The following is a 249,750-nucleotide window of genomic DNA, read 5'->3' as shown; positions in this document are numbered from 1 at the left end:
AAAAAAAAAAAACTCCTCCAAGTCAATAAAAAAAAGACAGACAGGAGTCCCTGCTGTGATGTGGTGGAAACAAGTCTGACTAGTATCCATGAGGATTCAAGTTTGATCTCTGGCCTTGCTCAGTGGGTCAGGGATCTGGTGTTGCCTTGAGCTGTGGTGTAGGTTGAAAGAGGGACTCAGATCCTAGGTTGCTGTGGCTGTTGCATAGGCCAGCTGCTGCACCTCTGACTTGACCCTTAGCTTAGGAACTTCCATATGCCTCAGGTGAGGCCCTAAAAAGAAAAAAAAAAAAAAAGACAGACAATTCAATTAGAAAATGGACAAGAGGGAGTTCCCGTTGTTGATGCAGTGGAAAAGAATACGACTAGGAATCATGAGGTTGCAGGTTCGATCCCTGGCCTAGCTCAGTAGGTTAAGAATCTAGTGTTGCTGTGAGCTGTGGTGTAGGTCACAGACACGGCTTGGATCTGGCATTGCTGTGGCTGTGGTGTAGGACAGTGAAAACAGTTCTGATTCGACCCCTAGCCTGGGAAGTTCCATGTGCCTTGGGTGCAGCCCTAAAAAAACCAAAGACCAAAAAAAAAAAAAAGAAAGTGGACAAAAGAGGAGTTTCCACTGTGGTGCAGAGGGTTAAGAATCCGACTGCATTGGCTCGGTTTGTTACCAAAGGCACAGGCTTAATTCCTGGCCCAGCACACTAGGTTAAAGGATCCAGGGTAGCTGCAGCTGTGACCTACACCACAGCTGCTGCTTGGATTCAATCCCAGGAAACTTTCAAATGCCACAGATGCAGCCATTAAAAAAAAAAAAAAAAAAAAGAACAAAAAAGGGAGTTTCCTTGTGGCTCAGCAGGTAAAGGATTGGCATTGTCGATCCAGCTTCCACATGCTGCAGATATAGTGAGAAAAAAAATTAAAATGGACAAAGGAAGACAACTCACTCCAAAAAATGCCCACCATGAAAATGTTTATAGTAGCGTTATTCATAATCACTAAAACCTGGGAACAACTCAAATGTCTTTCAGCCAGTTACTGGATAAACAAACTAGTACAACCAAACAACAGACTGCTATATAAATTATAAGGAAAAATATATATACACAAAATCATGGATGAATTTTAAATGCATGTTGCTAGGTGAAAGAAGCCAAACACTCTCTCTTCCCCCAACAAAAAACAACAACTGCACCTAGTATTGACATAACATACTGCATCAGCGCACACACACACAATCACTCACAACCTGTAAATATGAGTATACACATGTAAAAGGGCCAATCACATTGGAAAACTCTTTGACAGGACCTGTTAGAGCAAAATATACACCTCCTTAAGGTCTATCAATTCACTCCTAGGTATTGATTCTAGAAAAGTAAGTATATATGTCCACAAAAGGATATGAACAAAAATGCTTATAGCACCCTTATTCATTAACAGTCAAAAAATGGAAACAACCTAAAAGCCTACCAATAATGAAAGGAATAAATGGTGGTATATTCATATAATGGAAAACCACAGAGCAGTAAAAGTAACAAACTGCTGATAAATGCAACAACATGGATGAATACACTGATGGGTGCTCTTTCAGGGATGAAAGTTTCTTTTTTTTTTTTTTTACAGCCACACCTGCAGTATATGGAGGTTCCCAGGCTAGGGGTCGAATGGGAGCTGAGCTGTAGCTGCTGGCCTACACCACAGTCACAGCAATGCAGGCTCCAAGCAGCATTTGTGACCTACACCACGACTCGTGGCAACACCAGATCCTTAACCCAGAGGATCAAACTTGCATTCTCATAGATGCTAGTCAGATTTGTTAACCGATGAACCACAACAGGAACTCCAGGATGAAAGATGGTTTATGGAATGAAATTAACAAGACATAAAAGAGTAAATGTGATTTCATAATTACCCTCAGACATAAAATATGATTTCATGTCTATAAAGTTCAAAAACCAGCCAAGGTCATCAATGATGACAAAATTCAGAATCATAATTAACTGTTACGAGGGATGGATTGGAAAGGAACATGAGGAAAGCTTTTGGGGCAGGAGGAAATATTGTATATCTTAATCTGGTGGATAGTTACAGGGGTGCACATATAAATAAAAATTATCAAACAGTAATCTTAGAAGTCATGTGTGCTTGGAGTTCCATCACGGCTCAGTGGAATCAAATCTGACTGGCATCCATGAGGATGCAGGTTCCATTCCTGGCCTTGCTCAGTGGGTTAAGGATCTGGTGTTGCCCTGAGCTGTGGTGTAGGTCACAGACGTGGCTTGGATCTGACATTGCTGTGGCTGTGGTATAGGCTGGCGGCTACAGCTCCCATTAGACTCCTAGCTCAAGAACCTCCATATGCCTCAGGTGCAGCCCTAAAAAGCAAAATTAATTAATTAATTAATTAAAATTTTAAAACATCATCAAACTGTACTCTTAGAAGTAGTGTGCTTGGAGTTTCTGTCGTGGCTCAGCATAAACCAGTCTGACTATCATTCATGGGGACTCAGGTTCAATCCATTGCCTTGCTTAGTGGGTTAAGGATCCCAAATTGCCATAAGCTGTGGTGTAGTTTGCAGACGTGGCTTCGATCTCCTGTTGCTCCTGTGTTGCAGGGCAGCAGCTACAGCTCCAATTCGACCCCTAGCCTGGGAACCTCCATATGCCACAGGTGCTGCCCTAAAAAGACAAAAAAAAAAAAAAAAAAAAAGTAGGGTGCTTTAAATAATTTATTCTATGTACATTATATCCCAATTGATAAATGACTACAGAAATTTTTTTACAAAATCATACCTACAAAAGAACAAAATGTATATATCTTGGCAAATTTATTGGACTTTATAAAGACAAAAAGTAAAGGGGAGTTCTCATCGTGGCTCAGTGGTTAACAAACCCGACTAGTATCCATGAGGATGTAGGTTCGATCCCTGGCCTTGGTCAGTGGGTTAAGGATCCATTGTTGCCATGAGCTGTGGTGTAGGTCGCAGACACAGCTCGGATCCCAAGTTGCTGTGGCTGTGGCGTAGGCCAGCAGCTGCAGTTCCGATTCAACCCCTAGTCTGGGAACTTCCATATTCAGTAGGTTCGGCCCTAAAAATCCAAAAAAGACAAAAAACCTAAAAGACAAAAAAAAAAGTAAAAGGATCTTGGAATTCTCTTGTGGCGCAGCAGGTTAAGAATCCGGTGCTGTCATGGCAGTGGCCTGGGTCACTTCAGTGGCACAGGTTCTGTCTCTAACCAAGGAAATTCTATATGTGGGCACAGCCAAAAAAAATTTTAAGTAAAGGAAACTTCTATAGAAAAGGCAGGTTACCATCAACAACAAAAAAAATCAAGTCAATCATTTCCTCTGCAACAGATGTCCAAAAACAGTAAAAGAAAGTCTATAAAGTCCTAAAGTGAAATTAATGTGAGTTAGTGATTCTTGGTTTGGAAGATGAAAATATCTAAATGTAAAGTAAAATATAGTTCATTATAGAAGTCTGAATTGGATTAATACAAATAATTGGTTATTAGCATATAAAGAATAGAATGAAAAATGTAAAAACTATCAGAGAGGACAAATTTTTTTGTTTTATGGGTTCTTGGGGGGTTTTGTTTGTTTGTTTGTTTTGCTTTTTTTTTAAGGCTGCACCGGAGACAAATGGAAGTTCCCAGGCTAGGGTTGAGTCGGAGCTGCAGCTGCTAGCCTCAGCCACAGCCACAGCCACAGCAAGACCAGATCTGAGCTGCATCTGTGACCTATACCACAGCTCAAGGTAACACCGGATCCTTAACCGATTGAGGGAGGCCAGGGATCGAATATTCATCCTCAGGGATGCCAGTCAGGTTTGTAACCACTGAGGATGGAAACTTGACATTTTCAGGTTCTCAAGTTTAGGACTTCAACATATGAATGTTGCAGGACACAATTTAGTCTGTTACAGGGAGTTAACTAACATTCTAAGATTCTACAACCCTCAGTTACTACTGTTGCAGGACTTATGTACAGGGAGACAGGACACCGAGGTCTTTTTGCCAGGAAGGAGTGTTTATTCCTGCCGGCACAGGCTCAGCGGATTAATATCCAAAGGCTGAGCCAGATGGTAGCAGGGCACTGTCTTATGTACACTCTGTTATTTTTTTTCTTTTAGGCTTTGGTCCTTTTGTCTCCCTTATAAGGTAACATACATTCTGTAATTTCTGAGTGGACAGTTACAGATATTCTTGGGCCCCTGGATTCAGGTTATGTTACATTGTTACAGAACCACACATGTGGTAAAGGTGCTAATGCTACATGTTGCCTTCCTTTTGTTCTGGAAGGGCCCTCCCTCCTCCCCACTACATTTCCTTTTCTTGTTTCTTTTCAAATTAACAATACCAGGGAGTTCCCACTGTGGTGGAAGAGGTTAAGAGCCCGTCATTGCCTCTGGGTGGCTCTGGTTCAACCCTTGGCCTGAGGCAGTGGGGTTAAGGATCTGGTGATGCCGCAGCCATGGCATAGGTCACAGCACAGCTGTGGCTTAGATTTGACCCCTGGCTGGGAAACTTCCAATATGCTGAGGATACAGCCACAAAAAAAAAAAAAAAAAAAGAAAGAAAAAAAAAGAAAAAATTAACAATGCCACCCAGGAATCCCCAGAAAGGGAAGAAGGGTTAATAGGACACTGTGTTTGAACAGCTTAGCAAAGCACACACAAGAAAAGAAGATTTCAGGGGATGAAATGAATTGTGAACTCTTTCAAATTTTATCATAGTTGATGGTGGGAGTCCTGTTAGGCAGTCACGATATTTGTACCAGACCAAACCCACCTGCCAGTTTCTAGGCAGGCCTGATTCTTTTAACACAGAAAGATCTGGAGTTCCTGTCGTGGTGCAGCGCAAATAAATCCAACTAGGAACCATGAGGTTGAGGGTTCGATCCCTGTCCTCACTCAGTGGATTAAGGATCTGGTGTTGCCGTGAGCTGTGGTGTAGGGCACAGATGTGTCTCGGAGCTGGCGTTGTGGCTATGGCGACGCTGGCTCTGATTCGACCCCTAGCCTGGGAACTTCCATATGCCGCAAGTACGGCCCTAAAAAGACAAAAGACAAAACAACAAACAAACAAAAAACACAGAAAGATCTTTTTTAGACACATCAAGCCAAGCCCCTGTGGAATTCTAGTGCTATTTTAGCGTGGAGCAAGCTGTTATCATGAAATAATTAAAAAATTAGCAATGGCTAAAAATGAAAGGGGCCTGGGGTGATTGGGGAGAAAATATACCCTTTAAGTGAAATCCCATGGTGTGCTTTCTTCTTTTCCAGAAGCTCTATTTCCAACATGATTTGGATGAATTAATCACTTGTTAATTTTGGAAGCTGCTGAATCAACACATCCCCCTCCACCTCCATCTCTCAATGTCAGCAGGATGCTGCGCATGTCTGTGAGAGAGCAGTTGACTCTCCAGCAATAAATAAGATCTCATTCTTTGAACCTAGTGATGAACCAGGAGCTGGTGATGGCCCTTCCCTGAACTTTGTCCCTCCAACCCTTCCAATGGTTTTACAAGTCCCTTACTGTTGGAAATACCTAAAGTAATTTCTCTTTTCATGACCAATGCGATTGAATAAAATGAGATTTAAAAGTCTAAGATAAAATGACAATACATGTAAAGTTAGTATTTTTTAAGTTAGAAATTACAGAAAACAACTCAAGATAGCATAAGAAAGAAAAAAAAAGAGAGGAAAAAAAAGGAATAAAAACATTGCATTGTGAAAATTCAGGCTTACTCATAGAACACAAAAATAGAAATGAAGTTACCCCTAAGTAAGCACTAGTACTAATCATTTGGAAGGTCATCAAGAACCCAGGCAGTATTCTCATTTACTGTCTCGATTTTTTGATAAAAGTTTAGTTTTTTTCTTCTTTTGCTACCCTTTCTTTTGGTTTTTGTTTTTGTTTGTTTGTTTGTTTGTTTGTTATTTGTTTTTTTGTCACTTCTGGAGCCGCTCCCGTGGCATATGGAGGTTGCCAGGCTAGGGGTCGAATCAGAGCTGTAGCCACTGGCCTACGCCAGAGCCACAGCAACGCGGGATCCAAGCCGCGTCTGCAACCTACACCACAGCTCATGGCAACGCTGGATCCTTAACCCACTGAGCAAGGCCAGGGATCGAACCTGCAACCTCATGGTTCCTAGTTAGATTCGTTAACCACTGTGCCACGACAGGAACTCCTACTCTTTTGCTACCCTTTCTAAATGGTGAAGAGCATGGGAAATTTGGCTCCCACATTCAAGAAGCCCATCTCGGGAAGTTCCCGTTGTGGCTCAGTGGTAAAAAACCCAGCTAGTATACGTGAGGACATGGGTTTGATCCCTGGCCCAGCTCAGTGAGCTAAGGATCCGGCATTGCTGTGAGCTGAGGTGTAGGTCGAAGATGCAGCACTCAGATCTGGTGTTGTGGCTGTGGTGTAGGCCGGCAGCTACAGCTCTCACTGGACCCCTAGCCTGGGAACCTCTACATTCCACGGGTGAGGCCCTAAAAGGACACACACACGCACAAAAGCCCACTTCAAGTTCAAAATTCCTCAGATCCAAATCTATATCCCCCCCCCCTTTTTTTTTTTTTTTTTTTTGCTTTTTAGGGCCACACCCGCATCATATGGAGATTCCCAGGCTAGGGGTCCTTCTCAGAATTTGCTATTATTGTTGGCTGCTGTCATGTGTTAGTTTGTTTAATAAATTTCCTGTACTGGAGTTCCCATCGTGGTGCAGTGGTTAATGAATCCAACTAGGAACCATGAGGTTGGGGGTTCGATCCCTCGCCTTGCTCAGTGGGTTAAGGATCCGGCGTTGCCGTGGGCTGTGGTGTGGGTCACAGACGAAGCTCGGATCCTGAGTTGCTGTGGCTCTGGCAAAGGCCAGTGGCTACAGCTCTGATTAGACCCCTAGCATGGGAACCTCCATATGCCACGGGAGTGGCCCTAGAAAAAGGCAAAAAGACAAAAGAATAAATAAACAAAAAAATAAATTTTCTGTACTAATTTTGTAATATCTGTATTCTTTGTCATATGTGACCACTGAAGTATCTGCTCACTTTAATAGTCAGCAAAACTAGGACAGAGATTTCCTTTAATTTCTTGAGCCAAGAAGTCTCCCAAACTTTGCTGAACGGCTCTGTGTGTATACAGGAGTATGGCCTCAATTCTCTAGCAGGCAGTTTACAACTCTGCCTTAGCCTTCACGTCCTGGTTGTGCAGAGCTTCAAGTTCAGCCAGAGGTTAAAAAAAAATTTGTGCCTTCTCACAAAATTGTCTCCTGGTCATGTGTGCAGAACTCTGCATACATGGGTGGCCTTCTAGATTTCCAAAAAATGTTGCTACTTCTCCAGCTTTTTATGGACATCTCATTCTCCAGGTTTTCCTTTTAAGTTTTTGATTTGGCCTTTCATTTGTCCAAATTATTACTGTTGCCACAGCCACTACAATGGTAAATGACTGCAACTGATTGGTTTTGACAAATACTCTGAGGCTAGGGCTGCTGATGCTGAGTCAGTTCTGAGTCAAGTGAAAAGAAGATAAATCTAGGAGTTCCCACTGTGGCACAGTGGGTTAAGAACTCCAAGAAGAGACTATTTTAAAGTATATAACACATAAGTATTATTTAGTGACATTTTCGGAAAGTAATATATATATAAGAGTACTTGGCAGTGATGGAAAACCTATTTCTTTTTCAGAAACCTATTCTGGGAGTTCCATTGTGGCTCACTGGAAACAAATCTGACTAGTATCCATGAGGATGCAGGTTCAATCTCTGAACTTGTTCAGTGGGTTAAGGATCCAGTGTTGGCTATGAGCTGTGGTGTAGATCATAGACTCGACTAGGATCCACAATTGCTGTGGCTGTGGTGTAAGCCAGTAGCTGTGGCTTCAATTTGACCCCTAACCTGGGAACCGCCATATGCCACAGGTGTGGCCCAAAAAAACACGAAAAAAACAAAAGAAAGAAAGAAAAAAGAAACCTAGTCTGAAAAGTTTGTAAAATGTTTGGACCGCATAAGATCAAATCAATTGAAATGTCCATATAATAGCAGCACTCAAGAAAAAAATAAATAAAAATAATAGCAGCACTTTGACACCAACTCAAGAGGCAGGGTCTGTAGGAATGTAGTCCTAATAGCTCTATAAATGTTTTGAGCAAAGAGGACTTTTTTTTTTCAGATTTTATTTATTGGAGTTTCCACTGTGATGCAGTGGGTTACTGATCCAGCATGTCTCTGTGGAGACGCCAGTTGGATTCTCAGCCTAGCACAGTGGGTTAAGGATCCAGCATTTCTCAGATTTGATCCCTGGCCCAGGAAATTCCATAAGCTGAGGGAGAGGCTGAAAAAGAAATAAAAGATTCGGAGTTCCCCTCGTGGCGCAGTGGTTAACGAATCCGACTAGGAACCATGAGGTTGCGGGTTCGTCCCTGCCCTTGCTCAGTGGGTTAACTATCTGGCGTTGCCGTGAGCTGTGGTGTAGGTTGCAGACACGGATCCTGCGTTGCTGTGGTTCTGGCGTAGGCCGCAGCTACAGCTCCAATCAGACCCCTAGCCTGGGAACCTCCATATGCCGCAGGAGCAGCCCAAGAAATAGCAAAAAGACAAAAAAAAAAAAAAAAAAGATTCTAGGGGAGTTCCCATCGTTGCTCAGTGGTTAACGAATCCAACTAGGAACCATGAGGTTGCAGGTTCGATCCCTGCCCTTGCTCAGTGGGTTAAAGATCCGGCGTGGAGTTCCCGTCGTGGCGCAGTGGTTAACGAATCCGACTAGGAACCATGAGGTTGAGGGTTCGGTCCCTGCCCTTGCTCAGTGGGTTAACCATCCGGCGTTGCCGTGAGCTGTGGTGTAGGTCGCAGATGCGGCTCGGATCCTGCGTTGCTGTGGCTCTGGCATAGGCTGGTGTCACAGCTCCGATTAGACCCCTAGCCTGGGAACCTCCACATGCCGCAGAAGCGGCCCAACAAATGGCAAAAGAAAAAAAAAAAAAAAAAAAAAGATCCGGCGTTACCGTGAGCTGTGGTGTAGGTTGCAGATGCGACTCAGATCCCGGTTGCTGTGGCTCTGGCATAGGCTGGCAGCTACAGATCCGATAGCCTGGGAATCTCCATATGCCGCAGGAGCGGCCCAAGAAATGGCAAAAAGACAAAAAAAAAAAAAAAAGACGAAAAAAGAAAGAAAAAAATGATTCTATTTATTTTGTTTAATTTGTAACACATTCACATGGTTTAATATTCCTAACACTCAAGAAATATGCATTGAGAATCACACCTGATTCCTAGCAGCCAGAGAGGCAACAAATGTTATCAATTTCTTATAAGCCTTGTAGATATTCTATGCACATAACAACTTTTTTTTCTTTTTTTGCAGCACCACGGCAGAGTTCCCAGACCAGGGATCAGAGGGCCAGGGATCAGATTTGAGCTGTACTGGTGACCCAATCTGCAGCTGGGGCAACGCTGGATCCTCAACCCTTTGTGCCAGGCTGGGGATGGAACCTGTGTCCCAGTGCTCCCAAGACGATGTCAATCCCATTGTGTCGCCACAGCGGGAACTCCTAAAAACAATTTTTTAACCTAAATCCTATTTAATATTCTGCCTTCTAGCTTTTTTGCTCATTTAACTATATCTCAGAGATCATTCCAGGTCACACATTTAAACTTCCCCATTATTCTTTATGGTTTTTTCACAGAATGCATGGGCCATGCTCACTCAGTTCCATGTGGAAGAACATTTAATTGTTTTCAGACTTTATCACCACAATACTACAGTGAATAGTTTTCGTTTTACATAAGGAAATCTAGCCCTATAGGTCATTAAAATATATTTAGATGTTACTATAATTTACAGGATTTGCTAAGGACACATTAATAAAGAGACAAAAGAATAAAAATTTCAGAAATATCTGTCAAATACAATAGGAACTAATTTGTCACTTGTTTTTTAAGGCAAATCCATTTACCCATTTGAAACACACTGGCCTATTCCAAAGGAAAACAGTTCAGCGTTTCAGTTCTGATTAATCTGGGATGAAAATAGTTTACTGGATTTGGCTTTACTGAAATAAACTTAAGGGCTTGTGTTATTCAAAAAAAAAAAGATTTGCATTGCAAAATTAATTTCTATTCAGTAGGATTTCTCCATTTTTCCACTGTTTTCTATTTTCCAAAGGCATATAATTTATAAAGTTGAGTTTTTATTGTGATCGTATAATGTACATACATGTATATATAATTTACCAGTGTAAGTGTACAGTAGAGCACTGTCAAGTATATTCACAATGTTGTTCATCCATCTCCAGAACTTTTTATCTTCCCAAAGTAAAATTTTTTTTTTTTTTTTTTTTTTTTTCCGTTTTAGGGCTGCACCCACAGCCTATGGAGTTTCCCAGGCTAGGGGTCTAATCAGAGCTACAGCTGCCGGCCTATGCCACAGACACAGCAATGCCAGATCCTTAACCCACTGAGCGAGGCCAGGCCATGTTTCCTAGGCTGACTCGTTTCTGCTGCACCATGACAGGAGCTCCTCTCTTACCCATTTTTCTATTGAATTTTTGGCCTTTGGCCTTTATTAATTGTAAGAGTTCTTTACTCTGTACAAAATATTTTGCTAGATTGTTTCACTAAGTAGAAAGCAGAAATTCCATTTTCAAGCAAAAACAACAAGGAAAATACCTACAGAAAGACAAATGTTTTTTTTTTTTTATATTCGGGAAATTTGGAAAGTCAAATAGACCAAACAAGGCTGGGGATGGTGTTCATGGTGTCCTCAAGGACCCGGGCTCCTTTTCTTCACTTTTCACCTCCTTGCCACAGGACTCTTGTCTCTTGTCACAATGGGAAAGACAGCTGTTCTATATCTAACCACTTCAACAAATTTTCAGGAAGAAGGAAGAGGGTAAAAGGAAAAGTCCAAAAAGGAAAAAGAGGGAAGCTGACTAAATCTTTACCTGTAAAAAATCCTCATATAAGCACTACCCAGCAACCACCAGTATATTCATAAACCAGAACAGTGACACATGGCTACCTGCAGCTGTAGGAGTCTAGGAAATTCAGTTCTTAGGTTTTTACAACTTCCATAGATAAAACAGAGAAAGGATTTGGATGTGGAGATGGTATTACTCCACAAATGTGTTGAAAGAAGTTTCTCAAAAATCTGTGGCGTGCTTTTATTTTTACACATGTATCTTCTTTCACACCAATGTTCTCAATTTGTATATAGTCAAACATATTGTTATAGGAGTTCCCTTGTGGTGTAGCAGGTTAAGGATCCAGTGTTGTCACGGCAGTGGCTTGGGTCACTGTTTAGGCATGGGTTCCATCCCTGGCCTGGGAACTTGCACAAGCCGTGGGTGCAGTCAACCCTCACCCCAAACAAAACAAAACAAAACACCAATAATTGTAGATTGAATGTTTATTCTACCCCATACTGACATCCTGAAAACTCTAATCCCCAGTGTGATGGGATTTGGAGGTGGGTGGGGGCTTTGGGAGGTAATTAGGTTTAGTTTGTAAACTTGGAACTCTCATGAAGTGCCTTTACAGGAAAAGAGAAAGAGACCTCTCTCTAATTAGAGTGAGATTTCTCACCCTTCAGAATTTTGAGAAATAAATGTTGTTTAAGACACTAGTCTATGGCACTTAGTTAATGTAAGTCTAAGCAAGGCAAGTATCCATATTATCTTTTTACAACTCTATTTTTGGGGCTTGTTATGTAAACACTTCCTTCATATTTAATCATAAACAAGAGCACTGCCCTGCACAACTTCATGGGGGCACCAGATAATATCAATTACACCATGGATGGGACCCGCTGGTTTTGTGCATTCAGCAGATGTTTTGTTTTTCTTCCAAGTACTTTAAAGGTATATTTTATACATCAGATCCTTAATCTGTGTGGAATTTATTATGTATGCATCTAAGGTAAAGATCTTATTATTTTTGCTTTCTATGTAGACTTGTCCATTGCCATTTACTGAACGGTTCATCCTCTCTTCACTAAATTTTTTTTTTGGCTTTTGTCTTTTTAGGGCCACACCAGCTGCATATGGAGGTTCCCAGGTTAGGGGTCGAATTGGAGCTGCAGCTGCCACCCACAGCCACAGCCACAGCAACGCCAGATCGAAGCCTCATCTGCCACCTACACCACAGCTCAGGGGAGCACTGAATCCTTAACCCACTGATCGAACCCCGGTGTCCATGGATACTAGTCGGGTTCATTATCCACTGAGCCAGGATGGGAACTCCTCCACTAATTTTTATTTCCTGTTTATCTCTGGCATCTCTATTCTGTCTCATTAAACTAAATAGCTTTTCCTCAGTCAATACCACACTCTTATTCATTATAGTGATTCTTACATATGCTGTTCGGCAGTGTCAATCCTTTGTGGTAGAGATTGTTATTTGTTCCCTACTCAGTTTTCTTTTTCTCTAGAAATTTAGTTAGACAAAAAATTTTCAGTCTTGCTTAAAGTTAAGTGGGACCAACATTTACCACTTCCAGTGCTGGAAGGTGATATTTACCATTTCTGGAGCTAGCTTCTCAAAATCTCCTCTGCGATTCTGTCCTCTCTCTAACCTCTTATTCTGGCTGGATGCAGCAGGTCCAGGGGACTCTGAGGTCCTATGGGATGATGGAGCCAATAGACAGAAGGATTCTGCACTCCTGGATGACTAAATGGAGCAGAGTCTACTTCCCTCTTGCTCTACCTCTGCTAATGAGCAATGGGCAGAGGTATTTGTGAGAGATAAATTTTATTGTGGTAAGCCTCTGAGGTACAGCAGGTGTTGATTGTAGCAGGTAGCCCATCCTGATTAATATAAGCTTCCAGGATTTTTTTGTTTGTTTGTTTGTTTGTTTGTTTTGCTTTTTAGGTCCGCACCTTTGGCATATGGAGGTTCCCAGGCTAGGGGTTGAATTGGAGCTGTAGCCACCGACCTACGCCACAGCCACAGCAATGTGGGATCCGAGCCTGCGTCCTCATGGATACTGGTCACATTCTCATATGGAGTTTCCTTCATGGCACAGGGGTAACGAATCCGACTGGAAACCATGAGGTTGTGGGTTTGATCCCTGGCCTCACTCAGTGGGTTTAAGGATCTGGCGTTGCCGTGAGCTGTGGTGTAGGTCACAGACACTGCTTGGATCCCAGGTTGCTGTGGCTGTGGCATAGGCTGGCAGCTACTGCTCCGATTCGACCCCTAGCCTGGGAACCTCCATATGCCGCGGGAGCGGCCCAAAGAAATAGCAAAAAGGCCGCTGGCCTACGCCACAGCCACAGCAACTTGGGATCCAAGCCATGTCTGCAAACTACACCACAGCTCACGGCAATGCTGGATCCCCAACTCACTGAGGCCAGGATCCAACCCGCAACCTCATGGTTCCTAGTCAGATTCGTTAACCACTGAGCCACAACGGGAACTCCCAATATGTTCTCTTTTGAATCTAGATTCTTTCTCCTTATGTCTTTGAGATTCACAAAAGATGCTGAATAAATGTAGTTCATTTATTCTCATTGCTCTTCAGTTGTCCATATTCATCTATTCCACAGTTGATGGTCAATTAGTTGCTTTCAGGTTTGTGTTGTTAGCAGAGTGCTGTTATGAACACTTCTGTAGCTGTCCTTTTTTTTGGGGGGTGCTGTGTCCAAGGTATGTTAAGTTCCCAGACCAGGGCTTGAACCCACACCACAGCAGCAACCCAAGCCACTGGAGTGACAACACCAGGTACATAACCCACTGCCCTGGGGTGGGGATCAACCAATGTAGTACTTTTTACACCTTTCAATTTTAACACTTCTGCACTGTGTTGTAGTGATTATATTCCATGTCTGTTTGCCACACTAACTGAAAGGCTTTGAATTTCAGTGTCAATTATATTATATGAGACATAGTAGAATTTTAAAATGTTTGTAAAGGAAGGAGCATCTGAAAGAATCCTTCCTTAGTTATTTTAGTATTTACCCTTTATGTGTTTAAAACCCTTAAGTATACTATTTTTACCTTACACTATCTTACCTCATGTGTAAGAAGTGGGCCATTCTTTTTTTTTTTTTTTCTTTTTTACAGCCACTCCCGAGGCATAAAGAAGTTCCCAGGCTAGGGGTTGAATGAGAGCTGCAGCTGCCAGCCTATGCCATAGCCACAGCATCGCTGGATCCTTAACCCACTGAGCAAGTCCAGGGATCTCTGCATCCTCATGGATTCTAGTCGGACTCATTATTGCTGAACCATGATAGGTACTCTAGAAATGGGCCCATTTTTTTTTTGGCTGTGCCTGAGGCATGCAGAAGGCCAGGGATCGAGCCTATGCCACAGCAGCCACTTGAGCATCTGAAGCAACAATGCCCTATCCTTAACCTGCTGTGCCACCAGGGAAATTCACTGGGCCTATTCTTTTTTTTTTTTTTTGCTTAGGCTGCACTTGAAGCATGCAGAGGTTCCCAGCTAGGGGTTGAATCAGAGCTACAGCCGCCAGCCTACGCCACAGCCACAGCAACTCAGGATCCAAGCAGTGTCTGTGACCTACACCACAGCTCATGGCAACTCCAGATTCTCAACCCACTGAGCAAGGCCAAGGATCAAACCTGCACCTCATGGTTCCTAGTCTGATTTGTTTCAGCTGCACCATGATGGGAACTCCTAGTGGGCCAATTCTTAATTAAAATATCTCTAGAAATATGTGATCAAGGACAATCATCTATTGTGGTGATCATAATACATATATCGAATCATGGAGTTCCCATCATGGCTCAGTGGTTAACGAATCTGACTAGGAACCATGAGGTTGAGAGTTCGATCCCTGGCCTTGCTCAGCGGGTTAGGGATCCAGCATTGCCGTGAGCTATGGTGTAGGTTGCAGATGCGGCTCAGATCCCGAGTTGCTGTGGCTCTGGCATAAGCTGGCGGCTACAGATCCAATTAGACCTCCAGCCTGGAAACCTAGATATGCTGAGGGAGTGACCCTAGAAATGGCAAAAAGACAAAAAAAAAAAAATTGAATCATTATGTTGTACACCTGAAACTATTGTTATATAGATATATATTGTACATCAATACATCTCAATTTTTTAAAAAAGAATGCTTCATAATAGGCACTGTGCTGAAAGTACTAAAAGCCATTAGTGTTCCATAAGATATATTTTAGGTGGAATTACAGGATTGCATAATTGGAAGGCACCTTAGGAACTGATTCAATCCATCATATGTCAATCATTATATGTCAGTAGGAATTACCACATCTAAACCAGCACTGCTAACTTCTTTACCTGAATAACCTCAATGTCCTTTCTCCTTATACTATTATCCTTGACTGTAAATCCATACTACCAGCAAACAGAAATACAACAGACATCACTGGCAGAAAAATTCTTATTCATCACTACCTAAAGACCAACATACTCTAAATTAGCTTATTATGAACAGTTGTCAAAATGAAGTCCTAGATGTGAAATAAATATCCAAACCTTTTTATAAGTATGCATAACTGAGTGAAATTGAAACGGATATATAACAAAAGAGCAAGAAAAGATTAGAGGAAGCAGCAGCTATTCAGCACATAACCTCCCCCTCGTTTGAATAAATTAGAAAAATTGTTAGTCTCTTACACTTTGGTGTCCCGCAAAAAGTCCAAGATTTAAAGCAAGGTTTTTTTGGATTGACTGACGCCTGGTTCAGCTACTCCTGTACTTACTACTACTTGACCTTGAGAAAATCAGTTAATATGATTTTCAATTTCCTCATTCGTAAACACCCTACAGGGTTTTTGGAATACATGTTACATGCCTGGCAAATATCAGGCACGCAGTAAGGCATAGTCTTTACTACCTGAAGGCAATATAACAGCACACGACCTCAAAGTTAATAAGCCTCAGGAGCAAGAAATGAGACGGATCTCCAGGACCTCTCTGAAAGACACCACGGAGGGTCTGTCCCTTTGGCTGAGGCGGATGTGGTATTTGGCAGGAGCTCAAAGGACGACGCAACAGGAAGGCGGGATTTCCGCCGCAACGGCTCCAGCGTCTGCCGGACCAAGGAACCAAACAGGAACAAGTGGGAGGAACGACCTCAGCTGGAGGCAGGTGTCCCGAAGCGTAGCGGAGCGGGGACTACATTTCCCACAAGTCCGCGGGGGCAGGGCGAGGGGCGGGCGTCGGGGACCTTACCGGACAGGTCTTGCCCGGCAATGCTAAGGTAAATGCCGGCACTGCGACTCCAAGGGAAAAGTAACTTAGAGCCTGCGCCTAAATTTGGACTAGTCACCCTCTAACCCATCCCGAACTGACGGAAGCGACCTGGCAATTTTGGGATTTCCAGGCCGCAGGACTCCGCCCCCAGAACCCGTAGCAGTGCCCCCTCGGTGGGCCTGGGGGCGCATCCTACATGCCTGAGGACGCGGGGCGCTGTGCTAGAAAGGTGAAGGCCCAGGATACCCCTTTCTAGGGTTGACGATCCGTACTGGTCCCCCGTTCGCCCCTCCCCCACGCCCTGTCGCCCATTAGGTCTGCCAGAAGCTGTACTGTGCCCGGCTTCCTGGGGCTAGATATCGCGGGTGGTGCAGGGGAAGGTGCTCTCTCTCCCCCAGCCCAGTCTAATTAGCCGGCGATCTCCCGTCTCCTTTGGTTGTTGCGCAGACGTCCTTGCCTTGGGGGCGGCTAAAGCTGTCAAAGACTGAGAGCCAAGCACGGCTAAACACTCCATCCAGCATCCCTAATCCTTTCATATACCCTTTAGGGTGATATAAAGATTGTCACTGGAGAGGCTAAGTAGCTTACCCTGGGTGACAGAACTAAAATGGCAGAACTTAAGTTTCGTAACAAGCCTCTGCGGATCTAAAGCTCTTAAGTCCCATCAGCTTTCTCAAACCCTAACCTCAGGAGCAGGCGCTGAAGACCAAAGTCATTTTTTTTTTTTTTGCCCAGCGGTACCACGCGCGCTGCAACCCCGCGTCGGCTACTCTGGCGCGGACCCAGCAATCCATTCTGTTTTAAACATCGAGCCCTGGGCTCTCCGCGGATCCACCTGACTGCTTTTATTTCCCCCCTTCTCCGGCCCTCCTCTGGGGACCTACAGTTCGCGTCATCTCGGTGGCCGCGGGGACGGTGGGTGGAGTTTACTGCGCAGCGGCGGCTGCAGCGAGTGGGTCCGGGGAGGGTTTGGGGCGGGGCCGCAGGGAGGGCGCGGACAGACAGACCGACCTCGCCGGGATGGGGGGTGTGGCTGCTCCACCAGGGTCCTGCGGGTGGGAGAGTGGCTCCGCCACCACCAGTGGCCGGGGCTCCTCTGACTCCTGCTAGAGATGCTCTTTCTCTCGGTGAGTTGTTTTTCTGTCTTGGAGGCCTGGCTCCCAGCCTTGGTCACGCCCCGGGGAGGAAGAAGGAGCCGGGCCTTATCGGACGGTGTGGCCTGGATGGGGCAGGGCCACGGGGAACTGACCAGCTGCTCTCTGGGTCCTCCTCCCTGTGGGCATGTTGATCCGCGGCTGCGCTCCTTGTTCCAGTTTCATGCAGGCTCCTGGGAAAGCTGGTGCTGCTGCTGCTGCCTGATTCCAGCCGACAGACCTTGGGACCGGGGCCGGCGCTGGCGGCTGGAGATGGCGGACACGAGATCCGTGCATGAGACCAGATTTGAAGCGGCTGTGAAGGTGATCCAGAGTTTGCCGAAAAATGGTACGTACACTGGGGCCCCGTCGTAGAGCCTCCTGCAGAGGCCTGAGGCCCCAATTTCTGAATCTCACCTCCTTTAACCTTTCTGCCTTTTGTCTCGCTAATTTAGCCTACTTTCTTTACTACGTTGAAAAGGAATGTAATTATAGGGGAGGTATCCGATGTGAATCAAATGCCTGCTCATCTTTCTAGCCAGAGACAAATATATTATCCAGATTTTAAGTAGTTTATATTGTTGTTGAAAAGGAAAATCTTGTCCTGTGGATTTGGGTATGTTTAAAAAATCTGGGGCGGGGAATGCCTGGTGCCTTATATTCATAAAGTCTACTTTCAAGCCTTTTGAAAACTTTTGATGTGAAAGGGGAGAAAGGAAAAAAAAAAAAACCCCAATATTTATTTGTAAAACGGTTTCTCTTATGTTAAAAATACACTTACTACTTTTTAAAAAAACTGTTCCTTGCACTAGTATTCTCTCTTTTTTATATTCATGTTGGACCTTTGCAACTTGGGTGAAAAGTCATTGGATGTTTCATAGCTGATCTGTCAGTTCTCTGGCTTCTGTCAAGATCTTTGTCTTTATCGTTGGTTTTCAGCAGTTTGATTATGATCTGTCTTAGTATGGTTTTCTTCATGTTTTTCTTGTTTGGGGCTTTGCAGAGCTTTTTGAATTTGTAATTTTATGTCTTTGACTAATGTTGGGAAGTTTAAGGCCATTATTCAAATATATTTTTGTGGAGAGGCTTGGAGAGAGGGACTTTCACTTTTCACTTCACATTTTTCTGCATTATATGAATTATTTTCCCCAGTAAACTTGTATTTTTAAATGATGCTTTTAAGTGCTATCATTGTACCAGAGTGTAAAACGAGCTGAATACAACACTAAAATATTACTATATGAACGCGACTAGCATCCATGAGGATGTGGGTTCGATCTCTGGCAACTCTCAATGGGTTAAGGATCTGGCATTGCTGTGAGCTGTGGTGTAGGTCGAAGACTCGCTGGGATCTAGTGTGGCTGTGGCATAGGCTGGCGGCTACAGCTCTGATTAGACCCCTAGTCTGGGAACTTCCATATGCCGAAGGTGCGGCCCTAAAAAGCAAAAACAAAAACACACCCCAATAATAATAATAAAATAAAATATTACTATAGAATGTAACATATTCTCTATTTCCATTATCATTTGACTAAGTAATGAATGTTCACTACCATTAACAAAAATCACTAAGTGCAGATACAAAAGGTTTTGAACACAAATATATACAAATAGCTTTCCTTTTGTAATCTCAAACATCGAATTGGAGGATGACATTTGAGAGATTGAAAGAGAAGAGCGAATGAACAAAATGTGAAGAAACAATATAGGAATTTATTTAGGTATTGATTTTTTTAATGTCCAGTTAAGAGAGTTCATAGGAAGACTTGATTCTAAGAGTTTTGTTTAAATTGTACCTTTATTCTTATTTCTAAACCACATGTTTTTATATTTTTTGAAAATTGATAAAGCTAAACTTGATGTCTCTTATTCACATTATATACCACTTAATAGGAAACCCATGTAAGCATAAATACAATTTGTGTTTATGTAACATTTAAGAAGATATTGCAGGAGTTCCCATCTTGGTGCAGTGGAAACAGATCAAACTAGGAATCATGAGGTTACGGGTTTGATCCCTGGCCTCGCTCAGGGGGTTAAGGATCCGGCATTGCCATGAGCTGTGGTGTAGGCTGCAGATGTGGCTCAGATCTGGCATTGCTGTGGCTATAGGGTAGGCCGGCAGCAACAGCTCCAATGGACCCCTAGCCTGGGCACCTCCATATGCTGTGACTGCAGCTCTAAAAAGACTAAATAAATAAATAAATAAATAAATTTTTTGGGAGTTCCCGTCGTGGCGCAGTGGTTAACGAATCCGACTAGGAACCATAAGGTTGTGGGTTTGATCCCTGGCCTTGCTCAGTGGGTTAAGGATCTGGCGTTGCCGTGAGCTGTGGTGTAGGTTGCAGACTCGGCTCGGATCCCGCGTTGCTATGGCTCTGGCGTAGGCTGGCAGCTACAGCTCCGATTAGACCCCTAGCCTGGGAACCTTCATATGCCGCGGAAGTGGCCCAAAGTGATAGCAAAAAGACAAATAAATAAATAAATAAATAAATTTTTAAAAATTAAAAAAAAAAGATATTGCAAAGTTATGACACTCCACCAAAGGGCAGCTGTTTTGGGCAGTATTCAGTACTATACTGTTATCCCCTGAAACTAAATTGATATTAATTGAAGCAGAAGTGTTGTAATAAATCATTAAATTTTTTTATAATAAAACTTTTAAGTTGCATCATCTCATCCTGGATTATTTTACAAAGATTAAGATCTTATAATCTTTTGTTGCTTTTTGCTTAATCTTTATTTATGGCGTAATGTTATAGTGAATCATGTAGCATCTGTCTTTGCTATGCTCTTGGCCTTTAGAAATTTATTTTCCTATATAATATTTTAAACACACATAAATTAAATATATGATGTGTGAGCACCTTGAGGACAGAGATTATACTTTATCTGTGTCTTTACACATAGAAGACATTCAATATATGTTATTAGTTTTTGCAGTAACCTAATGTATATATTATTCACCTTAACCAATAAACTTTTAATTCTTCATTGATTGACTTACTGAAGATATTATGAGATGAAGCTTTTGATGTTTCAAATTTAGATTTGTGTTATTTAGGAGTTCCTGTCATGGTGCAGTGGTTAATGAATCTGACTAGGAACCATGAGGTTGCAGGTTCGATCCCTGTCCTCACTCAGTGGGTTAAGGATCTGATGTTGCCGAGAGCTGTGGTGTAGGTTGCAGATGCGGTTTGGATCCTGCGTTGCTGTGGCTCTGGTGTAGGCCGGTGGCTTTAGCTCCGATTAAACCTCCTAGCCTGGGAACCTCCATATGCCGCGAGTGCGGCCCTAGAAAAGACTAAAGACAAAAAATAAATAAATAGATTTGTGTTATTTAAATGGGTTACCATTTTTAACTATGGTTTCTCCATTTCCCACCCATCTGCTACATAAAGAGGGACTATATCATTGACACATGGTATCTAATGGATACTCCTAAATGACCATATATTGTACAGATAATTGTTACTGTGATTTTGGAATTAATTATGCACCCTGTACAAACGTGTAACACCAATTCTAAGCTTTTCTGCGTTGTAAACTTTTGCACTGTTTATAAACTATTACTTTTGGTTACTACATGTTTTCAGTGTATTATGCAATTATGAAGTTTTGAAAGTATCATTTTATACTTTTAATATTTATTTTTGTAATAAATTTTGGAATAAAAGTAATACACACTAAATGGAAATGTTAAAAAAACGCAAATAAGAAAAAAAAAATAATCTGCATACATATGATCTAGGGATATCCTCTTTTACCATTTTGATGTTTCCTTCTTCTCCACTTTTAATGTATATAAATACTTATTTTGAAAAAATGTCCTGTGGATTGTGCTGAATATGGTGTTGTTTTTTGTTGTTGTTTGTTTTAATGCCAACATCTGCAGCATATGGAAATTCCCTGGCCAGGGTTTGAATCCCTGGCCTCGCTCAGTGGGTTAAGGATCTGGCGTTGCCGTGAGCTGAGTTGTAGGTCACAGACGTGGCTTGGATCCCGCATTGCTGTGGCTCCGGTGTAGGCTGGAGGCTATAGCTCTGATTGGACCCGTAACCTGGGAGCCTCCATGTGCCACGAGAGCGGCCCAAGAAATGGCAAAAAGATGAAAAAAAAAAAAAAATCACTGTTGGTATAACTAAGCTAATTTATAGCATTAAATCATCAGTTTTATCCTCCAAATGATTTTACTTAATTTATGTTTCCAATAGGTTCATTCCAGCCAACAAATGAAATGATGCTCAAGTTCTATAGCTTCTATAAGCAGGCAACTGAAGGACCCTGTAAACTATCAAGGCCTGGCTTCTGGGATCCTATCGGAAGATATAAATGGTAATTTTAGGTGGAGAACTAGGAAAAGAATTTTTACTTTAATGACATAGTTATCCTATGACTCTTATTTATGTAGTTATGTATTATTCTGTGCATAAAGTATTCTAGATACTGGATACGTTTTATCCTCCATGTACACAATTTCACACAAGGGAAGAGAGGAAAACAATAAAACCAAAAAGAGTAGATGTGTCCAAGATTAAAAAACATTTTCAGTCATTCTTTTCTTTTATGGAGTTTTTTTCTTTTTATTTAGCCAAGCATAACTACCCAAACTAAAAACTTTATTTACCCAAACTAATTTAAGAAGTAAACAAACTCCCCTGCCTCTTTTACCTGCCAAGAAAAAGAATGACTTTGGCTTGTCATGTGACATTGTTTGCTTTGAGCCTTTGAGGTAATAAATAACTAGGAACATGACTCAGTTTCTGCCAAACTTTTTATCTGAGCTGCCACTCCTGTCCCACTGTTCTTGAATGGAAATTTGATTTTTGGAGTTCCCGTGGTAGCTCAGTGGTTAATGAATCCTACCAATATCTATAATGACGGGGATTCAATCCCTGGCCTTGCCTAGTGGGTTAAGGATCCCTCATTGCCGTGAGCTGTGGTGTAGGTTTCAGACACTGCTGGGTCCAGTGTTGCTGTGGCTGTGGTGTAGGCCGGCAGCTACAGCTCTGATTAGACTCCTAGCCTGGGAACCTCCATATGCCGTGGGTATGGCCCTAAAAACATAAAAGAAAAAAAAAAGAAAGAAAGAAATTTAATTTTTTTTTTTTTTGGTCTTTTTAGGGCCGTACTAACAGCATATGGAGCTTCCCAGGCTAGGGGTCAAGTCAGAGCTACAGCTGCTGGCCTACACCACAGCCACAGCAACACGGGATCCAAGCTGCGTCTGCGATCCACACCACAGCTCACAGCAATGCCGGATTCTTAACCCACTGAGCAAGGCCAGGGATTGAACCCATGTCCTCATGGATACCGATAGGGTTTGTTAACCGCTGAGCCATGACAGGAACTCCGAGGATTTCTCAATTGTGTACTTTCCTCTTAAGTTCTTAATAGTCATAAAATAACAGGTTAAATGTAATAGCAATGTGTTATTTAATCTATTTGAAAAAATCTTATTTACTTAATGATTTTCTTCAGCATTGACCTTTGTTCGAGTTAAACTGGTTCTGGAAAATATCTATGAAAAGAGATGTTCATTATAGGCAAAAAATTTTTTTTCCTATTTTTAAAATTAAATTTAATTTTTTAATAGGCAAAAATTTCAAGGGACCTAAGGCTTTAAAAATATTTCTATTTCTGCATTTTCATTTTTTTAGAAGACAGAAACCTTTTGTATTTTCCAAGTGTTTAAGTTAGACTCTTATTTATACTAACCAAAACTTCTGTTCATTTGAACCATGACTGTGACAGTTCATGTAGAATTTTCTAAAACATTCATTTTTGTCATATTTCTTTATAATGATATAGAGACTTTTAAAGAGTTCTTAGCATATAATTATGAAGAGTCTATAGTCTCTGCGGTCTGTAGTCTATGTAATATAGTCTCTATAATCTATGGTCTCTAGATAGGTTTTATACTTATTTTCCCATAGGCAAAATTAAAGCCCATAGGCGTATTAAAGTTAGTACATTTTTCTACCCAATAATGTGTTGGACTTTTTTTTTTTAGGTTTTTATTTTTTCTATTATAGTTGATTTACATTGTTCTGTCAATTTCTGCTGTACAAAGTGACCCAAGGTTTTATACATATTAGTTTTAGGTATGATTTAATTTGCCATTTTATTCACTGTGATATTTTTCCTCAAGGCAGTTCATTTAAAGATCTTTTGGAAACATTAATACAGCTTAATGTAAAGCCTGTTTTAATTAATGACCCTGTAGCATTAAGTATAAATTGTATTCTGAGTAATTTAAACCAGGTGTGTTTTGTTGTTATCTGGAAATTTTCATTTCTAGGGATGCTTGGAATTCACTGGGTGAAATGACCAAAGAGGAAGCCATGATTGCATATGTTGAAGAAATGAAGAAGGTAGGGAAAATAATTAGCAAAGAAAATAAAAATTTTCAGAACAGCTTTATTTAATTTTGTTATCAGGCAAATGAGCTGCTTTGTTTTAAGGAACAAGGAGATTGTAACATGTTAGAATATAGAATATAGATAAATATTGAGTTTATTAGGCTTTATCTTTCTCATCAAAGTTTATCTTAAGGTAGATATTTTTTCCTTAAGTTATATCACATTGTGGTGACATGATACTTCGGTTTATATTTTTTTTGTCTTCCCTTTCTCTATAGGTGACTTCTGCAGAAAGTATATTAGTAGAACTTTTTTTTTTTTTTTTTTTGCTTTTTAGGGCTGCACCTGTGGCATATCGAGGTTCCCAGGCTAGGGGTCAAATCCAAGCTGCCGGCCCCAGTCAATGCCACAGCTCACAGGAACACCAGATCCTTAGCCTACTGAACAAGGCCAGGGATCAATTCCACATCCTTATGGATACTAGTCAGGAAACTGAGACACAATGGAAACTCCCAATAGGAATCTTTTAAAATGTTGAGGTCCCTTAGGAGTCTGGGAAGTACTTGAGCTGTCTCAAAAACATTTCTGCTTTGAAACTTTTCATCTATGAGAAATGGGTAACAAGGCTGCCCAACATTGTTCTCATACAAGTGTTGCCTCATAAATTGAGATGTTCCTGTGCTAGGGCTTCTGCAAGCATTTTTCTGTGAATGCAAAGATCCTTCAGAAGCAGAATAAGGATGCTTTTAGTTTCTCTTGTAACTACTAACGAGGGCATTCTTTATAAACTAGCACTTCTGTTAAAAGAATTGTTTAGAGGAGCAAATTGATGAAGAAATCATGGATTTTTAAAGATGATCTTAGTGCCTTTGTATAAAGGACGATATGTATGTTGGTGAAGGATCAGAAGTTATGAAATCTAGATCTGTTTGATAATCCTTTTTTTTTTTTTTTTTTTTTTTCCCGTGGCAAATGGAAGTTCCCCTGGCTAGGGATTGAAGCCAATTTACACTGCAACTGCAGCAACTCAGTATACTTTAACCCACTGTCAGCAACCTGAGCCACTGTGTCACAGCAGGAACTCCTTTTTTGCTTTTTGTTTTTTTTTTTTTCTTTTTTTCTCTTTTTTTTGTATTTTTGCCTTTTCTAGGGCTGCTCCCATGGCACATGGAAGTTCCCAGGCTAGGGGTCGAATCAAAGCTGTGGCTACCAGCCTAGGCCAGAGCCACAGCAACGTGGGGTCTGAACCGTGTCTGCGACCTACACTCAGCTCACGGTAACGCCAGATCCTTAACCCACTGAGCAAGGCCAGGGATCGAACCTGCAACCTCATGGTTCCTAGTTGGATTTGTTAACCACTGAGCCATGATGGGAACTCTGCTTTTTGTTTTACGATAATCTTAAATAAATTGTCTTTCAACAAAAAGAAAACCTGTAAAAAAGGGTAGTTTTTTGCCAGATGCTTTAACAATATTAACCTCTATAGTAATTTTTATTTGGTAGATTCAGACTAATTTATTTTGTTTTAATCTCTTCTACACAGGTCAAAGTTGTGCCCTTTGTTACATTTTCACAATTTTTGTTTAGTGGACTTTGTTTGGAATAGAGGGCAGAGCTTAATTCTTTCGGCTGTTTTTGCTGTATCAGTAGCAAAACAAAGGAGCCTTTCAAAAACAGAGAAAGATGTAAAACTTTGTTTTGATAACATTCTTTTTTTTTTTACCTTCAATATTGTTATAATCTTTCCCTATTTCCTGCATTTTAACTCTTTAGTGGTAATTACTTTTAATTATATTTTGTGGAGTGATTCAGAAAAAAATATATATCCATATTTTAGAGTATATATACATACATATATATCTTCTATTATTTTAAAAAGAAAGAAAACTAATAATGATGTCATATTAAACTTACTGTGTGGCAAGTAGCTTTTTGCCTGTGGAAAAATTTATGGGAAGTTTCCACTGTGACTCAGCAGGTTAAGGACCCTATGTTGTCTCCATGAGGATGCGGGATTGATCCCTGGCCTTGCTCAGAGGGTTAAGGATCTGGCCTACTGCAGGCTGTGGCGTAGGTCACAGATGTGGCTTGGATCTGGTGTTGCTGTGGCCGTGGCATAGGCTGGCAGCTGCAGCTCCCATTCAACCCCTAGTCTGGGAACTTGCATATGCTGCAGGTGTGGCCATAAAAGAAAGAAATATTATAGGTATTTTTCCACTCAGCACATACAGAGCTAAACATAGTATTTTTAATATCTGCAAAGTTGTCCATATATAGAAATACTTCACTTTATTTCGTCAGTCACCAGTTGATGGCTATTTATTTGAATGTTTTTCATTTAATTTACCTTGTTGTTTAAACATGATGATTCTAAATTGGCCCCTAGTTATGAAGGTTTCTGAGAGTGGTTACCACTTCCTAGTTAAGTATCCCCCCTTCTTTTTTTCTTTTTAGGGCTACACCCTTGGCATATGGAGGTTCCCAGGCTAGGGGTTGAATTGGAGCTGTAGCTGCTGGCCTACGCCAAAGCCACAGCAATGTGGGATCCAAGCTGTGTCTGCAGTTTACACCACAGCTCATGGCAATGCTGGATCCGTAACCCATTGAGTGAGGCCAGGGATTGAACCTGCATCCTCATGGATGCTAATGGGTTCATTAACCACTGAGCCACAACAGGAACTCCCCCCTTTCTTTTTTGGCCACACCTGCAACATGAAAGTTCCTGGGCCAGGGATCAAACCCACACCACAGCAGTGACCCAAGCCACTGTAGTGACAATGCCGGGTCCTTAACCCTGCACCACAAGAGAACTCCCTTCAATACCTTTTTGAAAACATTACCTTGGTGTTAAGAACAGACACAAATTTTCCTCTAAGCCCACAGTATTCTGTTTTATTTAACATTAGTACTTTTAAGTGTTTAATGCATCATCTATAGACTATTGTGTAAAATTTTACACAAAGCTTATGTAAAATAGTTTTCAAAATGAAAACACTTTAAAACCTTTAATACATTTGAAATTCTTACAGGAGAGTATATACGTTAAGTATATAATTGACTTTGAAGAGTCTATAAAAGAACTTCAGATCTCAGTTATCAATAAATAAATTATAAATATTATATTATTTGGTGCTAGCAAGGATTACATTAGTAGCTTGTTTTCACAAGTTTTGTTTCTTTTGATTACAGATTCTTGAAACTATGCCGATGACTGAAAAAGTTGAAGAATTGCTACATGTCATTGGTCCATTTTATGAAATTGTAGAGGACAAAAAGAGTGGCAGAAATTCTGATTTAACTTCAGGTTGGACTCTTTTACTTAGTTTTAAATTCAGCAACAGATACATTACTCACGCATTAATATTTATATGTCAAATTTTTTTTTTTTTACTTTCACATGCTAGTCCGGCTGGAGAAAATCTCTAAATGCTTAGAAGGTAGGAATGATGAAATCTATGGAAAACTTTTGTTTAAAATTTATATGCCGAAAGAATTCTGCACAAATTTATATAACTTATGGTCACGTCACTCAGGAGTTTTCTTCCCAAACAATGCATTGCATAAAGTTCCAAAATACTATAAACTCTAATTTTAACACATAGGTTATTAAAACATGACAGGTGGTTCACTTGTATACAAAATTGTAACAGAATTCATTGTTTTAATTTTATGATTAATATTTTCTATTTTGCTTTGTGAATTATATTACTACTGTAGCTGAAATGACTATTTAATTTTTTTAATGGCCTCACCTGCGGTATATGGAACTTCCTGGGCCAGGTTTTGTATCCGAGCTGCATCTGTGACCTACACTGCCGATGTGGCAATGAAGGATTCTTAACCCACTGCTCCTTCCTAGATAATTTTAAGTGAATATTTTTATAGTGTGGTTTAGCTCTAGTGTAGCTAGCTGACTCAGCTAGTTTAGTTTTTTTTTTTTTTTTTAGAATTCTTTTTTCATGTTCTCAGTGAAGAATTGGAAAGCTTATCTTTTACTTACTAGCAGAAGCTAAATAATCGGTAAAACTGCTGGTATTAACTATGAGCATTTGCTCTGTTTTATTTTATTTACAAAATTTATTTTTTTTTAAATTATTTATTTATTTTTGGCCATGCCTGTGGCATGGAGAAATTCCTGGGCCAGAGATCGAACCTGAGCTATAGCAGTGACCTGAGCCATAGCAGTGACAATGCTGAGTCCTTAATCGCTGCCACAGGGAATCTCCAAACATTTGCTCTTTATTTTTTTATTTTTGCTTTTTAGGGCCGCATCCACAGCATATGAAAATTCCCAGGCTAGGAATCAAATTGAAGAGGATCCACAATGGGAACTCCCAAACATTTGCTCTTTAAATTATCTTAGGCGTTCCCATTGTGACTCAGTGGTATCGAACCCAACTAGTATCCCTGAGGTCTCCCACAGTGGGTTAAAGGATCCGGTGTTGCTTTGAGCTTTGGTGTAGATCACAGACGTGGCTGGGATTTGGTGTTGCTGTGGCTGTGGTGTAGGCTGGCAGCTGCAGCTCCCAGGCAAGGGATTGAATCTGAGCTACAGCTGCTGGCCTACACCATAGCCACAGCAACTTGGGATCTGAGCCACGTCTGTGACCTACGCCATAGCTCATGGCAAGGCTGGATCCCTAACCCACTGAGTGAGGCCTGCACCCTCATGATATTAGGTTCATTTCTGCTGTGCCACAACAGGAAAACTCCCTTAATAATAATAATAATAGTTATTATTATTTTGTCTTTTTAGGGCCACACCTGTGGCATATGAAGGTTCCCAGGCCAGGGGTCTAATCAGAGCTGTAGCTGCGGCCACACCACAGCCACAGCAATGTGAGATCCGAGCTGCATCTTCCCTACATCACAGCTCACGCAGCACCAGATCCTTAACCCACTGAGTTAGGCCGGGGATCAAACCTGCATCCTCATGGAGGCTAGTCAAATTTGTTTTCACACCATGATGGGAAGTCCATTATTATTTTTTTTAATGGCCTCACTTGAGGCATGTGGAAGTTCCCAGGCCAGGGATTGAATCTGAGCTTATGCTGCAGTTGTGGCAGCACCTGATCCTTTAACCCACTGAGGAATAAACTCATGCCACCACAGGGACCTGAGCTGCTCAGATTGGATTCTGAACCCACCATGCCACAGCAGGAACTCTTTTTTTTTTTTTTTTTTTTTTTTTTTTTTTAATGAGAGCTGCCTTAGACTCTGTTGAGGGTATTACATAAGATATGTTATATGTAGTATATGACTTTTGCAAAATTAGAAAACTCTAGATTTCAAATCATATGCAGATCCAAGAGTTGTAATAGATGTAGCCCTATACCTATTTAACCTGTACCTCCCTAATAGAGTTTAGATTGTTTCCTCTTCTGATCTTCAAAAGAAGCTGCTGAAAGTAAGCATGTACAAATGTCATTTTTCATATGTGAAAGTACATCATATTAGAGGAATTCCTGTCATGGCGCAGCAGAAATGACTCTACCAGGAACCATGAGGTTGCGGGTTTGATCCCTGGCCTTGAGGGTTAAGGATCTGGCATTGCTGTGAGCTTTGGTGTAGGTTGCAGATGCAGCTCAGATCTGGCCTTGCTATGGCTGTGGTGTAGGCTGGCAGCTGTAGCTCTGACTAGACCCCTAGCCTGGGAACCTCCATATGCCACCGGTGCAGCCCTAAAAAGTGCGCACACACACACACACACACACACACACACAATAAAGCATATAAAAATGTAATTGCTGATCAAAGGTTATGTATGCGCTTTTGATGGGTGTTTGTAATTTTGTAAGATATTGCCAAATTACAAGACAGTTTGCAATCTTGAGTTGTGTCTGTTGTTATTGTGGGTTTGTTTGTTTGTTTTGCTTTTTAGGGCCACAGTGGCAGCATATGGAGGTTCCCAGGCTTGGGGAGCTGTAGTTGCTGGTCTACACCACAGCCACAGCCACACCAGATCTGAGCTGTGTCACCGACCTATACCACAGCTCACGGCAATACTGGATCCTTAACCCATTGAGTGAGGCCAGGGATCCAACCCACAACCTCATGGTTCTTAGTCTGATTTTTTTCCACTGCTGCACCACAATGGGAACTCCTGTTGCTATTGTTTTTAAGCAAAGAATCTTATTAAATATAGTCCTTTAGGCCCGGTAGAACAGATTGCATATGTCGCATGGGCTTTTTCAGAATATGTCTATGTAGTAAATTTTGAAATCAGGAAGTATGAGCTGTCCAACTTTGTTCTTTTTCAAGATTGTTCTTGGTCTGTTGTATTTCTGTATGAATTTTATTTGTTTGCTTCTTTCTTTCTTTCTTTTTTTTTGCTTTTTCAGGGCCACACTTGTGGCATGTAGGAGTTCCCAGGCTAGGGGTTGAATCAGAGCTACAGCTGCCGGCCGACGCCACAGCCACAGCAATTCAGGATCAGAGCCCTGTCTGAAACCTACACCACAGCTCATGGCAATGCCAGATCTTTAACCCACTGAGCGAGGCCAGAGATTGAACCCGCAACCTCATGGATCCTACTCAGGTTCGTTAATCACTAAGACGTGAAGGGAACTCCCCATATGAATTTTAGAATCAGCTTCTGAATTTTTAAAAAAATGGGAGTTCCTGTCATGGCTGTGTGTATAAAGAAGATTGTTCACCTCTAACTTTAACTTTTTGATCAATGTTACATTAAAAATGATCTACCAGGAGTTCTCTTGTGGTTCAGTGGGCTAAAAATCGGGTGTTGTCACTGCTATGCCTTGGGTCACTGCTGTGGTGCAGATTCCATCCTTGGTCTGGGAACTTCTGCATACCATGGGCATGACCAAAAAATATAAAAATAAAAAAATAAAATAAAAATAGTCTGTAGTTCCTGCTGTGGTTCAGTGGGTTAAGAATCTGACTGCAGCAGCTCAGGTCACTGTGGAGGCGCAGGTTCAATCCTGGCACAGTGGGTTAAAGGATCCAGCATTGCCACAGCTGTAGTGTAGGTCACAGCTGCAGTTCAGATTCAGTACCTGGCCTTGCAACTCACATGCCGTGAGTGCAGCCATAACGAACAATAAACAGACAAACTATCCTTTGCCTTATTCAGAAAGGATTTAAGCTAGCTTTATTTTTTTTTTTCTTGGTCTTTTTGTCTTTTGTTGTTGTTGTTGTTGTTGCTATTTCTTGGGCCGCTTCCGCGGCATATGGAGGTTCCCAGGCTAGGGGTCGAATCGAGCTGTAGCCACCGGCCTACGCCAGAGCCACAGCAACACGGGATCCGAGCCGCGTCTGCAACCTACACCACAGCTCATGGCAACGCCGATCGTTAACCCACTGAGCAAGGGCAGGGACCAACCCGCAACCTCATGGTTCCTAGTCGGATTCGTTAACCACTGCGCCACAACAGGAACTCCAAAGCTAGCTTTATTTTGTTGTGACCTGAGACCTAGAGGAATGTATGTAATGTATGCATATTTATAATCAAAGAAAATAATACTATTAATATATATCAAGACTAATTTTTTCCTTCAAGATTATTTTATTTGTGAATTACAGTATTGTCATTTACAACATTCTTGTATGTTATAGCATAAAAGGTTAAGTGGTCGTTTTGTGTTTTAGATCTTGGTAATGTTTTGACTTCTACTCCAAATGCCAAAACTGTTAATGGAAAAGCTGAAAGCAGTGATAGTGGAGCTGAATCTGAGGAAGAAGAGGCCCATGAAAAAGTGAAAGGAGAAGAACAAAATGATAATGGTAATCTTTGACTGATGGGCTAACCGTTTTTACATTAACCAGGATGAAACACTTTGGAGAGGTTTGGACTGCTTTGGCATCGTGTGTGATTAGTACACATGAAGGGCTGTGAGTTGTTGACCATGTAGTCGGGTTTGTTGTGGACCAGAAGGCTCTGTTAAGGAGTTCAGAGACGGTCAGCCTAATGCATCAGTGGTTAGATGTTACTTGAAGGCTAACAAGAATAGGCCACTCCTGGGAGTTCCCACTGTGGTGCAGCAGAAACGAATCCGACTAGTATCAGTGAGGATGCGGGCTTGATCCCTGGCCTCACTCACTGGGGTAAGGATCCAGCATTGCCATAAGCTGAGGTGTAGGTTGGAGGTTTGGCTTGGATCCTGAGTTGCTCTGGCTGTTGTGTAGGCCAATAACTGCAGCTCCAATTGGACCCCCAACCTGGGAACTTCCATATGCTCTGGGTTTGGCCCTAGGGAGAAAAAAAAAAAAAAAAAGAATAGGCCACTCCTCCAAATGTCAAGGCTGAAATGCTGCATTAGGAATGTATTCAGGAGGAGTTCCCATCGTGGCTCAGTGGTTAATGAATCCGACTAGGAACCATGAGGGTGCGGGTTCGATCCTGGCCTCGCTCAGTGGGTTAAGGATCTGACATTGCTGTGAGCTGTGATATAGTTCACAGACCTGTATTGGATCTGGCGTTGCTATGGCTGTGGTGTAGGCCAGTGGCTATAGCTCAGATTAGCCCCCTAACCTGGTAATCTCCATATGCTGTGGGGTATGTCATGGGTGTGGTCCTAAAAAAAATAAAAAAAGAAATGTATTCATTTAGCCTCCCAAAACATGGTCATATTTATGACCATGAGGGAGCACTGTGAACTGAAGTCTGGAAATTGCCATCAGCTTCTACATGGAGTAAAACATGAGCCACTTCAGCTGCTGACCCGCAGCACCCCCTGTGCGGAGCTCAGGGTGGAGACCAGGAGTGAGGCACTCTGTGTTCTGGGAACACTGGAAGAACAGGTCTTGAGATAGATATTTTTAGGAGAAGATTTCATGAGCCCAATTCTTGCATCTCCTCACAGCTAGAGAAAAGACTAAATCCTTCAGTGATGACTGATGTCTGTGACTAGTAGCAACCTTTATGAGGCCAGCAGCAAACTTGTATAAAATGTGTGCCTGGCTGCATGCACCTCCCCCTTGACCTTAATGACTTAAATCTTGATATTCCTAGGAACCACGAGGTTGCAGGTTCGATCCCTGGCCTTGTTCAGTGGGTTAAGGATCCGGCATTGCCGTCAGCTGTCGTATAGGTCGCAGAAGTGGCTCGGATCCCGCATTGCTGTGGTTCTGGTGTAGGCTGGCAGTCACAGCTCCAATTAGACCCCTAGCCTGGGAACCTCCATATGCTTTGGGAGCGGCCCTAGAAAAGGCAAAAAAAAAAAATCTTGTTATTCCCCTTTCCTCTTTGGGGCAGTATTTTAGTGATATATGACATGACTGCCTCCTGGGCTGTAGTTAGTGGACAAAACAAAAGATGTCACAGTCATCTGTGAGAACAGCCACTCCCCAGGATGGGCCAGTGAGCCCTGAGGGAACTCAGGGAAGAAACAAAGAACAGTGGCCCACAGCCGAGGTGCCTATCAAAGGAATGATTCCAGTAATCCCAGACCTTCACTTACTTCCTATAGAAACAGGTTTTCTGAAAGTCTCCTTATGTGTAAATCGAGTATCTGTAAATCTTCTGTTCCTCCTACCTTCCCGTGCAAAAGCTCATATATCCTAGCTTCCCCCCCTCGCCTCCTTGCCTCAGTTTCTTGGGGCCTAGCTGAGATGCTGCTTCCCAGACTTAAGTCCTAATTTCATCCCAAATAGAACTTAACTCTCAAAAAAAATATATATATATATATTTATATATTCATTTAAGGTATGTTTCTAGTATGAATATGCATATGACACCAAGGAGAAGAGACGGGTTAAACTCTCAATATCTTGTGAAGAATAGAATGGATTCCTGAGAATGGATCCAGGCAGAAATTCAGATGAATCAGGAACATTGAAATTATGGGGTACTGCACTAGGGGGCCTTGTGGGTAAGAGTCCATGATTCTTGAGGAGACTGTTTTAGAAAGGGGAGGCAGAAAGACACTAAAATACACCCTAGGGCTTAGTTTGGCTTTCACTTTCCAGAAAGACACTAAAATACCCCTAGAGCTTCGTTTGGCCTTCACTTCCCAGTAAAGTTTGACAAATGATGAATACCCTCTTTGCAGTCTCTTTTTATTGGTTCCATAGACCTATTTGTACAGCCAGGTCTCATGGAGCAATTGGCCTATGCCTGAGAGAGTGAAAAGACCTTGAGAAATTGTCTCTTAAAAGGGGTTCTAGAAGATTCCCCAGGAACTGAAGCAGTTTTTGAAACCAACACAGTTTGGGTGAGCTCTCAGCATGTAATTAACCCCTTTTCAAAGAGCACCCCATCTCTCTGGTCCAAGTAGGAAACCCTCTAAAAGGATTATGCTAGTTGGGAAAATGACTCCCTGATACTAGAACATAGTGTACTGAAGTGTTCCTACAGTGAATGTTTACGGATCTCTCCATTTTCACATAAAAGATAAAATGATGAAGAAATCTGCCAACCATGAGAATTTGGAAGTCGTTGTCCCTAATGGCTATGATGAAGACAGCTGTGTTCAAGGCTCACAGAGCGACATTCAGGCCAGTTCCTCCCTGAACGGCAGAGGCGCTGAGGAAGTAAAACCTGCAGATCAAAACTTGGAGCCAACTGGAAAAACTGCTGTCTGCCTCCCCCAAGGTACTGTCCCATCACAGTTGTATCTCCAGCTTCCTTCCTATATATAAAATATTCTTTTAATAATTCTAGGAATTTTGGAGCAGATTAGAATTTTAAAAAACCTCTCATTTAGTAACATCTTAGGGCTTATTAATATAAGGGTTTATAGATTTGAGAGACTGAATTAGGATCAGGACTCATATTTTTCTTGAGACTTTTTTATTGTGTTTTTATATAGCATTTTAAAGTCAAATCTTTGAAATTTTTACTTTTTTTTGTTTAACCGATGTTTCTTTTAATTCAGACCTCCAATTGTATGATACATTTGTTCTCTAGTCAGCAAGTTAAGTTAGAGTCTTTTCATAAGTTAGGGCTTTAGGAGTGAGCCTGTAGTACGTATACAGTGAATTCTTAACATTGCTGCAACTCACTGGAGAAACCAAAAATATAATAACCACACTTACATAATTGTATCCCAAATTTAGAGTCCTGGTTGGTAGTCAGTTTTTTCTTATAAAGTTATTAGGTTTTTGTAAGTTTGATCTGGACAGTGTCTTTGTATAATTCCAGTGTGAAATACTTTGTAATCTCTTTAATAAAAATTATTTGAGTTCCCGCTATGGCTCAGAGGTAATGCACCCAACTAGGATCCATGAGGATGTGGGTTCTATCCCTGGCCTTGCTCAGTGGGTTAAGGATCTGGCATTGCTGTGAGCTGCAGTGTAGGTCGCAGGTAAGGCTCGGATCCTACGTTGCTGTGGCTGTGGTGTAGGCCAGCAGCTGTAGCTCTGATTTGATCCCTAGCCTGGAAATTCCATATGCAGTAGGTGCGGCCCTAAAAAGAAAAAGAAAAAAAAAATTTACTGACTAAAGTTTTGGTAAGTTGAAAGAAGAAACTATGGCTGGGTAAATCAAATTTGTCTCCCAATATGAAAATAATATAGAGCTGCTAAGTTTTAAAAATGTAAGAAATGTATTTTTCTTCAATTAGAGAATAATTATTCTACCTGGACATTGGTTTATATTTAGATATAAATGATGATCATGTTGAAGATGTTTCAGGAATTCAGCATCTGACTAGTGATTCAGACAGTGAAGTTTATTGTGATTCCATGGAACAATTTGGACAAGAAGAGGTAAAGGTGACCTTTTTTTTTAAGTCTTTTTTTTTTTTTTCTTTTTTATGGCTACACCTGCATGAGATGAAAGTTCCTGGGACTAGGTTTCTCGTTGGAGCTGCAGCTGCTGGCCTATGCCATAGCAAGTCGGGATCCAAGCTGCACCTGTGACCTGCACTGCAGCTTGCGGCAACTTGGGATCCTTAATCCACCCAGTGAGGCCAGGGATGGAACCCTCATCCTCATGGATAATATGTTGGGCTCTTCCCCTGCTGAGCCATAGTCGGAACTCCTCCAAGATGACATTTTTTAATTGGTGAGTTTTCAAAGTGGTATATCAGAACTCAGTGCATAACTTCTGTTAATAACAGATGTATATGCTGTTCACCACTTTGAAAACATACCTCTGAAATGTTAAAACATTTGTATTTTGTTTTGTGAATTAATAAAAAATGTAAAATTCCTGAGTTCCCTTCATAGCTCAGCAGTTAATGAACCCAACTAGGATTCATGAGGACAGGGGTTCCATCCCTGACCTTGCTGGGTGGGTTAAGGGATCTGGCAATGCTGTGGCTGTGTCTCCGGCATAGGCCACAGCTGTAGCTCCTATTCATCCCCTAGCCTGGGAACTTCCATATGCTGGAAGTGTGGCCCTAAAAAAAAAAAAAGTAAAATTCCTGAATATTCAAAAATATTTAAATATTATAATTTATAATGTACTTACATTTTAAAATATTCAGAGAGAGGTACGATAGGAGGCAGAAGGTGAATTTCTTGTGCTAGTCCTTATGTTTGAGACATTGATTAACATTCAAGAAAACTGAATTAATTTCAAACAAATCTGTTTTTCACCTTGACTTTTAATATGTTGGACGAAAATTTTGAGTGGAACTGCTTTTCAAATTTCACTTAGTTCAGATTTGGTATTGGAAATTAACATTTGGAAAACCATTAAAAGGAGATGAATTTTTTTTTTTTTCTCTTTGGCAACTTTTTGTGACAATGACTAGGGTAGTTTTGACAGCCGTAATTTTTTTTTATGTGTGGTGTTTTTACATCCTTCCCCCACTCTTTCTGCACCCCTGTTGTAACTCGGTGCTTTTGTTTGTTTAATTGAAGTATAGTTGATTTACAGTGTTGTGTTAGTTTCATGTGTACAGTGCAGTGATTCCGTTGTACATACACTCGCCGCCCCCCCATATATATATATATATATATATTCTTTTCCAGATTCTTTTCCCTTATAGATTATTACAAAATACCGAGTGTAGTTTGTGCTATACAGTAGGTCCTTATTGGTTATCTGTTTTATATATAGTAGTGTGTATATGTTAATCTTATCCTCCTAATTTAACTCCGTACCCTTTCCTCTTTGGTTACCCTAAGCTTGTTTTCTGTGTCTATGAGTCTCTTTCTAACACAGTGCTTTTAAAATACACTATACAGAGATGTTTAAATATTTCTTGGATGAATGACTGACTCATGAGAACAATTCACTGCCAAACATCTCCATTGTTTGCTTGTGGATGAATCACCTACATCCCATTTCTTCCCTACAGATGGGAAGCAGAATAGGAATTCAAGAAAATTTTTAGAAAAATAGTATTTCCTGTAATAACGTAAAAAGCACTTTCTAAGAACAGTAATTCTATTATCAGGAAGACTTTGTGGTGTATAACTAAGTGTTTTAAATTTGTAGTCTTTAGATAGCTTGACATCGAGCAATGGACCATTTCGTTATTATTTGGCTGGTAATCCCAGTCAGCCCTTGGAAAGCTCTGGTTTTCCTGAAGATGTTCAAGTATGTTCTGGAAGTGGCAGCACTGGGGACACGCAGGCGGAAGCCGTCGAAGGCAAAGGCGAAGTAAAGCGCGGAGGAGAGGATGGCGGGAGTAACAGCGGAGCGCCGCACCGAGAGAAACGGGCTGGAGAAGGCGAGGAATTCTCTAATGTCAGAAGAGGGAGAGGTGTGTATTCCTCCTTTTTTTGTTTCTTTATAAAAGGATTTATTAAATGGGGAGGTTTTTTTTATAAAAGGATTCTTTATAAAAGGATTAATGAAATGGGGAGGCTCTAGATAGGAGAGGCACTAGGACTCTCAGTGCAAAGGGAATGTTCCGTAACATCTGACTACTTTTCTTTCTTTCTTTTTTTTGTCTTTTGTCTTTTTTAGGGCTGCACCCGCAGCATATGGAGGTTCCCAGGCTAGGGGTTGAATCTGAGCTGTTGCAGCCGGCCTACGCCAGAGCCACAGCAATGCAGGATCTGAGCCACGTCTTCAACCTACACCACAGCTCACGGCAACGCCAGGATCGAGGAGCGTTAACCCACGGAGCGAGGCCAGGGATTGAACCCGCAACCTCATGGTTCCTAGTCGGATTCATTTCCGCTGCCCAACTATGGGAACTCCTGACTAGTTTTCTTTAACCATTTTTTTCTTTTGTCCATTCTCTAATCAGGGTAAACTATACACACACACACATTTTTTTTTTTTACTTTTTCTAGGGCCGCACCTGCGGCACATGGAGGTTCCCAGGCTAGGGGTCTCATTGGAGCTATAGCCGCCAGCCTACACCAGAGCTACAGCAACACTAGATCCGAGCCCTGTCTTCGACCTACGCTACAGCTCATGGCAACACCAGATCCTTAACCCACTGAGTGAGGTCAGGGATCCAACCCAAAACCTCATGGTTCCTAGTTGGATTCATTAACCACTGAGCCATGATGGGAACTCCCTGACTACTTTTCTTTATCCATTTTTTCTTTTATCCATTCTCAGAGTGATCAGAATAAACTCTACACACACATACACACACACACACACACACACACACACACACACACACATATTTTTTTTTTAGTATAACATATTCTTCCTGGAGTGGCTCAGTGGTAACAAACCCAAATGGTATCCAAGAGGATGCAGGTTCAAATCCCTGGCCTCACTCAGTGGTTGAAGAATATGGCATTGCTCAGAGCTGTGGTGTAGGTCACACAGACAGAGCTCGGATCCCACATTGCTGTGGCTATGGTGAGCCACAGTGGGGACCCCTCTTTGTTGAGCCACAATGGGAGTTCCTGTTCTTTGTTGATATTTGGCTATCCTTTCATTCAAAATTCAACCTAAAGGAAAAAAACAGTACTTTTTGGAAGTCTTTCCTAATAATTCTCATTTAACTTTAATTAGTGGAGCACTGTTATACTCTTTGAATATCTTTATGCTTTTATGCACATTCCTTTTGTCAAGACTTTTATGTGTTCTGATTATAGGATGTGTTAATAAATGTTGATAGCATATTATAAAACGATAAGGAAAGAGCAGACTCTGGGAGTTCCCATCATGGCGCAGTGGTTAACGAATCCGACTAGGAACCATGAGGTTGCGGGTTCGGTCCCTGGCCTTGCTCAGTGGGTTAACGATCCGGCGTTGCCGTGAGCTGTGGTGTAGGTTGCAGACGCGGCTCGGATCCCGCGTTGCTGTGGCTCTGGTGTAGGCCGGTGGCTACAGCTCCGATTCAACCCCTAGCCTGGGAACCTCCATATGCCGCGGAAGCGGCCCAAGAAATAGCAACAACAACAACAAAAAGACAAAAAAAAAAAAAAAAAAAAAAAAGCAGACTCTGAGGACCTCTCAGGAAAGACAGTCAAGTGTTTGATGGTCAGAACCTGTCTCCCTCAACCTAATTAAATGAGTAAAAAGAAGAAAAAAAAAATCAATGTATATGGCAATAGCAGCTAGATAAGGGACTCAGCTTCACTCCATCAACTTTGCAAAGTATCAGAGGAGAGACAAGACAGAAACTAGAATATATAGGAAGTTCTGTTCTCTATAGAAACAGTGAAAAGGAAGGTAAGACAGTGAAATTTTGAGCAAATCTCTTGATTTAGCGGGAAGCAGACTGGGAGCCACAGTGGCTTGAGGGTGGATATTCAGTGTCCTTCTGGAAACTCTTTTGAAGGAATAGCCAGAACACGTGCAGGGCTTGTTACTATATGTCTCTCCCTTGTCAGGTTGAGAAGGCAGCTCGAGAATTGGGCATATGCTGATAGAACAAAACACTTCTTGTAACATAGGCTTTAAAAAAAAGGGAAAATACAGCAGGGAGGATTGGATAGCCTAGTGTCCAGTTCACGGAATGTCACATATCTACTCCCCTGCTTTCCCTGGGACAAGTAGAACTTCAGCCAGAGCTAGAAGAAACTGGGATTTGCTTTCATACTTGACTTCCCCGCTTCTGGTTCTGACCTTGAGGACACTGAGGGAGGCAAGGCAAAATGATTGCTCTGTGATTATCTCTTACTGGCAAAGTCCATCTGGCCTCTTGTTATGGAGAAAAGAGCTGAAATATAAGACCCCCTGTTATTTGAATATATATAAGTTATTGACCAAGGAGAAGTCCCCAGTGCAGGGCATTAAACAATGTTCAAGAGAAGAGAAGAGAAAATAATTGCGCTGTTACCTCAGACCCCACCTCTGGTCCCACTCAGAAGAACCCAAAGTAGAAGCAACGAGCATGAATGAGCAAGCCTTCAAGGTCAGATTCTGGGGCCACGGGCCAGAAGGGCAATGTGATCGTAGTGAGAAACCCACTCTATTCAGGTAGATTGATAGAGTTGCCTGTGTCACGGATAAATAAGCTGACTGAAACTGACCTGAGTACCATGCAGAAATCCTACAGCCAAGGAAAAAATAAAAAGGAGAGTTGGAGGAGTTCCCATTGTGGCTCAGTGGAAATGAATCCAACTGGGAACTATGAGGTTGCAGGTTTGATCCCCGGCCTCGCTCAGCAGATTAAGGATCCGGTGTTGCCATGAGCTGTGGTGTAAGTTGCAGACGCAGCTCAGAGCTGGCATTGCTGTGGCTGTGTGTACCTCTGATTCAACCCCTAGCCTGGGAACCTCCATATGCCACTGGTGTGGCCCTAAAAAGACAAGAAACGATCCATTTTGGAAGAGTATCTATCCCAGAAAGCAGGACATTTTAGATAACCAGTATTCCTCATTCAAAGAAAAATATGAACTCTTACAAGTGGGAGATTGAAGTGGAGATGATAAGACCTTTAAAGAAAAGAATATTGCATGGGTGGGGGGGGGAAACTGGAAGCCTAAGTAACAGCTCTATACCTTATAAATACATTAAAACTGCAAGGAAGAGAACTACAGGGGCCCATGCAATGGCATGGTGCGATTACTCCTGTCTCTGTGAAGGCAGTTTGAATGCTGAGTATCATATAGGATGTAGTAAAGTATCATCAGAGGTCACTGATAGACCATCGCAGAATATCTCAAGCTGATAAGGATGCAGGAAAAAAACCAAGGCTCAAATGCAACTTCCCACTTTTCTGTGTAAATTCCAGACCAATAGCTGAGTTAAGGAAGGACCACTTCAAAATTTACTTTCTTTTGATACCATAGTAGAGGCCTTCTTGAAAATGGAGGCATCAAGCATTTCAGTGTACTCTTTGGGGTTTAACTTGGCAGACGACTCCAATTCAATTTCTCTTACAGACTCAAACACTGCTTGATACAAGCTCAGTTTTGGGAATCCTGCTTTTGTAGGGTTTCAGGATGCCAAAGGGCAATGGAGGTAGACAATTTTCTATTTATTATTTGAAACACATCTTGTTAGCAAAATGTGTAAAAACTTGTGATATTCCATTTTTGCAAGGGTAAGGTAACATGGTAGTACCTTTTACAATATAAAACTGTTAGCCTTTCTGAAAAATAACCTGACAACACTTTTTTTTTTTTTTTTTCTCTTTAGGGTCGTACCTGCAACACATGTAGGTTCCTAGGCTAGGGGTCTAATCAGACCTACAGCTGCCGGCCTACACAACAGCCATAGTAACACAGGGTCTGAGCCGTGTCTGTGACTTACACCACAGCTCTCAGCAATACCAAATCCTTAACCCGCTGAGCAAAGCCAGGGATCGAACCCAAGTCCTCATGGATACTAGTCGGGTTCGTTATTGCTGAGCCAGTAATTCTAATTTGAATTTGTCTGTCCTAAAGAAATTAAGAGAAGTTTGGACAAGAGTTAATATGCAGTGACATTCATTTCAGTGTTATTTATAATCGCAAAAATTTGGAGTCATCCTATCTAAAAGTGGAGAATGAGGAGTTCCCTTTGTGGCACAGTGGAAATGAATCCGACTAGGAACCATGAGGTTGTGGGTTCAATCACTGACCTTGCTCAGTGGATTAAGGATCTGGTGTTGTCATGACGTGCGTAGGTCACAGACGCAGCCCAGATCTTGCATTGCTGGGGCTGTGGCATAGGCTGGCAGCTGTAGCTCCGATTCCACCTCTAGCCTGGGAACCTCCATATGCCACAGGTGCAGCCCTAAAAAGCAAAAAAATGAAAAAATAAAAGTGGAGAATGATTGAGTAAATTACTTCATGGTCTTACTAATGACCATGTAGTTGTTTCAGTGTTTTTGGAATAAAATTTAATGATGCACATAAATGTTCATAATATTTTTTAAAGGTAGGACACAAAATCATATAAAAGTGGTAATGCTGGGGGTAACGAGTGCTCATGGATACTAGTTGGGTTTGTTAACCACTGAGCCAGGACGGGAACTCCCTAGTGTAGCTTTTAATACTCTAAAGAAGCAATCTTCATATTTTTTCAATTTTGTTACTGTATTAGTAGAGAATTTCTAAAATGTACTCCAAACATGCATATTATTTGTGTATTACATTTTATCATGTACTAGTATATTAACTACATTATGAAACCTTAACCAAAAAAATTGAAAAGTGTTAAATAGAAATGTACATGTTTGGAGTTCCCGTCGTGGCTCAGTGGTTAACAAATCTGACTAGGAACCATGAGGTTGCAGGTTCGATTCCTGGCCTTGCTCAGTGGGTTAAGGATCAGGTGTCTCCGTGAGCTGTGGTGTAGATTGCAGATGCAGCTTGGATCCCGCATTGCTGTGGCTCTGGCGTAGGCCGGTGGCTACAGCTCCGATTGGACCCCTAGCCTGGGAACCTCCATATGCCATGGGAGCGGCCCTAGAAAAGGCAAAAAAAGACCAACCAAAAAAAAAGAAAGAAAGAAAGAAAGAAATGTACATGTACGTCTACTTTGATTTCAGTAATTTATTTTGTGTATTTCCTGATTGCTTCCACTCCACATTGGAGATTTATCTCTCAAAGAGATCAAGGGAAAAAATGAAAAACAAAAACAAAAACAAACCTGCTTTTATTTTAATAAGAGTTATTTAAAACTGGCTTGTTTTGCTCTCTTATAATAGGGCACAGGATGCAGCATTTGAGCGAAGGAAGCAAGGGTCGCCAAGTGGGAAGTGGAGGTGATGGGGAACGCTGGGGTTCAGACAGAGGGTCGCGGGGCAGCCTCAACGAGCAGATTGCTCTTGTGCTCATGCGTCTGCAGGAGGACATGCAGAACGTCCTCCAGAGACTCCACAAGCTGGAGACGCTGACAACTTCACAGGTGGGCTTCACACTTAGCTGATTCTCCTGTTGATTCTGTCAGATGGCGTGTAATTAGAACCTGGATTAATCTGATTTACACACATCAGTGGAGTTTAAAGGATCTCCTTTTGAAAATATTATTTCAGAAAAGGCTGACTCAAAAGCTAAGTACCACTTAATAGAAAATTTTCAGCATATACTGTGAACAGTACCATATTGGAGGTAGGAAGAAGAGAAGCCTGAGAGCTGTTGAATAATGCAGTCTGAGTCACTAATAAAGAGACTGTAGCTAATACCCTAGAGTTCATCATTGAGGTTTCATCCTTTTGTAGTAAGCATTGTCCTCTATCTTGACTTCTTTTTATTTATCTATTTAGTATTAAAGTATAGTCGATTTACAGTGTGGTGCCAACTTCTCTGTATAGCAAAATCACTTAGACACATTCATATATTTTTTTTTCCCCTTTGGTCTTGCCTGCAGCATGTAGAAATCCCTCAGCTGGGGGTCAAACTCATGCCACAGCAGAAACCAAACCACGGCAGTCACAATGGCAGATCCTTCACCTTCTGAGCCACTAGGGAGCTCCTATACATTTTTTTTTTATTTTTTTATTTTTATTTTATTTTTTTATTTTTTTGTCTTTTTGCTATTTCTTGGGCTGCTCCCTCGGCATATGGAGTTTCCCAGGCTAGGGGTCGAATCGGACCTGTAGCCACCAACCTACGCCAGAGCCACAGCAACGCGGGATCCGAGCCGCGTCTGCAACCTACACCACAGCTCACGGCAACGCCGGATCGTTAACCCACTGAGCAAGACCAGGGATCGAACCTGCAACCTCATGGTTCCTAGTCAGATTTGTTAACCACTGCGCCACGACGGGAACTCCACATTCTTTTTTTAAATACCTTTCCATTATGGTTTATCCCAGGAGAAAGGATATAATTCCCTGTGCTATACAGTAGAACCTCATTTTCTATCCATTCTAAATGTAACAGTTTGTGTCTACTAACCTCAATCTCCCAGGCCATCCCTCTCCCTCCCCCCACCTCTCCCGACTGCACTTTAAAATGCCATGTAGGTAATACAGTAATTTACCCATTATGTATTGTCATGTAGATATAGGCTTACCAGTAGTGTGAATACGTAGGCTAGGATTAGAGCTTTTATTTTATTTTATTAGAGTTTTTATTTGATTTTCACTGATTAGAGCTACTGCGAACTCAAGAACGGTTAACAGGTTAATATAAATTAGGCTTAGGATCATAACTTTCAAGCCAGAGAAAAATATGGAGTTTTTTTTGATTTTCACTGTGGTTTCCTATAACTGAAAGTGAATTTTCAACATATATATTTGATTATTGTTCACATAATCTTTGCATTTTCACAGTTTTAGCAATGAAGGCTATAATTCTCAAATGTGTTTATAAACTGGTGGTTTATATGGAAATTAACAAATTAATAACTGTTGAGTAATAAGAATTTATGTCTTTTTTTTTTTTTCCTTTTCTAGGGCCGCTTCCTGCAGCATATGGAGGTTCCCGGGCTAGGGGTCGAATTGGAGCTGTAGCCACCAGCCTATGCCACAGCCCCAGCAACACAGGATCCGAGCCGCATCTGTGACCTACACCACAGCTGACAGCAACGCCAGATCCTTAACCCACTGAGCAAGGCAGGGATCCAACCCAAAACCTCATGGTTCCTAGTCAGATTCGTTAACCACTGCGTCACAACGGGAACTCCAATAATAAGAATTTTAAAAAAGTAATGGTTCAGATTAATTTGAGGTTTTATTTTGATAATTTTATACTATTTGAACTATCAGCTATAAACTGTCAAAGGTAATTACTTGGTTAGCAATTTTAGGGACTCAATTCGGTCAGTATGAGTTTCAGGATAATCAAAGCATAGGTAGCAGAGAAATCAAGAATAAACTAGGAGTTCCCATCGTGACACAGCGGAAACGAATTTGACGAGGACCCATGAGGTTGTGGGTTCGATCCCTGGCCTCATGCAGTGGGTTAAGGATCCAGCATTGCTGTGAGCTGTGGTATAGGTTGCAGATGCTGCTTGGATCTGGCATGGCTGTGGCTGTGGTGTAGACCAGCAGCTACAGCTCCGATTTGACCCCTAGCCTGGGAACCTCCATATGCTATGATTGTGGCCTTGAAAAGACAAAAAGCCAAAAAAAAAAAAAGCAAAAAAGAAAAAACTCTAATATTTTAGTCTTTTTTTAGGAAATAGAAAAAAATTACTATATGTTTTTTTCTTTTTCCCAAAGCTAAATCACTTTCATTTGTATTTATAGGCAAAATCATCAGCGTTACAGACCAGTAGTCAGCCCCCTTCACTGGTAAGAAATTCTTTTCTTAAATCTCACTGCCAGGGTTTCAAGTACATTGTGATAAATTTAGATTATATGATGTCTTTAAAGTATTCCAAATTGAAGTCTACCTTTTAGAAATTGAAGTTTAAAATGTGTGTGTTTGTAGTAAGTCTGAAGTAATTTGGAAAGTCTACTTGCTCAATTATATTCTAAAATTATCTCCCTCCCTTTAGCAGGAGTGAGATATATTATTATTGATTATAGATAAATATTGGTAAGTATTTTCAAAATTATGAGTTAGGTGTGTTTTTAAGTTTGTATGTGCAATATGTAATAGACTGGTGACCAGGTCATTTTATTTTCTTAGAGACCATCCTGGTGGCCCTTCGAGATGTCTCCTGGTGCATTAGCTTTTGCTATCATATGGCCTTTTATTGCCCAGTGGTTGGTGCATTTATACTATCAAAGAAGGAGAAGGTAATATAATAGTTTTGTAATCAAAATCGTATGCAAATTCGTAATCTATAGTGGACAGAGCTTTCAGCAGCCGTTAGAGAAACCGACCCATTTTATAGATAGATTGTCATACTGAGCATTCTCTACAGATCCTGAGACTGAAACTACCTTTTTTTTTTTTTTTTTTTTTTGTCTTTTTTTTTGCTATTTCTTGGGCCGCTTCCGCGGCATATGGAGGTTCCCAGGCTAGGGGTCGAATCGGAGCTGTAGCCACCGGCCTACGACAGAGCCACAGCAATGCAGGATCCGAGCCGCGTCTGCAACCTACACCACAGCTCACGGCAACGCCGGATCGTTAACCCACTGAGCAAGGGCAGGGACGAACCCGCAACCTCATGGTTCCTAGTCGGATTCATTAACCACTGCGTCACGATGGGAACTCCTGAAACTACCTTGGAAATGGTATCTGGCGGGTCTCTAGATTTAGAAATTTTTTGCTTGAGAACATCTGTACACATTTGATTTTGGCAACAACAAGGAAATGATTACAGGCTTAAGTTTCATGTCTTATGAGGAAACAGTGTTCTTGAAGTCTGATATTTGTTTGGGACCCTTTGCTAATATTAAAGGACAAGTAAACAAGGATAAAGGATAAGTAAACAAATAAAGCTTGCATGCTCTCTGTACCTTAGAAGTACAAACATGGGCATTTCAGAAATTTTTTTTTTTGGTCTTTTTACCTTTTTCTAGGGCAGCTCCCACGGCATATGGAGGTTCCCAGGCTGGGGGTCTAATTGGAGCTGTAGCTGCCGGCCTACGCCAGAGCCACAGCATTGCCAGATCCAAGCTGCATCTGCAACCTACACCACAGCTCATGGCAATGCTGGATCCTCAACCCACTGAGCCAGGCCAGGGATCAAACCCGCAACGTCATTAACCACTGAGCCACGATGGGAACTCCGGCATTTCAGAAATTTTTCATCCTGGTGGTTGTGTACCTCTAAAAATAGGGCTTATTCTAATTTGAGAGCCAGAATTCCAGTTTGGATGCCAGGAAATAACTCAGGTAAGTTTGAAAATAAGATTGGAATCCTTGAAAGTGCTCTCAGATTGTCTAGATGAGGAATAACCTGAGACTGAAACTCTTGGGTTCAAGAAAATCCTTAAAGTGTTTTTTGGCCACTATGTGTACTAAATTACTTTCCATGGATGAGCAGATGGACAAATATTTGTGTCATTCCTGGCACCACTGATTATGTGTTCAGTGTTTCATCACCATTTCCCATTAAGTAACAACAGATGGGGAAAGAGGGTATTTGATAAGATTTTAAGTGGTCTCTTAAATATGTACAAGAAAAAACCATTTTTAAAAATCTACAGAGTTTAGGGAGTTCTCATTGTGGCATATTGGAAATCAGTCTGACCAGTATCCATGAGGATTTGGGTTCCATCCCTGGCCCTAAGCAGTTGGGTTAAGGATACGGTGTTGCCCTGAGCTGTGGTGTAGGTCGCAGATACTGCTTGGATCCCACACCGCTGTAGCTATGGTGTAGGCTAGCAGCTGTAGCTCCGATTTGACCCCTAGCCTGGGAACTTCCACATGCCTGGGGTGAGGCCCTGAAAAGCAAAAGCAAAATAAAACAAAATAAAAAAGTCTACAGAGTTTAAATAGTTATAGGTCTGTTGTTTCTCTACCAGAGAACCCATGTTTTGAATTACTACACATGAGAACAAAAGCAAAAACCAAACATTTATCCTTCTCTTACTAACAAGGCTAAGAGCACACTTGCGGAAATGCTCCAGGGTTAATACTTTCTAGTAGAACAACTGAAGTGTGTGTGACATTTGGTGAATCAGTTTACTTCCTTGTTCTCTGCTTATGTTAAGATAGTTTTTGTTCATAAATAAACTAGATACGTTTTTCTGGTACATTATTGTTCTTGGAATATACTTCTACTTGCAGAAACTTGAGTGGAATTTCTGAAGCATAAATTGCTTTCTCAGTATCATTTACCTCCCTTCAAATCCATCTATGTATGTATCGTTTCAGCTGTTAAGGTATAGACCTTCATTTAAATCCTTACTTAACACGTTTTATGTTTCTCCTATGATGAGTTGGGTGCTATACAGTGTTTTAAATCCTGGAGTTACCGTTGTGGCTCAGTGGGTTACGAACCAATCCATGAGGATGCGGTTTCAATCCCTGGCCTGGCCCTGGTTAAGGATCCGGTGTTGCCGTGAGCTGCAGTGTGCATTGCAGACGCAGGTCAGATCTGGTGTTGCTCTGGTGGTGGTGTCAGCTGGCAGCCACAGTTCTAATTCGACCCCTAGCCTGGGAGCTTCTGTATGCTGAAGGTGCGACCCTAAAAAGCAAAAAGCAAAGGAAAAAATCCTAATTTCCCTGATAATAGGAGAAAAAAAGAACCAAACCTTTTTTTCAACGTGTAGTTAGGCTAGGATTAAGCAGCAGGGAACAGTGGCACTAAAAGGAGGCGTTGGGTGTGGCTCAGTGGGTTAAGCATCCAGCATTGTCACTGCAGTGGCTCGGGTTGCTGCTTCAGCACAGTTTTGATCCCTGGCCTGGGGAACTTCCATATGCTTCAGGTGTAGCCAAAAATAAATAAATAAATAAAGGGAAGTGTTTACATATTTTGCAATGCATTCCAAAGTAGAAAGTTGGGAATTGGAGAATTGAGAAGTTTGGCACAGGACAAAAAAAATCTAAAGCTTATTTATTTTGGTTATTTTATTTCATGCCTAAGGTTGAAACAGCTTGTCACTTTATTAAAGACTGAAAAAACAAACGATGCTGAAAATTGAAGTTTTTCTAAAATAGTCATAATAATAATAATATTTTGGGCCATGCCCGCAGCATGTGAAAATTCCTGGACCAAGGATTGAAATCAGACCTGCTCCTAGCAGTGACCAGAGCCACACAGTGACAATGCTGGATCCTCTAACCGCTAGGCCACCAGGGAACTGCTTAAGGTTTTTTTTTAATGTTCCTTATAGTAGAAATAGACACCATTTCTCTTAAGTGTTCCTTTGGGTTTTTGATAGGTGTCCCTGAATGGAGAAACTTTTCTCTGTTTTTCATCTTCTACTTTGTTATTATTGAATTTTTATCAAATTTTCCAATAAATGCTAGGTGTTTATTCTTTCCACATCCTAAATTACACAGTGCTGTGCAACGAACTGCATTTTGATGAGATACAATGTTTTTATGCTTATATATGTAATGAATCAACTGGGGTTGGGAATGGAGCCTTATTTATTTATTTATTTTTGCTTTTTAGGGCCGCACCTGTGGCATATAGAGGTTCCCAGGTTAGGGGTCTAATTAGAGCTGTTGCTGCTGGCCTACGGCACAGCCACAGCAACGCTAGATCTGAGCCGAGTCTGTAACCTATACCACGGCTCATGGCAACACCGGATCCTTAACCCACTGAGCGAGTCCAGGGGTCGAACCCACAACCTCATGGTTCCTAGTCGAATGTGTTTCTGCTGTCCCATGATGAACGCCAAGCCATATTTATTTTGGAAATAAGTTTTGGCCTTGAGGAGACTTGGGCGTCTTCTAATCTGGCAAATGTTTAATCATTTTTAGTCTGACACAGGGATTAGAAGTTTTAGGAATTAGAGAACATTGTGAATGGTTTGGAGCAGGCCGGTCTGTGTTAGCGATGGAGAGAAAGATCTAGAAATTCTCTGAGGATGGGAAAAGTGTGGCTGGGAGAGGGTGTTCCATGTTCATAACAGGGTCCATCCCATACCTCATCCCCTAGTACAGTGTCTGGCACGGATTAGGCTTTCAATAAATATGTGTGGAACACACGCTGAGTACCCACTCTAGGCCCGACGGCAGCTCAAATACCATGTGATGTGGACAGGCTTTGATTTAGTTAATATGTTTGTATGTGGACATAACACCACTGAGATAATTCTATACACATGTAAAATAAGTAGCTATCTATTTGTGGTAAGCTTTAAAAAAATTTTTTTTTGTCTTTTTAGGGCCGCACCTGTGGCACATGGAGGTTGCCAGGCTAGAGGTCTAATCAGAGCTGTTGCTGCCGGCCTTCACCAGAGCCACAGCAACACCAGATCCAAGCCACATCTGCAGCCTACACCACAGCTCACGACAACGCTGGATACTTAACCCACTGTGAGAGGCCAGGGATCGAACCTGAATCCACATGGTAACCAGTCAGATTCATTTCTGCTATGCCACGATGGTAACTCCAAACCTGCATTATCTTTGAGGTCTGCCTGTACTTTTAAGAAAAGGATGTTTCTGAACACTTTTCTTTTTTTGGCCATGCCCATGGCATGTGGAATTGCCAGGCCAGGGATTGAACCTGTGCCGCAGGATTGATCCCAGCTGCTGCAGTGACCATGCCAGATCCTTAACCTGCTGAGCATGAGGGGACTCCAGAGCTTTCAGTTTTCATCCAGTAAAAGCTGGAAGGGTGGTACAGATCTCAGGAGAAACATTCTTCGGACAGATCCTGAGGAAGGTGTCATGGGACCAAAAAGTCAGGTCCAGGCTTCTGAGGCAGGGAAAGACTCTCAGCAGCCCAGGCAGAGCAGGTTCAGTAGACTGGGGAAAGGCAGAATGTCATTCCTATTTTCTTATCTGTCATATTCTGTAGTTTTTCTTCTCTCATTACACTATACCTTATATTTTGCAAGTGAATGTTTTCAAAAAAGGAGAGAAAGATCTCATTAAGAGCCTGAAAAAGGAGTTCCCATTGTGGCGCAGCAGAAACGAATCCGACTAGTATTCATGAGGATGTAGGTTCATCCCTGGCCTTGTTCAGTGGGTCGGGGATCTGGTGTTGCCGTGAGTTGTTAGATATGGCTCACATCTTGAGTTGCTTGTAGCTGCAATGTAGGCTGGCAGCTGTAGTTCTGATTTGACCCGTAGCCTGGGAACCTCCATATGCGTGGGTGCAGCCCTAAAAAGCAAAAAATAAAAATAAATAAAAATAAAAAAGAGCCTGAAAAGCATCCCCAAAATTGAAAGACAGCAATAGTGATTTATGTCTATTCTACTTCCCTATTACAGTTGAAGATGGGGGAACTCACAGACCAAGTTGTAGGCTTTTTGGTAAATCTGAAAAAGGACCTTGTGCCTTGTATAGCTGTCTGCATCTCCTGGGATCTTAGTAAGTGTTGCTAACGATTCAGGCACCTCCCAGCTAGCATTTCTGCTAAAGCCTCACTCTGGCAGTCTTTGCAACCTCTCAGGATTCTGTTCCTCCAGAGGCCTTTTATTGTCATGCTGAGAGTAATCTCCTGCTATGTGAAAATCTATCTAGTAAACATCGCTCCTGCCAAAGTGTACAGAGATCTCTGTAGAGAGTAAGGAAAGGCCTGATAATTTGAAGTATCATTCATGCCAACAGGGTTGCATAAGAGTGTTTCTACACAGAATAGGATTAAATTTGTAATGAGAGAGTTTCAGCATTTTGGATCTTGAGTGCTGAGGAGGATATAGAGATTTTACAGCTGTGGTTCTTTTCCCAGAACTCAGATCATATATGATTGTTCTGTCTTGTGCTAACAAGGCCATTCTCCTCTGGTATGTCACTCTGCTGTCATTAAATCTGTCACCTTATACTTATCTCAGTTGTTGGTTTATACGCCGCCCCCCAACCCTCTGCCCCATCAAGTAAACTGAGAGCTCTTTTGATGGCTGCTTTTTAATTTTTCTTTATTTTTTTATGGCTTCACCTGCGGCATATGGAATTTGCTAGGTCAGGAATCGAATCGGAGCTGCATCTGGTGCCCTACACCACAGCTGCAGCAATGCTGGATCCTTTGACCCACTGTGCCAGGCTGGGGATTGAACTGGTGCCTCTGCAGAGACAAGCTAGGTTATTAACCGTGTGTGCCACAGCGGAAACTCCTGAGAGCCTGCTTTAGATATCTGAATCCCCAGTACCTGGCACAGTGCCTGGAAAGTAATAGATACATAAAATGTTAATTAAGTGAACAGTTCAGCTTTTGGGGTTTTTTTGTTTAATTATTTTTTTTTTTTTTTGTCTTTTTGCTTTTTCTAGGGCCGTACCTATGGCATATGTAGGTTTCCAGGCTAGGGGTCGAATTGGAGCTGTAGCTGCCAGCCTACACCAGAGCCACAGCAACGTGGGATCTGAGCTGCGTCTGCGGCCTACACCACAGCTCACGGCAACACCAGATCCTTAACCCACTGAGCAAGGTCAGGGATCGAACCTGCAACCTCATGGTTCCTAGTCAGATTTGTTAACCACTGAGCCACAATGGGAACTCCAGCCTTTGAGTTTTCTTTTCTTTTTCTTTTTTTCTTTTTAGGGTTATGCCTGCGGCATATGGAAGTTCCCAGGCTAAGGACTGAATCCGAGCTATAGCTACCAACCTACACCACAGCCACAGCAATGCTGGATCCTTAATCCACTGAGTGGGGCTGGGTATTGAACCTGCATCCTCATGGATACTAGTCAGGTTCGTTACCGCTGAGCCACAGCAGGATCTCCTAGCAAACTTTTGTTGTTGTGGTTTTAGGTTTTATTGAAGCAGAGTTGATTTACAATGTTGTAATGATTTCTGCTGTACCACAAAGTGATTTGGTTATACATGCACACAGCTCCATTCCTTTTCAGATGCTTTTCCCATGTAGATGATCACAGAGTACTGGGTGGTGTTTTCTGTGCTTTACAGCAGGTCCCCATTGGCCAGTCATTCCATACACCTCAGTGTGCATATGACAATCCCAAACCCCCTGTCCGTCCCTTCCCCCATCTGTCCCCTTTGGTAACCATAAGTTTTTCAAATTTTTAAGTCTGTTTCTGTTCTGTAAATACATTCATTTGTATCCTTAGATTCTACATGTAACTGATATCACATGACATTTGTCTTTCTGTCTGACTTCACTTGTATAATTCTAGGTCATCATGTTCTGCAATGGCATTATTCATTTTTTTATTGCTGATAGTATTCCATTGTATGCATACTATAGCAATCTTTATCATTCTCTTGATGGACATTTTTTATTTATTTTGTCTTTTGTCTTTTAGGCGCACCGGCACATGGAGGTTCCAGCTAGGTTGAGTTGGAGCTTTGCTACAGCCTACCTAGAGCATAGCAACCCAGATCGAGCTGCACTGAGCAAGCAGGCTCGAACCGCAACCTCATGTTCTAGTCGATTCGTTCTACTGTGCATGACGAATCTTGATGGAGTTTAGATTGCTTCATGTTTGCTGTTCTATATGCTCAATATTGGGTGCATGTACTTTTCAAATTATGGTTTTCTTCAGATAGATGTCCAGGAGTGGGATTGCTGGAATCTTTGGTAGTTCTGTTTTTAGCTTTCAACTTTTCATTGTTTTATGAAACTTTTCTGTTTCACAACTATTCCATTTTGATAAAATTATAAAATATTTTGCAGAAATCTTAATTATGGACTAGTCAAACTAGAAAAGGTTGAGAATCTAGAAGCAGCTATGAAAAGAGGAATATGCATTTGAATTATTTATTAATAACGATTTGGTAATGTCATCACTTGCAGTTGGATCTTTCCTATCGAGCTCTAAATGGCAGAAGTAATTTCTTAAGGATCATTTTTAATTTTATGGTCTTATTTTGAATTTGAAGTTACCATTCAGTGAGTCCTCTGGTATGGATGTGTTTCATATTCAGGTTGCATTTATACTTACAGGAAATTGGTTCTTTCCTTTCTTTTTAAAGAAAACTGAACTGAAGAAAATGATATTTTACTGAAGAAGACTCCTGAGCCTGGATGACCTCAGGATGAAATGGATTGTGGAGCTCATACGAAAATCCTAGTTTGTGATGATTATACTTCTTTTTGTTGTCCAGTAGTTTGGTTTGTGTACATATATACATATATATTTTTTGCACTACACAAATGATAACATTTTAAGGACTAATATTGCTGATACTTGAATAATCAATCTCAACTAGGTTATACATAGCATATATAGATTTACCCTACCCTTGAACTTGAAGGACATTAAATTATTAATTATTGTTTGGTAACATGTTTACCTGATTATCTCCCATAGAAAAATATAAACTGCTTTTCCAAGGTACAGTTGTGATAATGAGAACAGATTTATAACTGGGCATTTTTAATTTTATAAATATGAGAAATATTGCAAACCAGGAGTGAATTTCAGATGAGATTAAATCGGCTTTCTTTCTTAGTCACTGAATCGCCATGCCAAGGAGCAGAAAACGGCTGGAAGAATCTTTTCCACATTCACTTGTGGGCTGCTCAGAATCTTTCCTGGGCATTCATAGCCCTTACTTTAGTGTTCATGCATCATTACGGCAAAGGAGATCCCTGCGTCCCAGGCTTAGTTTTTACAAATGATTCACAGAATAGACATAACCTGCTAAGGGAAATGATGAAGAATGGCTTAGAGTAAGTTTGACAGTGTATTCTGAACCTACAGATCATTAATAAGATTTAGACTCAATCATACACATGGATTCCTTTGTAATCATTTTTCTTTAACCGAGGATATCTTGTTTCTGCTTCATAGGGTGCTTTGAAATATAAAATGAAAACTTATTTATACTGTTTTTACAAAGGTCAAAAAGGAAACACACAAAAATCACTTTTCTGCAACTGGTAAACCACATAGACTGGACTCTTAACCTCTTAGTGCCTCAGTCTTTCTTCGGGGTATAATATTTGAGATACACTAGTTTCACAGGGGTCTTGGAGGGGTGTGTAAGCTAGCAGGCGTATGCTTCCATATGAATAAGACATACCCAACTAATGTAAATATAAGTGTCTCTCTCCCACCTTGCACATGTAGACTAAGAACACTGTCATTTAGGTCCTGGAAGGCTTTGTTTGGAATTATGCTTCCTGTATACCTTTTAAAACTCCCTGCTCATGTAAATGTACCTTGTACTTTAAAGATTTCTCTGATTCACAGACTAAGTATCAAACAATTTTTAAATATCCTTGGTATGTATGATGTTGGGTTTAGCATCATGTGTTCGGAGTGTTTTCAATAAGAACGTAATCCATCCGTAATATAGAGGGTGGTCCTTTGTTTACCTGAAGAAAAAAGTGTAAGAAGTCAATTTGCTTTTCCTAAGACTCTTTTTCCTTTTTTTTCTCTTACATGTAACTGGATTTTTTTTAAATCCCATCTTGATTAAAATGTATCTGTCTACAGGGATCTACTAATATTTGCTTTTTAAAAGCTGTCCTCTATTTAGGGGAACAGAGTGAAGCAAGTAACTGAATTATATGTAAAAATAAAATTTAGACCTGTGGATCGGGGTTCTTTTCAAAACTTAGCTGTCAATATGGTATCAGAAAACAGTGGCTTTTCTCTTAATATATAAATAAATAAGATGCAAATTAAGAATGTAAGCTGTTGTGAATTATTACAAGAAGTTGGGGGGTAACTTACTTCTGGGAATAACCATTTGTATCCTATTCCAAAGTCTTATTTTATAGTTTGAAAAGCACTTTGCACACAGTTCTTGTATATACAAGTAAAGATGTAATTATAGGATGTAGTGTCACAGCTTTGTTTAACAAGAACCTCATTTAAAATTTTAAATGGACAGCTATGGTATTTTTTTAATGATCTACTTCTTTTCTGTTCTTTATTGTAAAACTAAATTAAAAATAAAAGGTTAATGAGAAATGTTACGGTTTTTATTACTTGTTACTGTTAGAAGTGCATTGATCATATACTAAGGATTAAATGAGAGTAAATAGTAGGGATCCATAGAAAGTAATTGTGCCACTTTTATTTTATGTATGTGTGTATGTATTTATTTATTTATTTGTCTTTTTGCTTTTTCTAGGGCTGTACCCACGGCATATGGAGGTTCCCAGGCTAGGGGTCTAATGGGAGCTGTAGCTGCCGGCCTACACCACAGCCATAGCAACACCAGATCCGAGCTGCATCTGCAACCTACACCACAGCTCACAACAACACTGGATCCTTAACCTGGATCCTTAACCTGGATTCAGTAACCACTGTGATACAATGGGAACTCCATGTGCCACTTTCAGAATAAAGCTGTACTTTTACAGGAGTTCCCTTCGTGGCACAGTAGTTACTGAATCTGACTAGGAACCATGAAATTGTGGGTTTAATCCCTGGCCTTAGTGGGTTGAGGATCTGGTGTTGCCATGAGCTGTGGTGTAGGTTGCAGACTCGGCCTGGATCCCCCGTTGCTGTGGCTCTGGTGTAGGTTGGTGGCTACAGCTTTGATTTGACCCCTAGCCTGGGAACCTCCACATGCTGTTTGAACAGCCTGAGAAATTGCAAAAAGACAAAAAAAAAAAAAAAAAGAAAAAAAAGTGAGTTCAAGTCCTTTAATCCATTTAACTTTGAAAATACTACCCCTGTGTTTATACAGTTTGCATGGGTCAGTTAATTTGTCTTCTCTCTCTCTCTCTTTTTTCTTTTTCTTTTTTTAGGGCTTGCAGCATATGGAAGTTACCAAGCTAAGCTAGGGGTTGAATTGGACCTGCAGCTGCCAGCCTACGCCACAGCCACAGCCATGTGGGATCCAAGTCACATCTGCAACCTACACCACAGCTCATGGCAATGCCGGATCCTTAACCCACTAAGTGAGGCCAGGGATCAAACCTGCATCCTCACAGATACTGGTTGGGTTTGTAACCTGCTGAGCCACTCCAAGATCTCCCAGTTTGCCTTAAGGGAGTTTAAGTTAGGTTTCTGACCCTTGGAACCAGAGTCCTGACTAGTATAGATAACTTATGATCATTAGGACTGAACACAGGCTCTGGAGCCAGACTGTCTAGGTTCAAATTCCATGTAATAATGGGAAAGTCCCTTAACTTCTGTTTCAGTTTCTGCATCAGTACAATTTGGATGATAATATTTCATACGATTAATATATGCATAAAATACATAGAACAATGTTCAGGTTATATTAAGAACTTTGTAACTAATAGCTCTTGCGATGATAGTAATAATAATTTTGGTCATGATTTCACTCTCAGTACTTTTACAGAAGCAGGACAAGAAGACATAAAGATCCAAATCCCTTTTGTAGAAAACACTGGAAATGTTGGTGAAAATGTACAAAAAAATGTTTTTTTAAATCTTTTGTCTTTTTAGGGCCTCACCTGCAGCATATGGAGGTTCCCAGGCTAAGGGTCAACCTTGGAGCTGTAGCTGCCAGCCTATACTACACAGGATCTGAGCCATGTCTGCGACCTACATCACAGCTCATGGCAATGCTGGATCCTTAAACCAATGAGCAAGGTCAGGGATCAAACCCAAGTCCTCATGGATACTAATTGGGTTCATTAACCACTGAGCCATAATGGGAACTCCCCCCGCAAAATTTTTTTGACGTATTTTTCTGCCCCAGAAGCAACTATCAGCCCTTTTGGCTGGTTTGTACTCACCTCCAAGGTTCTGATTATGTTTGAACAGCTATTTTTGATAGTTTTGTTCCTAGGGGACACCAGAAAACACTTTAACTTATTGTTAATCAGTTCTTTGTTCCTCAGTGGCTCTTCAAGTTAAAGATCCAACGTTGTCACTGCTGTGGCTCATGTCACTGCTATGGCTCAGGTTCTTGTGCCAGAACTTCCGCATGCCACAGGCATGGCATGGCAAAAAAGGTTGGATAAGGGGTGAACACGCAGATGGAAGAAATGCATGGTGCAAGGTATGTGGGAAGGGGTGTGGAGCGTCCATGCTCTCACGGGGGCACCATTCTCCCAGCACGTCCACATGTTCACCAACTAGAAACTCTCCAAACCCTGTACTTTGGGGATTTTGATAGAGGCTTAGTCTTGTAAGCATGATCAAACAATAACTCCATTTCCAGCCCCTCCCTTCTCTGGAGAATGGGGATGGGGCTGAAAGCTCCAAGCCTCTAATCATGGTGTGCTCTTTCTGGTTGACCAGCCTGTGTCCAGAAGCTCACCCAGTCACCTCATTAGAACACAAAGACATTGCTGTCACCCAGGAAATTGCAAGGGATCTAGGAGCCCTGGTCAGAAACTGGGGTCAAAAACCAAGTATTAGAACCCAAAAGAAAAAAACGCTCCTACTGCCCTTATCCTTAGGAAATTACAGGGGTTTTAGGAGCTCTGTGCTGGGAATAGGAAGCAGAGATCAATATATATGATAAGTTGTGGGTTTTCTGTGGGGAGTTTTTGTTTTTTTGCTTTTTAGGGCCGTATCTGCAGCATATGGAAGTTCCCAGGCTAGAGGTCAAATAGGAGCTGCAGCTCTCGGCCTATATCAGTCACAGCAACATGGGATCCAAGCTGCATCTGCAACCTACACCAGAGCGCATGGCAACACCAGATCCTCAGCCCACTGAGGGAAGCTGGGGATCGAGGCCACATTCTCATGGATAGTAGTCAGGTTCACAACATGCTGAGCCATATTTTTATTATCTTTATCAGTCTTTTTTCTCTTCGGATGCTTGTAGGATCGTCTCTTTGTTCCAGGGTCTGAAATGTCACTGTGTTCCAACTTGGTATGTACAGGAAAAGTGTTTGCTGCAATGATGTTATGTAACAAGCTCAAAACTCCATTCTTTCACCCTCTTCATTCCATCCATCAGTAAGTCCTGTTGATTCTACCTCTAAAATACATCTTGAATCCGAGTGGGCTGGTTCAATAGCCTTCTATTCAATCTCCCTCATTCAACTGTGGCTCTGACCAGTCCACTTTCCACAGTTAGAAGAATGACCCATTCACAGTGGCTTCGTATTGTTTGAAAGGAGGCCTGGTGGAAATGGTCAATATTTGCACAATCTTTTGGACTCTGAGCATTTTTGTGACTGGCTAAAAACAACAGTTCTTTCTGGAAAAGAGAATGATCAGACCTGATTATGTCCTTTAAGATGTTCTGGAGAATAATGGCCGGGTTTTATACGGTGACTATTTCCCAAACCCCAAATTAAGAAAAATATTTTAAGTAGTAAAATACTCAGGGCTCAAATAATGATTTACTAAACACCTTTTATGTTTGCTATGTATTTCATCTTATTTAATTGTCGAAGATGCACTAAGGTAAATAGGTACCTCTTTAAACATTTTCTGTATTTGTTTAACAGTTAGTGGATGTGAGGAGAAAATTATTTTCAAGTAATAAAAGTTGTATATGCAATGGATGCACAGATTTCTACTGCCAAAGCAGTCTGTGTTCTTTAAGACATTATGGAGTTCCTGCTGTGGCACAGTGGGTTAAGGATCCAACTGCAGTGGCTCAGGTTGCTGCGGAGATGTCGGTTCAATCCTCAGCCCAGGAGTTCCCATCGTGGCTCAGTGGTTAATGAATCCAATTAGGAACCATGAGGTTGTGGGTTCGATCCCTGGCCTTGCTCAGTGGGTTAAGGATCCGGCAATGAGCTGTGGTGATGGTCGCAGACGTGGCTCGGATCCCGAGTTGCTGTGGCTCTGGAGTAGGCCGGTAGCAACAGCCCTAATGGACCCCTAGCCTAGGAACCTCTATATGCTATGGGAGCAGCCCAGAAAGGGCAAAAAGACAAAACAAAACAAACAAAAAAACCCCCCTCAGCCCAGAAACTTGCATATACTGCAGGTATGGCAAAAAAAAAAAAAAAAAAAAAAAAAAGACACCCAACTGCCAAAACAACATTGCCCCTTTTTTATTGTTCTTGTTCTGGCTCAAGTTTTTTTGTCTTTTGTCTTTTTAGGGCTGCACCCGTGGAATATGGAGGTTCCCAGGCTAGGGGTCTAATCCGAGCTGCAGCCACCAGCCTACACCAGAGCCACAGCAACGCGGGATCTGAGCCTCGTCTGTGACCTGCACCACAGCTCACGGCAATGCCAGATCCTTAACCCACTGAGGGAGGCCAGGGATCAAACCCACGTCCTCATGGATGCTAGTCAGGTTCATTACCCACTGAGCCAGGATGGGAACTCCCTGTCTGAGTCCACAACAACTTGACAGGTGTCTTTAAGATTTAAGTTTGTATAATAAATCACTAGTTCCCGGTAAACACCATTACAGCATGCAGACTTCCAGGTGACAGTAGCTGTACTTGCTAGGTCTGTAACTGGCAAAGTGGCAAATTGTATGTGCTCCATCTCTTGGGTTGGGAATAGGCTCACTGTACATTTCCCTTGATTATTCAGTAATGTTTCAAATCCCCAATAAGATTGGTGTTCTGGGGCAGTTCCATTAAGGACTGGCTTGCCTCATTATTAATCTGCACAATTCACAATCAAGGTAGATGATCAGTAGCTTCGAGTTTAATAACCTTTTTACTGTGGCTTTTTACTATGGCAGAGCAATGGTTCAAGCAATTTGTGCTTGATTCTGAAGCCACTCTTCTTTCTACTACTTTAAAATTCCATAAGAGGATGACAAATATCCTAGCTTTTGCCTAATTTAAGGGAAAGATGTAATTTAGAGTTTTAACAACTGTATTTTGAACACATTATTGTTAGAAGAGGTGATTAGTAGGAGCATTAAACCTAAGTAGTTGTTACTAAAACAATCTCAGTGAAATCATTAAATCATGGATTCAGTTACCCAGCACTGATTATAAGGGTGTCTCTTTCACTAACAGTTTTAAATTTGTATTACTTTCATCAACTATGTTAATAACAGGACTCTTTATTGGGATGGTAATGGAAAGTGAAAACACTCAAGGCATTATGCAAAACGGAGCAACAGTATTTCATAGATTAGCAGAAAATTTACAGATGGTGTTTTTAAATTTGAATTTTTCTTATTTTGGGGGGTAAATAAACAGAAAACCCAATGAATTTCAGATATGACCTATGAAGTTGAATCTTAGTTTATCTGTATTTAAAAGAATGACGTTGACAGAGTTCCCATCATGGCACAGCAGAAACGAATCCAACTAGGAACGATGAGGTTGCGGGTTCGATCCCTACCCTGGCTCAGTGGGTTAAGGATCTGGCGTTGCCGTGAGCTGTGGTGTAGGCTGCAGATGTGGCTTGGATCTGGTGTTGCTGTGGCTGTGGCATAGGCTGGCGCCTACAGCTCCCATTAGACCCCCTAGCCTGGGAACCTCCATATGCTGTGAATGAGGTGCTAAAAAAGCAAAAAAAAAAAAAAAAAAAAAGAATGATGTTGAAAGATTAACATATTGCAGTATGCTAAAATTTTGTTTATTAAGCAAAAGCAAGTCATTTTATTTTATTTTGACCATGCTCGTGGCATGTGGAAGTTCTCCCGGCCAGGGATCAAACCCACACATCAGCAACCCAAGCCCCTGCAGTGACACTGCTGGATCCTCAACCCATCCTTAACCTACTGTGGCACAAGAGAACTCCCCGTTATTTATTTATTTATTTAAAGAATCAGGCTACTCTGGTAATGCTGCATATCTTTCCAACAAATCACTTAAAATGTAAACCACATTTTTTATTAAAATTGAACAAGCTGTTAAAATTGCTACAGTATATCACATCTTAGGTTGCCAATATTATATTACACAAATATGTATTGTAGAAAAAGCACCAGAAGCAGTCAAGGCAGGAAAACTGTATTCATAGAAAAGAAAACCAAAACCTTAGTCCTTTTGTTTATTCCTCATTCCCGAGAGGAGTTACAGTACTGAGTGAAGGAATTTTTCCAGCTGCATTTCTGAGGTCACAATTACAGCCTTAAATGATAGCCCTTGAGTTGCAGACAATCAGGTACAGATAAATTACAGTAAAATGAAATTGTACAATGTTTTCGTTATATTAACACCAAACTGAATGGTGGACTGAAATCAACAGATGAGAAAGGCAATCAAGCTCCAGGCTCACTCTTTCTCTAAAGCAATCGGGTCATTCTAGTTCTGTTGATGCATTAATTGTCATAAAGTGCAGGAACAAAATAAATAGGATGAGAAAAGCTCCGAAGACCTATATACAACTCTGAGATTAAGATAAATCACTGATTATGTTCTCAGTATCTTTTTAACACTGTGAAAGCTGTAACATACATGAAAAGCTCATTGATCCAGGCAAAACAGTACTTTTTTTGGCCCTCAGATCAATCTAGTGTTAAGGCATATGTAATGATGCTAGCTTTTTCTATAAGGCAAAGTTAGAGTAAAGGAAAAATGTATGCATTATAGGCTAAATCCAGAAACTGTCAGGTGCTGAGCAGTATTCCTGGCTTCAAAATAAGATGTATCTGTTTCATCATCTGGTTGGGGTATGAAAGGCATAGTTTGGTGCTGTAGATTTTCCCAGTCCACGTCATTGAAGAGAGGATGATGTTTCAGCTCTTAGGAAAAATATCAAAACAATGTTATGACACCATTTCCAAAGTGCTCTTTTACAGGAACTAAGGTCTCATGTGAACCTTGCCCTTCTTTACTACACCCATCTCAGACATTTTATAAACAGCTCTCTCTTCAACCACATCCTTCAAAACAACACGCCCTGTGTCATTCTGTGTATCACCTGGCGTATGACAGGTGCCTCGTCTGTACTTGTCCAGTGTCCGATTTGCCTTAAGAGAAGCCTGTCTTTCTCACTGCCTGTATTTTCTCACAGAACCCCTGACTCAATGGGAGAAGAAAGTCTGGCCTACTTCCTGTTCCCCGATTCAGCTTCCACACCACTGATTTTCTAGGATCAATGCCCTATCTCTCAATCCAAACCCTTCCCTCCTGCTTCTAGTTCTCCAGTCCTTAGCATCATCACCCTGGATAACTCTGGCAGGAAGCTCATCCTCTACTCCCTTGCTTTCTTCCCTATGCTCCATCCTTATCCTTCATGGGGATTTCAACATTCACAGGGGTGACACTTCTGATACATACTCTTCCTGCTTCTTTGATGTCTTTGTTTGCACTGACTTGCGTTTCTACAACACACCAGCTCCCCAGCAGTATGACCACATCCAAGTCTTCACTGCTTCCACTTAAAACAACCTCAACATTTCTCACCTCTTTAAATACATTTCCCTTCTATTACTAAGATGAAAATTTGATTTTTTGATTACACTGTAGTATTAGTTGGTAGACACAGCCTCCCCTCTCCTCAACTATTCACCTCATTAGGCAACAATAAAGACGTCAGCAAAAACAAACAAACAAACAAAAATGAAGTGCCAATTAGGGCAGTAAACAAAACAAGCCACCAAATTTAAGGAAAATATCAGAAGAGGACTACATAGGAAAAACTGCATGTCTGTATTGGCGGATGGGTTGAGAAATCAATGGGTCTATAAGTTGGTTTTCCCTAAACTAGGAGACTAGTAGGAAAAGGGATAAAATAGCAAAAATAATTCACATTTAGCGAATTTGTCTTCATGGTTCAAAATTAATAACTGAGCATGGATTACTTTAGATTTATTTGTAGTAGTAACTCTTCTGGATGTGATGTGATGCTTCCTGATCCTCTCATCGTAGCTATTTAAACTGAATCTGCAAGGGAATCTAATCTAAGATTAAACAAATAGTTGAAACAACTTTTTCTTTCTTTCTTTCTTTTTAAAGGGCCGAATGTGCAGCATATGGAAGCTCCCAGGCTAGGGGTCAAATCAGAGCTACAGCTGCTGGTCTGTATCAGGAACTCTGAGAATTGCTGTTCTAAAGCAGTTTTTAGAGCTCAGTTTCCAAATGTCTGCAGCTTCGGTGTTCTCGTTGTGGCTCAGTGGTTAATGAATCCAACTAGGAATCATGAGGTTGTGGGTTTGATCCCTTGCCTTGCTTAGTGGGTTACGGACCCCGCGTTGCCATGAGCTGTGGTGTAGGTTGCAGACGCGGCTCAGATCCTGAGTTGCTGTGGCTCTGGTGTAGGCCGGTGGCTACAGCTCCAATTGGACCCCTAACCTGGGAACCTCCATATGCTGGGAGAGCGGCCCAAGAAATGGCAAAAAAAAAAAAAAAAAACAAAGAAAAAGAGATAAACCTCCTGCCTTCATTGTGTACCCTCTTGCTCTGGTTTCTCTTTCTTCATGTACCTGCCACTAGATGGCATGATCTTACGATTGTATTTGTTTATAGAACGTAAGTTCTAGAACATAAGCAAAAGGATTTCGGTCTGGTTCATCTCTAGGGTATCTCCAGTGCCCAAGTGGACAGCACTGCCTGGCACCTAGAAGTCACTCTATAGTATCTGTTAAATAAATACACTGTTGCTCTTATTGGGGGGAACACTCAGAAGCTGTTACAAATGACAAGTTACTAACGTTCATTCTCCTAAATGTACCCTACTTCCCAGGGAAATGCATTTTAAGACATGATGATTAGTTATGTCTCTATGTACCTTGTTATGAAAAGGATTTTAAGGCAGCTGCTAATGAGATTTATTGGAGTTTCAAAATTAGAGTTTAAAAGTAATTGGAGTTTCCTGCATTGGAAAAAAACTTCCAGTGCATTACAGTGCACCAGTGTGTCTTTGAGGCAACCTGGCTGTGAAATAATTCACCAAGGAGACAGATTCCATAAAAATATTGTCATCAATAATGATATCAGAAATGAAGTGGTAAGTTCCCGTCGTGGCGCAGTGGTTAACAAATCCGACTAGGAACCATGAGGTTGCGGGTTTGTCCCTGCCCTTGCTCAGTGGGTTAACGATCCGCGTTGCCGTGAGCTGTGGTGTAGGTTGCAGACGCGGCTCGAATCCAGCGTTGCTGTAGCTCTGGCGTAGGCCTGTGGCTACAGCTCCGTTAGACCCTTAGCCTGGGAACCTCCATATGCCGCGGGATCGGCCCAAGAAATGGCAAAAAGACAAAAAAAAAAAAAAAAAAAAAAAAAAGAAATGAAGTGGTAAGAAATCCCAGAACAGGAAGTTTTGATTTTAAAAAATTTCCTGTATTTGTTGATGGTTAACTTTATCAGGTTCTGAAAAAAACCCAAAGGCACTGATAAGATTGTTTTGGGTACTTGCTTGAAAGTAATAAAATTCAATGGGTGAGAATCCCAAACTGATTGCACTGAATTTTAATGCAGAATTAGAACAAATATATTCACGCATACCTAAAGGGCAAAAATAAACTGAAAAAAAATTTTTTTTTTGGTCTTTTTAGATCTGCACCTGTGGCATGTGGAGGTTCCCAGGCCAGGGTCTAATCGGAGCTGCAGCCTCTGGCCTACACCACAGCCACAGCAACACAGGGTCTGAGCTGAGTCTGCAACCTACACCACAGCTTATGGCAATGCTGGATTCTTAACCCACTGAGCAAGGCCAGGGATCGAACCTGCATCCTCACTGATACTAGTCAGATTGGTTAACTGCTGAGCCACAATGGGAACTCATATTGTTATGAATCAACGTTCATCCCCGAGATAAATCAAGGGTAAAAGGGTTTACTAGCACAAAACCTTACCTTTCATTCCAGCTCTCTTTGTATCATCAATGGTTAAGAGTATCTCTACTGCACTTTGAGCATTATCAGATAACTTTTCTTCACCTTCAGGCCAAGGGATATCTACAAATACAAATAAACTTGTTAATCATTGCTCTGGGTAATAATACACAGAGATAAATGAATCTATTTTGATAGGAGAAAAAGAATCACCTCTTTTCAGAATATTCTGGAATACTTGTTGTGGTGTTTCATCATTGAAAGGGGGAATTCCGGTTAGAAACTCAAACAAGCAAACTCCAAGTGCCCACCAGTCTACCGCAGAACCTGGAATTTAAGAGGAAGGAGCTGAACTTGCAAGCATTTTCTACAAATGTCTGATCAACTAAAACTAAAACATGTGGCTATTTGGGCGCAATGAAGGCCCAAAGGCTCATTTCTTTTTTTTTTTTTTTTTGTCTTTTTGCTATTTCTTTGGGCCGCTCCCGCGGCATATGGAGGTTCCCAGGCTAGGGGTTGAATTGGAGCTGCAGACACTAGCCTACGCCAGAGCCACAGCAACGCGGGATCCGAGCCGCGTCTGCAACCTACACCACAGCTCATGGCAACGCCGAATTGTTAACCCACTGAGCAAGGGCAGGGACCCAACCCGCAACCTCATGGTTCCTAGTCGGATTCGTTAACCACTGCGCCATGATGGGAACTCCCCAGGCTCATTTCTTAAAGCTTTCTTTTGGCTTCGTAAGAAGCAAAACCCCAAATTCCCTTCCCTGAGGCAATGTAATTACTTTCTTGGAAAACAGAATTTTAAGATTAGCAATTAACATAGCTAATTCTTTAAAATTAAAGCTTTTTATTCTGTGATTTTTTTTTTTTCCTGCCTTTTAGGGCCGTACTCCACAGGCGCATATGGAGGTTCCCAGGCTAGGGGTCTAATGGGAGCTGTAGCCACCGGCCTACTCCACAGCCACAGCAATGCCAGATCCAAGCCACGTCTGCGACCTATACCACAGCTCACAGCAATACTGGATCCTTAACCCATTGAGCAAGGCCAGGGATTGAACCTGCAACCTCATGATTCCTAGTCAGATTTGTTTCTGCTGCGCCATGACTGGAACCCCTATTTTGTGATTTATTAATAACCTCTGATATTCTGGATACTTATTTGTGCTAAATCCTAAAACACAATCAAGGAATGTTTTTAATCTAAAAGTTATTCTCTAAAAGAGTTCTCAATTTCACATCAGGAAACACAGACATGCAGTTGATTCTATATTGAACCCGTTTTGCAAAGAAATAAGGCAGCAACAGTAATACTGATAGGATAACCTGGTAACTAGGGAAAGCCTTACTAAAAGTGATTTAATGTAGTTTTATTCCTCTTGAGAACATAGATGGACAAATTTGTTTAACAAATAATATTAAACTGTGGCTTGAGGAGGTAATCAGAAGATAACTATTAGTAAAGAGGTAAAACTGATTTCTAAATAAAATATTCATTGGAAGCATCATTTGTATACAAAGACAGTTTATTTTGTATACAAAGATATTTTAGACAATTATTTTAAATTTGACTTGTAATCTGGTTAATACTTTTGTAAGTTGCATCTATGAATAAAATGTTTCCTAAGCAAAGGTTAATTTCAATCCAAAGATGATTGATTCAGTGTAATTTTTTTTTTTTTTAACCTTTTTAGGGCTGCACCCATGGCATATGGAGGTTCCCAGGCTAGGGGTCTAATCGGAGCTATAGCTGCCGGCCTACACCACAGCCACGGCAATGCGGGATGCAAGCTGCATCTATGACCTACACCACAGCTCACGACAACACCGGATCCTTAACCCACTAAGCGAGGCCAGGGATTGAACCCGCAACCTCATGGTTCCTAGGCAGATTTTTTTCACCTGTGCCAAGAGGGGCACTCCCACCATTGCATTTTAAAACAAGTAGGAAAAAAAAAAGAAAAAAAAAAACAAGTAGGAAAGCATCATTGGATCTGCCATTAGGAAAAATAATTGCATGCATTTAGAGTGTCTTTTCATCTGTAAGCCTGTAATCCCATCTTCCCTAAAGAACACAAAGTACAGTCTATAGGTATCTATTTCCTGCTATCACCATAAAACATAAAACCACCTCAGTTAGTACACCTTTTAAGCAGCACTGAGAAAGGTTTACTCCAAGGATTAGACAATATAGATAAAATAACAGAAAAGTAGAGGGAAATCAGGAAAAGTGCATTTTTATTAATTTTACTTAGGTTAGAAATTAGGACCATTTTCCCAGCTCAGCCAAAATGTACTCACGTCAAAAACGTACATGATTTCTCCATGGATATGTCATACATACCCATACACTTGAGTCAAAGTCTAATAAGATCACATATTGGGATAAATCATTTCATCAATTACAAAATAAATCAATTATATGTGTGTGTGTGTGTGTGTGTATGTATGTATCATTAGCCAGAGATATAGTACAAAGTTATTTTATACTGGCTTGCCAATTTAAAACCCACTTCTGTAATTTCTATATTGATAATAGTAATTAACTGCAATTTTTCATGCAATGTGATCTAATTATACTTTGACTATTGAGCCACATTACTTTATGGAGAAACTCACTCACCTGAAGTCAGAAATCCTGCATGTAAGAAAAAAGGAGTTAGGTTTATTTTATTTATTTCATTTTATTTTATTATTTTTTTGGCTGCTCCATGGCATATACAGTTCCTGGGCCAGGGATCAGAGCCGGGCTTCAGTTGTGACCTAAGCTTCAGCTGTGGCAACACCGGATCCTTAAACCACTGTGCCACAGCAGGAGCTCCATGACTGATGTCCTATTAAGAGCACAGCCCTGTGACCACAGAGGGAGGGTTGGGGCTAGGCACCTGCAAGCCAAGAAAACCCAAAGATTGCCAGCAAACCCACAGGAAGTCGGGAAGAGGCAAGTCAGGATTCCTGTACAGGATTTAGAGGGAGCACTTCCTGTTAACACCTTGATTTCAGACCTCTAGTTTCCAGAACTGTCAGGCAATAAAATTCTGCTGTTTTGAACCACCCAGTTTGTGGTACCTTGTTAGAGCAGCCCTAGGAAACCGATACAGGTCATTTCAGAATGCAGGAAAGGAAAATCCTTCAGAAAATGAAAGAAGGGGAAGAAAAAAATCAAAGACAGAGAAAATGCCTCTTTTATTTCTTCTTCTTCTTTTTTTTTTTTTTTTTTTTTTTTTGTCTTTTTAGGGCCACACCTGTGGCATATGGAGGTTCCCAGGCTAGGGGTTGAATCAGAGCTGTAGCTGCCGGCCTATGCCAGAGCCACAGCAACGCAGGATCCAAGCCACATCTGCGACCTACAGCACAGCTCACAGCAATGCCGGATCCTTGACCTACTGAGTGAGGCCAGAGATCGAACCTGCGTCCTCGTGGATGCTAGTCAGATTCGTTTCCACTGAGCCACGAGGGGAACTCCTCCCTTTATTTCTATGTTGCACTTTGAGGGACAGTTCATTTCTGGCTGGACCCTTCTGGTGAGAACATACGGAGGGTAGGCGCTAAATAGGAAGAGGCTTCTGCAGCGGGAATGGAAGTGTTGGCCCAACTTGATATCCTTCAGCCCAAACTAGAATAGACCTGGGGAGTCATTTAGACAAAGACAGTAGAGGGGGTGGAAGGCAAGGCTTCTCAGGATCATGGAGACTAAACCAGTAGGCCAAGAACACATGGTTGCATGTCTTCCTTTCTTACAATGAAGGCCATATATGTGAGACAAGAGTATTGTACCTGTTCATTTTCTTTCACCATAGGCAATCTAAGTACCAAGGAAATGCCACACAATTTATCTCAAAAAGAAAACAGAGTGGTAAGTACTTCAAAAACTCAAAAGACGTGCATGCCTTACCATGGGTCCTGCCTAACAGCAGCTCAGGTGCGAGGTAGTCAGGGGTTCCCAGAATTCGCCCATCATCCACTGGGGCTGCTCCTCTTCTCACACTCTTTGGAGTTCTGTATGGAGTTCCTGACTTGGCTTGATTAGGGGTCTGCTAATTTCAAAAGAGTTTAAGAGACAATAAATACCTGAATTCCTTTTTTATAGAAACGAAAAACCAGCAAAGCTATGCTGCTAGGCATAAAAGACAGGCTCAAATCCTTGATCAGTTTTGAAAATGGTCTCATAGCTAATTATGAAAAGTCCTGATAGCTAATGAAATTCAATAGATAACATCAACTATTTCAATAAGATCTGGATATACAAGAAACAATGAAAAAATCCATAAGAAAAATTTGTTGTTGTTGTTGTTTTTTTGCTTTTTAGGGCCACACCCGAGGCATATAGAGGTTCCCAGGCTAGGGGTCGAATAGGAGCTACAGTGCCAGCCTACTCCACAGCAACTCGGGATTCAAGCCGCGCCTGCCACCTATACCACAGCTGAGGACAATGCTGGATCCTTAACCCACTGAGCAAAGCCAGGGATTGAACCACAACCTCATGGTTCCTAGTTGGATTGGTTTCTGCCACGCCATGACTGGGAACTCCAGGTAGAACGGATCAATACAAGCTTAAGAAAAGTCATGGATGGAAGGCTGTGGCCAAGGAATGAATGCATGATTAGGACAATTCATAAGATAGAACTATATATAAATAACCTCTTGTGCTTGCTGGCATTTATGTTTTTAAGATATTTCGTTGTCTCACAATGACTCTGTGGGACCAGCAGGACAGGTGTCATATTTTCATATTTTACAGACAGAGGGATCTGAAGGTAAAGACTTCTAAGTCTTTTTTTTTTTTTTTAAGGTCTGTATTCGCAGTGTACGTAAGTTTCCAGGCCAGGGGTGGAACTGAGCTGCAGCTGCCAGCCTATGCCACAGCCATGGGAACTCCCTATCTGAGCTACATCTGCAACACACGCTACAGCTCTCAGCAACACCGGATCATTAACCCACTGAGCAAGGCCAGGGATCGAACCCGCATCCTCATGGATACTAGTCTGGTTTTTAACCTGCTGAGCCACAATGGGAACTCCGGTAAGTTCTAATGAGGAAATTCAAGTCTTGTAACCCTAAATTCGGGATTTACACTTTCTATATTATGACTCTCCAAAGGAAGAAAGAAAATGAAACTTTGGTAAAGATAAAGGTTTAGTGAAAAAAAAAAAAAAAGATTTGGAATACATATTTTTCAACTTTCTCCTATAAAGAGATCATTAAAATATGTCCTTTGAAGGCAGGAAGGTAGATGGACTTTAATTTTGTATCTCAGAGTTGCTGTGATTGAGTGAAAACATGGGATATGTACATATGTGAAAGCAGAGAGAATGATATGAGTGAAGGAGGCATCAGAGTTAAGAATAATAAACATTACTCTCCGACTTACCTTTCTGTATTAAAACCTCCAGTGAGCTCCAGATCCCCAACCAGGAGAACAAAACTATGTGATTAATATTACGGTGGCTAGAGTTCCCCTTGTGGCTCAGGGATAACGAATTCGACTAGTATCCATAAGGACTTAGGTTCAATCCCTGGCCTTACTCGGTGGGTTAAGGATCCTGTGTTGCCGTGAGCTGCAGTGTAGGTCACAGATGTGGCTTGCACCTGGTGTTGCTACGGCTGTGGTGTAGGCCGGCAGCTGTAGCTCTGATTCGACCCCTATCCTGGGAACCTCCATATGCCATAGGTATGGCTCTAAAAAGACCAAAAAAAAAAAAAAAAAAAAAAAAAAAAGTACAGAGTCTAGCTGACTGGCAAGTGTCACTTTAATAGTTGATTTTTCTAAAATCTAAAGGACAAAACATGAGAAAGTGATAACATACCTGATATGGCATGTAGGACCTTTCTTTCTGAGTAGGGGTGAGAGTCATGGGGTAGGAACCACTATAGGCACACGACATATCCATTACATCTGAAGAAGTAATGCTCATTTTGGACGGTTCTGAGCTGGTGGATGCATTAATATGACTGTTAAAACTCCGAAAGGCCACCGCATTTCTTTTAGAGGTTATTGTTTTCAACACTTCTGAAGAAGGAGCTAACATTTTTGGGTTTCTGTCTTGGTGGGCAGGATTCTCATCGCCTCTTAGCAGGGTACCTTCTTGGCAGCTGGGCGATGTAGGCAGGAGGTCTTCAATTTTTGACCCTTCCAAAGAGGATTCTTTGATGCTTTTATCTGGATCTAAGGACTGCCTTCCTAATGGACTTTCCATCATGGAAATGCCAGGGAAAGATGAATCAGAGTCCATGTGAATACTTTTAGGAGTTCTATCATCATCAGAACATAGAAAACTAGAACTTAAGTAGTCCTTCTTACTATTCTTGTCACAATCATCATCCAGTTCACACATGAGGTTTTTTGCTATCATTGGGATAGGTGACTTCTCTGGGGTTTGTTGTTTATCACTAAAAGTATTGCCCATGTTCTCCTTATTAGCACAGTCGTTTTGCTGATCTCCGTACACCGACAGCTTAAGGTCCTGGACTTCAGTTGTTAAGCCTGTCCTTTGATTTGTGTAACAGTCTTTCATTTCATTACTGTGCTTATACTCTATACAATTTTTTTTATTCTGGATAATTTCCTGACAAGGACTGGAGTCAATTAACTCAAAACTTCTTTTACAACTTCTTTTCCCAAGGTGCTCTTCAGTTATCCCACTGGAATCCACAGTCCACTGACGTGACTGCCTTGTGCCAGCAGCCACGTTAATATTATTTATATCCAGTTCTCTTGCTTCCCAAGAAACATTCCCAGAGGAGCTTTCTTTAGCAAGGTTGACAGAAGAGTTTCCAGGGGCAGGAATAGCACTGCTATTATGAATGGGAGAAAGGGCTAACTCAAAATCTCTTTTATTGAAACTTTTGCTCTCTGCAGCATTTGTAGAATGTATACATGAAGGCTTTTCAGCTGTATTCCAACTCATTACTGTAGAGCCCACTGTGTTGTCACTTTCCTAAGAGGGAGGAAAAAACACTTTAAAAAATCATATAAAGCTGAGATTCTTTAGCTTTTTTTTTTTTTTTGTCTTATCTAGGGCCGCACCCACAGCATATGGAGGTTCCCAGGCTAGGGGTCCAATTGGAGCTGTAGCCGCAGGCCTACACCACAGCCACAGCAAGGCGAGATCCGAGCCATGTCTGTGACCCACACCACAGCTCATGGCAATGCCGGATCCTTAACCCACTGAGCGAGGCCAGGGATAGAGCCCACAACCTCATGGTTCCTAGTCAAATTCGCTAACCACTGAGCCACGACGGGAACTCCCAGATCTTTAACCTTTTAAATTTCTGCCCACTTAAGTGGGGTAACTGACCCCATTGAATACTATGTATGCTACTTATTCTCACTTTCCAATGGACAAAAAAAAGAACAAGATAATGAAGAATTAGAAAGCAATATAAACAATTACAGTATAGATTTATATACACTATTTTGCATGAAACACATAAAATTTAAACCAGTTATTCTATAATATGTATTTGATATTTTATTACATGTTAATTAAATAGGACAATTTAAAAGGAATATATTCAGGCAAAATCGAGGGTCAGGCTATATTATGCATATATCTGCTATGCAATAGGGGTATGCATGATTGTTTTGAATTTCAATCACAGGGCTTGAAATATAGTTAATGGAATTAATATAGACCAAAAATATTATTAATGTGAACATGCATCACTTTGTATCATTTCATGCAAGTATAATAACACCAACCTGACAAGGATGAAGCTAAACTAATGGCAACTGGTAATAAAAATCCCCAAATAACAGGAACCTCAATAGTATCCATGAGGATATGGTTTGATCCCTGGGTTAAGTATCCAGTGTTGCCATGAGCTGTGGTGTAGCTCTCAGACAAGGCTCGGATCTGGCCTTGCTGTGGCTGTGGTGTAGGCTGGGAGCTATGGCTCGTATTTTACCCCTAGTCTGGGAACTTTCATATGCCACATGTGTGGCCCTAAAAAGACAAAAAAAAAAAAAAAAAAAAAAAAAAAGAAAGAAAAAGAAATGAAATATTCTAAGAGAATTTGAATATACAGGAAAGAGGAAAGTGAAGAATTCCTTGAATGCCATTCACGTAGTAGTTTCACTTTCATAAAAAATTGTAGGAAAAAGTTTAAAGCACTTCTGATCATTCCTTTGACACCTGTAACCAACGTGGGGTAAGATGAATTTCCCTCTGACCTGGCAATCCTTTTCCCATCTGGGACTGCTGTGGCAGTCGGATTCCACACTAGAGATGAAGGTGTGGGACTGACTGCTGGTGCTGGATGTTGCAAGCCTCTTCCTCGACTGGAGTAGATGGGAAGTCAGACACTTTACAGGCATCTGTGGGTGGGAGGCAAATGTTTCAAGACCTGTGGGGAAAGAGGAAAGACTGAAGCTTATGTCATACCTTCCTCAGTTCCTCGCTGATCTTGAATCTTTACAGATCATCAGGCAAAGTATTAAGTACTGCACATCAGAACTATTTCTATGTAAACATTATTTTATCCAGAAAGATGGCTCCTGCTAGGTTTTGGCATACAAGGACTGTTCTGAAAGTTAAAAAAGCCCAAACTTTAAATATTTATAAAGTAGAAATCAGAAGGGAATGAATTTATAATGAGGAAGAAATTGATTTTGAACATCCATTATCAAATTTGAGGAGTTCCTATTGTGGCTCAGTGGTAACGAACTGGCAAGTATCCATGAGGTTGGGGTTCGATCCCCACCCTTGCTCAGTGGGTTAAGGATCTGGCGTTGCCGTGAGCTGTGGTGGAGGTCGCAGACGCAGCTCGGATCTGGCGTTGCTATGGCTGTGGCTGTGCCTGTGGTGTAGCACCAACTGGACCCCTAGGCTGGGAAGTTCCACATGCTGTGGGTGTGGCCCTAAAAAGAAAAGAAAAGAAATAATTATTGATGTGCTATAAGGCTGGAATGTGACTAAATTTACTCAGTTCGATTTCTATTTAATTAAAACTGTAGGGGAGTTCCCGTCATGGCTTAGTGGAAACCAATATGATTAGCATCCATGAGGCCGCGGGTTTGATCCCTGGCCTCACTCAGTGGGATAAGGACCCGGTGTTGCTGTGAGCTGTGGTGTAGGTCACAGATGCTGCTTGGATCTGGCATTGCTGTGGCTGTGGTGTAGGCTGACAGCTACCCCTCTGATTCAACCCCTAGCCTGGGAACCTCCATATGCCATGGTGTGGGCCCTTAAAAAAAAAAAAAAAAAAAAAAAGACCAAAAATTTCCCCAATGATCATTACGATATTATAGCTAACTGAAGAATTAGCTTGACATTTTTTTCTTTTGATTTAAAGAACTGCAACAACCCTATCAGAAATGGTGTTTACATCATGAAATAGAGGAATGCTGTAGACCATTTGAATATTTGCACTTCAAATTTTTTATTTTGGTCTTTTTAGGGCCACATCTGTGGCATACAGAAGTTCCCAGGCTAAAGGTCAAATTGGAGCTGCTGCTGCTGGCCTACACCACAGCCACTGCAATGCTGGATCCTTAACCCACTGAGCAAGGGCAGGGATCAAACCAGCATCCTCATGGATACTAGTTGGGTTTGTTATTGTTGAGCCATGACAAAACTCCACATTTCAAAATTATTAAATTGATGTTAGAAATTTTAAAATTCAAAAACATCTTGTTCCTCGGAGTTCCCGTGGCGGCGCAGTGGTTAACAAATCTGACTGGGAACCATGACGTTGCAGGTTGATCCCTGCCCTTGCTCAGTGGTTTAACGATCCGGTGTTGCCGTGAACTGTGGTGTAGGTCGCAGACGCGGCTAGGATCCTGCGCTGCTGTGGCTCTGGTGTAGGCCAGTGGCTATAGCTGCGATTCGACCCCTAGCCTGGGAACCTCCATATGCCGCAGGAACGGCCCAAGAAATAGCAAAAAGACAAAAAAAAAAAGACAAAAAAAACCCCCCAAAAAAACCATTTTGTTCCTCTATGACACACGTAATGGAATAAACTACGTTTTCTTTCATACTCACATGATTTTAGCAGTTTGCTAGAATAAGGAGTAATATCCTTTTGATCTATAGACATAGGACAAGTTAGTCCTTGAGAAAGCTGTGATGTTTCAGATGCATGAGTTGAAAGAATATTTGCAGGGTCTAGATTTTTTTCTGCAACTGGTGTGTGCTATTCAAAAGACAAAAACAAAAACAAATACTATGATTTATCTTCACAAAAACACCACCTAAGTGCATAGACTGTTGTAATACCTAAGTAGATAAACTGTTGAAGTAACTCAATATGCTTGGTATTTGAACTCTATTTAAATGGCCAGCATGAAAGGGGATGTTGTGTTAGTTTTTCCTTATCAAGTACTTACAAATCCCAAAGAACTGATGAGAGATAATACTTGTCCTGGGGTTCTTGAATAGTCTTGTCTAGGTTTAGCCATGGATGGTGTTGTGAGAATATCCATCATATTGATATCTATGTATGGAAAGAAAAGTATATGATAGTCTTTTAAAACTTCAACTGTCATTGACTAAGTCAATAATCATTTGTTCTGATCCTTGCCCTACTTTTCACATTATTGACATCATTTACAGTTGACCTGTGCAAGACAAAAATAGCCAGGAAAGCCATCATGCCATGAAGTAAACAAGTACAACTAAGCAAAGAAAGACAAACACATATGCTCTCTCTATATAGAGAATCTAAATAAAAGAAAAAAAAAAAAAAAGCTTGGAGTTCCCATCGTGGCTCAGTGGAAACGAATCCGACTAGGAACCATGAGGTTGCAGGTTCGATCCCTGGCCTTGCTCAGTAGGTTAAGGATCTGGCATGGCCGTGAGCTGTGGTGTAGGTCACAGACGTGGCTCGGATCCCACGTTGCTGTGGCTCTGGTGTAGGCCAGCAGTTACAGCTCTGATTCGACCCCTAGCCTGGGAACCTCCATATGTCGCAGGTGCAGTCCTAGAAAAGACAAAAAAAGTGAGAGACTGAATAGCATGGGGAACTATAATCAACAGCCTCTGATAAACCACAACATAAAAGTATATAGGTGTGTATGTATATAACTGAATCTCTTTGCTGTGTGGCAGAAATTAATACAATATTGCAAAGCAACTATACTTCAATCAAAAAAAAAAGAAGTAGGAGTTCCTGTCGTGGCTCACTGGAAACAAATCTGACTAGCATCCATGAGAACACAGGTTCAGCCCCTGGCCTTGCTCTGTGGGTTAAGGATCTGGTGTTGCCATGAGCTGTGGTGGAGGTTGAAGATGAGGCTCAGATCTGGCGTTGCTGTGGGTGTGGCATAGGCAAGTGGCTACAGCTCCAACTCGACCCTTAACCTGGAACTTCTATATGCTGTGAGTGCAGCCCTAAAAAGACAAAAAAAAAAAAAAAAAAAAAAAAAAAAATTAACCTGGTATGTGCAAACAAACAAAGCAAGAAACTACCCATCTCATAGAAACAGAGAACAGATTGGTAAGTGCCTGAGTGGGGGTAGGGAATGGGAGAAATGGATGAAGGGGGTTAAAAAGTAAAAATTTTTATTTTCTTTTCTTTCTTTTTTTTAAATTTAGGGCTGAAGGTGCAGCATATGGAAGTTCCCAGGCTAAGAATCGAATTGGAGCTGCAACTGTTGGCCTACACCACAGCTCATGGCAAGGCTGGATCCTTAACCCACTGAGCGAGTCCAAGGATTGAACCTGCATTCTCAAGGATGCTGGTCAGATTCATTTACAGTGAGCCACAATGGGAACTCCAAATCTTTTTTTTTTTTTTGCTGTACCCAAAGCATGTGTAAGTTCTCAGGCCAGGGATGGCACTATAACCAGAGTCATAGCAGTGACAATGCCAGATCCTTAAGCCACTGATTCATGAAGGAACTCCAAAAATTGTTCTTTAATTTAAAAAAGATAAACAAGAGTTCCTGTGATGGCTCAGCAGATTTAGGATCCTGAGTGGTCACCACAATGGCTCAGCTTCCTTCTTTGGCCTGGGAACTTCCATGTGCTGCAGTCGTGGCCAAAAAGGAAACAAAACAAAATAACCCACTGGATCTTCAGTTTCTTTTTATTTTGGCCAGCTTACTAGTGTAAAATGATTCATTGATTACTTTTTAAATTAGCATTTCTATCATTACTACTAGTGAATTTAACAAACTCTCATATATATGCATGCATGGATTCTGTGTTCATTTTCTCTATCCCTTGTTTATCAAGGAAGTGGTCATGTACATTTGAGTAAGTTTTTTAGGTATCAGCCGTTTATCATGTTGTAGCTATATTAGTTATTTTATTGATGTTTAATGGTCAGCACCATTTTCAGTAGGGATAAAAATTCCCAAGAATAGAAACTGGGTTCCCGGAGTTCCTGTCATGGCTCAGTGGTTAACGAATCTGACTAGCATCCATGAAGACACAGGTTCGATCCCTGACCTTGCTCAGTGGGTTAAGCATCTGGTGTTGCTGTGAGCTGTGGTGTAGGTCACAGACATGGCTCAGATCCTGTGTTGCTGTGGCTGTGGTGTAGGCTGGCAGCTAGAGCTCCAATTTGACCCCTAGTCTGGGAACCTCCATATGCCGCGGGAGCGGCCCAAGAAATAGCAAAAAGACAAAAAAAAAAAAAAAAAAAAAAAAGCAACAAAGAAAACAGTATAAGTTAATGAAATGCAGTGTCTAAAATGTGTTGGGTAGGAGTTCCCATCGTGGCTCAGAGGTTAACGAACCTGACTAGCATCCATAAGGACGCAGGTTCGATCCCTGGCCTAGCTCAGTGGGTTAAGGATCTGGCGTTGCCCTGAGCTGTGCTGTAGGTAGAAGATGCGGCTTGGATCTCAAGTTGCTGTGGCTCTGGCCAGCAGCTACAGCCCCAATTCGATCCCTAGCCTGGGAACCTCCATATGCTGTGGGTGCGGCCCTAAAAAGGCAAATACATACATACATCCATACGTATATGCATAAATAAAATAAAATGTATTGGGCAGTTCCCAGCATGGTGCAATGGCTTAAGAATCTGACTGTAGCAGCCCAGATTGCTGCGGAGGATCAAATTTGATCCCTGGCCTGGCACAGTGGGTTAAAGGATCTGGTGTTACCACAGCTGTAGCACAGGTCTCAGCTATGGCTCAGAATCAAGCCCTGGTCCAGGAATTTCCATATGCTGAGGCTGTGGGCAAAAAAAAAAAAGAGAGAACATGTACACACACACATCCAGACAACTTTCAAAACACATTAAAAAAAAAAAAAAAAGTGCTGGATTTTTAAAAAGGTATTTTCTTGCTATTTTTCTTACCTCTATTCAAAGTAACTTTGGAAAGGCCAAAATCTGTTAGTTTAATATGACCTTCGTTAGAAATAAGCATATTGTCTGGTTTCAAATCCCTGCACATAAAAAAAGAAAAAGAGCATATAAACTAAAAAAGAGTTAGTGTTGCTTTTAGAATTACCAGTGAAAAAAAAAAAACAGGAAGTTATAGAAGGATCAAATATTACTTATTTTCTATTTAGAGCACTCATTAGTGGCTATGAAAATGCAGAAAACAACTCTCAAAAGCAAACTAAATTTTGTATATCTGAATCTACCAGAAATTTAACTATTTAATGCCAGATTATCAAATATTCCATTAATATATATGAATTTGATTAGGTAAAATAAACCTCAAGCCAGGTCAAAAAATCATATCTACCTCTTTTCAGGAGGGTGAGATTAAGCCTTAATAGAAAAGAGCCACTTACCCTGAATATCTCTGCACAGAGCAAAACACTGTTAATCAGCTGGGATTATAAAATATACCACCTCAGTATGATGTACAGGTAAAGGCATGGAAAAAGATTCAAGTCTCCACAGTAAAATGGGATATGCATGGACAACGTAGCATATTCAAAAAACACAGGAAGAGGAAAGAAGCGTTGATGGAATTTCTAAACTCACACAAGTTATTACTAAATCTTTAGATAACCTAGATATGTGGGGTTATGCAAATATTTAAGACTCAAATACTTAATACATTATCTGATTACTTATGCTTCAAGTAACACTTTGGAGAAAAGTCAGTCTTTACCTGTGGATGATCCCATGTCTATGGAGATAGTCTAGAGCCAGTGCTACTTCAGAAATATATTTCACAGCCATCTCTTCATCAAAATAACCATATATGTGTAGGAGAGACTTGACATCTCCACCAATGAGATACTCCATTACCTTTGGTCAAAAAAGGATATAAATATTGCAAAAGAAAACCAATATGACTACTTTAAAAATATGTTATTTGATGGAGCTCCTGCTGTGGTACAGCGGGTTAAGAATCCAACTACAGCCACATGGGTCACTGCAGAGGTACAAGTTTGATCCTAGGCCTGGTGCAGTGGGTAAAAGGAACCAGAGTTGCTGCAGCTGTGGTGTAGGTAGCAGTTGTGGCTCAGACTCAATCCCTGGCCAGAGAACTTCCATATATCGTGGGTATAGCCATAAACTTTTTTAAAAACGTTGAACATTACAGTTATGCCTTTTTAGCATGGTTCTGTCTAACACAACCGTGTAAAGCAATTTCTTAAAATAAACCTCTCCCCCGATACGAAACACACACCACTTACTGTTTTTTTTTTTTCCTCTGAAGAACCCTAACGAATAGAACAGGTAAGGTACTTGGTCAAGGTCATAAAGCTAGTAAATACAAGAGCTAGAATTCAAACCCAGTACTATGAACCCAGAGACTGTAATTCTTAAGTCATTTGGGTTCAGTGATTCCTGAATGAACAAAAGAAAAAGCCAAGTTATTACTCACCAAGTATACATTGTTTGCTGACTGTAGTGAATAGTACAAATGAACAATGAAAGGACTTTTGCTTAGGGCCAGTGCATCCCTCTCAGCTTGTACTTGATGAGTCATATTTTTGTTGATCATGTCTGCTTTTTTGACAACCTGTAGGACATAGCATGACAAAAGACACATCCATTTTATTTATTTATTTTGTCTTTTTAGGGCTGCACCCACAGCATATGGAGCTTCCCAGGCTAGGGGTCTAATCAGAGCTACAGCTGCTGGCCTACACCAGAGCCATAGCAACGCAGGATCCAAACTGTGTCTTCCACCTACACCACAGTTCGCAGCAACGCCAGATCCTTAACCCGCTGAGCGAGGCCAGGATTGAACCTGCATCTCATGGTTCCTAGTTGGATTTGTTTCTGCTGTGCTAGGACGGGAACTCCCCATTTTATTTTTGACACAAAATGTTCTCAGGTTTCCAAGATGCCATCATGAAAAGAGCCAGAGAGAGAGAATACATAGTTGTTGTTTGGACTTACACTGCCAGCAGGAAACTCTGCCAGAAAAATAGCTAATATGGGAGTTCCTGCTGTGGCACCCTGGGATCGGCAGCATCGGTGGCTTCTTGGGAGCACTGAGATGCAGGTTTGATCCCTGGGCTGGCACAGTGGGTTAAGGATCTGGTGTTGCCTAAGCTACTGCTTAGGTTGAAACTCAGATCTGATCCCTGGCCAGGGAACTCCATTTGCCTTGGGGCAGTCAAAAAAAGGGGGGAAAAGAGCTAATACGGTGAAAACAAAATAAAACTTTTAACACAGAACTGCTTATCTTGGTATCAAGTGGCAAAAGTATCACATCCCTTTTCAGAGGAAGAAGACATAAACAAATGCTCCCTGCCTGACTACCCTACTAGTAGAAAAAAATTCTTTTCTGTTGTTCTTACAACTAAGTCAAAGGATAGTAATGTTCCTAATAAAACCCAAATAATCAGGAACATAGGCAAAGAGAAATAGTAGCTAATATTATTTTTAAAATTTAAAAAAAATTTTTTGATTCTTGGATGTTTGTAGATAGAATCAGAAAGAAGGATGTAAGATAGTTTGCTCAGGAAAAAAAATTCTTTTTTTTTTTTTTTTTGTCTTTTCTTGGGCCGCTGCCGCGGGCATATGGAGGTTCCCAGGCTAGCGGTCCAATCCGAGCTGTAGCCGCCGGCCTACGCCAGAGCCACAGCAACGCAAGATCCGAGCCGCGTCTGCAACCTACACCACAGCTCAGGGCAACGCCGGATCATTAACCCATTGAGCAAGGGCAGGGATCGAACCCGAAACCTCATGGTTCCTAGTCGGATTTGTTAACCACTGCGCCACGACGGGAACTCCAGGAAAAAAAATTCTTAAAAATGATTAGAACTACCAAACTTAGTCTCAGATGCTGTATTACAGAAAATAACTAATTACTCCTTATAAGTGTCAAGGAAATTAGTATAGAAGCAAAACTATACCTTAAAATTGGAGCGCTAAACTGAATAATTATGTTATTTTGTCTTTTAAGGGCTACACCAGAAACATATGGAAGTTCCCAGGCTAGGGATGGAAACAGAGAGGCAGCTGCCGCTCTACAGCACAGCCACAGCAACGCCAGATCTGAGCCATATCTGAGACCTACACTACAGCTCACAGCAACTGGGGATCTTTAATCCACTGAGAGAGGCCAGGGATAGAATCTGCATACCCATGGATACTAGTCGGTTTCGGTTTTGTTACCGCTGAGCCAAAATGGGAACTCTACATTGAAAGCTCTTGAATGCTTCTGAAAGGATATATACTATTCCAAGGACAAAGGAGTATTTAGGACCTATTTCAGCTTAGTCTTTAAATAAAAGTACCGTGGAGATTTATAATGAAATGTTTGAAGAGGAAAGCCCGGTTTGTTTAATGAGGTCTTTAGGATATTTAGGTCAGAGGTTAATCTATTTCACAGGATGGTGACTACAGTTAACAATACTGCATCGTATATTTGAAAGCTGCTGAGAGAGATCTTAAAAGTTCTCATTACAAGAAAAAAAAAATTGTAGCTGGGTTGTAACGTTTGTTAACTAGATTTACCGTGTTGATCATTTCACTATGTAGACAAATAATGAGTCATTATCTTGTACACCTGAAACTAATATATGTCAAATACATCTCGATACAAAAGAAATGAGTCTACATCAAACTGATGTAATTAAAATATAATTTGGAAATACCGGTTTCAAACTTAAAGTTTCAACCTTAATCCTGGTAAAAACTTAATTACTAGTAAAAAGGATTCCAAAATTCTGGCGTCTCCTAAACCTTCACTGTGTGAAGGGAAGGGCGGGGCAGAGGCATCACAGACTTGCCCGCGCTGCCAGCCAAGTGAGAAATCATCTCGCAGGGCTCCGAAGGCTTTGGCAAGCCAAGCACCCAGTCTAGTCGCTCCGGCGGCCCTGGGACCTGCCCGATTCACGGGGCAGGAAGGAGGGCCGAAGGGCCAGACTCTTGTTTTCTTTATTCTTTGACTCTTACCTTCACCGCATACAACCTGTCGCCTTTCTGCCCCAGATACACCTTCCCGAAGGCGCCACGGCTGATGGGCTTCACTATGGTAAACTCCTCAATGGATGGAGGTCTGGGCACCGGGATCCTAGTCACACACGCCCCAGTTGCCGCGCCTCCTCCGCTCTCCATTTCGCTGCCCGCGGTGGGCTCCATTGCAGGCCCCCCAGGATGCAAGACCGCAGCAGCGCCTAAGGCCCCTGCTAGAGCCGCAACTCCCGCCAATTGGGTTCAAAGTAAGGCTCCGCCCAAGCCGCGCGCCGGCCGTGACGTCATCCCGTCACCGCTCCCACTCTCGCCAAGCCCAGCGCGGCCTCGCTCCAGTCACCGCCCCTGCGTCGATGCGTGAGCCTTTGGGCGTGAGGGCGGGGCAGCTGAGAAATTCCTGAGCAACCACTGACTCTTCCAGAGTGGTCGCGGTCCACTTATTTTATTTGTGATGACTCCGGAGGGCAAAATTATTGAGAGCAGGGAGAAGAGAGCATGGGAGCCTGAATCTGAATCGCAAGATTTAAGTTTTCTCCCGCCTTCCATCTGGTGGGACCCTGCTCTCATCCCGCTTAAGAAAAAAAAAAAAATCCTAAGAACTACCACCCGCGGAAGAAACGTAAACCAGTTCGGTCTCGTCAGTAATACCAGGCCAGTGACAACACAGAATGTGGAGAAACTGGATGAGCAGGAAGCCCATGACTGCCCTGTAATTTGACATTTTAACAGAATGTATGTAACTTGCCTTTCTGAAGCAGGATGAGTTTTTGATTTATTGTGGGCAAGATAAGGAGGACTAAATTGTAACAAAAGCGCTTATGGCTCGAGGCCCAGTCAGAACAGAATATATTGGAAGTATTGATAAGGAAGCTGGAGAAAGATTTGACAGGGTTGATGCCACTCCCCCTTAAAAAGAAAACTACAGCCACATAGCCTTGGGGACCCGGCGCGTGTCTAACTCAGTGTGAACATGAACTACTTTGGGGGCGTCAGCTGCGGCGGGGGAAACTCAGGTCCCTGAAAAGGCCTAAAGTTGACGCACGACTCGGGGAGGGGGCCTCGTCTGCCCCGGAAGTACTGTTGCGTTAGCGCCTTGCCTTCCGGGGCACAGTGCTTGTCGTTGTAGCAGCTGTGGGAAGGGGAGGCCATCTTCCATTTCTAGGAAGAGTAAGGGCGAGGGGAGAGTGAAGGTGGTGAAGGGCTCAGCGCCTCCCCGCCAGGCGGTGGCCTAGAGGAGCAGTTTCGGCAGGCGGGTGAGGTCGCTGAGGGCCCGGAAAAGATGTTTTCCCTGTCGAGTACCGTGCAGCCCCAGGTAGGTCCGGCATCCAGTCGGTTTTTCTTCCTTTCTGCCCGCGGCTGTTTGCCTTTTGCGTTTGCTGGAAGCGGTTTCTCTTAAGGGGTCGTAGGAAAGAAGCGATTAACCTAGTTGGACTCCTGAGGTTGAAAAGGGCTCGGGGCCACGCTGTAAAGGATTGACGAGGAAATAGAGGCATAATACGAGCGTGATGGAGACATTGGTTTTTCGACTTGATTGCGTGGAATTTTTGCTAGAGAATCCATCAGGCTTTGTTGAGTGCTGGACATTCTGGGGTGGGCGGGGGTAGGGAGACGTCTTTGTCACAGACGTAAAGAGCGCACGAAATAAACTCTTCAAAGACTTTGGTATTAACAATTCTATTCTCTGTTCTTTCTTTTAAAGGAATTTAAACATATTATAAAATTTTGAATAATCTACGTTTTCTTTTGATCAAATGTGACTAATAAGTATATATTTACAAGTTATTCACTGCTTTCAGTTAATATTTTGATTCAGCCTCCTCTCGGTGTTTTAGTTTATAAAGCAAAAGGGCAGAGAAAAAAATGCCGAGCATTTGAGTTTTTATTTTTTATTTATTTTTTTAATATATATTCTGGGTTTTGGGTTTTTTGGCTTTTTTCTTTTTTCTTTTTTTCTTTTTTTTCTTTAAGGGCCGTACACGCGGCATATGGAGGTTCCCAGGCTAGGGGTCTAATCGGAGCTGTAACTGCAGGCCTGTGGCAGAGCCACAGCAACGCCAGATCCAAGCCTCTCTGCAATCTACATCACAGCTCAGGGCAACTCTGGATCCTTAACCCACTGAGCAGGGCCAGGGGTCGAACCCAAGTCCTCATGGTTCCTAGTCGGATTCGTTTCCGCTGTGCCACGATGGGAACTCCTTGGATTTTTAATTATCTTCTTTCAGGGGTAATCACTTGTGACAGTGTTTTATTCTTAGTTCAATTAAAAATCTTTTTTGGATGATAACGTTGAGATTTTTTTCTTTGAGAGTTCTTCCCTGCTTTGCAAATAAACATTTTTTGAAAACATTCAGTTTTAAAAATAATTTTAGAGACTCTAGTTCCTTAAGCTTATTATTATGTCCCTTTGTGTAATTTCTACCCCTTTGTTTTTCTTTTTTGCTAGTACTGACTGGATAATAGAAAATGAAGTGGTTAGTTATTTACTGGCGTGTGTTAGGTGAACAAAGCAGATGCAGAATCTTAATAATGCTATGAAATGAAACAGGAGTAGGAGTTAGCCAAGTGAATTGTTAATAGAAGTGAACTGGTAGAATATCTGGGGATAACAGCCTAGCTGATCAGAAGGAGGAGAATAAGGCTAGTGTGGCTAGAGCAAGGTGATTAAAGCGCTAATGATAGAAAAATAGTTGGGGATAAGACTTGACGCAGATCACACCAGGAGTTATAATAAGGGATTTTGGATTTCATTTTAAGTTTTTTGTTTGTTTGTTTTGCTTTTTAGGGCCGTACCTGAGGCATATGGAAGTTCCCAGGCTAGGGGTCCAAATTGGAGCTGCAGCTGCCAGCCACAGCAACTCGGGATCCAAGTCACATCTGCGACCTACACAGCAGCTTTCAGGGATCTAACCCGAGTCCTCAAGGATAGTAGTCAGATTGTTTTTGCTGAGCCACAGTGGAAACTCCAGGATTGCAATTTAAATTTGTTGGAACTGGGTGTTCCCGTCATGGCGAAGCAGAAACGCATCTGACTAGGAACAATGGGGTTGGGGGTTCGATCCCTGAACTCGAATAGTGGGTTAAGGATCACAGCATTGCTGTGGCTGTGGTGTAGGCCAGTGGCTATAGCTTTGATTAGATCCCTGGCCTGGGAACCTCCATATGTGGCCCTAAAAAGACAGAAAGACCAAAATAAATAAATAAATAAATTTGTTGGAAACCATTGAATGCTTTTAAGCATGTTAAGAACTAACATGAGGAGTTCCCATCATGGTGCAGTGAAACAATCCGACTAGGAACCATGAAGTTGTGTGTTGGTGTTGCTGTGAGCTGTAAGTAACATGAGATTTACATTTGAGTAGTATGGAGAGTATGAAAGGATAAGAGTGGAAGTGTTTTCCGTTGAGGATGTTATTGCACTAATACAGAGAGTGATAATGCACCACTAAGGAGTGGCAATAATTATGGAAGGAAGGGGTGTTATCTTGAAAAAATGGAATTTTATGAGGTATTGGAGATGAAGGATGATGGAGAGAGGTGTTTCTGGTTTGATCAACTGGATGCAGGAAGGTGGTATTTACCAATGTGACAGTGTCTGGAGGAGTCTTACCAGTTGTTTGAAAAAGGATATGACTAGGCTTGCTGAATACAACGTTAAATCTTTTGAAGCTGAACATAAGGAAGTTTATGTCAGGAAGACCCAGTTTTAGGAGAACTTATCATTGGCTGAATGGAGTTAGTATTATGTGATGTTTGTAGAGATAGGGAAGAAATTTTTTGTTTACTGTCAGCAGTCCAGACTGGGCTTATGTGGGACCCTTATGCATTTTATGCTGTGAAGGATGGTAAACACATCAGTATACTGATGCTTAATTGGTCAGTACCCTTGAATTTAAATTTTATGACACATAGTGTCAATGTTTTCATTAAGAAGAGGTCAAACCATCTTTTAGTGATTTAAATTCTTGATTGAATGAGAAGAGATAATGAAAACTTTTCACAGATAGATATAGGCAAAAAAAACATGTATCTTAAAATAATTCAATTCCTGTCATTTCAAAAGAGCTTATTCTTTCTTTCTGACTCTAAAAATAATACATTCTCATTGCCAAAAATGCTAAAAAGAAAAATATAAATCAGAAAATTAAGATCGTCTATAATTTCATCACCCAAAGAGATCACATTTTAGAATAAGTTCTTTCATACTTTTTATCTCTACACAAATATGTTTGTGCACACTTTTTTTAAAAAGATATTACATAAAGTTCTCCAGCCAACTTTTTTCTTTTAATAGTGTTATGAATTTATTTCCATATCATTAACTATGGGATGGAGAGTCTTTAACTGGCATCTGGAGTCAGATTATCTGGGTTAGAATCCTTCCTGCTATAGTACTTTCTTGCTGAATGACTTTAACCATGACATTGAATCTGTCTAAATTCTTGCTGTCTTCATCAGTTAACTAACTTTTATAGCTGTTAGGATTAAATGAGATAATATATACTGGCATATTGTAAGAATGCGTTTAATTTATTCATTTACTCAACAAATATTTAGAATCTACTGTGTGCATTAGTGTTGCACTGAGATACAGTATTGAATGAAATCAAGAAAATGAGTAGAAAAAATAAAATATAAGGTATGTAAGTTATGTTAAGTATTATGTAAAATATTTTTATTAAATTATAAATAAAACAGAGGAAAATAATAAAATGGGGGGGAATCCCTTGCCACATGGAACTTATGGTCCAGTGGGAAAGTGTGGTATAATAAATAAAAAACATTTGGCTTTTGTTAACTATTTTTGGCACAGAACTCTTTTTTTTTTTTTTTTTTTGTCTTTTTGCCATTTCTTGGGCCGCTCCCGCGGCATATGGAGGTTCCCAGGCTAGCGGTCTAATCGGAGCTGTAGCCACCAGCCTACGCCAGAGCCACAGCAGCGCAAGATCCGAGCTGTGTCTGCAACCTACACCACAGCTCACGGCAACGCCCGATCGTTAACCCACTGAGCAAGGGCAGAGACCGAACCGGCAACCTCATGGTTCCTAGTCGGATTCGTTAATCACTGCGCAGAACTCTGAACTCCCAGAACTCCGCACAGAACTCTTAAAACCCTTTTTCTGTAATAGGAGTGTCTTTATCCTAAAAGCCCCTCTTTGGGTCACACCTGGATTTATGCTAATGAAGTGACAGGGTGAAGTTTCTAGTAAACAATATAGATAAGTATATAAAGTATGTTAGTGAAAATGTCAAAAAGGAAAAATAGAGTAGAGAGAGGCTATAAGGAATATTTTAAGGGGGGGTTGTTGAAGTCTTACATTGGTTGGCTAGGAAAATGACTCAAGAAAAATGACTTTGAAGTTAACTGAAGAGAGTATGAGAGCAGGCTACGTGACTAACTGGGCAAGAGTAAGCAAACAGCAATGCAAAGTCCTTGAGGTGAGGGCCTGCCAGGTATGTTCTAGGAACAGCAATGGAGCCTGGGTGTCTGGAGAGAGAGATTGAAGGGGAATGTAGTGGTAGGTCAGTTTGAAGAGGTGATAAAGAGCCAAGGGGAGCTTTCTGTGTCATTGTTGTTAGGATGTTGGGTTTTATTGTGAGAAAAGCCATTGGAGCATTATGAGTGGAGAAGTGATGGGATCTGACTGGTTTTTGTTTGCTTTGTTTGTCTTTTTGCTTTTTGGGGCCCCACCTGCGGCATATGGAGGTTCTCAGGCTAGGAGTCTAATCGGAGCTATTGCCACCAGCCTATGCCACAGCCACAGCAATGTGGGATTCCAGCTGCATCTGTGACCTACACCACAGCTCTTGGCAACACCAGGTCCTTAACCCACTGAGCGACCACTGAGCGAGGCCAGGGATCAAACCCTCAACTTCGTGGTTCCTAGTCGGATTCGTTTCTGCTGTGCCACAAGGAGACCTCCAGAGATCTGACTGGTTTTTTTTGTTTTTGTTTTTGTTTTTAAATTTTTTAATTTTTTTTTTTTGTCTTTTTTGCTATTTCTTGGGCCACTCCTGCGGCATATGGAGGTTCCCAGGCTAGGGGTCGAATCAGAGCTGTAGCCGCTGGCCTACGCCAGAGCCACAGCAACGCAGGATCCGATCCGCGTCTGCGACCTCCACCACAGCTCACGGCAACGCCGGGTCGTTAACCCACTGAGCAAGGGCAGGGACCAAACCCGCAACCTCATGGTTCCTAGTCGGATTCGTTAACCACTGCGCCACGACGGGAACTCCCTGACTGGTTTTAATAGAGCAGGTTCAGGGAGAGAAGTTAGGACGCTATTGTAAAAATCCACATATATAGGTGATGGTGACTTAGAATAGGGTGGTGCAGTGGGAACGTTGGAAAGTATAAAATTCTGGATATGTGCTTACTTGTTTTATATGTCTGTAAAATATTTTATTTTTGTGGAGGTATCATTTGTTTAGCCAATCCGCTATTGGTGGACACTTCTAACTTTCCATAAATTTTTAAATATTTTGATGAAAATTGTCATCCATATATATGCAAGCATAGACATTTACTTACCAGATTATTTCCTTGCAGTTGGTTTTTTTGCTGGAAGAATTGTTTTTTGGGGTTTTGTTTGTTTGTTTGTTTTGTCTTTTTGCCTTTTCTAGGGCCGCTCCTACTGCATATGGAGATTCCCAGGCTAGGGGTCAAATTGGAACTGTAGCTGCCGGCGTATACCACAGCCACAGTAATGTGGGATCCGAGCCACATCTGTGACCTGCACCACAGCTCACAGCAACGCCAGATCCTTAACTCACTGAATGGGGCCAGGGATTAAACCTGCATCCCCCTGGATACTGGTTGGGTTTGTTACCACTGAGCCACAACGGAACTCCCTCCTGTATAGATTTGATATATGTTGTATGTTTAATTTTTTACAATCCTCAATCCTGACAATTAAAAGTCTTTTTTCATGTTTTTATATTTAAAAGCATTGTTTATTTTCAATTTCGATCTTTTTTTAGGTTACTGTTCCTCTGAGTCATCTAATCAATGCCTTCCATTCACCAAAAAATACGTCTATTTCTGTCAGTGCATCGTTTTCTCAAAACCAACATCGAGATGTAGTTCCTGAGCATGAGGCTCCCAGCAGTGAGGTAATAGTTTCTACCCTGGACGTTTCAGAAAACTTTTTTGATTTAGTGCATTGTAAACATGCTTGAAATAACTTTCTGTGTTTAGGCATTTGTAGCAGGGTGATTTCTGTCTTCAGCTTTATCTCCTCTTTATGATTAAAGATGTCTAATTCTGGCTTAGTTATACATATAGAAATATGACTTTGTTTTATTTTGTAACATTTAATTTTTTCATTTTATTTTTTTTTTTGGTTTTTTTTTTTAGGTCTGCACCTGTGGCACATGGAGGTTCCCAGGCTAGGGGTTGAATCAGAGCTGCAGCTGCTGGCTACGCCACAGCCACGCCAGATCCATCCTCGTCCTCAACCTACACCATAGCCCATGGCAGCAGTGGATCCTCAACCCACTGAGCAAGACCAGGGACTGAACCATGTCTCCATGGACACTAGTCAGATTTATTTCCACTGAGCCACAAAGAGAACTCTAATGTCACTTTTAATTTTTTTAAAATTTCATGTGGCATGTGTTGGTATTCACTTCTTACTGCTTGTGTGATACCATTTAGATATTCCTTTGTGTTGCTCCTGCAGTGGTAGCAGCGAACCCACAGTTAACTCCATAATTGCCCTGCAAGTCTCAGGGAAGATAGAATAGCGGGAAGTTACCATCTTTTGCCTTATAGGAGCGTTGAGTGTAATTCAGCAGTCAGAACACAGGTATCTAAAAGTAAAATGTATAAGCTCTGAAATTGTACTTTGAGTATTCAGGGAGTTATAAAATCATTGTGGCCTGGGTTATAGGGGATTCCCAACCTAGGAAATCTTATGTTTACAAGATTCACTAATAAGATAGTTGCTTGTAGCTCAGAATACATTTTTCATAGAAACCATTATAATCCATAGTTAAGTTTCTCAAAAGTCTTTTCCACAAATAGCCTGTGTTCTTAGTCCTCTTGTCAGACTGTGACAAGGACAGTAGAGGAGGTGTTGAAAAAAATGTTTGCTTTTGGTGGGGGTTGGAAGAGAGGTGGTGGTTGTGAGGTGAGTCTTGGATACAATTTTAATTAGGTGAAAAGTTTGTCATTATCATCTTTATGCTTTCCTTTTATACTATCTTCCAAATTCCTGTTGCCTCTTTCTGTAGGCAATCCATTCTTGTCTTCTATTGTGACACCCGCTTCCAAATTATAGTCTAAGAGAGCTTTTCTAATGATAATACTGCATGTATCAAAATTGCTACATGCAGCAATATTATGTTCATTTTAGAAATTTTGGGAAATATTGTGTAGGTGGAAGAAATAAAATTAACCTGTAATCTTACTTCCCAAGAGTAATGCTGTTAAGATTTTGTATTTATATTTCATGTATTTTTCTTTCTTGTATTTTTTATAATAGTTGGATCACACCATATATGCTGGTTTAGATTCTGCTTGGTCATTTAATTGCCTTATGAACTTGTTATGCCATACATTTCCTGTAGTTTTAGTGACTTTAGAGTGTTAGCTTTATGATGGTTCATTGTTGGATCTTGTTTCAAATTTTTTGCTACTCTAAATTCTATTTTTCCGAAGTTCCCGTCATGGCTCAGTGGTTAACAAATCCGACTAGGAGCCATGAGGTTGCGGGTTCGGTCCCTGCCCTTGCTCAGTGGGTTGACGATCCGGCGTTGCCGCAAGCTGTGGTGTAGGTTGCAGACGCGGCTCGGATCCTGCGTTGCTGTGGCTCTGGCATAGGCCGGTGGCTACAGCTCTGATTGGACCCCTAGCCTGGGAACCTCCATATGCCGCAGGAGCGGCCCAAGAAATAGCAAAAAGACAAAAAAATAAATAAATAAATAAATTCTATTTTTCCTGTCTACGTTGCTAAATGTTTGACTGTTTCATCAAGTGCAGTGGCTAGGTCAGTAGTGAAGAACGTTTTGAATATCTTTTCACTTGAATAGTAGCTAAACTCTAGAAGCCAGTAATTTAAGACTAATGGTCTTGGAGCTCCTGTCATGGCTCAGTGGTTAACGAACCTGACTAGTATCCATGAGGACTTGGGTTTGAACCCTGGCCTTGCTTAGTGGGTTAAGATCTGGTGTTGCTGTTGCTGTGACTGTGCTACAGCTCCCATTTGACCTCTGGCCTGGGAAAGTCCATTTGCCACCAGTGTGACCCTAAAAATACAAAAGAAAAAAGAAAAAAAGACTAATGGTCTCAAATATGGAATTGGTGTCTTATCCTCTGATTTATTCTCAGTAGTCTTATGGCTTATCATTGATGAATGCTTGTTAATGCTTCACAATCATTGCTCCCTAGGCATCCTGCCTCATGTCTGCTCTTACCTCCTTTGCTATGTATGAGATGACTTTCCTTTCATTAAGTCTTGCTAATTCACATCCATTTCACAGCACAGGTAAAAAACTTTCAACATCCTTCAAGCTACTGACCTCTTTCTCCTTTCGCTTTCACACTTGAAAATATAGTACTCTTAGGGGTTCTCTTGTAGTGCAGCCAGTTAGGGATCCAGCTCTGTCATTGCAGTGGCTTTGGTTGCTGCTGTGGCATGGGTTTGATCCCTGGCCTGGGAAATTCCACATGTCTTGGGTGTAGGAAAAAAGAAATGGTGGTACTCTGAACTTATAACTGTTCTTGTTAAACTTTTATTTTAATTTTTAGGGCCACACTTACGGCATATAGAAGTTCCCGAGCTAGGGGTCAAATTGTAGCTTCAGCTGCTGGCCCACACCAGTCATGGCAACGCAGGGATCTGAGCCACACCTGCAACCTACACTGAAGCTTGTGGCAACACCAGATCCTTTACCCACTGAGCGAGGCCAGGAATCAAGCCTCCTCACATATACTAGTCGGGTTCTTAACCTGCTGAGCCACAGCAGGAACTCTGTTCTTGCTAAACTTTTATTTGTACTATATCCCATTGTACTTTAGCTACTGCTTTTATCATTTTATAGGCTTATTTTGCTGTATTTGTTGATCTCTTTAGCAGTAGGCCTTTATAAATACATTCACATATTTCTCAGCTTTTCTTAGCATTCGACCTTGCTGAACCTCCCCTGCTTTCAAAATACTCTGATCATTGAGTGATACTACATTGATGATTTGTTGTCTATTTTGCTGAACTTTTTTTATTGCCAACTTTTTTTTTTTTTTTTTTGTCTTTTTACCTTTTTTTTTCTAGGGCTGCTTCCACGGCATATGGAGATTCCCAGGCTAGGGGTCTAATTGGAGCTGTAGCCACCGGCCTACACCAGAGCCACAGCAACCCGGGATCCGAGCTGCGTCTGCGACCTACACCATAGCTGATGGCAACGCTGGATCCTTAACCCACTAAGCAAGGCCAGGGATCGAACCTACAACCTCATGGTTCCTAGTCAGATTCGTTAACCACTGCGCCATGAGGGGAACTCCAGAATTTTTTAGTTTAATATTTAAAAAACACCTCTTCTTACAGGGGATTGAAATAACTAGGGATTAGCTAGTAATAAGAAAACTCAAATATATAGGACTCAAAGATTTAAAGAGCAGCTAATACTCCCAGGACTGAGAGCACCTGAGGAAGAGTTCTATACCCCTGCACTGAGGTTCTGAGATTGTTGGAGAGGGCATGGCCTTGGCTCACTGAACAGCAGTCACTGGTGCTGCACCAGCTGTACTTGGCCCTTGGGGTACCACGGAAAGCTGTTCATGGGGATGTGTCTTGCTGGCTGGATTCTATTGACCACTGAATACTGTAGGAGCCAGAAGCTGGGGAAATCCGGTGTTGAACACTGGAGCCTGTTGAGTGAACACACCAGCCTGAACCTGAAACAAACTCCACCTACACTGTGTCTCTCCAGTGTCCTCTACTGACTGTGTAGTGTTCTCACCAACAAAAGAAAAATATCTAAAGGGCCCAGACCCATGGTCATGCAACCAACAAAAAGGAAAGAGACAGCAAATCTATAATCAGCACATCCATCCAGAACCCTTCTCCCTCAACATCCCTGTACTTTACCAGTTTCTTTAAATGTCTGTTGTCTGTGACTTAGTATTTGCATCCTTCTTAGTGAGGGCTCAGTTCAGGTTCATTCTATTTTCTCTTGTTACATCAGCCTTCTCTAGCTTATCATCTTTGTCTTCTATTTTCTTCCTGTAAAACAAAACTAACGATACTGGTGATAGAATTAAATTCAAATGAGGCTCTTCACAATTTGGTTATAGCCCATCTTTCTAGTCCTTCTTCCATCATTGAACTTTTTACTGCATCTCAAATATTCCAGGCTCTTTGATGGCTTTTTGTTTGCCCTCTTACCCAAAGTTTCTGTCTCCATAATTTTCTTAGGTAAAAATTTGCATTTCCTTTTGTATTATAAATAGACTTTTTGGTTTCCCCATTTTAAAAGATAAAATATCGGAGTTCCCGTCGTGGCGCAGTGGTTAACGAATCCGACTAGGAACCATGAGGTTGCGGGTTCGGTCTCTGCCCTTGCTCAGTGGGTTAACAATCCGGCGTTGCCGTGAGCTGTGGTGTAGGTTGCAGATGCGGCTCGGATCCCGCGTTGCTGTGGCTCTGGCGTGGGCTGGTGGCTACAGCTCCGATTCGACCCCTAGCCTGGGAACCTCCATATGCCACGGGAGCGGCCCAAGAAATAGCAACAACAACAACAAAAGACAAAAAGACCCAAAAATAAATAAATAAATAAATAAAAATAAAATAAAATAAAAGATAAAATATCTTTATATAGTTTGTTTGTTTTTTTTTTTTTTTTTTAAAGGCCACACCTGCAGCATATGGAAATTCCCAGGCTTGGGGTCAAATCTGAGATGCAGCTGCCGGCCTGTGCCACAGTCACAGCAATGCCAGATCCAAGCTGCATCTGTGACCTGCACCACGGCTCACGGCAACCCACTGAGTGGGACCAGGGATCAAACCCGCATTCTCATAGATACTGCTCTGGTTCGTTACCACTGAGCCACGGTGGGAACTCCTGTCTTTGTAGTTCTTGAATATTGTAGTCCATCTCTTTTCATTACAGTATGCTTTATGTTATACAACTTTTACTACCTTACAAAGCACTATTAAGTGTTTTATTTCATCCTGCCTTTAATTGTCTTACTATTTATGTTGGAAGTGTAGATGAGCAAGGTATGATCTCTTCCCTTGATCCATACTGTTCTGTTGTGAAAATAGGAAGGGTGTGTTTTGTAGTCATTTGACTAATAAGAAGGGGGAGTCTAAGAAGATGTATGACTTGTCACAAAGCTAACAAATGACAAACTCCTGGATATTAATCCAGAACTTTATAATCTGTGGATTTGACTATATTAGTCATAAGAAGTTGATGCTTTACTTTTTTTTGTTTATTTTTGCTCTCCTTGCTTGAAGTTTTAGCTGTTTGGGGCTTAAAGTTGTGACTTGTCCTTAGTGTCTCCCTGTCAGCTCGTTTAGAAAAGAAAGTAACTTACCCCTGTCCTGTTTCTAGTTAGGTTAGAACTGTTTTTTTTTTTTTTTTTTTTTTTTTTGTCTTTTTGTCTTTTTTTTTGTTGTTGTTGTTGCTATTTCTTGGGCCGCTCCCGCGGCATATGGAGGTTCCCAGGCTAGGGGTTGAATCGGAGCTGTAGCCACCAGCCTACGCCAGAGCCACAGCAACGCGGGATCCGAGCCGCATCTGCAACCTACACCACAGCTCACGGCAACGCCGGATCGTTAACCCACTGAGCAAGGGCAGGGATCGAACCCGCAACCTCATGGTTCCTAGTCGGATTCGTTAACCACTGCGCCACGACGGGAACTCCTAGAACTGTTTTAAAGTGAGTGTTTTCTTGACTGTTTTGCACACATCTTTTTTTTTTTTTTTTTTTTAAGGCCACATGCACAGCATATAGAGGTTCTCAACCTAGAGGTCTTATCGGAGCTACAGCTGCCAGCCTATGCCACAGCCACAGCAACGCCACATCCAAGTCTCATTTCGACCTACACCACAGCTCAAGGCATCGCCGGATCCTTAACTCACTGAGCAATGCCAGGGGTCGAAGTGACAACCTTATGGTTCCTAGTCGGATTTGTTTCCACTGCACCATGACGGGAACTCCCACACATCTTTTACTTTGTCCCGTTTCCCTCTTTATTAAAAGCTAGATGTGAGTAGTTTACAGAACCTCAGTTCAGGTAGGAGTCTTAGCAGTTCTTTATTGGGTGGACTTTTATTTATGGTCATTAGGGACTGAAGGAAGCTTTATTTTTGGGGTTTTTTGTTTTTTTTTTTTGTTTGTTTTGTTTTGTTTTTGTCTTTTCAGGATAGCACCTGAGGCATATGGCGGTTCCCAGGCTAGGGGTCAAATCGGAGCTATAGCCACTGGCCTACGCCACAGCCACAGCATTGCCAGATCCGAGTTGCATCCAAAACCAACATCACAGCTCACAGCAACGCCAGATCCTTAACCCACTGAACAAGGCCAGGGATTGAACCCAAATGCTAGTCAGAATCTTTAGCCACTGAGCCAGGAACTCCAGAGGAAGCTTTAAAGCTCAATGGACTGGTGATAGTGTTGGGAATATGATTTTTTTAACCTTTGTCAAGCCTCACATATGTGACCTCAGTAAAACTAGAAGCAGAAAAATATTTGTACCAACTTTAAAAACTTTTTTTGGAGTTCCCATCATAGCGCAGTGGTTAACGAATCCAACTAGGAACCATGAGGTTGTGGGTTTGATCCCTGGCTTTGCTCAGTGGGTTAAGGATCCGGTGTTGCTGTGAGCCGTGGTGTAGGTCGCAGACGCAGCTCGTATCCCGAGTTGCTGTGGCTCTGGTGTAGGCTGGTGGCTACAGCTCTGACTAGACCCCTAGCCTGGGAATCTCCATATGCTGTGGAAGCAGCCCTAGAAAAGGCAAAAAGACAAAAAAAAATTTTTTTTTGATAGGGGAATCAATGTATTGTTAGATTTTTTAAATTTACATTGTTCTGATTGGTAACTTTACATTATTCTAATTGGTAACAATTTTTTAAGTTAAATATCTTGACAATAATACTTTCTTGAGAAAAACAGTAACCTACTGTATAGCACAGGAACTATATTCAATATATTGTACCATGTAATGGAAAAGAATCTGAAGACGGATAAATATATATGTGTGTGTATAAAAAACTGCATCACTTTGCTGTATGCCTGAAACATGGTAACTCAACTACACTTAAGTAAAAAAGTTAAAATTTAAAAAATAATAATGCTTACTTGGTTGACTTAATCTTTTACAGCCTATACTTAACTTAAGAGACCTTGGATTATCTGAATTAAAAATTGGACAGATTGATCAACTGGTAGACAGTCTACTTCCTGGATTTTGTAAAGGCAAGAATGTTTCTTCCCATTGGCATACATCTCATGTTTCTGCACAGTCCTTCTTTGAAAATAAATATGGTAAGTTAATATATTTTGTGTACTAATGAAAGTATGCTATTTTAATACTATTAAATACTGTTTATAATAGATACCATTTTTTTAACATTTTCTGTGTGTCAGATTCTGTCCTGAGTTTCTTTTCTTTCTTTCTTTTTTTGAATGAGTTTCTCTTCTTGTCCCCCCCCTTTTTTTTGAGTATCTTTATACTGGAATCACTGGAATGATTTTAGTTTCACAGAAATGTTGCAAAGATCATACGAAGTTCCTATATACCTTCCTCCTTTCCTCTCCTCATGTTGACTACTTATTTATCATTTATCAAAACTAAGAAATTAACATTGGTTCCATACTTTTTAAACTAAATTATGGAATTTATTTAGATTTTACCAAATAAAGTTTAATTTTCCCAAATCCACTGGAGTTCTTTTTCTGTTCTGGGATCTAATACAGTATACTAAATAGAATTTAGAGTAGTAGAATGTTGTTGTTGTTTTAATTTTAGGTGACAAGTGTGTTTTGGCTTTCAAGTAACATTCTAATCTTTGAGGATACATTAGAGAAACTGTGGTCTCTTTTAGAATGTCTGTATTTTCTTATTTGAGTTTTATAACAATCTAATATTATAAGTGAGTAGTTTGTTGAAAGGGATGTCAGCTTAATGAGTTTGTTTTGTTTTCCTTTTTTTTTTCTTGCGGCTGAACTGGCGGCATATGGAACTTCCCAGGCTAGGGGTTGAATCAGAGCTGTAGCCATTGGCCTGCACCATAGCCACAGCAATGTGGGATCTGAGCCACTTCTGTGACCTACACCATAGCTCACAGCAACGCCAGATCCTTTATCTCACTGAGTGAGGCCAGGGATCAAACCTGCATCCTCATTGATACTAGTCAGGTTTGTTAACACTGAGCCACAACCGGAACCACAACAAACAAGGAACTCCTTTGTTTGTTTTGTCTTTTTGGATGGTACTTAAACATTGAATATTAGAGGCTTATCAAAATACTTGTTGATGGAAGGACATAAAAAATCATTATGAATGATAAAAGCCCTGGAACAGAACAGGTTTGAGCAGTTTTGTGATGCAGCTTTGATATGAAACTGTACTTTGCAAACTTAAATCATTTAATGACCCTTCCTTCTTCTTTTGCTTTTATTTTATATGAGAGCTATAGGATGAAAAAAGAATTCAAAAGCAGGGAGTTCCCATAGTGGCGCAGTGGAAACGAATACGACTAGGAACCATGAGGTTGTGGGTTCGATCCCTGGCCTTTCTCAGTGGGTTAACGATCTGGCATTGCCGTGAGCTGTGGTGTAGGTCGCAGACTTGGCTTGGATCTGGCGTTGCTGTGGCTGTGGCTGTGGCGTAGGCCAGCAGCTGCAGCTCTGATTAGACCCCTAGCCCAGGAACCTCCATATGCTGTGGGTGTGGCCCTTAAAAATAATAATAATAATTCAAAAGCAAGAAAAACAAATTTTTTGAGCATGAGGCTTGGACTAAAAATCTGCTTCTGTTTTATAGTTTTTTTTTTAATGCTATCCTGCTTCCTTCCTAAGAAGCCCTGAGGCTTAGTGGTTGAGCGTGAGGAGTAGACTAGGAGCACACTCAGTCCTGCCACTGAGTGTGGTATTTACATTAATCTCTTTCTCTCTTTCTTTCTCTCTTTCTCTCTTTCTTTCTTTCTTTGTCTTTCTGTCTTTCTTTTTCTCTTCTTTTCTTTTCTTTTGACTGCCCTGGGGTATATGGAGTTCCTGGGTCAGGAATCGCATCAACCTAAGCTGCAACTGCAGCAGCACCGGGTCCTTAACCCACTGTGCTGGGCTGGGATCACACCTGTGTCCCAGCACTCCTAAGACACTGCTTATCCCATTGTGCCACAGCCAGAACTCCTAGTCTCTGTTTTTTTTCACTTCAGAGGATCAAATGAAATAATCTAGGTAGAGTACTTGGCCTGTAGTAAGTGATCAGCAGAGTAAAATTTTTGTTACTACCATTGTTTTATAGTATTATTATTATTACTATTACTCCTCTAGTCTGCATATTTACATTTCCTTTTAAAATTGTTCCTCTTCCTGCCAGATGTTTTTTCTTGGCTTACATAGGCAGAGGTATTAAACAGAGTTTCTTGACTCAGTTGTAAGAGAGAAATCCCTGGGGTGCAGGGTTAGAAGAGAACAAATTTCTATTGTTGCTGCCTTTCTGTTTCCCTGAGGTCGTGGATGTAAAGTAGGGTGGGGCCCATTAGTCAACAGTGGGGGTTGGGAAGGATGATCATAGTATTCATGGCTTACAGTTAGGGAAGGAACTTTCTTCATACCCAGTGACTCCGGAGCTTTAAGTGAGAAAGATAATACTTCGGGATTCCATATTTTATTATTCTTCGTTAGAGTTGAAATTGTCTCCAGGAAATAGCAGTTCTTTGTCTCTGCGCTCTTAACTAAAAGTAACTTGAGCTTTACATTTATATATCTTTTACCTCTTGGTTTGAATTTAATTTCACTGGCAGTCGTCTTTATATATCATATAAGAAAAGATAATCAAAATCAGAGTCATGTATAGACAAATAAAAGGCAAAACTCATTTTGGCTTTTCTAATATTTGGTAAAATTATTTGTTATATTTCATAACTAGTTTGTTTGTTTCATTGACTTTTCTACAATTTCCCCCCAGGTTCCTTAGATATATTTAGTACTTTACGTTCCTCTTGCTTGTACAGACAACATTCAAGAACTCTTAAAAGAATTTGTTCAGATCTTCAGTACTGGCCAGGTATGAAGCAACAATTGTATTCATTTTGAGAAAAATAATAGACTTATTTAATATATTCTGATTTGTCTTTCTTAATGATATTGATTAGAAACATTCATTGCTAGCTCACAGTAGAACTTACATAGTATTGGAATAAACTAATATGGATGTATCTGTATGATTTTTTTTTTCTTTTGTCTTTTGTCTTTTTAGGGCCACACTTGCAGCATATGGAAGTCCTCAGTCTAGGGGTTGAATCAGAGCTGTGGCTACCAGCCTCCGCCACAGCCACAGCAACGTGGGATCCAAGCCGCATCTGTGATCTACGCTACAGCTCACTGCAACGCTGGATCCCCAACCCACTGAGCAAGACCAGGGAATCGAACCCGCATCCTCATGGATACTAGTCAGGTTCATCAGCCACTGAGCCACGAAGGGAACTCCATATCTGTGTGATTTTTAATCTGAGAATATAAAATAACTAGATTTTGTGGGTTTTCTTTTTTTTTTTTTTTTTGTCTTGTTAGGGCCACATCCTCTGCATATGGAGGTTCCTAGGCTAGGGGTCAAATTGGAGCTGGAGCCGCTGGCCTACACCACAGCCACGGCAACACCAGATCCGAGCCACGTCTGTGACCTACACCGAAGCTCGTGACTCTAGATCCTTAACCCGCTGAGTGAGGCCAAGGATCACATCTTCGTCTTCAAGGATGCTAGTCAGATTCATTTCTGCTGAGCCACAATGGAACCTCCTAAAATAACTAGAAAGTGTTAAATTCCACAGTAAATGGACTCATCTATATGTACATGCTCCAAAACAATTAAGTGCATGTATACTTCCCTCATCTTCAGAATCCCATTGGAGGAGTTCCCCAGTGGTCTAGTGGTTAGGACTCGGTGCTTTCACTCCTGTGGCCCAAGTTCAGTCCCTGGTGTGGTAACTGAGACCCCACAATAAATCAGCTGCATGTTTGTCGTGGCCAAAAAAAAAAAAAAATTTAAATCTCATTGCAATGACAAAAAATATAAAAAATAAGAACAAAGTCAAGGCAGTAGCTGAGGGGTTTCATAAGTATCAAGAAATTTGATGACTTTTTCTAAGTTGTAAAGTCACATTGATACCAAAACTGAGTACGCATTCATTAATATTTGTTTAATACCAGGCACTACTGATAGGCATTAGGTGAAAGTGATAGTTATGTAACTGAAAAAGACATGTTATCAACCTTCATGATAGAGTGACATGAAAGGGATATGTAATGCTATTTCCAGTAGAACTTAGGAAACATCCCCCAGGTTTGAGTGAATAAAAGTGGGCAAAAAAAGAAAAAGAAATTGACGTTGCTGCAAGCTGTGTGACATGGGCCTGCAACTCTGGCTCTGTTTTGAGTCCTGTGCTGCAGGTGAAGGCTTATAAAAAGAAAAAAACGATTAAAAAAATAAAATTCCTAGAAGACAACATTAGGCAAAACATTGTCTGACATAAACTGTAGAAATGTTTTCTTAGGTCAGTCTACCAAGGCAATAGAAATAATAAACCAGCGGGACCAAATCAAACTTAGAAACTTATACACAGCAAAAGAGACCATAAACAAAAAGAAAAGACAAGAGAAAATAGTTGCAAATGATGTCCCTGACAAGGGATTAATCTCCAGAATATACAAACAACTCATACAACTCAACAACCAAAAAAACCGAACAACCTTATTGAAAAATAGGCAGACCTAAATAGACATTTCTCCAAAGAAGACGTATTGATGGCCAGTAGGCACATGAAAAGATGTTCAACATTACTAATTATTAGCGAAATGCAAATCAAAACTACAATAAGGTACTGCTTCACACCAGTCAGAATGGCCATCATTAACAAGTCTATAAACAACAAATGCTGGAGAGGGTGTGAAGAAAATGAACCTTCCTGCACTGTTGGTGGGAATGTGAATTGGCACAACCACGATGGAAAACAGTATGGAAGTTCCTGAAAAAAACTAAAAATATAACTATCACATGATCCAGATATTCCCACTCCTGGGCATATATCTGGGCAAAACTATAGTTCAAAAAGCTACATGTACCCGTTCATAGCACTATTTATGTTAGGCAAGATATGGAAAAGAACAAAAATATGCCATTTGCAGCACTATGGATGCAAATGGAGATTCTCATACTAAGTGAAGTAAGTCTGAAAGAGAGAGACAAATACCATATGATATCACTTATGTAGAATTTAAAATATGGCACAAATGAACCTTTCTACAAAACAGAAACAAACTCACAGACACAGAGAACAGACTTGTGATTGCTAAGCATGGGGGTGGGATGGACTGGGTGTTTGGGATTAGTAGATGCAAACATTTAGAATGGATAAATGACAAGGTCCTACTGTATAGCACAGGGAACTATATCTAGTCTCCTGGGATTGACCATGATGGAAAATAATATTTTAAGAAGAGTGTATACATATATGTATGACTGAGTCACTTTGCTCTAAAGCAGAAATTGGTACAACATTGTAAATCAACTATAATAAAAAAGCAAAAACATCATGAGAAACTATATTAGTATGGAGATTCTCATACTAAGTGAAGTAAGTCCGAAAGAGAGAGACAAATACCATATGATATCACTTATGTAGAATTTAAAATGTGGCACAAATGAACCTTTCTACAAAACAGAAACAAACTCACAGACATAGAGAACAGACTTGTGATTGCTAAGCAATCACTATGCAAACTTGTGATTGCATAATGAAAAGTGGGAACTGTCACAGATAATGAATATTTTAAAATTACAAGATAATGGAGTTTTCTTAGTGGCTCAGTGGGTTAAAGATCCAGCATTGTCACTGCTGTGGCTGGGGTTGCTGCCATGGCTTAAGTTCATTCCCCGGCCCAGGAACTTCCACATGCCACGGCTTTAGCCAAAAAGGAAGAAAAATAAAGTAAAATTACAAGATAATGTGTGTAATTTTATATTGTAAATAAAAGTATTGAAACAAAATTATTCGAGTCATGAATTATTAGAAAAATGACCCAAGAGGAGATTAGACAATAACTATAAAAATTTGAAAGATATTATCTTTGTCTTTTTGCCTTTTCTAGGGCAGCTCCTGCAGCATATGGAGGTTCCCAGGCTAGGGGTCTAATCAGAGCTGTAGCCACTGGCCTACGCCAGAGCTACAGCAACCCCAGATCCGAGCCGCGTCTACGACCTACACCCCATCTCACGGCAATGCCATATCCTTAACCCACTGAGTGAGGCCAGGGATCGAACCCTCAGCCTCATGGTTCCTAGTCGGATTCGTTAACCACTGCACCATGACGGGAACTCCAAAAGATACTGTCTTTTAAATATAATCCTTTGCCCCAGAGGCACTAGGCTTAGATGGTTTTATGGCGTTATTCTGTTCTCCCAAAGTGAAAAGTTTACCTGATACTTTAAACTTTTTTAATAGAGAAAAAGATGGAATCTGCTTCCCTGTTTATTCTGTGAGATTACTGATGCAAAATATTAGTACATGAATTTCCCTGGTGGCCTAATAGTTAAGGACTCAGCGTTGTTACTGCTGTGACTTGAGTTCACCGGCCCAGGGACTTTTATGTGCTACAGGCATGGCCAAAATAAATAAATGAAAAGTAAAATAGTAGTTCAGAAAAATTCAGTGGATCCATTTCACTCAATATAGATACCGAAATCCTAAGTAAAATCTGAAAAAACCAGCACAGAAATAAGCTAAAAACTGATTACGGAATATAAGAATGATTTAGCATTAGGAAGTATGTTAATTTTTCATGTTAATTGATTAGAGAAGAAAAGGATTATTTCTGTGTATGATACAAAAGAATGTGATATATCCTAAAAACTGTTCAAAAGCTAGAATGGATACTTGAAAACTTTCAAAAAAAAAGCTGTCAGGTTCTTAATCTGAGACGTACGATGTCTAGTATCCTGTTCTTCAGTAATTTAGAGGTCCTGAAAAATGTGATTATTAGAGAAAAAGGAAAAGTTTTATATAAGTTAAAGGAAGGGGCAAAATTGTAATTAGTTGAAATTTATTTTTTATTTTTTTTAATTTTTTTGCTTTTTAGGGCTGCACTTGTGGCATATAGAGGTTCCCAGGCTAGGGGTCTAATTGAAGCTACAGATGCCAGCCTACACCAGAGCCACAGCAATGCCAGAACCAAGCTGCGTCTGCGACCTACACCACAGCTCACAACAACGACTGATCCTTAACCCACTGAGTGAGGTGAGGGATTGAACCTGCAATCTCATGGTTCCTAGTCGGAATTGCTTCCCCTGCATCATGACGGGAATCCCAAACAATAGCTTTCTTCTATTCTAGTGATAGATTTTATTTACAGTTCAGTCAAAATCCATTATTTTGTATCTTGACAAGAAATATGCAGCATAATATGTATACACAGATGTGTATGTATATGCATATGAAACCTGACTGAAGGAAATAAAAGAGGAGCTGTGTAAAATAGGGAATAGTATAATCCTTTTTGGAAGAGCTTCCTATCAAAACATTTTTAATTTGCACCCAGAGCTATTATTTCAGTTCAGCTCCACTCAAGACTCAAAACATTTGTTAGGAAAATCAAGAAGCTGATTTAAAATTTGGGCATAAAAAGGTGAATCAGATTCATTTCTTACTTTAAATATATTTCAAATACATAACTGAAAACAAGTAAAAGTATTAGATGAAGTCAGTAAACTGCCTTTAAAATCCTACTTTGGGAGTTCCCATCATGGCTCTGTGGTTAATGAACCTGACTAGTACCCACGAGGACGTGGGTTTGATCCTTGGCCTCGCTCAGTGGGTTAGGATCCGGCATTGCCGTGAGCCATGAGCTGTGGTGTAGGTCACAGGCATGGCTCGGATCCTCAGTTGTGGCTGTGGTGCAGACCAGCTGCTACAGCTCCATTTCTACTCCTAGCCTGGAACCTCCATGTGCCACTGGTGTGGGCCTAAAAAGAAAAAAAATTTTCCTAATTTGAGGATGAGACTCTTTACTCATAGCACAGTACAGAAAACACTAAAGATTAAAAGACATCATTACTAGAGTTCCTGTCGTGGCTCAGTGGTTAACGAATCCAACTACGAACCATGAGGTTGAGGGTTTGATCCCTGGCCTCACTCAGTGGGTTAAGGATCTGGCGTTTCCGTGAGCTGTGGTGTAGGTCACAGACTCTGCTTGGATCCCGAGTTGCTGTGGCTCTGGTGTAGGCTGGGGACTATAGCTCTCATTTGACCCCCAGCCTGGGAACCTCCATATGCCATGGGAGTGGCCTAGGAAATGGCATAAATAAATAAATGACATCATTACTGAGTTCCTTTTGTGGCTCAATGGGTTAAGAACCTGACTAGTATCTACAAGGACACGGATTTGATCCCTGGCCTGCTCAGTGGGTTAAGGATCCGGCATTGCCACGAGCTGTAGTGGAGGTCAAAGACTTAGCTGGGATCCTGCGTTGCTGTGGCATAGGCCAGCACTGTAGCTCCAGTTCAACCCCTAGTCTGAGAACTTCCATATGCTGCAAGTGTGGCCCTTAAAAAAAAAAAAAAAAAAAAAAAAAGCTCTGGCATTGCCTTGAGCTACACCATGGGTCACAGACACAGTTCAGATTCCCTGTTGCTGTGGCTGTGGTGTATGCCTCAGATGCGGCCCTAAAAATCAATAAAAGAAAAAAAGACATAATTAACCTTATAAATTATTAAAAGAGACATTAAATGTTTGCAATATACACAACTAAACGTGTATATAACATCCATATTGTGCAAATGAAAATGAAAAAGTGTGAAAGGTCATAAGTGCTCTTTTCACTAAAAAAAAAAAAAAATAGTCGATAAAAATAAAAGAGGAGACGCAGTCATGGTTCAGTGGTTAACAAATCCAACTAGGAACCATGAGGTTTCGGGTTCGATCCCTGGCCTTGCTCAGTGGGTTAAGGATCCAGCATTGCTGTGAGCTGTGGTGTAGGTTGCAGACGCGGCTGTGATCCTGATTTGCTGTGGCTCTGGCGTAGGCCCCTAGCCTGGGAACCTCTATATGCCTCGGGTGTGGCCCTAGAAAAGACAAAAAGACAACAAACAAACAAAAGATGTTTTTTAAAATCTACCTCACTTTTTATCTAAAATCCAAATTGAAACAAGATGCTACTTTCTACCCATCAGATTTTGTACAAAATAAAAATATTTTCATTTATATTCCGTGCTACAAAGGGTGTGGAGGAAAAGATACTCGTATTCACTGGTGGGTTTGTAAATTCTGAATAACAGCCGTTTCGAGGACAATTTCTTCACGTTAAACAGTTGAAGTTTCACTTAAATTCCTTTTAGGAATTTAGTCTACATGTGGTGAAAGATAACATGTATAGGTATTTTAACTCCAGCATTATTTTTAGCAATAAAAACTAGGAAACAGCTAATGCCCATAGTAGGGAAGGAATTGAATAGATTGCCACAGTCTAATAAATTCAGAAATTGTTAGCAGCCATTAAACAGAATGCACTGTCTGACCTGTTCTGAAAAATATCCATGGTATATTATTGTTAAGGGAAAGAAGACAGTTGCAGGAAGTTCTGTAATCTTTTTATACAAAAAGGATTTGTTTAAATACAAAGAAGTATAGTTATGGAATTGTTAACAGTGATTACTTCTGGCAAGTAGGATTGGGACTTGGGGAATCGATTTGACTTTTGAAAAATATTCACCAGTGGATTTTTGTTGTTTTTACATTTTGAAATTACCAAGGAAGTGTAACAAAAAAATAAGAACATAGTAAAATAAAATTACCAAGAAAGTATAAAGTTGTGTATACATCTAAGGATAACCTGACCCCCTTGCTGTACAGTGGGAAAATAAAAAAAAAAAAAAAAGAAAGTATAAAGTTGATTTATAGATTCAGTTCATTTTAATGACTAATTACAAGTGTGTTGAAGTGGCAGGCAAAAAACTGTTAGAAAATAATAACAAGAAAAAATAACAAGGATATATAGGAGTAGTGTCAAGAGTTTGATTCTTAGGCACTTCCCTTGTGAAAATTTAAAATGGGAATTAAACGTGATACTATTTCATTCAGTTTTTGTACAGTCTCGGGGTTTTAAAACTTTGAAATCAAGGACACGACGTCTGCAGTCCACCTCTGAAAGATTAGCAGAAACACAGCATACAGCACCATCATTCGTAAAGGTAAGTAGAGCTTTTTTTGTTTACTCGAAAATGTAATAATTTTCAAGCTATTAAAAAGAACCTGGAGTTCCAGTCATGGCTCAGCAGTTAATGAACCTGATTAATATCCGTGAGGATGCAGGTTCGATCCCGGACCTTGATCAGTAGGTTAAGGATCCAGTGTTGCCTCGAGCTGTGGTGTAGGTTGCAGAAGTGGCTCAGATCTGGCTTTACTGTCGCTGTGGTGTAGGCCAGCAGCTGTAGCTTCAATTTGACTCCTAGCCTGGGAACTTCCATATGCTGCACTAAAAAGCTAAATAAATATTAAGTAAGTAAGTAAAAAGAACCTTCAGTATCTGATTTCTGTTGTTGGCTAACTGATTTTCTTCCATCTTTCCGCTTATGATAAAGGATTAATATCCAGTATAATCTTTGTACCTGCAACTCTCCTGGGTACCAAGCTTGTCTTTCTGCTAGCCTATTAGACATCTTCCTGCCTCTTTTCCCCCTATCAATCTATACCTGCCTATGTATTTTTTGGTTAATAAGCATCCACCCAAGCCAGCAACCTGGTGGTCAAATATGATTTGTCTGTCTTTTCTTTACCTCCCCCATCCACTAATCACTAAAATCTTAAGGATCTAGCCTCTTAAGTATTTCTTAAATCTGCCTTCATCCCCAGTTCCACTGTATATATAGGTAGGTCATGATTATTTCTTGTGTAGATTACTCTAATAAACACTCATTTTAAATCTCTTTGCCTTTAGTTTTTGCTACCTCTAGTCGAGCCTCCAGACTGTTTAAAATGTATTAGTGGAGTTCCCGTCGTGGTGCAGTGGTTAACGAATCCGACTAGGAACCATGAGGTTGCGGGTTCGGTCCCTGGCCTTGCTCAGTGGGTTAACGATCCGGTGTTGCCGTGAGCTGTGGTGTAGGTTGCAGACGCGGCTCGGATCCCGCGTTGCTGTGGCTCTGGAGTAGGCTGGCAGCTACAGCTCCGATTGGACCCCTAGCCTGGGAACCTCCATATGCCGTGGAAGTGGCCCAAAGAAATAGCAAAAAGACAAAAATAAAAAATAAAAAAAAAATAAAATGTATTAGTGTGATGGTTGTATTCCACTGCTCTATTGTCAGACTTCTGCCATGGTACACAGGGCATTTTTATCAGTTGGCATTCTGCCTACCATTTTTCTGTTCTCATCTTTCAGTATGCTACATCGTTTTACCCCCTACCGTTCTCTTCTCTTGGTTTTTTTAAAAATTGTGGGTTTTTTTGGCCACACCCTGCGGCCACATGGAAATTCCTAGACCAGGGGTTTAATCCAAACTGTAGCTGCAACCTATGCCACAGCTGCAATAACAATGGATCCTTAACCGACTGCACCACAGTGGGAACTCCCTTCTGTTGGTGTTTTTAAAGTCCTGTCAAACAAGATTGCTTGTAGTTCTTGAGCACCCAGTCTATTGTTTCATGGCTTTTTCAAATTGTTCATGCTCTGTGTTCTGTGGTTTAGCTATCCCATTCTCTGTAAGACCTTTCTTGATCTCTTAGGTAGCATTTGTTTTAACGCTATATACCTGGTGCCTCTTACATAATATTAAAATGACTTCACAGACTTAGTTATTTGTGTTTCTCTCCCCAGTTGACTGAAAACATTGAGATCATGGAGTATTTATCTTTACATCTTCAGAATTTTTATGGGGCCAAGTATATGAAAGGTGCTCAGTAAACATTCATAAATGAATAAAGTTTTTATTCCAACAGAGATAAAGGAATGTGAACCTCGAGCCATCAGAACCCTTAATCAACATGTAACCTATTAACTGTTTTCAGTATAGTTAATGGTTTTGTATAGAATTTCTTTTTTTTTTTTTCTTTTTCTTTAGGCCTGCCCCTGCAGCATAATGAAGTTCCTGGGATAGGGGTCAAATCAGAGCTGTAGCTGCAGAGCCTAAACACAGCCACAGCAACTCGGATCCAAGCCTTGTCTGCGACCTACACCACAGCTCATAGCAATGCTGGACCCTTAACCCACTGAGTGAGGCCAGGGATCGAACCTGCGTCCTCATGGGTACTAGTTGGGTTTGTAACTCACTGAACCATAATGGGAACTCCCTTTTTTATTTTATTTTTTTGATATGCAAGAGGTGGATTTATTAAGATAGTATGCTTGTGAGAGATACAAGTGGGCATAGGAGGCTCTGCCTAGAATATTTCTGTATTAATTGATGGATGCAAGTGTAGGGTCCAGTATTACTTTCCTAGCCTTTGATATTTATTGTTGAGTGTTAAACTACTTCTAGAATTTTATTGAATTTTTTTTGTGCGTGATTGTTATATTTTGGGAGATTGTTATCTATATAGTCAACCAATATTGATGTATGATATATTATTTGTGTATTTAGGGGTTTCTTTTGCGGGACAGAGGATCAGACATTGAGAGTTTAGACAAACTCATGAAAACCAAAAACATACCTGAAGCTCATCAAGATGCTTTTAAAACTGGTTTTGCAGAGGGTTTTCTGAAAGCTCAGGCACTAACACAAAAAACCAATGGTAAGTTAACACCATCTGTGTTTGGGGAAGAATATCTGAAAGAAAGTCATAGTCCTACCTTTACGTGATTATAATAACTTTTCTAACAATTATCCAACTTTTTATTAGTTATATTTTATTATATTTGTATCTTAAATTGTCTAGAAGTGAAAATATCTGCTGTCACTTTCACTTGCTCAAGTGAGAACCTGGAGTCAGTGATAGAAGCATGAGTGGCTTCATGAAGTTTTTTGTAACAGGTGCTAAAAGGTGATCAGTCATGGTGATTATGCAGAAGAATGCCAAGTTCCAAGCTTGAATGTGGCAAAATGTGTTTACCATCAGTAACCTAAAATTTGCATTTCACTGAGTTGTCAATTCTCATTGATGTCATTCGTTTTAAGGCTCTTTCTTTTTTCTCCAGATTCTCTAAGAAGAACTCGTCTGATTGTCTTTATTCTGCTGGTTGTTGGCATTTATGGACTCTTAAAAAACCCTTTTTTATCTGGTAAAAAAGCTCTTATTTATCTGACTTTTAAAAAATCCTTTTTTTATTTTTGTCTTTTTTAGGGTTGCACCTGAGGCATATGGAGGTTCCCGGGCTAGGGGTCCAATCAGAGCTGTAGCCTCTGGCCTACTGCAGAGCCACAGCAACTTAGAGTCCAAGCCAAATCTGCGGACCTACACTACAGCTCATGGCAGTGCCGGATCCTTAACCCACTGAGTGAGGCCAGGGATTGAACATGCAACCTCATGGTTCCTAGTTGGATTCATTTCCACTGTGCTAAGACGGGAACTCCTCATTTCTTTTTTCATAGTTAGTCTATCTAAGACTTAGAGATAAGAAAACATTAATATTTATAGTCCTAGGACTTAAGTTTTTCATTTCTAAGTGAAGATATCTCAGATTGGGTCACTTTGAAATTGTTTTCTGCATTGAAATAGAAAAGTTTTAATCTCTGATGATTATGTATCATCTCCATTGTCAGAGCTTTATTATATTTGCATAGTTTTGTGGATTACAGGAAAGATTCCTTCAGACACAATAAATTCAAGTAGTACTTGTTTTGAGAAAATAATACTTTTTAAAGTTTCAAGGATTATGTTATAGCGAAAATATTTTAGCTCTACTTCTAGTGGTGGTTGGTTCCCCAGATTTTTACAAAATGATACCTGTCCAGTAACAAAATTCTTAAAACATGCAGAATCGTTTTTTAAATAGTAATACAAAGTAAAATCGTCATCTACTTAAATACAGTAATAAATTGAATCTATTAAAAATCAAATATGTGAATAATTGCTTTAAATAGTGTCTCATATTTTCTCAGTTTGCCAGTCTAAAATGAAATAATGTCAGGTTTAAGTGGTCCCAGTTGCTTTCTCAACTTCCATTCAGATTTTACCCCATATTTTCTACTTTATGATGGATTACCTGGAAAGAAAAAAAGCTGGTATACAATTAAGAACATTATTTGACCTGGATCAGGAATTACACCCAAAACTTGCATGTAGTCCCAATTACTTTAAAAGTTATTAGTCGCATCAAACTTGAGATGAAGTTTTAGCATCCAGGCATGACTTTTTTATATCTAGATCTGCCTTCTCTTGAGTCCCCCCCCCCCGAAAAAAAAAAGAACCAGTATAGGGATGATTGTTCCTATCAGCAGGATGGCGGAAGGGTGGGATGGGCTTTGATTATTCCTTTATATTTCTTAATTATGCGCAGTAGAATTGAGAACCGTTTAAGTGTAATTTAAATTTCTATTACTAGATATAAGGAGAAGAGGAAAGTTCTTAGTTTTCATTGGAAAGATAACGATAGTTTAATGTGAATCATTTATTCCTTGAACATGGCATAGAAATCCGGAAGATCTAATTTCTACTTCTCACACTAATTTAAATATTTTTGAACTTAGATATTTAATTTTCTGAAAATTTTCTAAAATTTTATAGTTTTATGAATCTGTCAAATGTGTAAGCATTTTTTTTTTCCTTCCCTTTAGTCCGCTTCCGGACAACAACAGGGCTTGATTCTGCCGTAGATCCTGTGCAGATGAAAAATGTTACCTTTGAACATGTTAAAGGAGTAAGTTAGAGAGTTTGCCTTGACCTCTTCTAACATTATCTTAATTATATTTTTTGATTCTGAAGGTTGGAGTAATAGAAAATATATATATTGGTTCTGCCCCTAATTCCTGGCACAGAGCTCCTAAAATGTTTGTTATTTCTAAAGTGATAAAAACACTAGGAGCATCTTTTGTTCTACTGATTGGTCTTTGACCCTGGTTTCTGGAACAGGGCTTCTGGGTCATAACAGCGTCTTTTGGTCTAATGAAGTGGCTCTGGGTGGGCTCCTAGGTAGAGACTGGTCACCAGAAAGATCAAACCATGATTAGAAGCTTGAACTTTCACCCCCACTCTCTGTTCTTCAGAGAGGGGAGAGAGGCTGGAAAGAGAGTTAATAATTGATTATCCCTGTGTGAGGAAACTCCCATAAAAATCTGAACAGGTTGGAGTTGGGGGAGCTTTCAGTTGGTGAGCTTGAGGAGGTGTGAGGAGTCACTTATCAGAGGACGTGGAAAGCCTGTACCTCTCCCTGTGTACGCTGCCCTACTTCTCTCTTCCGTCTGGCTGTTCCCGAGTTAGCCTTTCATAATAAACAAGTAGTCTAATACCTAAACTCTTTTCCTGAGTTTTCTAAGCTGCTCTAGCAAATTTAGCAAACACAAGCAGGGGTTGCGGGAACCTCCAATGTATCACTAATTGGTTAGAAGCATAGAGGGCAACTCAGACTTGGGATTGGCATCTGAGGTCTTTGTGCGCCTGTGGTAATAAGTCATTTGGGACTTTGGCCTAAAGATAGGTGTCATGATTACCCGTTCCCAGGTACTTTTTTAAAACCCTGCCCAGTGTTTTTGAGTTTTCTCACTAAGCTATTTAAAGTTGTGTAATGTGATGTTGCAGGTTGGCTGCAGATATATAATTAGGCCAGTGTAATTTAAAATTTAGGCATGGAAAGGCATTTATTTATAATGGTAGCCAACATGTTTTGAAAGTTTCACCTACGAAAAAAAGATTTCTGGGTTATTTGTTTTTTTTTTTTTTAAATTTGAAATCTAGAGTGCTAGAACTATATTTTTTGGCAGAGTTATGTCATGGATGTATGTAAAGGGACTATTCCTACTCAGCATATTGCCACCACTATTTTATATCTGGCCTTCTGTAGTCATTTTTAATGCCATTTTGCCACTAGAAATTTCCATTTGTGACCTCTGGCCATATGTTAATGAGGAAATTTGCTCACTGTTTCTGATAGACAGCTTTCTTAATCTTATATCAGAGTTTTAAAGTTGAGCTAAAGTTCTAATTGCCTTTTATTTTTTCCCGTCTTTTTGAGGCCCACTCCCTCGGCATATGGAGGTTCCTAGGCTAGGGGTCTAATCAGAACTGTAGCTGCCAGCCTACCTCACAGCCACAGCAACACCAGATCTGAGCCAAATATGTGACCTACACCACAGCTCACGGCAACGCCGGATCCTTAACCCACTGAGCAAGGCCAGGGATCGAACCTTCAGCCTCATGGTTCCTAGTCAGATTCGTTAACCACTGCGACACGACAGGAGCTCCTGATTGCCATTTTTTAAAAAATTTATTTTTTGTCTTTTCAGTCCCTCACCTGCGGCATATGGAGGTTCCCAGGTTAGGGGTTCAATCAGAGCTGTAGCCACTGGTCTTCTCCAGAGCAACTGCAACTCAGTATCTGAGCCACGTCTGCAACCTACACCACAGGTCACGGCAACGCCAGATCCTTAACCCACTGAGCGAGTCCAGGGATGGAACTTGCATACTTACGGATACTAGTCAGATTCGTTTCTACTGGGCCATGATGAGAACTCCCTGATTGCCATTTTTATTGGCTAGATTGGGCTTTACTCTTGCTAGGGAGTTCAATTTTGCAAGATTTCATATTTTGGGGATTAAATCTTCTAAATTTTTTTTGCCACAACCATTTATAAAATAGTATCAGTGCATTGTAGCTTAATTTTAGTCACTATCCTTTGGCATTTGTTAGGAACTAAATACTTTATAATCTAGTCGTAATTCCTTATGATGAAAATGACCTCATAATCACAAATTAATGTTGTAACTTAAACACAGACTCCTTTATTGTTAATATATTGTAAGTCCACATAATTTGCCCTTGAAGGTTTTTCTTAAATTTTTTTTTTTTTGCCTTTTGGGGCCACACTCACAGCATATGGAGGTTTGAAGGCTAGGGGTCTAATCGGAGCTGTAGCTGCCATCCTACACTAGAGCCACAGCAACCAGATCTGAGCCACATCTGCGACCTACACCACAGCTCACGGCATCGTTGGATCCTTAACCCACTGAGCAAGGCCAGGAATGGAACCCAAGACCTCATGGTTACTAGTCAGATTGTTTCCACTGTGCCACAACAGGAACTCCTGCCCTTGAAGCTTATAACTGTGTCCAAAAAAGTTTGGGATTTGAAATTTACTAGGTGACTCTGTGTTTATGTTAAATGCCACTGACACATTTAACTAGAAGTTTTGAAAATAGCAGTACTTTTTAAGTGGAAGAAGCAGTTTAAAATGTTTTTTGTTTGTATATGAGACATTATATAACTGGCAGTAAGGGTCAGGAGAAAGCCCTTTGTGTGTATTTATAAAGGGTCCTTTTTGTATCCTTTACCTGAAACAAAAAAACAGGTTATTCTCCTATTAAATTTATGATATTCAAAGAGGGTATTTTGGTAATCTAATCGTAATTTTGAAATGATTTGGTAAATTGTATCACTCCAGGTGGAGGAAGCTAAACAAGAATTACAAGAAGTTGTTGAATTCTTGAAGAATCCACAAAAATTTACTGTTCTTGGAGGTAAACTTCCTAAAGGTAAGGTATCTTCCTTTTCCCATGACTTGACAATACTGTAATGCATGACTAATTTATCCTTTATCATATTTAACTGATTAAGGTTTAATTCTTTTTTCTTTTTTTCTTTTTATGGCTATACCTGAGGCATGTGGAAGTTCCCAGGCTAGGAGTCAAATTGGAGCTACGGCTGCTGGCCTATGCCACAGCCACATCATTGCAGGATCCAAGCCACGTCTGTGACTACACCACAGGTCGCGGCAATGCCAAATGCTTAACCTACTGAGCGAAGCCAGGGATTAAACCTGCATCCTCATGAATACTGGTCAGAGTCATTTCCACTGTGCCACAACGGGAACTCCCTAAAATTTAATTCTTAATTGATATTTTACAAATAAGTGCTCATTCTTTTTTTTTTTTTTTTTGTCTTTTTGCTATTTCTTGGGCCGCTCCCACGGCATATGGAGGTTCCCAGGCTAGGGGGTCGAATCGGAGCTGTAGCCACCTGCCTACGCCAGAGCCACAGCAACGCGGGATCCAAGCCGTGTCTGCAACCTACACCACAGCTCACGGCAACGCCGGATCGTTAACCCACTGAGCAAGGGCAGGGACCGAACCCGCAACCTCATGGTTCCTAGTCGGATTCGTTAACCACTGTGCCACGACGGGAACTCCAGTGCTCATTCTTAACACACTATTCTGTAAATCTTTTTTGTAATTTAAAATTACCAATTAAAAATTTTGTTATTATTTCAAACTTTAAATTGCAAGAATAGGAGTTCCCCTTGTGGCACAGTGGTTAACGAATCCAACTAGGAACCATGAGGTTGCGGGTTCGGTCCCTGCCCTTGCCCAGTGGGTTAACGATCCGGCGTTGCCGTGAGCTGTGGTGTAGGTCGCAGACGTGGCTCGGATCCTGCATTGCTGTGGCTCTGGCGTAGGCTGGCAGCTACAGCTCCGATTCTACCCCTAGCCTGGGAACCTCCATATGCCGCGGGAGCGGCCCAAGAAATGGCAAAAAGACAAAAATAAAATAAAATAAAATAAATTGCAAGAATAAGTAGTATATGGATTTTTCTTGTGGTGCAGCCAGCTAAGGATCTGGTGTTGTCACTGTGTCTTGGGTTCCTGGCTGGGGAACTTCTACATGCTGCACCACCAAAAAAAAAAAAGAAAGTAAATAACACAGGTAATTCCCTTCATACTTTTTTTTTTTCCTGCTTTTTAGGGCCTCGCCCGAGGCACTTAGACATTCCCAGGCTAGGGGTCAAATTGGAGCTGCAGCTGCTAGCCTACACTACAGCCATATAGCAATGCAGGGTCTGAGCCTCGTATGCAACCTACAGCACAGCTCATGGCAGTGCTGGATCCTTAACTCACTGAGCAGGGCCAGAGATCGAATCCTCATCCTCATGGATCCTAGTCAGGTTTGTTAACCACTGAGCCAGGAGGAGAACTTCCTCCTCCATACTTTAAACCTAGACACAAAAGTTTTTTAACATTTTGTTCCATTTACTCATTCACTTTTTTTACTTAACATGTATTTTTTTCAACAATTTGCAAGTAAATTATAGATGTCATTCTCCTTTACCCCTAAATAACTCAATTGTGTATTTCCTAAGAATATTTATCTTTATATGGTACAGTTCAGTACACTTATTAACATCAGAAAGTTTAACATGGAACCAAAACTATTATCTAATTCACAGTCATATTCAAATTTCAGTATTTGTCCCAATATGTAAACAGTATCTAAATGATACAGGAGGAGTTCTCATTGTGCCTTAGTGGAAACAACCTAACTAGTACCCATGAGGATGCAGGTTCGACCCTTGGCCTCACTTAGTGGGTTAGGGATCTGGTGTTTGCCGTGAGCTGTGGTATAGGTCTCAGATGAGGCTCGGATCTAGTGTTACTGTGTCTGTGGTGTGGGCTGGCAGCTGTAGCTCCAGTTCAACCCCTAGCCTGGGAACTTCCATATGCCACAGATGCGGCCCTAAAAAAAAAAAGATACATGAAAATTAATTGAGCATATCCTGAGGTGAATCATTAGTAGAGGCAAATATGTTTTGGCAATGTTTCAAAATTTTGGTCTTTGATGTACCTTCAACCTCAAAGCTACGTAAATTAATATTTGTTTATAAGTTTGTATCAGACTTTTTTTTTTTTTTTTTTTTTTTTTAAATTTGAACCATTCTTGTTTATTTTTTCTTCTAGGAATTCTTTTAGTTGGACCACCAGGGACAGGAAAGACACTTCTTGCCCGAGCTGTGGCCGGAGAAGCTGATGTTCCTTTTTATTATGCTTCGGGATCAGAATTTGATGAGATGTTTGTGGGTGTGGGAGCCAGCCGTATAAGAAATCTTTTTAGTACGTTTTAATGTGCCTTTCATATAGTATCAATTTCTCTCAATTTTCAGGGAAAGAGGGTTTGTTATTCTTTCTTTGCTACTTGATTGTGATGGCTAGTTGGCTTAAATAGCCATTGTGGGGTTGTAGTTTCAGGTAACTTAGTGTATGAGCTAAAGCGGAACTACTTTCCCCAATTAGTCAGGAGATTTAGTGGAAGTGTCAGGTTGCTAGATAAGGCTGCTGGAAAGCTGGGTTTTTGCATGTTTTGGTTTCGGAGGTTTTTTTGTGTGTTTTGTTTTGACCTTATTTATCAATTCTGTAGTATGTATTTAAAAAGTATTAGCCTCAGAGTTCCCGTCGTGGCGCAGAGGTTAATGAATCTTACTAGGAACCATGAGGTTGCAGGTTCGATCCCTGGCCTTGCTCAGTGGGTTAAGGATCCGGCCGTGAGCTATGCTGTAGGTTGCAGACGAGGCTCAAATCCCAAGTTGCTGTGGCTCTGGTGTAGGCCAACAGCTACAGCTCTGATTCGACCCCTAGCCTGGGAACCTCCATATGCCGTGGAAGCGGCCCTAGAAAAGGCAAAAAGACAAAAATAAATAATAAATAAAAAGTATTAGCCTCAGACCTGATTATATATGGATTGTACAGCTAGGAAGAATGAACACTCGGTCATACAGTTTTTTTTTTTTTTCTTGTGAGGCTACTATTCTTTTTTTTTGTCTTTTTAGGGCCACATCCTTAACTCAGTTAAAAAAGACCTTCTTTTGTGTATCTCCTCCCTAACAGATGCCTTTTGTTGGATTGTTCTGTTTTGTTGTTGCTTTTTTGGGCTGCACTTGTGGCATGTGGGAGTTCCCAGGCTAGGGGTCTAATTGGAGCTACAGCTGCTGGCCTACACCACAGCCACAGCAACTTGGGATCCATGCTGCATCTTCGACCTGCACCACAGCTCCTGGCAACGCCTGATCCCAGACTCACTAATCGAGGCCAGGGATCGAACCCAAATCCTTATGGATACTAGTTGGATTCATTTCCACTGTACCACAATGGGAACTTGTTTTTGTTGGATTTTTAATAATCTTACAGGTTTTTAAATGCTTATGTAATTGATTTTAAAACTTATTAAACTTATTTGAATCTTTTCTTTCTTCTTAGGAGAAGCAAAAGCAAATGCCCCATGTGTTATATTTATTGATGAACTAGATTCTGTTGGTGGGAAGCGAATTGAATCGCCAATGCATCCATATTCACGGCAGACTATAAATCAACTTCTTGCTGAAATGGATGGGTAATTGAATCTCCCTCTTTCTTTGGAGTATGGTGATATATCCAGTACATTTGAGAGATAAGAATTTTACATTTATAGGCAACAGAGTAATCTCTCATGCAAGACGTAAAGACAAGCTCTTTTGGGGATTCCTGCTTTGGCACAGTGGATTAAGAATCTGACCTCAGTGCTCGGGTTGCTGAAGAGATCCGGGTTTGATCTCTGGCCCAGCACAGTGGGTTAAAGAAATCCATGTTCCTGCAGCTGCAGGTTGGAATCAATCCCTAGCCTGGGAACTTTCCATATGCCATTGGCGTGGCTATTTAAAAAAAAAAAGAAAAAGATAAGCTATTTTGAATATTGTATTGTTTTTATTACTAATGGAGTAATTGATAATGTACCAATTCCTCTTAAGTTAAAAAATAGATTTTTCATTACTCTAGTATGACAGGAAAGTAATGATTCCAGCTACAAGTAGTTGTCTCTTTGGAGATGTAAAGGGAGAATACGCTCGTCCCTTTACTGTTTGTGGACTAACTTCGAATATTGCTGTAGATTAAAAGCTTGGATCAGTTTTCATAATATAAGAAGAAAGAGATGGAATTGCTTTCATAGAAGCAAAAATGTTTCTTAAAGTCATATAAGGCATTCTGAAAGTCTAGAAGCAAATAGTTTGAATTGGTAAACTTGAAAATAATTTTTCATAAATTAGGGACTCAAACTTTTTGTGTCTAGTCATCTCTTACTAAGTAGAAGAATGATTATGAAGGTATATGTAAGCACAGATGATTTGGTGGTTTATTATTAATAGTTTTATTGACGTGCACTGGCCTTTTAAAAGACAATTAGAGATGTCTTATCATTTGGAGCATTAAAAAGATCAATCCCTTTTAATGATAAACAGTTTTGTGTAGAGCATTTCTATGTGGTGTTTTAATTTTCAGTGAAAAGATCCTTTTTTTTTAAACAGTTTTAAACCCAATGAAGGAGTTATCATCATAGGAGCCACAAACTTCCCAGAGGCATTAGATAAGTGAGTATTAAAATTTTTATAAAAAAGTGGGGGGATTTCCTGTCGTGGCATAGCAGAAACGAATCCGACTAGGAACCATGAGGTTTCGGGTTTCATCCCTGGCCTTGCTCAGTGGGTTAAGGATCTGGTGTTGCCATGAACTGTGGCGTAGGTCTCAGACGTGGCTTGGATCTGGTGTTGCTGTGGCTGTGGTGTAGGCTGGCAACTGTAGCTCTGATTAGACCCCTAGCCTGGGAGCCTCCATATGCTGCAGGTGTGGCCCTAAAACCAAAAAAAAAAAAAAAAAATTTGTGACGTATTGTTATGTTCTATAACAATGATGAACTTTAAAAACATTGTGCTAAGTGAAGGAAGCCCACCACAAAACATCACATATGATTCTTTTTTTATGAAATGTTCAGAAGAAGCAAATCCATAGTAACAGAAAGTAATTTAGTTGGTTGCCCAAGTTTGGGTAATATGGGGAAAGACTGGCAGTGGTTATGGGGTTTCTTTTGGTTAGAGGATGGGGGCTGATAGAAATACCCTAAAATTAAATTGTGGTGACAGTTTGAACAACTCTGACTATATTAAAAACCACTGAGTTATTCCCTTCAAGTTCTGTGATACATGCATTGTAAAGCTGCTAAAAGAATCTTCTCACAATTTAGGAGATCCGTAGTGGCACAGTGGGTTAAGGATCTGTAGTTGTCACTGCTGGGATTTGGGTCACTGCTGTGGCTCAGGTTCAGTCCCTGGCCTGGAAATGTCTTCATGCCATGGTTGCAGCCCCTCCCCCAAAAATCTTACAACTTAAACCTCACACATTTTCTCAAGGAGTGGTAGTGAAGACCTTTTGTGTGTGTGTGTGTGTTTGTGTGTGTGTGTGTTTTGTTTTGGCTGTGCCCATGGCATATAGAAATTCTCAGGCCAAGGATTAAACCTGATCCACAGCAGTGACAATGACGAATCCTTAACCCCTATACCACCAGGGAACTCCTAGGGAGCATTTTTAAAAATATAATTTACTATACTTTAAAATTTTTGTTGATTTTATTATATAGAAGGTATTCATGTTTTCATTTGCTCTAATAGTTGTTTTTTGCCCAAGACTCTAGTTGAACATTTTATACTTAATGGCAGTAAGATGGGTGTTTAACTCTCAAAATAGACTACTATAGAATTATTTGTTCCTTGATTGGCTGACTTGCATGTTTTTGTCTCTGAAGGGTTGTGTGCTCTCTAGATGCACACATTTATCTATATGATCCTTTTGTTCTGCCTTCTGGCTGCTGAAACTCTTATTTGAGCCATGTCTTACAAGGAACTAATCTGAATATTTATGTTCAAAATAAGTATTGCTTGCCATTGTCTTTGTAGCTTCTGCTTAGTATGTCAGTCCTTTTTAACTTGACTTTCAGCACAGTCAGCTTATTGATTTATATTTTCCTCTGTGTTCTCCCTTTAGCGCTTTAATACGTCCTGGTCGTTTTGACATGCAGGTTACAGTTCCAAGGCCAGATGTAAAAGGTCGAACAGAAATCTTGAAGTGGTATCTCAATAAAATAAAGTTTGATCAGTGTAAGTCTAATTCTGTGCTACAACATTATCTCCATAAAGTTGTAGATACATCAGTCCACTTTGTGGTCCTTCCTCAGGATGTCTTAGAAGATAAGTTCCTTTAAATGTCTTTTTTTTTCATCTCCATTTATTTGTCTTTAAAGTATGTATCCAGAGATTGTGTCATTTTATTTATTTATTTATTTATTTATTTTATAATTTTTTTTATTTTCCCACTGTACAGCAAGGGAGTCAGGTTATCCTTACATGTATACATTACAATTACATTTTTTCCCCACCCTTTCGATTGTGTCATTTTAAATCTTGATTTGAAAAAGTTTTCTGTTGGTGTTGAGATGAATAATATGTGATGAATCTGTGTATAAATGTTTCCTCGGATGAATATAAAATATAAAGTAGGCGTTCCTGTTGTAGCTCAGCAAGTTAAGAGCCTGACTAGTATCCATGAGAATGTGGGTTCAATCTCTGGCCTCCTTCAGTGGCTTAAGGATCCAGTGTCGCCACAAGCTATAGTGTAGATCACAGTCGAGGTTCACATATGGCTTTGCTGTGGCTGTGGTGTAGGCCAGCAGCTACATCTCTGATTCAGCCCCAGGCCTGGGAACTTCCACATGCCACAGATGTGGCCTTAAAAAGAAAAAAATTTTAAATTAAAAAAAAAAATACATCTATACATTATGGGCACAGTACCTGATGATGTAATCACTTTGGGGCCAAAAGAGGGAGAGCAAACTATAAAAACACATGGAAATATTATGCGCCCATTTGAGTATTAAAAGCTCTTAAAGCCGCAGTGTTTTCAAAGATGTCTGAATCAATTCATTACACGCAGTACGTTTGCTGTAATAAATAGGACTTTTATGTCCAAAGTTACTTTAAGATGAAATTCTGAAAACAAAATGTTGCCTATGAATGTGCTTTTTTAGTTTGATGTTAGGTCAGTAACTATATAGGTTGTAATTGAAGGCTTGAAAATCATTATTTGGCAACTCTACCTTTTTTTGTTTTTCATAATATTATTTAAATTGAAGAACTTTTGTGATTTGTCCCATTGACAATTTTAATGGTGTATTTAGTAGCAACTTTGGCTTTTTCTCTTTAGAATTGAGTGAAGTAAGCTTTTTTAAAATTACAGTTCATAATGGCTGTTTTATTTTTTCTTTTGGAATATGCATTCTTTGTGAAGAGCTTTTCATTGGCTCTTTTAGAATTTCAATATTGTGTTCTGTCTGTATATAGCTGTTGACCCAGAAATCATAGCTCGAGGTACTGTTGGCTTTTCTGGAGCAGAGTTGGAAAATCTTGTGAACCAAGCTGCATTGAAGGCAGCTGTTGATGGAAAAGAAATGGTTACCATGAAGGAACTAGAGTTTTCCAAAGATAAAATCCTAATGGGTAGGTTTTCTTTTTCTTTTCCCCTTTTTTTCCTCTCCTATCTTATACTATTGGTTACGTAACAGAAAAAAGTAATTTTTTTTTTTTTTTTTTTTGTCTTTTTAGCTATTTCTTGGGCCGCTCCCGCAGCATATGGAAGTTCCCAGGGTAGGGGTCTAATAGGAGCTGTAGCCACCGGCCTACACCAGAGCCACAGCAACGCGGGATCTGAGCCTCGTCTGCAACCTAGACCACAGCTCACGGCAACGCCGGATCGTTAACCCACTGAGCAAGGGTAGGGACCAAACCTTCAACCTCATGGTTCCTAGTCGGATTCGTTAACCACTGCGCCACTACGGGAACTCCAGAAAAAAATTCTTAATTGTGAGAGAAAGATTATAAAATAGAAAAGGTGTAGAAACGTGAGAATGTTGCTATGCTACAAACACAGCAACACAGTTTGGACTCTTACAGAACAACTATAGCTTATTACACTCTCATGAGTGCCCACATTTTTCCTCTTGTCTGGTATTTGCTGGTAAGAATAGTGGAGTTCCCATCTTGGCTCTGTTGGTAACAAACCCAGCTAGTATCCATGAGGACACTGGTTTGATCCCTGGCCTTGCTCAGTTGGATTAAGGATCTGGCACTGCCATGAGCTGTGGTATAGGTCACAGATGCAGCTTGTATCTGTTGTTGGGCTGTGGCTGTGATGTAGGTTGGCACCTGCAGCTCTGATTCAACCCCTGGCCTGGGAACATCCATGTGCCGTGAGTGCAGCCCTAAAAAGCAAAAATAAAAATAATAATAATGACTTTGAGGCAAATGGGCTTCATTCAAGTATACCTTTCTAATGGAGTATTTTACTTAATTTAAATTTTTATTCTTAGGACCTGAACGAAGAAGTGTGGAAATTGATAACAAAAACAAAACGATCACAGCGTATCATGAATCTGGTCATGCTATTATTGCATATTACACTAAAGATGCAATGCCTATCAACAAAGCTACGATCATGCCACGAGGGCCAACACTTGGACATGTAAATATCTTTAGTTTTTCTTTTCTTTTAAATTGTGCTTCCCTGGAACCTATGTAGGAAATTGCTGATTAAAACATTTAAAGAGAAAATCATCTACTCCTAAGTTTATTGATACTTTCTTCTTTAACTTGCTCAACTGTCTTAAAATCAGACGTACTTGTGAAATTAATCTGCTAATAAAGAATATCCTTAATATGTCATTCTTTTCTTTTTTTTCTTTTGAAGGCCACACCAGCGCCATATGGAAGTTTCCAGGCTAGAGCTTGAATCGTAGCTAGTGGCCTGCTCCACAGACACAGCAATGCCATATGTGAACTGAATCTGCAACTTAGATCGCAGCTTGATCCTCATAACTCACTAAGTAATGCCAGGAATCAAAACCACATCCTCATGGATACTAGTCGGGTTTTTAATGGCTGAGCCACGATAGGAACTCCCAATATCCTTGATATTTCAGATAATGTATTTACATTATGAAATTTTTAAAGAATGATAGCAAAATATAACTCTTAACTATGTAGTTGCTTTTTTACCCTCAAAAGGAATTATGTGTCATAGTGACTGGTTAAATAGTTTTTCTAAGATTTTTCTCATTGAGTACAAGTTTTCGTTTTCATATCTTTCTAATTATACATCTTTTAAACATTTTTGTGTGAGGGACAAAACCATCCTATTGTAGCACCAAGTACTTATTTATAAACTGCACTTTTGCCTTATGGAGAGTTTTCCTGTTTTATACACTGCTGGTTTGGTCATCAGTCACCATGACCATATCTATTAAATGTCTCTGAGCTTTCCTCATCATGATATTAAGTAAGATCATCAGAGACAAATGATAATTTGGGCTATTAATACAAGTAGTTCACAACTGTAGTCTGGCTTTTTTTTCATTGTTTTTCACTTGTCTAGGTGTCCCTGTTGCCTGAGAATGATCGATGGAACGAAACCAGAGCCCAGCTGCTTGCACAGATGGACGTCAGCATGGGAGGAAGAGTGGCTGAGGAGCTCATATTTGGAACTGATCATATTACAACAGGTTGGCTATAAAGAATGGCTTTGGGGAGTTCCCGTCGTGGCGCAGTGGTTAACGAATCCGACTAGGAACCATGAGGTTGCGGGTTCGGTCCCTGCCCTTGCTCAGTGGGTTAACGATCCGGTGTTGCCGTGAGCTGTGGTGTAGGTTGCAGATGTGGCTCGGATCCCGCGTTGCTGTGGCTGTGGTTTAGGCCGGCGGCTACAGCTCTGATTCGACCCCTAGCCTGGGAACCTCCATATGCCGCAGGAGCAGCCCAAGAAATAGCAACAACAACAACAACAACAACAAAAGACAAAAAAAAAAAAAAAAAAAAGAATGGCTTTGGTTCAAATGGTTTGTTAGTTTAAAGATTTTAACATGGGGTCTGTGTATATTTTTAAATTTTAGGTGCTTCCAGTGATTTTGATAATGCAACCAAAATAGCAAAGCGGATGGTCACCAAATTTGGGATGAGTGAAAAGGTAGTAGCTAATTTTAATCCTTCCTCATGAATCAAACGATGATGATGTGCCCTGTATCTGCTTGTGAGAGAGGGTTCTCATTATAAATGGGGAGATTTTCCCCTGTCTTAATTCCCATTGGATTTGATTAAGCTTACTCTAAACTAAACGTTATTTTCTGAGAAGTAAACTCTATTGCTCACTTTCTATTCTAGCTGCTGAAACAGTAACAGTTATGATATTACTTCATGAATTAACCAAATGATAATATAAATTCTTTAGCTTTTTCTATTCCCGTGACATCAAAGACCTGCTTGTTGAGCTTGATTACTTTGTACAGTATTTCGTGTTCCTACATTATCACCCTGGCTCCATAAAGCCATTCCAATATTCTGTGAATTGTAGATTTCTGGACTTAAAATAGCTGCTAAGCTTTTTGAAGAAGGTACTAAGAACCATACTTAGGATTTAAAATTTTCTCTCTTGCTCACACTTTCTAGCATTATACTTTGAGAAGAATAATGAAATTTTTTACCCTCAAAGGTATTTTTGCATTGTATTTTTTCTTTGTCCCCATGATATTTCCTTATGTATAGGATGGTATTTCCTCTTGTTACATACATTAGTGGTGTTGGAGGTTTTTCTGTTTAATTTCTTTCTTTCCATTGCTTTTTAGCTTGGAGTTATGACCTACAGTGATACAGGGAAACTGAGTCCAGAAACTCAATCTGCTATTGAACAGGAAATCAGAATCCTTCTGAGGGTAATGATCTTTTTTTCATTGTTTATTTATCTGTGTAATCAAACTCTGCCTAACTATTTGGATGTTTGCAAAATAAAGTTCCTCTGTTGTTTAGAAATGTTGCTCCATCTAATAAAGTTAATAGGTGTATCATTGCCACCATGATTAAATATGTCATAGACTGGATCTTTGACATAGACTAGATCTTTATTCTGGCCATAAGCTGAGAACAGTTTATATCTGTGACTTAAATATTCAGTTTTACTTAGCTGTAAAATCATAAGAGGTATTAGGTTGGGGGATATTAATTCTTTCTGCTTTCCCACTCTGGCATATTATTTGCTTTGTGCCTAGCAGTGTCCAAATGCTGAGAAGTAAGCACCACAAAGTAATGTGTAAGAGTAGAGTCAGTGAGATCTGTTAGTTGGTACTGTGACGCACTGCTCATGGTATAATCAATCAATCAATCAGTACCTGGATTAGAATGATGAAAGTAGAGGTTGAGAAACATAGCTGTATTCAGAAGATACTGATAAAGTGGAATCAGTAGTGGCTGAGAGAATAGCTAATATAAAGCTTTTTTTTTTTTTTTTGCTTTTTAGGGCCACACATGTGGCATATGGAGGTTCTCAGGCTAAGGGTCTAATCGGCGCTACATCTGTGGGCCTGTGCCACAGCCACAGGCACGCTAGATCCAACCTGCCTCTGCGACCTATACCACACACAGCTCATGGCAACGCTGGATCCTTAACCCACTGAGTGAGGGGAGGGATTGAACATGAAACCTCCTGGTTCCTAGTCGGATGCATTTTTGCTGCGCCACAACAGGAACTCCTCCCTTTCCTTGTTAATGTGTAATATTGAATAGAGAAATAGATTTTTGTGTTCACAGAGCTTATTTAGAAAGTAGATAAATACAATGTATATTTTTATTTCTTAAGTATCTTTTCATCTAATAAGTAGTCCCCAGTTATCTATATGATAGATTTTGAAGTAAAAAGTATAACATTTAAAGATACAAAAGAGTTAGCTTTAGGGGAACCAAGCTTAAGTGCTTTTATCTTTTAGAAATCAATGTGGAGAGTTCACGTTGTGGCTCAGTGGCTTAAGAACCCAACTAGTATCCATGAGGACACGGGTTTGATCCCTGGCCTCACTCAGTGGGTTAGGGATCCAGTGTTGCCACAAATTGCAGCATAGGTCGAGGATGTGGCTTGGATCTGGTGTTGCTGTGGCTGTGGTGTGGGCCACTGGCTACAGCTCCAGTCAACCCATAGCCTGGGAACTTCCATATATCTCGGGTTCTGCTCTAAAAAGACAAAGAAAAGACATCATTAGGAAGTTCCCTGGAGGTCTAGTGGTTCGGACTTGGCACTTTCACTGCTGTGGCCCTGATTCAATCCCTGGTCTGGAAACTGAGATCCAAAATCAAACTGATACACCCCCTCAGCTGGGGGCGGGGGGAGGAAATGAATAGATTTCATTTTTTTAGAGTACATAAAGTTTGTTTTTTGTTTTTTTTCCATTTATGTTTTTTGTATCTCCTAAGAATTCTGCCTCTTAACATACCTGCTTTGTATTTCAGGATTCATATGAACGAGCAAAACATATCTTGAAGACTCATGCAAAAGAGCACAAGAATTTAGCGGAAGCTTTATTGACCTATGAGACTTTGGATGCCAAAGAGATTCAGATTGTTCTTGAGGGGAAGAAATTGGAAGTAAGATGATAGCTCTTGAAATGGAGGCAGTGCCGGTTTTATTGCAAGAATATAAGTAGCATTGCAGTAGTCTTATTTTGCAACGCTTTTCTTCCATTCTTGACTTGGTATCACTCAAGGGTGTGAAACACTTTGTCAGTCTTTTGTCACATTTATCTGATTTTGATTGTTCTCATGATGGACACCTACTGCAAATAGCAGATTTATTCAAGAAAATAAAGAGCTATCAGGATTGAAAACAGCTTGTTTGAGAAATGTCAATTAGTAATTTGAAAATAAGTAATGATTTTATGGTTGGTTACAGCACTAGATGTGAATAGAAATTGTGCCTTTAGCTCTTGGAAAGTATTTTTACTTAGCAAAGTAAAATTCTTCAAGGATTGTCTTTATTTCTAGAGAGTACCATTTATCTTTGATAAAGAAATGATACTATTTGGCTATTGCTAAGTCATTTCTACCTACATCAGTAGAAGCTTAATCATTAAGATGCACTTGATTATGTTTTAAATTGGCCGTATTTTTTTTTTTTTTTTGGTCCATGCCCACATTATGTGGAAGTTCCTGGGCCAGGGATGGAACCTGCACCATAGTGGTGACAAGGCCGGATACTTAACCTGCTGTGCCACAAGGGAACTCCCTACAATGTTTTTTAAAAATCTAAGAGTAGAGAATTGTGAATCTACAGACACAATCAGAATTTAAGTTGATTGTAACCTTTTCAAAATGCAGCTTGCATTTTCATGCTCTTTTTTTTTTTAAACGTTACTATCACTCTGAAAATGAGGTTTATTTCAGAGCAACAATTATTTTGTTAAATAAACAAGTAACACAGCTAAACTTCTGAAAAACTATGTAATTGTACTTGACATTGAAAACAAAATAAAACCAAAAACTCAGTCCCCTCAGAGTGAACTTTTGAATTACCCTGTGTTAGGAATGGAAAGCTGTTTATTTTTCATCCAGGTTCTGTGAATATGAATGTGTTGTTATAGGATTTATAGATGACTAACTCAGTAGAAAAATTATTTTAGAGCACAATGTATTGGTTTTCCAACCAAATTATATTCTTGAAGTGATTTTATTAAAATTACCTACAGTTTTCTAGTAACTTTTAAGCTGTATATGGTCTTCGTGTAGTTATAGATGGAGATTGCTTCATGACATTCTGCCTCTTTTTTTGGACAATTAAAAATTTTGATGTACTTTCAAACCTAGAGAAACGCTACCAGAATAATGCAAGGAACTCTTGTATACCCTTGATTCATATTCACTAATTATTTTCATTTGCGCCATTTTTTTCACCCCACCTTCCTTTCTCCCTTTCTCTTCTCCCTCCCTCCCCTCCTCTCTCTGTATATAGATGTATGTGTGTAAACATGTCTTTGTGTGGACACATGTTTTCATTTTTCTTGGGTAGACTTGTAGAAATTGCTGGGTGATGTGAGTTTCTATTTAGCTTTTTAAGAACCTGGTGAACTGTTTTGAAAGTAGCTATTTAATTTTTATGTTCCAGGTACCAATGTATGGAAGGTTCCATTTTCTCCATATTTTGTACATTGCTTCTTATAATCTTGTCTTTTTGACAAAGCCATTCTGGTGGGAACGTATTAGGATCTCATTGTGGATTTAATTTACGTTTCCTTAGGGCTAGTGACTTTGAACATCTTCTGATAGGCTCTTGGTCGTTTTTATATCTCCTTTGAAGAATTGTCCATTCACATCCCCTCTCCCCGTTTTGTGTTGTTGTCTCATGAGTTATAAGAGATCATACAGTCTGAAGACAAGCCCTTTATTACATGGATCTTTTTTTTTTTTTCTTAAATCAGTCTGACAATCTCTCATATTTGAATAGTGTGTTTAGTTCCTTCATATTTAATATTTATATAGTTGCTTTTACATCTGCCATTTTGCTATTTGTTTCTTGATTTTTCTCACATCTCTTCCTCCTCTTTTATGTCTTAGCAGTTGCTCTAGGAATGAAACTGCATCTTATCTCTCTCTTAATCACTGGCTACTTCCAAATAATACAGATTTCATTCTGGCACAGCTTAGTAACTTTGTTCCAGTGTATCTCCTTTTTTTTTCCTTTGTGCTTTTGTTGTTACATTACATCTATATGTATTACAGCAACTCAACAATACAGTACTGTAACTACTGCTTTATATAATCTTAAATCCTCAGTCTTTAGCTGGGCATGTCTTAATTTTGCCTTTGCTATTTTTAGAATTTTTATTTTTTCCTTTTTTTATTATGGCTGCCCTATGGCATAAGGAGTTCCCTGAGCCAGGGATCAGATCTGAGTCACAGTTGCGACCTACGCCGAAGCTGCAGCAATGATGGGTCATTGAGCCCACTGTGCCAGGCCAGGGATTGAACCTGTGTCGTGATGCTGCAGAGACACCGAGGATCCCATTGCACTACAGCAGGGATTCTTAGAGTATTTTGCTGAAATAGAATACATGGTTAAGTGTTTATTCCTTTTTTTCTTTTTTTTTTTTTTTGCCCCATCTATGGCATTCGCATGTTCCCAGGCCAGGGATCGAACCCAAGCCACAGCAGCAACCAAAGCCACTGCAGTGACAATGCCAGATCCTTAACCCACTGCACCACAAGATAAATCCCCTTTGGCAATTATTTTTTTCAAATATATCTATTTGCCCCTTCTGTCTCTTCTTTCTAGGATTCTCCTTTAACATGTGTTGGTATACTTGAAGCTGATCTGGTCCCGGAGGCTTTGTTTATTTTCTTCATTGCTTTTTTCCCCCTCCCCTATTCAGATGGACTACTTTCTGTTGATTCTTCTTCAGGTTCACTGATTCCTCTTCTTTCACCTGAATTTTTCATTTCAGATACTGTATTTTTCAGCTCCAAGTTCCCATTTGGTTCTTTCATATACTTTGTATCTCTTTATTGAGATTCTTTATGTATTACATCATTTTCATCATAGCTTCTATTAATTCTTTAAAAACGACTTCTGCTAGTTCTTTGAACATGTTCATAGTAGCTGCTTTCAAGTCTTTGCCAACTCCAGCATCTGGAGATGCTTGGTTTCTATTGAATGCTTTTCTTCCTCAGTAAGGGTACACTTTCTCCTTTTTTTGCTTTGTAATCTTTTTGAATTTCAAATAATGTAGCAATTTTCCCCCAGAGGGTTGTTCTCATTTTGGTTTTGGTTAGTAACTTGGCAGCAGTAAATTTGTGAAGTCTGTTTTCACTGCAGTATGCAGCCACTGATGTCTCTGCTCTTTTTTAAATGTTAAATCTCGCTTCCTAGGGGTTGCTGCTGTGATTGCACAGTTTAGCATTTTGCCAAAGATTGGGCCGAGGTTGTGTTCAAACCCCATCATTTGGGCCTCCACTCTGCTGATGGAGCTTGTGGGATGACAAGTTCAGGTCATTTTCAAGTCTGCTCTGCTCTTTGCTTTCTAATAGGCTTTTTTGCTTCTTGTACATATGTGTAGGCTTTGGCAACCGTGGATATGTGGGTGGCTTGAACTAACTTCAGTTTTCACTTTGCTTGCCAATAAATCTAAAATACATCGAGTGCTTATCAAACCCAGACAGCTCTCTTGCCTCCCAGAACTTCCTTTGAAACACCTGGGTACCCTGTTTTTTGCCCCAAGCAGCGCTGCAGCCTCAGCCTACCACTGAGCTCACCACTTTAACTTATAGTGCATCAGGTTCAATGAGTCCTTTCTGTCAGTGGCAACAAGCCTATTTCCAGGTATCTGCCATCACCTTGGTTGAGCTGCTGCACCTGTGGACCCAGCATGGATGGTGGATATAGCAGCACAGGAATACCACAGACTCACACCATTCTTTGCTGAAGCACAGTGGTTTTCATGAATAAGCAGTTCTTAGTTTGGTGTAAATCTTTGGTTCATTTCCCAGTGCTGGAATGGTTGTTAAACAGTTTATCCCAATTTATAGCTGCCTTTTTAAAACGGAGATGATTTGTCAACCTCCTTACCTCATCATGCTGAAAGTGAATTTCCCCAACTTATTTTGAATCACATTCCAACCAAATCAGTTTCATAAGAATGGACTTCAAGAAGACTTAGAACTTTTCAAAGCTGTCCATTCAAAGCTACCAAAATGCCAGAGTTTTACAAGTAACCTATATCTATTAAAATGATTACTTTTGGTAATTGATACATATTTTATTTTTAAATATTCTTTGTATTTGTTCATATTCATTTTAAAGTAAATACTGAGTTATTACAACCTGGCAAGTTATAAGCATATTTCTTAATGTAAGTATGTAATACTTTAATAAAGTATGTTGGAATGTATACTTGATCTTTGGATTGAAAATACAATAGCCAGTCATGGACATAAAATTTGGAGAGTTTATACCTTCGAACTGAGGATTTTATTTCTATGCAAATTCTCCCCTGCCCCCATTCTGTCATATGAATCCCCATTCTTTTAGGCAAAATATGATACTCCTCCCCCTATTAAAACAGAAACTTAATTTGTATCGATGCTTCATATGGGAATATAATGGGTGGCTAATCTGTTATGAATTTGAGAATATATTTCATTAAAAAAAAAAGGGAGGAAGGAACTATACAGCTGCCAAAGAGGGAGGGTGAGAGGAAGAGAGGTCATAAAATCTAGTTTGGAGTGTTTGACATGAATCTCCTGCAGTTCTGGGAGCAGATATTTAACTTATAACCAGGGAGCCTGGAATCTGAGAGCCCTTCTAAGGTTCTTTGGCTCAGGACAGGAGAGGAATTGTTAGTTTGTTGAGACCGTTCTGCACACTTGGCATTTGCCTTGACAGAAGTGGCCTCAGAGCTTATGAAGGACCCGATGTTGGTCAAGCCTGAAAGAAGAAAGTGGGGGGGGGGTCCATTTTGGATTTGGTACAAAAGGGCCACTTAGAGGTGTGAACAAGCCTCATAAGAGGATAATATGAAGAAGTGGAACTCTGGAGTCCATAAGACCCGAGAAGAAAGCCCAGCAGAATGGGTTTCATTCGTTGAGGTCAAGGGAGGTGCAAATGAGAACAGCTGTGAAAGAGTCAGCTTTAAAATAATTGCCTATGGAAGAGTGGCTCAGTGGAAATGAATCTGACTAGCATCTATGAGGACGCAGGTTCGATCCCTGGCCTCACTCAGTGGGTTAAGGATCCAGTGTTGCAGTGAGCTGTGGTGTAGGTCGCAGACCTGGTTCAGATCCAGTGTGGCTGTGACTGTGGTGTAGGCTTGCAGCTGCAACTCTGATTCAACCCCTATGTGGAAGAAGACAGGAAGAAGAGACAAAATACAGAGGATCGGAGAAGGTGGTTGCAAAAGGATTTCCAAGAAGAACAAAAGAGAAACTCTGATTATTTCATCACTATCTAAAAAAAAATTAAAATCAACTGTCACCATCACAAGAAATTTGTGAATCAAGCAATGCAAAGCCTGTTCTGAGTGGAGGGAGCATGGCACCTGCCAGGTGGATGGCATGTGGTTATTATTAACTCTGCTAGGCCAAAGAGTTCTTATGTATGTATGTGTGTATTTATTTATTTGTTTTGGTATTTTTGGGGCTGAACCCATGGCATATGAAGGTTCCCAGGCTAGGGGTCTAATTGGAGCTGTAGCTGCCAGCGTATGCCACAGCCACAGGTGCACCAGATCCGAGCCTCATCTGCAACCTACACCACAGCTCACGGCAATGCCAGATACTTGAACCCACTGAGCAAGGCCAGGGATCAAATCTGTATTCTCATGGATACTAGTCAGATTCATTTCCACAGAGCCACAACAGGAACCCCTCATTTTTTTGTTTTTAACTTTGGCAATAGATAATGATTTGTATTGTTATAGTACAAAGAAAACCTACTTCAAAAGTTACCAAAATTTAATGTGATTTTTTTCTCCCCCTGTTTGGGTTTAACAGGTGGGCAAGTACTTACGTGGGCCCTGGTTCTACTTTTTGTTTGCTTTCTGTCATACTTTTTCGTCCTTGTTAGATTTTTTTTTTTTTTTTGTAGTCCTAATAAAATCTTATTGAGAACCAGTAAGTCAAATCCTTTATAGAACATAGAAACACTTTTTTAGCCTTTACCAATAAATGGCTATAGAACATTGGTATGGGATCCCTGAATATCCCAAACACTATATTTTTACTTGTAGGAGAAAAACAGCTATTTTACAGCTTAATAATATAGAAATAGGGTGCTCTGATCTGTTTAGGGGAAGCATAAGTGGAATCAGAATTCAGTATGAATAGTAAAGACTACAGACGAGTTCATGTAGACAAAGTAGATTAATAATGCTCTCCATATTTTGTATTTCAAACTCAGCTAAGACAAAGCAGGGTATCATGAGATCAGACACATTAACCTGAGGACATAGGAGGAAAGCATATCTCTCAATTCAGTTGTACAGGAAAGTAGTAACAAGAGAGAAAATGTCCACTTTTACCTATAACTACCCACCATGAAGGCTTTTGATGTCATTTAGCCTTTTTTTTTTTTTTTTTTTTTTTTTTTTTGTCTTTTCTAGGGCCACATCCTCTTCATATGGAGGTTCCCAGGCTAGGGGGTCGAATCAGAGCTGTAGCCGCCGGCCTAAACCACAGCCACAGCAACGAGGGATCCAAGCCACATCTGCAACCTACACCACTGCTCACGGCAACGCCGGATCCTTAACCCACTGAGCAGGCCAGGGATCGAACCCGCAACCTCATGGTTCCCAGTGGGATTCGTTAACCACTGCGCCACGACGGGAACTCCAGGGTGATGTCGTTTAAATGGAACTGACATCAGAGATGAAAAGGGATGACTCTAAGGATTAAAGACTGACTCCTTGATAGGCCCAAAGCCCAATAGGATTGATGTAATTAATTGATCAAAATGTTCACAGAAACACATGACAAGAGAAATGAATACTGCTTGACAATGTTTTAAGGTTTTACTACTTAGGCCTTGCATGTAGATAAGAGACACTATCAAGTTTTCTGGAAAGCAACCTCGGGAAGTGTTTTTTTTTTTTGAACAAGGTGAGGGATCAAACACGCAACCTAATGGATGCTAGTCGGATTTGTTTCCGCTGCGCCCACGATGGGAACTCCTTGTTAGTTATCTTGAACTAACCTTCAAATCAGAATTTTCACAATAACCGTCAAATTTCAAAAGTTTTTTTTTTTTTTTTTTTTTTTGGTCTTTTTTTTTTTGCTATTTCTTTGGGCCGCTCCCTCGGCATATGGAGGTTCCCAGGCTAGGGGTCGAATCGGAGCTGTAGCCACTGGCCTACACCAGAGCCACAGCAACGCGGGATCTGAGCCGCGTCTGCAACCTACACCACAGCTCACGGCAACGCTGGATTGTTAACCCACTGAGCAAGGGCAGGGACTGAACTCGAAACCTCATGGTTCCTAGTTGGATTCCTTAACCACTGCGCCACGACGGGAACTCCCAAAAGTTTTTGATAAAGATATTGGGTTATAGAGCTGGGGTTCTCTGCTAACAAAAGGAGGTGAATTTGAAAGTATGTTTATCTCTAGTTTAAATAAGCATTGAGAATTTGAAAAATGGTATTAGGTCCCTAGCTCAGTTGGCAACTCTTGAAATTTTTGACCTGGAAGCATACAGTTATATTTTTGTCCTCTTTCATAATCAACCACCTAGAGAAAAGCAATGTCCTAGGACTGTCATAAAAAAAGGCATTTGCTTGTATGGATATATTTTGTTTATCCATTTACCGATTGATAGACATTTGGATTGTTCTATTTTTTTGCCTTAAACGAATAATGTTGCTATGAATTTTGCCTAAGAATGTCACGTTTTGTTTTGTTTTTGGCTTTTCTGGGGCCATACCTGTGGCATACGGAGGTTCCCAGGCTAGGAGGGGTCCAATGGGAGGTGTAGCTATCGGCCCACACCACAGCCACAGCAATGCAGGATTGGAGCTGCATCTGCGACCTACGCCACAGCTCACGGCAATGCTGGATCCTTAACCCACTGAGTGAGGCCAGGGGTCGAACCTGCATCCTCGTGGATACTGGTCAGATTCAGTAACCACTGAGCCATGGCGGGAACTCCAAGAGTGTCATGTTTATAAATATGTTTTTAGTTTTCTTGGAAAAAAAATACTAAAGGAGTTCCTGTCATGGCTCAGTGATTAACAAACGAGTTGTATCCATGAGGATGCCTGTTTGATCCCTGGCCTCGCTTAGTGGGTTAAGGCTCCAACGTTGCCGTGAGCTGTGGTGTAGGTCGCAGATGCGGCTCGGATCTGGTGTTGCTGTGGCTGTGTCCTAGGCCAGCTGCTACAGCTCTGATTCAGCCCCTAGCCTGGAACCTCCATATGCCACAGGTGTGGCCCTAAAGAGACAAAAGACCAAAAAAAAAAAAAAAAAGATTTCCTTGGGTATTTTAAAATTAAATAATAAACGGGAACTGAATTAAAGACATATTCTGAAAAAAATCAACTAAATCAAGTACACAATTTGACTCTATTGTTGCTTTAGTCTTGGTTTGATATACAGAAAGCCTCATGCGGTGAGCTGCAGTGGGCAGACTTTCCTTACACAGTTCAAATGCAGGGAACTTGGCTTTTGTGGGTACTAGCTGGTCAGCCAGGAAATATATTGTCCCGGCCATTCCTTCAAAAAGGGAGAAGGGAGCGTCCGATGGTCTGCATCCATGTTCTCCATAATCTAGACACCGCTCAGCAAACTCAAAGGCCCTGTATGGGTAGTTCATGTCCTACGTGAGGTTGAACAGGGTCAGGAAGGCATAGGCATTCCCGAGGTGCTGTGGCACAGCCCGTACCCATTCCTCAGCCACCCGTACTGCCAGGTCACATGGACACACTGGTAGGCATCATTGAGATACCGTTCTGCTCTGAACACCTGATAGGCCTGAATGAGCATGTAGATTACCCCTGAGGAACCATGGCACCAATGGACTAGCAGATCTGGGGTCATCCACGCAAGGAGGGTAATTGCCTGAAGGGAATTGCAGCTGGCAGACATAATCTCCACGAGGCTTGACCAAAGTTTGTAACTTTGCATGGCTCCCTTGAAGGCTAGACTGTATCAGGTAGTAATAAATTCCTGCCAGGCCATGAGCAGCTCCCACATAATATTCTTGGTACTACTCACACATTGGTGGAGTCTTTTCTGTGAAGTTTCTCTTTCTAGCTAGGTTTTCTCCAGAGGTTAAGACTGTTTCACAAATCTGCTGAATATGGCTTCGAGGAATCTTTTCCATTCCAAAGTTCTTACTCACAATGAGAAGAGCATAGATGTAGCCCATTCATCCATATAGCATTTCATTTGGTGCATGGGGATCAATCTTATTTAGGTGAATTAGTCGGGTGATACAGTCTTCTGCTTGCTTCTCACAGTTCATCTTGTTATGCTCCACAGCAGCCACTGCCAGGGGGCCTGAAGCCCCACAAAGTAAAGTGATGGAACGCTTGGTCAAACAGTTCAGACTTTGCTTTACAGAGCCATGTGCCATCTGCAGGGAGGCAGGGTCCCAAACACATCAGAGAGGTGTGAGTAAAGCCCAGTAATACGTGCCAATCTAGTGTCATCCCGAGTCTGCTGACTTTAGGCCTCTCTCCATTTGCTGAAGAAGCTCTTGAATCTTATTGTTCAAGCATTGTAAGAACCCAGGAGTCAGCCTCCCAGCAAAATCAAAGTAGCCTTCGGGAGTTCCTGTCGTGGCTCAGTGGTTAAGGAATCGACTCGCAACAATGAGGTTTCGGGTTCCACGCCTGGCCTTGCTCAGTGGGTTAACGATCCGGCGTTGCCGTGAGCTGTGGTGTAGGTTGCAGACGAAGCTCGGATCCCGCGTTGCTGTGGCTCTGGCGTAGGCCGGAGGCTACAGCTCCGATTCTACCCCTAGCCTGGGAACCTCCATATGCTGCGGGAGCGGACATAGAAAAAGGCAAAAAGACAAAAAAAAAAAAAAAAAAAGTAGCCTTCGGCCAGGGGTTTGTTATAATCTGCATAAGGATTTGGAAAGGCCCTTTACACCATGATGCCAGAAACAAGCCCTGCAGCTTCTGGACAATAACAGAAGTGACACTTTCACTCATCCTTGTTAGATTTTAAGATTCTTTCTTTGGGGGGGGGGGCACCCCTCAACATATGGAGTTCCCAGGGCCAGGGATCATATCCAAGTTGCAGCTGCAACCTAAGCCATAGCTGCGGCAATGCTGAATCCTTAACCCACTATACCAGCCCAGGGATCAAACCTGCGTCCCAGTGCTCCCCAGACACTGCTGGTCCTGTTGTGCCGCAGCGGGAACTCCAGTTTTAAGATTCTTAAATTCATCCTTCCTTCCGACTGTCATAAAACCTCTTCAAGTCCTTTCATGTAAAATTAGAAAAAAAAGTTGTTAGAAGAACACATAGAAGGTAAAAAGAACGTCTCTATTGGTTAGGTTTTATAAAATACACCTTTTCTTAAAGTGAGCTGTTACTGTGCTTCTCACGACCCTAAATCACACATTTCATTTATCTGCCAAAGCTGTTGGTCACTGTTAGAACTGATTATATTGTTATTATATTTTGTAAATTATTTGTGATGCCGTGGTATTATTTTGAATTTGTGCTTAACTTTTGGGGAACTATTTCTTTAAATGAATAATGCTGATTTGTTTCTTTAAGTGGGTTAACATAAATTATAGCAGTATAATATAGCAAAATAAATTTTTACCAAGACTTTCAAACTATCTCCTCTTTCCTATGCACCAATACCATGAGCATGAAACCATCCACATTATTGGTAAATTTGTTGGCCTTGAAGGTAATGAGAATATCAGGATTCCAGTGGATTAAATTGTCACAGAACTGAAGAGGAAATGTTATCTTAAGGCAAGATGATAAAGCTGAACTACTATCCCTATCAAGTAAGATTGTACCCTGGGTTAATTTCTGAGCTGATTTTATCCTTTGACCATTAAAAAAACTGGTTCCTTGATTGTATAGAAAGTAAGAATGTTTTATTAATTATGCCTATAAATATCTTTTCTGTATTTTCATTTATACTGTTTATTGGTTACAAACTTAATGTGGCCACATGTATTTGTTTTCTTTTATAACTTCCATTGTTTTTGTTTGAAAAATCTAGCACTTACAAATAAGAGCACTCATCCATATTTTCTTTTAAAATATTTAATAGTTTCATTAGAAAAACAAATAATGAGTTACCATTGTGGCTCAGCAGGTTGAGAACCCTGCTAGTATCCATGAGGGTGCATGTTTGATCCTTGGCCTCACTCACTGGGTTAAGGGTCCTGAGTTGCCACAAACTGTGGCGTAGGTTGCAAATGTGGCTGGGATCCCACGTTGCTGTGGCTGTGGTGTAGGCCAGCACCTCTGATTCAGCCCCTAGCCCTAGAACCTCCATATGTCGCAGGTGTGGTCGTAGGAAAAAAAAAAAAAAAGAAAAAACTCAAAACGCAGTTTCCTTTTGGCTCAGTGGGTTGGGGATCTGGCATTGTCATTGCAGTGGCTCGGGTCACTGCTGCGGTGCAGATTTGATCCCTGGCTGAGGGAGGAAAATAAAAGACAAAACATCTTTAATCCCAATAACAAATACAAAAAAAAAAAAAAACCTTTAATCTGGAGTTTATTTTGGTGTATAGGTTGAACTTATCACTAACTGATTTTTCTCAAAACATTGTTAAGGGGTTCCCCATTGTGGCGCGGCAGAAACGAATCCGACTAGGAACCCTGAGGTTGCGTGTTCAGTCTCTGGCCTTGCCCAGTGGGTTAAGGATCTGGCTTGGCCATGAGCTGTGGTGTAGGTTGCAGATGTGCCTCGGATCTGGCATTGCTGGAGCATAATCCGGCAGCTACAGCTCTGATTAGACCCCTAGCCTGGGAACCTCTAAATGCTGTGGGTGCAACCCTAAAAAGACAAAAGACGAAAAAAAAAAAGTAATAATAATAAACCCCCCCAAAACCCATTTATTAATAATCCATGTCATTCTCATTGATTTGTGTATGTTATGTAGTTTCTGTTAAGTTAATAAGTTCTCACCTCTATATTGTTTTCCAATAATATTCACATTCTTCTGTAAGCTAGTATTTAATGCTTATATTTTTGTATTTATTATTTTATAATCTAATAGAAAGAAATTATCTTAATTTTCTTTAAACACATATCAAGCTATTTTATTATTTTAACTAGAAACAAATCACTAGAAGTCTATGCAGAAACAACATATATTTGTGGAAAAGTCTGAAAATATAAATAAGAAAATAAATATGAAACAAGTTAGACCCTAGTAATCAGAGTATGTAGGTCATGCCTAATTCTCCCAACATTGGGTCCCCCATATACATGGTTCTGAGGGGTGATGCTAAGCTTTTGCCTACCTCATTCCCCTCTTGGAACCTACATGGGATCCAGGTTGGAGACTGAGCCATTAATTTGCTTCCAGTGAAAAAAGTTTGGCCATAAATGAAGTGGCCATAACAACTCTCTTGGCACCAACTCCCTATAAAACTAAGAGGTCCTATGTTTGGAGCAAAGGTAAACAGCTTAAGACTTTACGAAACAGAGATGCCCATCCAGTTTTCTTGAAGATGGAAGAGCATTGGCGACTGACTGTAGTGATGAGAAAACAAACTCAGTGCCAACATTTGCCTTTCCCTCGTGGGAAGCAAAGCCCCTTGTGGGAAGGGCTAAAGCAGGTGTGTTGCCAAATGATGCTCCATCCGATCACAGTTCTGGGGGGTGGGGGTCTGAGCCACAGCGGTTAGTCTGGATTCTGTGGGAGAGGAGTATGGAGGGACACAGCTGAAATTTTAACTTGCATTCTTTTGGCTTTTTAGGGCTGTACCTGCGGCATAAGGAGGTTCCCAGGCTAGGGGTCTAATCGGAGCTGTAGCTGCCGGCCTACGCGGCAGCCACAGCAACACGGGATCCAAGCCACGTCTGCAACCTACACCACAGGTCACAGCAATGCCCAATCCTTAACCCACTGAGCGAGGCCAGGGATCGAACCCGCAACCTCATGGTTCCTAATTGGATTCGCTTCTGCTGAGCCACGACGGGAACTCCTTAACTTGCATTCCTAACTAAGTTTCAGTGTTGGAAAGTTACAAAGAAAAGTTACAGATGCCCCAGGCTACCTTAGCAATCTCAGAGTCACAGATTGTGTCTGCTCTGGCTAGGTGGTAAAGGTAGGAAGAAGGTGAAAACTGCCAGGTGTGAACTGCCAGGTTACCCAGAAAGTATCCTGAGAGGACGCCCAGAAAGGAGGGGTATTTGAGGCATGGAAATGCTCAGATCAGGTCTTCCTAGTTCGGAATCAGCTAACTAACCATGCCACTTTCCCCAGGACCATCTTGGTTTTAGCACAGATAGCCCTGTGTCCCACGAATTCCCCAACCCTGGGCAAACTGAAGAACCTACTTGGGACACAAAGCAGACTGACAGCCTCAGCTGCTGTCCTTCTGGATCCACTTCTCTGTCTGTCCTATGCCCGTGCTTCCCATGGCTGCTTGGCTGCTTGTAGCCGTCGATTAATACAACGGGTACAAAATGCACCCATTCCTGGAAGGATTTCTTTTTTCTTTTTTCTTTTCTAGGGCCACACTCTTGGCATATGGAAGTTCCCAGGCTAAGGGTTGAATTGGAGCTACAGCTGCCAGCCTATACCATAGCCACAGCAACTCGGGATCTGAGCTGGTCTTCGACCTACACCACAGCTCAGGGCAACGCTGGGTCCTTAATCCACTGGGCAAGGCCAGGGATAGAACCTGCGTCCTCATGGATGCTAGTCAGATTTGTTTTCGCTGAGCCACAACGGGAACTCCCCCATTACTGGAAGGATTTCTTTATTGGATGGTTGCTTCCAGGACTCCCCCTTGATGTGACTGGAAATGTTAGAGCTGTGCTGTGGTTTTAGAGTCTTTCTACCCAATCCTCTTTGTTTCCTTCCACCTCCAGTCCTTGGAGGGGTAGGACCTGTACTGCAGTTCTTCATTCTTCCTAGCTCCCTCCCACTGTAGTTTGCTATGGCTACTTAACATACTACCACAAATTTCATGCCTTAAAATCACATATATTTATTGTACAGTTTTGAAGACCAGAGGTCTGAAATGATTCTCAGCTAAAATCAAGATGTTGGCAAGGTTTCTTTCTGGAGGTTCTAGAGGAGGATCTGCCTTCTTGTGTTTTCCAGCTTCTAGAGGGCACCTGTGTTCCTTGGCTGTGGCTTGATACATTTTCAAAGGCAATAATGATGTGCTGAGTCTCACATCATTCTGACTGTTCTGCATCCCTCTCTTCAGTTGAAGGACACTTGTGATTACATTGGACCCACTTGGATTTGTTAAGGCATCCATAACAATTGTTTTTCATCATAAAACCATTATTATTCATATTATTATTATTATTATTATTACTTTGTCTTTTCAGGGCTGCCCTCACAGCATATGGAGGTTCCCAGGCGAGGGGTCTAATCGGAGCTGTAGCTGCTGGTCTGCACCACAGCCACAGCAATTCAGGATCCAAGCCGCATCTGAGACCTACACCACAGCTCACGACAATGCCAGATCCTTAACCCACTGAGCAAGGCCAGGGATCGAACCCGCATCCTCATGGATACTAGTCAGGTTTGTTAACCACTGAGCTATGACGGGAACTCCTGCTCTAATATTATTAATTCCATTAGCATACCTATAAAATGAGTGTGCAGGAAACCACCGGGGCATTATTTGAGTCAGGTAGGCATAGGAGTTCCAAGCAACAACTTCCAGTGGGCATCTGTTCACAGAAATCTTGGGTTTCAATTGCTTGGGGATCTGGATAGCATTTGACCAAGGAAATACATAAATTTAGGGTTGTCCTAAAGTATACTGCTTGAGTATCTCTGGTCCATACAAAAACACTAGAATCGGGAGACCCCATTGTGGCTTAGTGGTAACGAACCTGACTGGTATACATGAGGACAATCCCTGACCTCGATTAGTGGGTTAATGTTCTGGCGTTGTCATAAGCTATGGTGTAGGTCGCAGATGAGGCTTGGATCTGGCGTTGCTGTGGCTGTGGTGTAGGCTGGCAGCTGCAGCTCTGATTTGACCCATAGCCTGGGAACTTCCATATGCTGAAGGTGCATCACTAAAAAGACAACGCCCTCCAAAAAAACCCCATAAAAATAGTAGCGTCAACCACATTTCCACAACCTACTTGGAGTCCTGGTGTGTATGTGGTTCTTAGCTCCATACAGTGTGGCAGTGTGTTTGACTCTTTCCAGACTGCATCAGGAAATATCAGGAGTTCCCTGATGGTCTAGCAGTTAAGGATCTGGCATTGTCACTGCTGTGGCTGCTTAATATTCCTGGCCTGGGAGCTTCCACATGTTTCCAGCATGGCCAAAAAAAAAAAAAAAAAAAAAAAAAAAAAAAAAAAAAAAAGATAAAGTATTTTAAACTAGGTGAGAAAAGATGGATTGTTTGTGACAAGTGTATACCTTTTTATTATTATTATTATTATTTGTCTTTTTAAGGGCTCACCCGCAGCATATGGAGGTTCCCAGGCTAGGGGTCGAATTGGAACTGTAGCCGCCAGCCTGCACCACAGCTCACAGCAACGCTGGATCCTTAACCCACTGAGCGAGGCCGGCGATCGAACCTGTGTCCTCACGGATGTTAGATTCGTTTCCGCTGAACCAAGATGGGAACTCCCAGAAATGTGTTTTCATTTCATGTGGAGAACATAGATAGATTTCTTATAAGTTTGCACTTGATGAGAACTATTGCCATAATGTCTGAAACCATGAAAACAGCCTTCTGTTGTTGCATCTGCTAAATTCCATGGAGACCCGCCGAGGTCCAGAGGGATATGGAAAGGAATAAACTGAGGGATAAGAGACTGAGCCTTTGTTTTAGTGGAGCTCTCAAAGGAAGAAGGCTTTCAATAACTTGAAGCTCCACGAAGCTCTAGCCCCAATCGCATGCAAAGACGCTTTTCGCTTTTCTCGTGGACGAATCTAACTTTTGCAGATATCCGGAAATGCTCGGCCACCTCCCACCAACATCCAAAAGTTACGTTTTACTGCCCACAAGCAATCGCAGAGATTTGAAGTGTCCCGGCCTTGCACATGCGCGTTGGGCGCTCTTGGCCTCCAGGCCTCCTTGCACATGCGCAGTAACGTCAGCTTCTGATGCGCGCATGCGCACTGTGATCAGCGGTATTGCTTGGATACGTTTCTTCTGAGCTCAAAGATTCTTAACCGCGGATCTTTGCGGCTGGCATGTTGTGGCGAGACCCGGGCGGCTTATCTATAGCGTTCTATGGCCAGGACGTAGCTCTCAGGACGTGGCGAAAAGCCGAGGGGGAGGTGAGGTGTGTCTGAAGCCCGTATGCTCTAAGATGAAGAAGATTTTTGGCTTTGGGAGTAAGAAGGGCGAGTCGCCTTTGGGCTCCTCCACCAGTCCGGGGAGGGAGGGCAGAAATAGAAGCAACTCGCATCCCGGGTACCACATCCGAGACAAGGATCTGGGGAAGATCCACAAGGCAGCCAGTGTTGGCAACGTAGCCAGGGTGCAGCAGATTCTGTTGCTCAGAAAAAATGGTTTGAACGACAGAGACAAGATGAACAGGTAAGCGGGGCCGGCTGGAGGAGGCGGGGCGGGCCTGGGAAGAACTCTTCCTGTCGGTTTTCCCTCTGAGGATCCTTGGACAAGCTACGTGGGGTCCACCGCCCAGCGGACTTTACAGGCAGCAAAAGCAAAAGCTTTAGCTGGTTTCAGAAACCGCTCATAATTCCCCTTACAGAGCACTTTACTCACGGTTTTAAAGTGATTTAACTGAATTCCCGTAATTATAGAAAGGCAATTCAACACAAACAGCATCTTATTTTTAATGTACATGAGTTTATATCGTTATATATTACAGAAAAGTGCATAATGAGAAAAATAATTCCCATGATAGACAAACTTCTGGGGTAAAAACACTTTTTTTGGGGGGGAGCTTTGCATCAGTGGCATATGGAAGTACCCCGGTCAGAGCCAGGGATTGAATCTCAGCTGCAGCTCAGACTTCACTACAGCTGTGGCAACCCACTGTGCCATAGCAGGAACTCCTGGGCTAAAAATCCTTGGGATAAAATCCAGTATCCATTTTATGTCAGTGTTTGCCTGTGTATATATGTTCAAAGACAGCTTTGAACTGGGAAGTGGTCTGTGTTTTTTAGTAGGAAGACTCATTTTCTTAAAATGTATGGTCTTCCCATATTTATCACTTGTGTGTAAACCAAATAACCATATCATGGTTTTTAAAATTTTTGAGTTACACAGGCTGTGTATAATTGTTGTGATGAAATAAAAAATTTTATATAGTAGACAAAGATTTGCCCTTCTAGATGTTAAAATGTGCTGTAAATTTCCACAAATTATTTGCCAACAACTGAAAAGCAGATAAATGAATGGAACAGAATAGATAATGCCCAAACACCTAAATATATGTAAGACTTTAGAGCTTGATACTGATGACATTTCATGTAAGAAGGAAAAGATAATAAATGGTGGAGAAATAACTTGCTTTTTAGAGAAAAGTAGCTAGATTTTTATCTCACAAATATAACTTTCAGGAGTTCCCATCATGGCTTGATGGTTAATGAAACAGACTAGTATCCATGAGATTGTGGGGTCCATCCCTGGGCTTGCTTAATGGGTTAAGGATCTAGCATTGCCGTGAGCTTAGGTGTAGGTCACAGACTCAGCTTGGATCTGGCATTGCTGAAGCTGTGGCATAGGCCAGCGGCTACAGCTCTGATTATACCCCTAACCTGAGAGCCTCCATGTGCCGTGGGTGCAGCCCTTAAAAAGACAAAAGACAAACAAACAAACAAAACAAAAACCCAGCCAAACTCTCAGATGGAGTATAGATTAAAAATTTTAATCCCTGGCCCAGGAACCTCTGCATGCTTCAGGCTTTGACCAAAGGAGAAAAAAAAAAAAGCCCCTCAAGTTATAGGAATTCCCGGGTTGTACAGAGATTTAAGGAAATCTGGCATTGTCACTGCTGTGGCTCAGGTCGCTCTTGTGGCCCGGGTTCAGTCCCTGGCCCTGGAACTTTCACATACTGTGTGAGTAGACAAAAAAAATTAAGTATGCAAAGTGAGAGCAGTATCAGATGAAAACACAAATTCCTATTTGTACTTTTTTTTAATACTGACAAAGAGCTTCCTAAGAATGTCTTCAAAAACAAGAATTCTGGAGGTTGATTTAACAACGAAAAAAATTTAAAACACTCTGTAGATCAGAAAATAAGATTAACATGGAGTTCCCGTTTTGGCTTAGCAGTAACAAATCTGACTGGTATCCATGAGGACTCAGGTTCAATCCCTGGCCTTGCTCATTTTACAGAGAAATCTCTGAAATCAACAAGGGAAAAAAAATCTCTAATTTGAAATTGGGTAAAGTGCTTTTATGCATATCTATAACTGACCCTTGGATATAGTAAGAAAAGGAATTTAAGTTAAAAGTGGAATGAGGAGTTCCCATCATGGCTCAGTGGTTAGTGAACCTGACTAGCATCCATGAGGTCTTGGGTTTGATCCCTGGCCCCTTTCAGTGGGTTGAGGATCTGGCGTTGCAGCGAGCTGTGGTGTAGGTTGCAGATTCGGCTTGGATCCCGAGTTGCTGTGGCTGTGGTATAGGCCGGCAGCAGTAGCTCTGATTGGACCCTTGGCCTGGGAACCTCCCTATGCCGCAGGTGCAGCCCTAAGAAGACAAAAAGACCAAAAAAAAAAAAAAAAAAAAGTGGAATGAAATAGTATTTTCACATACCAAAGTGTGTGAAGATAAAGAACTTTGGTACTTATACTGCTGCTTAAAGTTTAAATCACTTTTGTTTTTCTTTTTTCTTTTTTTTGGTCGCGCCTAAGACATGTGGAAGTTTCAGGGCCAGGAATCAAATTTGTTGTCACAGCAGTGACCCAAGCCACTGCAGTGACAGCACTGCAACCTTAACCTGCTGTGCCACAGGAGAACTCCACTTTTGACTTTTCAAGTATGCACTTTGATAATAAGTACCACATTACAAAAATTACACATCAATTCTATTTATACTAGTTAGAGATGAATCGTTAGAGATAATTAGAGATAAAGTAGAGTTAAATAACATGCAGTTTGCTTTTCTCAACACTGCTTAAAATAGCAATGTATTAAGAACTCACATAAAGGATTTTGTAAGTACACTACAGTGCATCTGGTATGGAGTAACGTGTGACCATGGAAGGTGGCTTAAGTAATAGATGTATGTTGACTTGCAGAGATGTACTTTGGTAAATCATTGAGGAAAAAAATTGGAATTCCCTTTGTGGCTCAGGGGAAACGAATCTGACTAGCATCCATGAGGACGCAGGTTCGATCCCTGGCCTTGCTCAGTGGGTTAAGGACCTGGCATTGACAGGAGCTGTGGTGTAGGTTGCAGACCTGGCTTGGATCCAGTTTTGCTGTGGCTGTGGTGTAGGCCGGCAGCTACAGCTCCTATTGGACCCGTAGCCTGGGAACCTCCACATGCTGCAGGTTCGGCCCTAAAAAGACACTTGCGCGCGCGCGCACACACACACACACACACACAAAGGCTGCTAAGACAATAAAAAAAGGAAATGTACAAAAATTCTAGTAACAGTTTATTATTAAACAAATGATCCTGGGAAAGAGCAGGAAAATGAATCTTGCACAGATAAAAATAATTTCTAGAGTTCCTGTTGTGGCTCAGTGGAAATGAACCCGACTAGTATCGATGAGGACTCAGGTTTAATCCCTGGCCTTGCTCAGTGGGTTAAGGATCTGGCATTGCCATGAGCTGTGGTGGGTTGTGAGCTGTGGTTGTAGGTCACAAATGGGGCTCTGATCTGGCATTGGAGCCATTGGTTGTGGCTGTGCTGTAGACTGGCAGCTGCAGCTCAGATTCAACCCCTAGCTTGTGAATGTCCATATGCTGTGGGTGTGGCCCTAAAAAGAAAAAGAAAAAAAAAAAAAAGAAAAGAAAAGAAATACTGAACTCTCCAACTCTATCCATTCTTTCAATACATTTATCAAATATGACTTGAATACGTGTTATGTAGCAGACCTGTTCTGCTCAGGCCTCTTCATCTAGCTCTCAGAACCCTTTCATCCTTAAAAACTTGATAGTGCCTTCTGTGAGCATGATGAGAAATTTAAAATTGAAGTGTTAAGATTTAATCTGAATTGAAGCTTTTCTTCCCTTCTTTCAAACAAAAGTTTTCCTGAAGGTGGGAAATTGTGAAAGATAACCTCTACCTGCCTTTTTGAACACTTACAAGAGTATTAAATACTAATGTTGATCATTGGAAATGTCTGATTTCATACGACCTATAAATCTAAATTTTGAGTGACATGGGCCATCCCTGTTTATTTGAATCCTGAATTTTCTTGGGATTAAAGTTCCCTGAAAATCTGGAGCTCCCACTGTGGTACAATGGCATCAGCAGCATCTTGGGAGCAGCTGGAACTGCTCGATCCCCAGCCCAGCACAGTGGGTTAGGGATCTAGCTGCGACTTAGGTCACAACTGTGCCTCTGATTTGATCTCTGGCCTGTGAGCTCCATATGCTGCACAGTGGCCAAAAATGACAAAAAAAAAAAAAAAAAAAAAAAATTCCTGAAAATCAGAATAAGAAATACTTTTTACTTTATTTTATTTAAAACAATTTTTATCATAGTTGATTTACAATGTTCTGTCAATTTCTGCTGTACAGCAAAGTAACCTAGTCATACATATATATATATATATGTATATATATATATATGTAATATACATTTTTTTTCACACATTATCCTCCATCCTGTTCCATCACAAGTGACTAGATGTAGTTCCCTGTACTATACAGCAGGATCTCATTGCTTATCCACTCCAAACGCAATAGTTTGCATCTATTAATGCCAAGCTCCCAGTCCATCCCAATCTCTCCCCCTCCCCTTTGGCAACCACAGGTCTGTTCGCCATGTCCATGAGTTTGTTTTTTTCTGTAGATAGGTTCATTTGTGCCATATATTAGATTCCAGATATAAGTGATATCATATGGTATTTGTCTTTTTCATTCCCACTTCACTTAGTGTGAAAGTCTCTAGTTGAATTATTTTCTTCTTTTTTATGGCTGAGTAGCATTCCGTTGTGTATACATACCACATCTTATTAATCCATTCATCTGTCAAGGGACGTTTAGATTATTTCCATGTCTTGGGTATTGTGAATAGTGCTGCAGTGAACATATGGGTGCATGTATCTTTTCAATGAAAGTTTTGTCCCAATATATGCCCAGGAGTGGGATTGCTGGGTCATGTGGTAGTTCTATATTTAGTTTTCTGTGGTACCACCATACTGTTTTCCATAGTGGTTGTATCAATTTACATTCCCACCAACAGTGCAGGAGGGTTCCCTTTTCTCCACACCCTTTCCAGCATTTGTTATTTGTTGACTTGTTAATGATGGCCATTCTGACAGGTGTGAAGTGGTACCTCATTGTAGTTTTGATTTGCATTTCTCTAATAATCAGTGATGTTGAGAATTTTTTCATGTGCCTCTTGGCCATCTGTATATCTTCTTGAGAGAAATGTCTGTTCAGGTCTTCTGCCCATTTTTCGATTGGGTTTTTGGTTTTTTGCTGTTGATTTGTATAAGTTGTTTATATATTTTAGAGGTTTAAGCCCTTGTCGGTTGCATCATTTGAAATGATTTTCTCTCACTTGTAGGTTGTTTTTTTTGTCTTTTTTACTGTTTTCTTTGCTGTGCAAAACTTGTGAGTTTGATTAGGTAGGTCCCATTGGTTTATTTTTGTTTTTATTTCTGTTGCCTTGGGAGACTGATCTAAGAAAACATTTGTACGGTTGATGTCAGAAAATGTTTTGCCTCTGTTCTCTTCTAGGAGATTTATGTATGGTGTCTTATTTATGTTTAAGTCTTTAAGCTGTTTTGAGTTTATTTTTGTGCATGGTGTGAGCGTGCAAGGAAGTATTTTTTTAAAAAAATTCTTTTGTTATTTTAGTTCTTTTTTCCCATGATGTTTTTGTTTTATTATTTTTTTAAATCGATGTACAGTTGATTACAATTTCACCCATAATATTTTAATTTTTTAATTTTTTATTTTTTGTCTAAGGTCTTTTTCTTAGGGCCACACCCTTGGCATATGGAGGTACTCAGGCTAGGGATCTAATCGGAGCTATAGCCTCCAGCCTATGCCACAGCCACAGCAACACCAGATCCGAGCCGTGTCTTCAACCTACACCACAGCTCATGGCAATGCTGGATCCTTAACCCACTGAGGAAGGCCAGGGATCGAACCTGAAACCTCATGGTTCCTAGTTGGATTTGTTTCTACTGCACCATGATGGGAACTCCCCCATAATACTTTTAAAAACTAAACTTTACCTCCATATGCCTTGGGTGCAGCCCTAAAATGACAAGAGACAATAAATTAAATAAATTAAATAAAGTAAGCTACAAAGATATGTTGTACAACATGAGGAATATAATAACTATAAATGGAGTATAACCATTAAAACTGTGAATTACTATCATATCTTACAGCTGTAACTTATATAATATTACATAATATTGTATATTAATTGTACATCAATTAAAAAAAAATAGAGAAGTTCCTGTCGTGGCTCAGCAGAAACAAATCTAACTAGCATCTATGAGGACTTGATCCCTGGTCTCGCTCAGTGGATCAGGGATCCATTGTTGCCGTGAGCTGTGGTGTAGGTCACAGATGCGGCTTGGATCTGGCGTTGCTGTGGCTGTGGCTGTGGCGTAGGCCACTGGCTCCAGCTCCGATTTGACCCCTAGCCTGGGAACCTACATATGTCGCCAGTACTGACCTAAAAAAGACAAAAAAATTAAAAAAAAAAAAAAAAGAAACCTGAGGCAAAAGATATTAGGATAATTAGCCCAACAGGAAAAATGAGAAACAATAAAAAATAATCCTGCCAATTATAGCTGTAAGACATTGTGAGTATAAACTGCATTCCAATGTCAGAGATGTTAAAATGTGAGAAAAGGAGCATGTTAGAATTATTGAAGTACAGTGTTTTCTCTAGTCCTTAAAACACACCTGCAAAGAAAATATAATATCATTTTGCTTAATTGAAATATTGTCTTTGCAAAATAGTAGTAATAGTAATAATTTTATATTAATACGCTGTTATTTGTGCAAGGATCTGCTCTAAACCCTTTGCAGAGCTTCTTCTTTAAACATCGCAGTGGTGTCCTTTGCAGTAACTACCGCTTTATGCACATTTTGTGGATGAGGAAATGGAGCACAGAAAGGTTAAGTGACAGCTTAACATGACAGAGTTAAAGTAGAAATCAAACCAAAGATGAGGTGAATCTCAGGGTCACGTTCTTATTCTTTACATAGGTTGTTCTTTCATTGTGTTGAGTAATAAGAGCTAAGAATTATTGTTCTTTCTCTAGAAGGAAACCAAATATTTGTCTTAAAGGGATGGAAGCAGCATGTTACCAAATATTTAAAATTACACGAGTCATTGTATGTATTGAAACAGGACACTACAGTTTCCTAAAAAGTCCTCTCACTTTCATAGGACTGCTCTCCATTTGGCCTGTGCCAATGGCCATCCAGCAGTGGTAACTCTCCTGGTAGAGAGGAAATGCCAGCTTAACCTCTGTGACAATGAGAACAGGACAGCGCTGATAAAGGTATGTAGTGGCTAACCTTTATTATCACTGGGAGATGGATTTGTTTTTGTGACTTTGAGTAAAAATGAGTTTGTCTCATTTAACTCTAAGGAATTGGTGAACTTGTGGAGTGTTTCCTTTGCAGTCTTAGAATTTTTTTTATAGTGATTTTTATTTTTTTCCATTATAGCTGTTTTTTAAATAATGATTTTTATTTGACTTCTTAGAATTTATCTTCTGTTTCTTGGCATGATACTGACAGGCGGTCCAGTGCCAGGAGGAAGAATGTGCAAGTATCCTGCTGGAACATGGTGCCGACCCAAATCTTGCGGACCTCAGTGGCAACACTGCCCTCCACTATGCTGCCTTTGGTCAGAATATCTCCATCGCAGCAAAGCTGCTTTCATACAATGCCGATATTGAAGCAAGAAACAAGGTATGGCTCAACTAACTTCATTTCGTTATATTCATGTTGTTGCTGTTCTTTAGTTACAAGTGTTTTATGTACAATAATATGTATATTGAATAGTACCCATCAGACCATGTTACCATAGAAACCATGTCAGGAGGCTAGAGAAAGGTGGTGCTCACGGAAAGGGCAAAGCTTTGTCCCCCAGCTACCCTTTACCCAAGAAGGAAAAAATTCCGTTTAGGGAAGGCTCGGCCTCCACACATTGGGTCAGCATTTAACATTTAGGAGACTCATGCAGAAATCTGCATTTCAGGGATTTTCCATTGTGGCTCAGTGGAAACAAATTGACTAGCATCCATGAGGATGCAGGTTCGATCCCTGGCCTTAAAGAACAATGTTGCTGTGGGTTAAAGAACAATGCTGTTGTGAGCTATGCTGTAGGTCAAAGATGTGGCTTGGATCTGGCATTGCTGTGGCTGTGGTGTAGGCCAGTGGCTCCAGCTCCTATTCAACCCCTAGCCTGGGAACCTCTGTATGCCGTGGGTGTGGCTCTAAAAAAAAGGTGGGGGGAGTTCCCGGTGTGGCACAGCGGAAATGAATTCGACTAGGAACCATGAGGTTTCAGGTTTGATCCCTGGCCTTGCTCAGTGGTTTAAGGATCCGGAGTTGCCATGAGCTGTGGTGTAGGTTGAAGACTCGGCTTGGATCTGGTATTGCTGTGGCTGTGGTGTAGGCCAGCAGCTGTAGCTCTGATTGGACCCATAGCCTGCGAACCTCCATATGCTGAGGGTGCGGCCCTAAAAAGACAAAAGACAAAAAAAATTAAAAAAAAAAAATCACAGAAATCTGCATTTCAGGCTCCTTTTTTTTTTTGGCCTTTTGTCTTTTCTAGGGCCACACCTGCGGCACATGGAGGTTCCCAGGCTAGGGGTCCAATCAGAGCTACAGCTGCCAGCCTATGCCACAGTAACGCCAGATCCTTAACCTACTGAGCGAGGCCAAGGAATCGAACCTGTAACCTCATGGTTCCTAGTTGGATTTGTTTCCACTGTGCCACGAAGGGAACTCCTCAGGTTCCTCTTAAAGAAGCAATCTTGTCCTCCATGAGCCCTTAGGACTATTTGGTTTGCTGTGCAAGGGCCACCCCTCCATGTGGGTCCTATGTTCCCTGTCTGTTCTCCTCATCTGAATTCTCTGCTTACTCTGGTCACTGACTTTGCTTTCTTAAGCATTTGAGTTTACAATTCCTGTTGTACAGTTTATTTTGATAAATATTTCAAGATTTAAAAAATTGTCTATATTAATTTATAGTCTGGCTAATATTTTATGATAATCTCTGAAGAATGGTAAGTTAGAACCTATAAATTGTTTTTTGTTTTGTTTTGTTTGTCTTTTTAGGGCTGCACCCGTGGCATATGGAGGTTCCCAGGCTATGCATCTAATTGGAACTATGGCTGCCGGCCTACACCATAGTCACAGCAATGCCAGATCCCAGCAACATGCAACCTACACCACAGCTCACGGCATCGCTGGATCCTTAACCCACTGAGCAAGGCCAGGGATTGAACCTGGTTCCTAGTCGGATTTGTTTCCAATGCACCATGATGGGAACTCCTGTTTATTTGTTTTTTGGACACACCCATGGAATATGAAAGTTCCTGGGCCAGGGATCCAATCTGAGGTGTAGCTGTAATCTGTGTCACAGCTGTGGCAATGCTGGATCCCTAACTCACTGCTCCAGGCTGGGAATTGAGTTCTCCTTGTCTCAGAAACAACGCAAGGTCTTTCCTATACTCTGAAAACTACAAGCCACTGATGAAAGAAATTAAAGATGACACAAATAGATGGAAAGATCTACTATGCTCGTGAATTGGAAGAGTTAATATTATCAAATGACTATACTACCCAAGGCAATCTACAGATTCAATGCAATCCCTATCAAATTACCAAGGACATTTTTCACAGAACTTGAACAAAATATTTTAAAGTTTGTTTGGAAGCACAAAAGACCCAGAATAGCCAAAGACATCCTGAAAAAGAAAAATGGAGCCGGAGGAATCAGGCTCCCGGACTTCAGACTATACTACAAAGCAACAGTCATCAAAACTGCATGGTACTGGCACAAAGACAGACATATAGATCAGTGGAACAGGATAGAAAGCCCAGAATTAAACCCATGCACTTATAGCCAACTAATCTATGACAAAGGAAGCAAGACTATACAATGGAGAAAGGACAGCTTGTTCAATAAGTGGTGCCGGGAAAACTGGACAGCCACATGGAAAAGAATGAAATTAGAACACTCCCTAACACCGTACACAAAAATAAACTCCAAATGGATTAAAGACCTAGATATAAGACCAGACACTATCAAACTCCTATAGGAAAACATAGGCCAAACACTCTCTGACATAAATGACAGCAACATCTTCTCAGATCCACCTATCAGAGTATTGACAATAAAAAGAAAAATAAACAAATGGGACCTACTCAAACTTCAAAGTTTCTGCACAGCAAAGGAAACCCTAAACAACACAAAAAGACAACCCACAGAATGGGAGAAAATCTTTGCAAGTGAAACGACTGACAAGGGATTAATCTCCAAAATTTATAAACACCTTCTGCAGCTCCATACCAAAAAAACAAACAACCCCATCCAAAAATGGGCAGAAGATCTAAACAGACAGTTCTCCAAAGAAGACACACAGGTGGCCAAGAAACACATGAAAAGATGTTCAGCGTCACTCATTATTAGAGAAGTGCAAATCAAAACCACGATGAGGTACCACCTTACACCAGCCAGAATGGCCATCATCCAAAAGTCTACAAACAATAAGTGCTGGAGAGGATGTGGAGAAAAAGAAACCCTAGTACACCGTCGGTGGGATTGTAAATTGGTGCAACTACTATGGAAAGCAGTATGGAGATTCATCAGAAAACTAAACATAGAACTCCCATTTGATCCAGCAATCCCACTCCTGGGCATCTATCCAGAGAAAACCACGACTCACAAAGACACATGTACTCCAATGTTCATTGCAGCACTATTTACAATAGCCAAGACATGGAAACAACCTAAATGTCCATCGACAGAGGAGTGGATCAAGAAGAGTTGGTACATATACACAATGGAATATTACTCAGCCATCAAAAGAACGAAATACCAGCATTTTTAGCAAAATGGATGGACCTAGAAACTATCATGCTAAGTGAAGTCAGCCATACAATGAGACACCAACATCAAATGCTTTCACTGACATGTGGAATCTGAGAAAAGGACAGATGGAACTTCTTTGCAGAACAGATGTTGACTCACAGACATTGAAAAACTTATGGTCTCCGGAGGAGACAGTTTAGGGGTGGGGGAATGTGCTTGGGCTGTGGGATGGAAATCTGTGAAATCAGATTGTTAGGAGGATTATACAACTACAAATGTGATAAATTCATTTGAGTAATAAAAAAAAATGAAAAAAAAAAAAAAAAGAAACAACGCAGGGTCTTTAACCTGCTGTTCCATAGCAGGAGCTCCATAAATTGGTTTTTTAAAAGAACTGTTTTTCTTTACATATACGTGTATGTAAATAATCATCTTCCCATTGGAATGTCTGTAAACCTTATGGGGTTAATCATGGCCATAGAGGGACAGGTTATGCATATTGCAGACAGTATTATATCTTTCTTCTCAGCATTGTTCCATAAAAATGCAATTGATTTAGTAGTGAAATGATTATCTTGGAGTAGTGTTTAGAGTAGTAGTAGAGCAATAAAATAACTACACTTATGGTCTACCTGATAAATGCTGTAAGAGAGGCAAAGATGCTCAGAACCAGTAAATGTTTGAAGTGAGTTTTAGTGAATGTCTTTGCAGTTCATCTTTCAAAGTGGTAGAGGAGGATCATTTTATTTTTTGCTTTTTTTTTTAGGGCTGCATGCGCGGCATATAGAAGTTCCCAGGCTAGGGGTCAAATCAAAGCCACAGCCACTGGCCTATGCCACAGCCACAGTGACGGCACAACCCGAGACCCATACTGCAGCTTGTGGTAACACCAGATCCTTATCCCCCTGGGCGAGGTCAGTCATTAAACCCACGTCCTCATGGATACTAGTTTGGTTCGTTCCTGCTGAGCTACAGTGGGAACTCCCATGGATCATTTTAAAGAGAACTAGCACAAGGAAGGAAGGGCTCCTTTTTATTTACTTTCTTTTTTCTTTTCTTTTTCTTTTTTGTCTTTTGCCTTTTCTAGGGCCTCTCCCACAGCATATGGAGGTTCCCAGGCTAGGGGTCCAATCGGAGCTGTAACCACCAGCCAGATCCAAGCTGCGTCTGCAACCTACACCACGGCTCACGGCAACACTGGATCCTTAACCCACTGAGCAAGGCCAGGGATCGAACCCGCAACCTCATGGTTCCTAGTTGGATTCGTTAACCACTGTGCCACGATGGGAACTCCTGTGTCTTTGTCTTGTTAGGGCCTCCCCCATGACATATAAAGGTTCCCAGGCTAGGGGTTGAATTGGAGCTAATAGCTGCTGGCCTATACCAAAGGCACAGCAAAGCTGGATCCAAGCCATGTTTGTGACCTACACCACAGCTCATGGCAATGCTGGATCCTTAACCCACTGATCGAGGCCAGGGATCAAACCCACAATCTCATGGTTCTTAGATTCATTTCTGCTGTGAGAAGACAGGAACTCCTTATTTACTTTCTATAGTATATGTTTAAGTTCAGAGAATCTTTTATGTATTCTAAAATTCATTTTAGAAATATGTAATTTTGTACAATATAAATTGTTTTTGCTGTTTTACAGGATGATCTTACACCACTTTTACTTGCTGTCCGTGAAAACAAACAGCAAATGGTGGACTTTTTAGCAGAGAAAGAAGCAAACACGCATGTGGTTGATAAGATCAAAAGGTATAGTAGTTTTTTTTTTTTCTTTTTCTTTTTATGGCCCACATGTGGCATATGGAGGTTCCCAGTCTAGGGGTCTAATCAGAGCTGCAGTCACTGGCCTACACCACAGCCACAGCCACACCAGATCGGATCTGTGTCTGCGACCTACACCACAGCTCCCGCCAATGCCAGATCCTTAACCCACTGAGCAAGGCCAGGGATTGAGCCTGCATCCTCGTGGATCCTAGTTGGGTTCGTTAACCTCTGAGCCATGAAGGGAACTCCTATGTTACCTAATTTAACGAGGTCATATATTTATAGATAAATTTACTTACAAATTATATAATATAAGAGAGTTTCTAAATTACAAACCAGAAAGAGAAAACAGCTAATCACCGTAATTAGTAACTTTTTTTCTGAAAACTATAATGTGGGAATATTAAACCTATGAAAAAAACACTCAGTGGATTTTATTTGGGATTCAAAAGTAATTCTAGTGATGAAGTTCAAGAATTTTTCCATTCTTTCAGTCTTTCTCTGAGCATTTTGGGGGTATGCTATTTCATCAAATCCTCCTAACACCCTTTTAAAGTAGAAGTCTTTGAGATGAGGAGAGGCACCTCTTCCCGGGACAAATAACTGTTGGTTATAGAGCAAGGATTTCTGAGTTCGAGATACTTTCCATATGTCAGGCCCCTCCTAATTAATTTACTGAGCTTTACTGCCTGCAGTTCATTAGAACTTCACCTTCCTTTTTTTTATCCTTTAATTATATGCTAACCAAAAAGTTTGTAGAGTACAAATTTGAAGTATATGGAACAGCTGACATTTTGACATTAGCTCTGATATTATCTGCAATAATCTAAGAATTTAATGTATTTGGTATTTGTTTTTCATATTAGTATTAAAATAGTAACATTATGTATCGTTTGTATTTTTTATACATAGCAATCGCCAACTTATTTCTGAATATAAGGAAGAAAAGAGACCTAAAAGTCCTTCTCTAAATAGCAACCTAGGTAAGACTTTCTCTTAATGATCCTGCCAGAGGTAATGTGAGAGGGAGGGAGTTTTGATAATGAAAGACCAATGAAAAAAAATTGTGTAAATTTCATGTGTATTTTTATTTTTAAAATTAATTTCTTAATAGTCTAGCTTTTAGAATTATTTAAGAAATCAATTGTTGGTAATTTCAGATCAGAGACAGTGTTGTCTGAAAAGAAATTTATTCATGTAATGATGGCTCCTAAAATCCCATGTTATATTTTGTGTAAAAAAGAAAAAGTTTTTTTTTTTTTCCTTTTTACCGTCACACCTGTGGCATATGGAAGTTTCTGGCCTGTGGGTCAAATAAGAACTGCAGATGTTGGGAGTTCCCGTCGTGGCGCAGTGGTTAACGAATCTGACTAGGAACCATGAGGTTGCGGGTTCGGTCCCTGCCCTTGCTCAGTGGGTTAACGATCCGGCGTTGCCGAGAGCTGTGGTGTAGGTTGCAGACGCGGCTCGGATCCCGCGTTGCTGTGGCTCTGGCGTAGGCCAGTGGCTACAGCTCCGATTGGACCCCTAGCCTGGGAACCTCCATATGCCGCGGGAGGGGCCCAAGAAATAGCAAAAAAGACAAAAAAAAAAAAAAAAGAAAAGAAAAGAAAAAAAGAACTGCAGATGTAACCTACGCCACAGCCATGGCAATACCAGGTCAGAGCAACATCTGCAGCCTACACCACAGCTTGCGGCAACACCAGATCCTTAACCCACTGTATGAGGACGTGTTAGTAGACCTCTGTCGATCAAAGAACTTCTTTTTTTTTTTTATTTTTTAAGGGTCACACTCCAGGATATGAAAGTTCTCAGGCTAGGGGTTGAATCAGAACTGCAGTTGCTGGCCTGCGCCACAGTCACAGCAATGCCAGATCTGAGCTGTGTCTGTAACCTACACCACAGCACATGGTAATGTCAGGTCCTTAACCCGCTGAGTGGGGCCAGGGATTGAACCTGCATCCTCATGGATGCTAGTTGGATTCATTATTGCTAAGTCACAGTGAGAACCCCCAAAGAACTTCTGTATGTTGATTTTATAAGTTATAGGGGATACAGAGATGGAAGAGACAGAATTTGGGTCTTCAGGGTGCTCATATTAGAATAGAGTTGTCCCTGCGTCTTTTCTGTGTTTTTTTAAAACATAATTTTCAAAGAAAACATTTTTATTTATTTGTTAATTTGTCCACTTAACAAATAACTATCACGTGTCTTTTAGGTATTAAGCGCTTTGGATGTTACAGAATGCAAACATATTAAACACACAGTCCCTGTTCTCCAAGAGCTTGTTATTATTATTGTCATTTTTGTTCATTACTCTATCTGTGCTTACTCTGTCCCAGAGTCCACCAGGTGTTTATAATTGTCCTGAAGTATTTTTTTCTTTATTATATTAGTGTTTCATATGTGCCAGATACTTTAAGTCTATGAGGAAATGAGTTTTTCAAAAGTGGGTAGGCTTTAAGTTAAGCATGCAGGGTGAGGGGAAATTTGCCAGACAAAGAGGCAAAAGGACACTGTTTGGTAGGAGAAACATATATTAAGATTACATGTTTGGGAGTTCTCTTTGTGGTGCAGTGGAAATGAATCCGACTAGGAACCATGACGTTGCGGGTTCGATCCCTTGCCTCGCTCAGTGGGTTAAGGATCCGGTGTTGCCATGAGCTGTGGTGTAGGTTGCAGATTCAGCTTGGATCCTGCATTGCTGCGGCTGTGGTGTAGGATGGCAGCTGCAGCTCCAATTTGACCCTTAGCCTGGGAACCTCCATATGCCATGGGTGCAGCCCTAAAATTCAAAACAAACAAAAAAAAGTTTGCATGTTTGATAGAACAATAATGCAAAGGCTAAGATGCATGAGTGAGCTTGGCAGGATTTAGGAGTTCTGTTTAGCTGGTGCACAAAGGGTGCTGTGGGAATGGTTAGTAAAGAAGACTTGAGGAGAAGCTGGAGAAAAGTAGGAGAGGTACTTACCTCTACAAGGGGACAAAGTGAAGGTGTCTTGGAGGCAACCTGGGAGTCACATACCATCAGGATTCTGTTCAAGGATTTTGAGTACCAGCCAGTTACAAAAAGATGTCCATAGGGAGTTCTCCTGGTGGTGCAGTGGGTTAAGGATCCGGTGTTGTCACTGATGTGGCTCTGGTTACAGCTGTGGCTTGGGTTTGCTCCCTGGCCCAGCAACTTCTCTATGCCGTAGGCGTGGCCAAAAAAAAAAAATTGTTTATGGAAGTACAAAACCCTCAACTGAGGACTTAGAATCATGAGATAGAGGGAAGCAGAGTTACTCCACATAGATCAGTTTCTACATTTGTTCATCTGAATGTAGTAAATAGAACTGTTCAAAATCAAAATTAAAAAGGAAAAAGAAGGGAGTTCCCTTTGTGGCACAGTGGAAATGATTATGACTAGGATCCAGGAGGATTCAAATTTGATCCCTGGTCTCGCTCAGTGGGTTAAGGATCTGGCTTTTCCCTGAGCTGTGGTGTGGGTCGAAGATGCAGCTTGAATCTGCTCTGGCTGTGGCTGTGGTGTAGGCTGGCAGCTATAGCACGCATTTGACCCCTAGCCTGGGAACCTCCATATGCCTCACGTGTGGTCCTAAAAAGCAAAAAAAGAAGAGAAAAGAAAAAAAGTAAAGGAAAAAGGAAACAGAAGTAGGAGAGAATTTAGAGATAGTGATACTGCAAAAATTTTTTTAATGAAAACTTCGATTAGGGAGCATCAATTATATCAAGTAAAAGTATGGAAAAGAAAATTGTATTTAACTCTTTTTTTTTTTTTTTTTGGTTTTTTGCTATTTCTTGGGCCGCTCCTGCGGCATATGGAGGTTCCAAGGCTAGGGGTCGAATCGGAGCTGTAGCCGCGGACCTACGCCAGAGCCACAGCAACGCCGGATCTGAGCTGCGTCTGCAACCTACACCACAGCTCACGGCAACAATGGATCCTTAACCCACTGAGCAAGGCCAGGGATCGAACCCACAACCTCATGGTTCCTGTCGGATTCGTTAACCACTGCGCCACGACGGGAACTCCTGTATTTAACTCTTACAAGCTCTTTGGTGGTAACTTTTTCAAAAGAACAATTTAATGGTTCCAACGTCTACTTTTTACGTGATTGGTACCTCTGATGTCCACATGTGGAAAAATGGTCACATCTCCCAAGGTCCTACCGAACTGTATAACTGCGGCAGCTGCCCATGCGGGGCGGGGAAAATGGTGTGGTCTGGTGAGCACACCTGCCGGCGTTTCTCCAGAGTTTGTCAAAACCTGGAAGTCAAGTGTGAGGAAAAATTGTTGTTTTTCTTCACTGCTTCTTGTGGAAACACTTGAAAGTTTTTCTCAAGTCTTTGGTAAGCTCTTCTAGATGAAACCTGAAACAAATTGTGGCAGCACCAGTGGGAATTTGGCGTCAGACCCTGACTCTTATAGGGAATCACTGCAGCCATGTTTTGACTGAGTTTCAAGTGTGGATGAAAAATCATTTATAGACCAGTAGTGTGGGGAAACTGACATCTTTTACATATTTCATTACAAAAAACTAATATAATACCACAGAGAAAAAAGAAAGTGATACGCTGCATATACTAGTTCTCAGTAGTTTGGAAATTCTGGTGATATCAGTAAAAAAAGTCAGTATCTGACTTTTGTTAGTGCTGTGTCTCTTGATTCTCTTTTCATTTGTTTTCTAGTATCTCTGTTTTTACTCCTCCCTTCTGAATTTCATCTCTAAAGACAATTGTCTTTGCGTCTGCTACTATTAGAACATGTTTCTAGGATACGTGTGTTTGCAAAATGTGTATATTTCCTTTTAACGCAATTAGCTACCTATCCTAAATTTGTCTTATACTCTGTTCATTTCTTTATTTCCTTTTTTTTTGTTGAGGGCCACTCATGTGGCCTATGGATCCCAGGCTAAGGGGCAAATTGAAATTGCAGCTGCAGGCCTATGGCACAGCCATAGCAACACTAGACCTGAGCTGTGTCTGTGACCTACACCACAGCTCAGCAATGCTGGATTGCCGACTCACTGAGTTAGGCCAGGGATGGAGCCTTCATCTCCTCATAGATACTAGTCAGATTCATTTTCGTTTCTGCTGTGCTGCAAGAGAACTCTTATTCTGTTAATTTCTTAAGCTAAATTTCTGTACATCTGTTCCACAATGATAGTGTTACTGATGATGATCACCCAAAATTTATTTATTTAAATAATTAATTACTTTTTTGTTTTTCTAGGGCCGCACCTGAGGCATATGGAGGTTCCCAGGCTAGGGGTCCAATTGGAGCTACAGCTGCTGGCCTACACCACAGCCACAGCAATGCCAGATCTGAGCCTCGTTTGCAGCCTACGCCACAGCTCACGGCCAACAACAGATCCTTAACCCACTGAGTGAAGCCAGGGATTGAATCTGCATTCTCATGGATGCTAGTCAGATTTGTTTCCACTGAGCCATGAGGAGAACTCAAGCAGGACTTTCTAAGGATAGCAGGCTTAGACCTGCTGTACAGAATCCTTTCTGCACAGCGCTTATAGCACCGACTTAATTTTTGGTGTTGTCTTAAAATTTTATAGCAGGTCATATACATAACAAGTGGTAACATAATGTGGTACTGATTTCAGTTGTATCATCCATAATAAGTTGTAGTGCTGGTTATTATTACTATTCTTTTTACTTTTGGTGATAACAGATATTTGTACATAAATTATATGGTACTATTAGGTAATTACAATATTACTAAAATACAGTAAAATTCTTATATAAAATATGCATCATGATTTCTATTTTAAGATTAGAATAAAGATTGTGCTTTAATTATATGGATACCCAGTTTTGATTCATATTTGCTCCATCCCTGTTTGTAATAAATCAAGAAGTCATCACCAAAAAATAAATTTAAAAAAAAGTCATCACCAAAAGTCTACTTTCCATTCCTCACTGTCCAGTTGACTCCCTTTACCCCTTTTCCCTTCCCCATTCTCCTTTCACTAGATTATACGTTGTAAAACCGAAATCATAAAGTCTTTCATACTTACCCTGCAAATAGAGATAGGGCCAGAGTTTGTTTGACAGGTTTTACACGCTTTCAAATACAGTGCCTATAGACCAAGATTCCTTGTGATAGGGTGTTTTCATCCTAAACTGAAGAGCTGGAGAAGTTATGTCAGAGCAAAATGCATGTATTCTTTTCCAGCTTCTCCAAATGATGGAAGTCCAGAAATACTGTGCTGTTTAAGTTGCTTTTGTCAGTTTATGACACTGATCTACTAATGTAATTTTTTTCTGTAGGTCTCATTGAGTTTGGTTAGGATTGTAGTCACTGTAAATAGAAGTTCATTTTTAGGTATCAAGTTTTGATAAATACCACTTCTTTTTTTTTTTTTCATCTCTTTTTTCTTTAAGACTCTACCTGTGGCATATGAAAGTTACCAGACTAGAGGTTGAATCAGAGCTGCAGCTGCCAGCCTACACCACAGCCATGGCAAGGCCAGATCTGAGCCGAATATTCAGCCTACGTCACAGCCAGATCCTTAACCCACTGAGCAAGGTCAGGGATCAAACCCACACCCTCATGGATATTAGTCAGGTTCTTAACCTGCTGAGCCATAGTAGGAACTCTCACCCCAGTGTAATCTTCAGGTGTGGTCCCAAAGGATTTCTTGTTAACAAAGCATCAGTTTTATACTTTGAATATGCTGTAAATTTTTTTAGTGATTTAAAATGTGTTTTACTGAAGTTCCCATTGTGGTGCAGAGGTTAACGAATCTGACTAGGAACCATGAGGTTGCAGGTTCGATCCCTCGCCCTGCTCAGTGGGTTAACGATCCGGCGTGGCCATGGGCTATGGTGTAGGTCGCAGACCCGGCTCGGATCCCACGTTGCTGTGGCTCTGGCATAGGCGGGCGGCTACAGCTCCGATTCAACCCCTAGCCTGGGAACCTCCATATGCCGCGGGAGCGGCCCTAGAAAAGGCAAAAAAAAAAAAACCAAATAAATAAATAAATAGATAAAAAGCACCTAAGAGTGCTTAAAAAATAAATAAATAAATAAATAAATAAAATGTGTTTTACTTTTTTTTTTTTTTAGTAGTGGATGAGAGTTCTGAAGAAGACTCTTTAAGCAGGTAGGATTTTATGAATTTTTACAAATAATAGGCTAACTATAGGAACACAGAGAAAAGAAACTAATGTTTGCTGGATGTTCTACTTTGGGTTGGACACTGTAGTGTGTGCTTAACATTTGTCGCTTCATAGAGTCATCACAACAGCTTTGCAAAGTGACTATGCTATTATAGTCTGTTTCATTAATTAGGTGACTGTGGTTCAGGGAGATTGATTAATTGACTCATGATTCCATAGTTAAGGAGAAGCTGACCTATGATTTGACTGTAAGCCTGCCTGTTCCCCAGACCCCCTCTCATCCCTCAGCAGAAGTTGAGAAGTCCATGCCTCACTGGGGTCAAGATATAAACCCACATCTGATTAACTCAGAAAGTCAAACTTGGCTACATATTAACTCCTATTTTTCGAGTTTTCCTCAGAAGCCTCATTAGTCTAATCCTTTGTTCTGATGTATTTGACAGTCCCAGTGGTAACTAGTACCTTGTTTTTACCATTAAAGTGTTAGGGCAGATCCTAGGTAGCTGTGGCCACAAAACCATAGAATTTTACATAGGCAGGACCTTCTTAGGCAAGTCTTCTTAGCTATAATGATAACGACAGTCCTTAAGATGTATTTTTTTAAATAAGAGAAGCTTATCTATGAATAGCCCATGGTATGTTAATTAAATTCAGTATCTACTTACTGACTTCCCAGTCTGGTTTTCCCTTCAGGCACGTACCCTCTCCTGGTTCTCTGAAGTTTTCTTTTTTGTTCCTAGAGTCTGTTTTCTTTTTAGAAATCAGTCATAGACCTCAGTTGGGTAGCTGGCACCATGTCTGTGTTGGGAGTGAATGATGAGGCTCCAGTTAGTCTGTTTGCCAGGAACAGGGAACTAGAGAGCTCCTACTCACGGTCACTTGAGCTCATCCTTGTTTTAGGAATCGTTGCCTTCATACGCTGAAATCGTAAAGGTTGGAGACTGACCTTGAGCCCTGGAAAAGAGTGATCTGGGAGAGGAGCCCATAGGAAGGAAGATATTTAGCTGTACATAGGGAAATAGATGCATGGCTACAAAGACACTGTTTTTACTGCTCTCTTTCCTTGGTTATCTGAGTGCTTTGGAGGGTTTTTAAGAGCTAGCTAGTTTATGTGGGCGTGAATAACCAGGGTTTTGTATAGGAAAAATAATTAGACTTTATTTATTTATTTATTTTTGCTTTTTAGGGCTGCACTTGGGGCATGTGGAGGTTCCCAGGCTAGGGGTCAAATTGGAGCTGCAGCTGCTGGCCCACGCCACAGCAACGTGGAATCCGAGGCGTATCTGCAGCCTACCTCACAGCTTACAGCAGCGCCAGATCCTTAATCCATTGAGCGAGGCAAGGGTTGGAACCTACATCCTCATGGATGCTAGTTTGGTTTGTAACCTGCTTGGCCACAACAGGCTCTCCAAACAATGCTGTGATAATTTCTGCTGTGCAACATAGTGATACAGTTATATGTATACACATATCCATTCTTTTTCAGATGATTTTCTTATATAGATTATCACAAAATATTGGGTAGAGTTGAGTTAATTTCTTTAAACCAAAAGAAAAATCAAGTAAAAGATTGGCTATTTATATATTAAAGGAAGTTCCCTGACAGCTAAAATTTGGCCTCTGTTTTTATTTATTTATATTTATTTATTGTCTTTTTAGGGCCACACCCAAGGCACGTGGAGGTGCCCAGTCTGAGGGTCGAATTGGAGCTGTAGCTGCAGCCTGTATCACAGTTCACAGCAACGCCAGATCCTTGATGCACTGAGCAAGGCCAGGGGTCCTCATGGATTACTAGTTGGATCTGTTTCCACTGAGCCACAATGAGAACTCCTGCCCTCTGCTTTTATTTTATTTTTAATTTTTAAATTTTTTTTCTTTTTTTTAGGGCTGCACTCTCAGCATATGAAAGTTCCTAGGCTAGAGGGTGAATCAGAACTGTAACTGCTGGCCTAAACCACAGCCACAGCTACGCTAGATCCGAGCCAGGTCTGCGACCTACACCACAGCTCTTGGCAATGCCGGATCCTTAACCCAATGAGGGAGGCCAGAGATTGAACCTGCGTCCTCATGGATGCTAGTCCGATTTGTTTCCACTGAGCCATGATGGGAACTCCTCCTGGCTGCTGTTTTTAAAAAACTTTTAGTTACCTGTTTCTGTTTCCATCTCTCCCAACCTATGAAATATCTAGTAAAGACCCATTCTTAGTTCTCCTAACAAACAGTGACAGCCAATATACCTGGCAGAACCTGAGAATAATTTGTTTTCACCAAACATCCTAAAAGCTAATCCAGTGAGTGACCTATCTTTTGTTTACTTGAACTGGAACAGACTTGACCTGAAACAAAGTAAAAAGATCCACTCTTCCTTCTCCAATGTCTGATCCTGGTTCAAAGACTAATCTGTGTCTGTCAAAAAGTCTTTCTTGGAGTTCCCACTGTGGCTCAGTGGTTAACAAATCCGACAAGGAACCATGAGGTTGCGGGTTCGATCCCTGGCCTTGATCAGTGGGTTAAGGATCTGGGGTTGCCATGAACTGTGGTGTAGGTCACAGATGTGGCTCGGATCCTGTGTTGCTGTGGCTCTGGCGTAGGCTGGTGACTACAGCTTCGATTAGATTCCTAGCCTGGGCATGTCCATGTGCCGAGGGTGCGGCCCTAGAAAAGACAAAAAGGCAAAAAACCAAACCAAAACAAAAAGTCTTCCTTCTTAAGCAGGGAAATAACTTATCAAGAAGGTCCCATTCCTTCTCTTTACTCTAAAACAGCACAGAGAGTTTCCTAAAAACTTTCAAAGTTAAATGACAGAAGTCGAAGGACAGAGCTCCCGCTGTGGCACAGTGGGTTAAGGATCTAGTGTCGCTACAGGTGCAGCTCAGATTAGATCCCTGGCCTGGGACTTCCATATGGTGAAGGTGCAGCCAAGAAACAATAAAGTAAAAGAAACAAATTCATGTTTAATTTATATGCCACAGTTTTCATAGATTAAACATTAAAAATTATAAAGTCTAGGTGTTCCTGTCATGGCTCAGCAGAAACAAATCTGACTAGCATCCATAAGGGCACAGTTTTGATCCCTGGCCTTGCTCAGCGGGTTAAGGATTTGGCATTGCCGTGAGTTGTGGTATAGGTTGCAGACTTGGCTCGGATCTGGCGTTGCTGTGCCTGTGGCAGATACAGCTCCGATTGGACCCCTAGACTGGGAACCTCCATATGCCGCAGGTGCGGCCCTTAAAAAAATGACAAAAAAATTTTATGAGGTCTGGAGTTCCTCTTGTGGCTCAGTGGTAACGAACCCAATTAGTATCCATGAGGATGCAGGTTTGATCCATGGTCTGCAGTATTAAAAAGAAGAAATTATTACAGCATTGTGAATCAGCTATACTCCAATAAATGCTAAAAAGAAGAAAAAGAAATGAACTCACTTTTGTTGTATATTTTTTGCTCTAAGGCTTTCTGACAAACCTGGTGTTGATGATTCATGGCCTACATCAGATGAAGACTTCGATTTTGATACCAAGGTAAAGTGCTCTTGTGAAATTAGTTTTCCTGCTGAATTTAGTTTTGTGTAGTATTTAAAATTTATCAGTGGTCTTCCAATCATTATTTTATGTTTGTAATGGAAAGTTGGTGAGAACAAACGATTTTATAAAAATATGACAATTGTTTTTTTCGCTTTAATCTTTTAATTAATGAATTTTATCACATTTATAGGTGTACAACAGTCATCACAACCAAATTTCACAGCATTTTCATCCAATGACAGTTGTTTTTTGTTTTTGTTTTTGTTTTTGTTTTTCACTTCGGCAGGAGCTGAAGAAAAAATTAGCTGGAAAAATTAACAGGAAAATTGTATTGGGAAAAGCTTTCCCACAGTGGAGGATATATGAAATATGCTCAAGGATAAGGATTTTTGCTATGACTTTTAAAACCATACTGACATGATGACATGATTTTTGTAATACTCATGTCTAAGTGCAATCTTTAATGGATACAATTATTTATTGTAATAATTAGGAATCTCACTGGAACCTCTCAGTTCCAAAACTATATAGCATGTATTATCCCCCCCGCCCTGGACACTTTTTATTTTGGTATCATAGAGTTGTTAGGAGAGGTTTGTTTGTTTGTTTTGTCTTTTCAGGGCCGCACCCACAGCATATGGAGGTTCCCAGGCTAAGGGGCGAATCGGAGCTATAGCCGCTGGCCTATGCCACAGCTACACATAATCCGAGCCATGTCTGTGCCCTACACCACAGCTCATGGCAATGCCGGATCCTTAACCCACTGAGCGAGGCCAGGGATTGAACCCAAAACCTCATGGTTCCTAGTTAGATTCATTTCGGCCGTGCCAGGATGGGAACTCTGGGTTTTTGTTTTTTTTTTTCTTCTACTTCTATCTTCAGTTCTGCACTACAAGAGTAGGAGTTCCCTGGTGGCCTAGCAGTTAAGGATTTGTCATTGTCACTGCTGTGGTGCAGATTCATTCCCTGACCAGAGAACTTCTGCATGCTGTGAGTATGGCCAAAAAAAAAAAAAAAAGACTAAGAGAATAGTTGAGGGAATTCCCGTTGTGGCTCAGTGGAAATGAATCCAGCTAGTATCCATGAGGATGTGGATTCAATCCCTGGCCTTGCTCAGTGGGTTGAGGATCCAACATTGCTGTGGCTGTGGTGTAGGCTGGCAGCTGCAGCTCCACTTAAACCCCTAGCCTGGGAACTTCCATATGCCATGGGTGTGGCCCTAAAAAGAAAAAAAAAAAATGTTATAAAGGGATTCTACTGTGTTTTCCAATCTTTCCATTAAGAGTATATTCAAAACTCTTCATCTAAGATAATAACCATTTCTAGAAGCAGAGACTCTTAATAACCATATGATACAACCTGCAATTTCAGAATTGTTTTGAATTGTAGTTTTTATTTTTTTATTTATTTTTAATTTTTAAAAATTTTTTTCCCTTTTTTAAGGGCCACACCCATAGCATGTGGAGATTCCCAGGCTAGGGGTCTAATTGGAGCTACAACTGCCAACTTACTCCAGAGCCACAGCAACACCAGATCCAAGCCATGTCTGTGACCTACACCACAGCTCATGGCAACGCCAGATCCTTAAGCCACTAAGCAAGGCCATGGATCGAACCCACAACCTTATGGTTCCTAGTTGGATAAGTTTCCGCTGCGCCACAATGGGAATTCTGAATTACAGTTTTTAAATTTCAGATTTCAGATGTTTTGTATTATAGTTATTTAAATATTTATTTTATAGCCCCTGCAATAGTGTAAACTACTGGAGATCAGGGAACATAATTGTGTACCTCCTGGAACACCTAGAATAAGGTCTTGAAAGTAAGAAGCATTTTACTAATTTTTGAGTGTGAATAAATGAATAGGCAGATGGAATTCTGTATAATGTTACAGGTAATATAATATGCATAATATAATTAAATCCATTTGAATTCTGAAAATATGACTTAAATTTATATTCCCTTTTAATGTTTAGGATGTATAAGTTCAGTCGAGTTATGTTGAAGAAGTATGTCGTAAATAACAAGGAAACAAATAAGAAGTATGTGATAAATAAGAAAAAGGTTACATTATATTTTTCCATATTGGCCAGTTGTGAGCTTAGAATTTTAAATTTCTTGACCTTCTTTTTAGCTCCATCTCATTTTATGTTAAATATAGTTTTTTAGGGCATACATTCTCCTTGGAGTTCTGATTACCAGTTCTTTCTTCAGGTGGAAAGTTGATGTGTTATGAACATTCCTTTATCTATTTTTCTCTCTCTCTAGTAATAATTTACAGTATTCAGGTAGTGATAGATGATCATGCACAACTATGTGAATGACTTATTTTATTTTATTTATTTTTGAGGGATCTTTTTAGGGCCAGACCTGTGGCATATGGATGCTTCCAGGCTTGGGGTCAAATTGGAGCTGCAGCTGCTGGCCTACACCACAGCCATAGCAATGCCAGATCCGAGTTGAATCTGCAGCCTATACCACAGCTCACAGCAATGCTGAATCCTTAACCCACTGAGCAAGGCCAGGGATCGAACCGTTGTCCTCATGGATACTAGTTGGGTTTGTTAACTGCTGAGCCACTATGGGCACTCCCTTGAATGACTTATTTTATAGTGACAAAATTGAATTCTTTATTACAGTAGTATTTATAAACAAATAACTATGTAGTAATACAAATCAGTATTACCAGGGATATTAGAACAACAGCCTATGTTTTATATTTAATATACTTAGATGTTTTTATAAAATTCACTGGAGAGCAATACATTTATATATACAATTTATATATACTTTGTATCTAATAAAATCACATAAAACAGAGGCTTTTGATCATAGTATATCGCTAATGGTACTGATATATTATTTATCTATTATATATAAATACTGAAATATATATATTCTCCACATACTTTTTTATACTTATGTTTTCCTTTTTTTCTTTACCTTAAGTTTGTATTTCACTAGTCATGTCTCATTTTTTCCTTTTTTCCTCCTCCCCCACTTTTTTTTTTTTAGCAATTTACCTCACCTTAATTTTTCCTTGCCGACAGTGTCTGTTCCTTTAGTCCACTTCTCTCTGTCTCTATTGTGAGCATGTTTGGTTATGGCTTCCACTTTAGTATGTATGTGGCTTTCACATACGCGGGTTTACTCTTGTTTTTTCCCTCTTTCTTAGAAGGAGCTGAATATAGACAATCATTTGTCTTTATCATTTTTGGCAGATGAAATAGAAGCAGCTTAGCCTGTTTGCAGTTCTAGCCCATCTAAATAAGATAATGATAAAAACCAAACTCTTACAAGAGATGATTCATGCATATGTAAATCAAGGAAGTCCATCTGCAAATATAGCAGCTAATTTCATTTTCTTATTTTCTTCTTCTTCTTATTTTTTTGCTTTTTAGGGCCATACCTGTGGCATTTGGAAGTTCCCAGGCTAGGGATTGAATCAGAGCTGCAGCTGCTGGCCTACACCACAGCCACAGCAACGTGGGATCCAAGCCAAGACTGTGATCTGTACCATTGCTCACGGCAATGCCGGATCCTTAACCCACTGAGCAAGGCCCGGGATCGAACCTGCATCTGTGTGATTCCTAGTTGGGTTCATTAACTGCTGAGCCACGAAGGGAGCTCTTCAGTTTCTTATTTAAATTTTTTTTTTATAGTTGACTTACAGTGTTCTGTCAATTTCTGTTGTACAGCAAAGTGACCCAGTTATACAGATATATTCATTCCCTTTCTTGTATTATCTTCCATCATGGTGTCTCCCCAGAGACTGGCGATAGTTCCCTGTGCTGTACAGTAGGACCTCTTTGTTTATCCATTCTATATGTAATAGTTTGCATCTCCTAACCCCAAACTCCCAGTCCATCCCACTCCCTTTCCCCTCCCACTTGATAGCAAGTCTGTTCTCTGTGAGTCTAGTTCTGTTCATTTTACTAAAGAAAGTAATGTAATGGATATCATAGTATTTGTGTAAAAATCAATTAAGGGTGAGAAAAGTAACATTTTGGGGCTCTAGATGTCATCTCTCATAATTCTCACCCCATAAGATCATGTAGGTTAGCAAATGGAAGAACCAAGATTTGAATCCACGTCTGAATGACTCCAAAGCCTGTGCTTTTGGCCTTAGATCATATGGTCTTGGGGAATTTTATAATCGTTTTATTAAATTTGATATACTTGTTATTCTTAAAGCTATTATTTTCTTCTCTAGCCTGTACTGAAACCAAGCTTAACAACGCTAATGAGTGCTTCTCAGCTGCCCAAGAAAATCAGTAAGTTATTGGAAGATTATCCTTGTGTTACTCACTGACTGGAAATGACAGGTGTTTTCATGTACTCTACCTTGTTTTCACTGTAGCAGAAGCAAAATGCGGCATTGTGGGACCAGAAAATAATACCTTCTTTGAGGACAATAATTCTGCTAGTGAAAATGAAGATGTGGTTGAAACCTTTCCTAAACCATCAATCAACGTCCAGGACTTTTCTAATTCTGCCTTTCCATCACCTGAATCTTTTCTAAAACCTTTCAAGTCTTTAACAGGCCTTGGTCTTACAAAGGTAAGTTGTTTTTTTGTTTGTTTGGTTTTGGTTTTGCTTTTTAGGACCCTACCCACAGCATATGGATGTTCCCAGGCTAGGGGTCAAGTTGGAAGTGTAGGTGCCAGCCTATGGCAGAGCCACACAATACCAGATCCAAGCTGCGTCTGTGACCTACACCACAACTCATGGCAATTCGGAATTCTTAACTCACTAGGCGAGGCTAAAATCGAACGTGCATCCTCATGGATACTAGTCAGGTTCATTACTGCTGAGCCACAATGGGAATTTCTGTTTGGTTTTTTACTTTTTTCTTCCACTCTGCTTTTTCATATATCATCCCCCTGATTCTTAGGATGCATGAAAAAGATCCTACCCAGAAGTGGAAGTTCTCCAGATCATGATGGAGAATGGTGTCGTGACAAGAGCCATGTCTGTGCAGGATTGAGGTTCATAGATATTGGTGGCAGTAAACAGTTCTTAAGTATGCCATTATGAAAGGAAAGGATTTGAAAGCAACTTCAAAGAACAGCTGGATGAATATGAAGTTGGGAAGAGGAATGGAGGGGAAGAATTCCTTTGAGAAGGACAAGATGAATATAAAGATTGAATGAGGGTCAAGATGAGAAAGATGATTATACAGATGCAACAGAAGTAGTGGGTTAAGTGAGAGCAGGAACTCTGTATTATAAAATATAGAAATTATTTCAAATTTAAATTAAGAAAAGTGGAGGTCCCGTCAAGGCTTAGAGGAAACAAATCTGAGTAGGATCCATGAGGACGCAGATTCGATCCCTGGTCTCACTCAGTGGGTTAAGGATCCACCATTGCTGTGAGCTGTGGTGTAGGTCACAGACTCGGCTCAGATCTGGCCTTGCTGTGGCTGTGGTGTAGGCCAGCGGCTACAGCTCTGATTCAACCCCTAGCCTGGGAACCTCCATATGCTGTGGGTGTGGCTTTAAAAATCCAAAAAAAAGAAAAAACCAAACAAACCCAAATTAAGGAAAGAAAGGTAAAAAATGCTCAGACTCTTGTTAGTAACATATAGCTCATATTTAAGAAGAACTGGAAGAAAATTTGGTTGATTGACCCAGTGAGTGAAGTTGGGTTTTTGTTTTATTTTATCTTTTTATAGGAAGGAGAAACAAAGCCAGAAACTGGGAAAAAAGAAAATAGTACTGATGTTATTGAAAGTGCCCCACAAGAGCCAACAACTCATGACAATTTGACTTCTGTTAATGGAGCACGCAGAAATAATAGAAGTGGTAAGTTAGTGAATATCTTTGGATGTCTTTCTATGTTTAAAAGTTAGTCAGGAGTTCCCGTCGTGGCGCAGTGGATAACGAATCCGACTAGGAACCATGAGGTTTCGGGTTCGGTCCCTGCCCTTGCTCAGTGGGTTAACGATCCGGCGTTGCCGTGAGCTGTGGTGTAGGTTGCAGACGCGGCTCGGATCCTGCGTTGCTGTGCCTCTGGCGTAGGCCGGTGGCTACAGCTCCGATTGGACCCCTAGCCTGGGAACCTCCATATGCCGAGGGAGCGGCCCAAGAAATAGCAACAACAGCAACAACAAAAGACAAAAAGACAAAAGACAAAAGACAAAAAAAAAAAAAAAAAAAAAAAAGTTAGTCAGAGTTCCCATTGTGGCACAGTGGAAATGAATCCGACTAGGAACCATGAGGTTGCAGGTTGAATCCCCAGCCTTGCTCAATGGGTTAAGGATCTGGTGTTGCCGTGAGCTGTGGTGTAGGTCGCAGATGTGGCTTGGATCCTGCATTGCTGTGGCTATGGTGTAGGCTGGCAGCTACAGCTCCCATTAGACCCCTAGCCGGGGAACCTCCCTGTGCCGTGGGTGTGGCTCTAAAAAAAAACAACAAAAAAAAACAGTTAGTATAGGAATTCTCTAGTGGCTCAGTGGATTAAGGATCCAGTTGTTGTCACTGCTGTGGCACGCGTTTGATCCATGGTCTGGAAACTTCCGCATGCCACGGGTGCAGTTTAAAAAAATTTTTTTAAAAACTAGTATAAGGAGTTCCCACTGTGGCGCAGTGGTTAATGAATCTGACTAGGAACCATGAGGTTTCGGGTTTGGGCCCTGGCCTCAGTGGGTTAAGGATCTGGTGTTGCCAGGAGCTGTGTAGGTTGCAGACGCAGCTCGGATACCGAGTTGCTGTGGCTCTGGCATGCGCCGGCGGCTACAGCTCTGATTGGACCCCTGGCCTAGGAACCTCCATATGCCGCAGGTGTGGCCCTAGAAAAAGGCAAAAAGACCAAAAAAAAAAAAAAAAAAAAAAAAAAAAAGCTAGTATAAAAACCTCAAAGTGCGTGGATCCAAATATGATCTCCACTTTTTTTGGGGGAGGTTCTTTTTAGAGCCACACACGTGCAGCATACAGAGCTTCCCAGGCTAAGGGTCTAATCAGAGCATAGCTGCCAGCCTACACCACAGCCATAGCAACACCAAATCCGAGCTGCATCTTCAACCTACACCTCAGCTCACAGCAACGCCGGATCCTTAACCCACTGAGTGAGGCCAGGGATCAAGCCCACAACCTCATGGTTCCTAGTCGGATTCATTTCCAGTGTACCACGACGGGAACTTCTCCGCTTCTTTTAAAGTATTTAACTTTTGCTCTCTTTCTTCATAAGTTTCCCATCTCCTGCCAACTTTCTCTTCCTGAGAATGCTTCAACCTTCTGAAATTCTTTGCTGCTACTTTATTTCATTGAAATATTCATGATTGAAGATAGACTTCTTTGTGTATTTAAAAGTCATAATAATCAGTGTTCTCACTAATCCATCTGTGACTACATTTTATAGATATGTTGTCAGCATTGGGATTAGAAGAGGACGATATAGAATCACCTTGGGATTCTGAGGTACTGTTTTCTATTATTACTATTATTTTTAGTTTAAAATATAAGTACAGAGTGATGTTAAAACATAAGAGAGGGGATGCTCTGCTTTTACTTCACCTTTGCATTTACCCATCAAATTTTTACCCTGTAATTAATAAAATAATTATGTGCCAAATATAATACTATTGCATAGTACACTTCTATTAATTTGCAAGATTTACCTAATGAACCCCCCCAGGTAGTATAGTGCAAAAACCAAGGCTGAAAAGTCATAAGGACTCAGTTTGGGTTCTGAATTTAAGTTTATCTGAAAATGAAAGGATTATTCCAGGTAACTGTTGGCCAAATCTCTGTTTCTTTAGTATTTGATGTGTAAAACTCCTAGTGAGATTCGGAGAGAAACAGATGAAATTGTAGTTGTTGTTTTTTTTTTTTTGTCTTTTTTGTCTTTTGAGGGCTGCACCCACAGTATACGCAAATTCCCAGGCTAGGGGTTGAATCGGAGCTACAGCCACCAGTCTATGCCATGGCCATGGCAATTTGGGATCTGAGCTATGTCTGCAAGCTACATCACAGCTCACGGCATCACTGGATCCTCCACCCACTGAGCAAGGCCAGAGATCGAACCCCTGTCTTCACGGATACTAGTTGGGTTTGTAAACCCCCTGAGCCACAATGGGAATTCCGAATTGTAGTTTTTTACCACTTTGACCTTGAAAAGATAGTGCTTAAGACTTGAGACTATTATTACATTTGTGTTATCAAGTAGATCTGCAAGGTACATTTCAGGAGAAATAAAAGCATGGGAATAGTAATAAATATGTGGGGTTATGCACAAGCCCTTTTGGATAGTTAGAGTAGCATGCACTGAGTACCTTTATGGCAGCCATACCTGAAGTAACACAAGTATAAAGTAATGGTGACCTGTTCTAAGGTGACAGAAGTGGAAAGAGATGAGATAGAGACAGCTGCTACAGAGTGGTACAGCACTGTGCTTGAAGTCCAGAGACACAGTAGCATCCTGGTTCTGTCACTTACTAGCTTTGGAATCTTGGAAAAACTTGTCTAACTTGTTTGAATAACAATGACCTCCTTCATAAAAATGGTACTGATTTACCTCTTCGGTAAGCGTAGCGAACAGATGTGGTAACAAATGTGAAAACACATTGTAAACTGTAAAAAGGGCAGTTTAGAAATGTAAGACAAAATGATTACTGTGGCACAGTTTCTGCTGTGGAAGAACGGGTTAAGGATTTACCGTTGCCTCTGTGGTGGCATGGGTTTGATCCCTGGCCCAGGAACTTCCATATGCCATGGGTGCTCCTGAAAAAGAAAGAAAAATGATCAGTGTCAATTAGTGGCTTACTGAATGTTGAAGATACTTTTTTTGGTTTGGGTTTTTTTTTTTTTTTTGCCCATGTCCAGCAGGCTGTTGAAGTTCCTGGGCCAGGGATCAAACCTGCTGCGTAGCAGCAAACTGAGCTACCATATTAACAGTGCCGATCTTTAATCTGCTGTGCCACAAGGGAACTCTGAGGATATTTTTTTAAACCCTGAAGGATGATAAAATGATAGTGGCATTAAGAATGGAAAGTTAGCAGTTCCCATCATGGCTCAACGGTAATGAACCCAACTAGAATTCATGAGGTCTCAGGTTCGATCCCTGCCCTTGCTCAGTGGGTTAAGGAACCGGTGTTGCCAAGAGCTGTAGTATAGGTCACAGATGTGGCTCAGATCTGGCATTTCTGTGGCTATTTCGTAGGCTGGCAGCTACAGCTCCAATTCAACCTCCTAGCCTGGAAAGTTCCATATGCTGAGGGGGCAGCCCTAAAAAGATTAAAAAAAAAAAAAAAAAAAAAAAAAAAAAAGAGAGAGAGAGAAAAGAATGGGAAAGTTAGAACAGGCACGTGGTTTTCTAAGTTGGGGTAGATTCAGTTTCAGTAGACTATATCGGAGGTCTCCTAGTGCTTTGGTACTTGAGGCCCTCTCAAGATCTTAAATGTTTTGGAGTTCCCATTGTGGCTCAGTGGAAACGAATCTGACGAGCATCCATGAGGACACAGTTTTGGTCCCTGACCTTCCTCAGTGGATTAAGGATCTGGCGTTGCTATGAGCTGTGGTGTAGGTCGCAAATGTGGCTAGGATCCCACATTGCTGTGGCTGTGGTGTAGGCCAGCAGCTACAGCTCTGATTTGACCCCTAGCCTGGGAACCTCCATATGCAGCCCGAAGGAGACAATAATAATAATAATAATAACAATAATAATAATAATAATAAAATAAAGATCTTAAATGTTTTGACCTTAAATAAATTCCTGTTATTGAATACCAGCTGTGTGCCCGGCAGTTAGACACTCAATGTACCAGTTGAGGGGTTAGGCTATAAAACAAGTAACTAGGAATCCTTTATAAGTCACTGCTAAGTCCCTCACATAAAGCAAATGGAGAACATTAGGTTAGACGACATGGGGCAGTTTGGATGAGGATGGAAGTGAAGGTGGAATTGGGGTAGTTAGAAAAGGCCCGGGTGTGACAAGAGCTGCCAGGGGAAGGTTGGGAAGGAGCCAGTCGTGCAAAGGACTAGAGAAGAGACCTGCTGGACAGAAAGAATGGTGTGTCACATCTGTTCATCATTTCACTCTTGCATCTTGGAATGGCCAGGAAGTAGGAAGTGGATAACCTTCCTTATGATCATTTTCAACCTTCCTTTGGGGGCCCCTGCCAACACCCTGAGCCACAGGCCCAGGCCCAGGGCAAGTGCCAGGCAGGTGGGTGCGGTAGGCGGCGTTTTTAGGGCACTATAAGCATGGCACCGGGCTGGTCCTTCTTTATGATCATTTTTATTAGTATTATTTCATGTAGAAAAGAATACGTGCATAATAAGGGCCTGACACTTTTGGATGGTTAATAAATAAATGTTCTTATCCCTCCTGTATTAAAGCTTACTGTATTTGTTTAAAGAATTACATAACTATGTTTAACTTTTCTTGGGAGTTCCTGTCGTGGTGTAGAGGAAACAAATCCAACTAGGAACCATGAGGTTGCAGGTTCAATCCCTGGCCTCGCTGTGGATCCGTCATTGCCGTGAGCTGTGGTGTAGGTCGCAGATGAGTTTGGGATCTGGCGTTGCTGTGGCTCTGGCGCAGGCTGGCAACAATAGCTCTGATTAGACCCCTAGTCTGGGAACCTCCATGTGCCATGGGTGCGGTCCTGAAAAGACAAATAAATAAGTAAATAAATAAATAAATAAATTTTCTTGCTATTATTTATTTTTTTTATTATTCAATGAATTTTATTACACTTACAGTTGTATAGCAATCATCACAACCCAATTTTATAGCATTTCTATCCCAAACCCCCAGTGCATCCCTTCAACCCCAGCCCATCTCCTTTGGAAACCATAAGGTTTTCAAAGTCTGTGAGTCAGTATTTGTTCTGCAAAGAAGTTCATTCTGTCTTTTTTTTTAGATTCCACATGTAATTGAGCATATGATGTTGGTGTCTCACTGTCTGACTGACTTCACTTAGCGTGATGATTTCTAGGTCCATACATGTTGCTGTGAATGCTATTATTTCTTTCCTTTTAATGGCTGAGTACTATTCCATTGTGTATATGTACCATATCTTTTTTTTTTTTTTTTTTTTTTTTTTGCTTTTTAGGACTGCACCTACAGCATATGGAGGTTCCCGGGCTAGGGGTCTAATCAGAGCTACAGCCGCTGGCCTACACCACAGCCACAGCTATGCGGTATTCGAGACATGTCTGCGACCACAGCTCATAGCAACACCAGATCCTAACCCACTGAGCAAGGCCAGGTATTGAACCTGCAACCTCATGGTTCCTAGTCAGATTTGTTTCCGCTATGACACAACAGAAACTCCTGTACCATATCTCCTTTATCCACTCCTCTGTTGATGGACATTTAGGTTGTTTCCATGTCTTGGCTATTGTATATAGTGCTGCAGTGAACATTGGAGTACATGTGTCTTTTCAAGTCACGGTTTTCTCTGGATAGATGCCCAGGAGTAGGATTGTTGAATCAAATGGTAATTCTATGTTTAGTTTTCTTTTTTTTTTCCTTCTTGTCTTTCTGTCATTTTAGGTCCTCACCGGAGGCACATGGAAGTTCCAGGCTAGGGGTCCAATCGGAGCTGTAGCCATCAGCCTACTCCAGGGCCACAGCAACACGAGTTCTGAGCTGGGTCTGTGACCTACCTCATAGCTCTTGACAATGCTGGATCCTTAACCCATGAATGGGGCCAGGCATCGAATCTGTGTCCTCATGGATGCCAGTCAGGTTCGTTAACCTCTGAGCCTCGATGGGAACACCTATGTTTAGTTTTCTGAGGACTCTCCATACTGTTTTCAACAGTGGTTGCACCAATTTACATACCCACCAACAGTGTAATAGGGTTCCCTTTTCTCCACACCCGCTCCAGCATTTATTTATGTATTTATTTTATTTTTTGTCTTTTTGCCTTTTCTAGGGCTGCTTCCCACAGCATATGGAGGTTCTCAGGCTAGGGGTCAAATTGGAGCTGTAGCCACCGGCCTACGCCAGAGCCACAGCAATGGGGGATATGAGCCTCATCTGCAACCTACACCACAGCTCACGGCAACACCAGATCCTTAACCCACTGAGCAAGGTCAGGGATTGAACCCACAACCTCGTGGTTCCTAGTCAGATTCATTAATCACTGCGCCACAACGGGAACTCCTCCCACATTTTTGTTTGTAGACTTTTTGATGATGGCCATTCTGGCTGGTGTAAGATGGTACCTCATAGAGGTTTTTTTTTCCTGTGTTTTTTTGTTTGTTTGTTTTGCTTTTTAGGACTGTACCCACGGCATATTGGAGCTGTAGCCACTGGCCTATACCACAGCTCATGGCAATGCCAGATCACTGACCCACTGAACAAGGCCGGGAATTGAACCTGTGTCCTCGTGGATGCTAGTTAGATTTGTTTCTGCTGAGCCACATTGGGAATTCCCCCTCATAGTGGTTTTGACTTGCATTTTTCTAATAAGTAGTGATGTCGAATATCTTTTCATGTGTTTTTTGGCCATGTGTATGTGTTCTTTGGAGAAATGTCTGTTTAGATCTTCTGCCCATTTTTGGATGGGATTGTTTGTTTTTTTGGTATTGAGCTGCAGGAGGTGTTTATAAATTTTGGAGATGAATCCTTTGTCAGTCGCTTCATTTGCAAATATCTTCTCCCATTCTGTGGGGTGTCTTTTTGTTTTGTTTAGGGCTTCCTTTGCTGTGCAGAAACTTTGAAGTTTAATTAGGCCCATTTGTTTATTTTTGTTTTTATTGTCATTACTCTAGGAGGTGGATCTGAGAAGATATTGTTGCGGTTTATGTCGGAGAGTGTTTGGCCTAGTTTTCCTCTAAGAGTTTTATAGTATCCGGTCTTTTTTTTTTTTTTTGTCTTTTTGCCATTTCTTGGGCCGCTCCCTCAGCATATGGAGGTTCCCAGGCTAGGGGTCCAATTGGAGCGTAGCCGCCAGCCTATGCCAGAACCACAGCAACTCGGGATCCGAGCCGCGTCTGCGACTTACACCACAGGTCACAGCAACGCTGGATCCTTAATCCACTAAGCAAGGCCAGGGATCGAACCCTCAACCTCATGGTTCCTAGTCGGACTCGTTAACCACTGTGCCACGATGGGAACTCCAGTATCTGGTCTTATATTTAGGTCTTTAATCCATTTAGAGTTTATTTTTGTGTATGGTGTTAGGAAGGTCTCTAATTTCATTCTTTTCCATGTGGCTGTCCAGTTTTCCCAGCACCACTTACTGAAGGGACTGCCTTTTCTCCATTGTATATTCTTGCCTCCTTTGTCATAGATTAGTTGACAATAGATGCGTGGGTTTAGTTCTGGGCTTTCTATCTTGTTCCTTACTACTTTGCTACTACATTTGCTATTCAACTCTTTCTTCCATTTAATAAAAATTTTATCAAACGGTAGATCCTTCTAAGCCCTTGTTTACCTAAATGAAGCAACTCCTACAACATTCTGTTCATACTCAACAGGGCTTATACTCCAGGGCTTCTTTTCATGCCAAGTATGTTATTTTAATGCTAAATTTTTTTCTGTCCATAGAAATATTTTAAATTTATAGCAAGTATCCTTATTAAAGAACTTGTTTAAATAAATATATTTTAAAATTTCTTCTTTCGGTGGATAATGCCAAGTATAGTTAGGGTTTTAATGTTAATCCTTCATTGAAAATGTGCATGTAAGTTAGTTTTTTGTTAGTGAAAATATTTATTCTGGTTTTCCATGCTCAGTTTAGAGTCACTAGCCAAATGAAGATTAAAAGATAGCCTTGATCTGGAGGGCATATAAGAAGTTTTCTATTTAATGGGCGTTCCCGTCGTGGCGCAGTGGTTAACGAATCCGACTAGGAACCATGGGGTTGCGGGTTCGATCTCTGACCTTGCTCAGTGGGTTAGGATCCTGCGTTGCTGTGGCTCTGGTGTAGGCTGGCAGCTACAGCTCTGATTAGACCCCTAGCCTGGGAACTTCCATATGTCACGGGAGTGGTCCAAGAAATGGCAAAAAGACCAAAAAAAAAAAAGTTTTCTATTTAAATGTTTGAGATTTCTTCCTCTTTTTTTTTTTTTTTTTTGTCTTTTTAGGGCTGCACCTGTGGTATATGGAGCTTCCCAGAGCTGTAGCTGCCTGCCTATGCCAGAGCCACAGCAATGCCAGATCCGAGCCATGTCTGTGACCTATACCACGGCTCATGGTAATCCCAGATCCTTACCACTGAGCAAGGCCAGGGATCAAACGTGCTACCTCATGGTTCCTAGCTGGATTTGTTTCCATTGTGCCACGACGAGAACTCCAAATGTTTGAGATTTCAATCCACGTTTCTGTTATTTTTATGTCTAATTGTTTATAAAGTGGTAAATTCACAAGAGTAAAGTAGGAAATCCAACTATTTTCTTTTTCTTTCTTTTTTTTTTTTTTTTGCCATTTCTTGGGCCGCTCCAGCAGCATATGGAGGTTCCCAGGCTAGGGGTTGAATTGGAGCTGCAGCCACCAGCCTACGCCAGAGCCACAGCAACGCGGGATCCGAGCCGCGTCTGCAACCTACACCACAGCTCACGGCAACGCCGGATCGTTAACCCACTGAGCAAGGGCTGGGATCGAACCTGCAACCTCATGGTTCCTAGTCGGATTCGTTAACCACTGCGCCATGACGGGAACTCCCTTTTTTTTTTTTTTTTTCCCCCAACTATTTTCTTAAAAAGAGATTAGGAAATCTGTATGCAACTCATTATTAATATTAATTTTAACAGAGTATCTCTGAGAGTCTTCCACAGAAGTTCGTTGATCATTTTTCTGGGGCTTCGGGTCAAAGAGGAAAAAATCTATTAGATGGAGAAGTAGAAGGTAAGAACTGTATTTTATTAAAAAGTCATTTGACAGAATGATGTTTTAAACAAGAATTTTCATTTTTTTCAAATGTTATTATGTTTTATGATTTCCTTTATTTATTTATTGGCTACACCTTGTGACATGTGGAAGTTCCCAAGCCAGGGATTGAACCTGAGCCACAGCAGTGACAATACCCAGTCCTCAACCACTAGGCCCCCTGGGAACTCCTTGATATATTCTGATAGCCAAAGAAAAGAACCTGTTGAATGCAGAGAGAGGAAACAGACTAGAAGGGAAGGAGGTTGTGTGGCTTTTCAGGTGTCAGCAATGGTTAAAATCAAGAGTCCTGTTTAAGGAGCTAAGTAATTAGTTCCCTTTCAGGATGGTCTACAACCTAAGGAAAGTCAGGAAATAGGGAAGAGGAATGAGGAATGAGAGAGGCTGCAGGGAGTAAATGAAGGAAAAAGGATAGGGGGCTGTGGTGGAAGGTGGCAAAGTAAAATAGTTCTTTAAGAAAAGGAAGAGAAGAGTATTTGAAATGTGAGGTGAACATCCAGCACCAGAACTTGTCAGAGAAGTACAGCAAAATATTCCCACTCTTAGCGTTCTCCTCATTGTTAGGAAGATATTCACGGTTAAGGTTCCTGGTCACGCAGTGCTGCGTGTTATCCTCCGTGGTTGGACCTGGGCGTGTGTTGTTAACTGTAAGTGTGTATACATAATGTTACAGGAAATATTGCTGATTTATGGGAAGGTGTCATATGGACCAAAAGAAGAGAACTGAAAGGAAGAAGAGCACAGAGTGCATTAGGGGAGATCAGAGAGCTGTAGCCCGACAGAGTCCATTAGAAGCTTTACAGCTTCTCATTTAATATCAGTTTTGGGGAAGTGTTACAGTGAGGACGTCAGGGCTAGATTTCAGAAGGATAAATTAAGTTGAAGTAATGCAGAAGCAGACTCAGTGTAGACCAGACTTTTTCAAAGTTTAATTAGGGACCCAGGAACCTTGTGAAAAGTGCAACTTCTGAGCAGCAGGTGTGGGTTTCTGCATTTCTAACAAGCTCTCAAGGGACACCCAGAGTAGCCACGGTGTAGACTTGCATTAGAGAAATATTGGAGACAAGCCATTGGATAGTTCGAGACATAACAAGGATCCAGGAAAACGATTGTTTTGTTTTTTTTTTCTGAGCATGTTTATAGCCAGAGGGAAGCAAAGAAGTAGAAATATAAATGTAAGATACTACTGTCAAGTAAGGAGGAAAAAAGAAAAGTGGCGTGGATGAAAAGAACATAAAAGGGGAAGAATTAAGACCTCACATCCAGTGATTACCTTGAAGAAGAAAGGACTTAGTGAAAGGAAGGAAGGAGGGAAGAAAGGCATTAAGTAAATGATTTTGGAGTGGATGAGGAGATTTGAAAGAACTCCTTTTATAGATGACTTCAGTATATTTGTACTGAAACAAAATCAAGTCATTGCTGCTCCAGAGAATACTGGGAGCCAGAGGAGGTGCCAAAAGTAGCGTTAAATACAGCCGCTCTTCATAACTATCAGGCATCAAAGATTTATGTTGCATTGGTATTTGTTATTCACATGAGATTAACTTGAATATGGAAGTGTTGGCTATTTTTTGTGTGTGTGTGTCTTTTCGTCATTTTAGGGCCGCACTCATGGCATATGGAGGTTCCCAGGCTAGGGGTCTAATTGGAGCTGTAGCTGCTGGTCTACACCATAGCCACAGCAATGCAAGATCCAAGCCACATCTTTGGTCTAAACCACAGCTTACGGCAACGCCGGATCGTCAACCCACTGAGCAAGGGCAGGGATCGAACCGAAACCTCATGGTTCCTTGTCGGATTCGTTAACGGACGGGAACTCCTGGCTGTTGTTTTTTTAAGATAGCTAATTTTGTTAAGATAGTTGTTTCACAAAAATCCTTTTAAACATTAGCGTGATACACCAAACCAAACTGATTTTGGGAACAAAAGAAATTAGTAAGAATCTTTCCCTAAATGCTAAAACTGGAATTATCTATAAATACTGCACTGATTTTGAAATACGGATCTTTAATATCTAATCATGCTGTCTCAGTTGAATTTATTTTTCCCTTTTTGATAATCGTACTTCTATGGTGAAAACTTATTATACATTATTTCTTAGATGTGTTTTATATACCTTCTTGCATGAGTGGATCAAGAAACTTTAAGAGGGCTAAACTAGAGGATCCAAGAAATGGAGGCATACCAGTAGCCCACATGGGTATGGAAAAAAATGAATATTTTCATGAACTATTATTCTACAAGTGTATATCCAGGCTGATCAATTCACAACACCTTCTCTGGTGAGAAATGAATTGTACATTCAAGGGAACTATCATCACAACTGGGCACTTCCTAAATTATAGGAAAATTGAAGGATATGATAAGTACTTGTAGTATAATAGTGTCAGTGATGCTGCAGTACTGCATTAAAGAGAAGCTGTTGCATTTTACCATCAGCTTTCACTTTATCCTCTCGGGGTCATGATTTATTCCTCTGATTAGAGATCACTTTTCTCCTCATCACTCAGCATGTTGCCGTTGGTATATGTGCACTTACCTATTGTTAAATCATTTGAAACATCATCTTCCTTTTGAAATCTTTACTGCATGTTTTGTTAAACCTGTAATCCCCTTTTTTCTTCAGTATCTGTGATGGATTCCTGTTTCTTTCTTGTTGCTGTCTTAACTGCCCCCCCGCCCCCATCCCCCGCCTGCTGCGCACCTAAAAACAAAACACCAAAACCTAATGTGTTCATTGCCAAAGCCAAACATGAGGATTCCACTCGGTACTAACTCCGCATAAATGTATACTTGGCTTTCATATTTACATATAATTGATTATATGTCCCTTTTGCCTTTTAGATTCTCCTGAAGAATATCCTCACTTGAAGGTAAAAACCTTTATACTTTTATCTTTAATTATTAACTATAGATTGCATCAAATGTACATTAATTATTAATCAGCTCATTTCCAAACCCATTCAGCCTGCAGTTGGAGTGAAAGAGTCTGTTCCTAATAAAACACTAGGAATGAAGGATTTACAAAAATCCAGATCAGGTAAATTTTACAATAGAAATTTATCTCTGAAAAGAAAGATACTAAAATATTTGAAATGCTCACAGTCTTCTTACTGCTAATGCTTTTTTTTTTTCAAATTTAATTGAAGGATTTGACATAAATAAGGCAGATGTTATTGTTGGTATCTATGCTTTGAAAGATATTTATAAGCATAAGCAAAGGGGCTTTTAAAAATGTAAGCTTTTGGAGTTCCCGTCGTGGCGCAGCGGTTAACGAATCCGACTAGGAACCATGAGGTTGCTGGTTCGATCCCTGGCCTTGCTCAGTGGGTTAACGATCCGGCGTTGCCGTGAGCTGTGGTGTAGGTTGCAGACGCGGCTCGGATCCCGCGTTGCTGTGGCTCTGGCGTAGGCCGGTGGCTACAGCTCCGATTCAACCCCTAGCCTGAGAACCTCCATATGCCGAGGGAGCGGCCCAAGAAATAGCAACAACAACAACAACAAAAAGACAAAAAGACAAAAAAAAATGTAAGCTTTTAACTCAGATGTTTTATGTCCTCAGTTTGGAATCCCTATGCTTCTTGGGATTCTCAGAGGTTAATTATTAGATTCTATTTTTCCAATATTTTAAAATGCTTACTTAAATTCTGACCTTTATCTTGAGTAAAGCTTCACTTGCTAACATGTCAAGTTGTATTTCAACTTTATTTCATTTTAGTTTTATACCTGATGGTCTTAAGCCAACCAGATGTTTTGATTAGCAGAGTGTGTGTGTGTGTGTGTGTGTGTGTGTGTGTGTGGTGTCTTTGATTATTAAAAATGGGGAAGTCATTAGTCAGATCTTAATAAATATTTGGTAGGCAAAATCTTTTAAAATAGTGGAAGCTTTTGGCTTTAGGTTCCTTTTATACTATTAAAAATTATTATTATTATTATTGTTATTATTATTTTTGTCTTTTTAGGGCCACACCTGTGGCATATGGAAGTCCCCAGGCTAGGGGTCCAATCAGAACTGGAATCAGAGCTGGAGCTGCTGGCCTACACCACAGCCACAGCGATCCGAGCTGCCTCTGTGACCTACACCACAGCTCACGGCAATGCTGAATTCTTAACCCACTGAGCAAGCCCAGGGATTACACCCACATCCTCATGGATGCTAGGTGGGTTCATTACTTTGGAGCCATAATGGGAACTCTGTATTAAAAATTATTAGAGTTTCATGTTCAGGAAGTTAATGGCTGAGTTAGAACTAAAACTGATCTTTCCTGACTTCCAGAGCAGTCATCTTTTATAATAAACTGCATGAGTATTATAATGATGGGGGGAAATGCAGATGTTTTCCGTGTCCCATAGAGCCCTAAGTTGTGGGGAGGGAGAAGGTGATAGAGGGGTGACCTCCCAGTCCCACTACTCTGAAGACCATTCTGGATTTTTTACCAAAGTTTTGAAAAATAAGGTTCTCCCGCTACCAAGAAATTAAAATTTAAAAAAATCACAAAAAGAGCATTCCAAAGAACTTATGTTTAAGTAGATTGTATCTATTGATGTTTACTACATTAGAAAATAAAACTGGAAAATGTAAAATACAAGCACATGCATTCATATGTTCCATCAGCCCTTAGAGCTATCATGGTATCACATACCACACGTGTGGAAAACGCCTCTGAGAGTGTGAAGTGTAAAGGTCTGTGAAAATAACATTTAGTATTATTGTGAAAGCAGTCTTGACCTCTTGGACCCTCTGAATGGATGAATCTTGGGACCTCAGAGGACACTCAAGAACCACCATGTTGAGCCATAGACAGGGTTCATGGATGTGAACCTAAAAAAAAAAATGAGTTCTTACGATATTGGAACATCAAGAAAGACCATCTCATTGTAATTAAAGTAGTATCATTTGTTAAAAGATTCTTCAAAACCCATGTCTCTAGGGTTTTTAACACATGATACTGCCATGCATATTTAAATGTAAAATAAATGGTTACACACATATTTTATTAATAAAAAATTCATATGTTAAAGAATCATACTATTAATAAAGTTCTAATGGAATACAGAGAGTGTATAATAGAGATTAATGAATGAAACAAAGTAATACTAGAGAACTAAAAAGAAAAAATGAGAGATGATAGTTAAGGCATCTATGTGAATGGCAATGAAGCATAAAACAAAAAAAAGATGTTAAGGAATAGTGTGGGTTTTTTTTTTTTTTTCCCACTTTTTAGGACTGCTCCCGTGGCACATGGAGGTTTCCAGGCTAGGGGTCTAATCAGAGCTGTAGCTGCTGGCCTTCGCCACAGCCACAGCAACACAGGATCTAAGCTGCGTATTCGACCTACACCATAGCTCACGGCAACGCCAGCTCCTAACCCACTGAGCGAGGCCACAGGGATCGAACTTGCAACCTCATGGGTCCTAGTCGAATTCATTTCCCGCTGGCCACGATGGGAATTCCAAGGAGTAGTGTGTTTGATTGGGCTTCTCTGAAGAAGGAATTTGTACAAGTTAGTCACGTCTGTCATTATTCACCTTGTAATAAATGGAAACTTTGCTTTCAGATTTTTCAGACTGGGATTCTACTAATTTGACCCTCAATAATGAGACTTGTCAGGGAGCGGCCACTTGAAAGTTGATAATAACTGTCCCTTTGTGTCACAATTGGTGACCAAAAATTTAGTCAACATCCACAGAATTTGGACAGATGACCTTAATAGATGAAGAAAAGATTAATATTAGAGCTGTGCTTCTAGGGAATTATACACTTTATGACCTGTGTGAATTATAGCTGCCAGAAAACTAAGAAAGCAAAGAAGGTAATAATATAAAGAAGCCTAGAGAATTTAGCCTTGGGCCACCTCTGCATGGCTTCACTGTAATTCTGAATTTTTAAAACTCATTCTGTGGCAAAGTCTACTTTGTGTTTACTCCTTTTATACAACCTACAACCAAACAATACCTGTTCGCAAGACATTTGCAGTCTTCCTCTGAGCAAAGCAACATAGTAAATAACACAGAGAATTAATTAAGAGAAAGAGGAAGTCCTTTTAAGCTAGTATTTGGCATATCCCTGAGAGTGGTTAGCAGGATTAAAATGATACAGCACTCCTTAAAACCAGTATCCCTTGTGAACTTTTAATACACTAAAAATAACAAAATAGGAGTTCCCGTTGTGGCGCAATGGTTAACGAACCCAACTAGTATCCATGAGGACGCGGGTTCAGTCGCTGGCCTTGCTCAGTGGGTTAAGGATCTGGCCTTGCTGTGAGCTGTGGCGTAGGTCGCAGATGTGACTCGGATCCAGTGTTGCTGTGGCTGTGGTGTAGGCCAGCAGCTACAGCTCTGATACATCCCCTAGCCTGGGAACCTCTGTAAGCTGAGAGTTCGGCCCTAGAAAGAAAAAAAAAACAAACAAACGAAAAAACAAAACGGAGTTCCCATCGTGGCTCAGTGGTTAATGAATGTGACTCATATCCATGAGGACTCAGTTCGATCCCTGGCCCTGCATAGTGGGTTAAGGATCTGGTGTGGCAGTGAGCTGTGGTGTAGGTTGCAGATGTGGCTCAGATGCCTCGTTGCTGTGGCTGTGGCATAGATGGAAGATCAATTCTAATTCTACTAGGATAGCCAGGATGTTGATTAACCACATCTAATATGTGTTCTATTTAATGTACTGATTAAGGGCACTAAATTAATTGGTACATAAAATAGGGTTCGATCCTTGGCCTTGCTCATCTATAATATTAAATCATTCTCCCCCTCCTGTAGTTTTTTTCTTCTTTTCTTCCTTTACTGGTAGAATTCACATTGTATTTACAAAAGAGTCTCAGTTGTGTCTTAGAGTAGCGATCGCAAAAACTCAAAGGTTTTTTGTTTTCTTTTTAAATCTGTGCAAGTGACTTGTTTGCTCTTATTTCTTTGTGAGCTTGGTAGATCCAAAAAGAGGGGCTTCAAACAAAATATCTACATTAGCTTCCTCAACGCAGGTAGATATGAAGCAGAAAAACTGCAAAAAAATAACAGAGAACTTCAAACAGTTCATGTAGATAATTTTTCTTCTCAGTTGATACCCTTTATAAAGTATTAAGCAGGGAGTTCCCATCGTGGCGCAGTGGTTAACGAATCCAACTAGGAATCAAGAGGTTGCAGGTTCAGTCCTTGCCCTTGCTCAGTGGGTTGACGATCCGGCATTGCCGTGAGCTGTGGTGTGGGCTGTGGGCTCGGCTCGGATCCCGCGTTGCTGTGGTTCTGGCTTAGGCCAGTGGCTGCGGCTCCGATTGGACCCCTAGCCTGGGAACTCCATGTGCCTCGGGAGTGGCCCAAAGAAATAGCAAAAAGACAAAGACAAAAATAAAAAATAAAAAAAGAAAAGGCAAAAAGCCAAAAAAAAAAATATATATATATATATGTATGTATGTATGTATATATAGTATTAAGCAGAGTCTTGTTCTCCAGGGATCCAGGATTTGTGCATTTATTCAATGAATAAAGATTTATTCTATGCAGGCCCTGATCATTTTAGATCCTAAATATTTTTGGAAACATTCCCTCAGTTCAAGCCTGTACTATCTTTTCTGCATTAATGATGCCTTGAAATTCATCTCCCTCCATTTATTTGTATGCTCTTCAAGTTCATCCCTGCCATGATACTTAGGGCTGCTGATGCCCTCCTCACCTCTCCCTGTGTTTTAGATAGACATTCACCCTATTGTATACTCCTCTCCCTGCCTTACTCCAGCCTTGCGTGCGCGTTCCATTTCCTTCCCTCTGTTCCTTTGAATCTAACTGACCTCACTGCTTAAGTCTCAGCTCAGGCATTATCTCTAGAAGAGCCTACTTGATGCTTTTTATCTACATTCTTTTTTTTTTTGGCTATGCCCATGGCATGCAGAAGTTCCGGGCCCAGAGGTGGAACCTGAACTACAGCAGTGACAGTGCTGAGTACTTAACCACTAGGCTACCAGGGAGCTCCTCTGCATTTTTCTTTAAACTCCAGTGCCTAGTACTGAGCAGGAACTCAATAAATAATTATAGAGTAAAATAAATAAAGACTGTTTATGCAAAGTTTTTTTTTTTTTTTCTTTTTAGGGACACATGTGCAGCACATGGAAGTTCCCAGGCTAGGGTTGAATTCGAGTTGCAGCTGCTGGCCTACACAGTGGCTGTTAGTGGATAATTAACCCACTGAACGAGGCCAGGGATTGAACCCTCATCCTTGTGGATACTAGTCTGGTATATTACTGAGACACAGCAGGAACTCCCCAAATATGATTTTTTTTTAAATTATTTATTTATTTATTTATTTATTTTTTTGTCTTTTGTCTTTTTGTTGTTGTTGTTGTTGTTGTTGTTGTTGTTGCTATTTCTTGGGCCGCTCCCGCGGCATATGGAGGTTCCCAGGCTAGGGGTCGAATCGGAGCTGTAGCCACCGGCCTACACCAGAGCCACAGCAACGAGGGATCCGAGCCGCGTCTGCAACCTACACCATAGCTCACGGCAACGCCGGATTGTTAACCCACTGAGCAAGGGCAGGGACCGAACCCGAAACCTCATGGTTCCTAGTCGGATTCGTTAACCACTGCGCCACGATGGGAACTCCCCAAATATGATTTTAAGAGCTCGTCCTGGAGTTCCTGCTGTGGCACAGTGGGTTAACAATCCGACTGCTGTGGACCAGGTCTCTTCAGTGGTGCGGGTTCAATGCCCAGTACATCTGGCACAATGAGTTAAAGGATCCAGGGTCGCCACAGCTGTGGTGTAGGTTGCAGCTACAGCTTGCATTTGATTCCTGACCCAGACACTTCTGTATGCCACGGGTGCAGACATTTAAAAAAAAAAAAAAAAAAAGAGCTTGTTCTCTGTAGTCTAGAAGCAAAGACAATAGACATATAAAGAAATGGGGAGTTCCTGTTGTGGCACAGTGGAAATGAATCTGGCTGGTATTTATGAGGGTTTGGGTTTGATCCCCCCAACTCAGTGGGTCAGGGATCTGGCATTGCTATGAGCTAGGTGTAAGTCTCAGACGTGGCATGGGTCCTGAGTTGTTGTGGCTGTGGTATAGACCAGCAGTTGTAGCTCCAATTGGACCCCTAGTCTGGGAATTTCCATATGCTGTGGGTGTGGCCCTAAAAAGCAGAAAAAAAAAAAAGAAATGATTTACAGTTTATATGATAATGGTTCACTAGAAAAATTGATAAAGTACTAAGGTTACTAAGTTACAGCAATTTTGGAAACCATGAATAATGTTGCAGTTAAAGTTTCATGTGTTGTTAAAAAGATACTATTAGGAGGTAGAGAATAGAGTATATTGTGACTATATGTTTGTCCTGTACTTTTACATTTTGTTTTGTTTCTGATTGTTTTGTTCATTGATGTTTGGTGGATGAATTTGTGAATGAATCTTTGAGCTGTGTGTATATCTTTAACTGGTGACATCTGGTGTTTCCCAAATGGTTTGTTGAAGTTTTGTATAATTAGAAGGGTTTTTTTGTTTTGTTTTGTTTTGTTTTAGGGCTGAATCTGTGGCATATGGAGGTTCCCAGGCTAGGGGTGTAATTGGAGCTACAGCTGCCGGCCTGCAGTACAGCCACAGCCACGCCAGATCTGAGCCGATTCTGCAATCTACATCACAGCTCATGGCAACGCCGGATCTTTAACCCACTGAGCAAGGCCAGGGATTGAACCAGCAGCCCCACGGTTCCTAGTTGGATTCATTTCCTCTGCACCATGATGGGAACTCCTAGAAGTATTTCTTAAAGAAGTAAATATTCAGCTAAAGATTAAGCTTAATTTAAACTGTTGGTTGATAAACTGTTGTTTTTAAATTATTTATAAAGATTATCTTTAATCTAACTATTCTAAGTAGTTAATTTTAACCGACCGTTTAGATTTCTTAGCAGAACCAGACTTAGAAATGACATTAGAGGAAGAGCAAGAAAGGCTTGATGGAAATGAAAATAACCACTCACAGGTATGTAAGAATGTAAATTAATAATGTTTTCTATGCTTAAGTAGCATGACGTAGTTCAAATGAAATTCCCTTTCAAGCTAGCCTTTCAGAGTCAATAGAAAATAATTTAATATTTAGTTTTTAAAGCATGTTATCTAGTCCTAAAACTTAAAATATTGTTAGAATGTATAATAATTTATAGTTAAACTCTATCCTTAGAATTGAGGCAAAAGCATTTGTTGGGTATTGTTTGCTTCTTCCATTTTTATAACTTTCTTACACGGTAAAGAAGGTGATACCAAATATTGAATCATGTGATTAAACAGTTGAAATTATGAGCAATATAACAATGACAGCCACTGAATTAGAGTCATGTTAAGAAGTCATCATTTCCAGAGGTTCAGAATTTGCAGTTTCAATTGCAGGTCGCCAGTCCCAAGATTAAAAATTTATTGTGTCTTGTGATCTCTGTGTAATTGAATTCAGAATCTACAATCAGGGAGAGAATGGGGTCTTAGAATCAACCCAGTTGTCTATGAAGAGAATCAGACCTTCCAGATTTGGACTTTTGTTGTTAGGGTGCAAACAATAGGTTTTTAATTTAATTCATTTCAGGATAGGAAATCAGTAAGTATAAATAAAAATATTTTTATCCACTCAAGTTACTGAATATTAGAATATAATGTAACTGGTTGCAAGCAGATAACATATATTGATGTTTAATACTTGTAGTATATAATGGTAAAATTTAGGAATTTGTACCACTTTCTGATTGATGTTAATTGATTTTGGCTCCTGCTAATTTAAAGATTTCCTATTATCCATTATTAGTCCTTAAAAAAAAATCTTTACATGCGTTGTGGTTATGGTGAGGTGAAATTTTTTTTTTCTTTTCAGGGATGTACCTGCGGCATGTGGAAGTTCCCAGGTGAGGGGTCAAATTGGAGCTATACCTGCCAGCTTACACCACAGCCACAGCAACACCACATCCAAGCCATGTTTGTGACCTACACTGCAGCTCATGATAATGCCAGATCCTTAACCCACTGAGCAGGGCCACGAATTGAACTCACGTCCTCATGGATACTAGTCTGGTTCTTAACCTGCTGAGCTACAACGGGAACTCCAAGTGAAATATTTTTAAATGAAGAGGCCTTTGTAACATTAAAAATCATCTCCTAATTCAGCTTTGGTAGATCTGACATATATGAATTGTTCAGTTCAAACAGTAACAAAATTAGGTTTGTGAGTTCATGCTTTTCTCCTTATTTCAGGCTAAGGCAAGTTATTTTTCAGTTCTTAGTAGTAACCCGGTGATTTGTGAGTAGCTATACATAGATTAAGAAGTTTCACAGTTAAATTTTAATTCTTTCCTAATTTCTCTTTATCCGTACTTGATTACCTAAGGATAAAGTTATTATACAATCATGTACCCTGACAGAAAAGACAGCTGAAAGTCAAATCAAGCCAAATAAGCTTCCGCTTTTACATCTGCAAAAAATGCCTCAAGAACCAGAACCGAGTAAGGAATGTGGTAGAGAGGACCTGTCTGTATATTCAGGACTTCCTTGTGTGGAAAAGTGTGAGGAAATGTGGAACAAGCAAGGCAAATTAGAGTGGAAAAATAACTTAAAACGCGTCACAGAGGAGTTAAAACAGAAGTTTGGTGCAATTTGTGAAAAATGCAAAATTCCTCTTGGTCCTGAGCAAGAGCCACCGCATGATAACTCCAGAAAAGGAGCAGACGTACAGGAAACACTCTCTACTTTGACAAAAAATACACTGGATGGTGAGGAAAAAGATGCTGGAGTATCTCTCTCTGTAGTATTCCAGTCATTTCCTCAACAGAAAGGGCCCAGTCTTGAAAATGTTTCTCCGTCGTATTCACACTCTGGGTCCCCAAGATACGCTTGTCAGTCATCTTCAAAGCTTTATTTAAATGAAAATAAATTAAACTATAAAAGTGGTCAGCCAGACACTGAACAAGTTTTTAACAGATACAAGGAGAGTTTTTATAATGGTACAGAAAATAAAAAAGGAAGGACCCCAGTAGTTATTTTTGAAGTGAAAGAAGACCAAGAGTTTGATATGCAGATGTTACAAAGCAGAACTCAATGTGCCACTAATTGGAAATCAGACATTGGACACCTATCTCAGTCTGGTGATCCCAAAAGCCCTTTTGATTTGTGGCTTGCCCGCTCCAGTGAAATGAAACACATGATTCACATAAAAAGTGACGGTATTTCTGCTGTTACAAATACTTCTAAGAAAACCAAACCAGTACAAGACTGGTTCCAGAGGTCCTTGCATACAGATAATTGCAGTGCTAATAACTATAAAAGCATGGAACCCGAATTAGGAAATGGGAGTTCTCCGTCGAATAGTAACAGAACATCCAAAGTATATCTAAGCGAAGAATTACAGCAAGATATGCAAAGGTTTAAGAATGAGATAGGCATGTTACAAGTAGAGTTCCTGGCTTTGGAACAAGAGAAAATTCAACTTCAGAAAGAGGTAGAGGTTCATTTGCTGCAGCTTTGTTTTTGCCTCTTTGTCAGTTATCTGATCCATTCTGATTTTTCCACTTATGAACATAGCTTATGTATAAAACGGGGTCATCTATACATGTAATTGCATAGAAAGAGGTTATTTGTGCCACCTAAATAAGAGAAGTTCAGGAAAATATTTTCATGGGTTTTGTTCCTTAATCAACCTAAGTCTCTCTCTATCATTCTTTCCTGTTGATTGGGAAACTAATTTAGCACTATGTGACTTCTGAGCCAGAATAAGTACAAAGGAAATTGCTTAAGAAATATATTAAGCTAGAGTTTTGGGGTCCCCCCTCTTTAAAACCTATTGGCTTAAGTTTAAATTGCATTTCCATAGAATGAGAAGGAAGCGGTGAATGAGAGAAGGGGCATAAACACATGTTTCCACTAAAATAATCTATTCACTGTGCTGTAATGTGTGCAATCTTACCTGCTTTTCTCAGTCCCTTGGGACTTAGAATTCCAACATGTCCTCTTCAAGATATTTTTAATAACAAACACATGTATTCTTACATATTCTTTATTCACCATTCTCAGCTGTTTCTATTGAGTCAGACCTTTATATTATGTTGTTTCATTAAGTGTAGTAAGGTTTGACATGTATAATTTTATTGTGTAGGTAGTATAAACCCTCAGCAAAAAAAAAAAAAAAAGAAAAGAAAAAGAAAAAAAAAATCTGTATTTATCTCCAAAGGAGAACACTGAGTTTTGAGGTGCATTGAGTTTTTTTTTTTTTCCTGCCAGTAATAGATTTTTTTGTTTGTTTACTCTTTTGTATAAGAGATGCATTGAGTTTTAAAAACAGACAAAAATCTGGAGGAATTCCCCTTTAAAAGAAAAAGGAAACAGGAGATGAACCTACCCTGAATTAAGGCATTGAATTACTTTGCCAAAGTCACACTCTTATCTGATGAAATTGATGAATTTATTTGGTAATTTATCAGATTCAGCGTTATAGATTTGTATCACTCTTTTGGCACCATAAAAAGTTCTAGGGAATGCTACATGAGGGGCTTTGGGCAAATCATTTATCTTCCTTAGTTTTATTCCTGTTATCAGTAAATAATGGGGCTAGTGTAAATAATAACTTCTGTACCCTCGAGCTCTAAGATTTTATGGTTATTGAATATAAAAATGGGAAGCATTATTCATTTTTCCAGAACTTGGCTGACGAGCACTTCATCAGTTTCACTCTGCTCCTTGTGCTTTGGTAAACGTTGGTGCCTATATTTTAGTGAACATCATCACCTTTTTGAGATCCCCAGGGTCCAAATGAATAAAGAATTGTAAAATGCAGTGGAGAAGAATAGCTATAGTGTGGAAAGAAGGTTGTTTCCTTTTTGTTACCAAGGTGTCACATCCTCTAAATCTGGTTTTTAATGCAAAATCTGGGTGTTAAAGACAGAAGAGGACAAATTCTATGTCCTGGCCTTTTTATTTCTCTATTTTTGCTGGACAGAGGAGAAGACTGGGTGTGACTAAGAGCACAAGATTAAGAAAGCTCTTTTTGAAATTTCAGAAATTCTGTTTCTTTTCCTCAAACAAAAAGAAGCAGAATTTACAAAAATTTCAGTGACTGGGAGTTCCCATCATGGCTCAGTGGTTAACGAATCCTACTAGGAACCATGAGGTTGTGGGTTTGATCCCCGACCTTGCTCAGTGGGTTACGGATCTGGCGTTGCCGTGAGCTGTGGTGTAGGTTGCAGACTTGGCTTGAATACTTCGTTGCTGTGGTTGTGGTGTAGGCCACCAGCTACAGCTCTGATTTGACCCCTAGCCTGGGAACCTCTGTATGCCACGGGAGTGGCCCAAGAAATGGCAAAAAGACAAAAAAAAAAAAAAAATTTCAGTGACTGAAATGGCAAAGTAAGCACAAAAAATTTTTTTATTTGATCATACTTTTCACTTTTTTATTATAATGTTTTTATTTTTCTGTTATAGCTGGTTTACAATGTTCTGTCCACAAAAATTTTTTGAGCAATTAAAACTGGAGCAAAATCTGGCTTAAATGACAAAATTAATGAAAACGAAAAGTCTTAATAATGAATAAAGTAATAACAGTTATCCTCAGTGTCAAACTTTCACAAAAGGTTGAGGAAGAAAAGAAGAAGCACAGAAACAGTGTAATGGAAGTATCAGAAAACAGACGTGATGCTGCTGAGAGTGGATTAATTCAAAAGAGAGAGAACGGAAAAACTAATAACCAGCAGTTTCCTACTATGGAGAATGACGTTTTTGATAGGTAACCCATATCAATATTTTAAAATTGTTAATTATTATTTTTCTATAAAACCAATTCTAATTTGAGCTAATGTTCATGATGAACAGATTTTATATTTTACTAGAGATATAGTTACTTTTAATACTCTTGTCCTTTATTCTAAACACTAGAGTTGATTGGCTAACACACCACCTTATTAGAGTATTTTGGATTTGACTGTATTCTGACTTTTATCAGTGTGTTGTATACTTAAATATGTTTTATATTACTAATTAGCATCCTTTCATTATAGCTTGAAGACTCCTTTCAGCATTTCTTGTGAGGCAGGTCTAATGGTGATGAACTCCCTCAGTTTTGGTTTGTCTGGGAAAGTCAGTCTTTCCTTTATTTTTGAAAGACAGCTTTTCTGAATAGAGTATTCTTGGTTGGCAGTTTCTTTCTTTTAGCGCTTTGAATTTGTCATCCTACTCTCTCTCTCTCTCTTTTTTTTTTTTTTTTGTCTTTTGTCTTTTCTAGGGTTGCACCTGTGGCATATGGAGGTTCCTATTCTAGGGATCTAATTGGAGCTGTGGCCACCAGCCTATCTATGCCAGAGCCACAGCAACTCGGGATCCGAGCCATGTCTGTGACCTACACCATAGCCCACGGCAACGCCAGATCCTTAACCCACTGAGCGAGACCGGGGATTGAACCCGCAACTCTATGGTTCTTAGTCAGATTTGTTAACCACTGAGCCAAGATGGAAACTCCTATCCTACTCTCTTAAAATCCATTGAGAAACTTATGGGGCTTCCCTTATAATTTACAAGCCCCTTGTCTCTTGCTGCGTTTGAGATTCTTCATCTTTGACTTTTGACAGTTTTATTATAATGTCTTGTGGTAGGAATTACTTTAAATTGGGTTGTTGGTGATCTGTGAGCTTTAGGAACTTGTCTACCCAAATCTCTCCCCAGGTTTAGGAAGTTCTCAGCCATTTTTTTCTTTAGATAAGCTTTCTGCCTCCTGCTCCCTATCTTTTCATCTCCCTCTCTTCACCTTTCTCCCTGTCTTATCTGCAGAAATGAAATGTTTCTTTTGATGGTACCTGGTAATTCATGTCTGCTTTCTTGACACTTTTTCATTCCTTTTTTTCTTTGTTCTCCTCTGATTGGATAATTTCAAAGTTCCTATCTCTTAACTCACAGGTTCTTTCCTCTGTTGATCCTTTCTGCTGTCATTGCTCTTTGTTGTATTTTTTCCTTTCATTCATTGTATTCTTTAGCTCCAGTATTTTCATTTGGTCGCTTTTAAAAAAAATTATAATTATTTATATCACTTGTTAAACTTCTCATTTTTTGTGTATATTATTTTCCTGATTTTACTGGGTTGTCTTTCTGTGTTCTCTTGTAGCTTACCGAGTTTCCTTAAATACTGCTATTTTGAATTCTTTAATTAGGTAATTTGCAGATCCTCATGTCTTGGGGATTGTTACTGGAAGATTATTGTGATCCTTTGGTGGTGTCATGTTTTCTTGATTTTTCATGTTCCTTGAAGTTTTGCATTGCTGTCTTTGGCTTTGAAGGAACAGTCACCTCTTCTAGTCTTTATATAACTGCTCTCTCCAGTCTGTCCAAACTTGTATTTTTTTGCTCCAGTGGTGTGCTGGAACTTCTCTGCTGGAAACCCAGATTTCCACAAAGGCTTTCTCATCTGTGGGTGATTATCTAAGACAGTGTTTTCCAGAGGTTGTATGGATGTGGCTAAGAGTAGCTGGAGCCACTTCATGGGGCATGCAGGGTCCACACCTGGGAGGTGGTCTTTATGCCTGTTACTATCCACACAGGTGGGCAGGGCCCTTTCCAGGCCCATTTGTGTGTGGTGCTGGATCCCACAACTCCCACAAAGCCACTTTTATTCTTGGATGAATTTCAAATGGGTGGTTGTTGGGGGTGGGGCTCAAAACTGCTGGGGCCATGAAACTGCTGTCACCCCAACATGTAGATGTTTCAAAGTAAATTTTGGGGGATTCCTGCTGTGGCACAGTGGGTTAGGAATCTGACTGCAGCAGAGCCTCCTCACCTGCCCTCTTGCATCTCTCACAAGCGTCCTATCTTAATAAATCTTACTTCTTGCCTACCAAAAAAAAAAAAAAAAGAACTTGACTGCTGCAGCTCAGGTCACTGCAGAGGCTCAGGTTCAATTCCTGGCTTGGCATAGTGGGTTAAAGGATCAGTTGTAGCTCAAAATGAGTCCCTGGCCTTTTTTCCCCTCAAGATATTTCCTTGAGGAGTTCCTGTTGTGGCTCAGTGGAAACAAATCTGACTAGCCTCCATGAGGACGCAGGTTCGATCTCTGGCCTTGCTCAGTGGGTTAAGGATCTAGTGTTGCCATAAACTGTGGTATAGGTCACAGATGCGGCTTGGATCTGGCATTGCTGGGGCTGTGGTGTAGGCCAGCAGCTACAGCTCTGATTAGACTCCTAGCCTGGAAACCTCCATATGCCATGGGTGTGGCCCTAAAAAGACACACACAAAAAAGATACTTCCTTGACTTCTTCTTTCATATTATGTGTGTCCCATGTTATTTTAATCATTTAAGTGAAGCATATTACATGTAAAAGCAAAAGAAATTATGGTACAAATCTAAATATTGCTCCCAGGTCTAAGAGTCATTGCTTTTAGGCATTGACCTCTACCTTTTAATTTTTTTATTATTTATTTATTTATTTTTTAGAGCCTCACCCTTGGCTAGGGGTCCAATCAGAGCTGTAGCTGCTGGCCTAAACCAGAGCTATAGTAATGCGGGATCGGAGCTGTGTCTGTGACTTACACCACAGCTCACTGCAATGCCAGATCCTAAACCCACTGAGCAAGGCCAGGGATTGAACCCTCATCCTCATGGATACTAGTTGGGTTTGTTAACCGCAGAGCCATGACAGGAACTCTGAACTCCAGCTTTTTAGTGTAACATTTGAGGTTCTTCAGAATTTCTTTCCAGACTCATCTCTCTACTTACTTCCATGCTTTTTTTTTTTCTTTAAAAAGATATCTCCAATTTATTTAAAAAATTTTTACTGTAGTTGATTTATAGTGTTCTTCAATTTCTGCTATACAGCGACATGACCCAGTTATACATTTATATACATTCTTTTTTTCCGCATTATCCTCCATCATCACAAGTGATTAGATGTAGTTTCTTGTGCTGTACAGCAGGATCTCTTGCTCATCCACTCCAAATGCACCTGTTAACCCTAAACTCCGGGGCCCTCCCTTTCCCTCCCCCTTCCATGTATTTTGTGCTTTTCTTTCAAGTTCCTAGAAAAAGTCTAGATGTCATGTGCCTAATCTTTGTGCTCACATTCTGATCTCTAAGTAGAATGACCTTCTCCCATTTTTTTATCCTCATGACTTCCTCTGTTTATTTCACTTCTCGTGTTAAGCCTTCCTTACATTCACTTCCAACTTTCATATGTCAGCTCTTCCGTATTACTTTGTGTCATAATTGTCTGTCTTTGAAACAAGAAGTTGTATTTCCTTGCATATGGTGGGTAATTCATAACTGTTTTATGAATTAATAAATGACTGGAGATGGGTAAGAACTGGAATTTTACAAAAATCGTTTTTATTCTTTATCAGTAGAATTATTAGACAACATTGGCTTTTTAATGGATTTTTTTTAAATGTAGCAGTCCTGGCATATACCTGAAGGACGTAAAGAAAAATGAAAATGAAAAATGGACATCAGAAACACTTGAGATTACACCAGTATTTGAGAAGGCTGATTCACCGACTGGTGGTTTACTACACATGAATGATGATAGCAGCTTAAGTGAAATAGATCAGGATGATGGCAGGTAAGTTCTACAAGTTCTTTATTTCTAGGTGAAAAAATATTAGCAGTGAATACTTGTCCCGGAAATAAAATAGCATGCCATAGTATACAGGCCAAGGCAAGAGAATGCTCAACTATATCAGGTGAACACTGCTGGATGTCTAAGATAAGGACGAGTGCCTTTGACTGAAAGTAATTTTAATGAATAGGCCCCATGGATCCTACAATGGAGTGAATAAGCATGAACAGCCCTTTGGAGAGTATTTATTAGGAAAGGCAATAGAAAACTGGGTGGTGACTGAAGAGGAATGTGGAATTTGAGGAAGTTTTCTTTCTTTTTCTATTAAGATGGGAGTTTTTAGGAGTTCCCGTCGGGGCTCAGCAGTAACGAATCCGACTAGGAACCATGAGGTTTCAGGTTCAATCCCTGGCCCTGCTCAGTGGTTAAGGATCCGGCATTGCCGTGAGCTGTGGTGTAGGTCACACACACGGCTCGGATCTGGTGATGCTGTGGCTGTGGCGTAGGCCAGCAGCTCTGATTCAGCCCCTAACCTGGGAACTTCCATATGCTCTGGGTGTGGCCCTAAAAAGCAAAAAGTAAAATAAATGAATAAATAAAGTCATAAATATACAAACACATAGACCATACTGAATAGGATTTAATAATTTCTTGATGATTCTAGTTATTACACAATCTTTGATAATTTCATCATGAGTAGCTATAATTTTGTGAGGTTCTCTAAAACATCAGACTATACTAACTTCATAGTTGAGTAGATTCTAGGGAAAAGGGGAGGATTTTGTTTATATAAATAGAAAAACAGACTATTAACAGTCTATCACAGTCTATTAATAGTATTACTTTTGGGTTATAAAGTTCTAAATGATAAAGGCCGCGCCTCCTGTGCCCAAACTGTCACTAACACGCATTGTGTGCTCAATAAATATATAGTAAATGCATAAATAAACATCTGAGTAGGTGAATGAATGCCTGTTGATGAATTTCTTTAGAAAACACAAATCTATTGAAATTAGATTTCTAGTATTGCCTAGGTCTAAAGTCTTTTTATTTTTAAAAACGCTTGCAAGATCAGAAATTATTTGTTGGAGTTCCCGTCGTGGCGCAGTGGTTAACAAATCCGACTAGGAACCATGAGGTTGCGGGTTCGGTCCCTGCCCTTGCTCAGTGGGTTAACGATCCGGCGTTGCCGTGAGCTGTGGTGTAGGTTGCAGACGCGGCTCGGATCCCGCATTGCTGTGGCTCTGGCGTAGGCCGGTGGCTACAGCTCTGATTCGACCCCTAGCCTGGGAACCTCCATATGCCGCGGGAGCGGCCCAAGAAATAGCAATAACAACAACAACAAAAAGACAAACGACAAAAAAAAAAAAAAAAAAAAGGAAATTATTTGTAATTATAACGACATGAAATAATAATATAGATTCATTTGCTATCATATTATTTTCAAACACTTAAAAATTTGGAGTTCCCGTCATGGCTCAGTGGAAACGAATCTGCCTAGCATCCATGAGGACGTACGTTCGGTCTCTGGCCTCACTCAGTGGGTTAAGGATCATGGTGTTACCATGAGCTGCGGTGTAGGTCGAAGTCTCAGCTTGGATCTGGCATTGCAGTGGCTGTGGTGTAGGCCAGCGGCTACAGCTCCTGTTCGACTCCTAGCCTGGGAACCTCCAAATGTTGTGGATGTGGGCCTAAAAAGACAAAAAAAAAAAAAAAAAGGGGGATTTCCTGGGATTGAATGCTGGGTCTGTTACTAAACAGCAGTCTGGTCTTGAGCAAATTACTTAGCCTTCTGTGCCTCATTTTCTCTCTGTGTAAAGTATTAACTACCTCCCAGAATTGTTGTGAGGATTAAAATGTCTTTAAGACATGTAAAGTGCTTATAATAATGTGTAGCAGTTGCATGGTAACTCCTTAAAAAACTAAGATCATGATTTTTAAAAAAGGATTTGTTTCATATGAGGACTTAAGTGATACTTTCCAAATAGGTTTTAGTGTCATAAAAGCTAGTTTTTATTGAAAATGACAACAAAAACCTCTGATATGGTTCTTCCTGTTAAATAATGCAAATACCATTATGTTTTTCCTTTTCCTTTGTCAGTTTGATCTAACTTTAATGCTTTTGTTAATATTATTATTGGTATGTTTTCTTTGTCCTTTAGTGTTACTCTTTCTATTTATTGTTTAATCCTTTTTATAGAATATTAATTGCCATTACAAAGATTTTATATTAAAAAAACTGTGGGTTTAGGTATTCATTGTATTTCAAATATTTAGTATTTGGCTGAAAAGAATGGTTTGTTTTTTCAGGCCTGCAAAGAAAACATCTAATGAAGAGAACAAGGTATTGTAAAAAATTAATTATAAAAAATAATCCTGTAGTAAAAAATACTTTATAAAAGGTATAGTGGAGGGAGTTCCTATGTGGCACAGTGGGTTAAGGATCTGGCGTTGCTGCAGCTGTAGCATAGGTTGCAGCTGCAGCCTGGATTCAGTCCCTGGCCTCAGAACTTTCATATGCTATGTGTGCATATGAAAAAAAAAGGTTTAGTGGAAAAGCAGTGGAGTTCCCTTGTGGTTCACTGGGTTAAGGACCTGGCATCACAGCTGCAGCTCGGGTTGCTGCTGTGGCATGAGTTTGATCCCTGACCCAGGAGCTTCCACATGCTGTGGGCACAATCTAAAAAGAAAACAAAGAGAAAATCTTCGTTTGTTGTAGAGACATTTAAAAAACAGGTGTTTTTACTTTGAAGAAAACAGGAGTCCCTGTTTGGCTTAGTGGGTTAAAGTCCTACTGTTGTCTCTGTGAGGATGAGAGTTCAATCCCTGGCCTCCTTTAGTGGTTTAAGCATTCGGTGTTGCCATAAACTGCAGCACAGGTTGCAGATGTGACTAGGATCCTGTGTTGCCATGGCCGTGAAGTGGGCATGCAGCTCCATCTCTGATTTGATGCGGTGCAGCTGTAAAAAAGAAAAAAAGTTTAGAAACACTATTGATAAATTTATCCTTTGATAAAACTCAGTTCTTTTAGGAAGTGTCTATGTTTTTGCTTTCATAAAAAGAGAGATATTTATTATCTCAGTTCACAGCATATTTTATAAATATTTTGAGGACATTGTGAAATATTATGATTTATTTGTAGGTCAAAGAGCAAATTAATTCTGTGGATGACCTTGATGACTTAACTCAGTCATCTGAAACAGCTTCCGAGGGTTGTGAGTTGCTATACTCCAATTATAAGAATTCTATGTTGCTTATTGAACAACTTGGCATGGAGTGTAAAGGTAGGACCATTGTATGAATAGAAAGCCTTTTTGTGCATACTGTAGTGATAATATATATATATATATATGCTCACACCTTGTCTAGTGTACACAGATATGGTGGAACTTGGATGTGTTGTGCTGTTTGTCTCACTGTGCTTTTTGTTGGCTCTGCTTCTCTCCTGTGCCTGCACTCAAGGTCAGGTTATCATTTGCCTTCTAGAATACTGAAATATCCTCAATCATTTCTCTCCTAGAATTCTGAAGTAACCTCAGAACTTTTTTCCCTATCATTCCATCTCCTGGAGCCTTGGTTTATACTTAACCATAATTATTATATATTTTTAAAAAATTCAGGTCTTGTCATGTTGCCCCCTTGCTTAAAATCCAGCTGCTGCTCACTTTGCTCTATGGTTAAAGGCTGCAATCTTGTACCCATTTTATACCCTTCTTTCCACATGACTCTTAGAATCTGCTTGTCATTCTTTTAGGAAAATCTGCTAGTCTTTGGGAAATTAGTTTTGGATTATGTTGAATCTATAGGTTAATCTGGGGGAGAACTGACTTCTTAACAACATTGAATTTTCAACCTTTGAACAAAATTTGTGTATTTATATAGATCTTCCTTGATTTTCTCAGTAATTTGTACTTTTTAGTGTATAGATTTTTCCATCTTTTATGAGATTACCTTTATTTCTTTTTTTAGTGCAATTATAAATAGTATATGTATTTCTTTTTAAAAAAATTTTAAATTATTCAATAAATTCTATTACATTTGTAGTTGTACAATGATCATCATAACCCAATTTTATAGCATTTCCATCCCATACCCCCAGTGTATCCCCTCACCTCCCAACCTGTCTCATTTGGAAATTGTTTAAGTTTTTCAAAGTCTGTGAGTCAGTATCTTTTCTGCAAAGAAGTTCATTGTGTCCTTTTTTTTTTTTTAGATTCCACATGTAAGTGATAGCATATAATGTTGGTGTCTCACTGTCTGACTGACTTCACTTAGCATGATAATTTCTAGGTCCTTCCATGTTGCTAAAAATGCCAGTATTTCTTTCCTTTTAATGGCTGAGTAATATTCCATTGTGTATATGCAACACATCTTCTTTATCCACCCCTCTGTCAATGGATATTTAGGTTGTTTCCATGTCTTGACTATTGTTTATAGTGCTGCAGTGAACATTGGAGTACATGTATCTTTTTGAGTCCTGGTTTTCTCTGGATAGATGTCCAGGAGTGGGATTGCTGAATCAAATGGTAATTCTATGTTTAGTTTTCTGAGGAATCTCCATACTGTTTTCCACAGTAGTTGCACCAATTTACATTCCCACCAATAGTATAATAGGGTTCCCTTTTCTCCACACCCTCTCCAGCACTTATTGTTTGTAGACTTTTTGATGATGGCCATTCTGGCTGGTGTATGGTGGTATCTCATAGTGGTTTTGATTTGCATTTCTCTAATAATAAGTGATGTTGAATGTCTTTTCATGTGTTTTTTGGCCGTCTGTATGTCTTCTTTGGAGAATTGTGCCCATTTTTGGAGATCTTCTGCCCATTTTTTGATGGGGTTGTTTGTTTTTTTTTTTTTTGGTGTTGAGCTGCAGGAGGTGTTTATAAATTTTGGAGGCGAATCCTTTGTCAGTTGCTTCATTTGCAAATGTTTTCTCCCATTCTGTGGGTTGTCTTTTCATTTTGTTGAGGGTTTCCTTTGCTGTGCAGAAACATTTAAGTTTGATTATGTCCCATTTGTTTATTTTTGTTTTTATTGTCATTACTCTAGGAGGTGGATCTGAGAAGATATTGCTGTGGTTTATGTCAGAGAGTGTTTGGCTTATGGTTTCCTCTAAGAGTTTTATAGTATCTGGTCTTACATTTAGGTCTTTAATATATTTAGAGATTATTTTTGTGTATGGTGTTAGGAAGTGTTCTAATTTCATTCTTTTCCATGTGGCTATCCAGTTTTCCCAGCACCACTTATTGAAGGGACTGCCTTTTCTCCATTGTATATTCTTGCCTCCTTTGTCATAGGTTAGTTGACAATAGATGTGTGGGTTTAATTCTGGGCTTTCTGTCCTGTTCCACTGATCTGTATATCTGTCTTTGTGCCAGTACCATATGGTTTTGATGACTGTTGCTTTGTAGTATAGTCTGAAGTCAGGGAGGCTGATTCCTCCAGCTCCATTTTTCTTTTTCAGGATGTCTTTGGCTATTCTGGGTCTTTTGTGCTTCCAAACAAACTTTTAAATATTTTGTTCGAGTTCAGTGAAAATGTCCTTGGTAATTAGATAGGGTTTGCATTGAATCTGAGGATTGCCTTGGGTAGTATAATCATTTTGATAATATTGACTCTTCCAATCCCAGAGCATAGTATGTCTTTCCATCTGTTTGTGTCATCTTTGCTATCTTTCATCAGTGTCTTACAGTTTTCAGAGTACAGGTTTTTTGTCTCTTTAGGTAGGTTTATTCCTAAGTATTTTGTTCTTTTTGATGTGATGGTAAATGGAATTGCTTCCCTAATATCTATTTCTAATCTTTTGTTGTTAGTATATAGAAATGCAGTCGATTTCTGTGTATTAATTTTGTATCCTGTTACTTTGCCAAATTCATTGATGAGCTATTAACAGTTTTCTGGTAGAGTCTTTAGGATTCTCTAGGTTTAGTATCATGTCATCTGCAAATAGTGGTAGTTTTACTTCTTGCTTTCCAATTTGGATTCTGTTTATTTCTTTTTCTTCTCTGATTGCTGTGGCGAGGACTTCCAAAACGATGTTGAATAGTAGTGGCGAGAGCAGACATCTTTGTCTTGTTCCTGATCTCAGTGGGAATTCTTTCAGCTTTTCACCATTGAGAATCATGTTAGCTCTGGGTTTGTCATATATAGCCTTTATTATGTTGAGGTGGTTTCCCTCTATGACCACTTTTTGAAAGGTTTTTATCAGAAATGGGTGTTGGATTTTGTCAAAGGCTTTTTCTGCATCTATTGAGAGAGAATCATATGGTTTTTATTCTTTGGTTTGTTAATGTCTTGTATCACAGTAGTATATTTTAAATTTTAATTTCTCATTGTTTATTCTGATTGTAGAAATACAGTTGGGGAGCTTCCATCATGGCTCAGTGATAACAATCCCGACTAGTACCCATGAGGACGCAGGTTCGATCCCTAGCCTCATTCAGTGGGTTAAGGATCTGGCATTGCTGCGAACTGTGCTATAGACCCATAGCTGTAACTCTGATTTGACCCCTAGCCCAGAAACTTCCATATGCTGTGGGTGTGGCCCTAAAAAGACCAAAAAAAAAAAAAAGAAAAAGAAAAGAAAAGAAATACAGTTTGTTTTTGTTTATTGATTCTTTGTCTTCCAGCTTTTCCAGACTATTTTTTTAGTTCCAGTGGATTTTTTGTAGATTTTCTCAGATTTTCTACATAGTCAAAGTTGTCAAGCTTTTTCTTTCTTAAACTATCTTACTAAAGATAGTTCATATTTAAGACTTGCAGCCAGTGCATTCTCTGTCCTTTAATCATTTCTGCCATTGTACCATGAGTGTAGGCGCAGACAATACGTAAATTAATGGACATGCCTCTATTTCATGGGAAGTGTATGTACCAAAGCAAGCAGCCTGGCCCACAGAGTGGAGTTAGCTAACTCCTGTTATGGAACCATGTTGCCTGCTGATTAGCAGACAGTTTTACTTCTTCACTTCCCCTCCATTGCCTTCTGTTTCATTATTTTGCCCCATTGCACTGGCTGGAACCTCTAGTATTGTGCTGAATAGCTATAGAAGAAGCTGTGCCTTGTCTTGTTCCTTATCTTCTGGGAAGGGCATTCAGTTTTTAAATAATTACGTATACTATTAGTTGTGGGATCATCATAGATCTTTATCATATCAAAGAAGTTCCCTTTTATTCCTAGTTAGCTAGAAGTTTTGACCAGGAAAAAATGTTGAGTTTTGTCAAGTGCCTCTTTTTATCTAGTGATATGATCACATGATGTTTCTTTTCTAGTTTGTTGATATGGTGATTAATATAAATTGATTTTTAAATATTCGAACAACCCTGCATTCTTGGGATAGACCCCATTTGGGCCAATTATCCTTTTAAGGTGTTTTTTTGATTTAATTTGCTGTTGTTTTATTGAGAATTTTTACCCCCATTTTCATGAGCTAATTTTCTTTTCTTGTAATATCTTTGTCTGGTTTTGGTTTCAGCATGATGCTAGTTTTATAGAACAAGTGGGGACAAATCTCTCTCTATTTGTTGTTGTTGTTGTTGTTTTTTAGGGCTGCACTTGTGGTATATGGAAGTTCCCAGGCTAGGGGTCGAATCAGAGCTACAGTCACTGGCCTAGGACACAACGAGGGATCCAAGCCGCATCTGTGACCTACACCATAGCTCACAGCAATGCCAAATTCTTAATCCACTGAGCGAGGCCAGGGGTCGAACCCGCATCCTCACGGATCCTAGTTGGGTTCATTAACCACTGAGCCATGAAGGAACTCCAGGACATATTTCTTATCTTCTCTTTTTGAGGAGAGTTTGTGTGGAATTGGGATTATTTCTTCCTAAAACATTTGACAGAATTCACCAGTGTAGTCTTTTGGGCCTGGAATCTTCTTTGTGAGAAGGTCTTTTAACTAGGGCTTTGTTTCTTTTTTAGATATAGGGCTATTTAGCTTATTTGTTCTTTCTTTTCTTTCTTTCTTTTTTTTCTTTTCTTTTTTTTTTTTTTGCTTTTTAGGGCCATACCCAAGGCATAATGGAAGTTCCCAGGCTAGGGGTCAGATTAGAGCTCCAACTGCCAGCCTACACCACGCCACAGCAACACGGGATCCGAGCCACATCTGCCATCTATACTACAGGTCACTGCAAGGCTGGATCCCCCCCCAACCCCTTGAGCGAGACCAGGTATTCAACCTGGGTCTTCATGGATGTGTTTCAGATTTGTTTCCTCTGAGCTCCTTATTTCCATGGGAACTCCTTATTTGTTCTTTCTTAATTAAGCTTTGGTAATTTCTCTCTTTCAAGGAATTTACCCGCTTCATCTGAGTTGTCACATTTATTCATGCAATATTTATAAAATTACTCTGTCATTCTATTAATGTCTGTAGAATCTGTGGTAATATCACATTACTCATTTTGGAAATTGGTCATCTGTACTTTCTCTCTTTTTTTCTCTACCAGATGGCTAGAGGGTTATCACTTTTATTCATCTTCCAAAAACATTTTATTTCGTTGATTTTTCCACATTGTTTTTTTTCTTTCTCGTTGATTTTGTCTTTTTTTTTTTGTCTTGTTGCTCTTTTTAGGGCCGCACCCGCCACACATGGAGGTTTCCAGGCTAGGGGTCTAATCAGAGCTACGCCACAGCCACAGCAACACCAGATCTGAGCCACATCTGCGACCTACACCACAGCTCAGGCAACGCCAGATCCTCAACCCACTGAGGAAGGCCAGGGATCGAACCCGCAACCTCATGGTTCCTAGTTGAATTCGTTAACCACTGAGCCACGACGGGAACTCCTATCTTTGATGTTTATTATTTTCTTTCTTCTACTCGATTTGGGTTTAATTTGCTCTTTTACTATTTTCTTTTTTTTTTTTTTTGTCTTTTCTTGGGCTGCTCCCGAAGCATATGGAGGTTCCCAGGCTAGGGGTTGAATCGGATCTGTAGCCGCTGGCCTACGCCAGAGCCACAGCAACGCAGGATCCGAGCTGCGTCTGCCACCTACACCACAGCTCACGACAAACGCCGGGTCCTTAACCCACTGAGCAAGGGCAGGGACCGAACCCGCAACCTCATGGTTCCTAGTCGGATTCGTTAACCACTGCGCCACGACGGGAACTCCTCTTTTACTATTTTCCTATGGTAGAAGCCAAGCTAAGGTCTCATTTGAGACCTTTTTTCTTTTGTAATGTAGACATTCGGTACTGTAAATTTCCATGTAAGTAAGCAGCATTCCATAAATTGAAGTATAGTATGTCTTCATTTTTGTTCAGTTCAAAATACTTTTTTTTTTTTGGTCTTTTTGCCTTTTCTAGGGCCTCTCTTGCGGCATATGGAGATTCCTAGGCGACGGGTCTAATTGGAGCCGTAGCCATCAGCCTACACCACAGCCACAGCAACTCGGGATCCGAGCCGCGTCTGCAACCTACACCACAGCTCACGGCAACGCCACATCCTCGACCCACTGAGCAAGTCCAGGGATTGAACCTACAACCTCATGTTAACCACTGCTCCACGATGGGAACTCCTCAAAATACTTTGTAATTCCTCTTTTCATTGCCTCTTTGACCCAGGGGTTATTTAGATGTGCTTACTTAGTTTCCAAATATTTGAGTATTTTCCAGAGATGTTTTTCTTCTTGATTTCCAGTTTGATTGCTTTGTAGTCTGGGAACATACTTAGTATGACTTATTCCTTTTATTAAGATTTATTTTGTGACCCAGAATATAGTTGTTTTTTTTTTTTTTTTTTTTTGGTTAAGTGTTCCATGGCTACTTGAAAAGAATATTGGTTTTCAAGTCTACCATATCCATGTTGATTTTCTGCCTGTCCTATCAATTATTGAGTGAGAGGTATTGAAATCTTAGACTATAATTGTGCATTTGTCTGTTTCTCTTTGTAATTCTCTCAATTTTTGCTTCATGGTTTTTTTTAAAAAAACTTCATTTATTTATTTTTTTAAATGAATTAATTAATTTTTTTGACCACGCCAGTGGCATATGGAAGTTCCCAGGGAGGGATCGAACCTGCACCATAGCAACACCCCAAGCCACTGCAGTGAAAGCCACTGCACCCTTAACCCACTGTGTCACCAGGGAATTCCCTCTCCTCTCATGTTCTGACCTCTGATTTCTATCTGCTTTGGTTTCACCAGACACTCAGCATCATCACTTTACTTCAAGGAGCCTGGTGTCCTACTTCAACTCTTCCCTGTGTCGTGGCCCAGAAATTCTCTCAAGGCAGTGAGCTGGGGTGTTCTTTAGCCTAAGCTCATGTGTTTTCAGGGATCATTGTCCTTCATTGCCTGAAGCCCTTTGTCTTGAAAATCATTTTTTAAATTTATTTTTTTATTTTTTAAATGATTTTTATTTTTTTCCATTATAGCTGGTTTACAGTGTTCTGTCAACTTTCTACTGGACAGCAAGGTGACCCAGTCACACATATACATATACATTCCTTTTTCTCACATTATCTTGCTCCATCATAAGTGACTAGATATAGTTCCCAGTGCTATACAGCAGGATCTCATTGCTTATCCACTCCAAAGGCAATAGTTTGCATCTCTTAACCCCAAGCTCCCAGTCCCTCCCACTCCCTTCCCCTCCCCCTTGGCGCCACAAGTCTCTTCTCCATATGCATGATTTTCTTTTGAAAATCGTTTTTAATATATTCTGTTTGTTTTGCTTTTGCTTGTTTTGGGTAGGAAGGCAAATTAGTGCCTGTTACTCTGTCTTGGCTAGAAGCAGACCGCAGGAGAACGTGGGCACATGCTGTGTGTCTGCAGTGTTCTTCTTCCTCCTTTGCTCAGTGCTTCCTGCTCAGCCTTTGTTTCTCAGTGTAGCCATCCTTCCCTGCACCCAGTCTACATCAAGTTCCATTATGGGATCATAGAACTTTCTTTTCTTATAGTACCTGTATGAGTTTGTCATTATTTACCTTTCTCTTTTACTAGACTTAAGCTAAACTTAAGAGTCTGTGGTCTTGTCTGTTTTATCTGCAGCGCTTAATACCATGTCTGCCGCATTATAGATACTCAATATGTAATTTGTTCAGTGTTTGATGAGTGAGTGTGCAAAGTGCATGGTCCTTTATCTGCAAAAATTACCAATTTACTTGTTTTTCTTTTCTTCTGAATGCAGATTCTGTTAGCTTATTGAAAATTCAGGATGCAGTTCTTTCATATGAAAGATTACTAGAACTTAAAAAAAGCCACTGTGATGTACTTAATGGAAAAATTAAAAAAATGGAAAATAAAGTTAGTGGGCTGCAAAAGGAGCTATCAGAAACAAAAGAAGTGAAATCTCAGTTAGAGCATCAAAAAGTGGAGTGGGAGCAAGAGCTCTGCAGTTTGAGGTACTGAGCATCTTGGTTTTAATATTTAAAGACATTTGAACTTTTTTATTTACTTTCATGATGCAGATATATAGTTTTATAATTGCTGACTTACCTTCTAGTTTTATAATTGCTAACTTACAGGGGAGAAAACTTCAATAACATTGTGAAGTACAGAATTCTTGGAAATAATACACCAAGTTCTTAACAGTGAAACCTTCTAATAATTTGATGTGTATTTTTCCAAATAATCATTTCCATGACCATACCAAAGTCCACTGTATGAAAACCTCATAACACATTTAACACATTGAATTTTGGTTGCTTTTCATTTATCTGTATTATATTTAATAGGACAAGGAATATCTTTTCTATAAATTCATGCCTTCATTTCTGATTATTTATTTTGAATAAATCCTTTAATATTATATTACTTGGTTAAACTTATACTTTTTAGAAAACCGTCTTCCATCCATGTTTCTTTGTTTGTTAGTTTCCTTTTTTGGTTGCACTCGTGCCATATGGAAGTTCTGAGGTCAGGGATCAAACCAGCAACACCACAGAGACAAGCCAGATCCTTAACCCATTATACCACAGTGGGAACTCATTAATCTATATTTCTGAATTATTCTTAAGCCAGGTTATACTACTTTATGTTCCCACCGACAGACTATAAAATGGTCACTTTTCTCAAGGCAGGAACATTTTAAAAATATTTTTGCAGTTTTATTCTTAATGTGTGGATGGAATAAAAAGTTAAATGGAAAATGATTACTGATTAGTTTATTCAACATCTTTCTCATACATAGATAAAATTACTTCAATGGTCTATGCTGAAAGAACATATTACTCTTTATTGTTTAATTAATATATGGATCCTGTCTTGTACCAAAAGGGGTTTAAAATGATTTATTAAATAATAATGAACAAGATGAGTTGTAAGTATTACAAAGGAAAAGACTTAAAAAGGGTAGGGGAGCAGGAAGTTCCTCCTGTGGTGCATCAGGTTAAGGATCTGGCATGGTCTCTGTGGCAGTGTGGGTTTGATTCCCAGCCTGGAACAGTGGGTTAAGAATCTGGTGTGCCACAGCTGCAGCATAGGTCATAGCTGTGGCTTGGATTTGATCCTTGGTCCGAGAACTTCCATATGCTGCAGGTAGGGCAAAAGAAAAAAAAAAAAGTGTAGAGCAACAGATCCTAGACTCCTTAGCCTAGTTTTGGATTATAGTAATCTGCAGATAGATGTTCTGTAAAAGACATCTACAGATGTTATCTTGCACAATAAATATTTTAGGGATACGTGTAATAGTTCATGAAGGTGCAGTTTCATTTCTAGTGAACTTATAAACTTGTTTTTAAACAATAGCTTCTCTCTCTCTTTCTCTTTTTTTTTTTTTTTTTTTGTCTTTTTTCCTTTTCTAGGGCCGCTCCCGCAGCGTATGGAGTTTCCCAGGCTAGGGTCGAATCAGAGCTGTAGCCGCCGGCCTACACCAGAGCCACAGCAACTCGGGATCCGAGCCGTGTCTGCAACCTACACCACAGCTCAGGCAATGCCGGATCCTTAACGCACTGAGCGAGGTCAGGCATGGAACCCATAACCCCATGGTTCCTAGTCGGATTCGTTAACCACTGAGCCACTACGGGAACTCCAATGGCTTTTCTTTTTAATTAGTAACTAAATAGTCTGTCCTAATGGAACAGTATTTATGACCATGTGGAAAACAGGATAGTTTCCCCTCTAATTTTACTGAATAATTTCAAAATTTGTTTCCTACACTATTCTCTAGTTACTGTTGATAAAAACATACTAAGTAGCAGAATGCTTTTTGCATTGTTACTTTTCAAGTATTTATATCTCTATAAATAGAGACTGAAGAATGAAAAATATGAGGCTTAGAAAGAAAAAATTGGAGAAGAGACATATCATTAGAATACTAAGTCAGCATGTTAAGAACCAGATCATAAAATGAACATATTATTTTCTAACAAAACAAATGTTAAAGTAAGCATATTTAACTACAGATTCACCTTAAAACAAGAAGAAGAGAAAAGAAGAAATGCTGATATGTTATATGAAAAAATTAGGGAGCAGTTAAGAAGAAAAGAAGAGCAATATGGTAAAGAAGTTGAAATGAAACAGCAACTTGAACTCACCCTCAGAGCACTAGACATGGAATTGAGGACTGTGAAAAATAATCTGAACCAGGTAAATTAATCTTTGGTGAAAATTTCATACTTCTAACACCTTTTCATCAGTACTATTTATCATATCCCTTTGATTTAATATATATTATTTAGGTTTAAAACAAATAAAATGTTACTACATCCTAAATATGAATTTTGACATTTATAGCCTAAGTTATTAAATTTCTTGCAATTCTTGGCTTCCGATAGAGGATCTTTATAAGCTTTATGTATGGAGGAATGGAAAATAGGAGTTCCCGTCGTGGCACAGTGGTTAACGAATCCGACTAGGAACCATGAGGTTGCAGGTTTGATCCCTGCCCTTGCTCAGTGGGTTAAGGATCCAGCGTTGCCGTAAGCTGTGGTATAGGTTGCAGACGCGGCTCGGATCCCGTGTTGCTGTGGCTCTGGTGTAGGCCAGTGGATACAGCTCCGATTCGACCCCTAGCCTGGGAACCTCCATATGCCATGGGAGCGGCCCAAAGAAATAGCAAAAAGACAAAAAAAAAAAAAAAAAGAAAATAAATTGAGCTTAATGATTGGCATTTTTGGCCCATTCAACAAAGTGATATTCTTTTTTTCTTTTTTGGCTACGCTGCAGCATATGGCTTTCCCAGGCAAATCCAAGCCACGATTGCCCAGGACCAAACCTGCATGCTGATCCCATTGAGCCACAGTGGGAACTCCAACAAAGTAACATTCTTTTTTTTTTTTTTTTTTTTTTTTTGTCTTTTGCCTTTTCTAGGGCCACTCCCGTGGCATATGAACGTTCCCAGGCTAGGGGTCTAACTGGAGCTGTAGCCAGAGCCACAGCAATGCGGGATCTCAGCCGAGTCTGCGACCTATACCACAGCTCACGGCAACGCCAGATCCTTAACCCACTGAGCAAGGCCAGGGATCGAACCCGCAACCTCATGGTTCCTAGTTGGACGCGTTAACCACTGTGCCACAACGGGAACTCCGAAAGTAATATTCTCAATTCTAATCGATGTGTTCATTTTGGCTTGTTGGTTGTTTCATTTACTTTGTTTGGGCTGCACCCGTAGCATACAAAAGTTCCTAGGCCGGGGATTGTACCCACACCACAGCAGTGACCTGAGCCACAACAGTGACAACCCTGGATCCTTAACCTGCTGAGCCACCAGAGAACTCTAATTTTGAGTTTTTTATGTTTAAATACAGGCTAAATTGCCTTGAGACTGTGATGGACTAGTTAAATGTTTTGTCAAGAAATTTTCTTTCATAATACTCTACCTGCCTATATTTTTTGCTCTGTGATAGATTTAGCTATCATTGAAATGAAAATTTGAAAAATAAATTACAATTTGAGAATTTTTTTGTTTTGTTTTGGGGTCTCTTTAGAGCCACACCCAATGGCATGTGGAAAGTTATATGCCAGGCTAGGGGTCAAATCAGGGCTGTAGCTGCCAGCCTACACCACAGCCACAGGAACACGCCAGATCGGAGCTGCATCTAGATGCAACCTACCACACAGCTCATGGCAGTGCTGGATCCTTAGCCCACTGAGCAAGGCCAGGGATCGAACCTGCATCCTCATGGATGCCGGTAGGGTTCACTACCACTGAGCCACAGCAGGAACTCCTAAAATTTGAATTATTCATGTGGGATAAAGATCTTTGTTTTTAAGAAGGCCACTTCCTTTTAACAGCTTTTTAAAAAAAATTTTTTTTTAAGATTCTGTTCTTAAACTTTTGACTTTTGTTTTTAATGGTATGAGACCAAAAACTTAACGAAATGTGTCTCCAGGTTATAGAAGAGCGAAATGACATTCAGAAGCAACTCTCTCGAAAACAAAATGCTAGAATTTTACAAGATGGAATCCTGACCAATCACCTTTCCAAACAAAAGGAGATAGAAATGGCTAATAAGGAAATGAATTCTGAGGTATTTTCTTTAGTCATTTTCACGTGTGTGTGTATGTGTTTGTATATGTATATATTTTAAAAACCAATAGTTTCTATCATGGAAGGTATAGAGGATTTTTAAAGCCTGTATATATTTATATGGAGGGGACATTTCTGGCCCTTTGGATAAAGTAACTTTTTTTTTTTTTTTTTTAATTTTCATGGCTGTATCCATGGCACATGAAAGTTCCCAGGCCAGGGATTGAATCCGAGCTGCAAATGCAACAATGCCAGATCCTCGAATCCACTGCACGCCTGCAGCTACCTAAACTGCTTCAGTCAGATTGTTTTTTTTGAGGGGGGCACCCTGCAGCATGTGAAACTCCCGGGCCAGGGATCAAAGCCACAGCCTCGAACTATGCTGCAGCTGTGGCAATGCTGGATCTTTAACCCAATATGCCAGGCTGGGGATTGAACCTGAGTCCCAGTGCTCCCAAGATGCTGTCAGTCCCATTGCGCCACAGTGGGAACTCCTGTAGGAAGATTCTTAACTCAGTGCACTGCAGTAGGAATTCCTAAATTCATTTTTATTTTATTTTATTTTATTATTTTATTTTATTTTATTTTTTTATTTTATTTTATTATTTTATTTTATTTATTTATTTTTTTAAATTTTTTTTTGTCTTTTTGCCTTTTCTTGGGCCGCTCCCGCGGCATATGGAGGTTCCCAGGCTAGGGGTCTAATCGGAGCTGTAGCTGCCGGCCTACGCCAGAGCCACAGCAACGCAGGATCCGAGCCGCGTCTGTGACCTACACCACAGCTCACGGCAACGCCGGATCGTTAACCCACTGAGCAAGGGCAGGGACCGAACCTGCAACCTCATGGTTCCTAGTCGGATTCGTTAACCACTGCGCCACGACGGGAACTCCCTAAAGTAACATTTTTAAATAACATCTGTTTGTCTGCAACAGTCAAGTAGTGAAATTCACAATGACCTCATCTAAGGAGAGGTTTCTGATATTTTCTGTTAAGAATTGATGCACTCTCCCTAATCTCAAAACTACTGCTGCTGATAAGAGACATTTTAGTTTCTGGCAGTGATCTTTACTTCCTTGATAGGTTAACAGAAAGGTTATCACTTCCACAGATGGTAACAAGGAGAAGGAAGTGTGTAGCCAGTTCAGAGGCCACGTTTTGGACGTCAGTCTTCTACTTGTGAGAAATGCAGCACTTTGCTCCATGCCGTATCCCATTTCAGTACAAGGAACTTTTTTTTTTTTCCTTTTATTTTTAGGGCCGCACTTGTGGCATATGGAGGTTCTCAGGCTAGGGGTCCAATTGGAGCTGTAGCTGCCAGCCTACGCCACAGCCACAGCAACACCAGATCCAAGCCACATCTGCGACCTACACCACATCTCATGGCAACACCAGATCCTTAACCCACTGAGCAAGGCCAAGGATCGAACCTGAGTCCTCATGGATACTAGTCAGATTCGTTTCCTCTGAGCTATGACAGGAGCTCTGGAACTTTGGAAAATAGTGATAGATATGTAATAACATATACTTAGTGATAATTTTTGTTAAGTATTTTAATTTTAGTAATAAAACTGTTGAATTTCCCCCCTTTCCACATGTATTACTATTTCAAACATTATAAAGAGGAAATAAGTTATCGTGGCAGCAAATAATCTCATGATTTTCTAAGAAGCATTCTATAAATTTTATTTGATTTACCATTAGTGAATTCCCCATGAAAGGTAAGGCTTATTTTGTGTTTATATATTTATACTACAGAAATAGTGGTGATTTGGTGTAAAAGGACTCACGGTAGAAACGAAGACCTGAATTCCCGTTGTGGCTCAGCAGTATCAAACCCGACTAGTATCCATGAGGACATGGGTTTGATCCCTGGCTTCACTCAGTGGGTTAAGAGTCCAGCATTGGTGTAGGTCATAGATGCGGCTAGGATCTGGAGTTGCTATGGCCATGGCGTAGGCTGGCACCTGTAGCTCTGATTCGTCCCCGAGCCCAAGAGCTTCCATATACTGCAGGTGTGGCCCCCCAAAAAGACCCCCTCCTAAAAAACAAGATAGAAAGGAAAGGAGTTCCTGTTGTGGCTCAGGGGGTTAAGAATCTGACTAGTATCCATGAAGATGTGGTTTTTATCTCTGGCCTTGCTCAGTGAGTTAAGGGTCAAGCGTTGCTGGTGTAGGTCGCAGACTCGGCTTGGATCCCATGTTGCTGTGGCTATGGTATAGGCCAGCAGCTGCAGCTCCGATTCAGCCCCTAGCCTGGGAACTTCCATATGCCCTGGGTGCGCCCCTAAAGAAGCAGGAAAAAAAAAAAAAAAGAAAGAGAGAGAGAGAAGAAAAACAAAAAAGGAAAGAAAGAAAACCTTGGGAAAATCCTTCAGATTGCTTGTAGTTTTAACCTCTTCATTCCAGAATTGTCATAGTGAGTTAATTGCTTTTCTAGTAGTGACTAGATTTTTTTTTTTTTGTCTTTTTGCTATTTCCTTGGGCTGCTCCCACGGCATATGGAGGTTCCCAGGCTAGGGGTCGAATCGGAGCTGTAGCCGCCAGCCTACGCCAGAGCCACAGCAACGCAGGATCCAAGCTGCGTCTGCAACCTACACCACAGCTCACGGCAACGCTAGATCCTTAACCCACTGAGCAAGGGCAGGGACCGAACCCGCAACCTCATGGTTCCTAGTCGGATTCATTAACCACTGTGCCACGATGATAGATTTGTCAGTTATCAGCAGATGTAATTCTTATAACTGACTGTAAAAATATTAGGAAGGTAAAATATTTATGAAATATTCTCTGGAAAGAAATTTTAGGAAATTCAGTCTCTTTGAAATATGTATGGAGCTAAGGATCTCCCTGTGGGCTGGCTACTATAGGTTAGATATGAGATGCAGTTCTTAAGTGCAGTCAGATTTATTAATCTGTTTTTTTTTTTTTTTTTGGTCTTTTTTGTCTTTTTGCCTTTTCTAGGGCTGCTTCCCGTGGCATATGGAGGTTCCCAGGCTAGGGGTCCAATCGGAGCTGTACCCGCTGGCCTACGCCACAGCCACAGCAATGCAGGATCCGAGCTGAGTCTGAGACCTACACCACAGCTCACGGCAACGCCAGATCCTTAACCCACTGAGCAAGGCCAGGGATCGAACCTGAAACCTCATGGTTTCCAGTCAGATTCGTTAACCACTGCGCCACGAGGGGAACTCCTTAATCTTTCATTTTTAAGCATACTGGGTTTCTTGTAACTCAGTGAAATACCTTCCTAATTCTGAGATTCTTAAAAATTCTCTTGTGATTTCTTTTTTACTTTCACGGATTCATTATCTTTGGTTAATTTTTTGAACTTTTGGGGATTCCTGCTTGAATAAAGTTGGAGGGATGTATCCAACTTCATTTTTCCCAGCTGGATATCCACTTACTGCAATCTCTCGTTGTATAAACATATAGACTGTCTTTCATTTACGAGGAAACGTGTCAATTTATTGAGTACTAGCTAAAAGTCTCTTTCGTTTTACTTAGGTTTCTGAATGTCGTGAAAAAGAAGAAAATCTGTTGCGCAGAAACCACATGTTGCAGGATGAAATTGCCCTGTTAAAACTGGAAATAGACACAATAAAAAAACAGAACCAGGAAAAGGAAAATAAATATTTTGAAGACATTGAAATTGTAAAAGAAAAAAATGATGACCTTCAAAAGACAATAAAACTTAATGAGGAGACATTAGCAAAAACTATCTTGCAATACAGTGGACAGCTTAATGTTCTGACAGCTGAGAATACAATGCTGAAGTCTAAGCTGGAAAGTGAAAAACAAAATAAAGACAGACTGGAAGCGGAAGTTGAATCCTACCATTCTAGACTGGCTGCTGCCATACAGGATCGTGAGCAAAGTCAGACGTCAAAAAGAGACCTGGAACTTGCCTTCCAGAGAGCAAAAGATGAGTGGTTACGGCTACAGGACAAAATGAATTTTGATGTGGCTAACCTGAAAGATAACAACGAGATGCTTTCTCAGCAGCTGTCTAAAACCGAAAGTAAATTCAATAGCCTGGAAACCGAGCTCCATCACACGAAAGATGCTCTCAGAGAAAAGGCTTTGGTGTTAGAACGCGTACAGAGAGACCTTAGCCAAGCGCAGGGTCAGAAGAAGGAAATTGAACACATGTATCAGAGTGAACAAGGCAAAGTGAACAAATACATGGGCAAGCAGGAGTCCTTGGAGGAGAGATTGTCCCAACTACAGAGTGAAAACCTGTTGCTACGACAGCAGCTGGATGACGCGCAAAATAAAGTGGACAGCAAAGAGAAGACGGTGATTAATATCCAAGGCCAGTTTCAGGATATCGTGAAAAGACTTCAAGCTGAAAGTGAAAGACAAGGTCTGATGCTGGAGGAAAGAAACAAGGAGTTAACCAATGAATGTAATCATCTGAAAGAGAGACTGTATCAGTATGAAAATGAGAAAGCGGAAAGAGAAGTAAGTATCCAGAAAGAGAGAACTCCCAGACTTCCCGAAGGAAATTCAGAGTAATATTTGAGGATGGCCCCAGATGAATCTAGTTGAATATAAAAAATAGTATAAATATAAATATGTATATTTTAGGCTATAAATCAGCCTAAGAGCATACCTTGAATCCCGCAAACAAAATTAGACCTGAGATGTGCTTTGCTTTGATCGAAGACGTTGTGTCACCTATGAAATTTTAAGAGATTAAATTAGAAGTTGTTAATAGATACAGACAGGTATTAATAATTTACTCAAACTATTACGATGATAATTTTTTATCTTTATGTCACCACATTGTAATATCATAATGGAGCAAATAAAAGAAATGCTCATACCTAAAATGAGTGTTTTGATATTAAGATTCAGTTGTGTGGATGACCTTGGCAGTTCATCCCAGATTTCCCAGATGGACTGAGGAGAAAATGCTGTATCTCATAGTACTTGTCCTTCAGTAGTTTTTCATACCTTTTTATTTTATTTATTTATTTACTTTTTTGCTTTTTAGGGTCACACCCATGGCATATGGAAGTTCCCAGGTTAGGGGTCAAATGGAAGCTACAGCTGCCGGTCTACACCACAGCCACAGCAACGCGGGATCTGAGCTGTGTCTTCAAACTAAGCCACAGCTCACAGCAATGCCAAGGCCAGGGATCAAACCCACATCCACATGGATACCAGTCCAATTTGTTTCTGCTGTGCCACAAACGGAACGCCTTCATACCTTTTTAGTTGTTAGCTTATTTTCATTCATATCATTTTGAATTAGATTTGGAAATATTTCAGTCTCAAATCATGTATTCTTATGACCTCTCAGATCTTTAAAGGCATCTACTTTTTCATTAAATCATAATTTGGGACAAATGTGGAGAGTTTTAGCAAAACTGCCTTTGATTTAATCTTCCTGCTGCTACCTAGAATTTTTTTTTGACCATTTTTACAAATGATTTGCTCATAATTGTCTATTCACGGCTCAATCATTATCATCTAGATATAAACTTGTCCAGCCCAGAGAGAAGTGTAGCTTTCTGATTAATTTGGCATTGGATTCCCATTTTCAGACTAATGAGAGGTGGCAGGATTCATGCGTAGCAGGAATGGAGCGGGTTGGGGGAGGGCTGAAGGGGCTGCAGTCAGGGAGGCAGGTGGAGGCCAGGTTATCAAGGGCCCCGAAGGCCATGGGCGTGACCTCCCTCACTTTTATTCTGAGATAGGAATCCACTGGAAGGACTTGAGCACCAGACTGAATATGTGAGGAACTCTGGTTTGGTGTGGTTTTTCATTTTATTGAAGTATAGTTGATTTACGGTGGGAAATCTGAAGTTAATTGAAGCCTCTGATAAAGAGGAGGGGGACCGTTCCACCATGTGGAATCTACCACTCCTCCTCCTCAACACACCCACTTCTTTCTCTTTCTTTCTTTCCTTTGTTTTTTTGGTGGGGTGGGCCGTGCCCTTGGCATGTGGAAGTTCCTGAGCCAGAGATCAAACCTGTACCATGGCGGTGACTCAAGCTGCTGCAATGACAACACTGGATCCTTAACGCAGTGCACCACGAGAGAACTCCTTTTTTTCTTTTTTTTCTTTCACATCCATTTCTTTATGAGACAGCAGGAGGTGGTGAAGCTCTGCAAATTCCTTTTTGGGGATTGTTGGAGGGGAGTGGGTAGCGGGGCCAAATCTGTTGTCTCAGTAACTTAATGTCAATAAAGCAGGAGGGTAACACTTTCTGTATCTTGAACCAAATTCAGGGAGCTGGAAGGTGTACATGCGAAGGAAAGAAGGTGAATCGATGTCTGTGGTGATACTTTTCCAAGTACATATGTCGGAGTTATCTGTTATTAACGTAACTTAATAATAAGGTGATTTATAAAATCAGTGACAGAGTATCTTATCAGGCAGTTGTGAGACAACTTCAACAAGAACTGGCTGATACCTTGAAAAAGCAGTCCATGTCAGAGGCTTCACTGGAGGTGACCTCGCGTTACCGTGCCAACTTAGAAGATGAGGCACAGGATTTAAAGAAGAAATTACGTCAAATCACAAGTCAAGTATGTATGAAATTGTTCAGTGTTAAAGTCAACAGTTAATGTATAACAACTTTTTTTAGGATACTGATTTTCATGGGCAGTTTCTTTTGTATTTTCATTACAATTGTTTTATAATTTTATTACCTTTATAATGTACTTCTTTCTTAAACTCTGACTTTTATTCTGCTGTTTGTATTATACATTTTTTCTTACAATATTTCCCCTTAGGAAAGTGGAGAATTAGGCATCATTCCTCACAGAAGTTGAGAGATTTCTTAAAAATATATTAAATAGTATTTTTTAGTGATATCTCTATTACCATGATGAGGCAAGCCAGATAAAATCAGAGGATGATGTTTAATGGAATGTTCCAGAAAATTGACATTTCTCATCTTCACTTTGGTGAAGGGGTAAAGAATCTGTGCATATTTATTTCTTGGATTTCAGATTAATTTATACAGAGAGGTCATTTTACAAACCAGTTGAAGTTAGGCATTGCCTTTATTTTCTTTTCATTTTAGCTGTATGGTAAAAGCATGGAGATACTCAGATCTTGTATAGTGTGTGCACCCAAAATAGAGAATTAAGAAAATTACCTAGGAGTTCCCGTCATGGCGCAGCAGAAACTAATCCAACTAGGAACCATGAGGTTGTGGGTTCGATCCCTGGCCTTGCTCAGTGGGTTGAGGATCCGGCGTTGCCATGAGCTGTACTGTAGATTACAGAGGCGGCTCTGATCCTGCGTTGCTGTGGCTGTGGTGTAGGCCAGCAGCTGTAGCTCCAATTTGACCCCTAGCCTGGGAACCTCCATATGCCACCGTCATGGCCCTAAAAAGAAAAGACCAAAAAAAAAAAATTTATCTAGATCCTGCCATTGGATTTTTTTAAAAAGCTTTATTGAGATATAACTCATATGTAATTCACCCACTTAAAATATGTAGTTCAGGAGTTCCACTTGTGGTGCAGCGGAAATGAATCCAATCACCAACATGAGGACGTGGGTTTGATCCCTGTCTCGCTCAGTGGGTCGGAGATCCAGTGTTGCTGTGAGCTGTGGTGTAGGTTGCAGACATGGCTTAGATCCCTCATTGCTGTGGCTGCAGTGCAGGCTGGTGGCTATAGTTCGATGTAACCCCTAGCCTGGCAACTTCCCTATGCTTCAGGTGTCCACCTAAAAAGCAAAAAAAAAAAAAAAAAAGTGTAATTGTGTATCTCCTAGTTTATTCAGAGAGTTGTGCAGTTGTTACCACAGTCAACTTTAGAACTTTTCCATCACCTCAAAAAGAAATACATCACCCCTGTATCCCTTAGCCATCACCCACAGCCCCCCATCTCCCTAAGCCTCAGACAACCACCAGGCTAATTTCTGTCTCTATAAATATGCCTACTCTGGGTGTGTCATATAAATGAAATCACATGGTATGTGGTCCTGTGTGATTAGCTTTTTTCATTTGATGTACAATTTTCAAGGTTCATCTTTGCTACAGCACCTTATCAGCACTTCCATTTCTGTTCATTGTTGAGCAGTACTCTGTTACGTGGTTAAAACACTTATCCATTCGGCAGTTGACGGGCCTTTTGGTTGTTTCCACTTTTTGACTATAAATAATGATACAGTGAACCTTTGTTTTCAAGTTATGCTGTGGATCTGTTTTTATTTCCCTGCTATTGGTCTTTATCCTCTGAGTTAAGTGGCTGACTTCACCTGTTCTTGGCCTTTCTTATTTCTGTCCTTTCGGTCTTTTTAGTTTCTTTTCCTCTCACCTAATCCTCCATTTGTTTGGACCTGCTCCCAGCCTCTCCTTCCGCGTGAAGCTTTCCCTGACTGTTCTTCCTGTCATTGACCCTGTTCTCGTCAGCCCTTGTCATCTGGTCTGTGCAGAACAGTTTAGCCCTTTATTTTACACTGTTTTAATTTTTTTCATGAAAGATAATCTTATCTAAGTGTAAAGTTGTCTAATGGGGAATATTGAATGATATGCATGGAACCATGCATAAATCGAAAATATTTTAGCTTAACAGTTATTAGGATAATATTTTAGCTTAACAGTTATTAGGATAAGATTATAGTATTAGGATTACCTTATACCATACCAATAATTTCTTCTTGGAGATATTGATATAATAATGATGTGGAGCTTGGAAGACAAAAGTATAAATGTTTACCACGAGGTAATTTTCTATCTTCCCCCATTTGGCCAATTTATAAATTTGCGTATTTATTTGATAAAATAGAATTTAAAGCATGAAAAATGTGTTTTAGTACTAGAGGAGAGGTTGGTGACTTGTGAAGAGCCAGACAGCAAATATTTTAGGCTTTGTGGACCATAAGGTCTCTGTTATAACAACTCAGCTCTATTGTTATGTCACAAAAAGTAGCTGGCCTCGCTCAGTGGATTGAGGATACGACAATATGGAGATAAAAGAGACCAAAAAAAAAAAAAAAAAAAAAAAAGCAGGTGATGGTGTGTTTATACCAGATTATCGGTAGCTAAAGAAATTTTGTTTTCCTTTATTTTAGCTGCAAGAAGCTCAGGATCGACATACAGAGGCTGTGAAATGTACTGAGAAGACACAGGATCACGTGCAAAAGTAAAATTTATTTATTTACTTTTTAAGCGAGAATTGCAAGGGTTTTTAATATTTATTTATTTATTTATTTTGCTTTTTAGGGCTGTACCCGAGGTATATGGAGGATTCCAGGCTAAGGGTCCAATCAGAGCCACAGCTGTCAGCCTACACCCCAGCCAGAGCCACAGCAATGCAGGATCAGAGTCCCATTTTCGACCTACACCACAGCTCACGGCAACGCCGGATCCTTAACCCACTGAGTGAGGCCAGAGATCGAACCCGCAACCTCATGGTTCCTAGTCGGATTTGTTTCTGCTGCGCCACAATGGGAACTCCCAAAAGTACAATTTAAAGCGGCACAGAGAATAATTTTTGTATATAAGTATAAAGCACATAAGCCATATAGTTTAAGAATTATGTCAGGAATGATAGTACATAATTCATCATTGTTAAGCTGGGTAAAAATTTCAGCTTTGAGTTGTTTTGAAGTGTGAAGTTTTCCCCAGTTATTTCTAAAATTTTGCACATTATCCACAAAACATAACTAGAAATATGGCACAATTTTGCTGAGTCATCTACTTTTCAAAATTTTAAGAACTTATATAATGAACTTGCAGATGTTTGTTCACAAATTGTGTGGTATTTTAAAAATTTATGTGTAAAAATAATTATTTTAAAATTGCATTTTAGGCTTGAAATTGAAAATGCCAAGTTAAAAGTTACAGTCAAAAAGCAAGTGGGCAAAATTGAACAGCTTCAGAAAAACCTGTTAAGTACAGGCTCGGTAAGTCAGTCTTTTAATTTCTGTCAAGCTGAAAAAGAATTTTATTTATTTATTTATTTATTTATTGTCTTTTGTCTTTTTAGGGCCACATCTACAGCATATGGAGGTTCCCAAGCTAGGCGTCTAATTGGAGCTGTTGCTCTCGGCCTACGCCAGAGCCAGTCTGCAACCTACACCATAGCTCACAGCATTGCCAGATCCTTAACCCACTGAGCGAGGCCAGGGATCGAACCTGCAACCTCATGGTTCCTAGTTGGATTTGTTTCCTCTGTGCCAGGTCGGGAACTCTGGAATTTTAATTTTGTTACTGCTAGTATATAAGGGTATTTTAGACAATGTGACAAGACTCATAGATGAAAAGTATTTATTGTATTTATATTGTTACTACTTGCTACTAAATAGCATAATTACCCTTTATAGAGGAAGTTAACTGAATTCAGAAAATTAATGATTTTTGTAGTAAGATTTCTAATTAAAAAGATTGTGCTGTCCTAAGGCAGTAATTATGTATACCACATTTTATTTATTCATCTGTCAGTGAACATTTGGATTTTTCCACCTTTTAGCTCTTGTTAAGAACATCAGTATAGAAATTTCTGTTTGAGGAGGTCTCATCGTGGCACAGTGGTTAACGAATCTGACTAGGAACCATGAGGTTGCAGGTCCCATCGTGGTTCAGTGGGTTAAGGATCCAGCACTGCCATGAGCTGTGGTGTAGGTTGCAGACGTGGCTCGGATCCTGTGTTGCTGTGGCTACAGCTCCGATTCGACCCCTAGTCTGGGAACCTCCATATGCCGCGAGAGCGGCCCAAGAAATGGCAAAAAGCCAAAAAAAAAAAAGAAAAAAGAAAAGGAAATATCTGTTTGAGTCCAGAAATTTGAGTAATGATTTGATCTAGCATTCTGAATTTCTCTTGTAATGTAAACCCTTGAAAATGGACAAAAAAAAAAAAAAAAAAAGGAGTGCCCGTCGTGGCGAAGTGGTTGGCGAATCCGACTAGGAACCATGAGGTTGCGGGTTCGGTCCCTGCCCTTGCTCGGTGGGTTAACGATCCGGCATTGCCGTGATCTGTGGTGTAGGTTGCAGAAGCGGCTCGGATCCTGCGTTGCTGTGACTCTGGTGTAGGCCGGGGGCTACAGCTCCGATTCGACCCCTAGCCTGGGAACTTCCATATGCCGAGGGAGCGGCCCAAAGAAATAGCAAAAAGACAAAAAAAAAAAAAAAAAAAGAAAATGAATTACTTTTTTTTGGATGTGCTTGCGGCATTAGAAGATTCCAGGCCAAGGATTGAAGCCATGCCACAGAAGTGACTTGAGTCACCACAGTTACAACTCTGGATCCTTACCCCTCTGTGCCACAGGGGAACTCCAAGAATGAAATACTTTTTTTTTTTGGTCTTTTTAGGAATGCAGCTGAGTTATATGGAAGTTCACGGGCTAGGGGTCAAATTGGAGCTGTAGCTGCCGGCCTACACCACAGCCACCGCAACTCGCAACTCAGGACCCAAGCCACATCTGTGACCTACACCACAGCTAACGGCAATGCCAGATCCTTAACCCACTGAGCAAGGCAGGGATCTAACCCGAGTCCTCATGGATACTAGTCAGGTTCGTTACTGCTGAGCCATGACCAGAACTCTGAGAATAAATTACTTTTAATGTAGTTTGTTCTTTTCATCAGGAATGAATACTTGGAGTTCCCGTCGTGGCGCAGTTGTTAACAAATCTGACTAGGAACCATGAGGTTGCGGGTTCGATCCCTGCCCTTGCTCAGTGGGTTAACAATCCGGCGTTGCCGTGAGCTGTGGTGTAGGTTGCAGACGCGACTTGGATCCTGAGTTGCTGTGTCTGTGGCTTAGGTTGGCGGCTACAGCTCCGATTCGACCCCTAGCCTGGGAATCTCCATATGCCTGCCACTGGAGTGGCCCAAGAAATGGCAAAAAGACAAAAAAAAAAAAAAATGAATATTAGGTCAGTATACAAGCATTTTTCTGAAAGGAGTGTTTTTTTTTTCCTTTGTTGTATTTTTAAAAAAAGAAAGAAATGGCCGGTGAAAAAGTAGAAATGACTGTTCAATCAGGGCCTTATCTAGTAACTAGTGCTCTCAGCATTGTAAGTTCAGAAACAATTTTTTTTTTCCATTCCCTTGAGTTAATCAACCTTTCAAAGATATAACAGCCAGTCTCAGAAGAAATTGCTATGTAATCCAGGATTCCACCTTATCAGTGTTTAGTGAAAACTACATCACTATTTACCAAACAGAACAGACTTCCTGCCATTTATATACCCTTTGTAGGAGAAGCTTCCTGCGATTTAAATGTCAGAAGATGCATTGTGAGCCCTCATTTGGAACAGTGAGGTAGATGAACCTACCAACTCGTTTCTTTCAGTCGCTATAGATTCCTGCCATGTATCATACAGATATATCTATTGGGGAACTAGAACATTCTACTGACTGATCCTTCTTGTGTTCCAAGAAACCTTGAAAATTGTCTTTTCCAGACTTGTTGTAAATTAGCCACATTGTATCAGCATACTTTTCATACAGGTGACAACACAATATGTTGATATAAAGAGTCTTATGTGAATGAGAGTGCCAGACATCCCTTTATATGGTCAAACAGAAATCTATGAAGGTATCAGAAAATGAATAATTTATAAGAATACCCACAACTGAATAAGCATATTAAAAAATAGTGAAGGATTTTCTGTAGATTCCTATAGACATGAGTTAGGATTATGACAATACATTATTAGCCACTTTAAGGTCTTCCAGAGTCAAAAATTTAATGAGACAGCTTTTAACCAACTCACGCAGTAGCCCTGTCTTCTCTAGAAGGTTCTCATCTCATGAATCCCCAGATCATAGACTACCTGAGTTAAGATATTTGATCAACACAATTTTGAAGCGAAGAATCTGGATTGGGATGAAAAGAGCTCTGGCTGGCTTAAGGCTTCCAACAATATAGTTGAGTATTCACCTGAAAGGGGCATCAGAAGGCTTCCCTAAGGTCAGCTCTCTGGAATAGGAATTTATTCAAGAGAAAACAAAGGCAAACAATTGATAGTCTGACCCCTTGGGGGAAAATGTTCGCATTATAAAAGGAAAGCAAGACCATATCTGCTGTTCAGTATCCTAAGGGTGAGAATGCCCCCCAAGATTAGAAAATCACACTGTACTCAAAGTAATACCAATGAGGATAAACACGCAGTGTCCGAGCTCAGTTCTCTACAGAAGTCATCCACACCAGGTAATGGCTCATGAGTGTGGTCGAGGGTATTGTCTGTGAAGAAGTAGAAGGGGGAGAGGAGTACAGACGACCTCAGTAAAGGGGTCAAGGCTGGGAGTGGAGGTTAGGGAATCTGGTTGGAAGCCTTGAGATTGAAGGAACTCTGAGAGAATTTTAAAAAAGGAGTAGAGGAGTTCCCATTGTGCCTCATCAGGTTAAAAACCCAGTGTAGTCTCTGTGAGGATATGGTTTCGATCTCTGACCTCGACCAGTGGGTTAAGGGTCCGGTCTTGCCACCAGCCGTGACGTAGTAGGTCATGGTTGCCGCCCAGATCCGGTGTTGCCCTGGCTCTGACCTGACCCCCAGCCCAGGAACTTCCTTAGGCCACAGGTGCAGCTGTCAAAAGAAAAAAAAAAGAGGATTAGAATGGGTCAAGGACTGAACATCAAGGGTTACTGTCATTGAGACATGAAGTGGGCTTAAAAGAGGGTGTGGTCAGGTCACCAGTTGCTGCTGAGAAGTAAAGCAGGATAAAAGACTAAAGAAAAAGGTCCTTGATGACTCTCAAAAAACTTGTAGTGAAACTACAAGATTGAAAATCAGATTTTAGGAAGTTCTCCTGTGTCACAACAGGTTAGGGAATCCAGCATTGTCACTGCAGTGGTGTGGGTTGCTACTGTGGCATGGGTTTGATCCCTGGCCTAAGAACTTCCTCATGTTGTGGGTGTGGCCAAAAAAATCAGATTTTAGTGTAAAAGAAGAGTATAAATGATGAATGGATGAATCTGTGGATGAGACCATACATTAAAGAATGTCTGACAGAGGGGAGAAAAAGAAAAAGCTATAAGAATAGGGGAAAAAGTTTTTTATTGTGTTTTTTTTTTGTTTGTTTTTGTCTCCTGAGGGCCTCACGTGTGGCATATGGAAGTTCCCAGGATAGGGGTCGAATTGGAGCTGCAGCTGCAAGTGCTGGCCTGTGCCACAGCCACAGCAATATCAGATCTGAGCCATATCTGAGCCAGCTCTAACACCACAGCTTATGGCAATGCCAGATCCTTAACCCACAGAGCGAGGCCAGGGATTGAGCCTGCATCCTCATGGATCCTAATTGGATTTGTTACTGTTGAGCCACAACGGGAACTCCAAGGTTTTGTTTTTTGTTTTTGTTTTTTCCTATAGTGTATAGAGAAGACTTAAACTTTAAAGAGAAAAATGGCTAATAGAAAACAAGGAGTTCTCTTGTCATGCAGCGGGTTAAGGATCCACCATTGTCACTGCAGTAGCTCGGGTTGCAGCTGAGGCGCAGGTTCGTTCCCTGGCCCAGGAACTTCCACATGCTATGGGCCCAGCAAAAAAAAAAAAAGAATACTTATAGAGAATGAGAGGCTTTATCTCATCCATAGCCACGTGATCTTAAAAAAATTAATGGGAATTGCATGAGAATTTTTCAAAGGATTTTAGTAAGATAAACAAAACCTGGAGTAGGTTGAACTATCGATGAAAATGTTTCTAGGGCATCTTTAGAAACTAAATTGTAAATGTAACCACTCTTTAAAAAAGACTTTATTAGGGAGTTCCCTTCGTGGCTCAGTGGTTAACAAATCCGACTAGGAACCATGAGATTTCGGTTTGATCTCTGGCCTTGCTCAGTGGGTTAAGGATCCAGAGTTGCTGTGAGCTGTGGTGTAGGTCGCAGATGTGGCTTGGATCCCGCATTGCTGTGGCTGTGATGTAGGCAGGCGGCTACAGCTTCGATTCAACCCCTAGCCTGGGAACCTCCATGTGCCGCGGGAGCAGCCCAAGAAATGGCAAAAAGACCAATAAATAAATAAATAAAATTAAAAAATAAAAAATAAAAAGTAAATAAAATAATAAAAAATGATTTTGTTTAAATTTTTTTTTCAAAGTCTGAGGATGAAAAGGAACAATTAAAGAAACTTACTGAGTTAAAACAATCTCTGGAAAGTAGTTTAGATCAAGAAATGAAGAAAAATGATGAATTAGAGAAAGAGCTTACTGGGTAAGATTTTCATATTTCAGATCTTTTCAGCTCTTCATTAATTGACTTAACTGTAATTTTACTTTATTAAAACCTAGATACAAATTCACTTTACATATGCATTTTCATAATCAACATAATTATCCTGTTTAAAATTTACTTTGGAAACTCAAAGTGCAGTCTGAAACTCTCAGATGCCATCTATTATACTTACGTGAATGCTTTCTGAAACAGTCCTAACAGTGCCTGTTGCATACGGTCACTCTACTCTTCATCATTTACCTTGAATGTTTATTTCTGCAAAATTTCTTTGCTCTCTTGGTAGTCCTTCCTTCTTTCATTTTTTAAATTTTTTATTTTTTTAGGGCCACACCTGTGGCATATGGAAATTCCCAGGCCAAGGGACAAATTGGAGCTACAGCTGCCAGCCTACGCCACAGCCACAGCAACGCGGGATCCAAGCCTCATCTGTGACCTACACCACAGCTCACGGCAACTCCAGATCCTTAATCCACTGAGTGAGGCCAGGGATTGTACTCAAGACCTCGTGGATATTAGTTGGGTTCGTTACCGCTGAGCCATGATAGGAACTCCTGTTCTGCCTTTTACTACCATTGTGCTGGCAGAGATTTCTAGGTCTCTTAAAACAGTCTTGACAAGACTGTTAGACATTTTCTGCTGATTTCCTTTCTTCTAAAGCTCTGCATGGTTTTTTTCCCCTGTTAACTCAGACTCCAAAGATTCTTCTTTCTTGTTTCTTTTTTCTATTTTGAGTGAATGCCTTGGTGTTTTTTTGTGTGTCCTTTCTTTTCTTTTTGTAGGCTGTGATCAGTAGGTACCAAAATAAATTTTTATATCTTTTCAAAACATTCATATATAATTATGCTCTTCCTCACCTTGGATAACTATCTCTGGTGTATTGCTAACATTTAAGAATAGGCTAATATTTCGTATTAACATGTTAAAATGATAATTATAAGAACTCTATAATAAATATAATACATATGTATGTATAACTACACTTTGCCTATCATATATGTTATGAAATTCTTCATATTATTTATCTAAGATTATAATTTAGTTACTATGCTTTCAAACAATATTAGAACAAAAGAGAAAGAATATTAATTTATAGGTTTGTTTATATTGTATGATAGAACATATATCTATTTAAGTAATTATTAAATATTTTACTCTTAAAGAACCTGACTTACTCATTCTGTACATTTCTGCAGATTTAAGGAACTCTTAAAAATGACAAGAAGGAAGTTAAATGAATATGAAAATGGAGAGTTTAATTCCCCTGGCGATTTAAAAACCAATCAAATTGAAATGGATATTCAGATTAATCTGCTAAAACATAAGGTAATTTCTAATCAGTTTTGGGACCCCACAATCACTTAATTTGGGAAAATGTAAATCACTCAATGCTTTGAGCAGTGAAACACAGATTTTCCTGTTAATTTTGTTGTGAGCCACACGAGAAGTCCAAATTTTTCTGTTAATTTTATAGACTTAATATGAGTTTAAAAAAAAAGAGATTTTTCCTCTTAGAAAGGGCATACTGTTGACTTTTTTAATATCTTGAACCCTGGCCAGTGATCTGAAGCTGAACAGCACACCATTACCGACCTTAAAGCATCAGCTGTTTTTTGGTGATGGCTTTATTGAAATATAAAAAATTAATTAATTAATTTTTCTTTTTATGGCCACACCTGCTGCATATGTTGGTTCCCAGGCTAGGGGTCTGATGAGAGCTGTAGCTGCCGACCTACATGCCACAGCTCAGTGCAGCACCAGATCCTTAACCCACTGAGCAAGGCCAGGGATCGAACCTCATGGATCCTAGTCGGGTTCATTAACCTCTGAGCCATGAAAGGAATTCCTAAAATATTAATTTAAATTGTGCAGTTCAGTGACTTTTAGTATATTCAAAGAGTTATACAGTTATCACCACAATTAATTTTAGAACATTTTCATCACCCTAAAAAGAAACCCTATTCCTTTTAGCCAATACCCTGTGCCAGTTTCCCCTTCCCCACTCTTCCCAGACCTAGGGACCCACTGCTCTACTCCTTGTCTCTATAATAGGATTTGCCTGTTCTGGACATTTCGCATCAATAGAGTCACACAATAGGGGCTCCTTTCTGACTACCTTCTTTCCTTTCGTGTATTTTCAAGGTACATCTATTCTGTAGCATGTATCAATACTTCATTTCTTTTTATTGCTGAATACTATTCCATTTTATAGACATACACATTTTATTCATTCATCATTTGATGGATCTTTGGTTAGTTTCCACTTTTTTGCTGTTGTTAATAATGCATCTGTGAACATTTATGTACAAGTTTTGGTGTTAACATATGTTTTCATTTCATTTGGGAATATACTCAAGACTGAAATTGCCGTATCATATGCTAACTCTCTTTAGCCTTTTGAGTAATCACCATACTGTTTTCCAGAGTGGCTGCACCATTTTATATTGTTATCTGAAGTATGTAAGCATTTCGGTTTCTATATATGCCTGTCAACACTTAGCTTTGCCTATCTTTTTGATTATAGCCATCCTAGTAGGTGTGAAGTGACATCTCATTTTGGTTTTGATTTGCATTTTTCTGATAACTAATAACATTGAGGATCTTTTCATGTATTTAATTATCCATTTGTGTATCTTCTTGGAAGAACTGCCTATTCAACTTCTTGCCCATTTTATTTATTTATTTATTTTTGTTGTTGTTGTTGTTGTTGCTATTTCTTGGGCCGCTCCCGCGGCATATGGAGGTTCCCAGGCTAGGGGTTGAATCGGAGCTGTAGCCACCGGCCTACGCCAGAGCCACAGCAACGCGGGATCCGAGCCGCGTCTGCAATCTACACCATAGCTCACGGCAACGCCGGCTTTTTTTTTTTTGTCTTTTGTCTTTGTTGTTGTTGTTGTTGCTATTTCTTGTCTTGCCCATTTTAAAATTGGATTTTCTTTTTATTATTGAATTGAAAGACTTTTTTTGTCTCCTTGATACAGATCTTTTACCAGATTCGAGATTTTCTTTTTTTTTTTTTTTTTTTTGTCTTTTTGTCCTGATGGTTCCTGTAAATATTTAAACCACCTCAAAACCTAGTGGCTCAAAACAGCATTTACTTTGTTCATAAATCTACGTTTAGGCAAGGCTCAGGGAGACCAGCTCATTTCTCCTCCACTGGAAGGTGGGGACCAGAGTCACAGAAAGGCCTGTTCATTCGTGTGTCTGGCTGTGGAGCTGGCTTTGGGTGGGCCCAGTGGCTGGGGCAGTCAGCTGGGACACAGCCATACATGGGAAGTCCCTGTTTGGCCTGGGCTTACTCACAACGTGGTGGCTGGTTCTAAGGCGGAACCTCCCTCCAGAGTATAAGGTGGAAGCTATCATTTAGCCTTAGAAATCACACAGCAGTTCCCCCATATTTTATCCACTGGAAACCAGTTATGGAGGCCAGCACATGTTGAAGGAGAGTGAATTTCATGGGAGAAGTGTCACAGCATTTGTAGACATGTTTAAAAACCATATCTACTCACTTTGTCTTACCAAATCATCATGTCTAAAGGAGAGTAGTTCTTCCCATCTCAGTATAACTGAGATTCCAGTGAGGTGGTTTTTTTTTTTTTTTTTTTTTCTTGTCTTTTTAGGGCTGAACCCCCCACATATAGAGGTTCTCAGGCTAGGGGTTGAATTGGAGCTGTAGCCACTAGCCTACACCACAACCACAGCAATGCGGGATCCAAGCTGCATCTGTGACCTACACCACAGCACAGGGCAATGCCTGATCCTTAACCCACTGGAGCAAGGCCAGGGATTGAACCTGCATCCTCATGGATTCTAGTCAGATTTGTTTCTGCTGAGCCTTGGTGGGAACTCCTGGTTTGTTTTTGTTTAGTATGTTCTCTTATTTTCTGGAAAGTAACAAAGAATTTCAAAAGTTGAGGCAATATTTGGTTCAGGAAACTATGTGGATCATCTCACTAAACTTTTACACTGGAAGATGTGATTTCTCCTTAACACTGCGAATTATTTCTCCTTGGAATGCAATTCAAATTAACGTAAAATATTTGTAGTTCAGAAAAAGGCTTATGGCATTAGAATCCATGGTTAGAAGATTCATTAGAGTCTTATTTTCAAAGTCTTATTTTGCGAGGCATTTATTAACTCATCTCTAAAGAATTCCATATGATATCCCTAAAACTTCTTTAAAAGTCATGGAGAGTTGGAGTTCCCGTCGTGGAGCAGTGGTTAACGAATCCGACTAGGAACCATGAGGTTGTGGGTTCGGTCCCTGCCCTTGCTCAGTGGGTTAAGGATCCGGCGTTGCCGTGAGCTGTGGTGTAGGTTGCAGACGCGGCTCGGATCCCACGTTGCTGTGGCTCTGGCATAGGCCGGTGGCTACAGCTCCGATTGGACCCCTAGCCTGGGACCCTCCATATGCCACAGGAGTGGCCCAAGAAATAGCAAAAAGACAAAAAAAAAGTCATGGAGCGTTAAGATGAGGGGGAAGTATTAAAAGACTTTCTACTAAGAGATGCTGTATAGTCATTTTACAGAGGAAATATATGAAATAATTATAGAAAAATAAAAGTATAAAATTAAGTGTAAATGGGAGTTCCCATCTTGGCTCAGTGGTTAACGAATCTCACCAGGAGCCATGAGGTTACAGGTTCGATCCCTGTCCTTGCTCAGCGGGTTAAGGATCCGGTGTTGCCGTGAGCTGTGGTGTAGATCGCAGACACGGTTTGGATTCGCGTTGCTGTGGCTGTGGTGTAGGCCAGTGGCTACAGCTCTGATTTGACCCCTAACCTGGGAACCTCCATATGCCGCGGCAGCAGCCCAAGAAATGGCAAAAGACAAAAAAATAAATAAATAAAAAATAATAAAAAAATTAAGTGTAAATGTTGTATAATAAAGTACTTATTTTTGTGACTCTTGGTGGTTTGAACTTTTTTCTTGATTTTCTGAGTTATTCAAGATCTACATTCTATAATACAGAGACCATTTTATTATAACTGAATTTATTTCAGAATTTGATATTGGCTTTGCATCAGAATGTTCTCATTCTCCCTCCCTCATAACACTGTATTATTTTATTCCTGCAGATTGATGATCTGACAGCAAAACTGGAAACTGCCTCTTCAAAATGTCTACATCTGGATACCAAAAATCAAGTTCTTCAACAGGAATTATTATCTATGAAAGTAATGCAAAAGAAATGTAAAAAACTAGAGAAGAATAAATCAAAGTTGGAACAAGAAGTAGTAAACCTCAAAAGTCACATAGAAATGAATACGGTAGAACGCAGCCAAGTAGAGCAGTATAAACGGGAGATTGAAGAAAGAGCAAGACAGGAGTTAGTAGAAAAATTAAAAGAAGTCAACTTATTTCTGCAGGTTAATTGATCTGTTATGTGCTTTAATTCTCTTCACTCTAAATTATATCTTGGATACAGTTTATGAGTTTCCTCTACTTAAAACTCTGAAAGGAAGATGGCATTCATTTCTCTAAAATATTTCAGTTTCCACCATTATTCTCACTGTTGATCTTTTAGATTAGAATGATTCATGCTTAGAGAATCACACCAATTGGTATGAAAAACAAAGACTAATAGGAGGAAAAGAAGATAATTGTGATTTAAAAATTATACCATACTCTTGGATTACTCTTAAATGGTATTGTTCAATTTTTAAAATTTTAAATCGATCCTGTTATTCTTTCTATTATCAGATTACTGTGTACTAATATAAGAATGATTCAACTTTAAATGTATAATTCAGATTTAATTCAGTTGACATTGATGATAAATATTTTAAAGTTCAGCTACCTCCCCCTCATATACAGTTGTTTCCTAAATCATTGACTACAAACTAAAGGGAATAAATATACTATAATTACTCAGGTTATAATTATTTTTAAAATGTATCCTTTTAATTTGCTTTAGGCACAAGCAGCATCTCAAGAAAACTTAGAGCAGTTATGGGAGAATAATTATGCTTCAATAAGAAGTCAGATGGAACTTAGAATTAAAGATCTAGAATCTGAACTCTCCAAAATGAAATCTTTTCAAGAATATTCTGATAAAACAGAATTGGAAAAATATAAGCAACTCTATCTAGAAGAAGTAAAACTTGGAAAGTCGCTGGCAAATAAACTAAACAAGTAAGTTAAAACATAGAGTCATAAGCTATGTGTTTTTGAAGCTTTGGGATTGAGATAGAAATATTATAAAATTTCTTGTTGAAATCACCAAAAATAAAAACATTAATGAAGTTAACTATTTTTTGGAAGATGACACCTTAAACCGAAAGGGTCACCTTCTGGCTTTTGGTAAATTTACTTTTTTTTTTTTTTTTTTTTTTTTTTGTCTTTTTGCCATTTCTTGGGCCGCTCCTGCGGCACATGGAAGTTCCCAGGCTAGGGGTCGAATCGGAGCTGTAGCCACCAGCCTACGCCAGAGCCACAGCAACGTGGGATCCGAGCCGCGTCTGCGACCTACACCACAGCTCACGGTAACGCCAGATCCTTTAACCCACTGAGCAAGGGCAGGGACCGAACCCGCAACCTCATGGTTCTTAGTTGCATTCGTTAACCACTGCGCCACGACGGGAACTCCAATTTACTTTCTTGATTATAATGTTTGGTATCATCACTAGAGGGTGCCCTGAGCCAAACTCAGCTTGTATCCTTTTAAGTTTTTCTGCTTGCTCTGCAGAAAGCCTTGCTTGTGAACTAGGGGGAAATTATCATGGGGGGAAGGGCCGTATACTTCACATAGTGGCTAAAAATAGTACAGTGGCCTGCTTGAGGGGGTGTGTGGAAGACTGAAAGGGCAGATCCCACCTCCAGGACTTTGGTGATAATGTTATAAGCTACAGGTTTCCTGGAGTTCCCCTTGTGGCTCGGTGGAAACGAATCTGGTGTCGATAAGGACGCAGGTTCAATCCCTGGCCTCGCTCAGTGGGTTAAGGATCCAGCGTTGCCATGAGCTGTGGTGTAGGTCGAAGAGTTGGTTCGGATCTGGCGTTGCTGTGGCTGTGGCGTAGGTGGGCAGCTACAGCTCCAGTTCAACCCCTATCTTGGAACCTCCATATGCTTCAGGGGTGGCCCTATAAAAAAAAAAAGACCAAAAAAAAATGAAATTAATGTAATTTGCATTTTGCCATCTTCGCAGGACTAATGAGAGGCTGGCCGAGATCAGTGCCAAGCTTCTGGTGGAGAAAGAGCAGAACAGATCGTTACTCCACACTCTTACTACAAGGCCAGTCCTGGAGCCGCCTTGTGCTAGAAATCTTAATAATGGTTTAATGTTCAATAGGAATCTTACTCCGAGAGAAAACTTAGTGATTTCTACCTCAAGTCCACGCCCTTCAAATGACAGCATAGAGACTTACTTGACCAAGGTAGGTACATCATCCTTTCTTCCATGGGCTTCAGATTTCTGATATAATTCTTGGTTATTTTCTTGTCTGTTCGTTTTGTCTTTTTTTTAGGGCCACACTTGTGACACATGGATGTTCCCAGGGTAGGGGTTAAATCGGAGCTGTAGCTGCCAGCCTACACCACAGCCACAGCAACGCAGGATCCGAGCCATGTCTGCAGCCTACACCACAGCTCATAGCAATGGCAGATCCTTAACTCACTGATCGAGGCCAAGGATTGAACCTGTGTCCTCACAGATACTGGTCAGAATGGTTTCTGCTGAGACACAATGGGAACTCCATAATTCTTGGTTTTAATTGGTGAACTTCTGAGTTGTTTATTTGACTTATGCACACTAAGTAAGAGCCATAATTATTTGTACTAATAAAGGAGATAAATTTTATATCTTTTTTAAGTCCCTAAGTTCTCATTTTTTAAGAGATAGCTATCATTACTTTATTCAATAAATGTAACTAATTGACAAATTTTAAGTTTCTCGCTGCATTTTTTTTTTTTTTTTTTTTTTTTTTTTTTTTTTTTTTTTTTTTTTTTTTTTTCTTTAGTTATTCGAATCAGCTGTACCCCCCCCCCCCCCCCCCCCCCCCCCCCCCCCCCCCCCCCCCCCCCCCCTCTTCGTCCCTCGCCACCCACAGCTGCATTTAAATTCTGTTTGAGAAATTAAATATTATTGCCAAATAACCAGACATACTTTCACATGGTTGGCATACTTTCTAATTGATTTCAGTTTGGTGATGGTTCATAGTAATTTTCAAGTTTTGCTGCACCCCAGTTTTTCTACACCTAAGCGTAAGTTTGAATGATTGGCATCCAAATGCTTAACCACATATGGATGTTTTTTACTTAAATGAACCTAAGGTAAATCCTTTTCATGAATTAAGTAAACTTCTAACACTAAAATAAAAGATTTAGTTCCCGTTGTAGCTTAATGTTGTCACATTATTCATTTTCTAAGCCCTCTCTATAAGCCTGTTGTAAGAAAGATGTTATGCGGGAGTTCCCATCATGGCGCAGAGGAATCGAATCCGACTAGGAACCATGAGGTTGCGGGTTCAATCCCTGGCCTTGCTTGGTGGGTTAAGGATCCAGCATAGCTGTGAGCTGTGGTGTAGGTCGCAGACATGGCTCAGATCTGGTGTTGCTCTGGCATTGGCAGGGGCCAGCAGCTGTAGCTCCAGTTGGACGCCTAGCCTGGGAACCTCCATATTCTGTGGGTGTGGCCCTAAAAAGACAAAAGACCAAAAAAAAAAGAGATGTTATGAAAAATGATCTGAAAATATTGGGAAGTATGTTAGCCAAAAAAATTTGTCCTGGTACCTACATTTTATAAGGGCACTATCATGTTATCATATCCCAGAGTGTTATGTTCAGTACACTATTTTAGACCCTGTTTAATGTGAGGATGTGTTTTATAAGAAAAAATTTTTGAAGACTATAGTAGGTGGAGACACATAATATAGTTTGAAATATTCCTACACATTTCAAAATTAAGTAGATAGCTATCATTAGATGTTTCCAAAAACTTGCCCTAATTTTTAGAATGGAAACAAAGTTATAAAGAATTATATATTTTCCTGTTTCTAATTCTAGATAGTCATGAATCAGAAACCCAGTTTGATAACTCTAGCCCCTCTTTTTCCTTTCTGAAGAAGCAGATTTTTTTTGCTAATAGAATTTTCACATGACATTACAACATAATCCCTTTTTTCATTTTATGTATTTAAGATTCTGTGTTAAAAAAAATTATTACCATATATGGAGTTTCCGTTGTGGAACATTGGAAACAAATCCAACTAGGAACCATGAGGTTGCGGGTTCGATCCCTGGCCTTGCTCAGTGGGTTAAGGATCCAGTGTTGCCGTCAGCTGTGGTGTATGTTGCAGATGCGGCTTGGATTCTGTGTTGCTGTGGCCGTGGTGTAGGCTGGCTGTAGCTCCAGTTTGACCCCTAGCCTGGGAATCTTTGTATGCTGTGGGAGTGGCCCTAAAAAGGAAAAAAAAGAAAAAAGAAAAAAAAATTTATTACCACAGGAGTTCATGGGGTAGTGGAAATGAATCCCACTAGAAACCATGAGGTTGCAAGTTCGATCCCTGGCCTCACTCAGTGGGTTAAGAATCCCAAATTGCTGTGAGCTGTGGTGCAGTTTGCAGATGTGGCTCGGATCTGGTGTTGCTGTGGCTGTGGTGTAGGCCGGCAGCTGCAGCTCTGATTAGGCCGCTAGTCTGGGAACTTCCATATGCCACGTGCTGCGAGTGCGACCCTAAAAAGGCCAAAAAAAGAAAAAAAGAAAAAGAAATTATTACCATAGGACATACCTTAAAATTTTAATTTTGGAGTTCCCATTGTGGCTCAGTGGTAATAAACCTGACTAGTATCCATGAGGATGTGGGTTTGATCCCTGGCCTTGCTCAGTGGGTTAAGGATTCGGCCTTGCTGTGAGCCGTGGTATAAGTCATAGGCTTGGCTAGGATCCAACAGTGCTGTGGCTGTAGCATAGGCTGGAAACTGTAGCTACAATTTCATCCCTAGCCTGGGAACTTCCATATGCCATGTGCAGCCCTAAAAAGCAAAACAAAAAAAAATTTAGTTTTATGAAATTGCAAGAATGGAAAGCTTATTTTAAGGAAAAATCCATTAATTAAACTTTTATAAAGGGCCCTTTTTCTAAGAGTAGCAAAGTAATGCATTCAGTGTAAAATGCCACTTGAATTGTTTAAACTTCTTTGTCCCAGAAAGATCAAACATCACCCTCTAAAGTTATGTATATTCAATAGACCAACATTTATTGTACTTTTTATCAGATTAATTTAAATAGGGTTACAGGGTTACATGTGTATGTTCTGTATTATCTAAAATCAAAGTAAGTAGGACTTTATTTTATTTGTATGATTATTTCTCTACTTGAGCAATCCCCAAGTTAAGTCTAGTCTCTAAAGGTATTATTTAAAGGCCACATTTCATAAGCTATATATCATTCATATGATAATGTCTCTTGTTTCGCTTAAACATTGTAAATAATATTTGACTTATTTCAGATGCAGCAGGAGTTGCAAAAGAATATAAGTAGAGAACTAGCAGAAGGTATGTTGTCAAAATTTATGAATTAAATACAGACTTTGATTTCTGAAATCAACTGTAAATAGGAAATGGCAGTTCTTTCCATTGTTTGGATAACAGATACAATATTAAAATATTTTCTTCTTATACATATCTCATGAAAAATGTGAAAGCATACATATCCATAATGAAAAATATACTTATTCCTCATTTATTCAGCATGTTCCATAATTTTAAAAAAAATCTCAAAAAGTCTATGTATTTCTCTTTCTTTCTGGCTGTATCCTTCCTCTCTACTTCTGCCATCCCCATGGACCTGTCAACCTGCACACTGACACTGTTTGCAGAAAACAGGGGATTCACCGACTTCTCAAGTTTCTCGTAGTGATTAAGGCCAAAAAACCCAGCCTCAGAGTTCATGCAGTTCATGCAGCTGTCACTTGGTGGGTGACATTTGAATTTCCTGTCATCGACTTTGTCATTGGTTTACCTTTTGCCCTCAGGAAAAATTCCAAATTCCTTAACATGGAATAAAAACACTCAAATCAGTTTGGTTTTTGCCAAAGTATTCAGTCTTGTCTCTCTACCACCCTTCTCTGCCCCTTTCCTCTGGCATCCAGTCAAATAGACAGCATACAATTCCAGACAGCTCTTCCTCACCTCCGCTCTTTGTGTTGGCTTCTTCCCTCCATTTCCCATACTTTTTCCTTGTCCTTCAGGCATCTACTTCCATGTCACCTCCACCAAAAAGCTGACAATATTGACACCAAGCTGCATGTCCCTTCTGAATGTTCAAGTCGTGTCCTCCTTTGTACTTGTCATAGGACTTGATAACTTTATTTTTTAATTTTTTTTTTGCAAGCAAAATCTCTATTAAAGGAAAGCAAATAGCTCCCAGGGCTGCTGTGGGGGGCGGGGAGAAGAGCCCTTAGAACTTGACAACTTTAAAAAAAATGCACAACCTGAAAGTTGAGAGTTAAGTTTTATCTGGGGCAAAATTAGGATGTAAGCCCAGGAGACAGCATCTCAGGTAGCCCTGAGAAAATCACTCCAAGGTGGCGAGGCGGGGAGCTAGGATATACAGGCTGGGAACAAAAGATTACGGAAAACCAGATATCTCAAGTTAAGGAACTCTGTGCGTTTCTGTGGGCAGATGTAAAGGCCTGGCCTTACTGGAATCACTCCTTTGATGTGCACCTCAGCTATGAGGCCAGTATTCTTTCTTTGCTGAATTTTTTCAGGGCTCACTGGCTCACCCTTGGGAGTGGCTACACTCACAGATGACTGTGACATCTTTTTGTTTTTAAAGAGTAGCCCGGGCAGTGGCATTTCAAATAGCTCTTGAAACACTGCTCCAAGAGGCAGGGGGAGATAACATGGGTGTTTATGGGATAAAGGCGAGCGGAGAGGTGCATGCAGCCGTACACACATTTTACAACTTTGCTTCTGGGCTTGGGAAGGTTACTACTGGTCACAAGGAGCAGACTTCACCATGAAGGATTTTAGTGTTTTTCCAGATAGGAGAAGATGCAAGAAGTGGGCTCATAAAGTCTTCTCTGAAAAATACCTGACTATCTGAAGACCTGTTCTTCCAGTTTTCCCAGAGCGGAGTGCCTCACTCCCCATCTCAACCCTGAGCTCTGCTCAGGGGTTCTGGGTCGGCAGCTGCAGTGGCTCATGAGTTAACCCATGTAGAGGCTGATGGCAAGTGCCAAGCTCCAGTTCACAGACTCATGACTCTGTATGGAAATTGCCTGTTCATCTGGTTTTCCAGTTTGTAGTATGTGACCCTCCAGGGTGGACTGTGTCACCTTCCACTTGTCATTCCCGTGCTGGTCACAGAACCTTAGCAGATGGCTGTTGAGTAAATGAATGAGGAATGAGAAAACCGGAAGCTCTGATACTCGGCCTTGGGAGCAGTTAGCTTGGCACGCAGCCATGGGCAAATGATAAAAGAGTCATCTTGTATTTTGTGTTGTAGTCATATGTAGATATTTTTCATTCTTCTTAACACTTAGAAAGATCTCAGCTATTCTTAACTTATATTTAGTTAACTAGGAATTACTTTAGATTAAGAATATCATTCTTTCTTTTTCTCTCCAGCGGCTGCTGAATTTGAATCTGGAATCTGTAGAACTTCTCCTCTAGGATCTACTGATGATCTAGTTTTGAAAACATCTCAAGAATATGTACAGATTTTGAAGAAAAATTATATGCTATGAAAGATAAATAGTAAACATTTATCTACTGGACTGTTTACATAACATTTTAGTTGTTTTCCCTTAATTAAGATGTGAAAATCTTTATGAAAGGAAAATATTTTTGTATCATATATGTAAGATGAGAATTTATATAGTACTTTAAACCATGTTTTCTGCATCTGACTTACTTTTAAGCAGATTTTGTGAATAAAAACCAGCACTGTTGAGTTTTACATAGTCCAACTCAGCCCGGACACCAGCAGTTTAATCAGCCCCCAAACAATCAAGGCTGTCATTAATATTTAGCAGTGTTGATTAGATAGCTTTCTTATAGTTTTCAGTTTTTATCGCTATGTATAGACCTAAAAATTTAGACATTATTTGAATATACTGCTCCTGTGGCTATTGTCAATGTTTTCCTGTATTACAATTGTTATAGAGTCATTAAAACTCACTCTATATAACTTTAAACACTGACACATAGATCTTTCCTCATGGAGCAATAAGATTTGACTAATGCTTTTTACCTTTTCTATTTATTTTTTTAAATTTACTTTTTGGAAGCAGTTTTAAAATTAGAAAAGTTCTGAGCACCTGACTCAAACAGACATCATCACAAAACTACCATGTCTCCCATATATTCCCCTAAGGTATCGTTTATCTTTCCCAAGAGTCATTTGTTCTCCCATAAGCACTTTCTCTCCCCCACTACCAAGAAGTCATTTATTTTTCCGAAAATGCCTTTCTCATACTCTTTGCCGCTTACTACATAGTATGTAAACCCCAGATTCTAGCCATTCCTTCAAATCACATTTCTTTGTGAACACCTACATGAAGACATACATTAAATGTTTTTTCGCAGGGTAATCTGTTTTTGTCACTTTAATTTGCAGATTCCCAATCACTGCACCTAAGAGGGTAGAGGAGATGTTTTCCCTCCCAACAAGTCCAAGAGCAAAAGTTTTAATAATTCTTACTTACATCCTCTGTTCCCTTTTCTTTCTGTCCTCTCGGTGTACTTGGCAAAACGCCTGCTACACAAGAGATTGAGTCTCATTTTCCCCCTTACCTTCACCCAGGCACCTATGTGCTGCTGACAAAAATCACACACCTGCCCAATGAGCCAAGTACTCTTATTTGCATGTTCTTTCTTCAGGTAATGATTTAAAATTTCATCTCTCTGGAATTCCCATTGTGGTGCAGCAGAAAAGAATCCGACTAGGAACCATGAGGTTGTGGGTTCGATCCCTGGCCTCGCTCTTTGGGTTGGGGATCTGGTGTTGCCATGAGCTGTGGTGTAAGCTGCAGATGCGGCTTAGGTCCTGAGTTGCTTTGGCTGTGCCATAGGCCAGCAGCTGCAGCTCCGATGAGACCCCTAGCCTGAGCACCTCCATATTCTGTGGGTGCAGCCCTAAAAAATAATAATAAATAAAATAAAATTTCCTCTCTCTGTAAACTTCTCACCCTGTTTCTCCCCTCTCGCTTGTACCAGTCTCATGTCCCATGACAAACTCCTAGCCACATTTGCCTGTTTCCTCATTGACAGTCCCCACCATCTCCAGGAGGTCCTCTCGGTCCCTCCGTTCCTTTGAAAATATTCCGAAGTCACTGATGATTCCATTTGCTAAATCAAGGTGATACCTTTTCAGTCCTTTTCTAACCGAAGTTCTCATTCCTCTTGGCATTCTGTACAGTGACCTGCTTGACATTTTCTCCTTTTGGCTGGGGCTTGGCTTTTTTTATATATCTTATTTTTTAGAGTTTAATAATTTTTTTTTTTTTGGTCTTTTTGCTATTTCTTGGGCCGCTACCGTGGCATATGGAGATTCCCAGGCTAGGGGTCTAATTGGAGCTATAGCCGCCAGCCTACGCCACAAGCCACAGCAACGCGGGATCCGAGCCGCGTCTGCAACCTACACCACGGCTCATGGCAACGCTGGATCCTTAACCCACTGATCGAGGCAAGGGATCGAACGTGTAACCTCATGGTTCCTAGTCAGATTCATTAACCACTGAACCACGACGGGAACTCCTAATAATGTATTTTTTTAATTCATTTTTTTTTGGCCACACGCATGGCATGTGGAATGTCCCAGGCCAGGGATCGAATCCGTGCCACAGCAGCAGCCTGAGCCAATGCAGCGACAGTGCCAGATCCTTACGCTGCTGTGCCACAAGGGAACTCCTGGGCTCGGCTTTTAATATTCTTTAATTTAATCCTGATTGTACACACAGGGTGTTGTGATCAGAGACAGTTCTCTAGAGCTGCAGCTACAGGGCTACGCCACAGCAATGCAGGAAACAAGCCTCGTCTGCAACCTACACCACAGCTCATGGCAATGCCGGATCCTTAACCCAGGGATTGAACCTGCGTGGATACTGGTCGGATTCATTACTGTTGAGCCACAATGGGAATTCCCAGAGACAGAGTTGTTATTAAATATCTCATATAAATATACAGGCCTTGCCCCCCTCACCCAGGCTGACACCTGGGGCAACATGCGGAGAGCAGGTCATTGTTCTACACCGGTAGGTGAAGGATGGGAGGAGAGGTTTTCCCTGCTTCTTGTGAATGGGCAGGAGTGGGCTGTGTCCTCTTTTCCCAAGAAGGCTATTCTCCTTACTCTAGCCTTGGGTATGTCAATAAAATCATCACTGACCCCAAGGAGGGCCCTTCTACCCAGTGTCACTTGCACCAATAGAATGAGTTGGGTTCAGAAGCAAAGGAAAGCTCTATTTGATCAGAAGATGGAGAGGTGCAAGTTCCTGCTCTAGACAGGACTTGGGCAAGGCTTCTTTGTAGGGAATCTCAGCAGTCAGGGTGGAAGGGGAGCGGTGGTCCTTGCCAGGCGGGCACAGGCACAATGACTCCAAATGGCATCTCTTCTTGCGGCTCCAAGCCGCCATCTTGAATGGAGGTGGTACGCGCAGCATCTCTGCACAGGGTCTCTGCAGGTATAAGCATGTGTGGGGCTCCCAGACTCACATGACGCAGGAACCCTAAGAACGTTAGGCTGGGCTGTCTGCAGTTAGAGTTGGGCGCTCACTGTCACTGTGGTTTGAATACTAAATCAATGCTGTTTTGTACTTCAAGATGGTGAAATGAGTGTAACACTTGCAAATGCATACCTTTGAATTACCGTATTGACCCCCCTGGAGAACCTATAACACAACCTATGTATTCCTTCCTGCCTCCCTGCAGGGGTTTGTTAGTGAGTTTTTTTTCTTTATGGCTTTTTTTTTTCGTCTTTTTGTCTCTTTCGAGCCACACCTACGGCATATGGAGGTTCCCAGGCTAGGGGCTGAATGTAAGCCCCTGGCTTAACAGCAGAGCCACAGCAATGCCCGGTCCAAGCCATGTCTGCGACCTACACCACAACTCACGGCAATGCCGAATCCCTGACCCACTGAGCGAGGCCAGGAATCAAACCCGCGACCTCGTGGATGTTAGTTGGGTTTGTTAACTGCTGAGCCACAACGGAAACTCCTGTTACTGATTTTCTTACTGAACTGAACTTGAGTCCACTTGCCTGATGGGCAGCAAAGCCGATCTGCCGATATCAGGTTGTGCTGAAGGAAAGTATGGTGTTTATTCCAAGATGCAGAATGTGGAGCCAAGCAAGGAGAACGGGCGGCTCAAGCTCAAAAGATCCAAACTCTCTGATAGGCTTCAGGGAAGGGTTTTAATTTAATTTAATTTAATTCATTCATTCATTTATTTATTTTGCTTTTTGAGGGCCGCACCCTTGGCATATGGAAGTTCCCAGGCTAGGGGTCAAAACGGCACTACAGCTGCAGGCCTATGCCACAGCACAGCAATGTGGGATCTGAGCCTCGTCTGCTACCTACATTGCAGCTCATGACAATGCCAGATCCTTAACTCACTGAGCAAGGCCAGGGATTGAACCCACATCCTCATGGATACTAGTCGGATTTGTTTCTGTGCCACAACGGGAGCTCCAGGGAAGGCTTTTTAAAGGCAGCCTTAGGGGTGAGGGTGGGGGGGGGCCTGGTCAGCGTGTGTACATGCTTCTGATTGGTTGGTGGTGGGTTAACAGGGAGGTGTTTTGAGAGTCAGCATCCTCAACCTCTGGTTCCAGTGTGTCTGGGGTCTACGGGCCTGGGAGCCAGGTATGGTTGACTTCCTCCACCTGGTGGGAGTTTGAGTATCTGCAAAACGACTCAAGGATATGGCTCAGGATATCCTCTATAGCCCTCGGGGAGGAACTAAAGGTCCCTGACTTTGTTTTTTGGCTACACTGTTAACTGTTTTGTCACATGTAACTTTTACCTTTGTCTCTGCATTTTCTCACTTCTCAGCTTGAATTTGCTCTTTGGGACCCTGGGAAGGCCTGGGAGGCTAAAGCTTTACTTCAGACAAGGGGCAGGGTACACGGGGAGGTCCCTGCTAGGTCCTTTTTGGTTTCAGTTTGTTCTTTTTAGTGTTTCCCCTTTATTCTTAACAGATTCAATACTTCAGAGAAGGGGAGAGTGTTCTTAGGAGCTTTTATTTATTTATTTATTTATTTATTTATTTTTATATTTTATTTTATTTTGCTGTACAGCATGGGGACCAAGTTACACATACATGTATACCTTTTTTTTCCGTTCCATTGTTCTGTTGTGATATAAGTATCTAGACATAGTTCTCAATGCTACACAGCAGGATTTCATTGTAAATCCATTCCAAGAGCAATAGTTTGCATCCAATAACCCCATGCTCCCGATACCTCCCACTCCCTCCCTCTCCCCCTGGGCAGCCACAAGTCTATTCTCCAAGTCCATGATTTTCTTTTCTGTGGAAATGTTCATTTGTGCTGTATATTAGATTCCAGTTATAAGTGATATCATATGGCATTTGCCTTTGTCTTTCTGACTTATTTCACTCAGTGTGAGAGTCTCTAGCTCCATCCATGTTGCTGCAAATGGCATTATGTCGTTCTTTTTTATGACTGAGTAGTATTCCATTGTGTATATATACCACATCTTCCTAATTCAATTGTCTGTTGATGGACGTTTGGTTGTTTCCATGTCTTGGCTATTGTGAATAGAGCTGCAATGAACATGCGGGTGCATGCGTCTTTTTTAAGCAAAGTTTTGTCTGGATAGATGCCCAAGAGTGGGATTGTGGGGTCATATGGAAGTTCTATGTATAGATTTCTAAGGTATCTCCAAATTGTTCTCCATAGTGGCTGTACCAGTTTCCATTCCCACCAACAGTGGAGGAGAGTTCCCTTTTCTCCACAACCCCTCCAGCACTTGTTATTTGTGGACTTATTAATGATGGCCATTCTGACTGCTGTGAGGGGGTAGCATTTCTCTTATAATCAGGGATGTTGAGCATTTTTTCATGTGCTTGTTGGCCATCTGTATATCTATCTTCCTTGGAGAACAGTCTATTCAGTTCTTTTGCCCATTTTTCCATTGGTTGATTGGCTTTTTTTCTGTTGAGTTGTATAAGTTGCTTGTGTATTCCAGAGATTAAGCCCTTGTCCGTTGCATCATTTGAAACTATTTTCTCCCATTCTGTAAGTTGTCTTTTTGTTTTCTTTTTGGTTTCCTTTGCTGTCTAAAAGCTTGTCAGTTTGATTAGGTCCCATGGGTTTATTTTTGCTCTTATTTCTGTTGCCTTGGGAGACTGACCTGAGAAAATATTCATGAGGTTGATGTCAGAGAATGTTTTGCCTATGTTCTTTTTTTTTTTTTTTTTTTTTTTGTCTTTTTGCCTTTTCTAGGGCTGCTTCCTGCAGCATATGGAGGTTCAGGCTAGGGGTCTAATCAGAGCTGTAGCCACTGGCATATGCCACAGCCACAGCAATGTGGGATCCAAGCGTCTGCAACCTACACCACAGCTCATGGCAATGCCGGATCCTTAACCCACTGAGCAAGGCCAGGGATCAAACCCACAACCTCATGGTTCCTAGTTGGATTCGTTAACCACTGAGCCACAGCAGGAACTCCTGTTTTGCCTATGTTCTCTTCCAGGAGTTTGATGGTGTCTTGTCTTATATTTAAGTCTTTCAGTCATTTTGAGTTTATTTTTGTGCATGGTGTGAGGGTGTGTTCTAGTTTCATTGCTTTGCATGCAGCTGTCTAGGTTTCCCAGCAATGCTTGCTGAATAGACTTTCTTTTTCCCATATTATGCTCTGTCGTCTTTGTCAAAGAATAATTGACCATAGGTGTCTGGGTTTATTAGTGGGTTCTCTATTCTGTTCCATTGGTCTGTCTGTCTGTTTTGATACCAGTACCACATTGTTTTGATGACTGCAGCTTTGTAATATTGCTTGAAGTCTGGGAGAGTTATGCCCCCTGCTTGGTTTTTGTTTCTCAGGATTGCTTTGGCAGTTCTAGGTCTTTTGTGGTTCCATGTAAATATTTGGATTGTTTGTTCTAGTTCTGTGAAAATGTCATGGGTAATTTGATAGGGATTGCATTGAATCTGTAGATTGCTTTGGGTAGTATGGCCATTTTTACAATATTGATTTTTCCAGTCCATGAACATGGAATATCTTTCCATTTCTTTACATCTTTAATTTCCTTGATTAATGTTTTATAGTTCTTGGCATATAAGTCCTTTACCTCCTTGTTCAGGTGTATTCCAAGGTATTTGATTTTTTGAGGTGCAATTTTAAAAGGTATTGTATTTCTGTATTCCTTTTTTAATATTTAATTGTTGGTGTACAGAAATGTGACTGATTTCTGAATGTTAATCTTATATCCTGCTACTTTGCTGAATTTATGAATCAGTTCAAGTAGTTTTAGAGTTGAGTCCTTAGGGTTTTCTATATATAGTATCATGTCATCTGCATACTGTGACAGTTTTATCTCTTCTCTTCCTATTTGGATGCCTTTTATTTCTTTTGTTTGTCTAATCGCTGTGGCTAGGACTTCCAAAACTGTGTTGAATAGCAGTGGTGAGAGTAGGCATCCCTGTCTTGTTCCAGATTTGAGTGAGAAGGCTTTCAGTTTTTCCCCATTGAGTATTATATTTGCTGT

The 249,750-nt window shown here is 40.6% G+C and overlaps 5 protein-coding genes and 1 pseudogene across 28 annotated transcripts; 4 read left to right on the top strand and 2 right to left on the bottom strand.

The window, feature by feature from the left end:
• ACBD5 (acyl-CoA binding domain containing 5) lies at positions 16,049 to 55,310 on the top strand. 13 transcript variants are annotated; one of them, XM_013980249.2, is made up of 14 exons: positions 16,049 to 16,186; positions 17,493 to 17,661; positions 21,527 to 21,647; positions 23,614 to 23,686; positions 26,864 to 26,978; positions 27,079 to 27,111; positions 31,283 to 31,417; positions 34,026 to 34,226; positions 35,235 to 35,347; positions 37,023 to 37,290; positions 42,583 to 42,782; positions 45,070 to 45,114; positions 45,455 to 45,564; positions 53,243 to 55,310. In XM_013980249.2, exons 2-14 carry the CDS (start codon positions 17,586 to 17,588, stop codon positions 53,277 to 53,279), a joined length of 1,527 nt encoding a protein of 508 aa, XP_013835703.1. In that variant the 5' UTR covers positions 16,049 to 16,186; positions 17,493 to 17,585; the 3' UTR covers positions 53,280 to 55,310. The 13 variants fall into 13 exon arrangements, with proteins under 13 accessions (XP_013835703.1, XP_020920547.1, XP_020920548.1 ...); XM_021064888.1 differs by having other exon boundaries at positions 16,050 to 16,186; positions 35,235 to 35,341; positions 53,272 to 55,310; XM_021064885.1 differs by lacking the exon at positions 16,049 to 16,186 and adding an exon at positions 17,096 to 17,306 and having other exon boundaries at positions 35,235 to 35,341; positions 53,272 to 55,310.
• Positions 60,922 to 82,531, bottom strand: MASTL (microtubule associated serine/threonine kinase like). 4 transcript variants are annotated; one of them, XM_021064880.1, is made up of 13 exons: positions 82,099 to 82,531; positions 79,571 to 79,708; positions 78,848 to 78,987; positions 78,079 to 78,167; positions 75,158 to 75,264; positions 74,814 to 74,964; positions 73,004 to 73,176; positions 70,638 to 71,768; positions 68,726 to 68,867; positions 67,454 to 67,468; positions 65,041 to 65,154; positions 64,849 to 64,950; positions 60,922 to 61,797 (listed from the first exon to the last, which is right to left on the bottom strand). In XM_021064880.1, the coding sequence occupies exons 1-13, from the start codon at positions 82,282 to 82,284 to the stop codon at positions 61,640 to 61,642; spliced, it is 2,646 nt and encodes an 881-aa protein (XP_020920539.1). In that variant the 5' UTR covers positions 82,285 to 82,531; the 3' UTR covers positions 60,922 to 61,639. The 4 variants fall into 4 exon arrangements, with proteins under 4 accessions (XP_020920539.1, XP_020920540.1, XP_005668187.2 ...); XM_021064881.1 differs by having other exon boundaries at positions 68,726 to 68,864; XM_005668130.3 differs by lacking the exon at positions 67,454 to 67,468 and having other exon boundaries at positions 68,726 to 68,864; positions 82,099 to 82,528.
• YME1L1 (YME1 like 1 ATPase) lies at positions 83,198 to 130,772 on the top strand. 2 transcript variants are annotated; one of them, XM_021064882.1, is made up of 19 exons: positions 83,198 to 83,428; positions 89,095 to 89,226; positions 96,443 to 96,605; positions 99,256 to 99,354; positions 106,419 to 106,528; positions 108,914 to 109,064; positions 109,468 to 109,551; positions 111,047 to 111,129; positions 113,867 to 113,957; positions 116,154 to 116,306; positions 117,447 to 117,579; positions 118,529 to 118,591; positions 120,039 to 120,151; positions 121,391 to 121,546; positions 122,416 to 122,567; positions 123,477 to 123,603; positions 123,991 to 124,064; positions 124,720 to 124,806; positions 126,371 to 130,772. In XM_021064882.1, exons 1-19 carry the CDS (start codon positions 83,396 to 83,398, stop codon positions 126,512 to 126,514), a joined length of 2,148 nt encoding a protein of 715 aa, XP_020920541.1. In that variant the 5' UTR covers positions 83,198 to 83,395; the 3' UTR covers positions 126,515 to 130,772. The 2 variants fall into 2 exon arrangements, with proteins under 2 accessions (XP_020920541.1, XP_020920542.1); XM_021064883.1 differs by lacking the exon at positions 89,095 to 89,226 and having other exon boundaries at positions 83,224 to 83,428; positions 126,371 to 127,748.
• Positions 134,821 to 136,492, bottom strand: LOC102164559 (annotated as a pseudogene).
• LOC100516390 (ankyrin repeat domain-containing protein 26) lies at positions 142,643 to 243,620 on the top strand. 8 transcript variants are annotated; one of them, XM_021064875.1, is made up of 34 exons: positions 142,643 to 143,077; positions 150,052 to 150,166; positions 150,408 to 150,581; positions 155,367 to 155,473; positions 156,401 to 156,471; positions 162,572 to 162,608; positions 166,073 to 166,142; positions 170,358 to 170,418; positions 170,505 to 170,704; positions 171,819 to 171,948; positions 173,504 to 173,562; positions 180,853 to 180,946; positions 183,090 to 183,188; positions 183,833 to 183,861; positions 183,956 to 184,028; positions 190,873 to 190,955; positions 195,574 to 195,725; positions 199,369 to 199,536; positions 201,844 to 201,877; positions 202,676 to 202,817; positions 210,661 to 210,874; positions 212,876 to 213,059; positions 214,805 to 214,942; positions 218,446 to 219,402; positions 221,327 to 221,479; positions 223,980 to 224,050; positions 224,720 to 224,813; positions 229,952 to 230,064; positions 231,279 to 231,408; positions 235,161 to 235,259; positions 236,000 to 236,217; positions 237,230 to 237,458; positions 240,531 to 240,576; positions 242,656 to 243,620. In XM_021064875.1, the coding sequence occupies exons 1-34, from the start codon at positions 142,848 to 142,850 to the stop codon at positions 242,772 to 242,774; spliced, it is 4,893 nt and encodes a 1,630-aa protein (XP_020920534.1). In that variant the 5' UTR covers positions 142,643 to 142,847; the 3' UTR covers positions 242,775 to 243,620. The 8 variants fall into 8 exon arrangements, with proteins under 8 accessions (XP_020920534.1, XP_020920528.1, XP_020920533.1 ...); XM_021064869.1 differs by having other exon boundaries at positions 235,161 to 235,451; XM_021064870.1 differs by having other exon boundaries at positions 142,679 to 143,077; positions 162,575 to 162,608; positions 235,161 to 235,451.
• On the top strand, positions 190,962 to 194,136 carry LOC110255693 (coiled-coil domain-containing protein 144B-like). Its single transcript, XM_021064878.1, has one exon. It carries the CDS (start codon positions 192,435 to 192,437, stop codon positions 193,563 to 193,565), a length of 1,131 nt encoding a protein of 376 aa, XP_020920537.1. The 5' UTR covers positions 190,962 to 192,434; the 3' UTR covers positions 193,566 to 194,136.

This window comes from Sus scrofa, chromosome 10 (genome assembly GCF_000003025.6).
Source record: "Sus scrofa isolate TJ Tabasco breed Duroc chromosome 10, Sscrofa11.1, whole genome shotgun sequence".
NCBI lineage: Eukaryota > Metazoa > Chordata > Mammalia > Artiodactyla > Suidae > Sus > Sus scrofa.
The sequence above is the reverse complement of the archived record's forward strand: the minus strand, read 5'-3'. Positions and strand labels throughout refer to the sequence as shown.

Coding starts and splice junctions, on each gene's coding strand:
- ACBD5 (XM_013980245.2), top strand. Junction 37,291..42,582: donor TAATGTCAGAAGAGGGAGAG/GTGTGTATTCCT, acceptor CTCTTATAATAG/GGCACAGGATGCAGCATTTG. Junction 45,115..45,454: donor GTAGTCAGCCCCCTTCACTG/GTAAGAAATTCT, acceptor TTATTTTCTTAG/AGACCATCCTGGTGGCCCTT.
- MASTL (XM_021064880.1), bottom strand. CDS start 82,284: ATGGAGCCCACCGCGGGCAGCGAAATGGAGAGCGGAGGAGGCGCGGCA. Junction 75,265..78,078: donor CAAAGTTACTTTGAATAGAG/GTAAGAAAAATA, acceptor TTCCATACATAG/ATATCAATATGATGGATATT. Junction 73,177..74,813: donor TAGCAAACTGCTAAAATCAT/GTGAGTATGAAA, acceptor CTTTCCCCACAG/GTCTTGAAACATTTGCCTCC.
- YME1L1 (XM_021064882.1), top strand. CDS start 83,396: ATGTTTTCCCTGTCGAGTACCGTGCAGCCCCAG. Junction 96,606..99,255: donor CTTCTTTGAAAATAAATATG/GTAAGTTAATAT, acceptor ATTTCCCCCCAG/GTTCCTTAGATATATTTAGT. Junction 99,355..106,418: donor AGATCTTCAGTACTGGCCAG/GTATGAAGCAAC, acceptor TATTTCATTCAG/TTTTTGTACAGTCTCGGGGT.
- LOC100516390 (XM_021064869.1), top strand. CDS start 142,848: ATGAAGAAGATTTTTGGCTTTGGGAGTAAGAAGGGCGAGTCGCCTTTG. Junction 170,705..171,818: donor CAGGCCTTGGTCTTACAAAG/GTAAGTTGTTTT, acceptor ATCTTTTTATAG/GAAGGAGAAACAAAGCCAGA. Junction 224,051..224,719: donor ACACAGGATCACGTGCAAAA/GTAAAATTTATT, acceptor ATTGCATTTTAG/GCTTGAAATTGAAAATGCCA.
- LOC110255693 (XM_021064878.1), top strand. CDS start 192,435: ATGCCTCAAGAACCAGAACCGAGTAAGGAATGTGGTAGAGAGGACCTG.